Source organism: Lissotriton helveticus, chromosome 1_2, assembly GCF_964261635.1.
Source record: "Lissotriton helveticus chromosome 1_2, aLisHel1.1, whole genome shotgun sequence".
In the NCBI taxonomy this organism is placed as follows: domain Eukaryota; kingdom Metazoa; phylum Chordata; class Amphibia; order Caudata; family Salamandridae; genus Lissotriton; species Lissotriton helveticus.
In genome coordinates, this window is record NC_136058.1 from 439,350,954 (window position 1) to 439,639,311 (window position 288,358).

Consider the following 288,358-nt stretch of genomic DNA (forward strand, 5'->3'; position numbering starts at 1 on the left):
CAGGTGGTTCATCCAAAAGACCCTCAGTAACCCTCGCTCGGGGGCTGCGCAGTGGGAACGAAATAGAAGAACACCGCGCATGCGCAGTTGTTAATCAGTAGCAATCGCCAGCTGTGATCAGTCCTCCGCGCATGCGCAGTTGTTAATCATTATGCAATCCCTGTCTATCCTCAGCGCATGCGCAGTTGTTAAGCATATGCAATCTTCACCAGTGTCAGTCTTGAGCGCATGCGCAGTTAATGCAAAGCCTCTACCCCGCGCTGATAGGTTGTTTGGCACAGGCGCCATTGACAGCTCCCTGGGTGTCCAGGTGGGTCTGGGACAAGGTGTCTCAGTTTTTAGTTCCTCAGGGGGCCCCATGGCGGGTGTTTGAAGAGTGGATACAGTTAAACGGAATTTCAAAGCACCTGGCTTCTTGTTCGAGGTATAGTTGAGTGCATTCGGTCTTCTCATTTTTCTGCTCAATGTAACAAAATGTTTACAATAGGAACTGATTCTAGTCATTTCTTACAGCTGGATCTTTCCACAAAGCAAATGGTGCAAGCACATTAGTTGTGAAGTGTTCACAGCTCTGGGGCCTATTTCCTTTAGGTGCTTAACTCTACAAGATGCTTACACTGCATAGTTATCAACATTATTTCGATTCTAATGGGAGAACTGAGAAAAGTAGTACATTCTACCTGGTCTTTTCTCACTGGTGCATTGCCCCAACCCCCAGAAAGATGTGTGTTCACGCCCTTGGATTTGTAAGCGCTGGACATGTGTATTGACCTGCCATTTGCACATTTGAGTCTAAATGACCAACCTGTGGCCTGCTGAGTTATGTGCCACCCTCTTTGTTTTATCAAAAATATATGTATTGCTTTAGCACGAAAATGCAAAAGGTGCACATGGAAAAGAGTTTGTTTTAAAAAGGCCGATATTGCTCATGGTAAATTGAAACTAGCATTTGCAATGCAATAGGTCTCGTATTTACCAGAGTTTCGTAAATGCGACACCTATTGCATTGCAAATGCCTGTTTGTAAAAACGCCCATGCAGCGCATTAACTTTAATGTTGGCCGGGCCCCTTTTCTTAGACGAGCCGTGTCTAAAGAAAGGGGTGAGTCGCCATTAAAGTGAAAGAGCAGTATGGGGCGCTTTTACAAAACAACAATTTACAATGCACTAGGTCTCGCATTTACACGAGTTTGAGCTATTAACATTACAAATAACAATGCCTTTTATTTTTGATTCGTTTTTAAAACATAAATAAAAGGCATTGTCATTTACAATACCAATAGCTTAAACTCGTGTAATTGCAAGACCTATTGCATTACAAATGCTTGTACATAGATTGGTAAACAGAAACAGGCTGTCTTTTACTCAATGCAAACATGGAATGGGAGACAGATGTATTGATACAAAAACAGTCACATACATCAACACAGCACCCATTTAACGTCACAGCTACACCTGCCAATATTTGGAATAGCGGTATTTCATTTATTTCTTTTACCAATCAAGTGGCATAACGTATGCAAAATGAAGCCGCATCTACTGTAGTTAAATGAAGTAAGCCATCCCTTTCCTCAGGGCAGGAAAACAATGCAGCAAAATAGAAATGCGCACATGCTGCTGCTGTTAACCTGCTGCTCGCGGGTGTCTCCGCTCCAGATACAAGCTTCCTAGGACCGGTTTCTGTCATTTCAGCCGTCTTCAGCCAGGCTTGCTCGAATCCAGTGGCATAGTGAGCAAGGGACTCACGTCCGAGCATACCCTGCCAACTTATGGCGAACAAAGCAGTACAAAAGGGGGTGGTGATGGACCGCTTTGTTCAGCTGAAATGCCAGAAAACGGTCCTAGGAAGCTTGTTTCCGGTCCAGGGAAGGCATGGCTTGGCAGTTCGGGCTGGGCTGTTCCCATGAGGCACAGGGTCAGACAGATTTGCATATGGCCATGTCTGAACTGGGGTGGCAGAGTGGGCTAAAGAACAGTTATGGATTAAATCCAGATCTGTTGACTGGGTGTGAGTGTTTGATTGGTTCAGATGCGCCGTCCATCACCACCCCCTTTTGTACCCATTTGAAACCAGGCCTTTTTTCCCTTTATTACGCCACTCCCTTCATGGTGACATCACTCTTTCCGCATGTGCTTCCAGGGTGAGCAATATTCCTCGCCCCGGCCAGCACATGCGCAGGAGGTCTCTGACCTTCTGTGCCCTCGTCATCGTCCGTCCCTTGACGAAAAAAGACAAAACAGTCAGAGTCAGACTGACTGAATTTAATTTGTGACACACGGGGCAGTGAGCAGTTCATTGATTTGACGCTGCTGCATTGCGTGCGTGTGGTACGTGTCTCTCTTGTCTTCCTCCCCGTCCCGACTCCCGAGGCTAGTGGGGCAACGGCCCATTCGCCCCTATGAACCAACCGCCACTGCTTATACCACGTGCAATTCATCCTCTCCAAAGCCAAGCCTCAAGAATTCCTGGGTGTGAAGGGCGGCTGATTCTGATTGGGTGCTTGATAGTTTTCCAGAAACTCATGTTCTTGATTTTTCATGTTTGTCAGTAGTTAATTAAACATGCCCAGGGGTTTTATCTCTTCAGTTGACAGAAGCTACAATAAAAGTTTCTTTGTCATTGCAAAAAAATATGAATGGCGAACGAGCCTCTGTCTGTCAAAGATTGGAAGGGCTGGGGAACTGTCATTCATCTCACTGCTAAGCAGGGCCATGTCATGCTTCATCCTCCGTCAGGCCTCTGATTTTGACCAACATCGCTTAGAACACTGGGACGTTAGAGCCCATCCTTTTAATGAGAAAAACAAAACTACAAGTCCCATAAGCAATAGTGGTGGAAGGTGTCACGCATGACCTGGGACAACTTCCGATTCAGCACATCCAGTTAAATTTTTTAAGTATTTGACACAATATTGAATTTATAACCTTTGTTTTTTATGGTCATGAGTCACCAGGATACTAAAACGTGTCTTTTATTTTCAAGGTCAATTAAGTAATGGTCATCAGCTTGGAAGCTCAGTTAATTCTTCAGTATTTGTCATTGATCTCCATGTGTGGCTGGTTTGGGTCTGCCCCCTGCATCGTTCCCGATAACTCACACAGGTAAGGACCTTGTAGCAGCAACATGATACCCCCATACTCGTCTGTAAGAAGTGCGCTCTGAGGCAGGTATCCGATCATTTTTGTGAAACAAGCAAGCACCAATATCTACTATGTACATTTGTTAAAATAAAACAAAATCAAGTCAATTCAAAATATACTTTATTTGGCATAAACGAATACCATAAAAGTACAGTGTTAAAAAACAATATCTCATACATTATAAAAACCATACTAAAAACCTGTTTAACATCAATTCATAAAAGATAAATGATTTGGCACGGGGATCATCTTATAGAAATGACAAGGAGGTACCCGGTTAAAAATGTTTCATCCAAAGTATAGTGCAAATCAGAGCAAATATTGAACACACAGGACCATTATTCCTCCCCTCTACTGGTTCTGAGTTTCATCGCTAATCTTAGAAAATATACTACACAGGAAAGTGTTAAAGGCTCTACTGACAATTTACAGAAACAGTAGGACCACCTTAACTTGTTTGAACTTGGCCTTCCTTAAAATACCTTTTAAAAATAGTCACCTAGGGTAAGCGTAAAATGGGCATAGTAGGACCAAATGGAGCGTATCCTGTGGAGACCGTTGGTCGCAGCCACAGGAGCCCTTACTCTCCAAATGCTTTGTATACCCTGCTAGAACCGCCAAAGTATGGTGTAACAAATCTAGCCTGAAACGGGTCATGAGAAATCTGTTTTGAGGATTGTAAATAAGACACAAATAAGGTTCCACGCCCAGGCACGACTTTGTTAACTGATGAGTTCTTACTGATGGCTTAGTCAGCTCTCTTGCTTCCCTATTTGACGTGGCTCTGTTTAAAAATTCTGACTTAATACAGCCCTTATCCTTAGATAGCAATTTAGTCGGGTAGGTAAAATATTCAACACAACCCATGGCTAACCGGTTTTCCTTGATGTGTCTACTCCAAGGAATATTGTAACTCCGTGCCCGTGCAATGCAGTCTGATATTATTTGTTGACTTAACGCCGCCTCTGGGTTTGTCCATACCTTAATCCAGCATGCGAGGGGCTTCCATTGCAGCCTATCGCACAGATGGGTTATACTCAGTTCCTCATGAACCACGTAGGAGGAAATGCTTTGTGGGACTTTCAGTACCCGCCTCAAATATTTGTTTCCTTCTATTTGTAACTTAAGCAGGTCTATAAAGCCCCAGACCTCACTCCCATATAAAACTTTGGCACAGCTTACAGAACTGTAGAGGTTCAGGATTTGTTCCGGAGACCATCGGCCTAGCCTTTTTGCAAAATTCATAGTTGCCCCTGTTGAGTTAATTAGTTTATTGCATTTCTCCTCCACAAGGGCTTTAAAACTAAGGCGACTGTTGAACATGATCCCCAGATATGAAAATGACTTGACCTTTTCCAGTCCCTGTGTGCCTATTGTAAATTTAGTTTTGCTGGATGGTCCTTCCCTACCTCCATAACATATGATTTGGTGAGGTTCGGTGACAAATCTAAGCTATCCATAAAATGGACAAAGCCATCTATGAGGCGCTGCAGTCCACGTGCAGTGCGGGCCAAGAGTACCGCGTCATCTGCATACAGTAACACCGGTATCCCTCTCCAACCTATCTGCGGGCAGTCCACCCCTAGAGCTACCAGCGCCTGGGTCAAACCATTTATATATAAAGTAAAGAGGAAGGGGGCCAAAATACATCCCTGCCTCACTCCCCTTGAGCATGGGACGTGGTCTGTGACTTTTCCCTCCTTATCATATCTGACCTGGGCAGAAGTATTCTGATGCAGTGTCCGTAATATATTTACCAGACCAGGGTCGACTCCCAAGGCCCCCAATAGTCCCCACAATTTCTTCCGATTTACTCGATCAAATGCCGCGGTGAGGTCCATGAAAGCCATGTACACCGTGCCCTCACTGGCTACGGTGTGCTTGGCTGCCAGGAGATATAAATTAAGGCATTGATCTGTGGTACCTAAACCCATACTGGGTATCCGTAATGATCTCATGTTACTCCGCCCAATCAATCAATCGGTTAAGAATGGCCCTACCTAGCACTTTCACGGTAACATCAATTAATGAGATAGGCCTATAGCATTGAGGGCTATTTCTGTCCCCTTTTTAAAATATGGGGACTATTGTGGCCGTAGACCAGGATATTGGCATCATTGTTTGCACTGCGGTATTCATTACTCTGGTGAGTATGGGCACCCAGAGTTCTTTCTGGCTTAAGAGTAGATCTGGTGGAATCCCATCAGGTCCTGGCGCCTTATTACGGGTTAGTCCCTCAATCCCCGCCTTTATTTCTCCCAAGGAAAAGGTAATCTGGGGTGGGTTCACACTTTCCAGTTCTCAATGATACCATGGTTATACAGGCCCTTGTAATGCTCAAGCCAGGTTTCTGGGAGGATGTGGCAGGCCAGCTTGCGTTTATTTGAATCCTGAAAGCATGGTTCATTAACAACTCTCCAAAAAGCAGTCAAGCCCTTTGTCTCGGCCGCTTCTCTCAAGTTTTCCTATACCTGGTTCTGCAATACGGTTCTGCTGCATCTTAGTGTTTTATTGTACCTAGCCCTGCAGCTTGAAACCTTCCCTCTGTCCCTAGTTACGCATTTCAGAGGCGATTTCAGATCCCACAAGGTGAGGGTGCAGTCATGATCGAACCACCTTGGTGCACTGTGTTCCTTGTTGATCTTCCTGCCCCTAAGTAAGCCATCTATTTGTTTGGCCGCTCCCTCAAATGCCTTGATCAGGTCTGCCCCCTCAACCTCCAAGTCCAAACACTTCCAAACGTTGGACTCGGCCTGTGTAAGTAAGATTCTGTAAAATGCCTCACTGTCCTTGTTGACCCACCTTAGTCTCCTACCTTGGTCAGTGGCTTTAATCAAACCTCTGGCCCCCCTACGTTGTGATAGAAGTACCGCATTTGGATCTATGATGCACGGGAGAAGCGGGTTATGGAGTGGTAGAAGAGGAGTAGTAGAGCGGTAGAGTGGTAGGATAGCAGTGGTAGAGGGGTAGTAGAGGGGTTGAGGTATAGTAGAGGGGTATACGAGGGGTAGAGGGGTAGGAGAGGGGTAGAAAAAGGGTAGAGGGGTAGAAGAGAGGTAGAGGGGTAGAAGAGGGGTAGAGGGTTAGAAGAGAGATAGAGTAGAGGTAGAGGGGTAGAAGGGTAGGAGAGAGGTAGAGGGGTAGAAGAGAGGTAGACTAGAGGTTGAGGGGTAGAGGAGAGGTAGTGCAGAGGTAGAGGAGGGGTAGAGGAGGGATAGAAGAGTAGAAAAGGGGTAGAGGGTTATTAGAGGGTTAGAGGGGTAGAAAGGGGTAGAGGGGTAGAAGAGGGGTAGAGCTGTAGAAGAGGGGTAGAAGGGAGTAGAAGGGTAGTAGAGGGGTAGACAAAGGGTAGCGGTGTAGAGGGGTATAAGAGGGATAGAGGTGTAGTGGGGTAGAAGGGTAGAAGAGAGGTCGAGGGATAGAAGAGAGGTAGAGTAGAGGTAGAGGGGTAGAAGAGAGGTAGAGGGGTAGATGGGTAGAAGGATAAAAGAGGGGTAGAGGTATAGTAGAGGGGTAGAAGAGAGTTAGAGGGGTAAAATAGAGGTAGAGTAGAGGTAGAGGGGTAGAAGAGAGGTTGAGGGGTAGAAGAGAGGTAGAGTAAATGTACAGGGGTAGAAGAGAGGTAGAGGGGTAGAAGAAAGGTAGAGTAGAGGTAGAGGGGTAGAAGAGAGGTAGAGGGGAGGTAGAGGGGTAATAGAGGGGTAGTAGGTTAGAGGGGTATTATGGTAGAGGGTAGTAGAGGGGTACAAGAGGTGTAGAGGGTTAGAAGAGGGAAATTAGAGGAGTAGAGGGGTAGAAGAGGGTTAGAGGGGTAGAAGAGGGTTAGAGGGGTAGAAGAGAGGTAGAGGGGTAGAAGAGAGGTAGAGTAGAGATAGAACGGTAGAGGAGAGGTAGAGGAGTAGAGGAGAGGTAGAGGGCTAGAAGAGAGGTAGAGGGATAGAAGAGTAGAAGAAAGGTAGAGGGGTAGAGGAGAGGTTGAGGGATAGAAGAGATGTAGGGGGATAGAAGAGAGGTAGAAGAGAGGTAGAGTAGAGGTAGAGGGGTAGAAGAGAGGTAGAGGTGTAGAGGAGAGGTAGCGGGATAGAAGAAAGGTAGAGGGATGAAGAGAGGTAGAGCGGTAGAAGAGAAGTAGAGGGGTAGAAGAGAGGTAGAGGGGTAGAAGAGAGGTAGAGTAGAGGTAGAGGGGTAGAGTAGAGGTAGAGGGGTAGAAGAGAGGTAGGGATATATAGTCAAATGAAAAGGAAGCTATCAACTTCAGGAATGTGAAAGAAAGCTCTCGTATTTTGAAAGCTGATGACTCATGAGGAGAGAGGAAAGCCAGATAGCTCCTCTGCTCGTGAGAGCACGCCCGAGAGCGTAACCGCAAGCTCTAGGCCACAGTGGTAGAATTTTCTGAAGCCCACTTACTAAAAGTCTTGCCAGTGGCTCAGGTGAGACCTAAAAAGGTCGCCTTCTGACCCTGTGGTAAATAAATAAATAATACCCTATTTTTGACTAGACTTATAGCATAACAGATAGCTCAATAAAATAAGAGTCAAGATTCGAGGTAGTAGGAGTTTCTGCAGGTTTATTACAGCATAAGGACAGGATCAGGACAACCTGCATGGGAATAGGACAATAAGGCCCGGCAGCTGCCGGGGCTGGGTCTGGGATGAGCGCGCCAACATTCAATAACAAAACACAGGCATATATACATAGCGCAAACACATAGCATTACATTGCAGTAGGCGTAGCAGTGGGTGGAGCAGAAGGCGTGACGCGTAGCAGTCGCGAAAGATAACAGTAAAAAGAGGTGTAACTGGGAGTATACAGAGACATGTGATGCAAACGTAACAGAATATGTCATGAATGGGCGGAAACATAGGAGGGGGCTACCTAAGGAGCCGGGACCTCTAACCTAATGGTGCGCGAAAACTGGCAATGACGTGTTACTAGGAGAAGCTGGGGGCTACGAACTCTGTGCTAGGAGCAGAGACTAAAGTCTGGAGGGTCGGAGCGACATGTACCTAAACCCTATCTGGTATCTGATGTTTAGGGAACATGTTGATATAAACTAGAAGTCATGAGGGGAGAAGCTAACTTGATTCTAAGACTGGACCATGCATTATTCTACATGTAGTGCGTGATGAAGAATATTAAATGACCATTAATACAGTATTTCTCTAACGTGGAGACGAGAAGGCTAGACAATGACGGAAACTATTGATGCAGTTCAGTAGCTTAGGAATGCAGAAGAGGAGGACTGGACTGATAACTGGAACTATAACATACTTTTGGCAGACTCAGAGGCAGAGCCAAGCTGCACCGGGCACTGCGAGGCAGGAAGTAAGTGAAGGGTCGAGGGTACAGGTGGGGGCTGTATCGCTCCTCAGCGAGGCTTTCAGGAGACAGGAGCTGAATCTGATGTCCGGGCCCTTTTGAGGCCTGGAAACGGGGACTTTATAATGGAATAACGTGCACACTGGGAAACGTGGCAACATAACTTTGCATAGGCCTGATATTCGTAGTATTCACGAGGACTGGAAACTAACATACCAGAGGTGGACACAACTGGAATTGCGTCATTAATCGGACATGGGGAATAACATATGCATATTGGTCATGCACACATAACATATGATGGATGAGGCGTAGGGACACAGAACATGGCAAAATTTACTTTTCCACATTCCCTCCTTGTCACTACGTTTCCATCAGGAAACATCAATTTTCATGATACCATCTATCATTTCATACAGTACCATTTGCTCGTCTCGAATTGTCTTGGAACGGGATTTAGAACGGGGCTTGGGACTAGGAATACAAGAGGTAGCACACATGCTGCAAATCGCAGGGCCACATTGTATACAGAGGCAGCAGCTAAATATGATTGCTACTGCAATACCTAGAAAGGACAGGACTTTCCATCCCCATGCGGAAATTATATTCCAGAACCAACCGGACCATGTCCAGGTGCCTGGATCTTGGTGTAACAGATGGGCAATTTTATGAAGTCTGGTTATAGCTGAATAAACAGACGGCGCGTTATTTGGAATGAAAATGCAGCAACTAGATCCGATGACTCTACAGGCCCCGCCCCTATCGGCCAGTATGACGTCAAGGACGAGACGATTTTGCAAAACGACAAATCTCATAGCAGATTGTTCTTCGGTTAAGTTACCTAGAGCAGAGGCAGTCTCATTTACTACAGCTTCAAGGGTTCTTGTTAACCTACGGATCAGTTTACTATTCTGGACAGGTCCTATAAAGAAGAAGAAACCTTTATTGAAATCTGTATACTGTTCTAGAGTAGTTTCAGTATAATCGACAATTGGGGACTCCCTTCTATGTCTAATGTGTACTAGATGTGTGTTTCTATGGTAATCAGATGGGGCTAGGAAAACAGGTGGCAGTAGGAAAGCAATGTAACAAGTTCCCTCCCAATCGAGGGGCAGACGGACATATGCAGTTTGACCACAAATAAAATAAGAATGACGTGAAGCTTTGAAAATAGATTTCCCACTGTCACTATACTTGATAACAGTAGTACATTCACTATGACCTATATGTACAGAACCATAACTACGGACACATAATTCGCCTTTGACAGGTAGTACTGAAATAGCAGGTAAGTCTGGAGTAGTATCAGACTGAACATTCAGGACCATGAAATTCGACGAATAATTACCTAAATTATATACTTCATTTTCTAGATCTAAACCTGTTCTGTGGGGGAGACCCTGCTTGTCTGGAAAACATGTACTGTTAAGAAAAGACATATCTGTTGAAGATGACGTTAACGTGGACCATGCTCCACACGAACCATTGTGTGAGAATGGATAAGGAAACAGTGGCAGAACTCCCTTTGGTGTCTGGAAAGGGGGGAGTCGACCACACACCCAACAATTAGTGGCATTGCTGGTCTGGTGTGAGTAATGTAACATACGGATAAATGTGTTGTTGCGCATAGCGAGGCGGTAAGAATATTCGTGAGGAGGCAGATCACTAAACGTGTGCTCTACTGTAGCATTAGCAGACATATTTACATGAGGAACTGGAAAACACAGGAAAAGTGCGTAACTAGTGCAGGAAATCATTATGCTGAGAAATAATATGAAACTCAGAAAAACGATACATTTGATTGAACTTTGACTGACTCTCTCACTATGGGGGTCTATTTTATACATGTCAGAAACAGTCTAACCGTTTCACCTAGGGGAGGACTTATACAATCAAACTGACTGACTTATTTTACTAGACCTTAATTTGAGCTTATACTCCTGCTGCGGAGTTTTCTCTAACAAGGGAGGGGTTGTAATAATGTCTTGTGCGGGACAGTCCTTTAAAACAATGTTCTGGCAATCTTTCGAATCCTGGAAATCCTTGGAAATGTTCTTGGAGATTGATTTCAATCCATTGAAAAGTTTTACATGAGAAAGGTGGACCCACCCCTTCCTGCCTTCCAACTTGACGGCAGTACGGGTGGTCAAGAGGACCTGACGTGGCTCCTTCCAACGTGGTTCCAGCGGACTTGATCTGTCGAAATTTCTGATCATCACTAAGGAGCCTGGAACGATCTCGTGCGGTGCCACCTCGGTATTGTCTGGAAAGGCGGCAGCAACCTGTGAACGACATGAGTTGAGGGCAGACATCAAGGAAGCTAGGTAATCTGTCAGCATATTACATGAAACATCGGTAATACTTCGGGGTCTAGGAGTACCCCACATGTTAGGGGGGCGGCCGAATACGACCTCATACGGGGACAGACCTGATCTGGAATGTGCGACCATGCGCATATAAAACAAAGCGACTGGTAGAGCTACTAACCAGTCTACACCTTTGTCCTTACAGACTTTTGCAATGCGGATTTTTAGAGTCTGATTATGTCTCTCTACAAGACCGGCTGCTTCAGGATGGCGTACACAATGGAACTTCCACTGGTACCCTAACAAAAGGGAAACGTGTTTCATTAACTCTGAGGAGAATGGCTGACCGTTATCAGAATATACGACTCTAGGGAGTCCATATCTAGGGAAAAATTCACGAACCAACTGCTTAGCAGTGGTCGCGGCTGTGTAATCTGGGACTGGATATGCTTCTGTCCACCTGGACAAAGCGCATACTACTACAAGGACATACTTGAAACCTCGACATCGCTCCATCTGAATATAATCCATCTGGAGGACCTCAAAAGGGTGGTCAGGGGGCTGGAAACCACCTTGTTCCACCGGGACACTTTTACCTGGATTAAACTGACAACATATCATACAGGTACGGACTTTCTGCTTGGCTGCAGCTCGTAAATGCTTGTTGAACCAAATGTTCTGGATACTGTCTAACATAGCTTTTTCTCCTAAATGTGCTGGACTATGTGCGGTATTGATAATGACTTGGACCATAGAATCGGGGAGAAACCATGTGGCTCTACCCTTCGTTAACCATCCTTGATCTGTCTGGACCCCTCCTTGTTCAGACCATTTCTTGATTTCATCGGGGGTAGCATGTAACTGGATATCTATGACATCTTGTGTAGGGTCCTTAACTGTCATACATGTAATCGGATCTGGAGTACGTGTCTGATTAACTGGAATGTCTGGAGTCTGTGCTGTAAGCTTGGCTGTACGGTCTGCTAGATCATTACCTTGGGAAATAATGTCAGTGACTTTCGTATGTGCTTTGCATTTCATGATAGCAATGGATGTCGGTAAATGTATGGCATCTAACAGGGCTTGAATAAGGAGACCATGCTGAATCTTGGTTCCATGAGAAGTCATGAAACCTCTCTCCTGCCAGAGCACTCCGAAGTCGTGTACAACTCCGAATGCGTAACGTGAATCTGTGTAAACATTAACTTTCAGGTTCTTGGCATGTATACAGGCTTGTGTCAGAGCGACTAGCTCTGCTGCTTGAGCGGACAGGGTGTCAATACGGTGTGTTTCAATAACTTCAGTGTCAGTAGTTACTGCATACGCGGCGACTAGTTCTCCTGTACTAGTTCTCATACATGAACCATCTACATAAAGTGTCAGGTCGGGATCTGGTAACGGAATGTCTGTCAGGTCTTGTCTTGGCTTTGTCGTAATATTAACTACTTCCACACAATCATGTGGGTCAGAATTTGAATTAACTGATGGTAACAGTGTAGCAGGATTCAGAACGTTGCAGCGTCTAATGTCTATGTGTGGCTGGAACAGTGTTAATTCATAACCCGTTAAACGTGCAATTGTCAAGTGCTGAGTTTGTGTTCGGTTTAAAAGAACTTCTACTGAATGTGGGACTTGTACTGTCAGAGAATGTCCTAAAACTATGGAATCACTTTGTCTGATAGCTAGTGCTGTGGCTGCAACTGACTTGAGGCACGCAGGCAACGCCTGGGCGACTGGATCTAATGTGCTCGAAAAATAAGCACAGGGCTTGTATTGTCCTGCTTGATCTTGTGTGAGAACAGATAATGCTGTACCTTCGCGTTCAGTAACAAAAAGCGTAAAAGGCTTACTGTAGTTCGGTGTAGCTAGAACTGGAGCGTGACATAGGGCTTTCTTTAACTCGTTGAAACTAAGTGTATGTTCAGATGTCCAATGGAGGACAGTCGATACGGCTGCCTCCTGTGTCGTTAACTGTATCAGTGGCTTGGCTAGAAATGCATACTGGGGAATCCATTGTCTACAATAAGAAGTAAGGCCGATAAAGGCACGTACCTCCTTCTGGGTTCTGGGCTGGGGAAGACTCGCTATTAACTGGATACGGTCTGGTGTCAACTGCCTACCCCTCTTGGACAGCAAGTGTCCTAAGTATACCACTTGCTGGACACAGAATTGAAGCTTCGAAGGTGACACCTTGTGCCCCATCTCGGCTAGAAAATACAGAACTGTAAGGGATGCTCGCTCGCAAGCGCGTTCAGAACGGGCTGTGATCAGTAGATCATCGACATACTGGAGCAGGGCAGTGTCAGTTGGCATGTGAATGTTGTCTAGTTGCCTCTTGAGTGCTTGACTGTAAATACTAGGGCTTTCTGTGAAACCTTGAGGAGCGCGTGTAAACATATAGCTCCTTCCATTTAAACAGAATCCGAAAAGAAACTGGCTGTCTGGATGAATTGGAACACTAAAAAATGCATTCTTGAGGTCTATGACAGTGAAAAACATGGCTTCGGAATCAATGGCTGTTAACAGGGAAGAGATGTCTGGAACAACTGGGTACTGAGGAATAATACATTTATTAAGCTCTCGTAAATCAATCACTAATCGATACACTGGGGGTGCATTCGGATCAGTACGTTTCATGACTGGAATGATCGGAGAATTACATACATTGGAGTCAGTTTCTACAACTACTCCTTGAGCCATGAGCTCGTCAATAATTTTGGATAAGGCTGCTACAGCCTCAGGTGGCAATCTGTACTGTCTGATTCGGGGTAACACTACACCCGGTTTGAGAGTCACACGATGGGGTGTGATTTGCATGTAACCTACATCAGTTGGACCTTGCGCCCATAAGTGTTGCGGAACATTAGACAATCTTGAATCAAAATCTCGTAATACATAGTGACCCTTAAAGTCACGTAGGAACAGACGTATTCCCTCTGGGGAACAGCAAATAACTGCACCTAACTCTTTCAGTGTCTTAATACCTAATAGATTTTCTGGACATGACTTAGTAAGTAACAGATCAGTAGTACGGGACAATGGACCTACTTCTAGAGTAACTGGCTTAGATATCTCGTTAACGATGGGTTTTCCTGAAAATCCAAGGGAAACATTTCTAGAGCCTGAGAGCGGAGCCCCTGGAACCTCGTCATGACTAATAGTAGTCCTACTTGCCCCTGTATCGATCAAAAACTTTCTGTCTTTCCCTAATACTTGACTGTGAACATAGGGACCTTCTTGATCTACAGGTATCTCGATGAGAGGCAAGCCTACCTCCCTCTCTAGGCTGTTTCATGAATATGACTGATACTCTGGATACTCGGACTGTGCATACTGGTACATCTGTGATGTAACGTGCTGTGTTGCAGCAATAGGCTGCGGTGCGGAAACTGTCTGTTGTGTATTCTGTAGCTGAGGAGTCTGTGAAACTTGTTCTTGTCTAGGCGGACGTGGTCTTTCTTTAGTCTTACCAGTAGCTATGTTGTGTTTCAGAACTGCACACTCGTTTATAAAATGACCTGGCTGTTTACAATAATTGCAGTTCCCTTTAACGGGAGCTGCAGGATGACTGGCTTGATTCGGACCCCTCTTCTGACTGTCTTGAGGAACAGATTGTGCAACTAGCACTTTCATTTTCGTGTCTTTCATACGTTTTCTCTCGTGTTCTTGCTCTTCCCTGATTCTATTCTGGTGGTACTGGAGCTTCTGGAGCATCTGGGACGGAGTATTTGCTTGCCAGGTGCTTTCGACTTTCAAAACTCTATTTTTAATTTGTGGACTTGAATTCTCGACTAATTTAGTAACGAAAAGATGAGGGTATGATTCACTACTTGTCTTGAGACCACTATTAATACTAAAACATTTCTCAAATCTAGAATAAAAATCACTAATGTCTTCATCTTGTTTCTGTTTACAGGCTGAGATTGCATCCCAGTCTTCTTTCCTAGTTGTCAATAATCTGGGTAAAACTTGAATCAGTAATTCTGGTAATTCTTTACATTTATCTCCAAGACCGGTACCTGGTACTCGTGCCTTGTCTTCAGCTTCTAGAGCTGTCCAATCGATCTTTTTCTCTCCCACCTCCCATTCTTTTTCCTTTAACTTTTCATACACCCCTGCGGGTAACAGGACCTTTAACATTTTAATGATATCTGGGTAAGTGTATTCTCCCATACGGAGCATGTCTTTTAATTCTCTATGGAACCCTGCTGGATCTTTGTCATGACAGGGAATTAATTTCTTCATTTCAAGAAGTTCCATCTTTGATATTGGAGTGTATACAAACACTCGTTGCATTACGCCACCCGCCCCTTGGACTGGGTGGACTTCTCGTAACGGATTCTGTCTGTCTATGTAGAATGATTTATTTTCTGGGGGTGAGACATGAACAAAATGCGGGTTCAGAAACGTTCCATATTTGTGGCGCTGTTCTAGAATGACACTAATTAAATCGGTACCTAGACCTCTCCATCTATACTGGAGTAACTCGTTCAGGATATCGTGCAACGGGCCTGGATCAGAATGTTGACCCTCATACAGAGTAATGAGGTACTGAATCATATACATACCCACCAGTCGTTGCTCGGCTGGGGGCAGTTTCAGAAACATTTGTGCCACTATTTCGTCTGGAAAAGTGGTAGAATCAGTAATCCATCGGACTGCTGATCGGGCTAGTTCTTGTTCATGCATAGTACTTAATTCACTGTAACCGACTCGTGATTTCAGAATGTGGTCGGTAGCTTGAAATACTTGTTCTAGAGAACCTTGTTCTGGTGCTAGATGAAAAATAGACTTGGGTTCTAGACGTAAATGGCGATCTGGAAATCTGGATTTTCCTACATACGCTATTCTGGCGGGATTCTCGTTCTCTTCCTCTTCAGGATCAGAGATACTTTCTTTCTCGCTTACTTGTGCTGTTTTACGCTGGTCGTGTAACCTTATTATTTCTTTACGAATTTTCTTGTACATACTCTCCATGGCACTGACGGTCTTGTGCTTACCCTCGGCTATATTATCACTCCACCTTGTCAGGATTCTCATTTCGGCGGGATCTTTAGACGGATAATCTTGTTCTCTTATTAAACAATTGATCAGGAACTTTAATATCATGAGCTGAATCTCGGCTTTCCTTTGAGACATAATCTCGCCAATACTTTCTGGATCATCCCCTGTACGGATGAAACGATATATTCTGTCTAGATCTTCTTTCATATTCGGCAAGGTGACTAGATACTCGGTCACTCTCCTTACACGTAAGGAATATAAAACCATAGTATATTCGCCTGGAACTGGATCATAAACACATTCGTTAAGGGCTTGCCTGATTTCTGTAACAGACTTATTACTTTTAGGAGTACGCTGTGATGCTTGAGCATGTAATTCGAGTGCCGATAAACGCTTGTGTGGCGGCGGGGTTTGAGGAGTAGCTCCTCCTGCGGCCCCTAGACTAGAGTCGTCTACTGAGGCTCTACGTCCTGGCAGAGTGGGAAATGGAACTGTAGGCTGGACCGGGGGTACCGTAACAGGTACTCCGGTGTCTGGAGGAGCGGGAAGTGCCTGATTTACAGGGACTGGCGGAGCGCGAACAGGATTTGCATATTCGGGGACTGTGTCGTCCAAATAGGACGAAATAAAAATATCAGCTGCGGTCGGTTTGTGACGTAGCTTGGTCGGAATTAATGGCGGCGGGAAATTACTGGATGCCTCTGGGGTCGCTTTTGGCAAACCTTCGGCAAGAAGAGGATACATACCCCTAATGAGGGCATGCCTCTGTCTGTCTGACTGTTCTGCTTTGACTTGTTCACCTATCTCGATTAATTCTCTTTCTTGGGCTCGTTCTTGGGATTCTCTACTTAACTCTGACTTTCTGACTTCCTTTTCCGTTCTTCTATGAGCTTCCTTGCGCCATAACTCGATGGCATCTTTCTGTGACTGTCTGGCTTTCTTTTTCCATAATGCTTCTTCTACTCGCATGATACATTCGGCATCCCATGTACCCGATACGGGCCATCTATACTTTTCTTCTAACTGTTTGGTATACTCTACCCATAAATCTAGATACATTATGGCGCTTATGCCATGTTTCTGATACATAAAATGACCTGGACTGTCCCTAGGCGGGACAGGAACTGCTTCCTCTAACAGACCCTTTCTAGTTTTTAACTGACGTAACTTGGAAAAGAGCGGCATTCTAAACTTGAATCGGAACACAATACAATACACGAAAAACAATAACAATTGGGAAAACAATTCAGGCATACCACGACATTGGAAATACATTAAACAATATCATAACATAACAGTTCGAACAGAATACTACCTGAAAATACTGAAAACAGAAACAGAACAGAATTCTCGAGAACGGAACAGACTAGAGTTACTGGATGCACTGCTGTAACAGTACGGAACATACCGGTCCCAAAAAGGAACGCATCAAGACCCGTATCCACCTAGGTGAACACTTCGTTTGTGGGCTTGGGTACCACCAACCCACGGACCAGGAGTCAATTTAGATTGGTCCTGTCTAGATACTACCCCAGCAATGGTACTCACCGGGCAGCACGGAACGGAAGGCCTCGGACGGGACTGGACTACGACGGACTTCGGACTTCGGACTTCAGTTACGGGTGGGCCTCCGGATACCTCGGACCTTGGACTCTCGGCTTGGGCTCTGGTCGGGACTCGCCGCGTTCCTCCACCGTCTCGTTCGGATGCTGGACCGCCTCCTCCGTCTCCTCCGTGGGCCTGAGGGATACTTGGAGCAGAAATATCTGCCAGTGCACGGTATGGTTCCGTCACGACTGCAGAGGGTCAGGGGGTCGGCGTGGCTTCACCGACGCGTGGGGAAAGGGCAAGTCCCTATTCGGGCGCCATTATGTGGTAAATAAATAAATAATACCCTATTTTTGACTAGACTTATAGCATAACAGATAGCTCAATAAAATAAGAGTCAAGATTCGAGGTAGTAGGAGTTTCTGCAGGTTTATTACAGCATAAGGACAGGATCAGGACAACCTGCATGGGAATAGGACAATAAGGCCCGGCAGCTGCCGGGGCTGGGTCTGGGATGAGCGCGCCAACATTCAATAACAAAACACAGGCATATATACATAGCGCAAACACATAGCATTACATTGCAGTAGGCGTAGCAGTGGGTGGAGCAGAAGGCGTGACGCGTAGCAGTCGCGAAAGATAACAGTAAAAAGAGGTGTAACTGGGAGTATACAGAGACATGTGATGCAAACGTAACAGAATATGTCATGAATGGGCGGAAACATAGGAGGGGGCTACCTAAGGAGCCGGGACCTCTAACCTAATGGTGCGCGAAAACTGGCAATGACGTGTTACTAGGAGAAGCTGGGGGCTACGAACTCTGTGCTAGGAGCAGAGACTAAAGTCTGGAGGGTCGGAGCGACATGTACCTAAACCCTATCTGGTATCTGATGTTTAGGGAACATGTTGATATAAACTAGAAGTCATGAGGGGAGAAGCTAACTTGATTCTAAGACTGGACCATGCATTATTCTACATGTAGTGCGTGATGAAGAATATTAAATGACCATTAATACAGTATTTCTCTAACGTGGAGACGAGAAGGCTAGACAATGACGGAAACTATTGATGCAGTTCAGTAGCTTAGGAATGCAGAAGAGGAGGACTGGACTGATAACTGGAACTATAACATACTTTTGGCAGACTCAGAGGCAGAGCCAAGCTGCACCGGGCACTGCGAGGCAGGAAGTAAGTGAAGGGTCGAGGGTACAGGTGGGGGCTGTATCGCTCCTCAGCGAGGCTTTCAGGAGACAGGAGCTGAATCTGATGTCCGGGCCCTTTTGAGGCCTGGAAACGGGGACTTTATAATGGAATAACGTGCACACTGGGAAACGTGGCAACATAACTTTGCATAGGCCTGATATTCGTAGTATTCACGAGGACTGGAAACTAACATACCAGAGGTGGACACAACTGGAATTGCGTCATTAATCGGACATGGGGAATAACATATGCATATTGGTCATGCACACATAACATATGATGGATGAGGCGTAGGGACACAGAACATGGCAAAATTTACTTTTCCACAACCCAAGCACTACCTTTTTGCCAAATTTGGGGTAATTCCGTTCAGTAGTTTCGGCTGTAGCCTTGCACAAATTTTCCTATGGGAAATTGATTTTTTTACTCTTATTTTTTGATTTTCTCAAAAACTACTGTACGGATTTACACCATTTAAAAAAAGGTTGCATTCTGAACCAAGCTCTACCTTTTTGCCAAATTTCGGGTAATTCCGTTCAGCAGTTCGGGCTGTAGCTTGTCGCAAAATTTCCTATGGAAATTACCATGGAGAAAATGTGTTTTGGGACCCCGCTTATTTCTCAGCCCCTGCTTGACGAATCACCCCCAAACTTTTCGGATAGGAGCTGACCTGGATAGACTTATTTTTGCGAAAATTTCAGGAAGATTCGTCAAACGACGCCAAAGTTATTCGCAAATGAAAAAATGTTTTGCCTATGGAAACTAGGTTCTAATTATAACGTACCTACTGGCGACCGCCAGTTGGTAATGTATATATGTATATATATATATATATATATATATATATATATATACATACATATATATATATTACCTACTGGCAGTCGCCAGTAGGTAGTTATAGTTAGGTCCTATTTTCCATAGGAAATCCACAACATTCTATTTGGAATAACTTTGGTGCCGGTTGACGATTCTTTGCGAAATTTCCAAACTTGGTGGGGCGCTCTGGTACGCTCCTATCCTGAAAGTCTTGGGGTGATTCGTGAAGCGGGGTCTGAGAAAAATGGGGGGTCCCAAAACGTGTTTTCTCCATGCAATTTTCCATAGGTAACGTTCATCGCGGCTACAGCCCGAACGGTTGAACGGAATTACACCAAATTTGGCAAAGTTGTAGTCCTTGGTTCAGACTCATGCCTTTTGCTTATATGGTGTAAATCTATTCAGTAGTTTATGAGAAAATTTCAATCAAAAGTACATATATATCTATGGCCGCAGTGGATCCGTGCATCTGTAAATGGAGAATTTTGCGCTGGGTGCATGGATCCGCCGTAAAAAAAACATAAAAACGAAGCGCGGGGTCCTGTGCTTGTTTAAAAATTAGCTACGTGGGAAGGAGAAATCCCGGGGTCTAAAATATTGCATTTGAAGCGGGGGCCGAGAAAAAAGGAAGGTCCCATAACGTGTTTTCCTATGCCCATGACACCCAGCTCATCCTCTCTCTCACCAAGGACATTACACAATCAGACAACAGTACATCTACATTCACCAGTTGGGTTTTCAATAATTGGACAAAAATCTCACCTGTGTCCGGCACAAGTGCAATCTTATCTGGGAGCCTCCATCAACACTCTCAAAGCTCTAGCCACTCCCAATATAGCCAGGAGTCACAATATCCAGGCCACACTATTACAATTTCAACCCAACCAATCATTACCAGTCAGAGTCTTCATGCATCTGCTGGGAATGATGGCATCCTGCGTTGCAATCGTACCTCATGCAAGGCTTCACATGTGTCCTCTGCAACAATGTTTAGCGAGTCAGTGGAATCAATCACAGGGGGCCAGATGTACGACGTTATTTTGCATGCGCAAACGGGTTTGCAAGCCCATTTGCACATGCAAAATCGCTGTTGGCCATGTACAATTCCAAAATAGCGAGTCGCAGTTTATTTGCTATTTAGGAATTGAGAGTCTCAATTAGAAAGGGGCATTCCCTTCCTAATTGCGTTCGCAATGCTATGTGTGAATGTTTTGTGACCACAATTGCGGTCGCAAAACACTTGCAAATTACCACCCTCTTCAAGACGGTGGTAATGCAGTCACAATTTCGAAGGGGACCCCAGGGGACCCCTTCCACTTTGTGACTGTCTCTAAAAATATTTTTTACGGGCCGGCAGTGGTCCCAGGTACCACTGCCTTCCCTTAAAGAATGAAACTAAAACGTTTCATTGTTTTTTTTTTAATGCATCCCGTTTTCCTTTAAGAAAAACGGGCTGCATTTACAAAAAAAAGCTACTTTATTAAAAAGCAGTCCCAGACATGGTGGTCTGCTGAGCCCAGCAGGCCACCATCCCTGGTAGGGCTGGCATTACCAAAGGGCTCGTAAATTGCGAGTGGCTCATTAATATTAATGAGCCTCACAATTTGCGAGCCCATTGGGAATTGCAAATCAGTGTAATAACAACTACTGTACACTTCATTTAGCGCCTCACAATTTGTGACTCACAATGAGTCGCAAATTGCGAGGCGCAAAATGAAAGGGTCGTACATCTGGCCCAGGGTCTATTAACCGATCTAGTGTTCGTAGACCGCCGCAACCATCGCTCGCTGCAGTGGTGGAACCCTCAAAACTTAGCAAAAGGGCAGCCTTTCATAGACCCACAGATACATCGTTAACCGGTTGGGGTGCCCATCTTCAACATTACAAAGTCCAGGGGCTGCCGTCGGACAAGCACAAACGTTTCCACATCAACTACCTGGAACTTCTAGCAGTGTTCCTCAGCTTTTCTCACCCAACTTGTAGACAAGACAGTCTTAGTTCACACTGACAACATGACAGAAATGTACTACCTACAGAAACATGGAAGGACTCACTCTTTCCAGCTGTCGTGCCTTGCACAAAGCATTTGGGATTGGGCGATTCACCAGAAAATCTATCTCCTAGCAGAACACCTCCCAGGAGAAGACCATCAGATTGCAGACCTGCTCAGCAGACACATGCAGCAAGTCCACAAGTGGGAAATTCATCCCCAAGTTCTTCTTCCCTACATTCAAAAATGAGGTTTTCCACAGATAGATCTGTTTGCCACAGTGCACAACGCAAAATGCCCAAACTCTGCATCCAGGTTCCCACACCCAGCATCCAAGGGCAATGCCCTATGGACGATTTGGTCAGGGACATTTGCTTACGCTTTTCCGCCTCTCCTGCTAATTCCATTTATATTTCGGAAGCTCAGACAAATGTCCCTCATTGATCTTAATAGCCCCCACATGTTCTCGTCAACCTTGGTACTCTCATCCTTAGAACTCTCAGTGGTTCCACATCAAAAGCTACATCTCACATCTTGTCTCCTCACTCCGAGCCATGGAGAAATCAGACATCCAATTCCCAGAGAACTCAACCTAGCGATTTGGCTCCTGTAGTCATAGAGTTTGGTTATTTACAACTACCATCAGACTGTATGAATATTCCCAAGGAAGCTAGAAAGCCGACTACTAGAGCATGTTATGCTGCAAATGGAAACATTTTTTTGCCTATTGTAACAACAACAATATCAATCATCTTGATGCGTTTGTGCAGAACATCATTTGTTATCTGTTGCATTTACAGCAATGTGGATTCACTTACACGTCCATTTGTTTACACCTGGGAGCCGTAGCTGCACACTTGCAAAATAGACAACACATATCTCTCTTCAGAGTACCAGTGATTAAAGTCTTCATGGAAGGATTAAAAAGGGTTATACTGCCAAGTATTCCCCCTGCACCTGAGTGGAACTTAAACATAGTCCTTACAAGGCTAATGGGCCCGCCTTTTGAACCAATGCACAAATGTGAGTTACAATTCCTATCATGGAAAGTTACTTTCCCCATAACGATAACCTCACTAAGGAGAGTTGATGAACTTCAGGCATTAACTATACAAGAGCCTTTCTTTCAACTTCACAAAGATCGAGTGGTACTACAACTAATCCTAAATTTCTCCTTAAAGTAGTTTCTGCTTAGGGGTAATTCTTGTGCGATATCAAATTAAAATAATATAACATTAGCATTTTCATTATTTCAATTCAATTTAAATTCTTTATTCGGCACTTAAAAAGACACCATAAAAGTACATAAGCAATTGCATTTAAAAATATTTAAAAAACACATTAAAATAGTTAAAAAGCTAAAAAGGCGTTGCATTCATTTCAAAAGGGTTTCTGAAATAAGTCTCTGGTTATGGGTCATTACAATCAATTGCTTCTCTTGAGTTCCTCATTGCCACCTTGATAAAACTTATTATGGAGAACAGTGTATGAGCGTCTGGAGCTTCCTGCAAAAACATTAGGGCTGCTTTCGCCTGTCTAAATTTGGCTTCTTTCAGAATCCCTACTAAAAACTTACGTCTGGGGACTGAGTAAAAAGGGCATAGCAGTACAAAGTGAAGGGTATCCTGCGGAGACCTACCGTTGCAGCCGCAGGTACCCTTCAACTCCAATGATAGGGTAAAACCAGAGGGGACAGAGAGTAGATGATGTAGCATATTAAGTCTGAAACGAGTCATATAAAATCTATCCTGTGCCTTGTACATCACAGCGAGGTATGGTTCCATTCCATATGTCTTTTTCAATGAGCTATAGGACAGGACTGTAGGTTTACGCTTTTCAGCGACAGCCCTATTCGTAAGTGTCCATTCAGTGAAAAGTTTTTTGACCATTGTCAAATTCTGGGTATTTAAGGTTTCCGGTGCAGTGAAGAAGTTTTTACAGCCGATTGCCTCCAAGGACTCTTTTACATACTTCATCCAGGGGATGTGACCCCCTCTGTCACGGTTCAGGCAGTCTTGATAATTTGCCTGCTGAGGCCCGCCTCTGGGTTAGTCCAGATTTTAATCCAAGCCAAAAGCGGCCTAATCTTTATTCGGTCTTCGATGTAGGGCTCTCCCAGTTCTTCATGTGTAATATAAGATGGAGTACTCTGTGGCACTTTCAAAATCCTTTTAAAAAACCTTTTTTCCTCCACCTGAATCTGGTGCAAATGTTTGTTTGTAAAACCACACACTCCTGACCCGTAGGCTGCTTTAGCGCAACATATTGACCTATACAAGTTGACCACTTGCCCCGGCGACCATCTGCCCAGTCTTCTCCCATAGCCCATTATGGCCCCTGATGACGCCACCAATTTAGCTGCATGTTTTTCCATCAGGGATTTGAAGTCTAATTGCTCATCAAATAACACGCCTAAATAGGAAAAAGACTGGACCTGGCCTATTTTATGAGAGCCTATCTTATATACAAATTTCCTTTTTAGGTCTCGTAGCGATACAGCGCGTAAGCGCTGTCTTCGGCGAGATCTAGTGTTACTGACTCTGCTTCCCAGGAGACAGCACCTGGCCGCGCTCATCTCGCAAAAGGCGATCGGCGCAGGCCACGCGCGCGCGAATGCGCTCGCCGTGGATGTCTCCTGGGAAGCACATACATACACAGGCACACTTCCCCCTGCACGCATGCGCACACACAGACACACACACGAGCGCACATACACGCACGTACACATACAGAGACCCCCGTCGCGCGCACACACACACACGCTCCCCCGTCGCACACACACACATGCTCGCACACACAAGCGCACCGCCCCCCGTCCCACTTACCTCCAGTCCGGTGTTCTGTAGGCTCCGCCCGAGGGAGAGCCCCGCGTCACCGTGAATTATGTCCACCTTCCAGCGCGTGGACACCGAGAACGAGGCTGACGTCACAGCTCCCCGCCCCCTCCTCCGCCGACGGCGGCGGACGACGCAGACTGCCATTTGAGCCGTGAAACCCCTTGTTATTACAGCAAGGCTCATGTGACACTTCTGTCTTTATATTTATTAAGATAATGTTTTCATTTGGGATTACAAATCCAGGGTATATTAAAATATATTTGAGCGAGATTTCTGGAAAGCCTGCAAGGTACTACAAGGAACAAAGTCCTGCCCTAAAGCCTAAAGAATTGGCTTGGTAGTTTGGTTTGCCCTGTTCCCATGATACACTGGGCCAGGGACAGACTAATTTGCATATAGCCAGGTTCTGAGCTGGGATGGTGCAGTCAGCTAAAAAACGGTGTTGGATTAAGCCCTGATCTCTTGACTAGGTGAGAGTATTCTGCTTAATTCAGAAACTCTGTCCATCACCACCCCCTGTTGTTTAATTATTTTGTCCACCATAAGCGTGGAAGGGTATACTCAGACGTGAGTCCCTTGCTCATTGCACCATCAGGATTCAAGCAAGCCGGGCCGAAGACGGCTGAAATGCCAGAAACCGGTCCCCGGTAGCTTGTTTCCTTCCCAGTTAAAGAATTGGCTTGGTAGTTTGGTTTGCCCTGTTCCCATGATACACTGGGCCAGGGACAGACTAATTTGCATATAGCCAGGTTCTGAGCTGGGATGGTGCAGTGAGCTAAAAAACGGTGTTGGATTAAGCCCTGATCCCTTGACTGGGTGAGAGTATTCTGCTTAATTCAGAAACTCTGTCCATCACCACCCCCTGTTTTTTAATTATAATAATAATAATAAAGATCTTTATTCGGCTTATTCACAATGGAAAAACCATAAAAGAGACAAGTAATATCGTACATTACGAAATTGCATATTAAAAAAATACACACATTGCATAGCATTTCATATAAAATTCATTTCACAGATAAAAAGGAGTTAATCAAAATATGCAGGAAACCGCTCAAAGTGGGCTTGATGAGGATTTTTAGAGATTCTTTCTATGTTTCATGATACATTTAAAAAAATTACTAACAAAATAACAGACATTTTCCGTCTCCAGCATTTGGAGTCTTAAGAGGGCGGGTCTGCATTGTCTCAACCCCCAAGTTCTTAATATCGGTAGTAGCCAGGTCTTTCTGTGGGCTTGATGGAATTTACAAAGCAGAATCACATGCAGGTTAGACTGTGTTGATAAGCCATCACATGGGCAAGGCGGGAGTGTGGCATTCCAACAGTTTTGTAACGGAAAGGTAACCATTCTAAAAAAGGTGTTTAGCCTGAATCTTGTAATTAACATTCTTTCGTAAGTTGATGTTTGGAGTGCCAAGTACGGGTGAATGTCATAGGCTATTTGAATCATGTTCGCATGTATAACTGCCGTTTTTGATGAGTTGGATGCAAGTCTTAAGGATTCCAGATGTCTTAATGCTTTCTGTTTAAGATCTTTTTTAGAAATGTCTGTTATGGATACTGGATCCAGGTAATAGTTCTCAGAACCTAGGTCATTAAAAAAATTTCTAACATATAAGAGCCACTTTATTTTTAAGGAATTGTCCAGGTTCATTGAATCGGCAATGATGGATTGAGTCAGTGCGTTTTTATCTGATTTCCAGATACGGCGCCACAACATCAGTGGTTCTATTTTAATTAGGTCCTCTATGTAGGGTATGCCTAGTTCTAAGTGCATTGCATAAATTGAGGTACCTTTGGGAGTGGCTAATAGAAATCTCAAAAAGGCATTTTCTGCCTTCTGGATAGAGCTGGTATCAGTGTAGCCCCAAACTCCCGCGCCATATGTTGCGATTACCTGGCATTTAGCATTATAAATCTTTAGTAGCTCCACTGGTGGCCTTTTACTTAGTCTCTGGGAAAAGGTTGTTAGGGCGGCAATTGATCTCTTAAATAAATGTGCCCTTGTGTTCACTGCTGGCTTCCAAGTTAATTGGTCGTCTATCATAACCCCCAAATAGGGATATTGAGGGGTTGCTTCAAGCTTTTGGTTATTGAGCTGTATGGGTTTTATTCTTTTCTGACCCCTACCAGCCGTCATTACAAACGTTTTCTTCACGTTCACCATTAGATCTAAATTGCCCATGAAGGTCGTGTACCTACTCACTGATTTCTGGAGTTCACGAGGAGTTCGCGCAAGGATAACAGCGTCATCCGCGTAGAGCAGGGCTGGAATCAGGCGTCGGTTTATGCGTGGGAGGTCCTGAGCCCCCCTCAACATCTCCCCCTCCAGACCATTGGTATAGAGTGAGAAGAGGAAGGGGGCCAGGACGCATCCCTGCCTGACTCCACGCCCTACACTAAACAGAGACGTCAGCTCTCCGTTTAGGCCAAAACGCACTCTGGCCGATGCCCCGGTATAGAGCTCTCTTAGGAAGTCCAAAAGGGGAAGATCTACTCCCAATTGGGCTAGGACCTTCTACAGCTTTGCGTGCGAGACGCAGTCAAAAGCTGCGGATAGGTCGACAAAGACCATGTAGATCTTAGTTGGGATGGCCTGGGTGTATTTGCCCATTATTAGGGTAAGGTTAAGAACCTGCTCTAGTGTGCCAAAGCCCTCGCGAAAGCCGAATTGGATGTCAGAGATAATGCCTTGGTCCTCACTCCACTGCTGCAGACGCTCTAGAATGACTCTCCCCACTACTTTCCCAAGCGAATCCAGCGGTGAGATTGGCCGGTAACATTTTGCATCTTGGCGGTCCCCCTTTTTGAAAATGGGGACCATTATTGATTTAGTCCATGAGCTTAGGATTCCCTTATTTGCGGCCGCTGTACAGACTCTCGTTAGAATGGGGGCCCAGAGATCTAGATTGCTTTTGAAGAAGTCCACTGGGACCCCATCGGGACCTGGTGCCTTGCCTGGTTTACTGTTCTGCAAAGCCTCCAAGAGATCTGGGATGTCAAAAGGAACCAGAATGGGGTACTGGGCCTTTAGGGGTGATGGGTCTGTTGGTGAAGTATTTTTGAAGATCTCTGCGAAGTGAGTAACCCATGTGTTTTCATCAATGGCGACTTCTATTTTTGGGATACCAGTTTCTGAGAGATATGGAGTTCTAACTGTGCGCCAAAAAAGCTCACTATTTTTTGAGACTGCACCTTTATGGAGGTCGTCCCAAAGTTTTTGCTTAAGTTGGGCAGTTCTCAGTTTTCGTTCCCCTATATATTGGCGCCTTAAAAGTTGGATCTGGGCTGCGTTTCGCGGTTTGTTGTGGAGTGCTGATTTCAGTTTTGTTAATGCAGCTGTACAATTATGATTAAACCATTTCTGTTTTGTGGAACGGTTTGGTTTGGGTTTTGAAGTAAGTAGGTCCTTTGTAGAATCTAAGATTAGTTTAAAGTTTATTAGGACTTCCTTGTGACTTGATGCAAGGTCTAGGCATTTTACAATATTTGGATAGGTCCGAGTTATTAATTTTTTTGTTATATCAGTAGGATTAATTTTTGCCCATTTAATTGTGAATCCATTATGTTTACCGACCTCAATTTAATTCTGTGTGAGGGTGGTCGCTATATCTAATTTATGGGAGGAGCTAGATGGCATATATAACTTGATCGTTAAGACTGAGTGATCACTGAGAGGATTAGCAATGACCCCGAAATCCTTAACTTTGTTCATCAGGCTTGGGGAAAGGAATATAAAATCTACTGTAGTTTGATGGCCTCTGCCCACGTAAGTCGGACTGAATTTGTTAGGGTCTGCATCATGATGGTTAACAATATGCAGATCCAAATCCGAAAGGACAGCGTTAATGGAGTTTCCCAATTTGTTGTGTGCAAAGTGCGCCAATGGGGCGCCGAATTCATCCACTATCCCACAACACAGGGGGTTAGTCATTGTACAGGGATGGAGGTTGAAATCTCCTCCCCAAATTAAGTGGGTTGCCTCTTTGCCAGATCTCCAGTGGTAAAATTGTTTTAATTTATCATGTAGGCTTGTGAGGAGAGTTATGAAGTTTTCTTCCGAGAGATTATTATATACATTAGTCAAAATGATTGTTTCTTTATTCTCAAGGGTTAATGAGAGAATTTGATGGTTAGCGTCCTGGGAGAGTGTGACCACTTTGTTAAGTGATAGGGTGTTTGCAATATAGATTATTAACCCTCCTTTCGGTCTTCCCATTAGGCTGGTTAATGCTGGTACAAAGTGGGTTTTATAGCCTTGTAGATGTAGTTCTTCTAATAACCATGTCTCTTGGAGACATATTATTTGATATGGTTTTAGGAACTTTTGCGCAGATCCATCCTCGATTTTACTTCGAAGGCCTGCGGTGTTCCAATAGAGTATTGTAATTGGAAAGAGGTCGTCATTTAGTTGTTCTGTTGGGGTTATGGGTTCCGTATTTCTAAAACCTGAGGGGGTAATCGAGGTCTGTGAAGAAGAGGAAACGTGATGCTCATTGGGTAGGGTTTCTATTAGTGGTCAGTCGACCATTTCTAGGCCACTGTACCTGTTATATAACGGGATGTTATGCCATGGGTCCCACCGGGATTGATCTCTGGATAGCGGCCATTGCGTATGGGGTCTTCTATCTTCCCATCGTCCGCCCTGGTGGCGTTGTCTTACTGTGTGCCAGGAAAAGTCTGGCTCATAAATGTTAGGGGGGCCATGGTATCTAGAATTTGGTAAGTCGTCCTGCCTGGGGAATGGAACGGACCAGGGTGGCTCCTGCTCCTGGATAAATCCGTCCACTTGCCTAGAGGGATAGAAAAAGGAGAGTGACTTGATCTTAATACCTCCATTTGAGGCAATATCTTCCCATGCGCAGACGTAGTCCGCTATGCGTGGGTCCTCGAAAGTAATCGTTATACAGTCTCCGGGAATCGTCTTTCTGGTGCTACCCACCCATGGTACTCTGGCTACGGATCTAATCCTTCCACGCCAGGTGGATGGAATCGGGCGGTTGGTCTGGAGCCAGTGCTGGGCCTTATTTTTTAAGGACCAAACGGGTTCCGAAGTAAGATCGGTCAATTCGGGGACGCCAGCCATGACCACCACGTACGGTGAGGCCTCAGGAGGGAAATCTGCTGGGAGTCTTAGGTGACCAAAATTCTTTGCAGTATTTCTCTTGGACCTATCCGAGGGGGTTTTTGGGGCTGGGGCCTGAGGGACTGGTGTTTTAGTTGTTGATTTATTTGCGGTTTTGCCAAGGGTTTTATTAGCAGAACTATTAGGAGCGACTGGAGTGGGGGCAGATGTAAGTGCCGCACCTGGGGAGGTTAGTATGATTGTCTGTTGTGAGTTATTAGTGGTGCTCAGAGCAGTAGCAGTTTTTGATGTTTTCGCTGAATTTGGTGTGTTATTATTAGTGAGCACATTGGGTGTTGTTATCCGAAGAGTCTTTTGTTGAAGATTGAGCGAGGGTGGATTAGCGTTGATAGTTTTAGTAATAGTTGATTTTTTAGTATTGGTTCCTCCTGCTTTTTGTGGGCATGGTAGGAGGGTTGAGTGTTGGGTTTTTAGAAGTTTTGAAATTTGTGACTCCAAGAGTACCAATCGCTGTTCTAGGGGTTGTAATGCTTGTTTAAATATGCTGGCTATATTGGTCAGTGTTAGTTCCTGGGCCTCCATATCACTCAAGTCCACTTGGGCTTGTGTGAGAGAGGGAGGGTCCATGACTCTCGGGATCGATGTTTCCTTCTCTGATTGATGAACTGACGCTAGAATCTCTATTTGCACTAATTTATCTTCTCGATCTTGCAGGATGCTAGGTGGCTGTGTCGGGTTATTTAGTGTGGTAGAGTTAGTGGGCACCCTTTTCTTGCTAATGGCTCCCTCCCTCCTACCCCTTTCTATTCTTTTGTCTGTGGAGGAAATTTGTGGAGATGTTATCGGGCGTAGATCCGGTGTTTTTTCTAGATCGAAGCTAAGCTGTGAGTCCGCGAGCTGGGATACTGATAAATCTACTGTGTTTGGCAAGCTGCGTCTCTCTCGTATTGGGGCTACCTCAGCATTTGACGCTCCTATGGCTGGGGATCTGGCTTCCGCCAGGATACCTAATGAGGATCTTTTGGCGAATGCCAGATCCAAGGAGACCCTTTCTTCCATCATTGAAATGCTTTGATCTATGAATGTGTTAGCCTTCGTTAGGAAGTCGTCCATAGGGCCAAGCAGTTTACCAACTGAGCTAGGGGCTTTAGTTTTAGTTTTGGATCCTCTTGTGAGAACCATTATTATTCTTGTTAAGCTGTGAATCGGGTGAGGTTACTAGCAAAAGAAATGGGGAATATCCAGATGGAAATATCAGACAGGTGGCCCAGTCCAGTCTCTTGCGTCCTCGAACGGCCTAAAACGGCCCGCTCTTTGCCCGGTCTTCGCCCCGGGCTGCGACCCGCGCGCGACCCGCGTCGCGATGGAGGTTGGCTGCTTAAATGGGAGAGTTAAAGGGCGTGGCCGCCGGGGGAAGAGGCGCCAGCTGCAAGGTGCGGTGGTTTCTGGGCCTCGCAGTCCCCCGGTAGGCTTTTCCAGGACACAGCCTATCAGGTGCACTACAACCTGGGCGGGTCGCGCTGAGAGCGGGTTGACTTACCGCCGATTGCAGTAACGCTCCCACCAGCCGACCACTGCCACAGGGAGTGCGCTGCAGTTCGTGGGCAAAGGGCAAATCCTCAGGTGATCACAGGAACAGGTCAGTGAGCGGCACCCGCGCAGCGGGTGTCGCGAAAAGTTATATTGAAACGGGCCAATTAGATGGGCGTGGCCGCCGGGGGAAGAGGCGCCAGCTGCAAGGTGCGGTGGTTTCTGGGCCTCGCAGTCCCCCGGTAGGCTTTTCCAGGACACAGCCTATCAGGTGCACTACAACCTGGGCGGGTCGCGCTGAGAGCGGGTTGACTTACCGCCGATTGCAGTAACGCTCCCACCAGCCGACCACTGCCACAGGGAGTGCGCTGCAGTTCGTGGGCAAAGGGCAAATCCTCAGGTGATCACAGGAACAGGTCAGTGAGCGGCACCCGCGCAGCGGGTGTCGCGAAAAGTTATATTGAAACGGGCCAATTAGATGGGCGTGGCCGCCGGGGGAAGAGGCGCCAGCTGCAAGGTGCGGTGGTTTCTGGGCCTCGCAGTCCCCCGGTAGGCTTTTCCAGGACACAGCCTATCAGGTGCACTACAACCTGGGCGGGTCGCGCTGAGAGCGGGTTGACTTACCGCCGATTGCAGTAACGCTCCCACCAGCCGACCACTGCCACAGGGAGTGCGCTGCAGTTCGTGGGCAAAGGGCAAATCCTCAGGTGATCACAGGAACAGGTCAGTGAGCGGCACCCGCGCAGCGGGTGTCCCGAAAAGTTATATTGAAACGGGCCAATTAGATGGGCGTGGCCGCCGGGGGAAGAGGCGCCAGCTGCAAGGTGCGGTGGTTTCTGGGCCTCGCAGTCCCCCGGCAGGCTTTTCCAGGACACAGCCTATCAGGTGCACTACAACCTGGGCGGGTCGCGCTGAGAGCGGGTTGACTTACCGCCGATTGCAGTAACGCTCCCACCAGCCGACCACTGCCACAGGGAGTCCGCTGCAGTTCGTGGGCAAAGGGCAAATCCTCAGGTGAACACAGGAACAGGTCAGTGATTATTATTTTGTCCACCATAAGCGTGGAAGGGTATACTCAGACGTGAGTCCCTTGCTCATTGCACCATCAGGATTCAAGCAAGCCGGGCCGAAGACGGCAGAAATGCCAGAAACCGTCCCCGGTAGCTTGTATCCTTCCCAGTTAAAGAATTGGCTTGGTAGTTTGGTTTGCCCTGTTCCCATGATACACGGGGCCAGGGACAGACTAATTTGCATATAGCCAGGTTCTGAGCTGGGTTGGTGCAGTGAGCTAAAAAACGGTGTTGGATTAAGCCATGATCTCTTGACTGGGTGAGAGTATTCTGCTTAATTCAGAAGCTCTGTCCATCACCACCCCCTGTTGTTTAATTATTTTGTCCACCATAAGCGTGGAAGGGTATACTCAGACATGAGTCCCTTGCTCATTGCACCATCAGGATTCAAGCAAGCCGGGCCGAAGACGGCTGAAATGCCAGAAACCGGTCCCCGGTAGCTTGTTTCCTTCCCAGTTAAAGAATTGGCTTGGTAGTTTGGTTTGCCCTGTTCCCATGATACACTGGGCCAGGGACAGACTAATTTGCATATAGCCAGGTTCTGAGCTGGGATGGTGCAGTGAGCTAAAAAACGGTGTTGGATTAAGCCCTGATCCCTTGACTGGGTGAGAGTATTCTGCTTAATTCAGACACTCTGTCCATCACCACCCCCTGTTGTTTAATTATTTTGTCCACCATAAGCGTGGAAGGGTATACTCAGACGTGAGTCCCTTGCTCATTGCACCATCAGGATTCAAGCAAGCCGGGCCGAAGACGGCTGAAATGCCAGAAACCGGTCCCCGGTAGCTTGTTTCCTTCCCAGTTAAAGAATTGGCTTGGTAGTTTGGTTTGCCCTGTTCCCATGATACACTGGGCCAGGGACAGACTAATTTGCATATAGCCAGGTTCTGAGCTGGGATGGTGCAGTGAGCTAAAAAACGGTGTTGGATTAAGCCCTGATCTCTTGACTGGGTGAGAGTATTCTGCTTAATTCAGAAACTCTGTCCATCACCACCCCCTGTTGTTTAATTATTTTGTCCACCATAAGCGTGGAAGGGTATACTCAGACGTGAGTCCCTTGCTCATTGCACCATCAGGATTCAAGCAAGCCGGGCCGAAGACGGCTGAAATGCCAGAAACCGGTCCCCGGTAGCTTGTTTCTTTCCCAGTTAAAGAATTGGCTTGGTAGTTTAGTTTGCCCTGTTCCCAGGATACACTGGGCCAGGGACAGACTAATTTGCATATAGCCAGGGTCTGAGCTGGGATGGTGCAGTGTGCTAAAAAACGGTGTTGGATTAAGCCCTGATCTCTTGACTGGGTGAGAGTATTCTGCTTAATTCAGAAACTCTGTCCATCACCACCCCCTGTTGTTTAATTATTTTGTCCACCATAAGCGTGGAAGGGTATACTCAGACGTGAGTCCCTTGCTCATTGCACCATCAGGATTCAAGCAAGCCGGGCCGAAGACGGCTGAAATGCCAGAAACCGGTCCCCGGTAGCTTGTTTCCTTCCCAGTTAAAGAATTGGCTTGGTAGTTTGGTTTGCCCTGTTCCCATGATACACTGGGCCAGGGACAGATTAATTTGCATATAGCCAGGTTCTGAGCTGGGATGGTTCGGTGAGCTAAAAACGGTGTTGGATTAAGCCCTGATCTCTTGACTGGGTGAGAGTATTCTGCTTAATTCAGAAACTCTGTCCATCACCACCCCCTGTTGTTTAATTATTTTGTCCACCATAAGCGTGGAAGGGTATACTCAGACGTGAGTCCCTTGCTCATTGCACCATCAGGATTCAAGCAAGCCGGGCCGAAGACGGCTGAAATGCCAGAAACCGGTCCCCGGTAGCTTGTTTCCTTCCCAGTTAAAGAATTGGCTTGGTAGTTTGGTTTGCCCTGTTCCCATGATACACTGGGCCAGGGACAGACTAATTTGCATATAGCCAGGTTCTGAGCTGGGATGGTGCAGTGAGCTAAAAAACGGTGTTGGATTAAGCCCTGATCCCTTGACTGGGTGAGAGTATTCTGCTTAATTCAGAAACTCTGTCCATCACCACCCCCTGTTTTTTAATTATTTTGTCCACCATAAGCGTGGAAGGGTATACTCAGACGTGAGTCCCTTGCTCATTGCACCATCAGGATTCAAGCAAGCCGGGCCGAAGACGGCTGAAATGCCAGAAACCGGTCCCCGGTAGCTTGTATCCTTCCCAGTTAAAGAATTGGCTTGGTAGTTTGGTTTGCCCTGTTCCCATGATACACTGGGCCAGGGACAGACTAATTTGCATATAGCCAGGTTCTGAGCTGGGATGGTGCAGTGAGCTAAAAAACGGTGTTGGATTAAGCCCTGATCCCTTGACTGGGTGAGAGTATTCTGCTTAATTCAGACACTCTGTCCATCACCACCCCCTGTTGTTTAATTATTTTGTCCACCATAAGCGTGGAAGGGTATACTCAGACGTGAGTCCCTTGCTCATTGCACCATCAGGATTCAAGCAAGCCGGGCCGAAGACGGCTGAAATGCCAGAAACCGGTCCCCGGTAGCTTGTTTCCTTCCCAGTTAAAGAATTGGCTTGGTAGTTTGGTTTGCCCTGTTCCCATGATACACTGGGCCAGGGACAGACTAATTTGCATATAGCCAGGTTCTGAGCTGGGATGGTGCAGTGAGCTAAAAAAACGGTGTTGGATTAAGCCCTGATCTCTTGACTGGGTGAGAGTATTCTGCTTAATTCAGAAACTCTGTCCATCACCACCCCCTGTTGTTTAATTATTATTATTTAAAAAAAAAAAAAAATTGTGTGAATAATAACAGCTTTGAGCCCATGCGTGAGGTGCATTATCAGAGCTGTGTGAATAATAACAGCTGTGAGCCCGTGGCTGAGGTGCATCATCAGAGCTGTGTGAATAATAACAGCTGTGAGCCCATGCGTGAGGTGCATCATCAGAGCTGTGTGAATAATAACAGCTGTGAGCCCGTGGCTGAGGTGCATCATCAGAGCTGTGTGAATAATAACAGCTGTGAGCCCATGCGTGAGGTATATCATCAGAGCTGTGTGAATAATAACAGCTGTGAGCCCGTGGCTGAGGTGCATCATCAGAGCTGTGTGAATAATAACTGCGTCAGCCCCGTGCGTGAGGTGCAGCATCAGACCTGTGTGAATAATAACAGCTGTAAGCCTGTGCCTGAGGTGCATCAATAGAGCTTTGTGAATAATAACTGCGTCAGCCCTGTGGGGAGGTGCATCATTAGAGCTGTGTGAATAATAACAGCTGTGAGCCCATGCGTGAGGTATATCATCAGAGCTGTGTGAATAATAACAGCTGTGAGCCCGTGGCTGAGGTGCATCATCAGAGCTGTGTGAATAATAACTGCGTCAGCCCCGTGCGTGAGGTGCAGCATCAGACCTGTGTGAATAATAACAGCTGTAAGCCTGTGCCTGAGGTGCATCAATAGAGCTTTGTGAATAATAACTGCGTCAGCCCCATGCGTGAGTTGCATCATTAGAGCTGTGTGAATAATAACAGATGTGAACCCGTCCATAAGGTGCATCATCAGAGCTTTGTGAATAATAACTGCGTCAGCCCCGTGCGTGAGGTGCATCATTAGAGCTGTGTTAATAATAACAGCTGTGAGCCCGTGCCTAAGGTGCATCATCAGAGCTGTGTGAATAATGACAGCTGCGAGCCCGTGCCGGAGGTGCATCATCAGAGCTGTGTGAATAATAACAGCTGTGAGCCCGTGCCTGAGGTGCATCATGAGAGCTGTGTGAATAATAACTGCGTCAGCCCTGTGCGTGAGGTGCATCATCAGAGCTGTGTGAATAACAACTGTGAGCCTCTGCGTGAGGTGCATCATCAGAGCTGTGTGAATAACAACTGTGAGCCTGTGCGTGAGGTGCATCATCAGAGCTGTGTGAATAATAACTGTGAGCCTGTGCGTGAGGTGCATCATCAGAGCTGTGTGAATAATAACAGCTGTGAACCCGTGCCTGAGGTGCATCATCAGAGCTGTGTGAATAATAACTGCGTCAGCCCCGTGCGTGAGGTGCATCATCAGAGCTGTGTGAATAATAACAGCTGTGAGCCCATGCCTGAGGTGCATCATCAGAGCTGTGTGAATAATAACTGCGTCAGCCCTGTGGGGAGGTGCATCATTAGAGCTGTGTGAATAATAACAGCTGTGAACCCGTGCCTGAGGTGCATCATCAGAGCTGTGTGAATAATAACTGCGTCAGCCCCGTGCGTGAGGTGCATCATCAGACCTGTGTGAATAATAACAGCTGTGAGCCCGTGCCTGAGGTGCATCATCAGAGCTTTGTGAATAATAACTGCGTCAGCCCTGTGGTGAGGTGCATCATTAGAGCTGTGTGAATAATAACAGCTGTGAGCAACAGCATACTCTTGCACACACTCAAACTGCTCACCAATTCAAAGTTTGCTAAACATTTTATGCAACGCATTGTCATACACAATGCCAATAACTCAAACTTTAATGCTGCGAGACCTATTGCATTGCAAATGCTTGTTGCTCTTCCTCCTGCTGTCATGACGTAGGATTTTTCCATATTAGCTGACAGGTCAAGTGTGGCCATAAAGTTAACAAATCCATCGATTAGCTTCTGGAGCCCCAGCGGTGTTCGAGCTAACAACACCGCGTGGTCCGCGTAAAGCAATACGGGCACCGGACGGTGTCCTATTTGGGGGGAATCCACACTCAGTTTGGATAGTTCTTTGTCCAGGTTATTAATATATAGCGAAAATAAAAATGGCGCTAAAATGCAGCCCTGCCGCCCTCCACTCGTGCATAAGAATGGTTCTGTCTTGCTTCCCTCTTGGTTATATCGGACCGTTGCTGATGTGTTCCAGTGTAGGGCCTTCAGGGTGTCAACTAGCTCTTGTTCCACTCCCAGGCTTATCATCAGTGCCCATAGTTTTTCTCTGTTTACGCGGTCGAAGGCCGCAGAGAGGTCCATAAACCCCATGTAGATAGCCCCCTTACTGGCGATAGTGTACTTAGCCGTCAAAAGGTATAAATTCAAGCACTGGTCGGTAGTTGATCTGCCCTCCCTGAACCCATATTGTATATCTGTGAGAATTTGGCTATCCTCTGCCCATTCTTGTAGACGATTTAAAAATGGCATGGCCCAGCACCTTGGCCGTCACGTCAATTAAGGATATAGGGCGATAGCATTGTGGGTCATCCCGATTCCCTTTTTTGTAGATAGGAACAATGGTCGCCGAGGACCAAGAGCGGGGCAGTCCTGCCACAACTGCCTCGTTCAAGACCCTCGTGAGAATGGGAGCCCACAACTCTATATTACTCAAATAAAAGTCAGGGGGTATACCGTCGGGTCCTGGTGCTTTATTTTTAGTTAGCCCTGAGATAGCCAATTCCACTTCTGCAATAGAAAAATCTAGTCGTGCAGTCAGTTTTGGCCTCTGGTCTTCATCATGGGTTATTTGCCCTGTGTAGTTGTAAAGACTCTGGAAGTGAGTATACATTGTTCTGGTAGGATTGTATTCAGTATTTGGGATCCACTAGGTTCCTGGAAGCACGGTATATTTATAACTTTCCAGAACCCCGACATATCTCCTCTTTCTGCCGCCTCCCTTAAGTCTTCCCAGGCTTGTATTTGTAGACTTTCTTTACGAGATTTCAGGGCCTTTTTATATTTCGATCTACAGTGAGCTATGTTGGAGTTGTCCCTAGGGCGCTGTTTAAGGCTATATTTGAGATCTTTATGTGCCTTAATACAATCTTGGTCAAACCAGCGAGATGTGGGTACTATTTTGCTTCCTTTAGAGGTCTTTAATAGACCATCCACAAGACGTGCTATTTCCTCGAATGCGCTAACCACCATCACTCCCTCCACGCTTTGATCGAGGCATATATTTATAGCATTTCGCCCTGCTGTTACGAGACTTCTATAAAATTTTTCTCCGTCTGTCTTAGCCCATTTAAGCCACCTCCCCTGATCTACCGCCTTTTCTGTTACATCTATTTTGCTCGGTGGTTTCTTGTAGTTTAGACATTTTAGTTCCATAACCAGAGGGTTGTGATCACTAAAAATGCTGATTTCAATTGCCATACTACTAGTCCATTTTTTGAGTGTGGGCGAGACCATAATGAAGCCTATGTATGAATGGCAGCCTCTACCCTTAAACGTTGAGTTAGGTTCTCCACTACTGCCTAACTCTATTACGTCCATTGTATGGACCAAATTGTGCCTTTTTGTTACTTTTTCTATTTCCCACCCCTCTGTGGTGTGTGCAAAGTGTGGTCCTTTTGTCACTGTGCACCGCGACCAGTCCTTATTTAGTGGTCTCCGATTCTCGCAGAGGTGACAATTAAAATCCCCAGTAAGTATGATGTGAGAGGTACTTGTTGCCTTACTTAACGATAACTGAGCATCTAATCGGGAATCCAGTTCCTTTATTACATTTCCTCTGCTATTTGAGCCCACCGCATTATACCAATTTAACACTAACATATTAGTCCCTTTGGAGCGGTAGTCTATCGCCTGCATGTTTTTTGAGTCCCAGTTGTAATTAGACCATACCCCTTGTATAAGGAGGTCTACATATATTAGTAGTCCTCCAATCGCTCTCCCCGATGACGATCTTACAGCAGGGACTGAAAAACATTTATACCCCTCTATAGTGTACTGGTTAGGGTCAACCACCCAAGCCTCCTGCAGACATATAATTTGGAAGCTAATTATGTACTGTCTCCATTCCTGGCAATCATATTTGGCCGCCAAACCTGCTATGTTCCAGGATATAATTCTAAGACCATCCTGACTGACCAACATATTCGCTCCTTCCCCTTCCCTTAATGAACAAGTTTTCCTGTCCTCTCCCACTCTGTTTTCTGCATTTGTCCTTGCCAGTTTGTCTATCGCCTTTGGTTCTATGTGCTTTGTCCCCCCTTGTTGTTCTGGGACATTCGTCTTGCTGGCTCTCCTGCTGCTACTTTCTTCTAGAGTTGTGGGTGTGGTGTTTCCCATCCCTAAGGCCCCTTCCCCAAATAGTCTCGTATCCGGTTGTGATGTACTAATTTCATCATGTACGAGTCAGCCCACCTCGTCCAGTACAGAGAACCTGTTCCAATGAGCATACTGTGAGATAACAGGGTCATAGAGGGGTATACCCTGCCAGGGTGCTTGCCATTGTTGGATTCTGTTCTGGGGGTCATAGTGATAAACCCTACTCGCATGGGCCCTGTTTATGTGCACTGGTCTCTGGGGTATGATCGGGTAGAAATATGATAGGTGCAGCGGGTAAATTTTTGTGTTTGTGCCACTCGGCGGGGCATTACATATATAATTCACTGCAGAGGTGTCCCTGAAGTTGATTGTTATAATATCCCCTGCTATCGTTTTTACTCATTTCCCAATCCACTCCCCTCTTCTGACTGAAAGTATTTCGCCGGAGGTATTTGGGGGTAAAGGTAGGTTCGCCCTTAACGATTGCACACATTTGTTTTTTAGCTCAAAATGTGTTTCTCTTTTCCCTTCCTTTAAGGGAGGAACTCCTGTCAGTACTACAATGAAAGGCAAAGCTTCCGGGGGGAGATTAATTGTATGGAAGCGAGCTGATCCTGGTTTTTCAGATGCGTCTTTAGGCGGAGTATTTTTGGTTACTTTGTTACTCTCCTTCGAGTTAGGGCCTGTGGTGCCATTTGCAACTAGAGGATTTCCCTTTCCCTGATTAATGTGTACTTGAGGGGTGGTAGTAGTAGTGAGGCTAGAGGGTAAGGGAGCTTTGGTGTTTTTTGGGGTAGTGGTTTGAGTTCCTTTCTTGGGTTTATTTGTAGAAGGATTAACAACTGGTACTACCTTATCCTTATGTGTGTTGTTAGATGTTCCCCTTTCCTGCCGAGCCTGGGCTAGTGTTCTATCTGGGGCCACCGGCCTAGATGTTCCTGCCCCTCTATTGTTTATTATAGATGTTAATCTGTCAATCTTTGACATCAGGGGTTTGATGTGAGTAATGATAGTTTCTTCCAGTCCTGCCTTTAAGTTGGCTACCATATTTGCCACCCAACAGGGTATGCCTGGTGTGGTATTAGATATTGGTGCCACTAGGTTATGATTTGCCGTATGGTTTCTCCCTTTTTTTTTGTTATTTACTAGAGTTTCTTTGGCCCTTTTCTGGTCTGTATTGCTTAATCTTGCCTTTTCTGTAGCGGGCGCGAGATTTAAGTTTGTCAGAATGTTCTCAGTACCTCTAGGAGTCTCTATGGGTGCCTGTGCGCAGGGAAGCTCCGCATAGGAAGAAGTGAAGCAAAAGCTTGTTTCCGGGACATCTGTTGCGACTACTGAGAGGTCTTCTCCTAGGTCTTGTATGGTTATAGTCGGTGGTAATGAGAGCCTCCTTTCAGTGTTAACAATTGCTGTGACTACTGCCCCTATTGTTTGTTGCAGCATCTTATCTATCGCTGTTAGTGTGGGTAAGGGCTGTGGTATGTCAAATGCCAAATTCTGTCTCAACATCGCAAGGGAGCTTGGGAGATGTAGTTCCCAGCTCCCCTCGGTCCTCCCCCCCACAGCGGCCGCGCACTGACCGAAAGGCTGCGGCAGCGAGGAAGGACCGGTAGCGGTGTTAGTGCCCTCGGGCAGCGTTGGCGAGTGTAGACCTCCCGCCTCTGAAGTCACAGCAAGGTTGGTGGCAGCAGCAAAGTAATTTTTTCAAATCCCCCGTTCCACCGGGGGTGACGTACAATTTATAGCACCTCCTGGCGCGTATTCCCCCTCAGCAGGGCCGCAAGGGAGCTTGGAAGATGTAGTTCCCAGCTCCCCTCGGTCCTCCCCCCCACAGCGGCCGCGCACTGATCGAAAGGCTGCGGTGGCGAGGAAGGACCGGTAGCGGTGTCAGTGGCCTCGGGCAGCGTTGGCGAGTGTAGACCTCCCGCCTCTGGCGTCACAGCAAGGTTGGTGGCAGCAGCAAAGTAATTATTTCAAATCCCCCCATTTTCATTATTTATTGAACCATTGTAATTCTTGTATAGAATGTATGTGCTGCAATGATAATAGAAGCAGATAAAAGTAAATAGCAAAATAAGTACATTGAACAAAATCAATAGTTCCACCATCTTTCTAAAACAATGTACATAAGCAAGCATATAAAAACTGTATGTAGCGTTTTCCTACTTTGCTTTCCTGTGTGTGTGTCTGTTGGTCTCTGTGTGTCTGTCTCCCATTCCCTGTAGGGAAAGTATGTAGCTCCCCGTTCTAGAAGAGTCGGTCAAGAAGGAGCACACTGCATTAAATGATTTCTTGGTATACACTTTTTATTAGTATTACAGGAAATCACTATGATTGATTGTCTCTCTTATATTCTTCTTTCCCACAGGGTCTTCCACTTCAGTCCCTTAGGTGAGCCTCGGCTGCCGTTGTCTCTCGGACAGAAGGAAAAGACTCAGGTAAGTAAGACCGCGGGTGCATATGTTGCCCCTATGGAGGGGAACATCGGCAAGGGGCTCAGTGAAGAGGGTGCGCTTGGGTGTGTTGGAGGAATTCGGGAGGATGCCAGGAAGGATATTTTTGTAATGGTGGAAAAGGCTTGATTTTGTGGAAAATCCAATTTAAGGGAAGACTTTACACTCCCAGACATTGGCATTGAAGCTCAAACAAGGGGGTGGGGAGCCATCAACGTACACCCTGTGAAGAGCCCTGTGAAGAACGGGTATCCAATGAGTAGTCCGAAGGAGAAGAACACTTGCATTGTAAACTCCCCCCTCAGGCGTCTCTCTTTGCCCCTATTATATTGTAGTACAAGTCCCTTGAATGGTAATTCTGTGGAGTCCGTCTATGATGCTCATGATGTTCATGATGTATTTTTGCCTTGCTCACAACCAAAGCTGGGTAATGAGAGGGATGGTGTGTTTTCGGAATACTTTGTCTGCATTGAAAGACTTTTAAGTTCTATTTTGTCTTTATTGGAGAAATCTGTTTTTAGTTCAGATCATATGCTGGAAATTATCTCCGTAATTTTGTGTGAAGTACAAAAAGTAAATAAATTGGGCACCATTATTCCCCCCTCTATTATACCCGTGCGATTGGACGAACAAACTGATGTTAGTCCCCTTTTACTTGTTCCCTGTGTAGAGCAGAGAGATGTGTCTGTTCAAGCAGGTACACCTCTCTTCTCATTGTCCCCAATTGAATCTTCCTTTAATCTTGAGAATGAAGAGCTTTGTTTAACACCTTGGCTGCTAAGGCAATTCCCCTCCTGTGCTGGAGATCCTTGATCCCCATTCTTCATGACGAGCTCAGCTCGTCATAAGCACAGCTCCAGTGTGCCTCATGACGAGCTGAGCTTGTCATGAGCAGCGAAGGGGTTCAGCTCACTCTTTGAGGAAGCTGCAGTGGGCCTTCCTTTGGGACATGTCCCACTAAAACTTTATCCTTTGTTCATGAAGGGGAAAAGGGGGGCCGGTGGAGCCACTGAGAAAGCAGCGAAAATCGAGGGTTACGTTGGGCAAAAAGGTGGGGGAGGGAGAGAGGGGGACGCCCCAAACTCCATCTGCCCCACAGGCCCGACCTCCGAACTCTTTGGCGAACTTGGAAATGAAAGCAGGGAAGAGGGGAGGGCTTGCAACAAACTGCAAAGGGGAAAATAGGAAGAAGAAACAAACAAGCATTTACAATGCAATAGGTCTCGCAGCATTAAAGTTTGAGTTACTGGCATTGTAAATGACAATGCTTTACATTATTTTATTTTTTTTAATTTGCAATTGGTATATAAACATTGTTTGTGAATGCTTAGCGGTTGCTTATACTAAGCAAAGTTGGAAGTGATATAGAGTGCTAGTCTTGCTTGTTATAAGCATGCTGATTTAAAGCGCTCTGATACCTGTGGGTAAAGATTGCGCTATATAAAAGTGAAAACTAATAAACAACCTCTCAATTGACAAGGTCAGGGTATAGTGCCCACCAAGCACCTTTCGGGTTTAAACAAGCATTGGCATACAAATAGAAGACGCTGACCAGTACGGGGTTGTTTGCTCTCCCCCACGCCCCAGTGACACTCAGGAGTGACCCCTCAGTAATGACACACCCAGTGGTGATACATCCAGGAGTGATAATCTCAGGAGAGAAACACAGGACTGACAAACTTAAGAGTGACACGCCCAGGAGTGTCAAACTCTGGAGTGTAAGTACAGGGGCCCCTGTCCCTGCAGGCTGGACTTATTAAGATGTGGAGGACCTCGAAGCTGGGTAACCAGGATCGAGTCACTGCTGCTCAACCTCTTGTGATTCTGGGCAAATCACTTCATCTCCCAGCATCTAACAAAACATGGATGTGCCCGTCTGGAACAGCTGATACTAGTGTAAAGCGCCCTGATTCCTCCGGGTCAAGTTCGAGCTATATAAAAATGCAGAAAAAACAAGAAATAAGATGCAATGCATTCTGACCAGAAGGATGCAATTTGCGTTGGGAATTTGACAATTCTGGGTTTAACCAAGAACTTACCATCACGACAGGAAGGTGAGGCAGTTACAGTGGCAAGGCAGATTTGTGGCACCACACATTTGGCCTTAAAACACTTTCTGACGTGTATTGCATTCATATCAAACTGGTAAGTTAACGTTATTCCCCCTATGGCCTTTGAATGTGTCAGACAAATTGCATGTACGTGGGGCAGGTGTGGAAATGTTGCATCACTTTAAAAAAGACCTGTATGTGCGATAACACGCCTAAAGGCGCGTGAGAGCTTTTCTCGTCTTCTTCCCCGTGCAGAGCACGAAAGGTAATGCCTACCACGCAGCTGGTTTTGGTTCTTATGCAGTGCCTCGCTGGCTGCAAAGCAAATGGGTGAGCATGAGCAATGTCAAGGGGTTGGTGCACTGGCTGTGAGTGTCCTATATGCCAAGTACCAAGGAGCGCCATTTCCAGCTAACCAGCGAGTTATTGGAGATGGAATACCTCGAGGCAGGTCTCATGCAGTGTTTTAAGCGAGTTAGCATTACGGTAAACTCTGCATTAGTTTCCAAAGAAATAGCAAATTTTTAAGGCAGTAGCATGAAGAACCGCTAACGTCAAATTGCAGTGTTTTAGCAAAGGCCGCCTTGCCAAAGGACTCTCTCAATGCTCAGCTGACTTTGTTTACCATAGTGTTACCATTTCACGAACTTTATTTACCCCACCAATTTAACTGCAGATTTGTGACATGAAAAATCGTGAAGCCCTTCGGTGTGGATCTCGGTTTCCTGGATAGCAAAAGGAACGTGGTAATAATTAATTTTACACTTCTGGGGTTTTCAACGCCGGGGTTCGATGGTAAACACAGGTTTTCTAAATGTACGTTAATGGCTTCGCAGAGGAGGTCCGCGAGGTTTGGAAACAAGAACAAGAAGACACAATTTAAAACAAGCCTCACATCGTGACCCCCCAGGATCTTCATGGCGGCGGCCGTGGTGCATGGAGCTCCCTGGATCGCCGGTCGCGAAACTGAAAGTGCGGTGGGAGCGCAGGAGACGCCGTCGCCGTGAGCGTGCACATCGGCTGTCCCGGCGCAAGCTCCGAGTCTGAATTGGAGACTGACTCACGCGCGCGACCAAATCCCATTATCCCATTGACAATGCTGCGCGCGTGGCCATCTCTTGTCTCTCCCATTGACAATGCTGCTCGCGTGGCCATTTCTTGTCTCCACTCGTTGGCGGCTGAGCCGCCGACTATAGTTCTCGCAGCCTCAACCTAAAAAGGATAAGACAATTCCCTAAACGAAAAATGTCAAAGTTACATTTTCCACAGATCCCAGATAGCCAGAGTGTTGCTCAGACTGCTACGGAGGAGGATGGTTCTAAACTGCTAATTGGGGAAGGTGCACCCAGGAACCCCGTTACCGTACTTCTGTCTCCTAATGGGAGAGTAGGGGCCACTGGAGCAGTAGTGGCGACATCAAGTCTTCCGCTGCAATCCCCTTTAGTACCTCATCCTCTTTAGCTTAATGAGGGGGATGATCCCTTGGGGAGGAGAAAAATACTGGGAGGTGGCGACCCTATATTTCAAACATGGTCCTCAGCTCGGAGTGTAGAACCAGATGGTAATCTAGAGGTGGAGTCTCACACGCAGATTGAGTTCAATGCGAAGGTACAGGCGGTTAATAATGGTGATAGGGTGCCTCTATGGATCCCCAAAGAGATGCCGTAAAGAAAGCCAATGTGGTACAGACCGCTTCATCGCCCATAGTGGATTTCATCTGGTTATTTGAGACCGAGTCCGATCCGATAAATAGAGGTTTCATTCTCAAACTTTTTCCTGAAATAGAGGCATTGAAGTTGTTATTAAGCAGGGATATTCTAAATGTGAATATTATTGAGCACGAGAATGTTTCCTTTTCTAGAGTCACCTACAAGAGACTTGGGCGTGCAAAGATTTTGATTGTAACAGGTTTTTTACTTTCTCTAGCTACGCTAAGCACTCTGAAAGGGGACATGTAGTTGGGGGGGGGTCTCTATTTTGCTTAAGACCAGTATTAATTGGAATCAGAAAGTTTTTGATCATCCTTCAAATCTCTGCATTTGCCTGAAGTTGGCATGTTTGGGAGAGTTCGGTAGGTCCACCTTCTTCCTGGTGGCAAATCTCTATATCCCCCCAGGGAAAAATGACGACCATCTGTTGAGTTCACTCTTTTTATATATTAATGAGATAGCCACCATGGAAGAATGCCCTTTAGTGGTATTAGTGGGAGATTTAAATGCAAAACTTTCTAATTTGTCGCAGGCAATATATGCTAACCCAGACAAAGAGGAAATCTGGCATATTTCCGAATCCTTTTAACCAGATAAAAAAAAACGGACAAACGGGGATTCCTTCTGCTTGATAGCATTAGAAGCGTAGACTTGGTCATCCTAAATGGGAGGATGCCAGTCGATAAAACAGCTCAATATACCTTTAATTCTTCTCGTACACAAAGCCTATTGGACTATGTAGCCATTTCTTACCAACTGTTTGGGGCCTGTGAAAATTTAGAGGTTATCCCCTCACTATGCAGTGATCACAGTGTCATAAGCTTGACTTTGGCCTTTACCTATCTGCACTGAATCGAGGGCACTTGTGCCTGAGCTCGATGGTTTTTAATAAATCTAATGGTCGTTCATTTTGGACACAAATAAATACCGTTGAGGTAGGTGCTATAGTGAAAAAAACTTTCCCAGAACAGCATGGCAATGTTTCCGTTAATAGCATGCAATTTTATGAGGCACAAATGAGGGAGATAAAAAATTTAAGCTCAGTATCCTCTGGCCGACGTAGAGTGAATCAGGTTCCCTCTATCCTGAAGGTTATAAACCATGAAATTAACAATTTAGTTCAGAAGCAATATAAACAATTTTCTACAGGTGTGCAACAGGAAATTAATCGCCTAAAGCGAGTTAGAGGCCGTTATAAATTAAGAGTAAAGAGAGACAAGATGGATGCTAAATGGATAGGGTTGAGAGAAGCAGCGAGAACCAAAGATTCAAAAAAGTATTGGCACCTGATCGCAGAGTATTGTGATTCTAGACAGAGGGCACTCCCCATTCCGATTCCCGAAAGTGAGTGGGTGGACTATATTTCACTATTATATAAACTTAAAAGCTCAGTGCCTTTTCAGATGCCTGTAATAGAGGAGGCTGTCGGTGTTGATTATGGTCCCCCGTCAAGGGCTGAAGTGATGGGCTATATAAAGAACGCTAGAACCTCCGGTGCACAAGGACCGGATGGTATATCGATTATGCTAATTAAAAAGGATCCAGCTGCATGGGGAGCCTTCCTGGTGCCTTTGTTTAACTTCTGCGTTCAATCAATTAGTATTCCCTCCTCTTGGAAGGGGAGTATCATAGTTCCGCTGTATAAAAAGGGCTCAAAAAGGTCACCTACTAGCTTTAGACAGATCACGCTGTTGGACGCTGCGGGCAAATTCTTTGCAAAAAGTATACTTCAGCATTTGCAGCAGTGGGCCCAAGGCCAGAACATCTTACCGCCAGAACAGGCAGACTTCAGACCGAACCGCGGAACGCTGGATAATATTGCGGTCGTTCAGACCATCGTGGAGAAATATGTTTTCTCGAAAAGCATGTTAGTCTACACAGCTTTTATTGATTTCTCCACGGCGTTTGATAAAGTGGATCGTCAGATGCTGTGGAGAAAGCTCTCTCATCTTGGTATGCCATACCGGCCTCATACTAGAATTACACTTGGTGTCAAGTGATGATGGGTGGCTCGCAGGGGCTTTCCTGTAGGATTAATACACATAATGGTCTCAAGCAGGGTTGCCTGTTGGCCCCTCATCTGTTTTCTTTTTATATTTATGACCTTCCCGAGAAAATAAACTTAGTGAAGGGGGACGCTCCTAGAATTTGTACAATGTCCATTGGCTCTCTACTATATGCAGATGACGTTGCAATTTTTGATTTAACCCCTATTGGCTTGCAGCGCCGTCTGGATGCCTTGACTAAATATGCGGAGGACCATTGTCTGAAAATTAATATTGCTAAAAGCTAAATTTTAGTCTTTCGCAAGAAAGGTTTTAGAATAAAGAAAGGGTATAAGTGGCTGTAGGGGCAGGAGAACTGGAACTGGTCAATACGTATATGTTTTTGGGGAAGGTTTTCTCAAAAAACAGGCGCGACTCAGAGCACATCAAACGGTGTGTTGGTAAGGCCACCTCCCAGGCTGGAGCTTTAATTAGATTTTATAAGACCTGTGGTTGACGTCATTTTGATCACGTTCTGTCAGTATTTAAGGTTAAAATCCCCCGACATTAACTTATGCTGCAGAAGTTTTGGATAGGAATTACTGGCTCTCTTTTGATAAGGCGGAAGGCCGGTTTTTCCATCAAATTTGTAATTTAAATTCCTTGGCTGCCCCACACGTTCTTCATTTGGAATTCCATTTAGTTTCTTCTTATACTTCTTCTTTGGCAGCGGTCCTGAGGTGGGGGAACTCCCTCTTTTGGGGGATGAGGGCCACTCTAAGGGCCAGCTTGAAGTTGTAACTTTTTTCAAAATTAAAAGATACATCTGCTTTTTTTTTAGATCATTCGCCTATGCAAACCATTTATTTGGGCTTAATTTAAATTGTGATTTACCCATCCCAAAGCCTGTATTGAAGCCATTTCTAAAGAAGTCAGTAAGTACGATTAGTACAGTAAGAGATATAGCTTTAAGTCCTATTTAAGTGCGAGCATATATCTGGGCAAGACACGACCATTCTTGTGGCGTTAAGCCCGCAACGAGGTGATCTGTGTGAGTGCGACGGGAAGCAGATCCCAGCCCTATCTTTCATGGAATGTCCCACATGGAACCAGAAGGCTAATACTACTTTTAAGAACTAACCCACTTGCCCCTGAGAGAAGTAACGGGCATTTTGGAAAAAATTCCCAGAGAGGAGAGAATTTGAGAATTGTGCTGTTCCCAAATACTGGATCTCAATCATGTGCTATTTGTGTGTCCAGAACTTCTAATCGCAAGGCGAATGTTTTTGAGACCCTCTTTTATCAAATTTATTATTCGTTATGCTCAGGAGGCCCGATCTTTTGTGTTGTCCCCTCCAAATGAAATGATTTGCCATAAAATATTTCAATTTTTTAAAACATTCCTGGCTATTTATTAGAATTTTTTTTTTTGTTTAGTTGGTATGTGTAATGTTATGCTGACTGCTTAAGGTAGAATTTTGTATTTGTTCTAATGCATGTTTCTTTTATTGTATTGGTGTATTTTTGTGGACCTCCGTTGGAGTTCCGTAACAAATAAACGAATTGAATTGAAATTGAATTGAAATTGAATTGAATTGAATTGCCTGCCTGATTGAGACAACCGGGGTGAGATATGCCCCATGAAGGTAGTACAGTTGGACCAGGTGAAGGTTGGCTGAGGTAGTAATGGTTTTAGGAGCCATCAAGGCATCCCGACAGTCCTCGTCTACCATCGAACCCAACTAGGCCTCCCACTGGTGTCTGAGCAAGTCAAGTGTTGGACTGTTATTGGTTAGGGAGCAATATATCGTTGATACCCCCTTTTCCCTAGATTCCCCATCATAATCTGCGCTTCCATTGGGCTGAATTCGGGAAGTGATGTGCCTAGCACGAAAGGATATCTGATGTTTGAATCCTCGTGCAAAGACCGGTCCATGGTACCTACTTATCCTTATTTTGACCTGTGGTTTGTTACATTTTCTTATTCACCTTATCTGAAAAATCCACATCTAGTAGCCATTGAATTCAAAAGTGAATGAAGCCTCCTAATGCATCCGTTCTACTTCCGTCACAACCATCCCTTCCTGGTGTAATACTGAACCGTCTAGGGGCAGGCAGAAATAGACAGTCCCACATAAGCAGAGGGGGGTCATGATGATAGACTAGAGCGTTAAAACGCGTTGGGCTTCATAGAAAGACTACCAAGATGTTTCCTTTCAAGGTCAAGGTTGGAAATCAAATTCAGGACCCATAAAGCGCCTCTCACTTGTTGCCACAGCCTTACTCTGCGACAGTAGTTGCCCATGTTGTAAGAAATGTTGGATACTATTTCATCTCAGGTAGACTGAAAACTCTTATGAGTAGCAACCTTCAAAAAAGAGCAACAGCTTTGAAGGAGCTCCTGGCACATGTTGTCTTGAATTGTAAAACTCACTAGGTGGTACTTTAATTTTGTCAACATACAACCTGGCAGTCAGAGTATACAGAGACATATCATACCAATATGTTCTACGTAAGTAGGTTAATCAAGAAGCAGTAAATAATTACACATGCACTAATCTGCTTTCCCATTCTCCAGGTGATCAATAAGTGTCCCATTTCCCTAATTGGGAATGTACCGTATAATTATCATGTGGAGACACCTCCCTGCTCGTCCCCAGTGTTGTAGTGTTCTGCCTCGTCAGTTTCAGAGCCAGAGTCTGTGTCTGTTCTCACTCTGAAAGCAGGAGCTAGGAGTTATCTGTATGAGCACGGCAAGTCTTTAGTGTATCCTCAAATTTGTCATCCTTTCTGCTAAGGCGCATACGTGTTTCCTCAGCTAGGGCCCAGTCGAGCGCATCTCTATGCTAGAGCGGAATCGTTGGGGCAGGCTGGGACAGCCATGTGATTGCAATTCTACGCCATGCCAGTACCATAGGCGATTGACCAAATTTATAGGTTATCTTGCGCCCTTCTAGCATCTAAAGAGGGCTTAATAAACAGCATTTGGGTGTCAGCTCAATACTTAGTTGTGTGGCATGCACCATTTCTTCGACAGCTAGTTGCCAGATGGAGTGTACTGCATCGCAGGGCCATGGTTAATGTAAGAAATCAGCCCCCACATTGTTGCAGCGCGAGCATATATCTGGGCAAGACACGACCATTCGATAAAGGTCTTGTGGCGTTAAGTAGGTTCTTTGCAGAAAATTATAATGTATCATTTGAAAATGGTCATTACTAGAAATCATGCGTATTAGTTCACAGGCCCACTGCCAGTCTTTACCTTCCATTGGAATGTCAAAGTCTAAATTCCAGGCCTCTCGGGCCCGTGTGTAGTGTCTACTGTTTCTGAACGCATTGTTCTGTAAAGATGCATAATTAGGTGTCTACAAGCACCATAAGTTAGCAGTATCTCAAGGGTTTGAGTATGCGGCGGAGCTGTCGCATAGCATGGGCAGGGGTGCTTAGTTGTGTCTGCCAAGCCCGCATGTTGTAAAAATTGCCACTGGCTTAGACCAAACTCTTTGCGGGCATGTTTAAAGGAGATAAGTCTCATCTGGGTACAATTCACCCTATTGCTCTCACTTCCTAAAAAACTCAAAAGAAGATGGGATATCTTACTTCCATGGCTGCTTTTTGCCTATTGGGAAGGGCCACAGAAGGGAGTGGGGTCCTCCTTATTTTAGCTTATGTTTGGGTTTCCTGTCAGGACCACTGTGCCTTGTGAAGGAGGGATTGGAGAAACCTCTTGTTGAACCTTAGCAGATATAGTGGACTATGTGCTTGGCTTTTGCTCCAGGATGTATGAGTACATGGAAATAGCAAGCAAAAACGTTAAGGCCAGCCTAGCTCCAGAAGCTCTGGTAATGCCAAAAGGCTGCTATGGTTGAGTTCCAGCCAAGACAGGTGGTGTGGGTTTTGGGCCTGTGGCTCCTAGGGCTCTGCAAGGTAAGTGGAGTGGACCTTACCCTATCCTAGAAACAAAAGGGGCGGTCACCTACCTGGTAGACCCTGGCTCTGACAGGAATCATAAGAGGGTCGTCCATCTCAACCGCCTTACACCCTACTATGACATGGCAGATGTGACCATGCTCATGGTTACGGATGAGGATCGGGAAGCAAAGAGTGAACCTGTCCCTGACCTGTCCGACAATCCAAAAGATGGGTCAGTGGAAGGTGTGGTCTTGTCAGACACCCTACCTGCCCATCAGGAGTCTGATTGCAGGCAAGTCCTAAATCAGTTTGCTGAGCTCTTCTTTTTGACGTCTCGCCAGACTAGCTGGTGTATCCATGATGTAGACGCTGATGAAAGACTACCTGTCGAGAATAAAACATACAGGCAGACTGAACATGTGATAGAGAGCATCAAAGCTGAAGTAAGCATGATGCTGGAATTGGGAGTTCTAAAGCCTTCTGAGAGCCCCTGGACCTGCCCAGTTGTCTTAATCCCCAAGCCTCATAGCCAGGATGGTAAGAAAGAAATGAGGTTTTGTGTGGACTATTGGGGCGTGAATGCTGTGATCAAAAGCAATGCATACCAAACTCCATGGGCAGATGAACTTATTGGCCGGGTGGGAGCAGCCAAGTATCTGAGTATGTTTGATCTCACATCAGAGTACTGACAGATAGGACTGACGACTGCAGGAACAAAAGATATATCTGTATTTTCAACCTCAGATGGGTATTATCAGTTCACTGTAATGCCCTTTGGTTTGAAAAATGCACCTGACACTTTTCAAAGGTTGGTGAACTAAGCCTTGCTGGATTGGAATCCTTGAGTGCAGCATATCTACACAATATTGCTGTCTTTACCTCCACCTGGCAGGATCACCTGATCCACCTTAGGAAAGTACCAGAGGCTCTGAGAAGTGCAGGCCTCACTATCAAGGCATGCAAGTGCCAGATAGGGCAGGGAAAGGTTGCATACTTGGGTCACCTTGTTGGTGGAGGCCAGGTTCAACCCTAACAACCCAAGATCAAGCCCATTCTAGACTGGGTGGCTCCAACTACCCAGACTCAAGTGAGGGCCTTCCTTGGCTTCCCTGGTACTATAGGAGGTTTGTGAGGGATTATGGCACCATTGTGGCACCCCTCACAGAACTGACTTCCAAACGAATGTCACAAATAGTGAACTGGACTGTGAGCTGTCTAAAGGCTTTTGACACGCTGAAGGAAGCAATGTGCTCTGCAGCTGTTCTGAAAGCTGCAGATTATGTCAAGCAATTCATTGTGCAGACTGATGCCTCTGAACATGGTACAGGAGCAGTGCTATCCCAAAAACATGACCAAGCTCAAGATCAGCCACTGGCTTTCATCAGCAGAAGGCTAATCCCCAGGGATCAGCGTTGAAGTGCCATTTAGATGGACGCCTTTGCTGTGGTTTGGTCCCTTGAAGTTTAGGTCAAACCTGTTTGGCTCTCACTTCCTAGTTCAAACCGACCACAGGCCTCTCCGATGGTTAATACAAATGAAAGGTGAAAATCCCAAACAGCTAAAGTAGTCCATCTCCATACAGGGAATAGACTTTGAAGTGAAACAGAGACCTGGGACTGCCAATGCAGATGAACTTTCCAGGTTGTCCCATTTAGACGATGTTAAATATTATGTTATGTTAAAAATACTTATAAAGCGCGCGCACACCACAAGGTTTCATGGCGCTGCGGACAAGGGAGTCCTGCCGCTAAGTGATTTCATTCATAAGCCTGGCGAAAGAGGCATGTCTTTAAGAGTTTCCAAAATTGAGGATATAATGTCCTGAGGGAGAGAATTCAAAATTTGAGGGGCCAGGACCGCAAATCTTCAAATGGAAGACCAAAGATTCTGAATGTGGATATATCTCTGGACCCGAGTAGATACATACACCAGGCAGTTGCCATGGAGTGTTTTAAAGATGAGGCATCCCAACTTGAATGCATTGCGTTCGACTACCAGAAGCAAATGTAACTTTTTCATAAGAGGGTGACATACTGCATTCTTGGCTGGCGATAGATTAATCAGACCCTCCAGGATTTCGCGATTTCGCGATTTCGCGATTTGCCGCGAAATCGGCACTTTTGTAAAAATGCCGCGATTTTTACAAAAGTGCCCGCGAAATCGGCAATTTTATAGAAATCGCGGCATTTTTACAAAAGATCCTGGGGGGTCTGGTGCCATTATAAAAGGCAGGGATAATCTGGAAGGCCCCCCTCGCCTCCCACATCTACCTGGAGATATTACCCTAAGGCACAGTCTGCTGATTTATTGTCTTACAGCTAACATTTAATTCTCTGAAACATTTAACCCACACGTTGGCCGCGGTGTTACAGGCATTGGATGCTCGTGGACCTCCCATGCGCACAGGTGCAGTGGGTGCCCCATGGCTCACCCTGGCATGATGGTTCAAGGTTCAGTGTTTGTGCCTCCTGATCAGGGGGTGTAGAAGGGCTCTGCCAGGCCTACTCTGGGCATACACTGCCATAGTCCTCGTTCGATCTGGTGAGCATCTATAAAGGGGCTACCGTTACCTAGGTAGCGCCAGGCAGTCTCCACAGAAGGCTGGCATGAAATACGGTCAGGAGGCGGAGATGATACCCCAGGAAGGAGACGCCAGTGAAGGGTCCCCTGGATCTCGGACATGAGGGGCATCCTAGGGGCCTGGAGAGGAAGGAGTCATTTCTTAGGCACTTAGTCAGGTTTTAATGAGCACGTCAGCATCATTCCAAGGGCTGTCTCCCAGTACGGACTGGCCGGAGGAACTGAAAGGTCATGGTTGAGGCCTTTGGTCCAGGTCAGTGCCATATATCACTGTCGCCACAGAACGGAGTCTGATGCCTGCGGGAAGTGGCCATGTGCAGCGCTATGTCGCACATATTACACACACAGACAGGCGCGCAACACCCCATGGACTCACCGGGCTACAGCCCCGAAATCCCCCCCCTCCCGTGTGTGGCAGCCCGGGATGAGACAGATCCCGGGCACACACAGACCCGCTCCCGAACGATTCAAAGGTCTTTAAAAGACCATTTGAATGTTAATTAGGCCTTGCAGTTGTTTCACCCCTTCTAAGAGCCCCTGCAGCTCCACTCTGCCTACCGATTAAAGGTCCAGCCCCCCACCCCCCGAAATTTGTCTCTTGTTGCACCTCTGCACACAGACACACACACAGCTGTGGAAATAGTGAGGTTACCATGCTGGGGGGAGCCAGTGGTGGTGTGTTTTCACTGATTATTACTGTACACGTCTGCTGGGCTCTTTCTTTATGGAAACTCAGTACAGGAGTGAGTCAGGGGATGTTCCCATCCTGACATGTATTTTTTTTTTTACAACTAGTTGCGATTCTCTGTATAATAGAAACCGCAGCTAGCCTAGCCATGGGAGTCAATTATTCTTCAATTACTACTGCCTCCTCCTCGCCTTCCCACCCCCATCTCCATGAGCACCAGTATCTTGTCATCAAGTACTTGCCTTGAAAGGTTGCAAGCGAGTTCATTTGGAGGGCATCATAAATTCTAAATCACGTCAGAAACCTATGTTCAGCAAGGGTTCCCAAGTGCAGACAGAACAAGAAGTAGCTAAGTGGCAGCAGTGTTTTTAACATGGGGAAGACTCTCGAAAATAAACCAAGACAGTCTAAGGAAAGATGAAAGCACGTATGTGTGCGTGTTTCTGTGTGTACATTAACCATAAAAAGTTTTTTTCTTTACTAACGTGGCCTGCCAAACTATCAGTGGGATGCTTGGTTAGCTGTAGTTAAGGTGGGGAAACATTGTTTAGAACGCGGTGTTTACACCGCAGTGCCTTTAGAACACTGCCATTACAACGCAAGTCGTTACTACGACTTGCGCTGGATGGCGCTGTTGGACAAGGAATGTTGTAATTTTATATTCCAACACCTTCCCTACTGTTACGTGGACTGGTGTTGGAATATTAACACGTTTATGTCCTATATGTAGCCTTGAAGCCAAACAAAGTGTCTACATTGTAAATAAACCAAATATACATAGCTTCATGTTGTTAAATAACTAAAAATACTAAGATATCTGCGTTTGTTGTAGGAAAAACCGCCAAATAAAATGCCGCTAAATTGCCGCTAAATTTCCATATTTGTGCCGCTAAATTTCCATTTTTGTGCCGCTAAATTTGCTAATCCATGCCGCTATATCCTGGGGGGTCTGATTAATCTAGCAGCCTGGTTTGGAACTAGTTCCTGTCTCTTAGATTGATATGCCGGAATGCCAAAGTAAAGAGTTAGTGTAGTCAATGTGAGAGATGGCTAAGGCTAAAGCAACTTGGGTAAGAGCTTCAGTAGTGGGAAATCTGCTGTTCTCCAGTAATGGGGAATCTTTCATAGATTCACATGCTTGAATCATTTCCCGTCGGCGAAGTGGGATTCCCACGGTACGTAGAATAGCAATATAGCAATAGCATAGCGAAAGTATAGCTTAAAGAGCAATAGGAAGTATTGTAACATGGACGTTAATAGGAAAAAACTTGTCACTTTAATAACTTGTCCAAGTCATTAGATATGGTACAAACTCCAGCCAATCAGGCTACAGCACCCTCTGGAACCTTCTCCTCAGAGGCTCAGGCTCTCAGATTTTCTACTGCACGTCGTGTGAAGGGAGTCTCCCTGAGCTCTGCTCAGTACCTCTACCTTTTCCCTTCAGAAACTCTTCAGAATATCTTCACTGCTTTGTCTACTACAAAGAGGTCACTCATCAGACACTGTGAGTCTTGTGGGAAACTCCGGCTTCATTCCGAAGACCCCCACAAAAAGTGTATCTACTGCCTCCACCTTAAACATCAGGTGAGAGATTGTAAAATCTGCAGGACTTTTCCTCAAAAGACTTTAAGAGACAGAGAGGGACGTCTACTTCTATGGTTACAGAAACTCAAGACCAAGGATAATCCCTTATCAGATGTTGAGAAGATTCCTCTCTCAGGACTGTCATCTTTAAGAAGAGGGCTTGTGAGGTGGAGATGGTATCTGCTAAGGCTAAGGTGCTCAAGAAAGACCACACCTCTACTCATGAAGGCCTGACTTCTTCCTCAAAAAGGGCTCCTGCTCCGTGGGGGACTACCTATGCCCTCTTCGCCTCCGAGATCAGCCTCTAAGTCTCAGGTGTCTAAGTCTCTTTCTGAGACAAATTTGCCTAAAAAAATGGGTTCCTCCTCGACGAAGACTTCCGTCGCCACTGCTACAATGACGACTCTCACCTTCTCTTCTCCTCAACCTATAATGATTATGTCATCAGCGTCCTCTTCGTCGATGTTTGTCATGGTGTTGGTGAAGCCTCGCTTGTCTGCCACCTCCCGCACTTCGTCGTCGATGAAAAAGAGGACTGTCTTCTCGCCGACGAGACGGTCGATGGCACTCGAGTCTCTACCTGCTTCGTCGACAGATGCCTCGTCGAAGTTTGCGTCGTCATTGATGGGTGCCCCGAGTCGGCAGCTCTGGCTGCTGCACCACATCCTGTCCCCATAGCAAGTACATAGGCTGGACACTTTTCATTATGAGTTCCCCAGCTCCATGAGGGCTTCACTGAAATATGTGATGTTTGGCACCAAGCATCTCAATATATTAAACTTGGGCTGATTCCAGTGTCAATTTTATTAAAAATTGCACACAGAGGGCCCCTTAGACGGGTCCCCTGAAACCTACCAATCCTTAGACTGGTCATTGACTGGCCTAAGCCAGCCTGCTACCACCAGAGTGTGTTATGATCTCGAGGGAGAGTGCCTGCGCACTCTGAGGCTGAGAACAATGCCTTTCCTAGGTGGAGGTGTTCACGTCTCCCCTGGACAGGAAGAGCCATCCGTGGTGGGGAGCTTCAAAGTTCTTCCCTCCTTTGTAATGCAACCCCAGCCTCTCCTGTTCGAATGAGCTGGCTTCGATCCTGTCCTCAACCCCTTTTTGGCGGTAGGATAGGTGGGAAACCTTTGATAGAAGAGGAGATGTGCCCCCCTCTGCCAACTCCAGCCTTTGGGTGCTGGAGGCTAGGTCAAGTACACTTCTCCAGTATTAGAGGTGTCTTTAATAGAATCACATGCCTGAATAATTCCCCGTCGTCGCAGTGGGAGTCCCACAGAACATAAAATAGTAGTAAGAAATACATATACATAAAATATATACATATATATAAAAAATACATACATATATATATATTCACTGAAAAAACCATAGGTTATACACCATATATAGTTAGGAATTAGCATTTAAAAAACCTTATTTTACTCACACAAAACCAATGAAATTCCATATATAGTTAGTTGTACTAACTATATATCACGCACCCGCAATCCACTGCTGATGATGTCACATATTACATCATTCATGACATGGTCAGTGACATCACTGATGACATCACTGATGACATCTCAAATGACATCACTGATGACATCACTGATGACATCTCAAATGACATCACTGATGACATCACTGATGACAACATCCAGTGACTGTATTTTTCTGTAAAGTTAAAATATGTCTTACATATTTATGAATGAGTCGATGTATAAGTGTCTGGACGAAGGATTTAGTAGGTGCATGACTGAATGTATGAGTGAGTGATTAAATGTGTCTCACTGAGTGCATGGGTTAGTGACTAAACTGTCTTAATTTGTGCATCATTATGTCTGTTGTTCTGTAAACTGCTGCATGTGTTGATCAGTAGCTATATGAGTAACTATATAGGTTATTGATTGGTTGCACAAGCATTTGTATGGGAGACTGAGTGTGTGTGTGGGTGGCTGGGAAGTGTATGACTCTGTGCATAGATGTATGGATTCAAAAGTGCATGTTGGAAACAGCTGTATGGGCGGTTGACTGTGTGCATGACTGTATTGGTGAGTGAATAGATATCTCAGTGCTACATGTCAAATTAAGTACATATGTAAAATACAGTACATGTGAGATTTGACATATATAAATAACTGTGCATAAGAGCCAGTGAATGTGTGAGTGGCTGTATGGATCATTGTGAACTTGTATCCAGGATTGTATAAGTGAGTAAATATGTTTTAGTATATGTTTGAATAAGTAAGGTGTGTTTAACTGTATAGTTAAGGAAACGGAGGTGTGATTGATTGTTTGCATGACTGTCTAGGTGTGTGTGTAACTTAATGGATGAGTGACAATCTGTGAGTCTGTGTTTACACTGAGTGTATCTAAGGTTATATTACAGTCTGAAGAGGTTCATCGTATTATCACATGAATGATTTCATCAGTGATGTCATCAGTGATGTCATTTGAGATGTCATCAGTGATGTCATCAGTGATGTCATTTGAGATGTCATCAGTGATGTCATCAGTGATGTCACTGACCATGTCATGAATGATGTAATATGTGACATCATCAGCAGTGGATTGCGGGTGCGTGATATATAGTTAGTACAACTAACTATATATGGAATTTCATTGGTTTTGTGTGAGTAAAATAAGGTTTTTTAAATGCTAATTCCTAACTATATATGGTGTATAACCTATGGTTTTTTCAGTGAATTTCATTGGTTTTTTAATAGCTAATATCAAAACCTTTACAATGTATTATTCTTTAAAAAGAAAAATATTTTTTACATGTTTTTTATACAATTTTTTTTTTATTTTTTTTTGTTTCGCTCCCAGTACGCGTACCGGTTAGCTTCCCGTTAGCTCAATCCGGAGGCGCGACCCGGTACGCGAACTGGTAAACGTTCCTTTTGCGCACCTCTCGCGTTACAAAACAACATCGCGACGCTTCGCGTCAGCATGACGTTTCGCGTTCTCCCGTAATACGTCATATTACGTGCTACGTTCGCGTACCCGGAAGCGCATCGGTACGCGAACCGGAAGCGATCCGCGGCGCAGCGCCGACCGCGTAACGTAAACATAGCAGGTCATGTGACTCGGTAATAACACTTTTCATTGGTTCATTTCACTTTTGGTTTCCTAATGATGTAATACAAGGTCATGTGATCTAAAATGGACACTTTTCATTGGTTTAGAACTTTTGTTTTTCCCAAATGATGAAAACCCCTCCTTCTTTCATCACTCTGACTTTCATCTTGGTGAGAGAAAGACCCTTTATTGATACTTTGTGATGGCTTCATTAGTAGCTTCAGCTGGTGCTAGCCCACCACCTCCACCAAATCCAAGAAAGAGAGGACCACCTGCAGAAGTAATTTTGCAAGAAGAGGAAGAACAGGAAGAGGAGGAAGAGGAGGAACAGCATGAGTTTCTGCCAGAGGAGCCCAGGAGGTACAACAGAAAGGAGAATTATATCTGGCAATTCTACAGAATTCCTGAGGGGCAAAAGAAAGTTAATGCACGTTACGTGTTTTGCCGCATATGCGGTGATAGATTGTCAAGGGGCACTGATAAAAAATACAGTTATGGCAATCATACTATGCATCGGCATATGAGTAGGTGGCACCCAAATAATTATAGTGCTGCCCAGCTACGTGACGAACAACAAAATCCCCTCCCAATGGCAAGAAGATCGTTGGTTCCAGAGGTGTCGGGACCAGAGGCAAGGGAGACGATCGCAAACATCCAAATGTTGTTTGGGCACGTAAAGCAAGTGTGCGTGGAATGTGGCACTTTCATCTGCTACAGAGAAAGTAGCATCACTTTGATTTTGCGAGCAATTCAAAATCATATTAATGTTTGTACAAGACGCACCAAAAAATAAATTCTTTTTTTTTTTTTTTGCTCCTGTTGAGCCCTTTATAATGGATCGTTTTTGTTTCCCCCCCCCCAAAAAAACCAAAATAATTTTTAAAAACGTTCAGAAAATACAAAAAAAGTAAAAAAATGTTCAAAAAATACAAAAAAAAATATAAAACAACAAAAACATAAAAAAAAAAGTTCTTTTCAGAACTAACTCCCCATTATAAAAAAATTGGTAGAATATTTGGAACTCTGCCAACCTCTATTTCTCTTAGTTCGCTCCCGGAGCGCTACCCGGTACGCGTACCGGAAGCTAACCAAAAAAAATATTTTTTTAAAAAAAGAACAGTAAGTATAAGGTAAGCAAACAGACAGTTATGTTAAAAGAAAGACAGCTCTAGGGAGTAAACTAAGGATACTGTTACCTACAATCCACTGCTGATGATGTCACATATTACATCATTCATGACATGGTCAGTAACATCAACAGCAGTGGATTGTGGGTAACAGTATCCTTAGTTTACTCCCTATAGCTGTCTTTCTTTTAACATAACTGTCTATTTCCTTCCCTTATAGTTACTGTTCTTTTTTAAAAAACATTTTTTTGATCAGTCATAAACAGTGACATTAATAGAAACAGAGAGAGTGAACAAGAGTGAAGAACTATGGTCCTCCTCAGCCACCCTCAGAAAACCAAGGGGGTCAAGATACATCTACCGTGCCCCCTTCTACCCATTCTGAACATTATTTGCCCTCCATCTTGTATCTTGATTCGACCGAAACACAAAATGGTGGACTGCCATAACGCTGCTGGTTTGCGAACCGGGCAACTTCCCGGGAAGCGGTCCAAAAAAAAAAAAGTTGGGAAAGTAATTCACAGAAACTAAGAGTAATAGAGATGGAGTGAGTGAACAAGACTGAGGAACTATGAGAACAGAGGGACTGAGAAAAAGAGTGGAAGGAGTTGAGTAAATAGGTAATAGAGAAAGGAATGAGGAAAGTAGCAAAGGCAGGAAACTGAGGATTAAAGAAGTGAAGCAGTGGATCTAATAGTAGGTGAATGTGATAGAAATGTAACGAAAAGAGTACAACTATTTACCTTGTAATTGCCGTTAAATTAATCACATTTTATTTCTATACTTTCAATCTGTGAAAGAGAGAACCAACATTTGAAAAAAATTAAAATATGTATTTAAAAATTACAAAAGACAAGGGAAAATATTGAAGGACAAATAGTTTTTCAACAACTTTGACACTGACAGAAGCTTCTGCTTCTCCAGGTCCCCTACACAATCCTAAAGATATACATTTTAAACTAACAGTATCTTGATGCAGATGAAGTGAGGCCTATCTTAAAACATGGTGCATCTTTTGCATTGCTCTTGTTTCAGAAAAGTGTCGCTTCAGTATGCCAATAACATGTCTCCTATCCAGAGATTTGTTTGAGGTGAGGCCTACTCAGAGTTCAAGATGAGATTTACACTTGTTGAAGTGTACAGAGGAGATAATATCTGTGAAAGTCTACTAATGAAGTGAGTCATGTCCACTGCACTCTTCAACAAAGTAGAAACCTCCTATGTTTCCCTGGACAGACCTAAACTTGATCTGCACAATGTGATTCGTAATGATAGGAAACACAGGTGATGTAATTGAAATATGTGCAATTTATTTTGCTCATTTCACAATCACATCACTTGTGTTTCCTTTGCTTAGGTATGTCATTGTGCAGATGTAGTCCAGCATATGAAAGAATACGTAGAAGTGCAGCACTGCATACAATAAATTTAACACTTACAGAAAACTCACCTTCTCCATGCCTCCTACACAGTTCTACATATACATCATAAATGCAAACAGTACAGAATTAATTATACATGTTAAATGGTTTATTTTTGCTGTTCTCAGAATGTATCAAAATTCACTAAAAACAGTGACTTGAAGGTATTCATCATGTAACAGCGGGGAAAAAAAAACACAATCAAAATGATTGTGTTTAAAAAACCCATACAACATCAGAAATTAAAATTCAGAACTCCTTAAAGTTAACTTACTTTCCATGACGTCCAAGGATGTCCTATGAACAGCTTACACTCTTTTGTGCTGTTATTACTTTCAGCCCGCCACTTTCTGAAAGAAAACCTCCATCGTTTTTAAAAACACGTTACATGCAATAAATGACTTCTTGCTCTCTACCACTATTTTCCACAAGGCCAAATCTAGTCAGAGATATTTATAACTCTTGGATTTCTTGTAAGCCAATCCCATCATTTGGCATTTCCGCAACTTTCAGAATTAAAATGTTGAAGATCATTTTCACAATCCTGGAATAGTAATATCTTCCCCTTCTTGCTCAGTCATGTTCTACATTTCCTATGACACTGATACTGCTTAATATGAAGCAGACTTACACTACCTCTATGAGTACTACAATTATTTAATTCTCTACATCACTTTTAATCACAAAGCAATGTAAAACAGTAGACAGCATTGCAGACTTACATTCCCTCTACTCCATGTTTTGATTGGCTGCTTCAATTAGCTTATGAAAAGAAACAGTTTTTCTGAACTCATTTAAAGTGCACATACATCTCCATGATGTCCAATCCTATGATTAGAAGTTATGTCTCTGAACTACACTTATCCTCAAGGCCAAATTGTGTAGGAGCCATTAGAACTTCTTGAAATTCCACAGATCATATCCCGAGATTATTTTCCTAAAATTTTGGTTTTAAAAACACCAGGTAAGAGTTTTTAAGGTCATACGGCAATTTTTTTTTGAAAATTAAAACAGAATCATTGCAGAATGACCAGCCATTTCTAGACTTTAAATAAGCTGTGTAATGTCCTGATGATATTGAAGGGCCGTCATGATATATAATTGCTGTAGTTACAAAAGTCCTTCCTGATATTGACAACTGCGAAGCTACAAATTTTTTTATTAAAGTTGTCAATTTTGTTCCATCAGGCCTACATCGTTGGAACATTAAAATGACGTACTGGCCATATGTTCGTATAAATAATGTGGACATCATTTCAGATTTACATTGGCTACACTCCATGTTGTGATTAGCAGCTTTTACTAGCTTATTAAAGGAGACTGATTTACTGTCTGGCAAAGTTAAATATATAAATCTTTCTGAGTCTACACTAGTAGTACTTGATACCATACAGTTCTCGCAGTCATGCTGCCATTGATAAGAAAGCCCAAACAGCTGATCTACATCTACACCTTCAGCATGTAATACATCAAGCATATACATTAAAAACTCCTGACAATCTTGCTGAATATTTTGAGAGAATTGTGTTTGGCCTGAACATCTATCTAACAGATTTCTAATTTCAGACACACTTTCTATGTTTCTTCTATCAGTGGTACAGTTCTCTAACACAGAATTTAACAAACTGCAAAATCTTTGATCAGAATTGACCACAATCTCTTCTTTTACATTTTTTAGAGAAAACAAAACATTAATTACTACATTAGCATAGCAGTTGACACCAGAACTGTTTTCAAACTGAAAACCAACAACATCTTCAACAGAATCCTCTTTGTTTCTGCTTGTAATTTTAGGTTCATTCACTTTTTGTCTTTTTGCTACAACCTCCCCAGTATTGTTCTCATTTCTTCGTTTCCGGCCTACCAGACGTTTCTCAAACAAAGGAAACTGAGGCAAATGTGGCGCATACTCTCTTCTTAACCTATTGTATTCCTTAACACAATCTAGATCTGCACAAATGTTTCTGACATCACACTCAATCAAGTACAATCCCGATAAAGTTCTAACTCGTGACAATGCCACATATGCCATACCCTCCTTGAACACAGAACTGCCAATATTCACCAATGCAGTGTCTACACTTAAACCTTGCGATTTATGAATTGTCACCGCATATGCCAAGCAAACAGGGAACTGCTTACGGCGAACATATAAGTCTTTTACAAGCAAAAATCTAGCAGAACAACGAGCAATTAGTTGTACTTCCTCAATGCCATCAAATTTAATTTTTAAAAATTCAATTCCATCTCTATTTCTGTATTTCACAAAATCAACAACATTACCCATTGATCCATTTACCAGACCTCTTTCAACATGTAAATTCCTTCTTAAAATTATACGGCAGTTCAAGCACACATTCAGAGTCTTTTCAAAACCTGCAGTTTTAGATATACTCTTCTCTAATGAATCCAATTTTGTTTTCAGATTCTCAGACAAAATAATTGTTGATCCCATATGCTCTACTCTATCAATAGCTTCCACTTTCACAATCTCTTGCTTTTCTAAATGCAACATTTTGTTGTTAAATTTGGCACATTCTGCAAGAGTTGGCATCAAACATATTCCAGATTTCTTATCAGTAATTTTCTGAAAAATATTCTCAGGCACAACATCTTGTTCTGGATATAAATTTGACAGTAATCGTGCATGTAAAGCTTCTTTCCCATGCTCGGTCACTTTTCCAATTCTAACATCTTGTAGAATAGTCTTGTAAACTTCATCCTTTGCCTGACGCATATTTTCATGCAGTTCAGCATAATTGAAGTTTAACCATATATTGACGTTGCCAATGCTGCCTAGGCACTTCCTGGTATCTTCATGCGTGAGCATTTTGAACACAGGTTGCCCTTTCACTGGTGTCAGCTGCAGAAGATCTCCGAAAACAATGATGTGTTTGCCACCAAATAACACATCATACTCTGTTTTGAGAACTTCTTGCATCCTCAAATGCACAAAGGCAAGCATGACATTGGAAACCATGCTTACTTCGTCAATGATAAGAAGTTTCATTTTCCTCAAGATTCTTGAAACTTCAAAACAAGCATCTCCAGATAGCTTGTGATATTCTAATTTGTTGTCATGCTCCACTGGCAGCATCAGTAAACGATGTAAAGTAATCCCTTTAATATTATGTGCTGCCAGTCCAGTTGGAGCAGTGACAACACAAGACAGCGATGACTCTGTCCTTTCCTGCAAATAGCATGAAATTGCTTTAATGAGGAAACTTTTTCCAGTTCCCGCTTCTCCACTCACGTACAGTCGGACAGGCTTCAACGACGTACATGAGCACTCTTTCTTATCATGACTTAATCCATGATCAATTTGCATGGTAACTTCGTCATATATTTTCCTCTGCTCAACGTTGAGTTGCCTTTCCAACTCTTCTAAGTTAACCGCATCCTCTTGAGCATGTGCCATGGCTCTTTCCACCTCATTCATAGCAGTGGCAGCTTCATTTTCAATAAGAGGTCCTCCTAGTGGATCCTGACTCAATGAAGCAGAACTCTGACTGTCCTGAGAACTGTCTCTGGCAATCTCGGCTGCAATCGTTGCTTCCTGCTCAATTTCCGCATTCAACATTTCTACATATTTGGGAAAAGCAGGACATTCTATGGTCTCCTTGGCGGCATTGAAAGAGTCTTCATAACAGAGGAAATCTCCAAGCAGTTCCTCTTCTGCACGCCAAGGCTTGAAAAGTTGCAAAAGTGCTAAATAGAAAAACTCCTTTTTTTCAGGAGATTCGCCACTCAATTTTCGATGGTTTATCAAGTGGCATTTTCTTTGCTTGACCAGACATCCCTCACTTCCTATTACAGCATACACTCCTTTCTCAGTATCTTCTTTGATGTTCCTCTTGAACATGTAATTTTGCAGAACCTCATACAGACAAACATTCTCTAGGTGACTGCTTCGATTTGGATAATATGTATCCAACATGTTTGTCTTCAAAATGTCGGTACTGTTTGGCTCCTTTTCCGCCAAATACTCAATTTCCCGCACAGGTTTGAGAACTCGATTACGCGTTGCAGCAAGACCAAGACTCGCCCAAACGATACTCCTGGACTTGGCATAGAGACTTGCTGAAGACAACCGGTCAGAACATTCGTACGCTCCGATTTCTCGATGCGACAACATCTTCAGACTGAAACTGTACAACTTCTTGCTGAGGCTCTTTTCATGGGAAATGTCCTCCCACATATCCTTCAATTCTGTCTTCTCTTTTTTGGTGATGTAAGACGTCACATACCGAGCCACAGCCATACAGTTATCAGCCACAAACTGTATATCCATGTTAGCATTCCACATGGACAAAATCACCGGGTTGTAGTCGTTGATGTACTTGGACTCTTCGTTCCTCTTCAAATTGTAAGTGTTTTTAGGTGATTTCTTCATCACATTATGTCGCAGCGAAGACATCAAACTGTTTACTCTTCCTTTAGAAATCACCGGTCGTGGAAAGCCGAAACGACATTTGGTGTAGAACTTGTCTTTCTTTCGGAATTTACGACGGCAGTACTTTCCACATCGATGGCTTTGGAAACGCAGAACTTTTTCTCTTAGGCTTTTCTTCTCCTTTGCGTTTGGAACAGCACACGTAGAATACTGTTGGATGAAACTCATCACTGAGTCTTCTAGATCCGTTCCAAATTTAGGTGCATCCTTGATCCACAGCAACATATGTATATGAGGAGCACCTCTTGCTTGGTACTCCTTTCTCCAGAAGAAATCCAACACCTCTCCAAGAGGTGGATTCTTCTTATTCATGATGAAAGACATCATAGCTTCAAATCTATGATTGAAGTACCTACATACATTGACTGGATCCAAAGAGCACAGTTCTCCGGGTGTCTTGAATTCGATGTTTTCTACGTTAGCATTTGCCTCTCGTAGAAATTCAAGTAAGTCTTCCCAGCCATACTCGGCACAGCTCAGAGTGAGGAACCATGTGGGAGTACCTAAGTTCCTCAGCATACATTTTAAATCACCATGACGACGGTACCAGTACTCATTAGTACCACGCTGACACGCCATGAGATTAATCAGGTGAGAATCCAAAATACTATCTTGGACATTCACTTTATCCATAAAATCACTTGCCGAGATGTTTTGCATGTGTATACCACTTTTCAAGATGTGGTTCACTGCATATGACAGTCCAGACAGATCGCTTTCAAACAGGAGATGAAACAAATAAGGAATGCATTGTCGAAACCTAGCATCTCCTGCATACAATCGCAAAGTCCGGTATTCAGAAGCAGGAATTTGATGAGGTCGCTCATCATATCTTCCTCCCTGACCTGTTGGAAAAAGCTGTGGGAAACACCGAGCTTCCAAACTTTCCTCCCAAACACTAATGGGACTCCCTTTGGCTTGTTTCATTTGAAACAACTCAATAGCATTCCCCATGACTTCCTTTGAATGCAAAGGATGAACACTATAATGTTCATATATTTCCTCACTAGTAGAGGGTTCTACTTTCTCAATTTGACCAGCACACAAATCGCTATCCTCTTCCTCACTTACTTCCTCTTCTGCAACATATACATTCTTATAGTATTTATTATTTTTTTTCAAATACAATGTTGCCTTTTTAACTTTCCTAACATCTACTAAATCTTGCCATATTTTCTTATTCTTTGTCGGAACCCCATTAACTAAGATAACCAGAGGTTCCTCTTCCACTTTTTCTACTCCAATTGTGTTAATGTTTTTCTTGAAATCTAGAGGCAAATAAACAACTCTTCCCTTTAATCCTCTCTGTAAATCTGATGGAGGCAATTTCCCTGTCTTTGGCTCCATTCTTACAATAGCCTGAAAGGGATGGATACTTTGAATCAAAATAGATTCATAAGTATTTAAGTCCTTCAATTCAGAAGGAATCTCAACCAATTCCAGATTATTATGAACTGCTCTAGCAGGCATCTGGTTTTGTTTTAATTTGTTACAACAATAAGTACACACACGTTGATCCAATCCCAAATCAAAACAATTTTCTACCATCAAGTATGTTGCAAAATCCTTCCATTCACTATTATTTTCCCTTTCACTTTTTGCATATAAATCCACTAACTTAGTCTGATTCTTATAATAAGTGCGTCTACAACACACACAAGTGAAATTAGGCCTCTCACTTGATTTCATGTCAAACGTCGCAATTTCCCTCTGGAAATTATCTGTACTGGAAACCTGTACACTATCTTCCAAATGACCCTCTACTTCTTGCTCAATTTCAACATTCTCCTCTTTACTTCCAAAGTAACAAAACTCAATTTCTTCACATATATTCTTCACATCTATTTCAGAACCATGCAAAAGAGCAGCGCATAATTGTTTCAGCATAATTGCTGGACTCTTAGCATAATACAACAGTCTAACTAACTTCCTCACTTTGTTATGATGCACTGCTAGCATCCTGAAATGATGAAAAACACTCTGGCATACTCTCCTGGAAAGACAAGCCAGTGAATGACCATGCAAACCTGTCACTTCTCTCACTCTGCAAGGATCTAATTCTTGCAACAACCTTATTTTCTGCTTCAAACTTTTCTTGTTAAATGTCCGTACAAAATCACAAAGCAAATTGATGGAATCCTGTCGCACACTGCAAATACTACTACACTTCCAGGTGTACACAGGACCCTTAGCACGTCTTCCTAAAACCTCATTACCTAACAACTCTTCTGCCTCTGTTGTCACAAGTTTTTCTTTTTCAACTGGACAACCATCTTTCACTTCATAAGCACGACCACTGATGTCAACTGCATGCACCAAATCATTATCCTGGAAATAACTCTCTTCATTAAAAAATGCCTCACAGCTTGAACTATGTATCCATTCTCCAGAAAAAACTTCACAAAAATTACTACGATTAACTATTCTCTTCCATCTACTATTTCTTTTGAAATCAAAAATTGCCTTGTTTAGCTTCCTAATTCTATTGATTATCAAAATAAATAACTTACGTTTAATTTCAAAAGCCTGATCAATAACTTTCTCAACTTTTTTTTTTCTCCTATAAAAAACTAATTTCTGTTGACCTTTCTTAATATTTTTTAACAAATTGCCAATTATCCTGTTACGGAACATTCGTTTACGAATCTCCGTAAACTGTTGTTTCCTTCTACTATCATGCACAGATTTATCTCTTGCTCTAGCAGTAACATTTTCATTTGTCCTTTTCTTTCCATTTGATTTACTTGTCATGTTATGGATTGAAACATTTTCTGTACTAATATTTTTTTTATTAGAAATATTTCCTATGAAATATTTAGAGCTCTTACCCGGTGCTTTCTTCATGGCTTGAGAAATCTTTTTGTTAGAGGACTGCTGCATTTTTTTTTCTCCTGCTGTCTTTGACGTTTTGCAGCCTTCATCTCTCTTATTTTTGTAGGCATATTGTAATCTTGAAATGATCTGCAGTTGAATCTGAGGAAAAATATAATAAAAAATGTTATTAAACATTATTATCAAACAGTAAATCAGTAATAGTGATCAAAAACATAACACACTACTTGTCATTTTAATTTGAAGATTTTTTAGTCATTGCCATTTTTACAATACAGAAATACCAGAAAAGAAATGACATTTATATTTATGTTACCTATGCTATTTTATATGTGAATCTGATCTAATTTTATGAGCATATTTTAATATTTTATTGAAGACACTACACATAACCTGTTTTTAAAGGTGTCTTTATTTTTAAATTAAACAGTTTACCTTTTTACTTTTTATTGATTATAAATTTTAAAAATAAATGTTTATAATTCCAAAGGCTCAAGCAGGTCAGCTTCCCATCCTATATCATATAATTCGGACAAATCTGCATCCTCATCACGCTCTTCTTCATCCTCAGGATTTAAATCATCCAATGGATCAACATCCACTGATGTTTCAATTACAAGTTCAATGATGAGGTCAAAATCAACTGATTGCAGATTGTCGCTCATGTTGAGGTTGTCTTTATCTTTAAATAAAGATAACAACAATGAGATGTTGCAGAGTAAGAGACAAATCTCACAGATTATAATAGTAAAATTATTTAACAAGAGTAACATTTTGCAGCTATTATTTAGCCATGTCCACCGATGCTGAGCAGGTGAAGCCTATGTCTAATTTTTCACTGAACAGGACTCATCTGTTCTTAACCTTGGATAAGCCTCAACGACTCTGTGTCCCCTGCACATACTCAAATGTTAAAGTGCAGATTTATATTAAATGGCACATCCCCAGGCATGCACCAGTTAATGTGCACCACTGCTTTACCACCCATGGTGTGCCGCATTTACAATCAGATAGGAGAAAGCTGCTTCAAAACCCTGCGCCTGCTTGAAGCTGGCATAGGTCTTGACGCAACATTGTGGAGATGGGGCACCCCTGAGCCTTGCTGGAGCTGCATCGCACTTACGATACAACTCCAGCAATGCGCCACCTTTACGGCACAGATGCGTCACGCATCTGTGCCGTTTTTGCCCCATGCTGCGCCGCATTGTAAATGCAGCACAACATGGGTGGCGGAACAGTGGCGCAGGATGACTGTCACATCCCTGGTGATGCGCCACTCATCATAAATCTATCCCTAAGCTTCTTATCTTGTTACAGATGAACTGCCATATGTATCATCAAAATATTTTACATATTATAAATAACAAATTTTAAGGAATAAATAGCGATTCTTTACTATTCCTAATTTGCAATGAGCAAATTGCTAATTGCAAATTACCCATTCATTTCCATAGGCTAGGAGGCTCATAGGAATTAATGTTGCAAGTTGTGATTAGCAATTAGCTCATCACAAAATAGGATTTTTTTCAAGCGTGCAGGGGTATCTCAAGAACACCCTGCTGCACCCCTGAAAAAGAAATTTGGGAGCACATGGCACACCTACATGCCCTAATGGCATGTATGGGCGTCATATGGGACCTTTTTTTTTTTTTTTTTAAAAATGCTTTTTGAAAAGAATTCGCAAATTACCACAAACTAGAAGTTGGTGGTAGTTTCCAAATCCTTAATATCATTTTTTACATATTTTTTTTGATACATTGCATTTAAGGAATCACAAATTTTGAATTAATGACATTTTAAGTAATTTCCACATGTGCAGTGTTTTCAAAATATAATTTGAAAATCGTTTTTGGGGAAAAGTAATGGTTTGCAAATTTATGACAAGGACATAATGGTGTATGCTTCTCTATAAGGCATTTCAGTATCTCTAATGTCATTTTTCCCATATTACATTATAAGACCTTTCCCCATGAAGCACATTCCTTGTAAATATACTCCCACCTGTGCATTGCAAATTTAGATTTTGACTGTTTCAGACACATAGCCATGTTGAAAGTGACCCAAAAAAATTGCAAACGTTTTAAAAAAAAACATTCATGTGTCTTAATGACATTTTAAGTCATTTCCCCATGGACAATGTTTTCTAAGTGGCACAAAAGAGGTATACACCTATCATAAATCTGTCCCTAGCATTATAAATGATTAAATCAGGATGACAATAAGATGTGGCCTATCCAGAGGTTTGTTTAAGGTGAGGCCTACTCAGGATTGCAGATTAAAGTTACGCTTGATGAAGAATACAGAGGAGATAATTTATTGTAAAGGCCTACCAATGAAGTAAGTGATTTCTACTTCATTGCACCAGTCATCATAAATGTATCCATAAGCTTCTTATCTTGTTAGACATCAACCGCCATATGTATCATATAACTATTTTGCATTTCCAAAAAAGCGAATTTTAAGGAATAAATAGCGATTCTTTACCATTCCAAATTTGTTTGAGAAAATTGCTAATTGCAAATTACCCATTCATTTCCATGGGCTAGGAGGCTCATATAAATGAAGGTGCAATTTGCGATTAACAATTTGCTCATCACAAATTAGGAATTTATTCCAAAGGTGCAGGGGTGTCTCAAGAACACCCTGCTGCAACCCTGAAAAAGAAATTTTGGGGCATATGGCGAACATAAATTTTAACAACATTCCTTTACCTCAAAAACGATTTTCAAATCATAACTTCAAAACACTACACATGGGAAAATTACTTAAATTGTCCTTAAGACACATAAAAGCGTTTTTTGATTGGCTTTCCTGCATGGTAGGGTCACTTTTAACATGGCTATGTAACATAAACATTCAAAATCAAAATTTTCCATGTACAGGTGGGAGCATATTTACAAGCAATTTGCGCCACAAAGAAAGGTCTGACATTAAAATGGGAAAAATAACATCAGGAACAGTCAATTGCCTTATAAAGAACCATACACCATTATGTCCTTCTCATGAATTTAAAAACAATTCCTTTTTCCCCAAAAACGATTTTCAAATCATATTTTCAAAAAACTGCACATGAGAAAATGACTTAAAATGTCATTGAAACACATGAAAGCGTTTTTTGATTGGCTTTCCTGCATGGTTGGTTCTCTTTTATCATGGCTATGTAACACAAACATTTATAATTAAAATTTTCATGCACATGTAAGAGCATATTTACAAGCAATTTGCGCCACAGAGAAAGGTCTTACACTAAAATGAGAAAAATAACATCAGGAACAGTCAATTGCCTTATAAAGAACCATACACCATTATGTCCTTGTCATGATTTTATAAACAATTCCTTTTCCCCAAAAACGATTTTAAAATCATAATTTCTAAACACTGCACATGGGAAAATGACTTAAAATGTCATTAAAACACATGAAAGCATTTTTTGATTGGCTTTCCTGCATGGTTGGTTCACTTTTATCATGGCTATGTAACACAAACATTGATAATTAAATTTTTCATGCACATGTAAGAGCATATTTACAAGCAATTTGCGCCACAGAGAAAGGTCTTACACTAAAATGAGAAAAATAACATCAGGAACAGTCAATTGCCTTATAAAGAACCATACACCATTATATCCTTGTCATGAATTTAAAAACAATTCCTTTTCCACAAAAACGATTTTCAAATCATAATTTCTAAACACTGCACATCAGAAAATGACTTAAAATGTCATTAAAACACATGAAATCATTTTTTGATTGGCTTTCCAGCATGGTTGCGTCACTTTTAACATGGCTATATAACACTAACATTCAAAATCAAAATTTTCCATGCACATGTGAGAGCATATTTACAAGCAATTTGCGCCACATAAATCATAATTTTCTCCTTAAAGCACACTATTCTCTATCTAAAGTAAAGAAATATTTTCTCACCTTAGCAAATACTTTGAGTTTGAAAACAGTCTAAGAAACACACCAATTTGTCTTCAGCAGAGCAAAAGGTATGCACTCCAGAGTCTGCAGCTATCAAAAGCACAGAAATGGTGTAATTCTTCACACATATTTCTCATGTCACCCAATCAAAACTCTTCCCTCACTTTTTTTCAAATGAAAACCCTTCCCCCTCTGCCCTTTCTGCCTATTTTCCATAGCAACCAGCTCTTGGAGAAACTCTGGTGTTTGCAAATTCACACAACAATGTTGCAATTGAACTCTGAACTCTCAGTGCACCTGCATATCCAGTGCTTTCTTTCATTTAATGATTTTTTATTGACCACTCAAAATACATCTTTCAAACAACACATCTGTACACCCTAACTTTCTGTTTTCATCAATCAAAATCCACCAATCACTGTTACTACTTCATGAACACAGAAACTCCACAGTTTTTTTCATTTCAAACTCACATTTTTTCAACTACCATTTCATTGCCACACTTCATCTGACTGCAGGAGAACCTTCTCTCACCATGTTTTCTGTCTGGATTGTTGGTCATAGTTATATTCACTGGGCTCAAAGGTACGTTGAAAGCAGGAATTTACCTAACCTCAATTTACAAGATGTGGAAATTAAGTGGTTTGGCCACAGAGGATTAAAATGTCACCAATTGATACCATTGGTGAAAACCTTTATGCATTTGCCAAAACCTGACCTGTTAATTGTGCACTGTGGAGGTAATGACTTGGGCACTTTGACTGGTGTAGGTCTGGAAATGCTTTTAAAGGACACCTTTGAGCAATTAATGGCACTTTTTCCTCAGACTGCCTTGGTATATTCAAATATATGCCAAAGACAGAAATGGAGGTGGTCAAACCAATTTTGTCCACAAATTGAGAAGTCGAGGAAGCATGTAAACAAATCTGTTTCAGCTTACATGAGAGACCATGGAATGGGCTCCCTGTACAACAATAACTTGCGTTACTACATGCAAGATATCTACAGAGGAGATGGAGTTCACTTCTCAGATGAGGGCAACAGAATTTTCACTCTGAATTTAAGAATGTGCATTGGTACCTACTTATAAGTACCTAAATGTACCATAAACCCAAAAGCTCTTCTCAGAGCTACCCTACATCTAATCACTCACAATTATTATTTTACTCTAACTTTTTTCACTAATTTTCAACAAAGTACACTCCCTGGGGCGCTACCCGGTACGCGTACCGGGAGCTAACCTCGCGAAATTTTTTAAAAAAATGTTATTTTTTCGCACATATGGGCCTCATCAGCCACCCTCACAAAACCTAGGGGGTCAAGATAAGTCTACCGTGCCCCCTTCTACCTATTCTGAACATTATTTGCCCTCCATCTTGTATCATAATTCGACCGAAACACAAAATGGTGGACTCCCGTTACGCTTAAGGTTCGCGTACCAGGGCGCTCACCGGTTCGCGTACCGGGTCGCTTCCTGGGAAGCGCACCATCAAAAAAGGTGGGAAAGTAGTTCACACAAAAGCCACTTGAGACAATTTCACCAAATATAGATTAGCTCATACTACATACCAATCCCTACCATTTTCACAAATTTGATTGGAATTCCATTTAGCCATTTAGCCTGTAGACCTCTCTAAATACCGTGAGGTAAATTACTTCACAAAACACATCTGAAGTGTTGGAATTGACAACCAATTAAAATGTTACTTTCATTTTCTACTTTTTTTACCTCACATTTGATTGGTTATGTACCCGAATATATATAAAGGAAGAGAAGGAAACACAGCCATTTTGACTACTACTTCCTGGTGTACATTTCAATAGGATTTTCATTAATAACTTCAACTTCTTTTTAAAGGTAAGTTGTTATTTTTAAAACTGAAGTATATTGTGCACTTTAAGTTAATATGGCAAACTTTTTCTGTTAGTTATATACTATCCCTCTGTAGTACTTATAAATTTAGATACACTTTTTTATATTCCTACTTCCACTCTGATACTATACACTGCCCAAAGATAAATTCTCTGTTAAAAACTGCCTATCTAAAATTAATCCCAACAGTGCCCTACCTCTACTAATATATATTTTTTTTATGCAAATTTCAGGAAAAATGGAAAGTGAACAAAACATTTCATTTGAAATTGTCCTTCCAGAGTCCAACACAGAAATCATTGATCCAAATGAGATTGAATTTATGGATGAAACTTGGGACCAAGAACTACTGCAATGTGTACAAGCAGTAGATAACCTCCTTGCAAATGAGGACATTTTACAACCTCAGAGACTACAATCTATATTCCATGATTATGAAATTTCTGACAATGAAATGTTAGAAAGTTTAATAAATTATGAAACACAATAAAAAAAGCTTAAAAAAAAAAAAAATAATCAACAAAACCAACAATCAATTAACATACAGCATTTGAAAAGTCTATCATTCATTTTTCATTGTGATACGCTCCCCAGAACGCTTCCCGGTTCGCGTACCGGGCGCTAACCACGAAAAAAAACAAAAAAAAAATTTTTTTTTTTTTGCTTAGCGGGGCCCCTTTAAAGCCTCCACATCAAACCTAGGGGGTCAGGGAGGATCTACTATGCCCCCTTATGGTCATTTGCCCCTTCGCTTTTGCCTCCTCTTGTCTCTCGATCCTACCGAGAGACAAGATGGCGGCCGCTCCGGACTGTTTAGAATGTTGACAGACACCGGAGAGCCAATCAACTTCGCTACGCGAAGTTCCGTTACGCGTCAAGTACGCGTACCGGGGCGCTGCCTGGTCCGCGCTTACAGATATATATCTTTTTTTGAACGTTATTTTCTCAAAATCCACTGCAGCACATATATTGAGACCTACAAAAGGCACATCGGGCTACCAGTCCCTACAATTTTGCCAAGTTTCGTGCAAATCCATTCAGCCGTTCGGGCTAAAAGTGAGGCTAACCGCCCTATGGAAAACTCAATGTTAAAAACACGTTTTGGGACCCCCCTTTTTTCTCGGCCCCCCCTGGACAAACCCCCCCCAAATTTTCAGGGGCTCCTCAGAAACAAAATGTTCCATTTTCCAGAAAATTTCAGCCAATTCCGTCCACAAACGCCAAAGTTATTAGACATAGAATTTTCAAAAATCCCATAGGGAAAAAATCCTAACTATATATACCTACTGGCGACCGCCAGTAGGTAATATATATATATATATATATAGCTATAGATATCAAAATATATATATATATATATATATATATATATATATATATATATATATATTACCTACTGGCGTTAGCCAGTAGGTATATATAGTTAGGATTGGCTACCATAGGAAATTCCGAACATTCTATTGGGAATAACTTTGGCGCCGATTGAGGGATCTGCCTGTAATTTTCCTAAAAATGGTCTCGCTGCGCTCCGCTCCTTCCCTGAAAGTTTCGGGGGGATTCGTGAAGTGGGGGCTGAGAAAAAGGGGGGGTCCCAAAACGTGTTTTCCCCATGTTAATTTCCATAGGACTGTCTGACAAGTCTACAGCCCGAACCGCTGTACAGAATTACGCCAAACTTGGCAAAATTGTAGGGACTGGTACGCAGATGTGCCTTTGCTATGTTTGGTGAAAATTGCTCCAGTGGTTTTTATGAAAATTAGGTTCAAAAACACATATATATCTATATGAGCTTACGGGTCCGCGCACAGTACGCGTACCATACGCGTACGTGCGCGTACCCTTATATGCGCGAGCGCGATCCTGATTGGCTGGCAGTCGACTGTCAACATTCCAAACTGTCCAAAACAGGAAGAGTTGGCCACGATCTTGTTTCTCAGGAGAACTGAGGCACAAGAGAGCCCAAAACAAGAGTGGAAAACACGAAACGGGGGAAGGGTAGAGACCCCCAACCCTCTAGCCCTTCTCAGGGGGTCCCAGAAGGACCCCCAAGGGCAAAACAAAAACAAAAAACCGAAAAAAATCACAGGGTGCGCGCACGGTACGCGTACAGGTCCGCGTACCGTGCGCGCACCCCACGATTTTATTAAAAAAATAATATATATATATATATTTTTTTGCCCTTGGGGGTCCTTCTGGGACAACCTGAGAAGGGCTAGTGGGTCAGGGGGTCTCTACCCTGCCCCCTTTTTGTGTTTTCCACTCTTGTTTTGTGCTCTCTTGTGCCTCAGTTCTACTGAGAAATGAGATGGCTTCTCAGGTGGTACCAGAAGGATATTAACATGTAAAAATGTTATTCGCTAATAGAATTTGCATTTACAAAACCTTTGAAGTTTTTTGAAAAAAAATAGGTTTCACGCCAGATATAGTTAGGAATTAGCACTTAAAAACCTTGCAAATTTACTGAAAAAACCATAGGTTTCAGGCCATATATAGTTAGGAATTAGCATTTAAAAAACCTTGCAAATTCACTGAAAAAACCATAGGTTTCAGGCCATATATAGTTAGGAATTAGCATTTAAAAAACCTTTGAAATTCACTGAAAAAACCATAGGTTTCAGGCCTTATATAGTTAGGAATTAGCTTTAAAAAAACTTTGAAATTCACTCAAAAAAAGTTTTAGGGGTGTTATAGTTTGCTGGACATTTCACTCATACAAAACCATTGAAATTGCTCCTATATAGTTAGTTGGACTAACTATATTTCGTGCACCCGCAATGCACTGCTGATGATGTCACATATTAGATCATTCATGACATGGTCAGTGACATCACTGATGACATCTCAAATGACATCACTGATGACATCACTGATGACATCATGCACGTGACAATCACATACACCTTTTCATACACTAGTAAAATCTTTCATCACTCAATGTAAAATACAGAGTATCATATTTGAATCCATTGTCACAGCTATACAAGTATCTAAAAACCCACTCAGTGATTCATAGATGTATACACACATCTAATCACTTACCTGTAGATTCACTCATACATGCTGTCAATGAACAATAGAACACTATCAAAAATACTTATACACCTATATCAACATTACACAGCAGCACACATCTTATTCACATATGAAGTCATCCTACTCACTTAGGCAAACAATGGATCATACTTACATATTTACTTAGCTACACACTTATACAAACACCACTTCATCTATTCCTTTAGATAGTAAATCATACTTAGTGAATTATAAAATCATTATTACAAGTATATAGTTATCCATACAGTCACTCACACAATCATTTTGTCTTATGGATACTTATTTATATACAACTGACACATACACTGCCGTTTATTTTTATAGTTTGTTGGACATGTACCATTGAGAAATATATTTGCTCATCACCACACCCTTAAAGAGATTCACTCACCCAAACTGTTAGAACATGTAATTTTAACTTCATATATCTACTAAATCAACTATTCACACATCTTTGGACAGTCACACACCCCCCAACGAACCACACACACTTTCACTCTCCCATACAAATACTCAGTTATCTAATCAATACCTAATATAGACTTTCACATAGCTAGTAAGCAACTGGAGAACCTGTTTACACAACAACTAACAAAGTGATACAGATATTCGCACAGTTTAGTCCCTATCCACTATATTTAGTGAGACACTATAAATTGGTCAAGTAAACGGTCAATTACACTGCTACTAAATCCTCCACCCTAATTTTTATTTATATATATCCACTCATTCTTCAATGCAAATTGCTATACATATAATGCATATTTAAATAAAAAGCAAACCAAATTCACTGGATGATGTCATCAGTGATGTCATTAGAGATGTCACCAGTGATGTCACTGACCATGTCATGAATGATCTAATATGTGACATCATCAGCAGTGCATTGCGGGTGCGCGAAATATAGTTAGTCCAACTAACTATATAGGAGCAATTTCAATGGTTTTGTATGAGTGATATGTCCAGCAAACTATAACACCCCTAAAACTTTTTTTGAGTGAATTTCAAAGTTTTTTTTAAAACTAATTCCTAACTATATAAGGCCTGAAACCTATGGTTTTTTCAGTGAATATATATATATATATATTCACTGAAAAAACCATAGGTTATAGACCATATATAGTTAGGAATTAGCATTTAAAAAACCTTATTTTACTCACACAAAACCATTGAAATTCCATATATAGTTAGTTGCACTAACTATATATTGCGCACCCGCAATCCACTGCTGATCATGTCACATATTACATCATTCATGACATGGTCAGTGACATCACTGATGACATCACTGATGACATCTCAAATGACATCACTGATGACATCACTGATGACAACATCCAGTGACTATGTTTCTGTAAAGTTAAAATATGTCTTACATATTGAAGAATGAGTGGATGTATAAGTGTCTGGACGAAGGATTTAGTAGGTGCATGACTGAATGTATGAGTGAGTGATTAAATGTGTCTCACTGAGTGCATGGGTTAGTGACTAAACTGTCTTAATTTGTGCATCATTATGTCTGTTGTTCTGTAAACTGCTGCATGTGTTGATCAGTAGCTATATGAGTAACTATATGGGTTATTGATTGATTGCCCAAGTATTTGCATGGGAGACTGAGTGTGTGTGTGGCTGGATGGGAGGTGTGTGACTCTGTACAGATCAATGTGTACTTGTATCAATGATTGTATAAGAGAGTAAGTATGTGTTAGTATATGGTTGAAAACGTAAGGTGCTCTATGTTTAACTGTATAGAGTAGAAAATGGAAGTGTGATTGATTCTTTACAGGACTGACTAGGTGTGTGAGTAACTCCATGGATGAGTGGCAGAGTGTGAGTGTCTGTATAGGTGTATGAGTGCATATGATTGTGTTGTAAACATGAGTGATTGTATGTATGAATGATTGTATGGGTGAATGAGTGAATGTGTGTGTAGACGTAGGAATCAGTGAGTACGTATGTAGTAACTAGTATTGGTGTGTCAATGGTTTCAAAAATTATACTCTGTTTTTAACACTGGGTGAAACAGAGGTTATATTAAAATGTGAAGAGATGCATTGTATTGTCACATGAATAATATCATCAGTGATGTGGTCATTGATGTCAAATGAGATGTCATCAGTGATGTCATCAGTGATGTCATTTGAGATGTCATCAGTGATGTCATCAGTGATGTCACTGACCATGTCATGAATGATGTAATATGTGACATGATCAGCAGTGGATTGCGGGTGCGCAATATATAGTTAGTGCAACTAACTATATATGGAATTTCAATGGTTTTGTGTGAGTAAAATAAGGTTTTTTAAATGCTAATTCCTAACTATATATGGTCTATAACCTATGGTTTTTTCAGTGAATTTTCAAGGTTTTGTAAATGCTAATTCCTAACTATATATGGTCTATAACCTATGGTTTTTTCAGTGAATTTCAATGGTTTTTTAATAGCAAATATCATAAGCTGTCGAATGTCAAGTACGTGGTAAGTGAAAACATTTTCGTGTTTATGCACACTGATCTGCTTTGAATGGTACCCCCCCCCTCATTTCTATTAGGAGTACTCTCTCTTTGCAGATAGTGAAAGGTAGTTAACGCAGGCCTTTGCCCCCGTTGTAATCCGTCGTGCCTGCTTCTCTCTCCATTTGATTGATTGTTATCCAAGTATTTACTGTTTTAGAATTAGTTCTCTTTGGTTCATTCTCTATTTACAAACAAACACAGAGTCGCAATACTCTGTTTAGTCTTTGCAGATAACGAAAAATCGTGTAAAAAAAAGAAAAGGAATCGAGCAAAATCAGTAGGCCACTAATGGGATCTCTTTTTGACCTCGCTAAAATAGAAACATTAGGAACAACCCCTCATGACAAATACAAAACTAGTGAGATGAACTGAACTCCACACAATGATGGCTGCAAAACAGCTCGGCTCCGCCACCCACCCCGCCCAAAATAACGATAAAGAGCGGCTGCCATGATTGGTTGCGGAATGGCCACGACGGAGCTACGAAATGATGCTGCTCTCATGCTAACCCCAGCTTCAGTCTGAAACATCCAGAAACACTGTAGACTACCAATTCGATCAGTTCCGGTAGCGCCCCAATGTAACCCGGTAGAGAAGAACTAGCCCTCCCCTCTTTGACTGATGGTTCTTGTTGCCTGTCCCTTCTGTTCTCATTTAACAGAACTATTTAGCCTGCTGAAAGGGGTTGTGTTCCGACCGCTGGTTGGTGGAGACATTTTGACTATATTCTGGACCTGCGTTGTCGCGTAATGCGTCATATGACGCGCCGCGTTAGCGCATCCGGAAGTCATCCGGGGCGCGCAGCGCGTAACGTAAGCATAACAAGTCATGTGACTTGTTAATAAAACTTTTCATTGGTTCATTTTACTTTTCTTATTGTAATGATGAAAGGCTTGGTCATATGACCTAAAAATTACGCTTTTCATTACTTCCGAACATTATTTTTTCTTAAATATATGTTATAATGTTCCAGACTAATGTACTTTCCCGGAAATTTTACAACTGTCCTGCAAGTAAAATATATTCTTTTTTCGAGAAAAAGAGCGTTTCTTCGTCCCATGATGGAGCCGTTGAGCAAAAGAGGGTCGACCTGCTGTCTTAGTCGCCGATACGCCTGAATATGAGATTCTTATCGATCACTTTATGTTGCAGGAATAGAAAACACAACAGCCCTTGACCATTTATCTTTACTGCGTTCCTTCGTATTATACCTTTTACCCTTCATGTAATTGGTCTTCTTTATTTCACTTGCCTTTTAATGATTCTAAAACAGTGACTATTATTACAAACTTTACCAATGTATATACTACTACCATGTTTTCTTTTAAAAACCTTTATTGTGAAAATTTCATTATACAAATACGAGCCTATAACCACGTGGGCCGGCCACGGAGCAAACTGTAATCGTATGTGATGAGTAGACATTTACACTGTAGAGGAACGTAACGGGCGGGCCATTAGGTTGCAAGAACTAAGGTGTCTAACAGTTACGGAATCGGTGGACGTACATTTTATAATTAAAATACGACAGGGCCAGTTACAATAAAATTATCTAGATATACATTTGCGGGCAAGTACCATGGGTGACGTTAATTCGAACTTTCAACAGTACAGTAATCAATAACACATCAGAACTTAATATCAATAGGGATGTCGAAATATTCAATCAATTCTCGTCCCCGCCCGCCATGTGCTTCAAAACTGCATACGTATCTCGTGATTTCAAGGTTCTGCAACCAGTACACAACAAGGAGTTACGAGTCCCATTTATTCCGGCGCCATTTTGGGCGAGGACGGGCAGGTCCAGGATATAGTCAAAATGTCTCTACCAACCATCGACTATGATGATGTTCATATGCTGTATTTATTAGAGTAACACTCATCTGTCCACATGAAATTAATTTGCCACAATCTAAACATGTCATTTTAATCTTTCCAAAGTTCTTCTAAAAATTTGGGACCGTTTCCCTTGCCTCTGAAGCTCTCAGTGCCACTTCTTTGATGAATGTACTAGCAGGTCAGGGGTTCTCCTCCAAATCTCTCTTTTATGCAGCACTATAATTAATTGGTGCCACCTCTCCATATGACGATGCATGGTATAGTTACCACAACTATATATTTTTTCGGTTCCTCTGGAGAGTTCATCGTGGCAGATGAAGCGTGTAACGTACCGGGCATTTACCTTTTTTTGCATGTACAGGAAAGGAAAAAAAAATCGAGCGTCCGAGTTCTAAGGTGTCCCAGGGCCATTTTAGTGGAGGACATGATACAGCGATAATGCCCTGGATAAGGACACTTCCTTCGGGCACCCCACGCCGTCTTTCGGCGCAGCATTGTAGGATGGCCACACCAGTGCGGCAACTTGCTAGACACCACCTCGGTGCCATCCGGATCTCGGCGCCCCACTGCAGATGAACTGCCTCCACATGGAGAAGCGGGAGAGGCTCGTTTGCGCCGCCTCCCCCCCCCCCTTCGGGCACCCCACGCCGACTTTCGGCGCAGCATTGTAGGATGGCCACACCAGTGCGGCAACTTGCTGGACACCACCTCGGTGCCAACCGAATCTCAGCGCCTTGTGTTGTCTTCCATTCCGAAAATATTGTTGGCAGCATTTTGAAAGGAAAGACAAACAGCCGTTTGTGGCCCTCACTACACCGTTCTCCTAGTGAGTCTCACATTGTTACATTTAGGAAGAATGTTGAAGAGTAGTATGTTGAAAATCTGAAGCCATTGTTATACAAACTCTCAACCAGCCTTGGATGGAAAAATCCTGAAGAATGTACAAACTGAAAACCAGTTTTTCTCTGTATAGCATCAGCAGCAACGCTTGAGTCAGCTTTGTGTGAAGCCGCCATTTTGATTCAATCAATAGCGTCCCCCTGCACACATTCAGGGACCTGGTCGTGTCTTCAGGTCAAACGGATTGTGGGACAAGATGCACAAAGGAAAAGGAAAAAAGTTCCGCCGGACCCCGGGAGGTGGCCGCCTATGTCATGGGCGATCTTAGGCCACACCAGGGCAATAGTGAAGCTGCAGCAGGTGCAAATAAGCTTCAGACAGTGTTACAAGCGCTGCTCAGAACTCTCAACTATGACACCACCTCGGTGCCATCCGGATCTTGGCGCCTTGTGCTGGTTCCGGCCTATTCACACATCGGTCCGCTACTGACGCCACCTCACAGGCCAACGGGGCACCCCACGCCGACTTTCGGCGCAGCATTTTAGGATGGCCACACCAGTGCGGCAAATTGCTGGACACCACCTCGGTGCCATCCAGATCTCGGCGCGTTGTGCTGCCTTTGGCCCCATTCGCACATCAGTCCGCTACTGACGCCATCTCACAGGCTAATGGGGCGCCCCACGCCGACTTTCAGCATTGTAGGATGACCACACCAGTACAGCAACTTGCTAGACATCACCTCGGTGCCATCCGGATCTCGGCGCCCCACTGCAGATGAAGTGCCTCTCAACTATGAAACCACCACTGTGACATCCGGATCTTGGCGCGTTGTGCTGCCTTCGGCCTATTCGCACATCGGTCCGCTACTGACGCCATCTCACAGGCTAATGGGGCGACCCACGCCGAGTTTCAGCATTGTAGGATGACCACACCAGTGCAGCAACTTGCTAGACATCACCTCGGTGCCATCCGGATCTCGGCGCCCCACTGCAGATGAAGTGCCTCTCAACTATGAAACCACCAGAAAACGCTTGAGTCAGCTTTGTGTGAAGCCGCCATTTTGATTCAATCAATAGCGTCCCCCTGCACACATTCAGGGACCTGGTCGTGTCTTCAGGTCAAACGAATTTGGGACAAGATGCAGAAAGGAAAAGGAAAAAAGTTCCGCCGGACCCCGGGAGGTGGCCGCCTATGTCATGGGCGATCTTAGGCCACACCAGGGCAATAGTGAAGCTGCAGCAGGTGCAAATAAGCTTCAGACAGTGTTACAAGCGCTGCTCAGAACTCTCAACTATGACACCACCTCGGTGCCATCCGGATCTTGGCGCCTTGTGCTGGTTCCGGCCTATTCACACATCGGTCCGCTACTGACGCCACCTCACAGGCCAACGGGGCACCCCACGCCGACTTTCGGCGCAGCATTGTAGGATGGCCACACCAGTGCGGCAAATTGCTGGACACCACCTCGGTGCCATCCAGATCTCGGCGCGTTGTGCTGCCTTCGGCCTATTCGCCACAAGTGCGCACGCAACTCAGCTGCATAGCGAGTGAAACACCAAGGGGCGCCCCACTGCAGCCGAGGAACCTCCATCTTGGGGGCGACGCACAGCATCACATTGCTTTCCAATGCAGTCAGATCCTCAAACAGCCCCCACTGACTGACGCGAACTCACAGGCCAACGGGGCGCCCCACGCCGACTTTCGGCGCAGCATTGTAGGATGGCCACACCAGTGCGGCAAGTTGCTGGACACCACCTCGGTGCCATCCGGATCTTGGCGCGTTGTGCTGCCTTTGGCCCCATTCGCACATCAGTCCGCTACTGACGCCATCTCACAGGCTAATGGGGCGCCCCACGCCGACTTTCAGCATTGTAGGATGACCACACCAGTACAGCAACTTGCTAGACATCACCTCGGTGCCATCCGGATCTCGGCGCCCCACTGCAGATGAAGTGCCTCTCAACTATGAAACCACCACTGTGACATCCGGATCTTGGCGCGTTGTGCTGCCTTCGGCCTATTCGCACATCGGTCCGCTACTGACGCCATCTCACAGGCTAATGGGGCGACCCACGCCGAGTTTCAGCATTGTAGGATGACCACACCAGTGCAGCAACTTGCTAGACATCACCTCGGTGCCATCCGAATCTTGGCATCTCAACGCCTAGTGGTATCTTCCATACAGAAAATATTGTTACGCTACCTTTGGCCCCATTCGCACATCAGTCCGCAACTTAGACATCACCTCGGTGCCATCCGGATCTTGGCATCTCAGCGCCTTGTGGTGTCAGTCAGAAAATATTGTTGCGCTGCCTTTGGCCCCATTCGCACATCAGTCCGCTACTGACACCATCTCACAGGCCAACAGGGCGCCCCACGCCGACTTTCAGCATTGTAGGATGGCCACACCAGTGCGGCAACTTACTAGACACCACCTCGGTGCCATCCGGATCTTGGCGCGTTGTGCTGCCTTCGGCCTATTCGCACATCGGTCCGCTACTGACGCAAACTCACAGGCCAACGGGGCGCCCCACGCCGACTTTCAACATTGTAGGATGGCCACACCAGTGCTGCAACTTGCTGGACACCACCTCGGTGCCATCCGGATCTTGGCGCGCTGTGTTGCCTTCGGCCTATTCGCACATCGGTCCGCTACTGACGCCGCCTCACGTGCCAACGTATTTTCTCCGCATTTTATACCCTATGCCGCATAACAGGTCATGTGACTTGTTTATAAAACTTTTCATTGGTTCATTTTACTTTTGGTTTCCTAATGATGGAAGGCTTGATCATATGACCTAAAAACAACACTTTTCATTGGATGAAAACTTTTTTTTTCCAAACGATGAAAACCCCACCTTGTTTCTGGATGTTTCAGACTGAAGCTGGCGTCAGCATGAGAGCACCACCATCTCGTAGCTCCGTCGTAGTCATTCCGCGAGCAATCATGGCAGCCGCTCCCCACCAGAAGCCTGCAGGAGTCGGGGCCCCCAAAACTTTTGATGAATTCTCAAGGCGGAGGGGACGCTTTCGAGAATGGGGTCCAAGACCTAGCAGACAAGCATCCGATTTCCAAGGTGTCCCAGGGCCATTTCAGTGGACCAGGCCCAAAAAGGAAAGAGCCTGCCGCCATTTTGAGAGTCCTGTGACAGCCGCCTATCGCTGCACCGCAAGAGTGGGCGCAACTCAGCTGAATTGCGGCTTTTGACACAGTGGACCAAAAACGGACGGAATGGCAACTGAAACGGTAAAGGGGCGCCCCACTACAACAGATGACACTCCACCTGGAGAGGCCCGTTCACGCCGCCTCCCCCGGGGCGCCCCACGCCGTTATTCGGAGCAGCATTGTAGGATACCAAAACCAGTGCGGCAACTTACTGGACATCACCTTGGTGCCATCGTTCTGCTGCCTTGGAACTATTCGCACAACAGTTTGCTACTGAAGACCCACCCCCCGCGACGCCCCACGCCGTTATTTGCTGGGTGGCAACTTACTAGACATCACTTTCGTGTCATCTAGATTTCAGCGCGTTCTGCTGCCTTGGAACTATTCGCACAACAGTTTGCTACTGATGACCCGCCCCACGCCGGAAATCTGGACGTTGTGCTGCGTTGGGACTATTCGCACAGCCGACCGCTACTTCGTTGTTTTTCCCTAAAAATGTTTATATGTTATTACTATTTTTGTTTTCTTGTATATATTTATAAATTATTAAAGTTTTATAATCTTACTACTTTGTCGGAGTGCTATATATTTTTAATGTGACACATAATTGTAAAAACTTTGATGTACAAAGAGTCATCCCTGGAATCTTCCGCTTCACGCTCGGTCCCCTCCCCAATCACAATACAGGATGGTTTTCAGATAATAGCAACGCTTCTGCTGTGACGGATCTCATCGAGTGTGGGCCTTGATCTACTATAACTCCTTTGAAGAGGGGTGAATCTTTACAGCTGTGGCCATAAACTACATCTGCAGGGCTAGCTGATACCCTAGGACCAGCCTGGACAATCGGACACAGAGGAAAAGGAGTGTCAGAGGGTGCAGTAGTGAATAGAGCGAAAGGGAGGTGTCGGGCGGGCACAGGGTGTGATTCTCAGGAAAGAGCAGCGCAGATGGGGGGAGGTTTATTACCCATGCATAAGACAGAGAGCGGGGGTGACCACTGCCTGGGGGAGATGCTTGCGAGGGTGGGGAGCCATGCTAAGGATCGACAGCGTGCACAGAGTGGGTCTGGTCAAGGCATCTAAAATGGCTGCCGTGCACGACAAAAGTGTGGCATTTGAAAAAAGACAAGATGGCGCAGACAATGTTTTTCAACACTTCCTGATTTCCTTCGAATCGAACGTTAACAGACGTTGGGGCATATTACCAAAGTTAAGCGATATTTATCCCTAACGATCCATTGCAAAGATTTTTTTACCGTCAGAAATTATCGCAGATAAACCTTGCTATTATCAAAGTTTATCGCAAATACGATAAAAACCGACCGCAATGCATTAATATCGCTGAAAACTCAGCGATATTCATGCATTACCGAGCTAATCCTCTTAGCCATGTTATCCACCTCCCATAGGATAACATGGCTAAGAACTGCTCAGGGCAGCTGTTACTTTTTGGAGATATTCGCGCTTATCTCGAATATTTCCAAAAGTTGATAATAGGAGATAGCGATGTTAGCGACTGTTTCCAGTCGCTAACATCTTGGCATGCCCACTTTGCATGTCATTAGTGATAAATATCACTCACATGCAAAGTGGGGCCCAAGATGGTCGCTATCTCCTACTAGCCGTCGCTAACTGGTGTTAGCAACAGCTAGGTAATACAGATATAATTTTATCTCTGCGAAGCGGAGCGCTGTTACAGATATATATCTTGTTTTTGAACGTTAATTTCTCAAAATGCACTGAAGCACATATATTGAGACCTAGCAAAGGCACATCGGGCTACCAGTCCCTAATATTTTACCAAGTTTCGTGCAAATCCATTCAGCCGTTCGATTATTATTATTATTTATTTTTTTTGCCCCGCGGGGCCCTTTTAAAACCTCCACATCAAACCTAGGGGATCAGCGAGGATCTACTATGCCCCCTTATGGTCATTTGCCCCTTCGCTTTGGCCTCCTCTTGTCTCTCGATCCTACCGAGAGACAAGATGGCGGCCGCTACGGACTGTTTGGAATGTTTACAGACACCGGAGAGCCAATCAGCTTCGCTTCGCAAAGCTCCGTAACACGAAAAGTACGCGAAGCGGTGCGCTGTTACAGATATATATCTTTTTTTGAACGTTAATTTCTCAAAATCCACTGAAGCACATATATTGAGACCTAGCAAAGGCACATCGGGCTACCAGTCCCTACAATTTTGCCAAGTTTCGTGCAAATCCATTCAGCCGTAAGATTATTATTATAATTTTTTTTTTTTGCCCCGCGGGGCCCTTTTAAAACCTCCACATCAAACCTAGGGGGTCAGCGAGGATCTACTATTCCCCCTTATGGTCATTTGCCCCTTCGCTTTGGCCTCCTCTTGTCTCTCGATCCTACCGAGAGACAAGATGGCGGCCACTACGGACTGTTTGCGGCCACTACGGACTGTTTGGAATGTTGACAGACGCCGGAGAACCAATCAGCTTCGCTTCACAAAGCTCCGTTGCGCGAAAAGTACGCGTCCTAGGCCGCTGCCCGGTCCGCGCTTACAGATATATATCTTTTTTTAAACGTTAATTTCTCAAAATCCACTGGAGCACATATATTGAGACCTACAAAAGGCACATCGGGCTACCAGTCCCTACAATTTTGCCAAGTTTCGTGCAAATCCATTCAGCCGTTCGGGCTAAAAGTGAGGCCAACCGCCCTATGGAAATTAACATGGGAAAAACGCGTTTTGGGACCCCCCTTTTTTCTCGGCCCCCCCTTGACGAACCCCCCCCAAATTTTCAAAGGCTGCTCAGAAACAAAATGTGCCATTTTCCTGAAAATTTCAGCCAATTCCGTCCACAAACGGCAAAGTTATTAGACATAGAATTTTCAAAAATCCCATAGAGAAAAAATCCTAACTATATATACCTACTGGCGACCGCCAGTAGGTAATATATATACATATATATATATATATATATATATATATATATATATATATATATATATATATATATATATATATATATATATATATATATATATATATATATATATATATGTATTACCTACTGGCGGTCGCCAGTAGGTAGTTATAGTTAGGATCTACTTTCCATAGGAAATCCGCAACATTCTATTGGAAATAACTTTGGCGCCGGTGGGCGAATCTTCGCAAATTTCTCAAAGTAGGTGGCCCGCTCCGCTCCTTCCCTGAAAATGTGGGGGGGGATTCGTCAAGCGGGGGCCGAGATAAAAGGGGGGTCCCAAAACCTGTTTTCTCCATGTTAATTTCCATAGGGCGGTCGAACTCACTTTTAGCCCGAACGGCTGAATGGATTTCCACCAAAGTTGGCAAAATTGTAGGGACTGGTAGCCCGATGTGCCTTTGCTATGTCTCAAGATATATGCTCCAGTAGTTTTTACGAAAATTATCTTTGAAAAAATATATATTGGGCTAAATTGGGCTATATATATGTTAGAGCCCAAATGTAGCCCAATGTAGCCCAATGTAGCCCAAAGATGGCCACCAGAGACAAAAAAAACAAATGTAACCCAAATATCAGCCAGATGTAGCCCAACTATAGCCCAATGACAGAATGTCCCAGAGTGTTCTAAAGTACAACTAGAGCGCTAACAGTCTTACTTATAAAGTGAGACTTATAGTTAGGAATTAGCATTTAAAAAACCTTTGAAATTCACTGAAAAAACCATAGGTTGCACACCAGTTATAGTTAGGAATTAGCATTTAAAAAACCTATTAAATTCACTGAAAAAAACCATAGGTTTGACACCAGTTATAGTTACCTGGAAATTTTACTGACATAAAACCATTGAAATTCCCACGTTATAGTTAGTTGGACTCACTATAACTTGCGCGCCTGCAATGCACTGCTGATTACGTCACATATTACATCACTCATGACATGGTCAGTGACATCACCCATGACATCACTGATGACACCATCCTTGTGAGAAAGTGACAGATATCCTTTCAGTGTAATGTAACCCTTGGAACACATATTCAAAAATAGAAAATAACATTTTCAAAAAAATGGAGATACCCATACTAGTTACAACAACCAATTCAGTAATTCCACCATCTATATACACATCCACTCATTCACCAACAGTTCTATATAGTCACTCATACATATACTCACTCATCATATGTAGTGATACACCTATACATCCTGTTACACACCGACAGTCATCCAAAAGTTACTCACACATGCAAATAAACCTTTGAACATCCATTTATTTGCATATACAACTATACACACACTACCACCTTACTTCTAAGGAAACTTACACATACTTACTCACTTAAACAATCACTTATAGAAACACATACTTATTTAAACAGGAACTCTTACAATCTCTCACTCTCTCATATACTCACTTATATACATCAATACTCACATATACTAGATTAAAGCATATCTTGTTACTGATAAAGACACTAGTGAGACAGTCATTCACTCACTAACACACACATATACACACTCATCCACCCATACAGTCCTGCACATATGCTGTCTTCAAAACACATACAAACAGTGAGTCAGTCACCAACCCATGCAGCCACTTATACACAAAGTGAAACACTGATACATATATTACAATATTTAAAAGTTACTCGCTAATATATGTATTCACTAAGATACACTTAATAAGGCAGTTAACCAATCAATTCTTTTTAAAAAAAACATCCATTTACACACTTATTTAACCATTTATTCTTCCATCGTCCTTTACAAATACATATATAAAACATATTTATTTTTCAGAAAGACACACATTCACTGGATGGTGTCATCAGTGATGTCATGAGTGATGTCAGTGACCATGTCATGAGTGATGTAATATGTGACGTCATCAGCAGTGCATTGCAGGCGCGCAAGTTATAGTGAGTCCAACTAACTATAACGTGGGAATTTCAATGGTTTTATGTCAGTAAAATTTCCAGGTAACTATAACTGGTGTGAAACCTATGATTTTTTCAGTGAATATATATATATATATATATATATATATATATATATATATATATATATTCACTGAAAAAACCATAGGTTATAGACCATATATAGTTAGGAATTCGCATTTACAAAACCTTATTTTCTCACACAAAACCATTGAAATTCCATATATAGTTAGTTGCACTAACTATATATCGCGCACCCGCAATCCACTGCTGATGATGTCACATATTACATCATTCATGACATGGTCAGTGACATCACTGATGACATCACTGATGACATCTCAAATGACATCACTGATGACATCACTGATGACATCACTGATGACATCTCATTTGACATTACTGATCACATCACTGATGATATCATTCATGTGATAATACGATGAACCTCTTCAGACTCTAATATAACCTTAGATACAATCAGTGTAAACAGACACTCACAGACTGTCACTCATCCATGGAGTTACTCACACACCTAGTCAGTCATGCAAAGAATCAATCACACCTCCATTTCCTCAACTATACAGTTATACAAACTTTACTTATTCAAACATATACTAACACATATTTACTCTCTTATACAATCCCTGATACAAGTTCACAATGATCCATACAGCCACTCACACATTCACTGGCTCTTATGCACAGTTATTTATATATGTCAACTCTCACATGCACTGTGTTTTACATATGTACTTACTTTGACATGTAGCACTGAGATATCCATTCACTCACCAATACACTCATGCACACAGTCAACCGCCCATACAGCTGTTTCCACATGCACTTTTGAAACCATACATCTAGTGAATCAACTGCTCACACATCTATGCACAGAGTCATACACCTCCCAGCCACCCACACACACACTCAGTCTCCCATACAAATACTTGGGCAACCAATCAATAACCCATATAGTTACTCATATAGCTAATTATCAACACATGCAACAGTTTACAGAACAACAGACATAATGATGCACAAATTAAGACAGTTTAGTCACTAACCCATGCACTCAGTGAGACACATTTAATCACTCACTCATACAGTCAGTCATGCACCTACTAAATCCTTCATCCAGACACTTATACATCCACTCATTCTTCAATATGTAAGACATATTTTAACTTTACAGAAACATACAGTCACTGGATGTTGTCATCAGTGATGTCATCAGTGATGTCATTTGAGATGTCATCAGTGATGTCATCAGTGATGTCACTGACCATGTCATGAATGATGTAATATGTGACATCATCAGCAGTGGATTGCGGGTGCGCGATATATAGTTAGTGCAACTAACTATATATGGAATTTCAATGGTTTTGTGTGAGAAAATAAGGTTTTGTAAATGCGAATTCCTAACTATATATGGTCTATAACCTATGGTTTTTTCAGTGAATTTTCAAGGTTTTGTAAATGCTAATTCCTAACTATATATGGTCTATAACCTATGGTTTTTTCAGTGAATTTTCAAGGTTTTGTAAATGCTAATTCCTAACTATATATGGTCTATAACCTATGGTTTTTTCAGTGAATATATATATATACATACATATATAAACATATATCATCTGTATATCTATATAAATACAAACATAAATGCATGCATACATATACTTATATGCATACAGATGCATGTTATTTACATGAAAGTTGAAAAAACACTAATAAAAGCAAAGCTAAAAAGCCACCTCATTACAAACAGAATGGCTTTAACTTAAACGAGGGCGAAATCTATTGCATTTTCAATGCTTGTTTACTTTGGTTCCATCAAGAAGGCATTCAGATGTGTCACACATTTGCCATAAATTCTGAATGTTAGCACTCTAGTTGCACATTAGATCACTGTAGTAAAGCTACTGCTCACCAGGGACGTCTGCTGCTGGTATTCAAAGTGCATGTTTCAGTCTGCATGTCAGAATTTTTTTAATGAAATAGAAGAGGATTTGAGAAGTCACTCAAAATGATCCCTAATTTTTCTTTCTGAAGCACTAATCATACTTTCTATGGCAAAATTAACCCCCTCATGTTGTTCCTTTTTAAATTGAGTGTTTTCAGACTTACCACTTCATTCCAATCAAGATGGCTTCTGGTGTGCCATACTTTTGTCATAAGTAAGACTGTTAGCGCTCTAGTTGTTCTTTAGAACACTCTGGGACATTCTGTCATTGGACCAAAATCCGCCTCTTCGAACAATAGTGTCCGAAGTCCTATGTCAGGTCCGCCAAGGCCCGAGGCCGAGGCTCGCCCTGGCGATGGATGTACAGTCCCTCTGACACCCAGTCTATGCGCGGCAAGAAGCAGCCCTATATCTGCTTCTGAGGCGGACGTCCTTGCGCGGAAACCCGGTAGGGATTCAAAGCGAGTGATGAGAAGCTGGAAGCGTCCAGTAGTAGACGTGAAGCTGGAATTCCTCCTCCGACCAGCGGCCCCCATCGTTGTATCCCCACCCAGCTTCTGGGGCGAGAAATAGACAAGGTGCAGCGCAATCAGTTCCGCAAATGATCGAGAAGTAGTATATCGGTGAAATGTACAATCCATTGTACGCCCCACTCGCGCAGTGTCCACACCACTGAACACAGGAGCTTGGTAAAGCACAAAGGGGCCGAGGGGAGGCCGAAGGGGAGCGAAAAACGCAGATGAGGCGGGAGGAAGAGGATTGAGCGGTAGGCGTCTGTCAGGTCCAGACGTATCCTCCACTCCCCCCTCCGAGGAAGGTACCGCTCGGGGAAATGAATCCCCTCCCTTGAAGTGGCGGTAGACCGGCCATTTGACGAAGTGCAGCAGGGTCAGAACCGGGCGAATTCCTTTGTCCTTCCGGACCAAAATGTAGTTTCGTTGTGGAGCAGAAACCCCGCCCTCGGAGGGAAACTAGAGGGCGAGGGATTGCACCCCGTCGGGCTGAACCGTAGAACTCTGTCCGGAAACCCGGGCTGCTTGGAGGCCTCCCCCCCCCCCCTCCCAGGGTGTCCGGAGGAAAAACAGGGGGGGGAACCTCCTGGTGCGTCGGCTCCGCCACGGAAGGCCCTACCTTGTACGACCCTGCTGGTACTGTTAGCATTAGGGCCTCTTACGGTCCCAGCAGAAACCCATCCGAGGATATCGTTGTAGCTGATGTCCGTGCTCTGGCCAGAGCGGAGAAAGTGAGGACGGGTTTGTCCAATTCCATTAAAAAGGTTCGCCAGACACCTTGCCTCCTGCAAAAGGCCCTACAGTTGAGTAGGCCCGGTCCCCAAGCCTAGAATCTATTGTAATGAGGAGAGACCTCCTCTGCGCCTCCGCCAATGCACAGTTCGCCGTACCCAAGAAGCACAGGGCTCGCGCTGCCCAGCCTGCCACGACCTCCGTGGACATCGACGTCCCCGGTTCCCTGGCCCCCACGGCCAACTGGATGATCTGAGTCCCGGGGCCCGCCGCGTCCCGGAGCTCATACTGACAGTCAAGCCAAAAGCGAACTATGCCCCTCTCAGGAGCCGCAAGGAACTCCGCAAGAATGCGCAGAACATCCTGCCTTGCTGGTCACATCCGGGGTGGCAGCCAATCTGTCCCCCATTTTGGGCGAGGGCATGCGCCCCGCAGGCGTGTCTAAACCTCCCGGCCCAGAGGTTGGCGAACGTTACCCGCGACATACGTCGCCAGCTTAGGATCCAGGATCCATTCCTACACACGAGGGTGGTAAACTTATCCCCCTCTCTGGCCCCCAGAGGCCGTCGGAAAAAGCACCTCCACATTCTCCGGGGAGTCCTCCTCTATAACACCCTCTCCCTCCAAGGGGAAACCATCCTCATGGTCCGTTTCCGGGGCGACCTCGTCGCCATCTTCTCCGGGGAGGGACCCCTCCCGGTAGGGTAAATGTGCTAGCGTCCGCGCACACTTACTGGAGGAGTCCCGCAAGCGGTCAACTCCCCCCCCAGGTGCCCCGCGTGACGTTTAGCAGACTCCTGCCCCCACCCTGCGCGCCTCTAGGTCCGCGAACGACATGCCCTGCGGTACCAGACACCCCGGGAAACAATGGTCAATAGTGTCCACTCCATCCCGCCAGGGCGTCAGCACCGTGACAGGGTCCGTGAAACGCGCGACCCACCGCCGGCGGCAAGGGTTGGAAGAAGCATACATTGTTTGTCTCCTGAACGGGGTTTAGCCTGCACTGAGGCTGTAAATTGTGAGGGTGTGAGCACCAAACGCCCTTATCCTAAAATACACTAGGGCAGCCCCCTCGCCGATGCTCTTGCAGCCTATGTGCTCAAAATGCAGGTGCAGTACCTGCGTCCGCCACCAGATGGCGTCGCGCGCAACGCGCAGTCAAAGATCACCACAGAGGGTGTCAGGCAAGGGTTGGTGAGGCGAAAGGAAGACCGCCTCAGCACGCCGCAAGGATGGAAGAAGACCGCAAGCGCAGCTTCTCCGCACACTACGGCGCCCCACAGAGCCGGGGAAAGCGCGAGGGCGCGCCTCACACGGTCCGCGATGGAAGCGGCAGGAACGGCGCAAGCAGCGCCTGGCGCGCGTCACTCTGCCGGCTCGACAGCGCTAATAAGCGCACTTCAAACACAGTATAAAGCCTATGACGATCGCCTAACTAATCTCAACAATAGAACAAAGTAAAAAAGCCTAGGACAATCGCCTAGCTAAACTCATCAATAAAAAATACCACACAAGTCAGAACGATAGTGAAGCTCAACAGCGCTAGTAAGCACACATCAAGAAGCATAGCATAAAAGCTCAGGTCAGATCGCTTAAGAATCTCAAACAACAAAAAATACCACACAAGTCAGAAAGGTATGAAAGTGACTTATCTGACGAGCAGAGAAGAAAGAGGAAGCGGAAGGGACGTCACAGCCAGTTATACCAAGGACTCCATCACCATTGGCTGGCGGTTACTATGGACACTGTGCCCCATGTGCTCATGGGAGTTGTAGTTCCAGAATGTTTTATGTTTTTTCTTTGAATCTGCTATTATAATAAAGAGAAGAAAGGACTGCATAATCCTCGCCTCCGTCCTGACATAGAATTGAAGAGGGTTTGAGAAGTCACTCAAAATGTGCCCTAATTTTTCTTTCTGCAGCACTAATCATAATTCATATGGCAAAATATACCCCCTCATTTTGTTCCTTTTTAAATTAAATGTTTTAAGAGTTACCACTTTATTGCAATCAAGATGGCTTCAGGTATGCCATACCTTTGTAATAAGTAGGACTGTTAGCGCTCTAGTTGTTCTTTAGAACACTCTGGGACATTCTGTCATTGGGCTATACTTGGGCTACATCTGGGTGATATTTGGGCTACATTTGGGCTCTTTTGTCTCTGGTGGCCATTTTGGGAGACTGCATGTCAGAATTTTTTAATGAAATAGAAGAGGATTTGAAAAGTCACTCAAAATGTGCCCTAATTTTTCATTCTGCAGCACTAATCATACTTTCTATGGCAAAATATACCCCCTCATGTTTCTTTTTAAATTAAATGTTTTAAGAGTTACCACTTTATTCCAATCAAGATGGCTTCAGGTATGCCATACCTTTGTAATAAGTAGGACTGTTAGCGCTCTAGTTGTTCTTTAGAACACTCTGGGACATTCTGTCATTGGGCTATACTTGGGCTACATCTGGGTGATATTTGGGCTACATTTGGGCTCTTTTGTCTCTGGTGGCCATTATGGGAGACTGCATGTCAGAATGTTTTAATGAAATAGAAAAGGATTTGAGAAGTCACCCAAAATGTGCCCTAATTTTTCATTCTGCAGCACTAATCATACTTTCTATGGCAAAATATACCCCCTCATGTTGTTTCTTTTTAAATTAAATGTTTTAAGAGTTACCACTTTATTCCAATCAAGATGGCTTCAGGTGTGCCATACCTTTGTAATAAGTAGGACTGTTAGCGCTCTAGTTGTTCTTTAGAACACTCTGGGACATTCTGTCATTGGGCTACACTTGGGCTACATCTGGGTGATATTTGGGCTACATTTGGGCTATTTTGTCTCTGGTGGCCATTTTGGGAGACTGCATGTCAGAATTTTTTAATGAAATAGAAGAGGATTTGAAAAGTCACTCAAAATGTGCCCTAATTTTTCATTCTGCAGCACTAATCATACTTTCTATGGCAAAATGTACCCCCTCATGTTTCTTTTTAAATTAAATGTTTTAAGAGTTACCACTTTATTCCAATCAAGATGGCTTCAGGTGTGCCATACCTTTGTAATAAGTAGGACTGTTAGCGCTCTAGTTGTTCTTTAGAACACTCTGGGACATTCTGTCATTGGGCTATACTTGGGCTACATCTGGGTGATATTTGGGCTACATTTGGGCTCTTTTGTCTCTGGTGGCCATTTTGGGAGACTGCATGTCAGAATGTTTTAATGAAATAGAAAAGGATTTGAGAAGTCACTCAAAATGTGCCCTAATTTTTCATTCTGCAGCACTAATCATACTTTCTATGGCAAAATATACCCCCTCATGTTGTTTCTTTTTAAATTAAATGTTTTAAGAGTTACCACTTTATTCCAATCAAGATGGCTTCAGGTGTGCCATACCTTTGTAATAAGTAGGACTGTTAGCGCTCTAGTTGTTCTTCAGAACACTCTAGGAGGCTGCAGTAGAACACAAAGGAATCAACTGACAGTCTCTGTCCTTGTTGGATGTACATGTTTTACTGAGAATGTCAGACTTCATTTTCACATGACTGAGAAAGATAATGTGAATTTACAGAAAATATGCTTTCAGTTTAGCTTATAGATCCCCTTCCAAACCACTGTGGGAAAATCATGAGATATTAGTTTTCTTTCAAACAATATTCATGATATCACAGCAGAAGGTTTTTTCACATGGTAAAATCACCTTAGAACCCACCACAATTCCTAAAACGAGTATGGTACCATCAACAAATGATTTATAATGTAACTAAAGTCCTAAAACCCTCTATTAACTACAATGCTTTTTAATGAGGTGCTATCATGTATATTGGTCCCAAGATGGCTGCCAACACTTCTTGGATGAAGTGCTGACAGCCAATCAGATCAGATGTGTGGTTAGGCTCCGCCCAGATATATATCTTTTTTTGAACCTAAATTACTCAAAATCCACTGGAGCACATATATTGAGACCTAGCAAAGGCACATCGGGCTAACAGTCCCTACAATTCTGCCAAGTTTCGTGCAAATCCATTCAGCCGTTCGAGCTAAAAGTGAGGCCAACCGCCCTATGGAAATTAACATGGGAAAAACGCGTTTTGGGACCCCCCTTTTTTCTCGGCCCCCCCTTGATGAAACCCCCCCAAATTGTCAGGGGCTGCTCAGAAACAAAATGTTCCATTTTCCTGAAAATTTCAGCCAATTCCGTCCACAAACGCCAAAGTTATTAGACATAGAATTTTCAAAAATCCCATAGAGAAAAAATCCTAACTATATATACCTACTGGCGACCGCCAGTAGGTAATATATATATATATATATATATATATATATATATATATATATATATATATATATATATATACAGGAAAGTTGTAAAGAGCGGTTCCTTCAAAGGGGATACAAACCCGCGATCATTGACAAAGCTGTCAGGAAAACTGAATCTTTGAGTCGTGATAACATCTTAGCCCCCAAAATCCCTGCCATGGCCAATGATTATAACAATAAATTGCGAGTCATTATAACCTACAACAAACAGCAAGCGGCCATTAGAAAGATTTTCAGGAGGCATTGGGATCTGTTGTTAAAGGATCCTGTCATAGGCAATGATTTGCTTAGAGACAGTCCTACCCCTCTGATAACTTTTCGGAAAGCTAGATCCATGGGGAACTGTCTGGATAAATGCAATCCTGAAATTAGACCCCCCTCTAACTGGCTGTCCAAGCAAAAAGGTTTTTTCAAATGTTTCCAATGTAAAGCCTGCAAACATGCGAAAAATGTGAAGGAATACAGCACTCCATTTTTGCCTCATCCAGTTAAAATCAAGCGACGTATTACCTGCAAAACTGAATACGTCGTGTATGTGTTAGAATGTCCCTGCGCATTGCGCTACATTGGCAGTACTAAGCTACCCGTGCACATGAGGATCCTGCAACACCTCAGGGCCATCAACAATAAGGATCAAGCATATCCTGTAGCATGGCATTTCCAAGCCAAGCATGATAGCGATAACACTCTGCTTCAGTACTTTGCCATTGACTGCATACCTCCATCTCGCAAGGGTGGCAACAGGGACAGTGCCTTGAGAGTGCTGGAAACCAGGTACATTCTGGAATTTAATTCCAAAGTCCCAAATGGTCTTAACACCACGGAGGACTTATATACCTGCATATAAACTAATTTCTTAATTTCTCTGTCTCTGGAACTAATGTTGTTTTCAACATGTTTGACGGGCGTTGTATGATTTGATATACTTTAAACATTGGTTTGGAAAATTAACTTTACTACTCTGACATGTTTCTGAATCTCCAACTATGCCTCTCTTTATGTCTCTCGAGAACATACATCTGCGCTATAATATGAATTCGAGTATTCACTCATTTTAAATTCACGTAACACACTGTTGGTTATCTCTAGTAATAGAATAGAGTATTCTGGGTTTTTTATTCTATTTCTTTTGTTTCACTGTTCCACAATTATGTTATCACCATATTTTTCGCCTATACATTTCAGGCAGCTGATAACATCGATCTGTATATCCCAGGACCCTTTTGCCTAGTTTAAGGTGTTCGCCCACTTGGGCTATATTAATGTAACCAGCATATTTCAGACTGCATCTGGAGTTTGATACAATATATATAGTTGATGACCAGTGATTTGGTTATGTATCAATGATTATATGAGGAGGGCTCCTTACATCATTTGGGAGCCACCTTTTAAAAATGTCTTTAATTATTAAGATATGTGTATATATATATATATTTTTCTACTGAGACTTATATGTATATTTTTGTATCAATATATAAGTGTATATTTATGAAATCACTTGTAAATACGCATGATTTTAACTGTACATACTACCAAGATTTGTGTATATATATATTCCATTAGCAGTCTGGTCTATATGCATTGTGTTCGTTGCATAGTCTGTTTTTCAGTTTCATTGTGCAATGCAACAGCTGTTTACAATTATTTGTTACCTGTCACTTTAAATATGGCATGGGTCCATGAGTAACGCGTCATGTGATCAAGGTCCAGGTCGGACCGAAACGCGTCATGGCGGCATACTGATGCGTGGCGAATTTTCTTTAAATAAATATTGAAAAGCACGAAAGAATGGGTCCGCTCTTGTCTATCTGAGTCCTGTCTGCTGAGTGGATTCTTAAGATAGAGTACTGCAATATATATATATATATATATTCACTGAAAAAACCATAGGTTATAGACCATATATAGTTAGGAATTAGCATTTAAAAAACCTTATTTTACTCACACAAAACCATTGAAATTCCATATATAGTTAGTTGCACTAACTATATATCGCGCACCTGCAATCCACTGCTGATGATGTCACATATTACATCATTCATGACATGGTCAGTGACATCACTGATGACATCACTGATGACATCTCAAATGACATCACTGATGACATCACTGATGACATCTCATTTGACATCAATGACCACATCACTGATGATATCATTCATGTGACAATACAATGCATCTCCTCACATTTTAATATAACCTCTGTTTCACCCAGTGTTAAATACAGAATATAATTTTTGAAACCATTGACACACCAATACTAGTTACTACATACGCACTCACTGATTCCTACGTCTACACACACCTTCACTCATTCACCCATACTATCATTCATACATACAATCACTCATCTTTACAACACTATCATATGCACTCATACACCTATACAGACACTCACAGTCTGCCACTCATCCATGGAGTTACTCACACACCTAGTCAGTCCTGTAAAGAATCAATGACACTTCCATTTTCTTGTCTATACAGTTAAACATAGAGCACCTTACATTTTCAAACATATACTAACACATACTTACCTTGTTATACAATCATTGATACAAGTACACATTGATCTGCACAGAGTCACACACCTCCCAGCCAGCCACACACACACTCAGTCTCCCATACAAATACTTGGACAATCAATCAGTAACCCATATAGTTAATCATATAGCTACTGATCAAAACATGCAGCAGTTTACAGAACAACAGACATAATGATGCACAAATTAAGACACTTTAGTCACTAACCCATGCACTCAGTGAGACACATTTAATCACTCACTCATGCATTCAGTCATGCACCTACTAAATCCTTTGTCCAGACACTTATACTTCCACTCATTCTTCAATATGTAAGACACATTTTAACTTTACAGAAACATACAGTCACTGGATGTTGTCATCAGTGATGTCATCAGTGATGTCATTTGAGATGTCATCAGTGATGTCATCAGTGATGTCACTGACCATGTCATGAATGATGTAATATGTGACATCATCAGCAGTGGATTGCAGGTGCGCGATATATAGTTAGTGCAACTAACTATATATGGAATTTCAATGGTTTTGTGTGAGTAAAATAAGGTTTTTTAAATGCTAATTCCTAACTATATATGGTCTATAACCTATGGTTTTTTCAGTGAATTTTCAAGGTTTTGTAAATGCTAATTCCTAACTATATATGGTCTATAACCTATGGTTTTTTCAGTGAATTTCAATGGTTTTTTAATAGCAAATATCATAAGCTGTCGAATGTCAAGTACGTGGTAAGTGAAAACATTTTCGTGTTTATGCACACTGATCTGCTTTGAATGGTGCCCCCCCCCCTCATTTCTATTAGGAGTACTCTCTCTTTGCAGATAGTGAAAGGTAGTTAACGCAGGTCTTTGCCCCCATTGTAATCCGTCGTGCCTGCTTCTCTCTCCATTTGATTCATTGTTATCCAAGTATTTACTGTTTTAGAATTAGTTCTCTTTGGTTCATTCTCTATTTACAAACAAACACAGAGTCGCAATACTCTGTTTAGTCTTTGCAGATAACGAAAAATCGTGTAAAAAAAAAGAAAAGGAATCGAGCAAAATCAGTAGGCCACTAATGGGATCTCTTTTTGACCTCGCTAAAATAGAAACATTAGGAACAACCCCTCATGACAAATACAAAACTAGTGAGATGAACTGAACTCCACACAATGATGGCTGCAAAACAGCTCTGCTCCGCCACCCACCCCGCCCAAAATAACGATAAAGAACGGCTGCCATGATTGGTTGCGGAATGACCACGACGGAGCTACGAAATGGTGCTGCTCTCATGCTAACCCCAGCTTCAGTCTGAAACATCCAGAAACACTGTAGACTACCAATTCGATCAGTTCCGGTAGCGCCCCAATGTAACCCGGTAGAGAAGAACTAGCCCTCCCCTCTTTGACTGATGGTTCTTGTTGCCTGTCCCTTCTGTTGTCATTTAACAGAACTATTTAGCCTGCTGAAAGGGGTTGTGTTCCGACCGCTGGTTGGTGGAGACATTTTGACTATATTCTGTACCTGCGTTGTCGCGTAATGCGTCATATGACGCGCCGCGTTAGCGCATCCGGAAGTCATCCGGGGCGCGCAGCGCGTAACGTAAGCATAACAAGTCATGTGACTTGTTAATAAAACTTTTCATTGGTTCATTTTACTTTTCTTATTGTAATGATGAAAGGCTTGGTCATATGACCTAAAAATTACGCTTTTCATTACTTCCGAACATTATTTTTTCTTAAATATATGTTATAATGTTCCAGGCTAATGTACTTTCCCGGAAATTTTACAACTGTCCTGCAAGTAAAATATATTCTTTTTTCGAGAAAAAGAGCGTTTCTTCGTCCCATGACGGAGCCGTTGAGCAAAAGAGGGTCGACCTGCTGTCTTAGTCGCCGATACGCCTGAATATGAGATTCTTATCGATCACTTTATGTTGCAGGAATAGAAAACACAACAGCCCTTGACCATTTATCTTTACTGCGTTCCTTCGTATTATACCTTTTACCCTTCATGTAATTGGTCTGCTTTATTTCACTTGCCTTTTAATGATTCTAAAACAGTGACTATTATTAAAAACTTTACCAATGTATATACTACTACCATGTTTTCTTTTAAAAACCTTTATTGTGAAAATTTCATTATACAAATACGAGCCTATAACCACGTGGGCCGGCCACGGAGCAAACTGTAATCGTATATGATAAATAGACATTTACACTGTAGAGGAACGTAACGGGCGGGCCATTAGGTTGCAAGAACTAAGGTGTCTAACAGTTACGGAATCGGTGGACGTACATTTTATAATTAAAATACGACAGGGCCAGTTACAATAAAATTATCTAGATATACATTTGCGGGCAAGTACCATGGGTGACGTTAATTCGAACTTTCAACAGTACAGTAATCAATAACACATCAGAACTTAATATCAATAGGGATGTCGAAATATTCAATCAATTCTCGTCCCCGCCCGCCATGTGCTTCAAAACTGCATACGTATCTCCTGATTTCAAGGTTCTGCAACCAGTACACAACAAGGAGTTACGAGTCCCATTTATTCTGGCGCCATTTTGGGCGAGGACGGGCAGGTCCAGGATATAGTCAAAATGTCTCTACCAACCATCGACTATGATGATGTTCATATACTGTATTTATTAGAGTAACACTCAGATGTCCACATGAAATAAATTTGCCACAATCTAAACATGTCATTTTAATCTTTCCAAAGTTCTTCTAAATATTTGGGACCGTTTCCCTTGCCTCTGAAGCTCTCAGTGCCACTTCTTTGATGAATGTACTAGCAGGTCAGGGGTTCTCCTCCAAATCTCTTTTATGCAGCACTATAATTAATTGGTGCCACCTCTCCATATGACAATGCATGGTATAGTTACCACAACTATATTTTTTTTCGGTTCCTCTAGAGAGTTCATCGTGGCAGATGAAGCGTGTAACGTACCGGGCATTTACCTTTTTTTGCATGTACAGGAAAGGAAAAAAAAATCGAGCGTCCGAGTTCTAAGGTGTCCCAGGGCCATTTTAGTGGACCAGGCCCAAATCCAAAGAACAGGCCGCCATTTTGAGAGTCCTGTTGCAGCCGCCTGTCGCTGTAGCATCAAGAGCAGCCGAAACTCAGCTGAATGGCAACTGAAACGGTAAAGGGGCGCCCCACTACAGCAGACGAGCCAGGCCCAAATCCAAAGAACTGCTATCTCACAGGCTAATGGGGCGACCCACGCCGAGTTTCAGCATTGTAGGATGACCACACAAGTACAGCAACTTGCTAGACATCACCTCGGTGCCATCCGGATCTCGGCGCCCCACTGCAGATGAAGTGCCTCTCAACTATGAAACCACCACGGTGACATCCGGATCTTGGCGCGTTGTGCTGCCTTCGGCCTATTCGCACATCGGTCCGCTACTGACGCCATCTCACAGGCTAATGGGGCGACCCACGCCGAGTTTCAGCATTGTAGGATGACCACACCAGTACAGCAACTTGCTAGACATCACCTCGGTGCCATCCGGATCTCGGCGCCCCACTGCAGATGAAGTGCCTCTCAACTATGAAACCACCACGGTGACATCCGGATCTTGGCGCGTTGTGCTGCCTTCGGCCTATTCGCACATCGGTCCGCTACTGACGCCATCTCACAGGCTAATGGGGCGACCCACGCCGAGTTTCAGCATTGTAGGATGACCACACCAGTACAGCAACTTGCTAGACATCACCTCGGTGCCATCCGGATCTCGGCGCCCCACTGCAGATGAAGTGCCTCTCAACTATGAAACCACCACGGTGACATCCGGATCTTGGCGCGTTGTGCTGCCTTCGGCCTATTCGCACATCGGTCCGCTACTGACGCCATCTCACAGGCTAATGGGGTGACCCACGCCGAGTTTCAGCATTGTAGGATGACCACACCAACTTGCTAGACATCACCTCAGTGCCATCCGAATCTTGGCATCTCAACGCCTAGTGGTATCTTCCATACAAAAAATATTGTTACGCTGCCTTTGGCCCCATTCGCACATCAGTCCGCAACTTAGACATCACCTCGGTGCCATCCGGATCTTGGCATCTCAGCGCCTTGTGGTGTCAGTCAGAAAATATTGTTGTGCTGCCTTCGGCCTATTCGCACATCGGTCCGCTACTGACGCCATCTCACAGGCCAACGGGGCGCCCCACGCCGACTTTCAGCATTGTAGGATGGCCACACCAGTACCACAACTTGCAAGACACCACCTCGGTGCCATCCGGATCTTGGCATCTCAGCGCCTTGTGGTCTCTTCTACACCGGAAATATAGTAGAAAATATTGTTGCGCTGCCTTTGGCCCCATTCACACATCAGTCCGCTACTGACACCATCTCACAGGCCAACGGGGCGCCCCACGCCGACTTTCAACATTGTAGGATGGCCACAGAAGTGCGACAACTTACTAGACACCACCTCGGTGCCATCCGGATCTTGGCGCGTTGTGCTGCCTTCGGCCTATTCGCACATCGGTCCGCTACTGACGCAAACTCACAGGCCAACGGGGCGCCCCACGCCGACTTTCAGCATTGTAGGATGGCCACACCAGTGCGGCAACTTCCTACACACCACCTCGGTGCCATCCGGATCTTGGCGCGTAGTGAAGCTGCAGCAGCTGCAAATAAGCTTCAGACAGTGTTACAACCGCTGCTCAGAACTCTCAACTATGACACCACCTCGATGCCATCCGGATCTTGGCGCGTTGTATTGCCTTCGGCCTATTCGCACATCGGTCCGCTACTGACGCCGCCTCACGTGCCAACGTATTTTCTCCGCATTTTATACCCTATGCCGCATAACAGGTCATGTGACTTGTTTATAAAACTTTTCATTGGTTCATTTTACTTTTGGTTTCCTAATGATGGAAGGCTTGATCATATGACCTAAAAACAACACTTTTCATTGGATGAAAACTTTTTTTTTCCCCCAAACGATGAAAGCCCCACCTTGTTTCTGGATGTTTCAGACTGAAGCTGGCGTCAGCATGAAAGCACCACCATCTCGTGGCTCCGTCGTGGTCATTCCGCGAGCAATCATGGCAGCCGCTCCCCACCAGAAGCCTGCAGGAGTCGGAGCCCCCAAAACTTTTGATGAATTCTCAAGGCGGAGGGGACGCTTTCGAGAATGGGGTCCAAGACCTAGCAGACAAGCGTCCGATTTCCAAGGTGTCCCAGGGCCATTTCAGTGGACCAGGCCCAAAAAGGAAACAGCCTGCCGCCATTTTGAGAGTCCTGTGACAGCCGCCTATCGCTGCACCGCAAGAGTGGGCGCAACTCAGCTGAATGGCGGATTTTGACACAGTGGACCAAAAGCGGACGGAATGGCAACTGAAACGGTAAAGGGGCGCCCCACTACAACAGACGAGACTCCACCTGGAGAGGCCCGTTCACGCCGCCTCCCCCGGGGCGCCCCACGCCGTTATTCGGAGCAGCATTGTAGGATACCAAAACCAGTGCGGCAACTTACTGGACATCACCTTGGTGCCATCGTTCTGCTGCCTTGGAACTATTCGCACAACAGTTTGCTACTGATGACCCACCCCCCGCGACGCCCCACGCCGTTATTTGCTGGGTGGCAACTTACTAGACATCACTTTTGTGTCATCTAGATTTCGGCGCGTTCTGCTGCCTTGGAACTATTCGCACAACAGTTTGCTACTGATCACCCACCCCCCGCGACGCCCCACGCCGGAAATCTGGACGTTGTGCTGCGTTGGGACTATTCGCACAGCCGACCGCTACTTCGTTGTTTTTCTCTAAAAATGTTTATATGTTATTACTATTTTTGTTTTCTTGTATATATTTATAAATTATTAAAGTTTTATAATCTTACTACTTTGTCGGAGTGCTATATATTTTTAATGTGACACATAATTGTAAAAACTTTGATGTACAAAGAGTCATCCCTGGAATCTTCCGCTTCACGCTCGGTCCCCTCCCCAATCACAATACAGAATGGTTTTCAGATAATAGCAACGCTTCTGCTGTGACGGATCTCATCGAGTGTGGGCCTTGATCTACTATAACTCCTTTGAAGACGGGTGATTCTTTACAGCTGTGGCCATAAACTACATCTGCAGGGCTAGCTGATAGCCTAGGACCGGCCTGGACAATCGGACACAGAGGAAAAGGAGTGTCAGAGGGTGCGGTAGTGAATAGGGCGAAAGGGAGGTGTCGGGCGGGCACAGGGTGTGATTCTCAGGGAAGAACAGCGCAGATGGGGGGAGGTTTATTACCCATGCATAAAACAGAGAGCGGGGGTGACCACTGCCTGGGGGAGATGCTTGCGAGGGTGGGGAGCCATGCTAAGGATCGACAGCGTTCACAGAGTGGATCTGGTCAAGGCATCTAAAATGGCTGCCGTGCACGACAAAAGTGTGGCATTTGAAAAAAGACAAGATGGCGCACACAATGTTTTTCAACAATTCCTGATTTCCTTCGAATCGAACGTTAACAGACGTTGGGGCATATTACCAAGGTTAAGCGATATTTATCCCTAACGATGCTTAGCAACGATTTTTTTACCGTCAGAAATTATCGCAGATAAACCTTGCTATTATCAAGGTTTATCGCAAATACGATAAAAAACTAGCGCAATGCATTAATGTCGCTGAAAACTCCGCGATATTCATGCATTACCGAGCTAATGCTCTTAGCCATGTTATCCACCTCCCATTGGATAACATGGCTAAGAACTGCTCAGGGCAGCTGTTACTTTTTGGAGATATTCGCGCTTATCTCGAATATTTCCAAAAGTTGATAATAGGAGATAGCGATGTTAGCGACTGTTTCCAGTCGCTAACATCTTGGCATGCCCACTTTGCATGTCATTAGTGATAAATATCACTCACATGCAAAGTGGGACCCAAGATGGTCGCTATCTCCTACTAGCCGTCGCTAACTGGTGTTAGCAACAGCTAGGTAATACACATATAATTTTATCTCCGCGAAGCGGAGCGCTGTTACAGATATATATCTTGTTTTTGAACGTTAATTTCTCAAAATGCACTGAAGCACATATATTGAGACATAGCAAAGGCACATCGGGCTACCAGTCCCTAATATTTTACCAAGTTTCGTGCAAATCCATTCAGCCGTTCGATTATTATTATTATTATTTTTTTTTGCCCCGCGGGGCCCTTTTAAAACCTCCACATCAAACCTAGGGGGTCAGCGAGGATCTACTATGCCCCCTTATGGTCATCAGCCGTTCGATTATTATTATTATTATTTTTTTTGCCCCGCGGGGCCCTTTTAAAACCTCCACATCAAACCTAGGGGGTCAGCGAGGATCTACTATGCCCCCTTATGGTCATTTGCCCCTTCGCTTTGGCCTCCTCTTGTCTCTCGATCCTACCGAGAGACAAGATGGCGGCCGCTACGTACTGTTTGGAATGTTTACAGACACCGGAGAGCCAATCAGCTTCGCTTCGCAAAGCTCCGTAACGCGAAAAGTACGCGAAGCGGTGCGCTGTTACAGATATATATCTTTTTTTGAACGTTAATTTCTCAAAATCCACTGAAGCACATATATTGAGACCTAGCAAAGGCACATCGGGCTACCAGTCCCTACAATTTTGCCAAGTTTCGTGCAAATCCATTCAGCCGTTCGATTATTATTATTATTATTTTTTTTTGCCCCGCGGGGCCCTTTTAAAACCTCCACATCAAACCTAGGGGGTCAGCGAGGATCTACTATGCCCCCTTATAGTTATTTCCCCCTTTGTTTTGACCTCCTCTTGTCTCTCGATCCTACCGAGAGACAAGATGGCGGCCGCTACGGACTGTTTGGAATGTTGACAGACGCCGGAGAACCAATCAGCTTCGCTTCGCAAAGCTCCGTTGCGCGAAAAGTCCGCGAACCAGAGCGCTAACCGGTCCGCTGTTACAGATATATATCTTTTTTTAAACGTTAATTTCTCAAAATCCACTGGAGCACATATATTGAGACCTACAAAAGGCACATCGGGCTACCAGTCCCTACAATTTTGCCAAGTTTCGTGCAAATCCATTCAGCCGTTCGGGCTAAAAGTGAGGCCAACCGCCCTATGGAAAACTCAATGTTAAAAACACGTTTTGGGACCCCCCTTTTTTCTCGGCCCCCACTGGACGAACCCCCCCCAAATTTTCAAGGGCTGCTCAGAAACAAAATGTGCCATTTTCCTGAAAATTTCAGCCGATTCCGTCCACAAACGCCAAAGTTATTAGACATAGAATTTTCAAAAAACCCATAGAGAAAAAATCCTAACTATATATACCTACTGGCGACCGCCAGTAGGTAATATATATATATATATATATATATATATATATATATTCACTGAAAAAAACATAGGTTTCACACCAGTTATAGTTAGGTGGAAATTTTACTCGCATAAAACCATTGAAATTCCCACGTTATAGTTAGTTGGACTCACTATAACTTGTGCGTGCAATGCACTGCTGATGACGTCACATATTACATCACTCATGACATGGTCAGTGACATCACTCATGACATCACTGATGACATCTCAAATGACATCACTGATGACAACATCCTTGTGACAAAGTGGCAGACCTCCTATTAGCATAAAATAACCTTTGACACACACATTCAAAAATAGAAACTAACATTTTCTTAAAAAAGGAGAAACCAATACCAATTACAACAACTTATTAGGTAATTCCAACATCTACATACACATCCACTCATTCACCAACAGTTCTATATAGTCACTCATGCATGTACTTACTCATCATATGTACTCATACACCTATACATCCTGTTACACACTAATACTCATCCATATAGTTACTCACACACAAATTCACACATGCAAATAAACTATCAAAAAACCATTTACTTGATTATACTGCTATATACACACCACTACACATACTTCTACAGAAACGGAAACATATTTACTCTCTTAAACAATCAATTATAAAAACACATACTCACTAACCCACCCATACACAAAATCATCCACCCATACAGTCTTGCACACATGCTGTCTTCAAAATACATACAAATAGTGAGTCACTCATTCATGCATCTGTGCTCTAAGTAATATCCCCCCACCGAACCATACAGACACTGATACTGATACTCAAAAAAACAACTAATAACCCATATACACACTCATGTAGCTACTCACCAACCCATGCAGCCACTTATACACAAAGTGAGACACAGATACAGATATTTAAATATTTAAACATTACTCGCTAATATATGTATTCACTAAGATACATTTAATAAGTCAGTTAACCAATCAATTTTACACAAAAAACACCCATTTAGGCATTTATTTATCCCTTGCTCACTTTGCCACTGGATTCAAGCAAGCCGGGCTGAAGACGGCTGGAATGCCAGAAACCGGTCCTCGGAAGCTTGTTTCCGGTCCAGGGAAGACATGGCTTGGCAGTTCGGGCTGGACTGTTCCCATGAGGCACAGGGTCAGACTGATTTGCATATAGCCATGTCTGAACTGGGGTGGCAGAGTGGGCTAAAGAACAGTGATGGATTAAACCCCGATCTTTTGACTGGGTGTGAGTGTTTCATTGATTCAGATGCTCCGTCCATCACCACCCCCTTTTGTACCGATCCTATATCGGTGTCACAGAGCCTCCTCCACGAGTATCGACTGGGGGGGGCCCAGGAGATATCGATACTAGAAGTGGAATCAGCCATTGCTAAGTTACTGCCTAACAAAGCCCCGGGGCTTGACAAAATCCCCGGGGACTTGTATCGGTCAGAACCGAAAATATGGGCCCCCTATCTCTGTGTCCTGTTTAATACAATCTTAACAGGGATGGACCCACCAGAGACCTGGCGGGGGGAGAGATAGTCCCTATTTTTAAAAAAGGCCGCTGCGTCCAGGAGTGCTTTTCCGTCCAGGGAGGAACTTACTGCAGATTTTGGGCCAACTTTGAGAAGCACCGGGGTCGTGTGCTAGGACCCGCTGCGCCGTGATCTACCTGCTGGCTGCTAGTAAACAATCCCCAACGCCCAGCATAACCATCTGGACTTCATCCCCCAGAAGGCTCTGGGGCTGCCTGCACCTGTGACGGGGCTTGTCACCGCCCCCAGCACACGTCTATTAATTGCTACGCCCATTCCGCTATGCGGGAGCGTCCCGGGAGAAGCCCGTGACAAGGGCGGGACCGTTTTTGGCCGTTAATGGCCGTGTGAGGCCGGGCTGGGCCACCCCCTTTGACTCTGCTCATTTGCGTTCTAGGTATTTCTTGTTATATTTGATTGGGCTCCTGGATGTTTGCTTCTAGCTAGCTAGTGTTTTAAACTGTATTATTCGCTTGCTGGTATCGACTGTTGTCTATCAGAGCGTTCTTTGTTGTGGGGTATTTTGATAGGTAATGTTTGGCACTTGTTGATTGTACTCCATTTTTTCTTGCATCTTCCACTTTGGCTGTTATAGCAATAAAAAATGGTGAGGCGTAACCCCGCAATGCCTGCCCCTCCCCCTAAGCAAAAGGAGGCTGTGAAACCCCAACTCCCTAGCCTGACAGCTATAGATCACAAGCTTCAGAAGACCATCGGGTGGTGGCAAATGCCATAGAGAACACAGAGCGCCGTCTCTCGTTACCTCTTAGTTCTGTTCCCCCTTTACCCCTTGCTAATATGTCAACATTTTCTGTTAATTCCCAGGATTCGTTACTAGGACCTTCTTTTGTCGCTCTCCCTGGATGTAGTCATACCTCAACATCTCAGGATGTAGCCCCTACGGTGGGTAACTTATCCTCGGATATTTATCCTTTTGTTGCGAGGCTATCATTGACCCCTCCTATTTTCCAAGATGTGACCATTGATGATTTCCCGTCTGAGGCAGTGGTCTCTAATGATAAAGGGTGCTGTAATATGCCAGCTAGCACTAATTCAGTCCCTGGCTCACAGTCAAGTGCGAATAGTGATAGGCCTTGTGTTACAACTAGAGGGCAGCTAGCAAGGTGTAGGTCGAAATACGCCGCCAAGGCACACCCAACTGTGAGTAATAGCAAGGGATTACAGGAGGGAGTAAATCTAAGAAGGTACCTGCCAAACCCTGCACATCAAAGGGCAAGAATGCCAATGTCAAGGTACCTAATGTTGCACCCGACATTCCCAAGGATTCATGCCCATCTCTTGATGAGAGTTTCCAGGAATTATTAGACAACCTTTTGGAAGAATCTCTTACCATCCCAGTGAGCAGTGGCTCGGGTAGTGGTAATGACACCCAGCAAACAAATGCTAGTCCCACACAATTTGTATCTTCCAAGAGACCTGGAGCATGGAACCTAACCACAAGGTTGGCTACACCACGTATTTTATACCCGCAGTTTTGCCATCCACAGGGAGGGGTCGGCCTTCGGGCGGACTACTCATCTGGGTGAGCATCTCCCTGGGATGTAGTATCACAAAAAAGCAGTGCAGTTCGCCAGACATTCTTGGGATCTCAATAAGAGTCCCAGGCAGGGGGAGGTTTCTTGATATATTTAATATATATGCCAGGGGCACTAAAGGCTGTTCCTTTTCCACAACAGTAGCATTGCTAGAAAAATCTATTAGAGATTGTGGTAGTGGCATGCATGTATTGGTCGCGGGGGACCTTAACTGCACATTCGAGCCCCTTGCAGTAGAAGACATCCTTGATCTTACTGAGGACGACTCTAGGAAGGGCATACTAGTGTTAGCGATCAAACCAATAACAAAATGTACGCAGAGGGCGATCCAGCTCAATGCGCTGATGCTGGAATATGGTTTAACCTCTTCGCCGCTAATGACAAGGGTAACTCGTCATGGACTTTCCATTGATTTCAATGGAAATATCATGAGAAGGGCCTCAACCCCTTAGCAGCCAAGTGGTTAAGAGCAGCAAATGGCAGAACCGCCTCAGATCCCTTAGGTGCCCACACATACAATAGGCCCAATCATACGTCAAGGATTGACTATATTCTCCTTGTTTTACACTTTGGAAATATATTCAGGATATAGTAATATAACCAACTGTAGACAGCGATCACAACTCGCTGTCTTTGAGCCTAAAGCACCTGTGGCCATGCCAAAGTGGCTTATTGCCTCCAAGCAAAGTAAAGTCCACCTCAGAAGTTCTTCCATCTAACTGCGGAAGGCGCTTCAAGTGGTGCAAAGTTGCCTTAGATGAAGCAAAGGTCCAGCAGCCTCACTAAGCGAGATGGAAGTGTCCCTTCTGGAGCATCCAGACCCTTCCCGGGCTACGTTGGTATTCCAGGATACCACAAAGTCCATAGGAAATTTATTCTTGGTACAAACATGTGGGGGCAGGGCAAAAGGGCCCCAGAGGCCTAAGGCAAAGCAGGGCTGGTATACAACAGATTGTAGGCAGAAGAAGTTGGCATTAATTAAGGCTGTCAAGATGAAGTCACAACCTCTGATCCAGTACACCAGGAAAGAGTACTTTTTTTGCGGTAACTAACGCCAAAAGGGTGTGGGAGGACCTGTATTGGGAAACATTAAAAGAGGCTAGCGCAGGGCGGGATGCAGGCCGGTTCTGGAGCACTATAAGAGCGAGGAATAGGCCTGACAGCGACCTTATTACCTGTAACATCACTGACCAGGTGTGGTTTGACCACTTTTCTAAGTTGTATTCTTGCCAGCCAGAAGCTCCTAGTGATTCCGCTCCATGCATTTCTTAAGTAGTACCCGGAGAGAATAATCAATTTCCTTTTTCAGTCAAGGAGGTTGAATACGCAATTAGTTGCATTGTGCCCCAAAAAGCAGCTGGCCCTCATGGTATTCCCGGGGGCTTGCTTTGTTCTAACCTGCCGAAATGGGGGAAGCTTATTCATACTCTATTGACTGCTATTGACAAGGGTGCCGCCATTCCTGAGTCCTGGAAGGGGGCCGAGGTCGTCCCTATTTATAAAAAGGGCCAGAGGAACGACCCTTCCAACTACCGCCCAATAAGTTTATTAGACTCCACCCAGAAAGTTGTGGGGAAGGCGGTGCTTGAAAGAATTCTGCAATGGGCTGAGGACAATGAGATTCTCTCCAACTATCAAGCGGGCTTCAGAGCGGGCACAGGCACTATAGAGCAGGCTTTTAGATTACTACTTATTCATTGGAAAGTGGTTGTTATAGGCAAAGGCAGCCTTTACCTTGCTTTTATTGATCTAAGGACTGCCTTCGACCTTGTGCCTAGAGGACGTTTATGGGGGGTGCTGTCAGACATGGGGATTCCACCCAACATCTTGTCTATTCTAGTAAGGCTTCACGAAGGAAACTTCGCGCAAGTGAGGTGGGGTACACAGGGGCAGAAATCTAATAGGATTCCAGTGGGGAGAGGGGTCCGCCAGTGATGTGCCCTTACCCCGACCCTTTTTTCACTGTATGTGAATGGGGTGGTTGAGCACTTGCTACTTAAACCATCAGATGCTCCATCCCTGGCGGGGGAGCGTATCCCTACCCAATTATTCGCCGATGATATGCTCCTAATATCTAAGACCCCAGTGGGCCTTCAAGGCCTCCTAGATAACTTTCAGGCTTTTTGCATCCAACGTGGCCTAGTAATAAATACTGACAAGACTAAGTTTCTGGTGTAGAACCCCCCGAAAAAAATTGGGCGCCCCCCTGTACTAAACCATGTATCCCTAGAGAGGGTCACCGTATTCGACTGTGAGAAGTTGGCCTGGTAGGGGATGTTTCCAATTCTGGAACCACCTACTACCTGACCAAACAATCCCTTATGGTGTCTGGTTGTAAGTCAACCTTATTAGACAAGCTATCCTAGGGGTAGCATGGACTAAGCAGCCTAAAGGCTTAACTTAAGAGGTCGTGTTAAGCGAGCTGTTTTACCACATACAATCCTGTAATACCAAATGAAAGGACACCACACAAGTATATATTATAAAAATATATGTGTTTATTACTAAAAACAATCCCCAGTATTCTTTATGAATAAAGGGGCACAAGCGTTAAATCAAAAGCACTGTTTAAACATACAAGTTGCACAATTATGGATGAGGGCGGGGGGCCACTCAAACCATATACTAAACAAGTGGTATAAGAGAGGCCACTCGAACAGTGGTTAGGCCTAGGGCCTAGGGAATCGCTGGGAGCAGTCAGGACAAGCAATGTTGAAGTCGGGAATGGCCCTCGGGATTCGGGAGATGTGCGGAAAGCGCACGCATGCACCAATGTTAACCAATGGTGCGTAAAAGTCAAATAGTTAAAGTTTAAGGACACTTCCGCTGAACCTAGAGGAACAAAACTTAACACACAGACCCTAGAGGTGTGCACCAGTGTGGGAACACCGGCGGAACAAAGTTACCTCACCCACAGGAAGTGGGTGCACAGGGTCGAAGTGGCGTCGGGTTTTGACACGCAGGCTCTTGGTGCTTGGAGCTGAAAGGGCTGCAGGCAGGGTGAAGACGAAGTGTCCGATGGAGTCCAAGGGTGGACTCGAGTTGTAGAGTACCTGAAAGCAGAGGGGACAGAGTCTGGGTCACTCAGCAGTGACCAGGGTGGAACCAGGACGGAACCAGGCAATGTCGGGCGCAATCAGGTGGTCGTCGAGGAGCTTCTCTCCGCTGTCACGTGGGCTCTGGGGCATCTGCGACGTCCAGGAGCAGGTCACGATCTGTCCCACGCAGGCTCTCACCGTCGGTGCAGTCGGCTTCAGGTTTGGAGCAAACAAGCCTTGGTAAGAGCAATCCACGCGGGATCGGAAGATTGCTTCTCACTCGGACCAGGAAGGTCAGAGTCGGGGCTCCTTTTCAGGGGAGCTGGTGTGGATCTGGAGCAACCAGATTCACGAATCTTCTTCGGTAGTTCGTCGGCACAGGGACCACAAGCCAGCTGGCAAGTGACCGGGCCAACGCGTTGAGCCAAATCGTGCCAAAGGGCCCCACGCAGCACTCGTCGAGTGTGGAGGGCTGAACTTCGGCTCAGGAGTAGCTCAGGGTGGGGGCTTCTCAAACCCCGGTGTGCAGCTTCGAGGGTCACTCGTGGGCTGCACGGTCAGCGTCTCGTGGTCACTTCAAGATGGCGTGCCCCACGCTTCCGGTCGCCTCCACGGGTCTCAGCTTTGCATGGACTGTGGATCGGGCTGTTAGAAGCTGGGCAGGCTTGATCTCGTCGATCTCAGTCGCTCGAGTTCCGGCGGGAACTGCAACTAAGTAGACGTCGAGGGCTGGATGGTGCCTGCTGCTGCAGGGTGGTCACTCCTTGACCACAAGGGAGATTCTTCGGGCTTCCACGTTGAGATGGAGGGCGAAGGGTCCAGAATATCGTTTCAAATGTTTCTTCCAGGAAATCTGATGTGCATTGGCACTGCTCCCACTCTTATTCGAATCTGGTGGGCGTGATTACCTGCTAGGTCCCCTCCTATGGGTGGGACCCAGGAAGTGGGTGGATACACCCCCTTCCTTTGATCCAGGCCGCCCTGGCACGAGGGCTGGAGTGCCCCAGAACCGGTTTGGCCGGATTATGCAAGGGGCAGCCTTGTGCGCCCCAGGCAGTGTCTGGTTTCTTTCAAACCTCCCTGCTACAATACACTATCTCCTGTCTGGAGGGCGGTGACACCCTCCTGTGACAGGAAACCCTTTGTCCAGGACCCCCTTGACTGGGTTTCGGTCAGCTCCAGGGGTCCAGACATTTGTCTGTGGCAGAGGCATCCATTTTGTGGATCTTAAGGCCTTTGGAGAAATCAACCGCATTAAAGTGAAGTAACATGTCTTACCCCTCTAGAGGGGTGGAATGCCATCCCCGTCGCCAGAACTGGCGAGGGGATGGTATTCCAAAGCGTATGACACCTTACACGACATGTTTTGATAAAGCCAAACCAGAGTTGCTAAATAACCGCGAGGATTATAAGGCACTTAATAGTATATGGTATGGCATTATCCTGAAACAGCTTAGGGATTTGTTCCCGACGGCTGCAGACAGGCTCAGCTCATGCTAGAGCTCCATCTCACATAAAAACCATGCACCCAGCCTCCAGGATTGGGGAGGCCTGCCTATAGGAGTGGCTCACAGGTTTACATGTGTCCAGATATAGGTTTAGACATAGGTATACTATATCTAAGCAAGGGGTGTGTACACCACCTTACCCCAGCTGAGTGATCAGCCAGTTGTGTCAATTTAAGAACCAGCCAGGGGTGGCAAAAGATATGCTGCAGCCCCTGGTAGGCCTTAGTGGCTCCTATGCCCTGGGCACCTATAGTGCATTATACAGGGGCTGACAAGGAGTCCATTTCCAATTGTGGTATGTACCTAGGGTACATGGAATCCATTTTACAGAGAGAGCAGATGGCCTGGGGCCCTGATTAGCAGGGAACCAGGTCAACTAAGTAAAAAAACCAGCTAAACACAGGCAAAAAATCTGGGGTAACCATAGTCAGGTAGCCACCTTCCTACATAACCCCCCCCCAAACGAAAGGAGATAAGGCTATCCTTGGCCAGGTAAGCCTATATTGCCTGAGTGGCCATATAAGGAAGTACCTGCACTAGCATGGGTACCCCCTGTCTCATGGTCCACTAAGCAGTCCCTCACCCTTTGGGTATTAGAGGGTCTCCACCATAGGGAATCACTACCTTGGGTGTGTTTATGCAAAGTTAAAGGCTGGTTTGGATATGGAGTATTGAAGTGAGGCTCTACTAATTTAGGGCTTAGCTTCCTCCAATTATCTTCCACCATGTGTGCCTTTCTTTCTTTAACTGAGTTGCACTGTGCTCTCAGGGTCAACCTCTGGCTACCTAAAGCTGGAGGCTGGGTCCCTCTGTTTGGCTTGCTGGAGGGACAGTTCAGGTTTGGGCCCTTTGGGTCCCAGGTTTGGCTGTGCCCAACAGAATCCATCTGTGGGAGGTCCCTAACTGTTTTTAAGGGGGCTCCCTCAGGAGTTTTTAAAGTTTTCACCTTACTAGGGCTACTAGTTTTGGTGCACCTAATCTTTTGATGGGGGTGCTTTATTTGACAGGGGGCCCTCTGGGTCTCACTGTCCTTCTTGTCCTCTGCAGCCCTGGGCTGGCTAAGGCAAGGTAGAGAGGGGCAGGTTACCTGCTCCAGACTGGGTCCCACCTGAGAAGGTTCCACTGACATCAGAGGTTCTGTCAGGCTAGGCCCAACCACCTCTGGGGCAGTTCCTTCATCAGGGGTAAGATCAGTTCCCTGAGGAGGCTGATCCTGTCCTAAAGTCTGGTGAGGGGGAGATTTCTCTTCCTCCTCCATGCTCTCAGTTTGTGTGGAGTTATCCATCATTTCAGGTTTCACAACACACGTGTCAGTTTGAGTTTGGGCTGTGGCCATCACAGCCCCACCAACCTTTTCAGGAGGAGACTCAGTTTGGGTTTCTGCTGTTATCATAACAGCTTTGCTATTCTGTTCAGGAAGAGCTTTTGCTAAAGATGGGGCAGAGAGTTTCTCAGCCCTACCAACCTTTTCAGGAAGGACATCTTGAATTGGGGCTTTAGCCATTACAGCCCCACTAACCTTTCCATTGGAATTCACCATTCTAGAATGGGTTTCCTGTTCAACCTCAGCCCAGGCTGAGATCTCCAAATCATTACCAAGTAGGCAGTCTACAGGCAAGTTTGGTGACACTGCCACTCTCTTTGGGCCAATGACACCTCCCCAGCTGAGACTTACTACTGCCATGGGATGATTTGTTTGGATTCCATCAATGTTTGTAACCTGGTATGTGGCACCAGGTAGAAGTTGCTTAGAGGGGACTATGCCATCAGCCACCATGGTGATGCTAGCCCCTGTGTCTCTAAAAGCCTCAACTTTCAAACCATTGATGATGGGTTCTTGTCTATACTTGCTCAATGTATTTGGGCAAGCAGAGAAGTTGGCAAACCCCATGCCAGCCTCATAAACAAGATCATTGGGTGATGGGGACCTGGATAGGCCAGGGTCCACCTGATTTCCAAAAGTAAACCCACCCAGATTCCTGGGTGTGCTTCCACTTCCTGGGGGATTACTGCTGACAGTAACAGGAGGTGTTGAAGCTGGCTTTGGAGGTATATTTTCTTTATTGTTATTCTTGGGACAACAGCTGTCTGTTTTGTAATGCCCCACCTGTTTACAGGGATAACAATAGGGTTTTTTCTCAGTGGAAGAAGTGTCTTGGGACCCACCCCCATCCTTGGAGTTTTGGGGCCCTGGGGAAGTCTTTTCTTTACTTTTATCCCCACCCTTATCTTGAGGCTTGGTAGACTCCTTCTTCTGGTTATTGTCCTGATTCTTAGGCCTAATCCTGGTTCTGACCCATTTGTCTGCCTTCTTTCCCAATTCTTGGGGAGAGGTCAGATCAGAGTCTACCAGGTGCTGGTGTAAGAGCTGGTTCTGACAATTACTTAGGATCTGCTCCCTCATAATCAAATTATACAATCCTGTAAAGTCATGTACTTTGCTGCCATGTAGCCAACCCTCCAGAGCCTTAGTAGCACAATCTACAAAATCAGTCCAGTCCTGAGTCTGTGTCTTCTGGGTGTCTCTGAACTTGAACCTGTACTGTTCAGTGGTTAAGCCAAACCCATCTATCAGAACACTCTTCAGGACTTTGTAATTGTTTGCATCCTCATGTCTGACAGTGAGGAGCTTGTCCCTCCCTTTCTCTGAAAAGGAGTACCATAAGATTGCTGCCCACTGTTCCTCAGGAACCTGCTGTACCATGCAGGCTCTCTCAAGAGCAGTCATCCATTTGTGGATGTCATCCCCTTCTTTGAAGGGGGGCACAATCTTTGTCAGGTTTCTACTATCATAGGACCTGGGTTTCTCTTTAGGAATATTGCTGCCACCAGTGGCATCTAAGCCACACAATTTTTTTTCTCTTGCCAAGGCAAGTTTAGCTTGGGCCATGCTAAGTTTAGCTTGAGCCAAGGCTACCTCCTCCCTCTCTATTTGGAGTTGGACAGCCCTCATTCTGGCCCTATGCTCAGCCTTCTGAGAAGCAGTCATGCCTCTCTCTGATTCTCTGGAGGCACTAGAAATATGAGAGTCCCCTGAGGGAGATCTCACTCTTCTGTTGCCTGGGAGAATCACATGTTGGGTTCTGGGGAGGTGCTGGCCCTCTCCATTCCCCAGTAGGTCCAAGTTGGCCTGGCTAAGCCTACCAACTGGAACCTGGCTACCCTGATCCTGTACTTCTAAGTCCTCAACCTCTGAGTCCTCATCCAAGTCATCATCATCCTCCTCTTCAGGGGGATCAACTACAGGGGGGTTCCCTGTGTCTAGGGAAGCTGCTTTTGCCTTCTCTAAGTCATCCTGTTCTAGGATTTCTACCAGGATTAGGCAGGTGGGGCTTCTGCCCCTTTTTAACCCTCTTGCTTTGCACAAGGCAATCAAGTCTCTGCGGGTTAGTTTGTCATATCCAAAAGTTGCCTGGGTAGGGTCAACTGTCACAGGAGTAGACCCTGAGGCTTTTCCTGTGTCAGACATGGTTACTAGTGAGGTGTAAGTGGTGCACTTACCTACACTAAGTGTTTTCCTACTGGACCTTGCTAGTGAGTTGTAGTCAGGGGTGTGCTACTCCCTTCAACCTACAACTACTAAGTTCAGTAGAACTTAATATGCTAAGCTTTTGATTTTATATGTACCTAGAGGTACTTGATGTGATCTTTCAATTTGATATAAAGATTGCAATGGTAAAACAACAGCAAGCTCAAATCCGCACCGCTGCTCACCAATGTGAGAAGTTGGCCTGGTAGGGGATGTTTCCAATTCTGGAACCACCTACTACCTGACCAAACAATCCCTTATGGTGTCTGGTTGTAAGTCAACCTTATTAGACAAGCTATCCTAGGGGTAGCATGGACTAAGCAGCCTAAAGGCTTAACTTAAGAGGTCGTGTTAAGCGAGCTGTTTTACCACATACAATCCTGTAATACCAAATGAAAGGACACCACACAAGTATATATTATAAAAATATATGTGTTTATTACTAAAAACAATCCCCAGTATTCTTTATGAATAAAGGGGCACAAGCGTTAAATCAAAAGCACTGTTTAAACATACAAGTTGCACAATTATGGATGAGGGCGGGGGGCCACTCAAACCATATACTAAACAAGTGGTATAAGAGAGGCCACTCGAACAGTGGTTAGGCCTAGGGCCTAGGGAATCGCTGGGAGCAGTCAGGACAAGCAATGTTGAAGTCGGGAATGGCCCTCGGGATTCGGGAGATGTGCGGAAAGCGCACGCATGCACCAATGTTAACCAATGGTGCGTAAAAGTCAAATAGTTAAAGTTTAAGGACACTTCCGCTGAACCTAGAGGAACAAAACTTAACACACAGACCCTAGAGGTGTGCACCAGTGTGGGAACACCGGCGGAGCAAAGTTACCTCACCCACAGGAAGTGGGTGCACAGGGTCGAAGTGGCGTCGGGTTTTGACACGCAGGCTCTTGGTGCTTGGAGCTGAAAGGGCTGCAGGCAGGGTGAAGACGAAGTGTCCGATGGAGTCCAAGGGTGGACTCGAGTTGTAGAGTACCTGAAAGCAGAGGGGACAGAGTCTGGGTCACTCAGCAGTGACCAGGGTGGAACCAGGACGGAACCAGGCAATGTCGGGCGCAATCAGGTGGTCGTCGAGGAGCTTCTCTCCGCTGTCACGTGGGCTCTGGGGCATCTGCGACGTCCAGGAGCAGGTCACGATCTGTCCCACGCAGGCTCTCACCGTCGGTGCAGTCGGCTTCAGGTTTGGAGCAAACAAGCCTTGGTAAGAGCAATCCACGCGGGATCGGAAGATTGCTTCTCACTCGGACCAGGAAGGTCAGAGTCGGGGCTCCTTTTCAGGGGAGCTGGTGTGGATCTGGAGCAACCAGATTCACGAATCTTCTTCGGTAGTTCGTCGGCACAGGGACCACAAGCCAGCTGGCAAGTGACCGGGCCAACGCGTTGAGCCAAATCGTGCCAAAGGGCCCCACGCAGCACTCGTCGAGTGTGGAGGGCTGAACTTCGGCTCAGGAGTAGCTCAGGGTGGGGGCTTCTCAAACCCCGGTGTGCAGCTTCGAGGGTCACTCGTGGGCTGCACGGTCAGCGTCTCGTGGTCACTTCAAGATGGCGTGCCCCACGCTTCCGGTCGCCTCCACGGGTCTCAGCTTTGCATGGACTGTGGATCGGGCTGTTAGAAGCTGGGCAGGCTTGATCTCGTCGATCTCAGTCGCTCGAGTTCCGGCGGGAACTGCAACTAAGTAGACGTCGAGGGCTGGATGGTGCCTGCTGCTGCAGGGTGGTCACTCCTTGACCACAAGGGAGATTCTTCGGGCTTCCACGTTGAGATGGAGGGCGAAGGGTCCAGAATATCGTTTCAAATGTTTCTTCCAGGAAATCTGATGTGCATTGGCACTGCTCCCACTCTTATTCGAATCTGGTGGGCGTGATTACCTGCTAGGTCCCCTCCTATGGGTGGGACCCAGGAAGTGGGTGGATACACCCCCTTCCTTTGATCCAGGCCGCCCTGGCACGAGGGCTGGAGTGCCCCAGAACCGGTTTGGCCGGATTATGCAAGGGGCAGCCTTGTGCGCCCCAGGCAGTGTCTGGTTTCTTTCAAACCTCCCTGCTACAATACACTATCTCCTGTCTGGAGGGCGGTGACACCCTCCTGTGACAGGAAACCCTTTGTCCAGGACCCCCTTGACTGGGTTTCGGTCAGCTCCAGGGGTCCAGACATTTGTCTGTGGCAGAGGCATCCATTTTGTGGATCTTAAGGCCTTTGGAGAAATCAACCGCATTAAAGTGAAGTAACATGTCTTACCCCTCTAGAGGGGTGGAATGCCATCCCCGTCGCCAGAACTGGCGAGGGGATGGTATTCCAAAGCGTATGACACCTTACACGACATGTTTTGATAAAGCCAAACCAGAGTTGCTAAATAACCGCGAGGATTATAAGGCACTTAATAGTATATGGTATGGCATTATCCTGAAACAGCTTAGGGATTTGTTCCCGACGGCTGCAGACAGGCTCAGCTCATGCTAGAGCTCCATCTCACATAAAAACCATGCACCCAGCCTCCAGGATTGGGGAGGCCTGCCTATAGGAGTGGCTCACAGGTTTACATGTGTCCAGATATAGGTTTAGACATAGGTATACTATATCTAAGCAAGGGGTGTGTACACCACCTTACCCCAGCTGAGTGATCAGCCAGTTGTGTCAATTTAAGAACCAGCCAGGGGTGGCAAAAGATATGCTGCAGCCCCTGGTAGGCCTTAGTGGCTCCTATGCCCTGGGCACCTATAGTGCATTATACAGGGGCTGACAAGGAGTCCATTTCCAATTGTGGTATGTACCTAGGGTACATGGAATCCATTTTACAGAGAGAGCAGATGGCCTGGGGCCCTGATTAGCAGGGAACCAGGTCAACTAAGTCAAAAAACCAGCTAAACACAGGCAAAAAATCTGGGGTAACCATAGTCAGGTAGCCACCTTCCTACATCGACTATTTAGGTATTCGTATATCGGATACTATGCAGTGGACCCCGCACCTTTGTAAAATGCTATTAAACCACAGAGAGTCACGGGGCCCTCCTTAAAGAACAACGCTCCTCTTCGACAAGACCGATAGCCCCTGTTATTGACATTTATAAGGCAAAGGGCGTTAGTTCTGCCCTGTATGGGGCAGAGCTTTGGGGCACTTCTAATATAGATCTACTGGTAATGTCCCTTATTTTATTTTTATTTAGTAGTTTGTAGAGCGCACAGCTACCTCCAACGGAGGTGTCCCGGCGCTAGATAGCATACCCCAGAGGGTTCAGGGGATGCAAGTGGGAAGGATGAGTCAGATTAGGGAGAAGAGCCAGGTCTTGAGTTTTTTTCTAAATAAAGGTTCTGAAGTCAGGAATCTCAATTCCATGGGCAGGAGGTTCCATAGTCTAGAGGTGACTATTGTGAAAGCCCTTCCTCCCGTTCGTGCCAGGCGAAAACGGGGGCAATTCATAAGGCGTAGATGGTTGGATCTGAGGTTTCTTGGCGCCAATGAGAACTTCATTCTTCGTCTCAGGTAAGTAGGGCCCTGATCATTAAGCTCTCTGAAAGCTAGAATCAGAGACTTAAATTGGATGCGTAGTCTTACTGGGAGCCAATGAAGCTTGATTAGATGGGGTGAGATCGAATGACGATAAGGGATGTTATATATTAGCCTGGCCGCGGAGTTCTGAACTGTTTGAAGTTGTTTAATAAGATATGATGGGGCTCCGACATAAAGGCTATTTGCGTAGTCCAAGTGAGAGGTGATAAGGGCATGGACTACTGTCTTACGTGAATCAGGTGGGAGAAATGGGAGGATTTTTTTTATCATTCGGAGTTTAGTGAAGCAGGATGTGGTGACTTTATTAATTTGAGTCTTGCAGGATAGAGCAGTGTCAAATTGGAAGCCCAAGTTACGAGCAGCTTGGACTGGTACCGGAGGAGGGTTTAACTCAGTCGGCCACCATAGACTGGGAGAGATGGGAAGTTTCTGGTTAAAAAAAGGACTTCAGTCTTGTCAGTTTTAAATTGTTGGACGACATCCAGGCGGCGATGTCCACCATGCAGAGTCTAAAGTTGTTAAATGACTTTTCGGAATGGTCTTTAAAGGAGAATACTAACTGAGTGTCGTCCGCGTAAAAATTTACTCTGACGCCCCAGGATTCTACCACTTTTGCCAGAGGTTTTAGATATACATTGAATAAAAGTGGACTGAGGGCCGAACCTTGTGGAACTCCCCAAATCAAAGGTTTCTTGGTAGAGATGAAGGAACCCAGCATCACCTGTTGAGATCTATCCGTGAGGAAAGATTTGACCCAAGCGAGGGGAGTTCCGCTCACTCCTACTTCTTGTAGGCGAGTGAGTAATACGTCGTGGGAGATGGTATCGAATGCAGCGGATAGGTCGAGGTGAACCAGCATGGCCTCCTCTCCCCTATCCGTGCACTCTCTGATCGATTCAGATACCTCAAGTAGGGCTGACTCAGTGCTAAAGTTTGGTCTAAATCCTGACTGAGTATCGTGGAGCAGAGAGTTTGACTCAAGGTAGTGAGATAGCTGCTCTTGTACCGCCTTCTCAAGCACTTTAGCTGGCTTGGGTAGAAGTGAGATAGGTCGATAGTTGGTGAGGCAGGAGGGGTCGACGCCTGATTTTTTTTTAATGGGAATTAGCATTGCTTGTTTCCACACGGACGGGACAGTGCCTGAAGATAAGGAGTAGTTCCAAATATCAAGTAGGGGGTTGATAACTAACGGGGCGATTGCATTCATGATCAGGGCCGGTGCAGGGTCAAGTGGAGAGCCTGATTTACATTTCAGGAATAAGTTCAATGCGTACTCCGTGGTGAGTGGTTTAAAATTAGTAAATGTGGTCTTGCAGGGCGTGATAGGGGCTACAGTAGTATCAATACAGTTTTGACGAATGGTAGCTGTAATGTTTGCAATTTTGTTCGCAAAGAAATCAGATAGATCTTCGCTAAATGCTAGGGAGGGAGAGACTGATGTAGTTAAGGCAGTGGGGTTAGTGAATTCTTTTATTATGTTAAAAAGGGTTTTAGTGGAGTTTTTTGCATTGGTAATAGTTTTCGCAAAGTAGGCACTCATAGAGTTGCGTTTAAGTTTGTTAAAATCCTTGAGGGCCTGTCTATATACCAGCTTGGCAGAGGGGTCATAGGTCCGTCGCCAAAGTCGCTCTAACTTTTTGCAACGGCTTCTATGTTCCCTTAATTCCGAGGTAAACCAGGGGGCTGATGGTTTTTGTCTACGGGAAGTAAGGTTCTCTAGCGGGGCAACCTTCTCGATGGCAGTCATAAGATCATTGTTAAATGTAAGGACTGCTACATTGAGATCGAAGGGGGGGGGGGTTTAGAGTGTTGTTATATGATTGCTCTAGGGTGTTACATGAAATTTTGTGCCATTTTCTGCCTTGTGTTCTCATGGCTGATTCTTTTTTGACTGTTTGAGTTGTAAGTACCTCAAATGGGATCAGATAATGATCCGACCATGTCAGGGGTTTGGAAGGGAGTATTTTTAACTTCAGCCAGTTGGAGAAGATAAGGTCAAGGGTATGACCTGCTACGTGAGTAGGACCCTTAACTCCTTGAGTCAAATTTATATTCTGCATAGAGTTTAGGAAGGAAGTGGCGCGGTTACAGCTACTTGTATCAACATGGAGGTTGAAGTCTCCCAATACCGCAAAATGAGGATGTTTGAGGGACAGGTCTGCGGTTACTGCCAGGAGTTCCGAGACGGCTGATTGGGGGGTATTAGGGGGATTGTAGGCCAGGATTCCTGAAAAGATGGCTGTGGTGGAGTCCGAGATAGAAAAGTATAATGCCTCAATGGGCTTTATATTAGTAATTTTCCTGGAAGTGATTGTCAAGTGGGTCTTTGATATTATGGCAATTCCTCCACCCGTTTTTGAGCCTTCACGGGTTATTCCTGTGAGGTAGTAGTTGGTAGGTAATGCGAGGGATATGTCTGGGTTGGAGGAATCTTTGATCCATGTCTCCGTAAGGAACAGCAAGTCCCAAGACATGGTAGATAGTAGCAGCCAGATGTCACTGGCGTGGCATGGTAGAGATCTGCAATTCAGCAATCCCATGGAGTAAATTTTCAAGGGAGGAGGCAGGCAATTTGTGGTATTGTGAGAGCAGTCTGGGTAGACGGAGAAGGCAAAAGGACAGTTGTGACATTTGAATCTGGAGGGGCAGGACATAGAGAGGTTACATAGTGTAGGAGAGGTGCAAAGTGTCTTACCTAGGTCGATTAGTTGGGATCTGGACCAGGACAGTCTATGAGCGGGATGTGAACTGACATCATGGCTGGCCCTGGGCCCGGAGCTGGCGCGGACGGGCGCAGACGGGCTTGCCTTAGGCGCGCCTTCGGCGCGCAAACGGCGTGCCCGCTGCGCTCGTCCGCTGCGCGTCCTGAAGTTGCACATTTTTATATGTGCAGAGGGACGGTTAGGGAGGGCGTGGTCTCGCAAAGGGGCGTGGCCCGCGACCTCGCCAGTAATGGCGGCGGGGTGTTTGGCTTTCCTAAAAGTCCTGTGTCAGCGCTCAATCTGCTGCACGGTCAAAGAATGGAGCGTGGTGTGGCCCCTGAGTCTGGCAGCGAGGGAAAGATCAGGTCAGTTTAAATCAACACAATGTTTAAAAACAATAATTACAATTACAATAATTACAATTTAGCGCACTCCCGGCTTTCCGCCTCAGGAGCAGTGGTATCCAACAGCGCTCGCGATTCAGCGCCGTTAAATAATGTGGGCGGGGGGCGTGGTCTCGCAAAGGGGCGTGGCCCGCGACCTCGCCAGTAATGGCGGCGGGGTGTTTGGCTTTCCTAAAAGTCCCGTGTCAGCGCTCAATCTGCTGCACGGTCAAAGAATGGAGCGTGATGTGGCCCCTGAGTCTGGCAGTGAGGGAAAGATCAGGTCAGTTTAAATCAACACAATGTTTAAAAACAATAATTACAATTACAATAATTACAATTTAGCACACTCCCGGCTTTCCGCCTCAGGAGCAGTGGTATCCAACAGCGCTCGCGATTCAGCGCCGTTAAATAATGTGGGTGGGGGGCGTGGTCTCGCAAAGGGGCGTGGCCCGCGACCTCGCCAGTAATGGCGGCGGGGTGTTTGGCTTTCCTAAAAGTCCCGTGTCAGCGCTCAATCTGCTGCACGGTCAAAGAATGGAGCATGGTGTGGCCCCTGAGTCTGGCAGCGAGGGAAAGATCAGGTCAGTTTAAATCAACACAATGTTTAAAAACAATAATTACAATTACAATAATTACAATTTAGCGCACTCCCGGCTTTCTGCCTCAGGAGCAGTGGTATCCAACAGCGCTCGCGATTCAGCGCCGTTAAATAATGTGGGCGGGGGGCGTGGTCTCGCAAAGGGGCGTGGCCCGCGACCTCGCCAGTAATGGCGGCGGGGTGTTTGGCTTTCCTAAAAGTCCCCCTTCCACAGAGCACCCCGCTGACTCCCTTATTGCTTGACCTAGGATGTCATCCCATCAGTGATCTTGCTAAACTTCGGCCATTACTTCTATGGGCCCGGCTGTGGCGAGTACCGGAACTGGCCAATTATGCGAAGGGGGTAGAGGAAGTTATGACAATGGTGGGATGGCATAAGATAAAATGGCTCAAAGATGTTACATTTTTACTTGGCAAGCTAGGCCTTACTGAAGCCTGGGATACTCGGTCTTCTCCCCCGAAAGCGACCCTTAAGATCCTTTATTGGAAATGGGTCGCTACCAGAACTTGTATTGACCCAACTCTTGGTAGGTTGACGGAAGAGTTCCTAAGGCATAAAGATGTACCATTTCGGGAACTATATCTAGATATTGTATGGAAATCTTATGACAGGGCATTATATTTTAGATTCAGGGTAGGGGCACTCCCAGTGCGCGCCCTAACTGCTCACTGGAAACCCCGTCTCAGACAACATCTCTTTGCCCTATTTGTCAAACTAGTATAGAAACTGTACTACATATCCTGTTTGCTTGCCCGGCTTATGCCCACCCAAGACGAAGGTGGCTCAAACCTATATGCCAAGCTATGGGAACTAGGCACTCCAATGAGGCACTCCGGATTTTAATGTCGGACACACGGCCACTATGTTTGTGGTCTTTCTAAGTTTTTAGCATGGACATGGTCCATTAGGGCTAAAAGGCTAACACCAAATGTTTAATCTGGTTTTAAAACATGGTTAAATTTAAAATCTGTAAACACAATTTTATTGTCTACGTTTTTAAGAATTTAAACAATAATGAATTGCTAACAAATTGTTTTTATGTAAATGTGTTGTATATAATGTGTGCTTTTATGATATTTTTATCGAAATAAAGCCCTATGAACTGAGCTGAAAAAAGGTTGCCCTCTGCAACCCTCGAATTATAGGCCCATTAGCCTGATAGATATAGCACAGAAGGTATTCGGGAGAATAATTCTGGAAAGAATCCAGACATGGGAAGAGGACAACGAGATCCTGAGTACCTTACAGGCGGGCTTCAGAACAGGGACATCAACCAGTGACCAGATCTTCCGACTCCAGGTCCTCTATTGGAAATCAGTGAGTGTGGAGGGTGGCAGCCTCTACCTCATCTTTGTGGACCTGCGGGCCGCCTTTGATCTTGTCCCCAGGGAAAAATTGTGGAGATTTCTCCACGATCTTGGTATGCCACCCTATCTCCTGGGAGTTCTGATTAGGCTGCATTTAGGGAATTTTGCTCAGGTGAGATGTGGGAAAGCGGGAGAATTGTCAGCATGATTCCCAGTACAAAGGGGGGTGCGCCAGGGATGTGTCCTGGCCCCCACTCTCTTCTGTCTATATATTAATGGGCTTATAAAACATCTCACTGGCATTAAGGACACGGATGCCCCGAGATTAGCCACAGGTAGAGTGCCCGCACTAATGTTCACGGACGACACCCTACTGGTGTCCCGAACAGCCACAGGAATTCAACGCATCCTTGATGGCTTCGCAGAATTCTGTGTGTTAAGTGGTCTGTAGATCAATCTAGCTAAAACTAAATTCATGATTCTCAACCCTTCGAGGCAGATGCAACCAAACCCAGCCCTGAATGGGATACCCCTCGAGAGAGTAAAGACCTTTGAATATCTAGGCATTACCCTCGAGGAACACCTGGGATGAGATGTCCAGCTAGCCAAGTCTGCCTTGAAACTGACACAAACTGTGGGTGGACTAACCAAAATGTACAGAACATCTGCCGTTAAGCCTGCAGCCCCCATTGTAGAACTATACAGGGTACAAGGAAGAGCAGCCTCCTTATATGGGGCGGAACTTTGGGGCCACTACAGGCCGAAAAGCTTGGTACGGGTCGAACACTCATTTATGAGAAATGTGTTTGGCTTACCTGTTAGTACTCCCTTGGTCCCACTAAGGTTAGACCTAGGGCTACTCCCTGTGGAAGAGGAGGTGGCCCTGAGGCCACTCACTTATTGGAGAAGACTGTGGTCTGTCCCATAACTGGCCTCATATCGTGCAGAGTTGCAGGAGGTGTGGTTTGCATCCAAATCAAAGAAAATCCCATGGTTATCCCACATCAAGAACTTCTGCGCTAGGATTGGTGTTTCTGAGCTATGGGAATCTCCGGAGTTATCCTGCCCGGCTCTTACCATGGTCGACCTAGTAAATAGGTATAGGCAGCATAATCTGATGATTCTTTATGCTAGTACATTAGCCAGCAGACTGACAACTCAGTTCCTCATTATAAAAGCAGAGTACAGGAAGGAGGAATTCCTGGATATGATCTATCCAGCCCAAGCGAAAAAGTTGTATATGCAACTAAGAATGGGCAGTTTGCCACTCAGGTCATTCACTAGCAAATGGGATGTGAACAAAAGTAGTGAGTGCCCGGCTTGCGGACACCCACTTGAAAATGAAAGCCATGTATTCTTCTTTTGTCCGGCATATGGGCTTTCACGTAATCGCTGGGTGAAACCTATTTGTAGGAATTTGGGATTTCGCAACTGTGAAAATGCACTTAGAGTGCTGAAATATGACACCCACCCCCCTGTTGTATTCTCTGTTTCCCGTTTTTTAAATGGAATGTGGATAAAACGCAGAACCTTTTTAACGCCCTAATATGAGACTAAAAGGATTGCACATATGCTATGAACTCCTTTGATAACTAGTTGGATGGTTTAATTCTATTTTTAGCCATGAGTGTATTATTGTTGTAAATAGGTATATATATATATATATATATATGATCCACACAAAGTTCCCAAAGCAATGAGAGAGAACACTACAGTGCTCCACCATCCGGCAATTCGATGCAGCTTGCTTCCTGCTCCAACTTTTTAAGATATGCCAACGCGTTTCGCGGTCTTACACCGCTTCTCCCTGGGCTGCTGAAATCACACAAAAAGGCACGCATTACCTTCATTTCCATTCAATTTATTCATGCTAGGCCACATTAGGCGTGTGCTGTCAAGTCTTTTCTAGTAATGCATGATGGGACATTGAGTTCCCGAATGCGAGCAAAAACAAGTTCAATGTGCATTTCAATTTTTAAGCTTCATATTAACCTTTAGTAGGTGTCGGGGCATAGATGCAAGTTTCATTAGCATTTCGAGCACTGTGCTTCCATGATCTCGATAAGTTCGATTTCAAAGCCTCAGTCAGCTGGCTAAGGTGTATCTCCAACTGACGATGGTTCCTCTCTCCACGGCAGGGATGCCGTGTATTATGTTCCACACAAAGTTCCCAAAGCAATGAGAGAGAACACTACAGTGCTCCACCATCCAGCAATTCGATGCAGCTTGCTTCCTGCTCCAACTTTTTAAGATATGCCAACGCGTTTCGCGGTCTTACACCGCTTCTTCCTGGGCTGCTGAAATCACACAAAAAGGCACGCATTACCTTCATTTCCATTCAATTTACTCATGCTTGGCCACATTAGGCGTGTAATGTCAAGTCTCTTCTAGTAATGCATGATGGGACATTGAGTTCCCGAATGCGAGCAAAAACAAGTTCAATGTGCATTTCAATTTTTAAGCTTCATATTAACCTTTAGTAGGTGTCGGGGCATAGATGCAAGTTTCATTAGCATTTCGAGCACTGTGCTTCCATGATCTCGATAAGTTCGATTTCAAAGCCTCAGTCAGCTGGCTGAGGTGTATCTCCAACTGACGATGGTTCCTCTCTCCACGGCAGGGATGCCGTGTATTATGTTCCACACAAAGTTTCCAAAGCAATGAGAGAGAACACTACAGTGCTCCACCATCCGGCAATTCGATGCAGCTTGCTTCCTGCTCCAACTTTTTAAGATATGCCAACGCGTTTCGCGGTCTTACACCGCTTCTTCCTGGGCTGCTGACCATCGAGTTGCACCTCCACCAGCGAATGGTCTGAGATTCCCCCTGCTATGTGCGTAGCGGCTCTAAAATCAACTTTATGGACAGTCTGGGTGAAAGGATGGTGCAGGCATGCCAGACTACCATGTGCAATAGACAGGTGCGTCCGGTTCTGATACCCTCTTCCCCTCTAGGGGCATTTAGGAGTATCATGAATATAGTATAGGTGAAGTTCTGTCACTTCAGTCACCCCAATGCGTATATGCTCTGTCGTAAGCGTCTTACCTTTTCACAAGATGAGTCAGTCTTGTCTGGGTCTCTTTCCTGTTTCCCGGCATTTGAATGGCACGCCCCAAGACTCGAGAGAGCAGTGACCCACCAGCAGGCTTTTGTGGAGTGCTTTTGTCCTGGATGCAGGGCTGCATTCAGTAGGGCACCCACTCTGTCTTTTCTTTGCCTTTGCCCGAAGATCACCAGTCCCAAGGTAGCAGTCACACCTGGCCTGTCGGTAAGTGCATCCCCTTTGGAGGCCTGACTGTCAGCAATTGAGCCCACACTGTGGCCGGCTGGACCACAGGCGTAAGCTCAGACAGGTGTTCGACACTGGAGTAGTTGTAGTCCCTCATGGGCCTCTGACACAGAGTAGTCAGGAATTCCCCTGCTAAAAGCCCAACGCAGGCTTTCCAATAAGCCAGTAGATTCAGACCCTGTTGTGCTAGGAATTTAGCAAATGCAACCATGAACGGGCCGGTTGGCAGCACACAATTGTCCAACTGGGCCTCAACAATCACATTGTCGTAGAGTATTATTTTCTGCCTTGAACTGTTGGGAGAGTCTTAGGGGTGGGGGTGTCCCTCAGACTAGCGGGTTACTCTGTCTCACTCTCACATTGCATTCATCCTATGCACACCAACACCCTAAACACGCACTTGATGTTAGTGCAAAGTCTGTGCACAGGCATAGAAATGGAGCATTACATAGGTGTGTCAGCAGGACGCCACTTCACTGACCATGATGCAAAGATCTCATCAGGCTATTGATCCTTACAACAGGGTGCATTGCCACCACCGCTCTAGCTGTTAAACCCATGACAGCCTCTGCCTTAAATGAGGGCACACTTGGTGTGACCCTCCAGGTCACAGGACCGGTCCAAGACCTCTCATAGTCCCTTGTTAGAAGTTGCATAGTACTGAGATGGCAGAAAAATCTCATGTAATTGTTTTTTTAAAACTTTGTGATATATTTACCCCAGTAACGTGCAGTCACAAGTTTGACGCCATGGACAGGGGAGTTGCCACGAGGAACAGATTCTTCTGCTTGCTTGTCAATCCACCTGCCATTCACTATTTCATAGTGTGTTTCTGCTTTTATTTACCACTAGGTTTAAGCAGGTGGTAGATAAATGCATGTGGTTGGTTGGAGGGCGATGGGTGAAGCAGGGGAGGGAAGGGTAAAGAAATGTCTGACAAAGGGAAGAATTGTGCGTTTGCCCCAGTTTGTAAAAAAACAGCATAAGTCTTAGCTGCTTCTGCTGCACCCAGAGTCTTGTGCGTCTTTTCAGTCTAATTTTCCTGTCTGGAAAAAAATGGTGTCCTGTTTTTCTGCACCCGGTACATCCAGGTGCAGAAAAACCTAACAACTGATAATCAGGTGAAATAAAATGAGCACATGAAAGTACTCCTTAACTTAATTGCCCTTGATTCACACTCTGGACCATAGTCGAGGGATATGTCTAGGCATAGTCCTCGCAGCACACAATAGATTTGTGTGCGGCAGAGACCAGAACTCAAAAGTCAGGATACCAGATACAAGTAGGTGGTAACTCAGGGCAGGGGGAAACGCCTGATGTCCATGGAGGGGAAATTCCCGTCCCAGAAATCTACATTAAAAATTAATTAATAGTATCCTTTTTTAAATATCTGTTTGGTGCCAGTGAATATGACTTTAATTTCTGCCTTTGGGATTCTATGTTACAAGTCCATAGGGTACATATATCCTTTGTGAGCTTAATAAAATGTTGAAAATTCTACAAATCCTCACTCCTACATCCAAGTACTCTCAGGCTACAATTCTACACTCTGCTCTGTCTGAAAAACAGCTCAACATTTTCAAAATTCTGCAACTCTGCATTGATTTGGCTTGTAAATTATATTTTTGGAAATTTTCGTGTATTAACTATTTATTTTTAATACTATAGGTGATTGAAATTACTGACGAAGAAAGCAAGATTTAGCACCAGAAGTCAGTGCCATAAGAAGGATCATTTTGAAAAACTGAAGGACATCCAGCATTCTACGTTTAAACAATTTCCAAAATCTAGGTGTGGCGAGGAAGTGGGAGCTGAGGAAAGTACTATACTGTAAGTGAAGTCTCTAATTTAGTATTTCATTAACCCAGAGCAAAGCCATATCTGTGCACAGAATAACCTTCATCTAAAACATCATGTAATTCCAGAGAGGAAGCACACACTGCATAAAAGAAAGTTATAACAAAAGGTTTCTTCTGCAGACCATCAAAGAAAAGACGCTGAGAGAAGATTCCGAAGCTGACACGTTAACAACCAAAATATTGGAGAATCACCTTTGTTCAACAACCGTTTTTAACCAGTTACACAAGTTTGAGACTATCTGACTCTGGGTAGAAAACCACCACCCACTCTGCTCACTCCTGCGAAAACCTTAAAAATTCACCATTTTATTGTGTTCATAACCATCTCAGATTGTGCATTTTTTATTGTGTACTGTTCTGTAATTCTATGTAAATCGCCTCAACAGTATCTGCTGTGAATGAGTGATATGTAAAACTGTTCAATATAAAAATGGATTAAATGAGCACAGTTGCGCTATAGGTAATGTAAATAAATCATCGTCTTCAGAACTACAAACCTTAACCTTACACCAAACAAAGAAAGGGTAAAAGGAACTGATGTTCTGCGACTGGTGATCCACATTAGTACTGTGCACGTTCTAACGCCCTCAGTTACTGCCATTACACCAGTGCAAAAAGGTACTTATCAGTTTAATTAATAAATATCAGACTAACACCTTATCACTGCATTGCTAAGAACCTATACAAATAGATTTGAGAAAATCTTCAGTCACAAAATAAGTTGCTGCCGGATAGGCTATAACCTAAAGACTATTATCTGCTAGAAATATTTCTACAGGTGTTACAGGGCTGCTTTCAGAAATATTTTGCTTAATTGAAGTGTTAAGAAGATTACACACAATGTCTTTTAGCGATAAATGCGGAACATTATCTAAACAAGCCTGACTCTAAAATCGGGTTCACTCTTACTGTGGCATATAAGCAAGAGAAAACTAAACGTAGAGATATTAACTCTAGGAATACACCTTATAAAAACACGGACTGTGAGAACAAATTCAGTGTTCAAAACCGCCTCAATCAAAGCAAAATAACCTAAGTTGGGGAAAAAAGTTACATGTGCCAAAAAAGATACAGCCATAAATCTTATCTCACAGAATTTGCACAATGCACACTGGGGGAAACCACTCTCAGTGCAAATTATGCCAAAAAAGTTTCAGGCGTAAATCTTATCTCACTGAGCATATGAGAATCCACACTGGGGAAAAACCTTATCAGTGCTCTGAATGCCAGAAAAGGTTTAGTGTCAAAGCGAGTCTATATCGACATGCATTAACCCACTCTGTGGAAAAACCTTACCAGTGCGCTGAATGCCCAAAAAGTTTCGGCCGTAAATCTTATCTCACTGAGCATTTGAGAATCCACTCTGGAGAAAAACCTTATCAGTGCCCTGAATGCCAGAAATGTCTCAGTGACCAAAACAGTCTCACTCGGCATATAAGAACCCACACTGGGGATAAACCTTATCAGTGCACGGATTGCCAGAAATGTTTCATTGAGAAAAAAAGTCTCACTCAGCATAGAAGAATCCACACTGGGGAAAAACCTTTTCAGTGCTCTGAATGCCAGGAAAGGTTTTGTAACAAACAAAGTCTTTCTCAACATTCAATAACCCATTCTGTGGAACAACCTTATCAGTGCTCTGAATGCCAGAAATGTTTCAGTTTAAAACGTAGTCTCACACGGCATACAAAGATCCACGCTGGGGTAAAACGTTATCAGTGCTCTGAATGCCACAAATGTTTCAGTGACAAAAACTGTCTCACTCGGCATACAAGAACGCACACTGGGGAAAAACCTTTTCAGTGCTCTGAATGCCAGGAAAGGTTTTGTAACAAACAAAGTCTTTCTCAACATTCAATAACCCATTCTGTGGACCATCCTTATCAGTGTTCTGAATGCCAGAAATGTTTCAATATAAAAAGTAGTCTCGCACAGCACATAAGAATCCACACTGGGGAAAACCGTTATCAGTGCTCTCAATGCCAAAAATGTTTCAGTTTCAAACGTAGTCTCACACGGCATACAAAGATCCACGCTGGGGTAAAACGTTATCAGTGCTCTGAATGCCACAAATGTTTCAGTGACAAAAACGGTCTCACTCGGCATACAAGAACCCACACTGGGGAAAAACCTTTTCAGTGCTCTGAATGCCAGAAATGTTTCATTGACAAAAACAGTCTCACTCTTCATATAAGAACCCACACTGGGGAGAAACCTTTTCAGTGCTCTGAATGCCCAAAACATTTCAAATTTAAATCACTTCTAACTGCACATGTGAGATTCCACACTGGGGAAAAACCTTTTCAGTGCTCTGAATGCCCAAAACATTTCAAATTTAAATCACTTCTAACTGCACATGTGAGATTCCACACTGGTGAAAAACCTTTTCAGTGCTCTGAATGCCAGGAAAGGTTTTGTAACAAACAAAGTCTTTCTCAACATGCAATGACCCATTCTGTGGAACAACCTTATCAATGCTCTGAATGCCAGAAATGTTTCAGTCTAAAAAGTAGTCTCACACGGCATACAAAGATCCACACTGGGGAAAAACCTTATCAGTGCTCTGAATGCCAGAAATGTTTCATTGACAAAAGAAGTCTTTCTCAACATACAATAACCCACACTGGGGAAAAACCTTATCCATGCTCTGAATGTCAGAAATGTTTCAGAGACAAACTCAGTCTCACTCAGCATATAAGAACCCACACTGGGGAAAAACCTTATCAGTGCTCTGAATGTCAGAAATGTTTCATATACAAACTCAGTCTCACTCAGCATATAAGAACCCACACTGGGGAAAAACCTTATCAGTGTTCTGAATGCGACAAATGTTTCATTGAAAAAAGCCATCTCACTCAGCATATAAGAACCCACACTGGGGAAAAACCTTATCAGTGCTCTGAATGCCAAAAATGTTTCTGCCATAAAAACAGTCTCGATAATCACATAAGAACCCACACTGGGGAAAAACCTTATCGGTGCTCTGAATGCCACAAATGTTTCAGTGAAAAAATCCGTCTCACTCACCATATAAGAACCCACACTGGGGAAAAACCTTATAGGTGCTCTGAATGCCAGATATGTTTCAGTGTAAAAGGCAGACTCACTCAGCATATAAGAACCCACACTGGGCAAAAACCTTAACAGTGCTCCGAATACCAAATATTTTTCAGCCTTAAATGTAATCTCACTAAACATATGAGAATCCACACTGGGGAAGGAAATTATCAGTGCTCTAAATGTCAGAAAAGATTCAGAGGAAGAGATAATTTCAAGCGCCATAAGAAAACACACCAAAATATTTTAGTACTCTGAATGCCAGAAAAGCATCAATTTAAAACACAATCTCACTCTACATGAGCAGACGCACACAGGGAAAAAACATTACCAATGCTGTGAATACCAGAAATTCCTATTTGATAAGCACAGCCTCACTAACCATAAGCGATTCTCCATACTGATGAAAAACCTTATGAGTGTTCTGAATGCCAGAAAAGCTGCAGAGAAAAATGCTATCTCACCATGAGAAACTCCACAATGGAGATAATCCTTATGCCAAAAAAGCTTGTATCTGAAAGACAGAATCTGAAAGAAACTCGTTAGTGTTAGATTCCTTACCTTAGAATTACCCCCAGGCATCAGACTGGATCCGGAAAGTTTTTCGTCAGCAGTACCCCTGCACGTCAGTAGGCCTCGTCTGCGGCTCCGTGTCCGTAGTCGGCTAGCGCAGATCCGGGAAGAGCACGTATGTCATTTTTTTACTAACTTTTTGGACATTTTTGTCTATCTTTGTCGAGTCGACTACTGGTGCCAGTAGGCAGCCCTTCTGTCCCTAAAATTAATAATTATACAGTCTCCCTCGATAGACTTTTTCCGTGGCCCAATCCAATCCACGCGCCTTGCCAACAAAATTTCAGTAGATACCATAGGGGGAAGAGGCCTGTTGTAATTAAGGCAATGGATACATTTGTTCTTAAGCTCCATATACTCCTCCCTTCTACCCTGGCTCAATGGTGGGAGCCCCGCAAGAACCACCACATACGGTGTGGATTCCGGGGGAAGATCTATACGCGGTAACCCATTTGTTGATGGAACATAGAAATATTATTGTTCGCTTGGCGTTGTTGAATTATAGCCCTGCTCCCATCTTCTATCTCTGCCCTTCCACTCAACACAATGTGGTTAGTCACTGCAATATCATTAGATGAGATGAAGTAGGATTAGAACAGGGGCACTGATATCAGCTGCATTACTCGTAGGCAGAGGAGTAGAGGGAATTTCAGATTCATTAGTTTGCTTAGATAATCTCTTTTGTTTTTCTGTTATCCCTTTATCCCGGTTCCCACCCCGTGCCTGAGCCGAAGCAAACGATAATTAGAGACTTGCAAGCCTGTTTTCTATCAAGTTAAGTCTGTCATAAATGGGGAGACATGTCTTTTTAAAAATGTGTTCAAGTTTGGTCCAAAAGTCCAATCCCAACTCAGCGGGAAACACAACACCAGGACTCAATATCGATGTGGGCTCTTCCGTGATGGGCTGTCATGTAGCAGGACTATGCGGAGTTGGTGGTATTGCACTTCCCCCTACTTTATCAGATTTCTGAATTTTAGCTTTTCTTTTGACACTTAATGTTGGAGGTCCAGAATGCACAGTGTGAAGATTAGGGGCATTTCTAGTATTTAGCATGGCGGCTTCACACACTGGGTTGCAAGGCAAGCCTCCAGCAATTTGCAATTGTTGGTTGCCCTCTCGCACGTCATTGCCTTCTGGCCTTGTAAGATCAATATTTTGTAAGGGGTTTGGCGAGATGCCTGGGCCAAACTTCCCATTGATGCCCGTTAGTTGAAAGCAGGGTCAAGTGACAATCTTCTTTCTGTCAGCTCTATTTCGTGGGCCAGAACGGAAGATGCTCTCGCGAGAAACTGGTCCAGGGTACCCACTATTGACCCACCATCAGTTGATTTCCTGCCTCTCCCAGCCTTAGGAGTGGTCATTTCGGATGAGGTTTGAAACAACTACATCTTTGAGTGTGTAAATGATAGCTAGTAATTAGATAATCTACAACAAATGGCAGGGTATAAATCATGCACCGACCTTGTAGTGGAGATATTAGGGGGGAACCCTGTCCCGTCCTCGGTCGTTCTTGTACGGGCTCAAACGGCCCCGCCCTTGGCCCGGGCTTTGCCCGGCGCGCGCGCGCACGAGTCCCGCGAAGCGGGGGCCTCGAGCCATAAAATAGCGCGGTGGGCGGGATTGCGCTTCAGCCCAGGTGAGTGCAGTTGAGGGGATTCGGGTGTCTGTAGTTCCACAAGTTTCCTTGTAGCAGAGAACACCCAGCAGCAACAAAGTCCGGCTGCGAGCGGCTCCCGCGAAGCAGGGGCCGCAAGCCGTAAAGTAGTGCGGTAGGTGGGATTGCGCTTCAGCCCAGGCGAGTGCAGTTAAGGGGATTCTGGTGTCTGTAGTTCCCCAAGCTTCCTTGTAGCTTAGAACTCCCAGCAACAACAAAGTCCGGCAGCGAGCGGCTCCTGCGAAGCGGGGGACGCGAGCCGTAAAGTAGCGCGATGGGCGGGATTGTGCTTCAGCCCAGGTGAGTGCAGCAAAGTGGATTCTGGTGTCTGTAGTTCACCAAGCTTCCTTGTAGCAGAGAACACCCAGCAGAAACAAAGTCCGGCTGCGAGCGGCTCCCACGAAGCGGGGGCCGCGAGCCGTAAAGTAGCGCGGTGGGCGGGATTGCGCTTCAGCGCAGGTGAGTGCAGTTGAGGGGATTCGGGTGTCTGTAGTTCCCCAAGCTTCCTTGTAGCAGAGAACAAGCAGCAGCAACAAAGTCCGGCAGCGAGCAAGCATTTGTTGTACACACTCAGTCAGCAAAAGGTTTCACACACTCAAGGACTGAACTCCAGGCCAATTGCTTTATATCCACTGTTATAGTTGTTTTATTTTTAGAACCAACAGTTATAAAAATATACTTTTCTTGTTATGAGTACTCTCGTGTAATTACTTTGCAAAGGAGCAATTAAGGTTGTGCACACAATGGATACAGTATTGGAAGTAAGCAAAACAAACCTAAAACACACTATAGCATTGACTTCAATGTTTTTTCCACATATAAGTACAGTTGATTACTTTATAGATTACTTTGGTAGTTCCAGGACTAGATCCTAGATTCAGTCCTGGGGTCTAAGCTGAAACCAGATTAGCAAAAATGTTTAAGTTACTGTAGTGAATTTTCATGAATATAGAGATGTTTTAAAAGTTAACACTTAAAAACTTTTCAATGGAAATCTGACTATGTTATTCAATGGGAGAAAATTCAGGTTGCAGGTAAATTACGATTGCGTTACTTTTATAATCCAGCACTGGTCTCCTAGGGCCAGCACTGGGGTCTTGACTTAAAACAGGTAGGTAATTGCTTTTCAGTATTTCGTGTGATTTTTAAAGAATATTTCAAGTTTTCAAAAGTAGAAGTAGAAATTTCATAGAAAAGCAGACAATGGGTTCCTATGGAGAAAATACTGATTAATAGTAAACCCAGAAAAGATTACTTTTACGGTTCAGTACTGGGCTGAAAGGTACAGTACTGACTTCTCCCCTGGTCACAGTTGAGTACTTTGGAATTCGGACTTTGGCAGATTTTATGTGAATATTTTCAGTTTTCAAAACTTCACACTTGGTCAATGTTATCCAATGGCAGGTAAGTGAGCTACCGGTTCCCAGGTGAGTACGTGGTTGGTGAAGTTAAGGTTCTGGGCATAAACTCAGGGGTCCCCCAGGGTCAGGTAAGTACTGTTAGTTCAATCCCAGCAGTACAGGGGCGGCCGGGTGCAGAGGTAGGTAGGCCCAATGATATCCAATAAGGGAATGGGGGCCTTCGGTTAGTGGCTGCTGGCTAGCAGGCCACGCGGCTGTGGGAGCTGGGCTCCTGGTCACTTGCTCAGGGCAAGGGGGAAGTAGGCTAGGACAAAGGTGGCACAGCATGCGGCACTCGGGCAGCTGGGTACAGGGTGCTTTTAAGCCGTCGGCGCTCAATGTTATTCAATGGGAAAGGTCAAAGAGCAAAAAAGGCTGCAGGCTCGGGGACGGAGACTCTCCAGGGGCGACCAGCACTTCGAGAGGTAAGTTGGGGTCTTGGAGCCCAGGTAGGTACCCCAAAGGGGGGCACAGGGAGCCGGGTGCAGGGGTGTCTTTGGGTGTCGGAAAAGCTTACCCTCGGGGTGGCCCCTCATTCTGAGTCTGCAGGCGTCGTCTGGTTCGTCGAGGAGGGTCTTTGGGCACTGGACTTCGGGTCCCAGTCGCGGGGGGGATGTTCTCGTGGTCTTGGTTCGGTTGGGCACGGCCTGGGCTCGGCGGGTGCAGAGTGGGCTGGTCCGGAACTTCCTGGTTGGCACCAGGTTGGTTGATGCAGCAGAGCCTCTGCTGAAGGGAGTCCCAATCTTCAAGAGGGTCAAGGCAGGCAGGTCCTCTGGAAGTCCCAAGGTTGCTGTCCACAAGAGTCTCCAGGGTTAGGCAGGATCAGGTTCCAGGATCAACAGGCCGGTAGGACTGGGGCCAAGTCAGTTGTTGTTGTCCTGTTGTTAGCAGCTGCACGGCGGGTCTTCTTCTTCTTGATCTTCTTTCTTCTTTGGTTATCGGAATCTGAGGGAGGAATGTTCAGGGTGCCCCTAAATACTAAATTTAGGGGCGTTACAGGTAGGACAAGGACAGGGACCAATGCGTCCCTGTCCTGGGGTGAGTACACCCCGTGGCCTGCTCCTCTCCTGGGGGAGGGGGGCAGGAGCCTAGCTGGGATTGGGCAGGGCCCCCCATCTACAAGATGGCCGGAGCCCGGGGTTGGGCTTCACCTCGCCTCCTCCACCTGAGGGGTGGAGTTGGCAAGGCTGCCCCCCCCCCTACCTGACATAGTTTTTCCCGCCAGTCTTGTTATGTTATGTTATGTTAATCTTTATTTGTAGAGCGGACGTACACCAGGTTGGTTTCTTGACGCTGATCTAGAGGTGATAAACTGGGGTGTTAATAGTATGCCTGCTTGAATAACCACATTTCTGATAGATACATCTGCCAGTGGATTCCTCAACTTGTGAATATCCCCTTGCGTCAGCAACATCCGGAAATACTTTTTGGAGCTTCGCGCTGACGTGGACGACGTCACCGAGGCGCGCCATCGCGCGAGACTCTGCTGACGTCACCGACACCATAATAGGCCCACACCGGCGTGATGACATCAGTTCCCTTTTTTCCGCGTCGTCGACGATAACGGTTTCTGGGAATCTCTGTAGGTGTAGTAACTTTGTTACTGTTTTCTCTGTTTCCTTGCTTCTTTGTCTCGCTGAAAGATGTCGACTAAGAAGACCAGGTTCAAGCCATGTGGGGAGTGAGCAAAAAGATGTCGATCACGGACCCGCACGATGACTGTATCTGGTGTCTCAGTTCGGACCACGATGTCGAAAGCTGTTCTTCGTGCAAGAAGATGAACCCGAAGGCACTCCGAGAGAGAGAAGCTAAACTTCTGGTGGCGAAGTTGAAAGGTAGAAATGAAAAGAAGACTTTGAGATCGCACTCGAGAAAGTCGAGGTCGAAGTCAAGGGCGCTGTCGAAGTCCAGGTCGAGATCCCATACGGCGTTGCCTTCGAGGTCTTCTTCCGATCATGCTTCGAAGTCAAGAAAGAAGTATAAGCAGCGGAGGCATGGATCTCGCCATCATTCCGGTAAGGAGTCGGACTCGAGGCCGAAGTCGCCTAAGAGGAGACATGGAGAGGATGTAGTGTCTCTGTTGCCCGAGGTCTTGGATCCAGAAGGTGAGGCTCCGATTTCGAATCCATGTCAGGCGCCGTCTCCGGCTCGAGAGGATGAGGAGGTTCCATTGGCAGAAGGCTCGATGACTCCGACCCAGCCACCTGTGGAAGAAGAGGCGAATCCGGTACCTCCCGAGGTTCAGCCAGCGGGTTCTTACCCACCCTTCCCAGCTCCTGGACAAGACCCTACTGCATTTTTAAACGCTATGTATGGAGTCTATTCGAGAGCTTGGTACCCCTCTGGTGCGCCTTCGGGTCCCATGGGTCCTATGGCACATAATTTAGGAGTTCCCCATTCCTGCGCTCCAGCTCCTTTCATGCCATTTATGCCGCCGTCTAATCCGCCTTGGCTTTTTTCGGCGCTGCCGAGGTAGTCGACGCTGATGCAGTCGTCGCCGGCTCCGATTCGACCTCGAGAGCAGCGCATTGTTCCTCCGGATTTGATCTCAACACCGATACCGGCTCCGTCGGAGTCGTTCCCGGATCCGACGGCGCGGCGTGTGAAGGAGAGATCCAGAAGGGATGCTCCGCGCCTTGTTGAGGAGCAAATATATAGGGAAGCTGAGGCTGATATGGAAGAAGGTGAGCTTCGGGAGGACTATTTTGATGATTTAAGAAAAGCAAGTGGGCTAGAGCTTTCTCCTGAATGGGAACTGCCATCTGTGTCTGACGCCTCTTCAAAAGAAAAAGTGCCATACCATGTGGTTATTAAGAAGGCTGCAGAACTTTTAAATGTAACCTTGCCTACAGTGGAATATAAATCCAATCTCTTGACTGAGGTCCTTCATTCTCCGAGTTCTGTTGTTGAACCGTTGCTCCCTTTTAATTATGCGTTAACTCAGCCTATATTGGAGGTTTGGGGCAAGCCTCTTACAGCTCCTGCAGTGCCAAAGGTGTTGCAAGGAGGCATAGAGTTGCACCTGGGGATCCTGAATTTTTATCCTCGCATCCTTTGCCTGAAAGTCTGGTTATTCAGGCAGCCTGTTCAAAAAAGACTGTGGGTGAATTTCCTCAGGTGCCTGGGGATAAGGAATCCAGGATCAGACTGCTAAGAAGGTTTTCTCTTCAGCAAGCATGGCATTGAAATCGACCAATGCCACTTGTCTTTTGGGGAGGTATATACATGCCCTGATGGACTCAGTACGCCAGTTGGCTCCTAAAATTCCTGAGGACAGTAGGAAGGATTTTAATGAGGTATTGGCCGATACGCAAGCGGCTGCACGGCAAGTGATTCAGAGTGGGCTTGACACTGCTGATTCAGTTGCTCGTCTTATGGGTACTTCTGTTGCCTCTAGAAGGGCTGCCTGGCTGAAGTCTACTGACTTTTCTGCCGATGTTCAGGCTGCGTTGTTGGATTTGCCCTTTGATGGTGTTGGGCTATTTGGTAAAAAGGCTGATGCGGCTTTGGAAAGATTTAAGGACTGTAGGGCTACTGCCAGATCTTTAGGGCTGCAGACCAGAGGTTCAATGACTAAAAGGTATAGAGGTTTTGGACGTGGTTCCTTTCGTCCCTACCGTCAAGTTCAACAGCAGCAGCAACAGCAAAATACGCTGTATAAGTCATACAGGGGCAGTCAAAGAGCTCGTCCTCGAGGGCGTCAAGCCTCCTCCTCCCCCTCTTCCTCTTCTAACCCCCCTCCAACCACAGCAAAGCAGCCCTAGATCTGCCATTCCGGATCATGCGGGTCCTGTGGGGGGTTGGCTTACCAATTTTCTACAAGATTGGGAATCAGTTACATCAGATCTTTGGGTTCTCAATCTTGTAGAAAATTGGTATGCTCTTCCTTTTCAGGAGTTTCCACCGAATTACCCTCCTTGCCAAGGTTTTTGCACTGTTAAGAAAGGGTGCGATGGAGGTGGTTCGGAGCAGGAAAGGGGTCAGGGATGCTACTCCCAGTATTTCCTGATTCCCAAGAAGTATGGCAGACTTCGTCCAATCCTGGATCTCAGGATCTTGAACCTTTACGTGAAGCAGGAAAAGTTCAAGATGCTCACCCTTGTGCAGGTTCTACAACGCTAAGGATGCCTGGCCTCCACCTTGGGGGTGCCCAGGAGTGGACACCTCACAGGGAAAGCCAGGATGGGTTCCACAGCGGTATTCGTACAAGCGCCTTGAGACCCTTGCGGGTGAGTAGTGCGCTATACAAGTATCAATTTACAAGGAGACTGGATGGTGTCAATAGATTTGCAGGATGCATATTTTCACATCCCTATCCTGCAGTCTCACAGGAAGTATCTCCGTTTTACGGGAAGTATCTCTGTTTTACGGTGGGATCTCAGCATTACCAGTTTATGGTCCATCCGTTTGGTCTTACTACTGCGCCTCGAGTCTTCACCAAGGTGATGGCTGTGGTGGCAGCACATCTCAGAAGGTCGGGGATTCCGGCATTCCCTTATCTGGATGACTGGCTGATCAAAGCAGAGTCGCCAGAGATAGTGCTCCATCATCTGCAAGAGACAACTCAATTGTTGCACAGATTGGGTTTTTCGATAAATGTACCCAAATCTCACCTGGTGCCCTCCCAGCGCAACCTGTTCATAGGTGCGGTACCGGACACAACTGTTTGTCATGCATTCCCTCCACCTCAAAGGATTCAGGAAATGATTCCTTTATTTTACAATGGAGCGGTTGTTCCAGTCCTGAAGGTCCTTCGTCTGCTCGGTCTGATGGCTTCTTGCATTCTGTAGGTCAACCATGCACGCTGGCACATGAGGACGCTCCAGTGGTGCCTCCGCAGGCAGTGGTATCAACATCAAGGGGATCTCAGGGAGTCTGTGAGGATCTCCAGAGAAGCTGCAGCGGATCTGTCTTGGTGAGGCGTGGAAGGCAATCTGTCACAAGGAAAGCCTTTTCAACTGCCTCCATCGGTGGCCACAGTAATAGCAGATGCATCCACTCTAGGGTGGGGTGCTCATCTGGGGGATCTGGAGGTCAAAGGTCTTTGGTCTCCGGAGGAAAGGTTGCTTCACATTAACCTTCTAGAGTTACGGGCAATACATCTAGCACTCAAGGCCTTCCTCCCTTCCCTTTGCGGTCGGTTCAAGTCCTGACGGACAACACCACCGCGATGTGGTATATCAACAAACAGGGAGGTGTGGGGTCGCAGTGTCTCTGCAGAGATACACTGCGTCTCTGGTCCTGGGTTAAGAACCATTAGATTTGTCTGATGGCAAATCACCTGGCCGGAGTACTGAACGTGCGTGCAGACAGTCTCAGTCGGCAGTTCTCGGCCGACCACGAGTGGAGGCTTCACCCAGAGGTGGTTCGTTACATTTTTCGGATGTGGGGGACTCCTCAGGTGGACCTGTTCGCTACTCTCGAGAATGCTCACTGCCCATCATTCTGTAGTCTCCAGTTTCTGATACAGGGAGCCTTGGGGGACGCGTTTCAGTTGAGTTGGGACTCAAAACTACTTTACGCGTTTCCTCCCATACCCTTGATTCCTCGGGTTCTGAGGAAGATTCGCCAAGACCGGGCCCAAGTCATATTGGTCGCCCCGGATTGGCCAAGAAGGGTGTGGTACACAAATCTTCTCCGCCTCTCCTCTTGCTCGCCGCTCTGTCTCCCTCTCAGGGCAGATCTCCTCTCTCAGATGGAGGGGCAGGTTCTACACCCCCCCCTCCAGACCTTACACCTTCATGCCTGGAGATTGAATGGGGCAACCTAAATTCCTTTTCTCTCCCACCTAATGTAGTGGATGTCATCTTATCAGCCAGGCGTGACTCCACCAAGTCTATCTACTCTTATAGGTGGTCCAAATTTGTTTCCTGGTGTGAAGAGAGATCTATTGACCCCTTGAGGGCTCGTTTTGTCCAACATACTTCAGTTTGCTCTTTATTTGGCCCAGCAGGGCTTTGCTGTTTCAACTGTAAAAGTTTATTTATCGGCCTTGTCGGCATTCCTTTGTTTGCCGGACCAGCCGTCTTTATTTAAATCACCTATTGTGTTACGTTTTATAAAAGTTCTGACTAACAAATTCCCTCCTACTCCATTTATTGTGCCTCAATGGGAATTGAATCTTGTTTTGACCTATTTGATGGGTTCACCTTTTGAACCATTACACAGGTGTCCCATGAGGCTTCTGTCTTTTAAGACTGTTTTTTTTGTAGCAATCACCTCGGCAAGGAGGGTAAGTGAGTTTCAAGCTCTTAGTTCTAGGCCCCCATTCTTGACTATTCACGCTGAACGAATGGTACTCAGGACCAGGGCTGCTTTTCTGCCTAAGGTGGTAACTCCCTTCCATCTAGGACAGTCCATTACCCTTCCTACCTTCTATCCTCCCCCTCACCCTTCCAAGGAGGAGGAGAGACTACACCGTCTGGACCCTAAGAGGGCGGTGAGCTTTTATCTCGATAGGACTAAAGACTATCATGTGGATGACCAGCTCTTTGTTGGTTTTGCTGGCTGCAAGAAAGGAAGGGCATGCTATCAAGATGGATTATCCTGTGCATTAAGATATGCTACGCTCTTGCTGGTAAGGAACCTCCAGAAGGCATAAGAGCTCACTCTACTAGAGCAAAGTCATCAACATCTGCTTTGTCTAGAGGTGTACCTGTTGAGGACATTAGTTGGGCGGCAACTTGGACCTCCCTCCACACTTTTACGAAGCATTACTGCTTGGATGCTGAGGTGAGGAGGGACGGCCACTTTGCTCGCTCTGTCCTGCAGGATTTTCTGGTATAAGAGAGTGGACACCCTCCTCCGGGAGTGGGGACTGGTGTGGGACTCTATTCACAAGGTGAGGAATCCACTGGCAGATGTATCTATCAGAAGAACAAGTTACTTACCTTCGGTAACGCTTTTTCTGGTAGATACAGTTTCTGCCTGTGGATTCCTCACTGACCCACCCGCCTCCCCGTTGTCCACTCTTCTATACCTGAGTTACTGTAATGTAAATATTTTTTATTGTCCAAGGAAATGTTTTATTTCAATTGCTTTCCTGCATTGGCTTCACACTGTTTGTGTTATCTTGACATTTGTGTACTGTGTATTCTGTGTATATATCTACTGTCATCGCTCCGTCCGTGTGCCTCGAAAGCACGGAAAAAGGGCGGAACTGATGTCATCACGCCGGCGTGGGCCTATTATGGTGTCGGTGACGTCAGCGGAGTCACGCGCGATGCCGTGCCTGTGACGTCGTCCACGTCGGCGCGAAGCTACAAAAAGAATTTCCGGATGTTGCTGACGCAAGGGGATATTCACAAGGTGAGGTATCCACAGGCAGATACTGTATCTACCAGAAAAAGTGTTACCGAAGGTAAGTAACTTGTTCTTTTAGTAGTTTCCGGAATCTCATGAGGTCTGTGCACGCTCTAGCTTCCAGAGTTAAGGAGTTCCACAATTTTGGGCCTAGTGTGGCGAATCTTGACCCTCCAGCGCGTTTTAGCCTGAAGGGGGGTATGGCCAGAAGGTGCAGATGGGCAGATCGCAGGTTGCGAGTGGGAATGTATCTGTTGATCAAATTATCGATGAATTTAGGATTTTTATTATTCAAGGATTTGAAAATGATACATCCCACTTTGAAGGCGCATCTCTGGGTTATAGGGAGCCAGTGTAGCTTCTTTAGCAGTGGGGTGGTGTGTTGGCTCCTATTTGCTTGAAGGACCAGCCTGGCCGCCTGATTTTGAACCATTTGAAGGCGGTTGATGAGGTAGGTTGGGATGCCGAAATAAAGGGAGTTGGCGTAGTCGATGTGGGATATTACCATCGCAAGGACTGCCTGAATCTATTCTTCCTGGCTAAGGAATCTACTATTTTTTCTTATTTTTCTTAGCTGGAAACAGCAAGTAGAGACCACAGCTCCAATTTGTTTGTTCATGGTAAGATCGCTGTTGATTATTACCCCCAGGGTTTTAGCAGAGGTAGAGGGGGTGGGGGATTGTCCCTGATCTTTAGGCCAAAAAAGGGGGCTCTAGGGGTTCGTTAGGCCACCTGTGAGGATGACTTCCGTTTTGTCCGGATTCAAGCTTAAGGTGATTGCTGTTCATCCAGTCACGGATGAACAGCATTGTTGTCTGGAATTCGTGGACAGTAGTGGGGGAGTTATTGATTGGGAAGATTAACTGAAAATCATCCGCGTAGTTAAAGGTTTGAATTTTTCCTTCCTTAAGTGCATGAATGAGTGGGAGAAGGTATAGATTGAATAAGTGGGGTGATAGGGAGGAGCCCTGGGGGACATTGCATGTATTTTTAATCTTGGAGGTTGTGAAGTTTCCGAGACGGACCGCTTGGTAGCGGTTGTATAGGAAGGAGCTTATCCATTTGAGGGCTAGTCCTTGGATTGCAGCCCATGACCCGATCGACAAGGTGTTGTGGTCAAACGCGGCGGAGAGATCCAGAAGCACAAGTGCTTGGGGGGATACTCCATCCGCTTTTGCTCGTAATTGGTCCAAGACTGATAATATAACTGTTTCTGTAGAGTGTGCAGGGCGGAACCCTGCTTGGTGAGTGTCCAGGTAGTCTGACTGCTCCAAAAAGGCCGACAAGTTTTTGGCTACATGAGCTTCAAGTAGTTTGGCCATGTAAGGGATCAAAGAGATGGGACGGTAATTTTTGAGTGACCCGGGGTCTGCTCCTGGTTTTTTCAGGAGAGGGATGACTGATGCCTCTTCTAAAGTGTTGGGAACATAGTCTTGAGATAGTGAGAGGTTTAATAAGGCCATGGGTGGATCTGGGCAAGCCGTAAAGGCTTCCTTTAGGATCCTCGGGGCAGCAATCTTCAGGGGAGCCAGATTTGACCTTCATCATAAGGTCCCTGAAAGCTTCTTGGTCAAAATCAAAGATTTCCATCGGTAAAGAAAACAGAGGCTCCATCAGTGGAAACATGACGATTAGCCCAACTTTAGGCATACCACTCAACTCCAAAGTGGTGGATTTCCCTGCCAGCAAAGTACGTAATTTCTGAATATTCATTGCGAGCAAGCCCATGAACACCCCTATATGACAGGTGGCTTTATTTAAAATAATAACTGGTTCTTTAATATAGCACTTGATATCAAAGTTTTCCTTTTTTAAGATGGTGATGCTAATGTTAACCAACTTAAAAGTATTCAGTATATCAACCTCGTAAGGATGAAAATCTAAATTTACCTATTCAGCATTTAAACACATGACCTGCAGGTGACACAGATTCATTTTCATGGCTTTAAAGTCCACTTTCCCTCATGTGCTAATTAAACCTACTCCCAGACTGGCCTGTTAAACGTGAAGTGTAACACAAATAGAGGGGCGGACCTGTTCACACTTTACTCTTCTAATAAACAGGCAGAATCAAAGCTTGTGCCTCGCCTATGCTGCCTATATACGTTACTAGGCGTCTGCTCAGGAACTGAAGTGAGGAGTGAATGTTATGACAAATTGTCACTTTGCTCAGGGCATTAAAATCTTACTGTCACTCCCAGTTCTTGTCAAAACGTTTTTGCACAAAGTATCGGAGAGAAGCTGACTGGGAAAATAAATGTGCACAGTTCACCAGGATTCCGGTCCATTTTGCTGCCAAAAAGGCCTGGATGGCCAGTAAGGAACGTCCGGCGAGTTAGCGGTAAAGAAAGGTTGTCTGGGGTTTACAAATGTGATTCAGCACCACCATCTGCTGGTCGTTTGTTTTTCCTCCGGTTCCTACTTCAAAATGCATCAGAGAGCTTTTTAACAGTCTGTCTATTGAGAAATGTGTTGATTCTTACGGGCACAAAGGCTAGGCTACGGAGCTATTCTCATACTAATCCTGTCCAATTAAAAGGTCTCGTCAGATAAGTGTTACTCAAAATAACGCGAATAGAGTGAGGACTCCATGAGACTCCCACAGATAGCGTAACTGCTTGACATTAAACCATCCTCCTCTGACTAAAAAAGAATCGAGCATTGGTAAAAATAATAAATCGGTCCTTGGAAAGCTGGTGCGATATTTATTTATTTTATATTTTGAAAGCATATTCCACTGAATAAAAAAGAAGAAAAGAAAACGCAGTGCCTGCTAAAGTGTCAGCCTTATGTTTGCAATAATAAAAAAATTTAAAACAAGCTCTTGGCATTGCTGAGGGGGGAGGAGAAATGTGAGACGCGGCCTGGCGGCCGTGAAAGTGAGAATACCACTGGCCGGCCGTGGGCAGTGAATAATTAGGGGAGGAGAAATGCCTGAGGCCGAGCGCACGCTGGGGGAAGCTTCAGATGCCTTTGATATGGACGCGCTTTCTGTTTGACTGCTCCACAGGCACTGTACGAAATCCACCGATGGTTTAGCCCTGGTTTAGCCCCTATATCTCTCGCCAGCAATGCGCAAGCGCATTGGCAGGCGAGACCTAAAAAGGAGTTGTTATATACTAAACCTCCAGAAACGTTTTATTAACCAGTTATAAAGTCTTCTTTTTTTTAATAGAAATTATTTCACATTGTTACTGGATCTGCATTGCTAAACACTTATAAGGTCCCAAAGGTGAGACCTATTGGCTATGCCAATGCTTGTTATTGATTGAGTACAATGAGCAGCAGCACTTTTGATTAGGTCCTGAAGAAAGCCGCAAACACTTCTTTGAAGGGTTAATAGGCTGAAACATGTTGACCTCCTATTAACAGTGCATATATTTTTCTACCACAGTGCCCTGTTTTTAATCGTGGCCCAAGGGAGTACAAATAATGGAAACCATATACCCTTTACCAAGTTTTAACTTTCATTCTGCTGCCTCCACTACCCTGAGCTCATTATTGTGGTATTTAGTATACCTTTCTCTATAACAAAACATGCCTCTCAGTGAGGGGGTTGTACCCCGTACCGTGACTAGGTATAACTGAGCGAGGAGCTTCCGAATGAGGAAGCATGCCAACTATGGTGGGTGAGGGAAATCTTCCTTTTAAAGGGATATTTCATTTTAGCTAGGTCTTAATTTGCAACAGTAATCCTCATAGACCCAAAGGTTTCTTGATTGTGGTAGAAATACATTTTTACCCCTTCATTGTACGTTTAAGCACATACCATTGCTTGAAATGTTGTGATCAATGTAGGAAAAATACTCTGTGCACTGAGAAAATTTGTTAAAATAACGGAAAGTTGATAATCGCAGTTAATACCTTCTCATACCTGGATTTATCTAGAAGAGAAGTCTGTTAATTCTAGCAGATTTTTGATACCACAAGGTATAAGAAATTACGGGATCTTTATCTGATATCTTTATCAGTAAATTATCTGAAATTATTTAACAAATGTTTGCAAGTATTATTTCTAAAGATAAAGGAAGGCCTATATTTGTCTTTTTAAAATGAACCCCAGTGCGTATGACTACAATAACCACCGCTCTCAAATCAATATTGTGCTTGGTTTAGTGAGAAAGCTAAGTGATCCAGGAGAAACTAGGACTGCGCGTCAGTATTTTTCATAGGAAGCTTTAAGTTAGAGTGAAAACATTTTTTAGAATGCCCCAAAAATTGTGATAAAGATATTTCAATATGTTTGACAAAAAAATAGGTACATTTCATATTGAAATGGGAAATAAAATAACACAAACAAATATTTACACCACATGACAAAAATATTAGAGACTAAATTTCAGCAATATAGGAAATACTGAGGTTCACGTATTAATAATCCATTTGGTAAAAGTGGTTGTTTGTGGAGTCAGCACACTACTGTGTCTGTGATTGCTTTTGAATAAAGGCATTTTTAATGCACCCCATTTTACTTTCAGATTCACAAATGTCCCCTTGGGTTACTACCTCCTGTTACTCTTTTTCAGCCCACATACGGTTTCAAAGCTTAATACATACCTTAAGGATGTAAACCATATTCAGAAAGGACACTATTAACATTCCCCTTCCAAATTATGGATTGTTAAATGGGCTTAGTACATTTCAAAAAGGGGTTTAGCATTTGCAAACTTTGTGAATTACTGAACCAGTGGATTTTTTAACAATAAAACCCTTGGTACATGAGGCAATTCTTCTCAATTCCCTCCAAATTAAGTTTGCTAATAATGTTAGTTGAATGATAACCTGTGCACATACCTATTTAGTGATAGTGTTGCTTCAGATCAAATAATAATCATCACACAAAACTCTTACACAATACTTAAAGACAGAATTTCTGACATCCAGCTTTAATGTTTTGTTAAGTATATTTGCAAATGTTGTTACTTAAACAGGAAAGCATGTAAAGCGGTCTCTGGACATAAATTAGATGTAATCATAATCTTTAGATACATTTTCTGAGTTTTAGGACCAAAGTGTGTCTTCTGGGTTTACTCTAAACCACTATAATAAACATATTCAATGCTTTTAGATTTGATCTGTTTGTACTGGTTTCTATTGCCGACAATAATCTAGATTTAGACCAAGGATCAATTCTATCCATGGCTTTTAAAATCTATTTATCATTGATCTCTTTTAGTGTTATCGCAAATAAAACTGTAATAGAACTGATCTGAGAGATGGACTTTCAAGTATTATGCCAGGTCAATTTATTGAACAAACTATGGAGTTAAAATCTGAATAGATTAGATCCACAAGCATTGCCTGACCACTGTATTTTACATCAATAGATTACTAATCAGCACATTTTCTCTAAGTACAATTCACTCTTCTTCGGTATTTCGTGGAGCTCGTGCTGGGTCTATTTGAGTTCTTTTAAAATGACATTTTAATGTCCAAAAGTTAATGAACTCTAGTTTCAAGCCTGGTCAAACCTCAATGAATGATATACCTAAAGACGCCCTTCTGTTCCTACATTTTATTGTGCACCATGATTCAGAAATGGCATGTTTTTCCTTTCGGAGGTAACATTCTAAACATATTTATTGTTGTTGCCATCTGAAACATTATCACTAATTGGGAAGATAACAACAAGTGGTCCTGTGATGGTTGCTGGAATGGGAACTGTTTAATCAAAAGGTGGATTGAATTCAAGTTTAGGTGACAATTTTACAAAAGTGTATGGGTGTTGTATATATTTAAAATTGCTGATCTCCAAAAAGGCCTAAATCAATAAATTGAATGGAAATTCAAGTTTATCATTTGAATCCTATTGTTGGAAAAGATGTGATTTTGAACCCCATGAGGCGGTTCCTTTCCAGAAAGCAGGCAGGATGTAATCATGAGTCAAATAATGCTGAGGAGGTTAAAATATTCAAATTGAATTCAAATTACCCATGAAATGTTCATTGTTCAATATATTTCTTAGTATTTTAATGTGCGGACTTTATTGCTTAAGGAAAATAATTAGTATTTGTTTTTCTATATGTAGGAAGCATTACATTAATGGCATCAATGTATCCCAACTTCTTTCCTTTCCTTTCCTGTTCTTTATGAACGTTTCCATTGTTGAACTTTAAAGATTGCCCGAAATTAGGAATTGTGCTCTACATAACTTTGCTGTGTCACAGTATGTTGAATATTATGTACTACTTTTGTCTTTTATGTGTATGGTAACTGATGTTTTGTTTTGCTTTAATAATCAGCTTATGTTTATTAGGTTTTATTATTCAATAAAATGTTGCAAACACAACAAATGGTAGTTGATATGTATTTACAACTGCAGCATTTTTATTGTATAGGCAGTTTTAAAGTGGCCAAAAATATGGTCTGCGGGATGACGGAGGACCACATTGGCATCAGCTGGGAGAGGTTTGGGCAGGTTATTGGGGGTATATGTAAAGTTGGAAGTAGGGGGAACAACGCATGTACATTGTGTGGACTGTGACTCCTGGAGTTATTGTGAGGGATACCATGCTACCCTGTAAATGAATCCCTTAGTGATTATTATCAACAAACTTTATTCAGTTTTATAAAAGAAAACCATAAAAGTCATACATAAAATGATAAAACATCTTCCAAGTTACAGATTGACAAATATAATATGTCCAAGTTAATCAGAACACAAGGTAAAAATACATGAATTACAGTACAGAAGTTAATCACAGCTTGACCTGAATCTAACAGCGAACCGTAAAAAGTAAAGCGTATGCAAAACAGTGTCATTAGAGAGCAGTTGTAAAAAGATAAAAGCTGGTCTCACCCGCCTAAAACGCGCTTTTTTGAGAATGGGAATAATAAATAACTTTCTAGGGACAGCATAAAAAATACAAAACATTAAAAAAGGGTATCATGTCCTGAGGAGACTCACCGTTGCAGCTGCAGGGCATGAGACACAGGCCTCTGTGGAGGACGCGAGGGTGTGCCATGAGGTAATAGAAGATGTTGAGCCAAAACCGGGTCAATAGAAAACGATCATGGATGCTTTTAAGCCCTAGAAGTTAAGGTTCTGTGGTTGCTACAGTTTTTAACAAAATGTACTTACGCACACTAGGCTTACACAGCTCATTTCCCTCTCTATCACAGCAGCTCATTCTTTAAAAACACTCTTTGACCAGAGAAAGATCCCTCTTACATATGCTCTCAGAGTTAGCAAATAGTTCCTACCTACCCTGGAGAGGCCAACTCTTATGTAGTGGAGCCATCGGATGCTTGAGACATGGTCAAGTGAAAGGCCTTCCCGTAGGACGTCTTTGCTAAGTGTATTTTCTTAATTAGCCCAAATATTAAGCCACAATGCCAAGGGACGGAAAACCAGTACATCTCAGAGGAAAGACATCCGCAACTCTTTGTGCACGACATAAAATGGGGTGCTTTGTGGGACAGAAAGGGCCCATCGCAGGAAAGAGTTTTGTGCACTTTGCACTGCCCCTGCACTAATGTGGCCCCATATCTCACTTCCATAACTAACCTTTGAGATATATTTGTCTTCATATGTCTTCAAAAGAGCCCCTATTGGCTTCTCTCCCATTCTGCTGGCAAAGTTAAAAACAGCTGCAAAAGCTTTCACTAGATCCCATTTCTTCCAAGTATGCAAAGGGCACCAACTCAAGGAATCGTCAAACACAGCTCCCAAATAGGAGAAATCATTGGTCTTCGGTATTGACGAAAGTCCAAATTTAAAAGTGAACTGCTTAGCTTTTACGAAGTCCCACCTGCATAATGAACGACTTGGAATGATTAAACGAAAAGTCCAAGTCCTTCATAAAAAGGGCAAAAGAATTCAGAACAAGTTGTAGGCACCAAGCTGTCCTCACCCAAGGACTGCGTCGTCTGCGTATAGGAGGACTGGCAGGCTACGCTTGCCTACCTGGGGACAATCAGCATTTGTGGCCAGAAGGGTCTTCTCTAAGGAATTAATATATAGGTTAAAAAGAAAGGATGCTAAAATGCACCCCTCTCTTGATGTCAAGCTGACTGAAAGTTTATATTTCCAAGAGTAAAGGTTTGATTTTTAAGGGAAATATGTTTCGTAAACATTGCAGCTGTGATTGGTATCCTGGTAAAGAGAAGCTGGAAGTCATGAAGCCTTACCCTTACTTGGACAAAATATCTTCTGATACCCGGAATGAAAGTGAGCACATATTAATTAAACAACTCCTCGTTGCGTAGGTGGGTTAGAGGCTTATTACAATGTCCATAGGTACTTTCTACATTTATCACCTGTATATCGAGCAAAGTCTCTTATTCTCTGTTGTACGCTGTAGAATGCATAGATATTTCAAAATGCTACTTTTTAAATAAAATAGAATGACAATTTTAAGGACAATATGTAATTTGAATACACTTCTGGCAGTACCAGCACTTAGACTAGAATTCAGGATAATGAATGGTTTTGTGTAAGGCCTGGCAGCGGTAGTGCGATGGGGGCACCGGCTGCAGATGAACAAAGAAAACATAATTAGATATCTTTCACATACAGAAAGTTTTGATATGAAAAAAGAAAAGTGTGCATTCTATAGAAATTTTAAATATGCAACAGATATGTTTGAGTCAAATTAGGAAACTCTTATCTCATGGTCAGTTTATCAGCCAAAACTATTTTTAAAGGCATCCTTGGGTGCCCTTAGTTTAACTTTGGATTCTTAATTTTGTACAAATAAGGGAACATGTGATGTAATAATTTCATCCTTTTCTGTGACAAAGCCTCAAAAATATCTCTGGACTACAAAAGACAAAAAAGCACAAAGCAGCAGACAAAGGTCAAGCACATTAAATACCACCACTTTCATATATTTTACACAAGTGCAACTGCTCCCGGCATCCGCTGCTGGGGGGTGTCAGTTATAGAGAAAGTCCATAAGAAAGGAAGGCGCCCTCTGATTGAAGTCAGCCAGGAGACATACGTTATCCAAAATTCTTCTCTTTATTAACGTATATGTGCCTTTTCTGTACGGTTGGTTTGGAGTAATAACCCTGGGTGGCTCTGGGATAACTACTTCTATTATTGGTGTTTGGTCACTGGAGAGGTCAGTTATAGAAGCCCCTGAGATTTGTAAGATACTCGGGTCAGCCGGTGCAATTTCTAGATTTGGGGTCAGGGACAGTCGTCTCTCGGTCCGCTCTATTTTAGTTGCCACCGCTCCTAGAGACTTTTCTAGCATCCTGTCAATAGAGGTAGGTTTACTATTTGGTTTGGACAAGACCGGGCCTGTTTCTTCTCAAAGCATGCTCATCTCCCCATTCTGAAATATTTTTAAGATTAGACTCTCTTGTTAGTTATTAGGTTTAACTTTTAGGTGGACGCAAGAGGTTCCTCTTGAAAGCACCACTATGGTGCTCTATATGCACTATCTAAGACAAGCAGGGTAGGCACATACAACATTCTTCAGTGTTCTCAGTCGGGAGTCAATTGTGATACACACTGTGCCAATAAAAGAAAGGACAATTTCAAAAGTTTAGCAAGCTGGAGGACATAGCCACAGTACCTTAAATACGGGTCCCAGGGATTAGGGGTTGGAGAGCAGGCCCAGCCCAGCCTGCTCTGGCCTCGGACGGCCCCGCCCTTGGTCCAAGTTTCGCCCAGCGCGCTCCCGCGCGCGTCCCTTTGGTGCGAGAGCCCTACTCTGAATTTCAAGCGCCTCCTGACACTTGCTGATTGCATCACAGACCGGCGCCACAGGGGAAATGCTGGGGATTGTGGTCCCCCCGGACTTCGCTGAGTGTTGGCGTGCAGCAGGAAAGACAGCTGGGACAGGGGAACAAAGGTAAACGTTGCGGTCTGTCTAGACCGTTTAGTGGACGTGTTGCCGTGTCCTCGGAATAGCGTTGGCGGAGCCAATGCAGGGCTTTCAAGGCAGGGGAGATGTGGTCTAGCGGTGTGATATACAAGAGTAGTCTGGCAGCCGAGTTCTGAATCTGTTGTAGTCTTTTCATGGTCGTTAAAGGTGATCCGTGGTAGAGGCTATTGGCGTATTCGAGTTTGGACAAAACAAGGGAGATGGTAGCTTGGACCTTGTGTGGAAATCTCAAATGGGGAAGATTTGTAGCAGAGTTGTTATAGTAACAAAGCTTGATCATGCTAGTTTGTCCACTTGGGCATTCATCGATAGCTTGGAGTCCATGGTCAAACCAAGGTTTCTTACTTCCTTCGATACTTTAACTCCTTCTGTGCTCGTCATGAGGCACGGTTGAGCTGTGCTCATGACGAGCTGAGCTCGCCATGACCATTGGAACGTTCCCACACGGGGATAATTTCCCCGCTGTGCTGATCGTTCCAAACCGGGTGTGGTCATGACGAGCTCCACTCGTCATGAGCACAGCGACGCCGTGCAACGTGACGAGCTGAGCTCATCACAAGCACGGCAGCACCGCGTGCTGCCCTCCTCCCCCCGCACAGCAGGTGAAAACACCCCACAGCGAAGGGGTTAAGCAATTCAATTCAATTCAAATAGTGCTTTATTTGAGTGATTACTCATAAAAGCAGAATATACACCGAATTTTTAAAACAGAATTAAATTTACAGTCAAGAACAATGACACTGCACTAGTGAATTCATAAAAGACACATAATTTTAAAATTTCTCACAATGCTCATTGAATAGTTAAAAAGAGATAATTGCAGTTTTAAAAGATTTTAAAAAAGCAATGATGGCAAATAATCGTAAAGACAATTAATACAGACAGAGAATAGTTAAATAACTAGCAATCTCTATCTAAATGCAAAACATACAATAATAACAGTCATAAAAACAAGTTTTGCAGGCAGAGAATAGTTAACCAACTAGCAGTCTCCATTACAAACAGAGAATAGTTAAACAACTAGCAGTCTCCATTACAGACAGAGAATAGTTAAACAACTATCAGTCTCCATTACAGACAGAGAATAGTTAAACAACTAGCAGTCTCCATTACAGACAGAGAATAGTTAAACAACTAGCAGTCTCCATTACAGACAGAGAATAGTTAACCAACTAGCAGTCTCCATTACAGACAGAGAATAGTTAAACAACTAGCAGTCTCCATTACAGACAGAGAATAGTTAAACAACTAGCAGTCTCCATTACAGACAGAGAATAGTTAAAGAACTAGCAGTCTCCATTACAGACAGAGAATAGTTAAACAACTAGCAGTCTCCATTACAGACAGAGAATAGTTAAACAACTAGCAGTCTCCATTACAGACAGAGAATAGTTAACCAACTAGCAGTCTCCATTACAGACAGAGAATAGTTAACCAACTAGCAGTCTCCATTACAGACAGAGAATAGTTAACCAACTAGCAGTCTCCATTACAGACAGAGAATAGTTAAACAACTAGCAGTCTCTATCACAGACAGAGAATAGTTAAACAACTAGCAGTCTCCATTACAGACAGAGAATAGTTAAACAACTAGCAGTCTCCATTACAGACAGAGAATAGTTAAACAACTAGCAGTCTCCGTTACAGACAGAGAATAGTTAAACAACTAGCAGTCTCCGTTACAGACAGAGAATAGTTAAACAACTAGCAGTCTCCGTTACAGACAGAGAATAGTTAAACAACTAGCAGTCTCCATTACAGACAGAGAATAGTTAACCAACTAGCAGTCTCCATTACAGACAGAGAATAGTTAACCAACTAGCAGTCTCCATTACAGACAGAGAATAGTTAACCAACTAGCAGTCTCCATTACAGACAGAGAATAGTTAAACAACTAGTAGTCTCCATTACAGACAGAGAATAGTTAAACAACTAGCAGTCTCCGTTACAGACAGAGAATAGTTAAACAACTAGCAGTCTCCATTACAGACAGAGAATAGTTAAACAACTAGCAGTCTCCATTACAGACAGAGAATAGTTAAACAACTAGCAGTCTCTATCTACATACAAAACATTAATAATTTTGAGAAGCAATATAAACAGGATCTTTAAAAACACGTTTTGCTAGCAGAGAATAGTTAATTAACTAACAGTCTTTGCCTTATCGCCCATGCCCAACCTGTAAATTTAGCTATAGCTATTCCTATCCATGTAGATGAACTTGAACATATAATAGGAAGCGCAACAGAACTGCATGTAGTCCCAAGGTTCCTGCACATGGGTGCTAACCATACACGCCTTGGAGTACAATAGGCTTTACAAGAAAACAGGAAATGACCAAGTGTTTCCTTACCCATGCCACAGGCTGGGCACACGTCACTCCCGCCTGTACCCCATTTGGCAGTTAATGATTTTAATGGGAGGGCTCCAGCTCTCAGTTGGAATAAGAGCTTTCTGTCTCCTGGCTTCGTAATAATATCCCAATACAGCTCATACACGGGATACAATTTAGCCTCAAGAAAACTCAGGGACATAGACCCTATGTTAGATCGACTCAGGCTCCTGTTGGCAACGTACTCCCAATAGATGTTTTTTAGGACCAACTTGGGAGGGAATAGAGCACCAGCTGGATCTAACCAAATCGAGCTTAACCCTAGCTCGTATAATATAGCTTTCAATGATTTTAACCAACTAATTTTGTGAAAACTATCCGCTTTTATAACGTCGCTAAAGCCTTCTGCATAATGCAAGAGCTCGGGGGTAGTCCACAATCTACGCCAATACAAAATAGGCCGTAAACTGGCCGAGTCCTTAATTTGTTTCCTACCAAGATCGTATGTTAAGGGCAATAGCGGAGTGCTTTTCGGTGTACCAGTGACTAGCCGTAAAAATGTGTTCTCTGAAATCTGCAAAGAATTCAAATTTTCAAAGCCCCACATCTCCGCTCCATATAGTGCAGACCCGATTGCCTTTGCTTCATAGACCAGCAAAGCTGGCTTGACAGGTTTAGTCAAGGACTTCTTGTGTTCTGCATTGATGGCAACCCGCTAATTGTTTGTGTCTCAGCGTAGCAATGTTTATGTGCTGACTCCACCTATTATTATCTGCAATATGGATACCTAAATAAGTAAATGAATTTACAACCTCAAGGGGCCTGCCACTCATAACAATTTTTGACTTGAAACTGTGATGCGGCTTAAAGATCATGAGTTTAGTTTTAGATGCATTCACCTCTAGTCCATGTTCCCCACAAAAATTTTCAAAAATTAACAGAGCACGCTGCAAACCACTAGGTGTTTTAGATAAAATTAGCGTGTCATCCGCAAACATCAATATTGGGATTTTTAGACCTGAAAGGGTGGGAGCATCTACTGGAGCTGGAACCATACGGGAGACAACACCATTTATAAACAACGGAAACAAGGTTGGAGCCATTGAGCACTCTTGTCGAACACCTCTCTCTACAGGGAAGTCATCTGTGACCATACCATAGCCACCCCACTGAATTTTAGCATAAGTGGACTTGTGGAGGCGCATTATCAAGGTAAGTAGTTCCTCGGGTACAACCAAACTCTTTAGGACTTGCCACAATTTGGCCCGTGGCACCAGGTCAAAGGCGGCCCTCAGATCGACAAATGCCGCATAAAGACTGCCTCCACCCAGCACCACAGTTTTCCATTGCAGCAATTGAAAACGGAACACTTGGTCTACCGTGCCAGTTGCTCTTCGGAATCCTGCCTGATAGGGGGATAACATATTATTATCCTCTGCCCAGTCAAGGAGCCTATTTACTACTACTCGACCAACAATTTTTTGCACAGTGTCTATTAGGCTTATTGGCCTGTAGTTACCTGGCTGGGCTCTGTCCCCCTTTTTGAACACAGGAATAATCACAGCACCTCGCCATGACGCCGGAACCTGTGCTCCCTTAGCAATGAAATTAGTAAGTAAATGGATGTATTTACACCATCTACCTTTATCATTTACAAAAATATCAGCAGGGACGCCGTCTAACCCAGGGGCGCGCCCTCTGTTCACAACATTAATAGCAGACATAATTTCTTTGTAGGTAAAAAAATTCTCTTTGGAAAAGGACATAATAAACTCGTCCTCCCCTGTAATCTGATTATTAAGAGCATATTGTCTGGGGGTTAAGCGGTGATCCCAGTTCATCACGCCAAGCGGCAAGCGATCATAATGTTTCCAATCGCCACAGGTGAGTATTTCCGTTTTGGAAGTATTCAATTTGAGGTGGCTCCAAATCATCATTGATCCACGGCTCTGAAACAACTGAAAATTGGCGAGTTTCCAATGTCTTTGGGGCATTCCAGTTGAAGGAGTATTTGCGTGTCATCTGCATAATTATAGCATGTGAGGTGAAATTGATTGATCATGTAGATAGAGCCTTGAGGGACCCCTGCTTTTGTGGAGTATGGTTTGGACAAGAAAGGTGGGGGATGACATTAGTTCTGTTTCGCAGGTAGGACGAGATCCAGTCTAGAGCAGTTCCCTCTATGCCGGCTTTGTGGAGTCTTTGTGTTAGTGTTATGGTCAACCGTGTGAAAAGCAGCTGAGAGGTCCAAGAGGAGTAGGCAGCAACCATTTCGCAGCCAACTGTGTTCTTTTAGTACTGAGGTACCCAGGGCATAGGTACACCAGGGGTATCACTGGGGCTGCAGCATCTATTATGCCAACCATGAGAGACCAATCAAACTGTGTCTATTGGCCTGCCATTGCAGCCTGTGTAAGCTGGTGCTAGCACCACTTACTAAATATATAGGTTTCCTATATTTAGTGTCACTGCACTTAAGACCTATAAGTCACCCATATGGCAGGCCTTTGCAATCCTGATAGCAGAGTGCTTGGTTCTAAGCGAGAGGGTGCCCCTGCATAAGCAGGACACCCCTGCAGCCTACGGAGTCCATTCTCCCGGGTTCCAAGTGTGAGAGTGCCTCTGCATGAGCAGAACACCCCTAAAACCTTCGGAGTCCATTCTCCCGGATTGTAAGTGCATCAGCCATTACGATACATTGAGTGGCCATGTGTCATTATGCGATGACCATCTCTAAAGTGGCTGTAACGAACCCTGTCATGTTTGATGTCAAACATGTTGGAATCATACCTCCCACACAGTAAACAGTGTGGGAGGTAGGATTCCAGGCAATGTAAAGGTCCTTCCTTCAGGAGGCCCTCAGTGCTCCCGGTACCTTCAGGCCAGAACCGGACAGCAAGCTTTGACTGCTGCTGGCCTGAGAAACGATTCTAAAGTCCACATTTGTAAAGCGCACAATCACCCGTAAGGGTCTCTAGGCGCTGGGGGGCCGTCGGGAAGATTAAGCGAGCTATTGCCCAGAGTCACATGGTGCTGGGCTAACCTGCCACCAGAGCCGGGGATCGAACCGTGGTCACCAGATTCCAGCGTCAGTCACCCTGGCCGCGGCGCCACACCTCTCCCACTTCTGACCTCCTGCTGCTGAGCCGAGCTCGAGCACAGGAAGGCAGACAATAGGTATCCTGTCACAGGGTGGTGTGACCACCTCCCAGACAGGGTTTAGTGTATTGGGACCGGGTGGGAGCGCTTGCCAGTGTAGTACTTAAAATTCTGGATTCGTGTAATAAACTTCGTCGTAATGTGACGATTTTGGTATCAAAAGACCGAGAATGACAAGTACACTATGCACAAGCATTTTCGTCATATCCGAGTGACGATTTCACCCCGAAATCGTCATCTTCGTTCTGAACCCTTGGGTTCCATTTTGTGCACGGCAGCCATTTTGTGAGTTGCCCTCACATAGGCAGATGATTAAAGCCAAATTCGATTCCAAAGGACACGTACACCTTAACTGACTTCTCCGCGACCTGGGCAAGCTGAAACCATTGCCCCAGGCCGAACCTGCCCGGCCAGTTCCCTTCCCAGTGGCCGAGCGAGATAGCATCAAGGCACAGCCTACCATAAACCTTTTCATCGCACACACACCCTGCCTAATCTTACACACACCTGCCCTTGTTTCTTCTTCTACAACTTGCTTTACGATGAGGAGGTGCCCGTTTTTATTGGGGGTCCGTCGATATCTGATGAGAATACTGGGCCTTGCCGGATAATTTATTGTGGGCTGTACAAACTGAAACATGGGCTTGTCATCATGACTCTGCTTTTCCTTTGTAGTGAAAACATGTGAATGGTCTATTAAAATGTAAAGAATGTTTGCCTAAAGCACAATATTTCGTATAAGAAGAGAAGACTGGCTTTGTAATTTTGAGCAGTCTCCTGAGAATATACACCGTGTTGTACTTCTAGGACGCCTGTTACTTGGTTGCAGCCAATAAATTCGATCTTTGACTTCACCTAGAAGACTCTGAGTTTCTGTGTCTGAATCAGGAAGTACCCGAAGTCTTAGGGTGTACCCTGACACCGCTGGGTTCCGAAAAACCCAGTACTTCATCAGTGACACTTAGACAGCTTGAAGGGCACATTTGATGCCCTCTTTGCATACTCCAGCTCAAACCAGTTCAAGGAACCATTGGGTCCCTGCTCTGGCGCAAATCTGGTCAAAGGACATTGGAGTAACCTCCCCACTGCCCAGCCCCTCCTCTGGGACGGGTCCCTGAATCATCCCAACCCTTTGCTTAGGGTACTTAAGGGCTTACCTGAGGGTGGGTCCCAAGATTCGTCGTGGGATTCAATTCAAATCAAAATCTGCATCCTCTTCAACCGTCTGGACAGCCTGACCGAGCCATGCAGACCGCGTCGGACTGCAACCGTCTGGACAGCCTGACCGAGCCATGCAGACCGCGTCCGACTGACCTCAGCGGTCTTTTCCTTTAGGACTGAGACTGCAACTGGGAAGTCTCTGTCTGCTCCTATTCTCTTCGTTCTGAAAGCCCACTGCACCATTAGTGTCCGTGCTCCGTACAGGTCCCTTCCAGGTGCTGTGGACATCTAAAGACACCCGTAGGAATCTCCCTTGTAGTGTAGGGGTCACTCCCCTGCATACTCAGGCACCGCAACACAGCTGACCGATTGCTGATCTGGTCTTCCACTGGGTCGGTAACACAGGTGATGGTCCTATAGCTTCCTCGAGGCCTGCAGACCAGTATCCCTCACCGACACAACTGGAACCGACTCCCTGTGCACCACGTCGACTGGCCGTTGCTAAGTCTGGACGATTGTTGTCCCCAGAGATCTTTGGGCCTTCACAAAGGGTCTTATTCAACTCCAGTGGGCTCCCCTGCTTGCTCAGGGCCTACTCTGATTTACTTGCACATAGTGAGTCTCTTGGAATTTGCTGATCCCGACACTGCACCTGTTCCTCTTCTGCCATGTGTTGCCGTTCCCAAGGTCTGTTGATGCTCCCGCCAGACACCGACCCTCTGGATATCGACATCCGACGTGTGACAGCTAGTTCACCATTCCTGGTCGTCCTCAGTTTCACCTGGTCCACGTAGCTGCATAAACATAGGCACCATCAGCTTCTCTGCAGCCGCCGACATTGGTAAGCATATGACTCCCTTGCTCCTGGGTCACTCCTGGGTGACCTAGACTCTGTCCACTCTGCTTACAGGTTCTGCTCTTCTTGAATCCAGGCTTTTGTTTCACCGGACCCTTTTACCTTCTTTAGCAGTGGTATCTTCCTGAAATCCTCCACTAAATTCCACAGCGATTCTGACGCCACTTCACACCTATGTACCCGGCATCCCTCGTGTAGGTATCCTGGTTCCTGGGTTGGCAGTTCGGGCTGGACTGTTCCCATGAGGCACAGGGTCAAGACTGATTTTCATATGGCCATGTCTGAACTGGGGTGGCTTGGTGAGCAAAATAAAGATGGATTAAACCCAGATCTGTGACTAGGGGTGAATATTTTGCCATTGTGCAACATTCCGTCCATCATCTTGTGTGTTTTGCTGTTCCCCATATGTGGGAAGGGTATGCCCAGACGTGGGTCCCGTGCTCACTACGCCACTGTAGTCAAGCTATCCTGGCTGAAGACGGCTGATAGCCAGAAACCGGTCCTAGGATGCTTGATTCCGGTCCAGGGAAGACATGGCATGGCAGTCCCTCCCTCTGACTCCCAAAGGCACTCTCTTGAATTTCAGTTCATTTATCCACATAATACAATGTCACCGCATAATTATAGGTAACTCAGGAATGGTGCAATGTGGAAGCCGTTAATCTTCTGCCCTTTATATTCTTTTATACAACACTCTTCTGGTGTCATTTTATAATTCTTTTTACCAGGAATGTGTTTCCCGGCTTTTTATTGACGCTTCCGTTCCGTCCTTGTGTCTTTGAACAGCAGTGCCTATGAGTGCTTGCTTGTGCCTATGAGTGCTTGTTTGTGCCTATGAGTGCTTTTTTGTGCCTATGATTGTCTGTATGTGCCCATGAGTGCCTGTGCATGAATATGAGTGACTGTGTGTACCCGTGAGTGCCTGTGTATGTCTACCAGTGCCTTTTTTGTCTCTTTGTATGCCTGTATATTCATATGTGTGTGCCTATGACGGCTTGTGTGTGTGTATGAGTGTCCAAGGGTGTCTATATGGGACTGTGTGTTCCTATGAATGCCTGTGTATGCCCATTTGTGCTTTCGGGTGCTTATGAGTGCCTATGAGTGCCTGTTTGGTCCTCTGTGTGCCTATGAACATTTGTATGTATGTGTTACTGTGCGTGCCCGTGTCTTCTTGTGTGTGTCTATGACTGCTTGTGTGTGCCTATGTGTGACTTTGAGTGCCTGTGTGTGCCTATGTATGCCTATATGGACCGTGTGGTTCTATGAATGCCTGTGTGTGTGCTTTTGAGTGCCTGTGAGTGCTTGTGTGTGTCTACCAGTTCCTTTTTGTGTCTGTGTATGACTGTGCATTCTAGTGTGTGTGCTTGTGAGTGCCTGTGTTCATCTGTGTGCCTGTGTGTGCCTGTGCATGCATGTGAGTGCCTGTGTGTGTCTCTGTGTGCATGCCTATGAGTTCCTGTGTGTGCCTATGTGTGCCTCTATGTGCCCATGTGAGTTTGAATGCACTTTTGAGTGCCTGTGAGTTGTGTACCTGTGTGTGCCTGTGAGTGCCTGTGTGTGCCTGTGCATGCATGTGCATGCATGAGAGTGCCTGTTTTTGTTTCTGTGTGCATGTGCATGACTATGAGTTCCTGTGTGTGCCTATGTGTGCCTCTATGTGCCCATGAGTGTTTGTATGTGCCTCTGAGTGCCTGTGAGTGTTGTACCTGTGTGTGCCTGTGAGTGCCTGTGTGTGCCTATGTGTTCCTGTACGTGCCTATGTGTGCATGTTTGCACCTGTGAGTGCCTGTGTGTTTTGTACCTGTGTGTGTCTCGGTGTGCCTGTGTGTGCCTATGAGTGCCTGTATGTGCCCATGTGTGTTTGTATGTGCCTTTGAGTGCCTGTGAATTTTGTACCTGTGTGTGCCTATGAGTGCCTGTGTATCCCTGGAAACAAATGAACAGTGGCATTTGCAAGCTGTGTGAGAATTAATTCAATCACAGGCTTCTGTATTTTAAAGATATTCTGAGGCAGTGTTGACTGGATACAAACCATAACATTTGCTATTGAATGCACATTTGTCTGCTCTGCACTGCAATATAGTTTTCCCTGTCTGATGTCTGGTTGTCCCTGTCTGGTATGTGGCTGTCCCTGTCTGGTATGTGGCTGTTCCTGTCTGGTATGTGGTTGTCCCTGCCTGGTATGTGGTTGTCCCTGTCTGGCGTGTGGTTGTCACTTTCTGGCATGTGGTTGTCCCTTTCTGGCGTGTGGTTGTCCTTGTCTGGTGTGTGGTTGTCCCTGTCTGGCGTCTGGCTGTCCCTGTCTGGCATGTGGCTGTCCCTGTCTGGTATGTGGTTGTCCCTGTCCGGAGTGTGGTTGTCCCTGTCTGGAGTGTGGTTGTCCCTGTCTGGAGTGTGGTTGTCCCTGTCCGGAGTGTGGTTGTCCCTGTCTGGTATGTGGCTGTCCCTGTCTGGTATGTGGCTGTCCCTGTCTGGTGTGTGGCTGTCCCTGTCTGGGATGTGGCTGTCCCTGTCTGGAGTGTGGCTGTCCCTATCTGGTGTCTGGTTGTCCCTGTCTGGAGTGTGGTTGTCCCTGTCTGGTGTGTGGTTGTCTCTGTCTGGTGTGTGGCTGTCCCTGTCTGGTGTGTGGCTGGCTGTCCCTGTCTGGTGTGTGGTTGTCCCTGTCTGGTGTGTGGTTGTCCCTGTCTGGTGTGTGGTTGTCCTTGTCTGGTGTGTGGTTGTCCCTTGGCTGGCATGTGGTTGTCCCTGTCTGCAGTGTGGTTGTGGAGGTGGTAAGGGGTGATTGTATGGGAACAATAATCCGTAGTTGATGGAGCAACAAACCTAGCCGTAGGAAAGGGTTCACTTAATGAGTTGTGGAAAAGTAAATTTTGCCATGTTCTGTGTCCCTGCGTGTTCCCCATCTTATGTTGCATGTGCATGATTAATATGCATATGTATCCCCTATGTTTGATTAAAGACGCAATTACAGTTGTGTCCATCTCTAGTATGCCAGTTTTCAGTTCTCGTGAAAGCTACGAGTATTAGGCCTATGTAAAGTTACGTTGCCACGTTTCTCGGTGTGCACGTTATTTCATTGTAAAGTCCCCGTTTCTAGGCCTCAAAAGGGCCCGGACACCAGATTCAGCTCCAGTCTCCTGAGCCCTCGCTGAGGAGCGATACAGCCCCCACCTGTATTCATGACCCTTCACTTACTTCCTGCCTCACAGTGCCCGGCTTGGCCTGGCTCTGCCTGCTAGTCTGCCAAGAGTATGTTATGATTCTAGTTATCAGTCCAGCCCTCCTTTCTCTGCATTCCTGAGCTACTGAATCGCATCAATAGTTTCAGTCATCGTCTAGCCTTTACGTCTCCATGTAAGAGAAATACTGTATTAATGGTCATTTAATATTCTTCAACACACACTACATGTATTATAATGCATGCACCAGTCTTAGAATCTGTTAGCCTCTACCCCGATAACTTTTAGTTTATATCAACATGTTCTCTAAACATCAGATACTAGATAGTGTTTAGGTACATGTCGCCCTGACTCTCCAGACTTCAGTCTCTGCTCCTAGCGCAGAAGTCATAGCCCCCAGCTTCTCCTAGTAACACGTCATTGTCAGTTTACGCGCACCACTAGGTTAGAGGTCCCGGCTCCTTAGATAGCCCCCTCCATGTTTCCGCCCCATTTATGACATATTCTGTTACGTTTACATCACATGTCTATGTATACGCCTCCTGTTACACCTACTTTCACCCTTATCTTTCGCGACTGTTACTGACCCCACCCACTGCTCCGCCTATTGTATGTATTGTAATGCAATTGTTTTAGTATATATACTTGTGCACTGTTATTAAAAGTTACGCCTATATGCCAACGCCGACGCCAAAACCGATCCTGCCCCCGGCAGCGCTGCCATCCTATTCCTGTGCAGGTTGTCCTGTTCCTGTCCTTATGCTGTATTAAACCTGCAAACTCCTACTACCTCGAATCTTGACTCTTATTTATTGAGCTATCTGTTATTACTATGTCCAGTCAAAAATAGATCCGGTATTATTTATTTATATACCACATAATGGCGCCCGAATAGGGACTTGCCCTTTCCCCACGCGCCGGTGAAGCCACGTAAGCCCCCTGATCCTCTGCAGCCGTGACGGAACCATACCGTGCACGTGCAGATATTTCTGCTTCAAGTATCCCTCAGGCCCACGGAGGAGACAGAGGTTGCGGTCCAGCATCCAGACGAGGCGGTGGAGGAACGCGGCGAGTCCCGACCAGAGCCCAAGCCGAGAGTTCAAGGTCCGAGGTATCCGGAGGCCCACCCGTAACGGAAGTCCGAAGTCCGTGTCCGTCCGGCGTCGAAGCAGTCCAGTCCGAGGCCTTCCGTTCTTGCTGCCCGGTGAGTACCGTTGCTGGGGTAGTATCTAGACAGGGTCAATCTAATTGACTCTGGTCCGTGAGTTTGGTGGTACACAGACCCAACACGAAGTGTCCACTCCGGTGGATGCGGGTCCTGACGTGTCTCTTTATGAGACCGGTAAGTTTCGTACTGTTTCAGCAGTGCATCTAGTCTCTGTTCTAGTCAGTTCTGCCCTCGAGAAATTCTGTATTCTGTTTTCAGTATTCCAGGTAGTATTCTGTCCGAACTGTTATTTTAAAATGTCATTCATGTATTTTAATGTCGTGGTATGAAAGTGGTGTAATTATCGTGTTCATTGTGTATTGTATTGTGTCTAGATTACAGTCCAGTCATGCCGTTGTTTTCCAAACTACGTCAGTTAAAAACTAGAAAAGGTCTGTTAGAAGAAGCAGTTCCTGTCCCGCCTAGGGACAGTCCAGGTCACTTTATGTATCAGAAGCATGGCATAAGTGCCATATTGTATCTAGATTTATGGGTAGAGTACACCAAAGAGTTAGAAGAAAAGTATAGATGGCCCGTATCAGGTACGTGGGATGCCGAGTGCATCATGCGAGTAGAAGAAGCATTATGGAAAAAGAAAGCCAGACAGTCACCGAAAGATGCCATCGAGTTATGGCGCAAAGAATCTCATAAAAGAACCGAAAAAGAAATCAGAAAGTCAGAATTAAGTAGAGAATCCTTAGAACGAGCCCAAGAAAGGGAATTAATCGAGATAGGTGAACGAGTTAAAACCGAACAGTCAGACAGACAGAGAAATGCCCTTATTAAGGGTATGTATCCTCTTCTTGCCGAGGGATTGCCAAAAGCAACCCCGGAAGCACCATGTAATTTTCCGCCGCCATGAGTTCCGACCAAGCTACGTCACAAACCGACCGCAGCTGATATTTTTCTCTCGTCCTATTTGGACGACACAGTCCCAGAATATGCAAATCCTGTTCCGCCAGTTCCTGTAAATAATGCAATTCCTGCTCCTCCAGTCACCGGGGCACCTCTTGCAGTTCCTGCTACGGTACCCCCGGTCCAGCCCATAGTACAACTTCCCGCCACATCAGCCACTCTACTAGCACGAAGAGTATCAGTCGACGATTCTAGTTTAGGGGCCGCAGGAGGAGGTCCTCCTGGTACCCCGCCACCACACCAACGTGTAACGTTAGTCGAGTTACATGAACGTGCGTTACAGCGTACGCCCAAATATAAGTCCGTTGCAGACATCCGACGAGCTCTTACTGAATGCCGCTATGATCCAGTCACAGGCGATGATAGTACGGTTATATATTCCATACGTGTAAGACGGGTGACCGGGTATTTGGACACCCTACCGGATATGAAAGAAGATCTAGGCAGAATATATCGTTTCATCCGTACAGGGGATGATCCAGAAAGTATTGGCGAAGCCATGTCTCAAAGGAAAGCTGAGATCCAGCTCATGATATTAAAGTTTCTGATTAATTGTTTAATAAGGGAACAAGATTATCCGACCAAAGATCCGGCCGAAATGAGAACACTAACAAGGTGGAGTGATAATATAGCCGAGGGTAAGCACAGAACTATCAGTAGTATAGAGAGTATGTACAAGAAAATTCGTAAGGAAATAATAAGGTTACACGAACAACGTAAAACAGCACAAGTAAGCGAGAAAGAAAATGACTCTTTTACAGAAGAGGTAGAGGACGAGAATACCGCCAGAATAGCGTATGTAGGAAAATCTAGATTTCCAGATCGCCATTTACGCCTAGAACACAAGAAAGTCTTTCATCATCCAGCACCAGAACAAGGTTCTCTAGAACAAGTATTTCAAGCTACCGATCACATTTTGAAATCACGAATCGGTTATAGTGAATTAAGTACTATGCATGAACAAGAACTAGTCCGATCAGCAGTCCGATGGATTACTGATTCTACCACTTTTCCAGACGAAATAGTGGCACAAATGTTTCTGAAATTGCCCCCAGCCGAGCAACGACTGGTGGGTATGTATATGATCCAGCACCTCATCACTCTGTATGAGGGTCAACATTCTGATCCAGGTCCGTTACATGATGTCCTGAACGAGTTACTCCAGTATAGATGGAAAGGTTTAGGTACCGATTTAATTAGTGTCATTCTAGAACAGCGCCATAAATATAGTATGTTTTTGAACCCGCATTTTGTTCATGTCTCACCTCCAGAAAGTAAACCGTTTTACATAGACAGACAGCATCCGTTACGAGAAGTACACCCAGTCAGGACAGCAGATGGTGAAATGCAACGAGTATTTGTTTACACCCCGATTACAAAGATGGAACTCTTAGAGATGAAGAAATTAATTCCTTGTCATGACAAAGATCCAGCAGGGTTCCACCGAGAATTAAAGGACATGCTCCGTATGGGAGAATATACGTATCCAGATATTATTAAAATGTTAAAGGTCCTGTTGCCCGCAGGGGTATATGAAAAACTCAAGGAAAAAGAATGGGAGGTGGGAGAGAAAAAGATTGATTGGGCAGTTCTAGAAGCTGAAGATAAGATACGAGTACCAGGTACTGGTCTTGGAGAGAAATGTAAAGAATTACCAGAACTGTTAATACAAGTTTTGCCCAGATTGTTAGCCACTAAAAAGGAAGACTGGGATGCAATCTCAGCCTGTAAACAGAAACAAGATGAAGACACTAGTGATTTTTATTCTAGGTTTGAGAAATGTTTCATTATAAACATTGGCTTGAAGACAAGTAGCGAGTCATACCCTCATCTTTTTGTTACTAAATTAGTCGAGAATTCAAGTCCACAAGTTAAGAATCGAGTTTTGAAAGTCGAAAGTACATGGCAAGCTAGTACCCCGTCGCAGATGTTACAGATGCTCCAGTATCACCAGAATAGAATCAGAGAAGAGCAAGAACACGAGAGAAGACGTATGAAAGACACGAAAATGAAAGTACTAGTTGCACAATCTATTCCACAAGACAGTCAGAAGAGGGGTCCGAATCAAGCCAGTCATCCTGCAGCTCCCGTTAAAGGGACATGCAATTATTGTAAACAGCCAGGTCATTTTATAAACGAGTGTGCAGTTCTGAAACACAATATAGCCACTGGTAAGACTAAAGAAAGACCACGTCCGCCTAGACAAGAACAAGTTTCACAGACTTCTCAGCCACAGAATGCACAACAGACAGTTCCAGCACCGCAGCCTATTGCTGCAACACAGCATGTTACACAGCAGATGTACCAGTATGCTCAGACAGAGTATCCAGAGTATCAACAGTACTCATGAAACAGCCTAGAGAGGGAGGTAGGCTTGCCTCTCATCGAGATTCCTGTAGATCAAGAGGGTCCCTATGTTCATAGTCAAGTACTAGGGAAAGACAGAAAGTTTCTGATTGATACAGGGGCAAGTAGGACGACCATAAGTCACGCCGAAGTTCCAGGGGCTCCGCTCTCAGGCTCTAGAAATGTTTCCCTTGGATTTTCAGGAAAGCCTATTGTAAACGAGATTTCAAAGCCAGTTACTCTAGAAGTAGGTCCATTGTCCCGAACTACTGATCTATTACTTACGAAATCATGTCCAGAAAATTTGTTAGGCATTAAGACACTGAAAGAATTAGGTGCAGTTATTTGCTGTTCCCCCGAGGGAATACGCTTGTTTTTACGTGACTTCAAGGGTCACTATGTATTACGAGATTTTGATCCAAGATTGTCTAATGTTCCGCAGCATCTATGGGCGCAAGGTCCAACTGATGTTGGTTTCATGCAGATCACACCTCATCGTGTGACACTCAAGCAAGGTATAGTCCTGCCACGAATCAGACAGTACAGATTGCCACCTGAGGCTGTAGCAGCCTTATCCAAAATTATTGACGAGCTCATGGCTCAAGGAGTAGTTGTAGAAACTGACTCCAATGTATGTAATTCTCCGATCATTCCAGTCATGAAACGTACTGATCCAAATGCACCCCCAGTATATCGATTAGTGATTGACCTCCGAGAACTCAATAAATGTATTATTCCCCAGTATCCAGTTGTTCCAGATATTTCTTCCCTATTGACAGCCATTGATTCCGAAGCCTCATTTTTTACAGTCATAGACCTCAAGAACGCGTTTTTCAGTGTCCCCATTCATCCAGACAGCCAGTTTCTTTTCGGTTTTTGTTTAAATGGAAGGAGCTATAAATTCACACGAGCTCCTCAAGGTTTCACAGAAAGTCCTAGTATTTATAGTCAAGCACTTAAGAGACAACTAGACAACGTTCACATGCCAACTGACACTGCCCTGCTCCAGTATGTCGATGATCTACTGATCACAGCCCGTTCTGAACGTGCTTGCGAGCGAGCATCACTTACAGTCTTGTATTTCCTTGCCGAGATGGGGCACAAGGTGTCCCCTTCGAAGCTTCAATTCTGTGTCCAGCAAGTGATCTACTTAGGCCACTTACTGTCCAAGTGGGGTAGGCAGTTGACACCAGACCGTATCCAGTTAATAGCGAGTCTTCCTCAGCCCAAGACCCAGAAGGAGGTACGTGCTTTTATCGGCCTTACTTCTTATTGCAGACAATGGATTCCTCAGTATGCATTTCTAGCCAAACCACTGATACAGTTAACGACACAGGAGGCAGCCGTATCGACTGTCCTCCCTTGGACATCTGAACATACACTTAGTTTCAATGAGTTAAAGAAAGCTTTATGTCAAGCTCCTGTTCTAGCTACACCGAACTACAGTAAGCCTTTTACACTTTTCGTCACAGAACGTGAAGGTACAGCATTATCTGTTCTCACACAAGATCAAGCAGGACAATACAAGCCCTGTGCTTATTTTTCGAGCACATTAGATCCAGTAGCCCAGGCTCTGCCTGCGTGCCTCAAGTCAGTTGCAGCCACGGCACTAGCTATCAGACAAAGTGATTCCATAGTATTAGGACATTCCTTGACAGTACAAGTTCCACACTCCGTGGAAGTTCTTTTAAACCGAACACAGACTCAGCACTTGACAATTGCACGTTTAACAGGTTATGAACTGACACTGTTCCAGCCACACATAGAAATCAGACGCTGCAACGTTCTAAATCCTGCTACACTGTTACCGTCAGTTACTTCGAATCCTGCCACACACGACTGTGTGGAAGTAGTTAATACTATGACTAAGCCAAGACAAGATCTGACAGACATTCCATTACCAGATCCTGACCTGACACTTTATGTGGATGGTTCATGTATGAGAACAAGTACAGGAGAACTAGTAGCCGCGTATGCAGTGACTACTGACACTGAAGTTATAGAAACACACCGTATTGACACCCTGTCTGCTCAAGCAGCAGAGCTAGTTGCTCTGACCCAAGCCTGCATACACGCCAAGAACCTGAAAGTTAATATTTACACAGATTCACGCTACGCATTCGGAGTTGTACACGACTTTGGAGTGCTCTGGCAAGAGAGAGGTTTCATGACTTCTCATGGAACCAAGATTCAGCATGGTCTCCTTATTCAAGCTCTGTTAGATGCAATACATTTACCGACATCTATTGCTATCATGAAATGCAAAGCACATACTAAAGTTACCGACATTATTTCCCAAGGTAATGATCTAGCAGATCGCACCGCCAAGCTTACAGCACAGACTCCAGACAGGTCAGTTAATCCGACACAGATACATACTCTAGAACAGACTACTAGTATGACAGTTAAGGACCCTACTCAAGATGTCATAGATATCCAGTCACATGCTACTCCGGAAGAAATTAAGAAATGGTCCGAACAAGGAGGGGTTCAGACAGATCAGGGATGGGTGACGAAGGGTAGAGCCTCATGGTTTCTCCCCGACTCTATGGTTCAAGTCATTATCAATACTGCACATAGTCCAGCACACTTAGGAGAAAAAGCCATGATAGACAGTATCCAGAACATTTGGTTTAACAAGCATTTACGAGCTGCAGCCAAGCAGAAAGTCCGTACCTGTATGATATGTTGTCAATTCAATCCAGGTAAAAGTGTCCCGGTGGAACAAGGTGCATTCCAGCCCCCTGACCACCCTTTTGAGGTCCTCCAGATGGATTATATTCAGATGGAGCGATGTCGAGGTTTCAAGTATGTTCTTGTAGTTGTATGCGCTTTGTCCAGGTGGACAGAAGCATATCCAGTTCCAGATTACACAGCCGCGACCACTGCCAAGCAGTTGGTTCGTGAATTCTTCCCCCGTTATGGACTCCCTAGGGTCGTATATTCTGATAACGGCCAGCCATTCTCATCTGAATTGATGAAGCACGTTTCCCTTCTGTTAGGGTACCAGTGGAAGTTTCATTGTGTACGCCATCCTGAAGCAGCCGGTCTAGTAGAGAGACATAATCAGACCCTGAAAATCCGTATTGCTAAAGTCTGTCAAGAAAAAGGTGTAGACTGGTTAGTTGCTCTGCCAGTCGCTCTGTTTTATATGCGCATGGTCGCACATTCCAGATCAGGTCTGTCCCCGTACGAGGTCGTTTTTGGCCGCCCCCCTAATATGTGGGGTACACCTAGACCCCGAAGTATTACAGATGTTTCAAGTAATATGCTGACAGATTACCTAGCTTCCTTGATGTCTGCCCTACACTCTTGTCGTTCACAGGTTGCCGCCGCATTTCCAGACAATACCGAGGTGGCACCGCATGAAATCGTTCCCGGAAATCTGGTTCTCGTAAGGAACTTTGATCGTTCAAGTCCGCTGGAGCCCCGCTGGAAGGAGCCTAAGCAAGTCCTCCTGGCCACCCGTACTGCCGTCAAGCTGGAAGGCAGGAAGGGCTGGGTACATTTGTCGCATGTAAAGAAGTTTTATGGACTAAAGACTGTTTCCAAGAACATTTCCGAGGATTTTAAAGACTGCCAAAGTACTATTCTCAAGGACTGTCCCGCAAATGACATTGATACGAAACCCTCCCTGTTAGAGAAAACTCCGCAGCAGGAGTATAAGTTAAAATTAAGGTCTAGTAAAATAAGTCAGCCAGTTTGATTGTCTAAGTCCTCCCCTAGGTGAAACGGTTAGACCGGTTTCTGACATGTATAAAATAGACCCCCATAGAGAGAGAGTTAGTGAGAACTCTAAAAGTTGCATTATTATTTTATGTTTTCTGCTATATCTCAGCCTTATGATTACCTGCACGAGTTATGCATTGTATTTATATTTTCCAGTTTCTCATGTAAATAAGTCTCCTAATACTACAGTAGAGCATACGTTTAGTGATCTGCCTCCTCATGAACTATCTTATCGTCTTGCTATGCGAAATAATTCCTTTATCCGCATGTTACATTATTCACACCAGACCAGCAATGCCACTAATTGTTGGGTGTGTGGTCGACTCCCCCCTTTCCAGACACCGAAGGGAGTTCTGCCACTCTTTCCTTATCCGTTTTCACATAACGGTTCATGTGGAGCATGGTCCACGTTAACGTCATCCTCAAATGATATGTTCTTTCTGAACAGTACATGTTTTCCAGACAAGCAAGGTCTTCCCCACAGAACAGGGTTAGATCTAGAAAATGAAGTTTATAATTTGGGTAATTATTCTTCGAATTTCATGGTCCTGAATGTTCAGTCTGATACTACTCCAGACTTACCTGCTATGTCAGTACTACCAGTCAAAGGCGAATTATGTGTCAGAAAGAATGGTTCCGTACATGTAGGACATAGTGATTGTACTACTATTGTCAAGTATAGTGACAGTGGGAAATCTATTTTCAAAGCTTCACGTCATTCTTATTTTGTTTGTGGTCAGACCGCATATGTTCGTCTGCCCCTCGATTGGGAGGGAACCTGTTACATTGCCTTCCTACTGCCACCAGTTTTTCTAGCCCCACCTGACTATCATAGGAACTCCCACCTAGTACATACTAGACACAAGAGAGACCTCCCGATTGTCGATTATACTGAAACTGCTCTAGAACAATACATAAACATCAATAAAGGTGTCTTTCCCTACTTAGGTACTGTCGTGAATAGTAAACTGATACGTAGATTAACCAGAACACTTGAAGCAGTAGTGATTGAGACTACCTCTGCTCTAGGTAACTTAACCGAAGAGCAATCCTTTATGAGAATTGTCGTGCTCCAGAATCGTCTCGTCCTTGACGTCATACTGGCCGATAGGGGCGGGGCATGTAGAGTCATCGGATCTAGTTGCTGCATTTTCATTCCTAATAACGCGCCGTCTGTTTATTCAGCTATAACCAGACTCCATAAAATTGCCCATCTGTTACACCAAAATCCAGGCACCTGGACATGGTCCGGTTGGTTCTGGAATATAATTTCCGCCTGGGGATGGAAAGTGTTGTCATTTCTAGGTATTGCAGTAGCGATCATATTCAGTTGCTGCCTCTGTATACAATGTGGCCCTGCGATTTGCGGCATTTGTGCTACCTCTTGTATTCCTAGTCCCGAGTCCCGTTCTAAATCCAGTTCCAAGAAAATTCGAGACGAGCAAATGATATTGTATGAAATAATAGATGGTATCATGAATATTGATGTTTCCTGATGGAAACGTAGTGACAAGGAGGGAATGTGGAAAAGTAAATTTTGCCATGTTCTGTGTCCCTACATGTTCCCCATCTTATGTTGCATGTGCATGATTAATATGCATATGTATCCCCTATGTTTGATTAAAGACGCAATTACAGTTGTGTCCATCTCTAGTATGCCAGTTTTCAGTTCTCGTGAAAGCTACGAGTATTAGGCCTATGTAAAGTTACGTTGCCACGTTTCTCGGTGTGCACGTTATTTCATTGTAAAGTCCCCGTTTCTAGGCCTCAAAAGGGCCCGGACACCAGATTCAGCTCCAGTCTCCTGAGCCCTCGCTGAGGAGCGATACAGCCCCCACCTGTATTCCTGACCCTTCACTTACTTCCTGCATCACAGTGCCCGGCTTGGCCTGGCTCTGCCTGCTAGTCTGCCAAGAGTATGTTATGATTCTAGTTATCAGTCCAGCCCTCCTTTCTCTGCATTCCTGAGCTACTGAATCGCATCAATAGTTTCAGTCATCGTCTAGCCTTTACGTCTCCATGTAAGAGAAATACTGTATTAATGGTCATTTAATATTCTTCAACACACACTACATGTAGAATAATGCATGCACCAGTCTTAGAATCTGTTAGCCTCTACCCCGATAACTTTTAGTTTATATCAACATGTTCTCTAAACATCAGATACTAGATAGTGTTTAGGTACATGTCGCCCTGACTCTCCAGACTTCAGTCTCTGCTCCTAGCGCAGAAGTCATAGCCCCCAGCTTCTCCTAGTAACACGTCATTGTCAGTTTACGCGCACCACTAGGTTAGAGGTCCCGGCTCCTTAGATAGCCCCCTCCATGTTTCCGCCCCATTTATGACATATTCTGTTACGTTTACATCACATGTCTATGTATACGCCTCCTGTTACACCTACTTTCACCCTTATCTTTCGCGACTGTTACTGACCCCACCCACTGCTCCGCCTATTGTATGTATTGTATTGCAATTGTTTTAGTATATATACTTGTGCACTGTTATTAAAAGTTACGCCTATATGCCAACGCCGACGCCAAAACCGATCCTGCCCCCGGCAGCGCTGCCATCCTATTCCTGTGCAGGTTGTCCTGTTCCTGTCCTTATGCTGTATTAAACCTGCAAACTCCTACTACCTCGAATCTTGACTCTTATTTATTGAGCTATCTGTTATTACTATGTCCAGTCAAAAATAGATTCGGTATTATTTATTTATATACCACAGAGTGGAAAACATTCCTGTCTTGAGAAAAGAAAATGTGTTTCTTGAGTCCCCTCACTCACCAAGGGTTACCCCTAACTGACATGCTTCATCATTGGGGCCATCCCAAACAGCTACTGTCTGGGGCGTGCTGCGACTTGCGAATTTACGTAGGAGCAGTTTTATTTTGACATGTGTGTAGTGCCGTGTATGGGGAGTGGTGCAGGTGACGTTAAAAGTTACCTAGCTAGTGAGACTATACTTTATTCTTGCTCCTAGTTGGTAAGGATTCAGAGGAGGGGTGCAGAGGAGGTGAGGCCACGTCATCCTTATCAGAAATTTACCCTAAAATAGCTTCATGTCAATGGCTCGCTAAAACTCGGAGCCGCCCACTTCACCACAGCAGGTCTTAAGGTCGCTCGGTGTGTTTACTTTATGTCACCACCAGGAAGATCTGCTGCTTTATTAACTTCCACTTTCCACATTGAGCTGCTTCTGTTCGGTTACTCTGCCTATTCCATATCACCCTGACTAGTGGCCACTGAAGCGAGATTTTCGGATCTGATCTGTTTTGTCTTATTTTGTGGGGTTTATTTTGTTATCATTTTTTTAATTTGTCTTCTCATTTATTCAGCGTGCAGTCTGCGGCAGTTCACATCATTCTGGTGTTGGGTGCTGAGGGTCACCGCCTGGGTGTTCAACCCTTCACCCCGCCATGCCCACCTGCCACACGGACTGCCTGGAGCGGCCCCTCTCCAGGGTCTTCGGCCGCCTGGGTGCACTGATCACCAGGCATCCCTGGTGGTTCCTGCTGGTGCCCGTGGTGCTGGCTGCAGGGCTGGGAGCCGGGTTCTACTTCTTGCCCAAGAGGCTGTCCAATGATATTGAGGAGCAATTCACTCCAGTCGGGGGGCCCGCCAAGAGCGAGACGGCTGTTATAATAGACCACTTCCCTACCAACGACTCCGGACTCTTCTCGGCACAGAGGCTGTACACCGAGGTCACTTACGCCTCCCTCACTGCGGTGACCAGAGACAACAATAATATCCTGACACCTGCCGCCTTCGAGGAGCTGCTGAGGCTGGACCGGATGGTAAGAGCTCTGCGTGCGACCAGCATGAACATAACCTTCGAGCAACTCTGCGCCCACAGCGGGGACTCCTGCATACCCCCAACCCGCTGCTGCATGAGGTGCAGGGCAACCCTGCTGCCATCCTGAGCCTCAACATCACTAAAGTAAAATAACAAACTGAAAAGCATACACGATTTAAAAGACTGTTTTCATCACGTTGGGTAATTTTCAAATCACCTGTCGTTCACCCACGCTCACTCGAGTAAGGAAGGGACGAGATATTTGTAGTTAAACAGCGACAGTCTAGTAAGAGCGCTCACTTTACAGTACACATCGCTGCATATAACAACTGCCAGTACTCCTTTTCGGCTAACGAATTTTGCAACAAAGTGTGTCACAACACAAGCACACGCAGCTACGATATTTTCATATTCTCATACTGTTACAGTACAGTATTAAATCAGATTGCTTAAATCCTAGCTTAGTTGTCAAGTAGACGTTTGATCACATCACTGTCGCTCAGAAGGACACAGAGAAAGGCTATTTTCATGCAGCGTTTCAAACCACACATCTGCAGTTTCAAGGCGTTGTGAATCACAGCACCTTAACTAATCTAACGGTACTGCGCCCAAATGGTAGATTTGTCTTGATTTCTCTAAGGAAAGCATGGCATTTCTGAACGCGACTGAAAACGATGATCTTCAAATGAGTCACTATACATTTACTATTATAAAAGCTTCAATTCTCTCGAGTGCCTTATTTTCCTTTTCATAGAGCTTAAGACCGCTGTTTATCTTTTCTGAGCGCTGCAAATAAAACAAGTGGGGGGGTGGGGGGAGTGCGAGAGAACACACAGCTGATTCCCTTGCGGGAGCGAGCAAAGATATGTTGCCAAAGCTCGCTCCCGCAAGGGAATCTCCAAACGTGCCTACATTGCCATTGAAAGCAATGCAATGCGTGCACGTTTGTGGCTGAAAAGCCGAAATGATTTCAATAGGTCTTTTTCTACCAGCGCATGTGCGCTGCGTAGGCGAGACCTAAAAAAGGGGGTTAATGATAGGGAAAAAGTAACTGTTATGTGTTTAAGCGCCTAATATTTAGTGGACATGTTTCGAGGTGTCCCCTAAACCTCTTCTTCAGGACCACATGGGGACTAGTCCCATGTGTACCACTCCGTGACAAACTTATAATAAAGAATATTGTAATACAATCAATACAGAAGCACACTTAATACATGGGCATCAAATAAAATACTTACTGCTTAATTAGACTTGTAGTATTTTTTTTTAGGCAATAATGAGCCTCATGGTCAGCCAGGGTGGAGGGGCCTGTAGTAACCTTGACTCAGCAACCCTCTGTTGCTATGAACTGAACATTCCCAGGGTTCCCTGCCAGCCCTGCCCTGCCCAGCTCTGCCCTTTCAGTCCTGCCCTGCCAGCCCTCTCCTGCCCTGCCAGCCCTGCCCTGCCCAGCTCTGCCCTGTCAGCCCTGCCCAGCCCTGCCCTGCCCTGCCCAGCTCTGCCCTGACAGTCATGCCCTTCCAGCCCTTGCCAGCTCTGCCATCAGTCCTGCACTGCCAGCCCTTTTCTGCCCTGCCAGGTCCTTCCAGCCCTGCCCTGCCCAGCTCTGCCCTGTCAGTCCTGCCCTGCCAGCCCTTTCCTGCCCTGCAAGCCCTGCCCAGCCCTGCCTTGCCAGCCCAGTCTGGTATTTCCAGCCCAGCCCTGCCCTGTCGGTCCTGCCTTGCAAGCCCTTTCCTACCCTGCCAGCCCTGCCCGGTCTTGCCATCCTTGCCCTGCCCTTCCCATTCCTGCCCTGCCGCAGACGCTAGCGTTTGGAGCCAGGGCCGGGAGAGGGCAGACTTTTTAATATTATGGTCTGTTTTGGAACAATTGTTCCAGAGCTTGTTATGTTTAATTAACCGCATGCGCGCTAGCAGGTTTTCCCGCTGTGCGCTGGGTTTTTAAAAAACCCATGTTACATGACGAGCTCAGCTCGTCATCAGCGTACGAGCGCCGTAGCTCGTCATGAGCGCCGAAGGGGTTAAGCTAAACCAGGCTATTGAGAGAGAAAACTTGTGTGAAGCAGAGTTGGTAAATTGTGACAAGTTGTTTGCGATAATTCTATAGCCTGCTTGTTGTCCTGATTATTAATACCTGGGCATATTGTCTTTACGTTTGTGACATTTAGGAAGGGGCCTTGAAAAGCCACATGATGACGTGTAGTTGCATATCGTGACTTGGCACCAGTTGGAGATTCACCTTGTCAAGTGACGTATTCCATACATTAAAGGGGCAGAAAGATGGAAATGGATCATGATTTCCCTCATTCTGAGGGATGAACACGTGCCTCGTGTGTAGCGCCTCGAGGCTGGTGTGTGGTATTAAAACGCCTCGGTCTGAGCCACAGTCCTGCCCCGGGGGGCGCCTCTGGGCAGGTCCAGGGGAGCAGTGTCTCTCTTCGGGGCCTGTGCATAGCGCCCCGAGGCTCAGGGCGGAGTCAGATGCGCTGTATGGGGTGGAATGAACTCTGGGCTCCTCTGTCCTTAATGAGAATCCTTCACCGAGAGGCCTGTCCAGAGGAGGGGCAGAGGAGGAGAGGTCTGTCCAGAGGAGGGACAGAGGAGGAGAGGCCTGTCCAGAGGAGGGGCAGAGGAGGAGAGGCCTGTCCAGGTGGCTGGCGGCTGATGCAAAGAGAGCAAGGATTCTCTCTTTGACTATCACGGGGTAGGAAGCCCTCTTTCAATTACCCCTGCAAAACCATCTTAACCATCAGTGGGGGCCCGCACCTTCACTCGAGGGCATCCCCGTCCAAGGTGCAGAGAAATCATTTGCCCATTTGACTCGCACCTGTTTTTCCCGGTTCCACACTCTGGATTCTTTGGTTAATTAGGCCTTTTACAGCTGCCCAGCAAGTAGTGCCAGCTGCACCATTTAGGCCTTTTACAGCTGCCCAGCAAGTAGTGCCAGCTGCACCATTTAGGCCTTTTACAGCTGCCCAGCAAGTAGTACCAGCTGCACAGTTTAGGCCTTTTACAGCTGTGCTGCAAGCAGTGCCAGCTGCACTGTTTAGGACACTTTATCCGTGGGGACATTTCTGATTGAGTTAGGACTCTCGCTGCATTGGCACGAACCTTGACATTATGGTTTCAGGGTATTTGAGTCCCCCTCTGAGATGGCCAGTTGGCAGGGAAACTGTGAGGTTTGTACAGAGCTAGGCCCGTTTTAAGTATTTGTGGTGCTAGGAAATGCTTTTCATGTTGTATGATTTACGCACCCTGTTTTGAGCACCTCTAAAGGTGGCCTTATAATGACGAGGCTGTCGTGCATATGTTGATTTTGTTAGTCAGATTTTGTTCCACCCTATGCACTGTGCCCCTAATGTTAGTGATTCTCAGGAGATTAGGGTCCAATAGTAGTCTTTTGAGACTATGGGCGTACAATGCGGTTGGTGCCGAATATGCTTCTGTTACAGGCTGATGCTAAGTACAGTAATCACCAGTGGACACTGGGTGTTTGTTTGTGATTTGTTTCACTATGACTAATTGTGCTTTGTGGTGATTTTGACAGTGGGACAGTTGGTCCTATCATAAGTGAACTTTCTCTTGTAAACCTTTTCTTGTGCCAGTTGGCTGCATGTATACCTTGATGAAGGGCCCAACAAACACCCACCTCTCTTCCCGGATGGCACATTAGTTCAGATCTCTTCACCCGACGTCTGGAATATGTGCCCCCTTTTAGTCCTTTTACTTCTCCTCACCACCGATTTCCCAGTAACACCCCTCTCATATCCCCCCGCACTCCTTCTCCCCATTTTCCAAACATGGCTACCACTCGAGCTAAGGTTGGAATTAATTGCTACAAAATCATTTATCCTCCCGGCCAGACTAAAGCTTCAGTAAAACGATTGAAGCATAACACTATTGAACGTTTCCCAGATTCCCTTTTTGTTGATCAAGTTTATAATGGTCAATTTGGGAGGCGCAAAAATGATTTCATTTTCTTCACTCATGACACCCCCTCTTGGTCCACCAGTTTTTATAATTTCCTTAACGTCACATCCTCCTCATCTGTCCCTCATGGGAAACAACTAAAGATTTCCCCCTCATATTTCAACGGCTCCCTCACCATCTCACTCTATAACAACGGCACTGTCATGTTTCAAGGTAAAGACACCTGTCTCTCGCTCTTTGACCACCTCTTCCCCTCCCTACTCCCCTCCTCTGCGACCGGGTTTTCCCCAGACTCTCCTAGCTCCACCCACTACTCCCTTTCTCCTCCCCTGACCCCCATACATTCTAATAGGCTGCACCCTCGGGAGGCACAGGTCGGACCTCTTCCCTCCCCCTCCCTTGTGTCCTCCTCTCCCTTTCCTCCCACTTCACTGTATGCCCCCCCTTTATCACGTCAGCTTTACCACTAGCTAATACGCTCCTCGTCCAATCTGCACCGTCCCGGTACTCCATTCTCATCTCCTCCCCCCTACTCCTACCTGCTACTCACTTTTTTAGTCCACCCCTCCGCCAACCTCCTCCCCCAGCTTGTTTTCCTTATGCTCCCATCATTCCTCCCTCTCCCCCTCTTCTCTACCCCCTCCTCCCCTCGCTTCTTACCCCGATTTCTTCACAATCCCATTGCATCTCTCTCCTCCCCCCTCTCCACCAGCAATGCTGTTTTGCCCCCTTTCCCCCCCCGGTAACCCTTTCCATCTTCCTCCATCGGGCCGAGCTGAACCATCTCCTTTCTTCAACTTCACCTTCTCCCAACCCCCCTCACTCTGCCAGATGCCGGTTCTCTCACAGCCACCCCTCCTAGCCAACAGGAGGACCTCTCCAACCACCTCCTCCCTTTTCCTTCCAAACCTCCTACACTCCTATGACACCTCACAGTCCTCCCCTCTCCTTCTACCCCACCGTCTTGATCCGCACCTATCTCCTCCTAAATATGTCCTCAATTCCTTTCCTTTGTGCAATGCCAACAAAGACAACTCTCCCTTCACATCCGATAAACCAACCCCCGCTCTCAACCTCCACCTTTCCCCACCTATGAACCCTATACCCCAACTCTCCTCCTGCCCCCCCACCTCTCCCTGCCCTCCACCACCTATTTCACCCCATCCTTTTGCCATCGAGACACCCAACCTTCCGTGCTCTGCCCTACTCTCTCTTGAAAATAAGCTAGGCTCTCTTATCACCTCCTTCTCCCAGCTTGTAGCTTCCATTTCACTTCTAAGCTCTAAGATTTCCACTTTCCCATTCACCTCAACTCCTTTGGAAAACTCTCACCTTCCCACGAGATGCACCTCGCTCCCTCACCCCATCATAGCCAAGCATAACCTGTCGTCCGCAAACATCGCTCACTCACACAAGCCCATGAACGCCACCCTTCTTCAACCTACATCTCAGAGTAACCCAACTATCTACACTATTCCGACCATCTCCTCTGTCAGAACCAAGCATCCTCCTAAACCCTCCCGTGCACCCCCGCATAGGCACAATATCCCTATCACCCTTCTTAGCCCAAGTGCCCCCATCACCAAAACTGTCTTGACAGAGCTGCGCTGTCTGCTCCACAACTGCAGATCTGCAATAAAGCACAAACTCGAAATCTCTGATACCATCACCCTTCACAATATTGACCTGTTCTTCCTAACAGAGACCTGGTTCAACGATACCTCTCATTCCATGTTTGATCTCCTCCTACCCACTGGCTACTCTATTCTCAGGAATGACAGACCTATCGAAGTTGGGGGAGGTGTTGCAGTTATCTTTAGAAACTCCCTTCAACTCAAGGCTTCTCCCATCAGCGCATTCCGCACTTTTGAATGTCTATCTCTTGAGCTTCAACTACACCACCGCTCACCCCTTAGATTCCATGTCATATACCGCCCACCTGGCAGCGGCCCTTCGTTTATGGAGGAACTCACTGACTTCATCAGCAACCAATACGCACAAAGTGACAATCAGACCTTCGTGGGTGACTTCAATCTCCACTGGGGCTCCCTGCAAGACTCTTCCGCGAACGGGCTGGCCTCCTTCCTCTCTACAAACGATCTTACCCAACACTGCACAGAATCAACACACTCTAAGGGTTCTATCCTGAACCTTGTTATTTCTAAAGCAGGCATGCTTTCTATCGCTACCCCTATTCACGTAGACTGGTCTGACCACCTCCTCATTCCATTCTCTTTTCTCCTAGCTCACTCTTTCACTCTTGGCAAACCCAAGAGGGCTACCTCCTGGTTCCGTGACACTAAAAACATTGACACTGCTTCCCTCTGTGAATCAGCTTTGCTGTCACTTCCAAGGCTAGACCCAAACCTAGATGTTGATGATCTCACTTCACAATGCCTCTCAGTCCTTGCAGTCGAAATCAATAGCGTTGCTCCTCTCCAAAGCAAAAAGAAAAGGCCCATTCCCTCAGCACCCTGGTTCAGCAAATCCCTATATGAAGAAAGGAAACACCTAAGACGCCTGGAGAAACATTGGAGGCAAGCACCCTCCACCGATAACTTGGCCACTCTTCGTTCAGCAAGATCCGAGTACCACAAGCACATCTTCCTTGGGAAAGCATCACACTTCAGAACCCTCCTTGACTCAGCCAAAAATAGACCCAAAAAACTATTTGATCTCATCAAGACCTCTAACTACTCTCCCCCAACCTCCAAATTGGAGGATTCTACAAAGAAAGCTGCTGATTTCGCTGTATTCTTTGACGAAAAAGTGAAATCACTTGTGGTTCAGGTCGCTCATCCTACCCCTCCAGAGGAGCGCAAATCACTAGCCATCTGGCAGAACTTCGACCCCATCTCTGAAGATGTCCTCCTCAAGTGCATCCTCGAAACAAAGCCCTCCAACCACTCGCTTGACCCCATCCCCAGTGCCATTGCCATTGACTTCTATACCCTTTCTCTTCCCTATTGGACCACTCTGGTCAACCTCTCCCTCTGTCAAGGTTCCCTCCCTGTTCCCTTTAAATCTGGGCAGGTCACCCCTCTGCTTAAAAACCCACTGCGGATGCGAATGACCTCAACAACTTCCGCCCCATCACTAACCTACCCTTTCTTGCGAAGATCACAGAAAGATGTGTTGCGAAACAACTCTCACGTCATATCAAGGAAAATTATCTTCTTGACAATTTTCAGTCCGGCTTCATCCAAAACTGCAGCACTGAAACTGCCCTGCTGCAAGTGATCGATGACGCGCTGAGAATACTAGACTCGGGGGGGTCTTGTCTTCTAATTCTCCTTGACCTTTTGGCAGCCTTTGACACTGTCAACCACAACACCCTCCTCAACACCCTTCAACAGAGAATGGGCATGGAAGGCACCGTGCTTAAATGGTTTGCTTCTTTCCTTTCTGATAGATCCCAAATGATCAAAATAGAGGACAGTCTCTCACCTCCTTTGGCGGTGGGTCAAGGTGTTCCCCAAGGCTCTATTCTTGCTCCCACATTGTTCAATCTCTATTTGGAACCTCTGGGAAATCTCCTAAGTAAATCTGGGGTCAAATATCACCTCTACGCTGACGACACTCAAATCTACCTCAAGGTTGCCTCCACGCACGATCTCTCTGTCCTAAGCTCTACCCTCGACTCCATTCATAACTGGATGTCAACACATCAACTGATCCTGAACCCCTCCAAAACTGAGTTCCTCCTCCTCTCCTCATCACTTTCTCCTCCCCCGGTGCAATCATGGATGGACCAGATGAATCTGCTGAACACTAATCCCATCATTGTCGACAGCGCAAAATCCCTTGGTGTCATACTCGACACAAAACTCAACCTACTCTCCCACATTAATTCAATTGCAAAGTCTGCCCGATACCAACTGCGCCTTCTTTGAGAAATTTGTCGCTTCTTCCCGGTGCATGACCTCAAAACCCTGGTCCAATCGCTGGTCCTCTCCAGACTTGACTACTGCAATTCTCTTCTGACTGGCCTCCACAAATCCCACCTATCCCCCCTTAAGTCTGTTCTACATTCAGCAGCTCGTTTCATTTATGGGGCCAAAAGAAGAGACCACATCACTCCCATATTATCCTCCCTCCGCTGGCTCCCCATCGAGGCTAGAGCTATCTACAAGACTGCCTGCATCACCCACAAAGCCTTGCACTCCTCCTCTCCTCGCTACCTGCCGAATAAATTGAAACTCTCTGGAGGCTCTAGACCATCACAAAACGCGGAAAATCTACTACTTGAACCTCCCACTTTCAAGAAGGAGAGATCGATGGCCCAATCCTTTTCAGGCAGCGCAGTGAGAATCTGGAACTCACTTCCGCCTCAGCTCCGGACCACCTCCTCCTCCCAAGCCTTCAAATCTGACCTCAAAGCTCTCCTTCTTCAAAGACATTTCCAAATGTAATTCATGCCCTCTCTGCTATCTGAAGGAAGCCCTTCAACTACTGAAAAATCTATTTTACTTGACTATGGAAGTGTCTTCCCAGTGTGTTCTTGTGGTTTGAGAGTCTGCCTCTTATGGCAGTATTGTCCTTCTTCCTGTGGCGGGGACTCGTGGGTGACTTGCATCCGTCACCTTCTCCTGTAACACACTGTTTACACTCCTACATTTGTTTGTGTCGACACCTGCACAAGTGCCACCAGTGCCTTTGTAACGTTTGTTCTTGTGCTGGAGTGTCCTCCATATATTGCAGTATTATACCTCTATATTTATTTTGTACTCAGTTCATTAAGTCTTTATTTCGAATAAAATTCATAAAAGACCACAGAATAAAAACATTTGCAAAGTATCAACATTTTTACATTTTACAGTGGAACCCCAGATATAAAAAGAATTTGCCCTCAAGCAACATACAAACATTAAAAACAAGTTAATCAAAACAGGGTTACAAGTTCTTTGCGCGAATCAGCCACGTCCACCCCAAAAATTTAGCAACACAGATCACAGATTTTTCAGTGCGCATGTCACGTAATTTCAGCAGGGCTGTACTATTCCCCTCACAATTTAAGGTTTTACAAATTGGTTTCAACCATTTTAGTCGGGGCAATCGATATGCTGGGCAAGCAAAAAACAGATGGCCAATGCTTTCGACCTGGTCCGGGCAATATGGGCATTTGGTGGTTGAGGTCTTAGCCCATTTTGCGGTAAAGGAATTGATCGGCAAAGTGCCCACCCGAAACTGATGATACAGCTTACGGTCGAGAGTTTTGCATATCAAATCCCAATAGGGCTCAAGGGATGGTATTATCTTGTGTGTTAAAAACAATCCCGTTAAGCTATTTTCTGATGAAAGGGAGACCAGTGCAGATTTCTTTGCAGCCCAAAATAACTCTTTAAATTCCACTTTGGAAGGGAACCTGGAACATTCGGGATGTAGCCATAATTCGGGGAGGCCCATAGAGTACAAAATTTGTTTGACCTCCCGCAACCAAGGGGTTTTCTGGGCACCCCACAATGATCTAATCTCACCCAATTCATGAGAAAAAAGACTAAGCTCTTGGGTCGTCCAAATGCATCGCCAAAGAGCAACAAGACGATACTGTGCCATCTCATCCAGGGGTCTGCAGCCTAAGTCCAAAAGCAATGGTTTAATGGGTGTCGATTGAGGAAGCCCAACTAAGTTCCGAAAGAACCTGTTCTGTGCTATGGTTAGTGCTGACAAGCCTTTGTAGCCCCATATGTCCGCACCATATAGGGTAGCTGCATTAACCTTGGCCTCATAGATTTTTAACGCTGGTGTAATACGTTTGGTCAAGGTTTTTTTTTGTTCCTTTAGCAAGCATCCTGTGAGGCGAACAAATTTCAGAATTAAAACCTCCAACTGGGGGGTCCAAGTAAGTTGATGGTCAAGAGTCACGCCCAAGTAGGTCATGACTTTGACCTGTTCGATTGGGACACCTCCTAATAAAAATGAACTTTTGATTTGTTTATTTTTATTAAAAACCATAAATTTAGTTTTTTCAGTATTGATCTGAAGGTCATTTTCTGTACAAAAATCTGCAAATCTATTTAAAGCTGCTTGTAGGCCACTCCGGGTCTTAGAAAGGAGCAGGGTATCATCGGCGAATATTAACATGGGGTACTTTGATCCCCCAAGGGTGGGAGCGTCTGTTTGTGTTTCACTAAAGAATGCAACCACTCGATTAATAAACAGGAGAAACAGGGTGGGGGCCAGCACGCAACCCTGCCGGACCCCACGTTCGACAGGGAAGTTAGCGGTCACCTGACCCTGTTTCCCCCATCTTACACGGGCAAAATTATCCTCGTGTAAGCGCCTAACCAGCTCTAATAGTTCAGGTGGAAGGCCCATGAGTCTAAGGGCATCCCAAAGCTTAGCCCTGGGAACCAAGTCGAATGCCGATCTTAGATCGACAAAGGCGGCGTAGATGACACCTCCGCCCAATAGGACCACCTTCCAATACAGCATGGTTAGGCGAAACACCTGATCTAGGGTGCTGGTGCCTGATCTGAACCCTGCTTGCATGGGGGAGAGTATATTGTTCTGCTCAATCCACCCCTGTATTCTAGCTAGGGCCATTCTTGATACCACTTTCTGAATGGTATCAATCAAGCTAATGGGGCGATAGTTTTTCGGTGAAGATCGATCCCCTTTCTTATAGACAGGAAGTATTTCAGCCCCTTTCCAGGATTGTGGTACCCTTGCCCCTGCTGCAATAGAATTTGCTAAAGTTGTTATATAAGGGACCCAAAGTTCTAAATTCAATTTAAAAAGGTCTGCTGGTACAGCATCTATACCTGGGGCTTTCCCAGACTGGATTAAGCCTAAGGCATGTTCAGTGTCCGAGGTACAAAAGTTAAGCCTATCCCCATAAATTACTGGAAAGGTCCCCGCTACGGGCTCATCTGCCAGTTGAACAATATTAGGGTCTTTAAATTGAGAGGAAAAAAATTCCACCCATTCCACGGAGGAAACATAATTTTCCGGTGTAAGTGAGTCAGAGCCCCTACCCCACCTGACTAACTCCCAAAACTTAATTTGGTTGGACGACTCACAGGCTTTGAGGAGTTCAAGCCAATATGAGTCATCCCATTCCCTTTTGGCTTCCCAAATGATTTGTTTGTAGGCCTGTCTCGCTATCCTAATGTCTGGAGTGTTTCTAGATTTAACAGCAGCAATTAAAATGCTGTGGGCTTCTCTACAATTTTTGTTATACCAACCTTTGGGTGGCTTAACTTTCTGTTTTCTACATGGCCTAGTGAGCAATTCTCTAATGGCCATAAAACATGCCTCATGAAGATCAACAGTAATGGGCTTTGCCCTGTCATTAGGTGATAATACACTCATCTTATCTCTGGTTTCGAGGACCAGTTCTTCTATTTGGCAGACAAGCTCCTGATCGGCTATGACCCTCAACCATTTAACCCGTCTTCTGTTGTCGCTCAAAACTAGGTCTGATGTGATGCAGGCTGTTTCTGCCAGGGGGAGCCCTAGACCCGGGACCTTAAATACAAGTGAAAGTGGGTTGTGGTCGCTCTCTGGCCTTATTTCAATTGACATGTCCACTACAGTATCCCAGGAGTGAATATTGACCAATATGTAGTCAATGCGACTCGCACTAGACCCATTATTAAAAGTTGGTTTACCCACCTTGTCAGATTGGCTACGCCCGTTCACCGCCCGGAACCCCCATTCCAGGCAGAGTCCAAGCCAGTGGAGAGCGGCCTCCGTACCCCTGACTCCCTTAGTTATTGCTAGCGGGGGAATATTCCAGCCAATATCATCTTCCATCCCTACATCCTCAACAAGATTCAAGATGGGTTCGAATGAGCAGTTCAGGTCACCGGCCACTAAAACGAGCTGGTCACTTTTGTGCTCATTTAGGAGGTCTTCCAAGTCCTTGAGGATGGGTTGCTTTTTACCACCCTGGCAACCTCGGGCGTAGATATTAATTAGGACAATATCCTTACAATTCTCCTTGCTTAAGGATAAACAAAGGAGATCGGGGTTCTTCACCAGGATTTCCCTCACGCTGAAACCAAGTGTGTTTTTTATCCATATGGTTAAACCACCCGAAGCCCTACCCCTGGGGCCCTGCAATGCAGGTTTATAAAAAATTTAGGAAACCTACTCTATACAGGGGATCAACTGACCAGGTTTCCTGGAAAGCGATGATATAGTGAGTAGTGATGTAATCAACCCAATCATCGTTATCCAGGCGACCCCTTAAACCTGCTATATTCCAAGAGGCCATTTTAATTTCATTAGCTGGATTACTAAGGCTAGGAGTCTCAGGTTGTCCCAGAACTCCTAACTCAGCCGAGGTTGAATCACAAACAATGTCCTGTGTTGATCGTGGGCCTGAAAGCGACATGGAACATGCCGTACTAGGTAGTGCCTGGGAGGGCGGAGTGAGATCTACTGGATGTTTTAAAGCATCCACCCCCCCATGTCAATCGACCTCATCCAAGCAGCCAAACATATTTTATGTGGAAACACCTTGCCACCTGGTACTCTGGATGGGCCCACCATTTCCAAATCCTCTATGCCTGGGCTTTTGGATTGTCGTCCAAGACCCTCCCATACCAAACTGCCGTTGAGGAGGATAGAAAAAAGGGAGAGGTCTAACAACGACTGAATGGTCGTCTTCACAAGGGGCCCATGAACAAAGATGCTGTGCTGTATGGGGGTCAGCAAATGACACCACTATACAGTCACCAGTAATGGATTTGTGAGTGGGTCCAACCCATGGTACTCTTCGCACCATTAAGACCTGACTTCTTAGGTGGCTAGGTAGCTGTCTATTCTTGTTTAGCCAATGAATGACTTTATTTTTAAGAGACCAAAGGTTCTCTTTTGTTTGTGGGTCAAGAGTGGGTACACCAGCTAATACGATGACATATGAACTGGCCTATGGTGGTAGATCGATATAACCACCACGAAAATTCGGTCGGCTAGATTCTAAGGATGGCAGGTTCTTATTAATCAATTGGTTAGGCTGTTGTACAACAGATTGTGGCCTGGGTTTAAAACGTGCTACGTTCCGTTGAGAACTAGTTTGAGCCCTAGCATTGGAAGGTGTTATATTTTTGGCTGGGCAAGCTTGTTGTCTGGGTTTGGGTGGTATTGAATTCTGGGGCAGGAGACGAACACTAAGATTGGAAGTAATAATAGCGCTATCCCCAACTATTGTGCGAGGTTTTGGTACAGGTTTAGATCTTGGGGGTGGGGGGGCCGGGGGATCTGACTCTAATGGTTGGGAAATTGAACCCTCATCCTGTGAAAGCCTAGCTTCCATTTGCTTAAGACTAAAGCTAGCCAGTGTAACTATAGTCCTATCCATTTCTAGCAAATGGTTTTCCATACGGGAAAGTCTAAGTTCCAGGGGGGCGAGTAACTTTTTAAGTGTGTCCCAAACAGTTTGTAAGAATTCCTCGTCCCCCCTCCTATCCCCCTCTACCACACTCAATCTACCCACATTTGACCCTTCTTTATTCTTATCATGGAAAATTACCACTGAGGGATCAAACTCGACACCACTTGGAACAAGGCTGATGTCACTGCCAGGTAAAGCTGTGGTGGTTTTATCTTTTGTTTCCCCGAACCCAGATATACCCAATGGTCGTCGACTATTAAAAAACTGGGATCGAGCTATCTTTGCCTTTTTACAGGCAAAGATAGACCTTGCCAGATTTTTTTTCCGCTGTAGGGCAACCTTTCTAGCATTAACAGCGATATTGGGCATGACAATTTTTACTGGTGATCTTTTCCCAGCCACATAAGTAGGTGGTGCGGGCTCCTCCATAGGGGTTGTGATCGAGTTCTTAGCTTGCTTGAGAGGAGATATAGGTGGCGGGTGGTGCATATCAGCCACTATAAGCAAGGGGCGAGGACCAGATGTACGCTCGGGGTTAGCGCTAAGGCCAGCTTTCCTAAGGATGATTTCTTGGAAGAAGCGATGTCTATAGACAATTTACGCGCAGCATCTAGTTCTAGGGAAACCCTGTGCTGCATTTTATTTATTTCCGCATCAATGGCCAAATTGGTCTTAGTTAGGAAATCATCCAGAGTCCCACTAGGTTTTTTAAGACCCATGGCAGTTTTACTACGAGTGCCCCGTGAACACCGTTTGCTACCTCTTGTATTTTGTTGATTCACCATTGTCACTTTTGTAATGCACCGTTTGCTACCTCTTATATTTTGTTGGCGCACAATTGTCATTCTGCTTCATTTGCTTTTGTATTTTGTTCACTTGTAATGTTCTCATGTGTCAGTTCTGTTCCTATTGTGAAGCGCTCTGACACCTTCGGGTAAAGTCCGCGCTATATAAAAATGCATAAATAAATAAATAAATAAAACTTGTCACTTTCCTTTTGTGCACTTTTGACTACCTCATGTATTTTTGGTTGCTCACAATTTTCACTATTACCTTATGTAAGTAACGTATGTTTTTGCAATCTGTTCTTTTGTGATGTTTCTCATTATGTTTCATTTCTGTTCCTAATGTGAAGCGCTCTGACGCCTTCGGGTAAAGTCCGCGCTATATAAAAATGCATAAAGTTCAAGTATTAGTATCCATGCCTTTCCCCGCTCCCCCTCGTGTGTGCGCATGCGTGAGTGACTAGCGTAGGGTGTACACAGCCAGACGGGGGAGCGCCACTACAGAGGCACAACCTGCATGAATCAGCACCCCTCTGACGTAGGGGGTGTACAAAACGACGGGGGTGGAAATCTAGTTAGAACACCCCAATGGCGAGACTCTTCCTGGCAGTCAGTGTCTGCGGCTCCGCGCATGCGCACGTCACCCCGCGGAGTTCCTCTTCCGCCGAACGCTCCAATGAGGGCTCTTCCTGGTGGTCAGTGTCTGCGCTCCGCGCATGCGCACTGCGCCCCTCTCGGACCTCCAGGACTCTTTCCTGTGTCCGGTGTCCGGTGTCAGCTGCCGCCGGAGCCCCGGGGTCGGGTCTGAGCCCCGAGAGCTTGGCTGGAGGCCGAGCCCGCCGGACGAGAAGCGCCGCAGACGCGGGTGAGGAGGAGGGGGTTCCATGCAGGGGCCTAGAGGGGGCCGGGGAGAGCAGAACCCGGTGCCTGGCTCGGCTCTGGCTCCAGCCCAGTGCCTGGCTCGGCTCCTCGAGCCAAAATAAACCTCTCTCTGGCTCTCTCCCGCCTTAAACTGCATCTGATCAATACAAGTTAATGAGGGACAATACATTATCCTAATCCATATTATTATTATTTTTTTTTTTTTTATAGAATCTCCCTCCTGCCTTTTAAAACGCTGCCATGTGTACATTAGTAAACTAAGAGGCAAGACATTTCCCACGTCAGCCCTGTGTATGGACCCGGCTGTTATCAGGCAATATTCAGGTCCATGAAATCAAAGGCAGGTTGTTATCCAGCTGGGTTCTTGAACTCCGTCTCTGTAGACACTTTCATCCATAATTACGAAGTAAAGGGAGTTTTGGTGACATTAAATATGTGCCTAAGATCACACAGTTTTAGCTGGGAAGCTGCGATTCATCCAGTATTTCTGGGTTCACTGTGTAAAGATCAGCCACTAAGTACGTATTTATTTGTTTTTCCTTTTTAGTGTTACTGATTTGTTTTGACCCTTTTCTGCAGTTCTTATATGTTACATGTTCAACCCAAAGTTATTTACATGACCACTAGTTACATTACACAAGGTCACATTATTTTTTTAGGCAGATTAAGATTAAGATCATGGCAAAATTCACCTGAACATAGACTAAGGAAATTCTGATAACATTCCTACCTTCACCAGTATTCCTTATTATGACCAGGGACCAACTAGACAACCTAGTCATTATATTTGCCATTGTCATGAATCAACAGGTATTTCCTGTTTTCTACCCTATTGCTTTACGTTGCACAAGATGTTACGTATACGTGATTTACCTGCATTTATCTTTTGTTAATTAACCTCACTAATTGTAAAGCGCTCTGACATCCGCAAGGATCTTGTTCGCGCTCTATAAAACTTTCAAAATAAATAAATAAGGTATTTGTCCGGAGTCACAGGATGTTGAGCTGCTGCCGAGAGTCGCACCTGGTTCCCAAGTTTCAGAGTCACATTTAGGGTAGAGCAAAGATAGCAGCAGAACCCCGGCTCGCTGTGGGCCCGAGGTTCCAACAGAACCACGAGCCGAGCCAGAGCCGGGCTCGGGTTTACAGTGGCAGCCCACCTCTACCTTTACCTTGAAACAGTGACAGGTGCTGAAGAGTACAGCAGATGTATAGCAGGTGACTGACTGACTGACTGAATTATTTTTAGAGCGCTCTTATGCCGAGGCGTCTTGGCGCTGATACTTGTGAGTCTAAACCTCTGCTTATTCGTTAATTTATGTGTGGGTCAAGTGGCGTTTGCATGTTCAAGGTGACTACAACTTATTTGTGTGAACTGTCAAGTTAACACAAATAATAAGCCCTCCGCCCCTTTCCTTCTCAGCAGGTTACAAATCTTTCATAGCGCGGGGATGCCCTTGGGTCACCAGGCGCTTTACAAGTCGCTAATAAAATAAAATAAATAAAATAAGTTTCTGACAAAACCTCTAGAATTTGTTTAAAAATGACAACTATTGTGACAGGTAGAGCAGTATCCATTACAGTTTTTCTCCTGGAACATTAATTTCTATGTACTTTCAGTACATCTCCGTCACAATCATAAAGTGCTTATTCTGTTGATTTTGCCAAAATAATCCAGCGCGAGGAGAACAGCAAGCAAAGATGTGGACAAGTGGCCAGGTTGCTGATGACAGTAAAGGGAGACATCCTTTGAATCCAGGATTTTCCATTTGATTCAGTTGTGTGATTCGAGGCAAAATCCACACTCTGATTCTCAGCGGGTGCCTCGAAGTGACAGAGTTCATTTGAACAGAGAGAATGTGCAAGAAGGAATCTCCATTAGGACACTTTAGAAAACTGTTAGTATTTGTCTTACACGTTAATTTACCCAACTGAATTATTTCCTATTTTTTATAAGAGATAAAGGCACTGCTTTTTGCAATCTAGTCCTATATAACCCTTTTTTTGGCATTGTTTCGGCGTGTCAAATGCCAGTACAATGTTTTAAGTGGTTCATATCTGGGGTGGGAAATAATTTGACAAGTGTTACTTCGATATTGAAATTAAAGTTATCAATTTATCATAGCTCCTTTAACGTTATTATAGATCTATCATCCCGTCAACAATGCTCCTCGTACTTTTCTAAATTTGCAAAGCAACAATTATTCCCCATGAGTCTCATGGGTTACTGACAGATACTAGATTAGGGGAATAACTGCCCAGTAGTAATACACTTCAGTGATCTTTATCATCCAGATGCTACTAATTTCAGGCCGCATGCTGCCAGCGCAGTGCAGATTAGCCACATAGAGATCTGGGGTTCAAATGGCAGATGATGAATTCTCCCAAAATCTTCCACATGAATCCACAATTCAACCATTATGTGACTGAGGTCCGTTGGGGACACAGCAGTGCAGTGGCGGCTGGTGGAATTTGAAAGTGGTGAGGCATAAAACCAGTGAATGTATTGTAGTGCAAGTGAAGCAGATGTTTATGAGGGTATGTTTTGGGGGGCCGGAGGCTCTGCACACCAACAGTCCACAGTGCTGCCTTTCAAAGAGGCCCAGCTGTAGCTCTTTCTCTGCATTAATGCGGTAAACAGAATACATGAGGCTCAGATGCATGTGCAGTGTATTCTGTTTAGCGCACAAACCATCTTGCAAATGCGGTATCCCCTCCCTTTCCAAGTCGGCACAGTGTGAAGACTTGGACAGCGAGGAGTGGTAAAAGGTTGCTGATATTGGACAAGCAGCTTCGGGAGTACAGGGTTGATGCTGTAGACACCCAGAGCTGCATTGGAATGTGACTCTTTTGTAACTTGTGGATAGGCCCAGAGCAGGGGTTTAGAAAGTAATAGAATACTTGTCCATGGGACAAGTTGCCTTATAAATCCACTTGTCATGTAACAAAATCCACTTTATATAATCTATTCCCCCTCGCTATAGGAATTCCACATCCCTGTCAGAGGACCCCAATTATTGCAGAATCGGGCTGCCAGCAGCTCAGCCCATACTGCTCAACTTTCAGTTCCATCAATGCTGCCAGCAGGCTCTTGCGCATGTGTCTACTTAAGATGGACTTCGCGTCCATTTTGGAGAACGGAGCAGGCTTGCCTTGACAGTCTGTGCTTTTGACATAATTTAAGTAGGATGGTAATTGCTTTCAGCAATTGCATTCCATATCACATTTAATTGGAAGGTTGTACCCGTCCACCCACTCCCACACCCCGCCGCTGCAGCAGTGAAACCCGTGATCCGGATCATTAATATGTGCACATCTCTACTTCCTACCAAGCGAATTAGGTGACTTGGATTTTTCTTGGTGTGCATGCCACCTTGCATATGACTCGTTCATAATTTAAGGTACTCCGGTTCACTTAATTATAATCCCACATCGCTTCACTCCTTCTACCCCTCGTTGTCTTTTCCTTGTTCCATACAGGATGTCTTGTTATTGTCAGTCCTGATCAGACCCCTACATCCTATTGTACATCCTCTATGGATCCCACAATGTAAGAGCATAAGCAGCCATTGTCAGTCCTGATGAGACCCCTACTTCCTATTGTACATCCTCTGTGGATCCCACAATGTAAGAGCATAAGCAGCCATTGTCAGTCCTGATGAGACCCCTACTTCCTATTGTACATCCTCTGTGTCCCACAATGTAAGAGCATAAGCAGCCATTGTCAGTCCTGATGAGACCCCTACATCCTATTGTACATCCTCTGTGGATACCACAATGTAAGAGCATAAGCAGCCATTTTCAGTCCTGATGAGACCCCTACATCCTATTGTACATCCTCTGTGGATCCCACAATGTAAGAGCATAAGCAGCCATTTTCAGTCCTGATGAGACCCCTACTTCCTATTGTACATCCTCTATGGATCCCACAATGTAAGAGCATAAGCAGCCATTTTCAATTTGCCAATGTTAGCCTGCTTTTCCTGAAATTGTTCTCTGTGAATGCTAATTCTGTTTGACCGTTCAGTGGAAAATTTCCATTTAAAGAACACCTGAAAGGGGTCTATTCACAGACTGCATTTTGAAGTATGTGAAGTAGAACTATTTACTAACCTAGGATGGAGACTTCTACCTCATTGTCCCTTTTCTTTACTATTCAGAAATCTTAATCAGGAAGGCAGAGATCTCTGCACTTGTAAGCCTACGTTTGACTAGTAAATGTGTGAGGGCATGGGGGTGCCTGGAAAATAGGGGAAACTTACTATATAATGGGAGGGGTTTTAGCAAATTTTGAGAGGCTTTTAGGGATGCAGCCTATGTTAGGTAGCTGCAGGAATGAGATGCAAGTAGCACCGCCAAGAGCTTCCGCAGTACCCATAGGAGTTTAAATAAAACTCCAAACAAGTTACAGGTAGAATGATAACCGATAACTTCGTCAAATACCGACTGAATAATGAAAATAGGTAAGTGAGTTTCACTTACCTATTGTTAGAGCGATCCAAATATATTTTCGCTCTCAGTACGGTCCTGAAGAAAGTCCACCGATCTTTAGAGACACCCAAGGACTGAAACATGTCGACACAATAATCATTTAGGTGCAGTTGACCATTAATACATCCACCCAAGCACCTCACGCAGTTTTTAACCGTACCCCTTCATGGCCAATAAAATACGGTACACAGGAAAGGAGGTATTTTTAATTTCACTATTTTCGCCAATACACACGAAATCACTACCATGAACATGGCCACGATAAAAATTTGAAGGAGTTGGTTGGGAATTTTCAAACAAAAAGGTTTGACCACTTAAGGGTGATGTAGCCTATCTGAGGCAAGAAGTTGGCAGAGAAGGTATTAAACCAAAGGAGAAGTTGATGGAGTCAATTAACAATGCCCCTCCGGCCAAAAGTAAAGAAGATACAGGGGCGCTTTTATACCTCGTTGAATTTTACACAAAGTTTGTGAATAACTTTCTCGAAAATACTTACACTGTCAGGCAATTGCTAAAGAATACGTCTAAATTTGAATTGCCAGTAGTTTTGGGAAGTGTTTAGTGAACTGAATAAAGACTTTTGTAGTGCACCGCCTGAATGTGGTTTCAGGCTTGAAAGGTGTAGTAACTATTCCTGCAATTGGTAATGGGTTAGATACAGTACTGACCCAAGTGGTAAGAAAGGATGTGAAATAGTTATAACCTTTGTGTTTGACCTGCAGAAACAAAATATTCCTTGCCAGAGAGAGGGCTTTAAACCTTTTCACCAGTTTCAATAAATCAACGGGTTGGTGAAACGTAACTACTCAACTGAAAGGGTCTTAAGGCGCTGGGGGGGCTCCTGGAAGTTCACAGTGATTCGTCTAAGAGTAAGGTCTTGTGGTCCTTCATGAACTTGGAGAGTGTTTGTGTCTGCCAGAGGTGGAGAGGGAGGGTGTTCCATTCCTTGGCTGCGAGGAAGGGAAAAGATCGACCTGCTGTTCTGGTCTTCCTAATGCTCTGCACCGTCGCAAGGGAGAGCTGAGCTGAGCGGAAGGATCTTTGGGGTGCGTGGAACGAGAGGCGGTAGCTCGGGTAGGTGGGTCCGGTGTTGTGTAGGGCTTTGTGGGCATGGGTGAGAACCTTTAAGGTGATTCTCTTCTCGATGGGGACCCAATGTAGTGTCCTCAGGTGTTGGGTGATGTGGCAATGGCATGGTAGGTTGAGGACTTGCCTGGCGGAGGCGTTATAGAGTTTGCAGGTGAGGTTCTTGTTGATCCCGACGTAGAGTGCGTTACCGTAGTCCAGTCTGCTGCTGACGAGGGCGTGGATGACTGTCTTTCTGTGTTCGAGAGGAATCCAATTGAAGGTCTTTCGTAGGAGGCAGAAGGTATGGAAACGGGAGGAGTCAGCGTTGATTTGACGGTCCATTTTGAGTTTGGAGTCTAGGATGATTCTAAGGTTGCGTGCTTGGGCAGTGTGGGAGGGTGGGTTCCCAAGGGCAGGGTCCACCAGGTGTCGTTCTAGGCATCGGGTGTGAGCCCTTCATGAGTTTTTTGGTTTTGTCCGTGTTTAGTTGTAGCCAGCTGTTCTTCATCCACCTAGCGACAGTTTCCATCCCTTCTTGAAAGTTTTGTATGAAGATGTTTGGTTCGTTGGATAGGGAGAGGATGAGTTGGGTGTCGTCTGTGTAGGATACAATGTCCATGGGATCTGACGATAGGTGCGAGCAGAGCCATGTAAACGTTGAACAGTGTGGGGCTGATCGAGGATCCTTGGGGAACTCCGCAGGTGGTCAGTGTGGGATCTGAGAGGAAAGGCAGGAGCCTGACCCGCTGCGTCCTGCCAGAGAGGAATGAGCGGATCCAGCTGAGGGCATGCCCCAGATCCCTGCGTCATGTAGTCTGTGGGCTATGGTGCTTTGAGAGACTGTTGAAGGCTCCGGATAGGTCCAGGAGGATGAGTGCCACAGTCTCTCTTCTGTCAGGGAGGGAGCAGATGTCTGTCGCGGCGAGAAGCGCGGTTTCGGTGCTGTGGTTTTTCCTGAAGCCAGATTGGGAGGAGTCAGGGATGTTTTCTTCTATGAAGGATGCGAGCTGGCTGTTGATGCCTTTTTCGATGACCTTCGCTGGGTACGGGAGTAAGGAGATTCGTCTGTAGTTTTTGAGGTCAGTTGGGTCCGCCCTGGGTTTTTTCAGGAGAAGGTTGACCTCTGCATGTTTCCAGTCATTGGGGAAGGAGGCAGTCTCAAAGGAGCTGTTGATGATTTGATGAAGCTCGGGCGATGATGTCAGCTGGTCTGTGGTAGATCTGGTGGGGGCAGGGGTCTGTGGGAGCCCCGGAGTGGGTTGACTTCATAGTTTTCAGGGTGCCTTCAATGGTGACAGCAGTCCAGCTGTCTAGCGTAAGCTGCGTGGTGTATGGATGTGGTAAGTGTAGGTTCCTTGTGTAGGTTGTTGTCGTCATAGATGGTCTTGATTTTGTGGTGGAAGAAGGTGCTGAGTCTGTCGCAGCGGTGTGGGGAGATGTTGGTTGTCTCACTGTTGCGTTGGGCGAACTCTTTACTGATGCCGAAGAGTTCCTTGCTGTTGTGTGCGTGGGTGGAGATTCTGTCCTGGAGTGCTTTCTTCTAGAGTATCTAATGAGGTTGTGGTGGGCGGCGGTGGCTGCATTGGCTCACATGGCCATTAAGTTGTTCGTCTAAATTACACTGTACAATATGTGCCAAGTGTGGAAAAAAAGATTCTGACTTGAGTCTGATGCCATTACCTATCAAAAAAGTACCAAAGAATGAATGGGGATTTTTTTTTTTGCATGATTATAAAAGGAAAAAGATCCATGGCCTCAGCCATGAGAAATTGGAGCAAAAACTTATGGAAGACAAAAAATTGATAGGCTTGAATGGATATATTAGAGGTTATTAACTTATGAATGATGGACTGAATGAGACTTAAGGAAGAATTGGCTGAAGAGGATGGATTATTGTTGCCGGCGGACTTGTGATTTCTCTGGAAAGTTTGAGAAAGAGAACTCTTGACACTTATAACAGGGGGCATTTAGATATTTGAAAAACAAAGGGCTAACTAAAGAATATTGTCTTGGGGGCCTAGTATAGACAAGGAAGATGAAGGATTTCATGGAAGCATACATTCTGATAAATCACAGCTCACATTCAGTCCAACTTTATTCCCTGTATGTCTTGGTAAAGAGTTAGTGTTGAGGTGATGGGACCCATATGGGAGAATGGTCGGTAAATGAAATGCATATTGGGGATCTATGGTCATTTCTGAAAATGGCCTGAACTGGAAGTTGTGATGTTTGTGGCTTGTGCACACCACATCACACCATGTGAGGTCATGGGCTACAGCCCTTTTGTCTTGATGAAAGGGTGGCTGCCAGTTACCATGGACAACCGTGGGTGGAGGCAAAAGGTTAGACAGGTGGAATAGTCACCAGAAGAGGAGTAATCTCCATATAAATTATGGTATGATGCAAACCACGGAGGTAAAGCCGGTGAAATTCAGTGCTGGACTTTGGATCAGGGATGGAACTGGATGAGGCAGTGAGAGTAAGTGGTCTGTAACACAGTGGTCTATGGTAGAGCTGTCTTCATCCGGGGCTGAAGGTATCCACTGGGGAAGATTTGGTAGTCTGACCAACAAGCCTAAGAAATTCTAACATTGTGTGTGTTAACTTATGGCTTCATGTGATACCTGTATATAGGGTGTACTTTTTTAGGGCGAGCCCTCGTAATGCACTGCATAGCAGTGCTCGCGTAGGCGAGCCGTTTTGAAGGGGTTTTCAAAATGGACCTTGAAATTCCACACAGCTTGTGCTTGTGCATTTCCAAGGTCCATTTTGATTGGGCTTTGCGTGTGTGCTGTTTTTTTAACAGAACACGCAATAGGCCATAGGCGGTTGTGTAGCTCCGCATATGGCCTATTGGTGTCTGTTACTCGCACCAAAGCTCATATGTTTTCAATTATTGCGCCCACACGGGCGTGATAATTGATAACATATGCTTCGCAGTGGCGCGCGTGCACCACTCGCGGGCTTTTTTTTTTTTACGCTTTCAGTGCTGCTTGTTTCTATTGCGTCTCCCGCTCTTTGCCTCTGACTCATTGCTAAATCCTTGCATAACTGTAGCTGGATTTATTGTGTCGGGGGCCAAGCGGGCCAAGTGTTTAATGAAGCAGTGAGCTATGCTATCCGACGAGCGCCCTCACTTTTAATCAGGTCTCGCGGGAGCGGAGTTCTCGCCTCTGCCTGAGTGTGCGTGGTTCATCGCACTCCACAAAGACCACAGAGCCGTAAAGTGTCACGAGGTGAGCGCTTCGGTTGAATTTGATGTCTGAGACATGTCTTGCATGAAGTAACTAAGCAGCAAAATCGTACTTAAGTGACAAAACGCACAGGCTGTGCACCCCCGCATCCGCGCATCTCACACGACTGATTCAAGTGCCACGCGGAACCAGCCAATGTCACATTCCATGCAAGCAAGACAGAGCCACATTATGTAGCAAACTGGCCACCCAAGCCTGCAGCTTATTTTAGACATTATTGTTAGCAGCACATTCTGTTAGTCCATCTGCTCTCGCGCGTGCCCTCTTCCCCCGGAGTGAACACTGCTACCCGATACCCTGGGCAGGGCACACAAAACCTGCTGTCCAGGAACAATCGTGCCAGGCGCATTTCTTACGGGCCGTCAGCCGAGCACACCACAGCCCGCAACAAAGCAAATCAGAAAATGGCGATCGATGAACTGTGCACTAATAAGTCAAATTTGTTCGTCAAATTCAATTTGTGTCCAATGAGCACTCATCGGGCCATGGTGGGGGCTCGTGGGCCAGAGCCAGCACGAGAGCTGGGGCAGGGACAAGGCTGTGTACACGGGCATGTAGGTCACTGCAAACAATGTCCGAGGCACCCACAGCATGGGCTGTGTGGTGGATAAGGAGCATCGAGTATCATTTAGAGGGCTTGGCTAACACGACCTAAAAATATTTTCACTATACAAGTGCCAGAACACCTAGCACTACGATTGGTTGTTTGGTTTGTTCTGTGTTCTCGTGTGTGCTGCCTGGATTTACAAACACGAAGTATGGTATAAAATTAACACATAAATACGCTCTAACCAAATTAACTTGGAGGAGAAGTGTAAAATATTGAATAGATAAATGTGACACTAACTATAATGGTTGGCCAAGGGGCACACAATAATGTTTAAGTTTTGGCTTGATCATTTAATATTATAGCACTGTTTTTGTGAAGGCAGAAGCTTTGTCAGCCTTATGTGCAACTTGAAATATAAGTGCAGTTAAGTACAGCATAATATTTTTTTTCAAAATTTTTAAGTTTCATCTTGCATGGAAACTTTGCCCCGTCTGTTTTATCCTCCGACATTATCACTTTTCCACCTCTTTTACCCCCATCTGCCAACGAGTGCTTGTAATTTTATTACACTATCTTGTCGTTTATGTAGAGTTGGTATTACCTTACACAGTCCGTTAATAGACTGGATAAACGCCAATTCTATTTAAACTAGGCTCCCGCTCTCTCAAACACAGCTGCAGCCAGACTACTATTTCTGTGCAGGCAGCTTGACCCAGGCCTCAGCGCTGACCCAGCCCGTCCAGGGAGAAACCGGAGCAGGCAGCAGAGGGGGAAGCCAGGTCGGGCCACTGAACCAGGATTTATACCCAGCTCACCCCTTTTCTTTCATATTGCTATTAGGCTGCACAAATAGCCTGCAGGCTTAGTCATTTGGTATCTGATTTACAAGTAGTCACAAGGAGACTGGTGCGCTAGTGGTGGCCTGTGGCGCAGTGCATCTGGATAGGCTAGACTTGACGATGAAACCAAATTTAAACAATGTTGGTGGTGGCAGAGAAGGTTGGATCTGCAGTGTGCCATTTGCGTCCCCACCGTGCCAGCCTTACTACTGCAGTTGTCATTTACGATACCAACCTTGCCAGTTACCAACCAGCCTGCACCTCGCACTATGCAGGCCTAGTACAACCTCCCCATGCCTCACGTCCGCAGCGATCGAAGCTGGAATTAACATTCTTCTAATACCCAATTTAATGGTGCTCAATTTATCGACCTCGGAAGACTGAAAGACTGGCCCGACATCTTACGGGACCCAACTAGAAACCTGTTGACAATTTATCACGGATGGAGTTTAACTCACTGAGCAGCATACCACAAGAGCACGTGGGGTGGACTAAAAGGGATGTGAGGAACAAACGATGACAATTCCGTTTGAAATAAATTCACCATAGTTTCCACCTTAATAGCACACATGACTTTGCTATTCAGATCGCCCCACAAGAAAAGGTCGTAGCAAGTGTGCACAGCCCTCCTTTCTTTTACAGGGAGGTTGAAAACGTGTGCTGATATTTTCCATGCTTTCATTTTTATAATGTTCCTGGTGAAAACATTATTCTTCAATACCAAATTAAAGCTCACATTAATACATTTAAAAATTACCATTTCACCTAGTAGATGCCCAGCTGACACGTGGAGGCGTGTAATCTGTTTGGAGGCAATCACTCAATCATGGCCTGGTGGATATCTGTAGGAACAGCGCCTTTTTCGTTCAGTTGTGTACAGTAGCGGCCACCATGAATGTATCGGCCCGTGCAACCAGAAAGTAGGGAAGTTCATTCATAGAACTGGACCCTCACAACAGAGTGCAGCTGGGTCCGCTCTGCGCAAATCTTTGCGAATACCCCGAGTAGTGTGGTCAACCCCAGAGGACATTCCCAGCGCCTGGATCAAACTTTAAAGAAGCAGAAATACAGAGCACTTGGAGAGCAAACACGCCTCCTCTTCCAACTGGTATCATCTAGAGAACAAGCATTGGCATAGCCAATGGGTCTGTTTGTAACATGGATTAAGGCCCAGAGTGGCTGCTGGAGGGCGCATAATGTGCATACTCCTTATCAAGTTTGAGTGCTGTGGATACCACTTTCCTCATATTGCCATTAGTGCAAGGAAAAATCATCAGCCGCGTTGACTATGGCAACGCCTTGTTGGCATCCATTAATGAAACTCTCCTAACCGAGTTCCAGGTTCTACAGAATACCGCAGCAAGACTGGTCCTTAATCTCCCCCCCGGTCACCCTCCGCCCGAACCTAAAGTCCCTACACTGGCTGCCCATTAAAAAACGGATCACTTTCAAAATATGCTGCCTCGTACACAACACCCTAAACAGTAAGGGACCCCGCTACCTAGCGCAGAAACTAATAGCATATCATCCCCCAAGAACCCTCCGCTCATCCAGCAAACATCTCCTAACCATACCCAAGACGCGCACCGTCAAACATGGCGGTAGGTCATTCTCCAAAATTGCCCCTACTATCTGGAACACACTGCCATTACCTCTTAGAACAGAAGGCACCACAAGAAATTCTGCAGTTCCCTTTAAAACCTTCTTATTCTAATCACCTGTCCCTCAGCTCGTCGTCCCTGTGACCTATGGTAATTGCTGTTGTAGCGCTATGAGACCGTTCGGTGATATACGCGCTTAATAAATGTCACAAACTAAACTAAACTATCGGCTCACTGGGACGCAGAGGACTGACAGTGGTAAACCTTTTAGAGTGGCAAATCAGGCTTTAATACCTACCCCATCTGCAGAACTCCTACGGGACATTCCAGGGATCTTTTGTAATAAATAAGACGTTTGGTTGGAGAGAAGAAAGAGGGGTCCTTTTGAAAATTAGGGAGTTTTCCATATCCTTTTCTGGCCCATTATCCCTCCCCCCAAACACAGTAGTAGGATTTAGCTTGAGCCCAAGCAGGACGAGGCCTCAATATTTTGCACTCTGTACTTTGCAATTTATTCTCTTTCTTCCACAACCCCAGAAGGTTCTCCTCTTGCTGTAAAGGGAAAAAATCATTTAAATAACTTTGACCTTGTTTTAACTGCTTCTCTTAACTTGGCTTAGAACTCTCCCCTTGAAATACCATTGTCTGTATTTCTTTAAAATCTCTACCAATACTATGCCGGCTGTATTATTTCTTGTTTTATTTTATGCGTAATTACAATGTGTAATTCTTGGCATGTCATGATTTTAATTTTTCGAATATGAATTACTTCAAACAGGTTAGCAGGAGGTTTAGAAGGACAGTTTCTCTTTCTTTCATACCCTTTTTGGAATTCTACTGACAAGAGCTGTGCTTAAAATCGACTGTTGCAATACACAACTACTCTCTGCAGTTTTAGTACAAGGATGGGGAAGAAACTTGTTAATATTGAGTGTGCTTTATTGCCTTGTAAACTCAAGCGGAGTACTTTTTAATGATTTAAGGGTTCGTAGCCTTTGTGATTTTTTTTGATTACAGATTCCTGAGCAACAGATAAAACAGTGTGTGATGGATCATTCTTGTCCCGGCCTACAAAGGGATGAAGTGTGGTTAGGAGATAGCTCGCGGCATCGCACACAATACACACATACACACACACGCACACACCCACACCCACACCCACACCCACACCCACACCCACACCCACACACACACCCACACACACACCCACACACACACACACACACCCACGCACACACATACACACACACACACACACACACACATACAAATGCACACATGCGCGCACACACACACACACACACACACACACACGCAAGCATGAACACACACACACTCACGCACACACATGTGCACATGTGCATGCACATACTCATACACACACCTACATAGACATACTCGCATGCACACACACACACACAAATGCACACACACAAATACACAGACACGCGCAAGTGCATGCACACACACAAATGCGGACGCAGACTGCAGAGGAGACTCGTTATAAGGCGTGAAATCTCTCCTCATTGAGCGACTCTTGGGACCCCAGAGCAGGGGACCTGCATTACTGAGGTTGGTAGAACTGCAGATACAACAGTGCAGGAAACGGATGGCTATTTGTGGTGTCTCATTTACAACTGATTTTACAATGTGTTTACACACATCTTTTTAGCTTATTCAGATAATAGTTTTTATTAAAACTAACAAATCCTCTTTCACACGCAATACAATTCACTTTTGCATATCCCTTTCATGTTAACCTACAACTTTTACGCGTCCTTTGCAAACAGCCACACATTTCACACTATCTCTAGACATTCCAGGCCCCACATACTGTGACCTTTTATTACTCCTACAAGATAACTATCTTTTATTGCCTTGTACTGTATTTAAACACAGAGGGGCAACATATCCGCACCTGTGGGAGCAAGGCCAGTAAGGGGTTAAAAACAACTGTAATCGTAAGGTTAAGCACAAGCCCCTGTAGCGGACGCCTTAGCCCATTTAGCTACCAAACTATCTGTCTGTATGTCTGTATCTGTGTGTCTGTGTATCTCTGTGTGTCTCAGTCTCTATGTGTGCGTCTCTCTTTATGTATACGCCATTGTCTCTGTGTGTGCATTTCTGTGTCTGTGTGCATATCTCTGTCTGCGTGTTTTTTTTTTGTTGCTGTGTGCGCGTTTTTGTATCTGTGTCTGTGTGTGCATCTCTATGTGCGTGTCCGCTCCAAACAGTATGAAAGAAGGAACCCTCCCCATCTAATCATCTCAAACAACAAGAATCTTGTTCCTTAGCCATGGTGTGACGCCGCCGCCTACCATAGTATACCCTATGAAGAATTTTGAACTGTATTAAGCCGAGCTTTAACTTTATGGCCACCTGGCTTCGGTGCATTAATGCTGCCTTCTAATCAATTTCTTCCAACTGTCCCTCACGCGTGAAATATTTTTGTTAACTATCCAAACCGGTCTCTATCTATCATTCTGTTAATACTTAGACAGTATACCCAGGCCACCTTAGAGGCGTGAATTTCATGAGTTAAAAACATTGGTCTCAAAGTGCGACATGCTTTTAAAAATGCTTAAAGCACTGATTCTCGCCAATAGCTACAAAATCTGCAATGTTGCCAGTTCAGTTGTTTTGCCCAGTTTGTCCGATTTTCTTTGATGGGAAGAGTCCTTAGCCGTAGGCATAACATTTGAGCGTCTAGTAATTCTATTTAATGACTCTTTAGGATATGGCTGGATCTTTAAGTTTTCATAGGATTTAATGATTAGATGTTCGTAGGGAGAATCTCCTATTTTTTTTTGTTATCAGCTTTACGAGAGGTGGCTGTACCTTATTTATTCAGAGTAAACCTGATCGGTGAGAATGTAACTGTTGATGCAGAGACTGACTCGAAACTGATCTTTAAATCATTGGCCCAGACTGCTAAGTTTGATCCCCAAGGGGTCTTTATATCTCAAGTAGAGCTTAATCTTCCTGGGTCAGCAATAACTAGAGAGTGTTAGTATTTGATATATAATGGCTTGCACTCCAGCTCTTGCCTAGTAAAGCTTAACTTCAGCCATAGCTACGACTGCCTTGTGGGTTTTAGTAGACAAAAAATTTGCTTGTAGGAATTAAACTGTATCTAGTGTGATTTACAGTTTCCCAGGGTATGTTTGTTGGCCGTAGGAAACGGTAGGCAGTAGTTTGGCACGCACAACTCAAATTATTGCCTTGGCCGATGGACTGTGCAGGTGTTTGTTTAATTTGCAGAGATCAAATATGACTGCAGACGCTCTTCTCTTAAGATACTGTAGTTGTGTGCTTGCTCTGCTCGCATACATTATTTGTATTGTTTATTTGTAGAGCGCAACTATCGCTCCGAAAGGACCATCCTGGCGCTAATGAGACAATGTGCATACAATTACAAGTACAATATTAGATAGTGGCCATTACATAGTCGTCTGGAAGATTAAAGATCCAGGTTTTAAGGTGCTTCCTAAACTGGTTTTCCTGAGTCAGCAATCTGAGGTTCTTAGGCATTGAATTCCAGGCTTTTGATGACAGGAAAGTTAAGGTCTTACCCCCCTTGGTTTTATAGTTAAATTTGGCCAATTTTATTAGGTTGTCTCCTGCAGATCGTAGCGTCCTGGAAGGGTTGTAGTGGGGATAACGCTTGATGAGATACTTCGGGCCTGTACCATTGAAAGCTCGAAAGGCGACGATCAGAATTTTAAATAATATCCTCTTATGCAAAGGCAGCCAGTGAAGGGTCTTTAAGGCTGCCGACACTGAGGATTTCCTCGGCAGTTTAAGAACAAGTCTGGCAGCTGCGTGTTGCACGCTTTGAAGTTTTTTCAGCGTGATTTTTTTAACACCTGCCATCAAGCCATTACAATAATCCAGGTGTGCGAGGATTAAGGCCACAAGGACGGCCTTTCTCGAGTCAGTGGGCAGGAAGTCAAAAAACTTCTTTAAAGATTTTATAATACTGAAGCAACTTCCTGCCACATTCCTCGCATGCTGATCAAATGATAGCTCGGTGTCAAATAAGACACCTAGATTTCTTGCTGACACCACAGTTTGTGGGGGAGCAGGAGAATCCTCCCAGATACCATACTCCCAGATAGTTATAATTTGATGAATTGTTAATCTTCAATTCTAACCTCCAGTGCTTATTGGACATATGTTTTTAGTTGCCGAATATCACGACCGTAGTGTTTTCAGCTTTAGCAGTACGCATATTATAAACGTTAAATTAATTCAGCTTGTCCAGTGCTCCGTGTGTTTATTTCTAGTGTGGTGGAGGAAGATTAGGTTTTCAGCATATTAAAGTACAGGGAGTCTGTAAGACCCGATCCTTGGTGGTATTGTTTTATCTTTTGACATGACTTGGCACAGGTCTGCTGTATATAAATTAAACATAATCTGTGCTAACACACACTCCTGTTTTAGGCCTCGATTTCTCTGTATTTTAAATGTTACTCTGTTTTACGTTGTCGAGCTTAATGTGGACCCGTGTTAGAATAGAGAGAAATAATTGCCTTCTGTAGGGAAGAATGCCTAAAATCGATTTGGTATTACAGAATTATATTTTCCTCTACAGACCCTCAAATTCTTGCAGTAAAATTTGTGCCTACGATTTTGCTTCTAGGTCTCACGTTGCAATTAATCGATAGTTCGATGGATGAATGGTGGATCCCTTTTTAGGTCTTGCCTATGCAGCGCGCATGCGCTGCATAGGAGGACCTTTAGCCATCGCTCTGCTGTTTTTGGAAGCACATACTTGTGCTTGTGGCGGCATCCCCCTTGCGGGAGCGAGCAGCGGCACGCATGCTAATTGGCTGTTGCTCGCTCCTGCAAGGCGGATGGTGCCACAAGCATGAGTGTGCTTGAAAACAGCTGCTGCTTCTTAGCGCGATCGCTTTCACTTTCGCGGCCGCGCCGCTTTCACAGCAGCGCGGTCAATGCTTGTTTATATTTGTATTTATATGTGTTAAACCAACTGATGGATGTAGGAGGTAGTAACTCGCCTCCCTTAAACATCCCCAAGCCTTATTTTAACCGCTGACGGGGGCCCAGTTATTAAAATTTAATTTACCCTCGGGTACTGGGACCCTCGCCAAGCCGTTTTAACTCACACTTCATTTTACACCTCACACTGCACTCTCAGTAAAATACCAGCTCCGCTGTAATCAGGCGTCGCAGCACACCCGGGACACATTAGGTGTCGCTGGGTGGGCCCGATGATGAAGCATGCCACCAACCAGGTTGGTGGGTGAGGGCTTCATGAACTCACCAACAAGGTGCCCATGACAAATCTAATCAGAGTCCTAACAATATTGGTCATATTTAAGCTAGTCTCTTTTGATAACACATATAAACTACGGGGACTCGGACTAGCTTTCTAGTCCTCTCTCTCTCTCTTGATACGCGTATATTTGTATTTAGTCATTTGGAAAGTGTCCACGCGATATGCATTCTTAGTTTCTTGAAGAGTATCAACATTCAAGTAGGCAAAAGATCACAGGATACAAGATTCAAAGCGAAAACATAAGTGATTTTTGGGCCAGGAGCTGTGACTGTGTTATCTTGCTGACGAGACTGTCAAACATGCAGTCTCCTGCGTCACTACTTAGCCTCCATATGTCCAGGTCTTCTCGGGGCATCTCGTCCTTCAGCCACACCAACTCCGTAACATGCTAAACATTAGGTTCGACAGTCCCACTTGTGAACTAGTGCTTCGAAAACAGTCAAAGGCGCTGCGCATCCCCACCAGTGCAAAACCTGGTAGCCGGTGCAGATCCACCCCAGTGCACACACTAAAGCCAGTCAGGGCTCCGAGAGGCCGTACCCTCTACAAATTAACATGAAAGCCAAGCCGTTGCAAACTCATGCATACAGAAGCAGTATTTTCTTTCTGCTGCTCACCAGTCAGACTTCAGGAGTACAGACCAGCCCCTCCAACAAAAGCCCATCCGAGAGGTACACAACTACTGCCTTGGGTGGCATGGAGATGCGAAGGTGCTCCTGAGCAAACCTAGCACTGTCAACGGACACCAAATATTGGTTGAGGTCAGTTCAATAGAACAACGCATTCTGAGATTTTGAGGCCCATACGCTGGAAGGTGGAAAGGCGCTGTCAATCAATCAGGCGAATTTATAAAGCGAGCTACTCACCCGCTAAGGTCTCAAGGCGCTGGGAAGGGGGGGTCCGCTACTGCTCGAAAAGCCAGGTCTTGAGTTGTTTCCTGAAGGAGAGATGGTCCTGGGTCAGCCGTAGGTGGATGGGGAGGGAGTTCCATGTTTTGGCCGCCAGGTAGGAGAAGGATCTTCCTCCGGCGGTGGCTCTGCGAGTGCGTGGGACGGTGGCGAGGGCCGGAGGCTGGTCGAGCGGAGCTGGCGGGTGGGTGTGTAGAATGTGATGCGGTTGTTGAGGTACTAGGGTCCCAAGTCGTGGAGAGCCTTGTGTGCGTGGGTGAGGAGTCTGAACGTGATCCTCTTGCTGACGGGGAGCCAGTGCAGGTCTCTCAGATGAACAGAGATGTGGTCGTGGTGGGTGATGTCCAGGATGAGTCGTGCAGAAGCGTTCTGTATGCGCTGGAGCCTTTTCTGGAGTTTGGCTGTGGTTCCCGCGTAGAGGGTGCTCCCCTAGTCCAGTCGGCTGGTGACGAGGGCCGAGGTGACCGTCTTCCTGGTTTCGGTGGGGATCCACCGGAAGATCTTTCGGAGCATGCGCAGGGTGTTGAAACAGGATGACGAGACGGCGTTGACTTGTTTGATCATCGTGAGGGAGGAGTCCAGGATGAAGCCCAGGTTGCGTGCGTGGTCCGTTGGCTTGGGTGCGGTGCCCAGGGCAGGGGGCCACCAGGAGTCATCCCAGGCGGAAGGGGATGATCCCAGGATGAGGACTTCCGTCTTGTCTGAGTTCAGTTTCAGGCGGCTGGTCTTCATCCACTCTGCAACGTCTTTCATTCCTTCCTGGAGGCTGGCTCTGGCGGTGGCAGGGTCGTTGGTGAGGGAGAGGATCAGCAGGGTGTCGTCGGTGTAGGAGATGATGTTTAGGTTGTGTTGGCGTGCGATGGCTGCGAAGGGACTCATGTAGATGTTGAAGAGGGTGGGGCTGAGTGAGGATCCTTAAGGTACGCCGCATATGACTTCGGTGGCTGCGGATCGGAACGGGGGGAGGCGGACTCTTTTTGGGTTCTTCCGGCGAGGAACGAGATGATCCTCTCCAGTGCCTTCCCTTGGATTCCGGTGTTGCTGAGGCGCTGTCTAGGTGTGCGGTGGCAAACTGTGTCGAATGCTGCTGAAAGATCCAGGAGGATGAGAGCAGCTGTTTCTCCGTTGTCCAGCAGGGATCTGAGGAAATAAAATTAGCAGTTGTGCCCCATCGTTCCCCTTCTCTGTCTGTCTGCCATTTTGATTCAGACAGCACCCATTTTTGCGTGTGTCATCCATTTTGTCTCCAGACCTACGAGCAAGACATCCTGCACCTGGCCCCTCTGTTCATTGACCACACATTCATGTGTTTCGGCCAATTCCGTGAACCAACTAGATAGTTCCTGTTTTAAGAGACAGTTCCTGTTCTTGACTCTAAGCCAGAGATAAACCCCCCGGTTGAGAAAGGGCCTTCAACTGAAAAGAGCATTTCAACACTGAGGAAGGACCTTCAACTGAAAGGAGCACATTTCGACACACCGCATGCACTCTCACGAGACACAAGAGATGCCCATACCTTGACACATCTGGTTGGAAATTACTGCTTGTCACTTCCTTATTTTTTCTTTCTTCTTCTTTTTGCCTACTGCCTGAACTGTATAAATATTCTGCTGTGTGAATAAAACATCCAACCACTCCTGAACCCGCTTGGTGAAGGAGCTCTCCCTTAACTCGAGTTATTGAATGAATCCTCCTTTACTCGAATACCACGGACTCCTCTCTTTACTTAAATTAAAGTATTTGGTAATATAGAAATTCTAAGATAAGGTAATATTAATTATTTACCACAGATCTGATGTCGTCGGTGGCTGCGATGAGGGCGGTCTCGGTGCTGTGGTTATCTCAGAAACCGGACTGTGAGGGGTCGAGGGATCCGTTTGTCTCGAGGAAGGTGGTGAGTTGTTTGTTGACGGTCTTCTCGATGACTTTGGCAGGGAAAGGGCGGAGCGAGATGTGGCGGATGTTCTGGAGATCCGTGGGGTCCGCGGTGGGTTTCTTCAGGAGAGCGCTGAGCCGGTGTGTTTCCAGCTTTCCGGGAAGGTGGCGGTGGCGAAGGAGATGTTGATGATGTCCCGGAGTTGGTGTGCGATGATGGAGTCGGCCTTGTTGAAGACGTGGCGAGGGCAGGGGTCGGTTGGGGATCCGGAGTGGATGGTGTTCATCGTGTGAGTGGTGTCTTCGGTGCTGACTGAGGTCGAGCTGCAGAGGGTGGTGGTGGGGGGCGCCGGTTCGGTGGTTGGGTGCGTGGTCTGTGCGCCGAAGCTGTTGTGTATATCGGCGATCTTCCGGTGGAAGAACGAGGAGAGTGAGTCGCAGAGGTCTTGCGAGGGTGTGATGTCATTGGCGCTGGGGTTGGAGAGCTCTTTAACGATGCTGAAGAGTTCCTTGCTGTTGTGGGTGTTGTTGTCCAGACGTTCTTTGAAAGTAGTCCTTTTGGTGGTGCGGATCAGCTGGTGGTGTTTGCGGGTGGCGTTCTTAAGGGCTGTCATGTTTTCTGTTGTTTGGTCATGGTGCCAGGCTTTCTCGAGGTTGCGGCAGTTTTTCTTGGAGGTTTTGAGTTCGTTGGTGAACCACAAGGCTTTCTTGCTGCCGGGTCTGCTGGGAGGGTCCTTCAGTGGAGCGAGGTCGTCGGCGCAGTTGGTGAGCCACTGTTTGATGTTGCGGACTGCTTCGTTGGGGTCTGTTGTGTTGGCGGGGGGGTTCTGGCTGAGGGAGGTGGTGAGCTGGTCGGCGGTCATCTTGCTCCAGCTTCTGCGGGGAACCTGTTGCGGGTGGTGGTGGGTCGTGGTTCTGAAGTTGAAGTGGACGCAGCTGTGATCAGTCCAGTGTGGTCCTGTGGAGTGGCTGAAGGAGATGTGCTTGCTGGAGGAGAAGACGGGGTCAAGCGTGTGGCCGGCGTAGTGGGTGGGGGTGTTCACCAGTTGCTTGAGACCAAGGTTGGCGAGGTTGTCCAGCAGGGCGGCGGTGTTGCTGTCATTGATGTTCTCTAGGTGGAAGTTGAGGTCCCCTAGGAGGATGTAGTCTGAGGAGGTGAGGGCGTGCGGGCTGATGAAGTCTGCGATGGCTCCGCTGAATTGAGTGCGTGGTCCCGGGGGTCTGTAGATGAGAGTACCTCTGAGGGTGGTCTTGGGGTTGGTGTGTATCTGGAAGTGAAGGTGCTCGGCGGTGGTGAGGGTGTCGTCGGAGTTGGTCGTGATTTGGATGGTGTTTTTGTGGACGATGGCGATGCCTCCTCTGGTTTGGTTGACGCGGTCCCTCTGGGTTATCTTGTAGCCATCCGAGATGACTATGGCGATGTCGGGGGCTGAAGAGGTGTTCATCCAGGTTTCTGTGAGGAAGGCGACGTCTGTTGATGTTGTGTCGAGGAGGTTCCAGAGTTCGACGGCGTGTCTGTGGACGGAGCGGGTCTTGAGCAGGATGCACTTGAGGGGTGAGTGTTGCTGGTGCCTGGCCTGGTGGGTGCGGTGCAGGTCCGGAGGCAGGTGAATTTGCAGGCTTGGCAGGTAAAGGGTCCGTGGGTGCGTTTCGCGGTTGCTCGGTGGCAGGCGGGGTGCGTTGAGGGTGGCGGCATCGTAAGTTCGTCGTGTGGGCTGGCGTCGTCGGGGGCCAGGGGTCCTGGTGCTGGACGCGGTCCAGGCGCAGACGGGCTTGCCTTTGGCGCGCCTTCGGCGCACAATCGGCGCGCCCGCTGCGCGTACGCGCGGTCCCAGCCATAAATGGCGAAGTGGGAGGGAGGAGCAGCTGGGCGGCGGGAGCAAATAGGAAGGGTGCTGGGCACAGGAAAGAAAAGGGGGCGGGCCGCAGGGGAGCAGCGGCGGGGGAGCGGGGAGGTGCACAGAGAGGGAAGACGGTCGCGCAGGGCGGCGAAGAAAATGCTCAAAAACAGTCACAGGACACAAAGGGCAACACAATAAATACAGTCACAGGGCACAAAGGGCAATACAATAAATACAGTCAATGGGCACAAAGGACAATACGATAAAAACAGTCACAGGGCACAAAGGACAATACGATAAAAACAAATTCAGGCACAATACTCAGCAGCAGGGCGGGCTCAGGGCAGTAGCAGGAACAACTCGGGCACAATCACGGGGGGGCGTGCGGTGCGTGGAGCGACCGGCCCTGTGAACAGGGTCAGAGGTCACAGCTCACCACCGCGCGGTCCGAGCCATAAATGGCCAAGTGGGAGGCGGGAGCGGGGCGGCGAATAGGAAGGGTGCTGGGCACAGGAAAGAAAAGGTAGCGGGCCGAAGGGGAGCAGCGGCCGGGGATCGGGGGGTGCACAGAGCGGGAAGACGGTCGCGCAGGGCGGTGAAGAAAATGCTCGAAAACAGTCACAGGGCACAAAGGGCAATACAGTAACAGCAGTCACAGGGCACAAAGGGCAATACAATAAAAACAGTAACAGGGCACAAAGGACAATACGATAAAAACAAATTCAGGCACAATACTCAGCAGCAGGGCGGTCTCAGGGCAGTAGCGGGAATAGCTCGGGCACAATCACGGGTGTGCGCTCTACAGTCGGCTGAAATCCCCAACTGGCTCAAGGGCAAATGAAAATATTCGCTGATCAAACATCATCTTGTTCGGAAGTTTAACTTTGTTATGAATTCCGGGATTCTCCCTGTGAACACCTTAGAGTCCAGTTTTCCTGCTGCAGACCACTGCAATCTAGCAATTTAGTCCAATTGAGGTTAACAAAACTACAACCCACAGAATACATTTGGTTGTGTAAGCAAAAAAATCTGGGACTGGATATGACTTTCCTGAAAACAATAACCCCATCTATTAATTTTGATTTAAACGCTTTTCTCCCATCATACAAAACCAAAGTAACACTCATGTCTTAAACAACTAGATGCTTAAAATGCACAAGTATATTATACGCAAATAAACTTCTGGGTTCCTCTCAAGGAGAAATGGTACATACTGTTCTATCGATCAGTCAGTCGTCCCTCTTTTACAGAGCTACGCTGTAGCACGTGCAGAAAATACGCGCTCACTTTCTGCACCGGCCTTATATACGCACACTAAGGCAGAGCTCGGCGGGTGCCCAGATAACCCATTTTCCACAGCGGCAGAAGATAGATATCTGTACTTTGAAACACTGGTTGCATAATATGTAAACAGCTACAAGTGCCGGACCCGCCCACCGCCTCGTGAGACTAGAGAAGTGAAGAGACACACCGTGCATGACAAAAGGCACATACCCCCTGCACACCGGTGACGGATTGTAGGCCAGAATCGCACAGAGTCGTAGTTGTGAACGTAAATGTAAATGTAAATGTAGTATACTTGTAAAGCGCACAGCTGCCCCAGCAACCCGGCGCCCCGGCGCTGTATAACTCTGGGGAACCCGTCCTGGCTTTCCCTGTGGGATGGTCCCTGCTGGGAGTCCCCAAGGTGGAGCCAGGCATCCCCGGAATTGGTGGGGCCGTTGTGGAGATTAGGCAAGCTAATGCCCAGAGTTGCCGAGTGGAACCCCTGATTAGAGTAAGCACCGAAGCGAGAATTATCGAGTCCGCTGACCAAGGTCCACGACCCTGCCGCGTCGGGAATTGAACCCTGGTCCCGGGCTGACTTCTGCTCTCAGGCCTGCCGCCTCTAACCAGTGAGCCACACTACTCCATGTTCTCACTGAAGAGGCTGACTTTTGACCTAAGAGTACAACAATCACAAATACTCAGAATATTTTGCTCTCATGGCGGTGTCTGCATTTCATGTCTCAACCAAAAATGAACCTCTCTTTAGTGTTTATTTAACCTGTGCTGGTGGCTGCAGGTGGCAGAAACTGGCACACTTTATTAGGTCATAGCCTACCAGACAGCACAGCTGTCTTGTTTGTTAATGACATCTAGGGAACATTCGGAAAGCTTCCCTGGGAATGTATTCCCTCCATTGCTTACTACTGGCTTTGTGGTTTATAACGCGCATGTGCCTGCTTTTTAGGTTTTGCCTGGCGAAAAGATGCGCTCTGCGCATCTTTTTCGCGCAGGCGAAAACCTGATGAGAACTGTAGTGTGGCTTGGGTCGGCCCTCGTCATTCATTGGCTGGCTCCATAAATGGAGCCTAGCCATTGGACGAGGGGCCTGTCCGTCAATGCCGGACCAGATTCGGGGGCGTTCCCGAGATTCTTTGGCTTTTGGCGACGTCAGCCGAAAGCCGGGAACGCCCCCGAATCTGGTCCGGCATTGCCGGCACTTCTGCGTCTCTCCACCCCCCTTTCCCGCCCCCTCCCGCTTGTTGCCTGATGCTGGCCTCGCGGCCGCGGAGAAGCCGAGGGAACAACCGCTGACGTCACCCGGGAGCCGCGCTGCCATTGCTTCAGGCTGCGGGAGGCTCGCCGGGCGACCTGCGCGGTGATTGGCTGCCTTTTTTTTTCCCTCGGTTTGCGGTTTGTTGTTGTGTAGAATGAGCGTTATTAGGTGTTAGTAGATTTGTCCGTTATCGGTGCTTAAAGAGATTTTATCTAAGTTTATTTGTATTTGAAATGCCACAGGTTAGTATTTAATGCTAACAGACTATGTTCTGCCCCCGCACCCCCATCCCTACACTCAGCCCGCCCGGGACAGCGGCGGGGATTGTCACAAACAACGGCCGCCATGTTGGGAAGAGCCCTCGTCAGAACTTGTCTGGGTTGGATTCTGAGGGAATCTCCACTCCTAACCCTTGTCAGCCCTGACCCCAGTCACCCGCCCCCCGCTCACGCCTATGCTCTCTCTTTCTCAGAATGACTGTAAAGCTGGGCCAGGACGAGGCCGCCAAGAAGCTGCTGGGCAAAAGGTGTGCGGCCGCAGCGCTGGGAGAGGAGCCCACGGAGGAGGAGGAGGCAGCTTCCCGGGACCCCCAGGAGGAGGGCGAGCAGGATTTTCAGCCATCCGTGCAGCCCTCCCCGGACCAGAGACACTTTCTGCGTTCTAGCGTCCGACCGCACAGCAAGAAGGCGAGGAAGGAACCCACCGCCGGAGTAAACAGCGCCAGAGGCAGAGGTAAGGGAGTTATTAAACCCGCACACACGCACCCTAAAAACCCTGTGCACCTATGAAATACAGCAGTCCAGAAGTTCAGCATCACCTGCGTTCGCAACTCGCTATGCCTCATCGCGTTCCCTCCCACACTCAAACTTCTTGTCTGCATACTCCCAGGCCTGTGTAAACTATACACATACCTGTACCCGTTTGCATCCCAACTCCACAGAGAGTTCCTTGCACCCTAACAGGTCTGTGGCCAAATAGTCACATCCAGACTGACCACACACCCCATACTTACATCCCAGTAAAATTGTTCTAACAGCACTGTTGGGGTTATTAATGCATTGGAACCAGAGTGGCAATTGTACACCTGATATGATTAAATACCGGGTTGGCCTTTGTCAATGGAATCTATTTTTTTTATTGCCATTATTTTGTGTTCCAAAATACCCATTAAGAGAATTGTTACACATGTATATTTATGTAGCAAGTGTAGTAATATGTATTATTCAAATCGAACTAGGTTTGCTGTTTAAGGTTAATGTAAGAAACATCGCATGATTTTCATGTCACCTTGTTCTGTTTCAGTTTTTTGCATTGAAATATCTTAGGACAACGGTAAAGACGAACCGTAATTCAGATAGGTTGACCCCTTTGAGCTACACACTTTATTCCCATAATATACAAAATAAGAAACTGAAGTGGAGGTCTTAGCTTTCAGTGCATCGTTATGTTTTGTGTTAAATCTTAAATTGTTCTGCTTCATTTTTAGCAGGTGCACATCCTTGCATACATAATTTGTCCGTTTTCAGTTGGGATTTCTTTAACAGTTTCAAAATAGCCTTTTGTTCTCTGGGCAGTTTTCATGATTTCCTGCCCTATATTATTTAATTAGTGGTTTATTAAGTGGCGCTGGTTCAAGATTCATTCATGCCTCCTAACAATTTCAATGCCACCTATCATAAGTTAATCAGTCTGATTTCATCACCGACCCTGGCGTTTTTGTGTTTACAACACTCCCTGAGGAAAGCGTATTTTATCAAGTGTAGCTCATTTATAGGGCAATTGTAAACGTCACATTAGTCAGTTTACCTGTAATTTTCTCTAGAACATTAGATATTTCATGGACGTGTAATAGTAGTACAGTACAACAGACATTCATTTACGAAAATATCTCCCATAGCTTTTTGTCACTGTATTTCTGTAATCTTGATCTAAGGAACCAGTGTTTCCTCCAGTTATTCAAATTCTCTGGATATATTTAAAATACTCCAGAAACGGACAAATATATGAACTGCTATTTCCATAATTATTTCACGTACGTTTTATGTCTTGGCTCTAGACTGTGCAAGCTATCGTCGATGGCTGCCATCTCAAGGTCAGGCGGTAAAACTGCCGGGTTGTCAGTTTAATTGGTCACGCCCTTATACTAACGGAGAAAATGACAAACTAGAAAGCATTTGCCTGACTCTAACATGGTTATAGCGGTGGCGCGTATCCACGTCCATATGTGCAATCTGGTTTGTGTAGTTCCTGTCACAGTTCTCAGAAGCTCTGCGCGTTCTGCTGTAACCCCGCCCCCCTGCCTCCCTCATCTTCCTCCGCTGCTTCCCGGCCCCGTTCCACAGCCCTAGCCCCGCTGCCGTCTCCCACCAGCACCATGCCGGCCGTGTCCAAGGGGGACAGAATCCCTCAAATTTATAGTGTGAGACCTACATGTATCCTGAGGTACAGTGCTAGACTGGCCATGCTATTTTGTATCTGCTGCTACCGAATTAAACTATTTAGCTATGGTTTCCTGAAATTTGGTTGCAGGTAAATTTCAGTGTTCTCTTAAATTGTACTGTCTCATTGCTGGCTTGTAATAAGGTTTTCAACTTGGACATGGGAGAGAACCTGCTTTATTTGATGCTGTGGATTAAATCTGCAGTACGTAGAAATTGGTTGCCTTGGACGCTGGGTTGTATTTAATCTCTTTGATGCAGTTGGTCGCGGGTGGCTCTATTAAAGTTTGTAGCTAGAGTTCAGTATATCTTTATGAAGTGGTTTGCTTGTGCCTCCGTGTGCCCCTGTTGCCCGCTTGTGCTGTGTGGGTGTGTGTGGAGGGCTCTGTGTGGCTGTGTGTGTAGGAAGCTTTGTGTGGCTGTGTGTGTGGGGGGCTTTGTGTGGCTGTGTGTGTGGGGGGCTCTGTGTGTGTGTGTGTGGGGGCTCTGTGTGTGTTTGTGTGTGTCATTTGCGAGAGATAAAGCTAGTGGCATTGTAAATGACAATGCCATTTATTTATGTTAAAAAAACATAAATAAAAATAATGTCAAGAGCAATGCCAATAGCTCTAACTTTAACAAAGGCAAAACCATTGCATTGTAAATGCTTGTTATTTGTTGACTCTGTGTTTTTGTCTGTTCAGCACAAATTTGTCCCTTCCCTTGCCCAAGCCTTACTTACTGAATTAGTCACCCACGCCACTTCACTAACTCTGCACCACCACTCCACACGATGCCACTCACACCATACTGCATTGTACTTTGTACCACTTCACGCCAGGGCACCCTGCCTAGCCACTCTGCGCCACTCTACGCCACTGTACTCTGCCGTGCACCACTCCACTCTAAAACACTCCACTCTGCGCCACTCCACTCTGCACCACTGCACACCGTGCCACTATACTCTACTCAGCAACACTTTACGCCACTGCACTATATGCCATTGTACTCCAAGCCACTCTATTCTACTCTGCGTCGCTGTGCTCTATGCCACTCTAGTCTGTACCACTCTACGCCACTCTACTATACACCACTGTACTCTACAACAGTCTACTCTGTAACACAGCACTCTGCCACTCTACACCACTGCACTCTGTGGACCACTCTAGGTCCCTACACTCTATGCTACTGCACTCTACCCTGCATCACTCCACACTATGTCACTTCAGTCTACGCCACTCTCCTCTGCAACACTGCACTCCACTTTGCACCACTCTACAGCGATGCACCATACGCCAAAAAACACTTAAGTACTCTAGAGAACTGCTCTCTACAACACTGCCCTCTACTCTGAAACAATCTATTCTACGCCACTGCACTCTATGCCATTTTATTCCACTCCGCGTCATTCCGCTCAACGCCTCTGAATCAACCTTGTGCCACTCCATTATAATCTACGTCGCCGCATTCTATGCGACTGCACTCCCTGCCAATTCTGTCTACACCACTTTACTCAAAGCCAATACACTCTATGCCAGTCATTCTTAACCTTTTGACTTCTGTGGATCCTCATTTAATCATTACTGGAATCTGGGGACCCCCACCAAGTCATTATTGAAAGCAGGTGACTGACTGAAGGATTTTCGATAAGTTGAACTACAAAACAATACACAAATACAGAAACAAGCACATAAGTTATGAAATATTTTATTTATTTTAGCTACAAATCTTAACATTTTAATGGGAAGGCTGCAGCCTTTCTAATTTCAATTGCGGCCACAACCATACACACTCCATTCTGTTTGATGCACTTGCACTGCTCTAACAAATTAATCTGGAGGACACTAACTTAATTTTTTCCCTTAAATTTTAAATTCCTTCACATTTATAGAACGTCTTCAAATGTAACATGTTGCCTCTTCATTTGTATGCTCTTTATTAATCTATTTATATTATTTCTCTATCTGTGCAGTCACAGACCGCCTAAGTAGGCTTGGCGGACTCCCAGGATCCTTCTTAGCCAATAGGTCTCGCCTTTGGGACCTTGTAAGTGTTTAGCCATGCAACAGTTGATGTTGCTGCCCCAACGATATTGTACAGCATAACTAAATACTTATAAGGTTCCAAAGGCGAGACCTATTGGCTATGCCAATGCTTTTTGTTGATTGGGTGTAATATAGATCCTCTCCAAGAGTGTGGAATGTGAGCTGACTCGGAGCAGTAATAATATTGGTGACTGAGGTAGTTGGTCTCCTTCTCAGTATCGGTTTTAAACACGGAACCAGACAGTCCAATCGGGCCGGGTGCCCCATACCTTCAGAATATTTTTGAGACTTTACTAACAGCGTTCTTATTAAACATGATCGCTTCTCTATCTTTACCAATGTTTTCTGTGATCTTCATCTCTTATACCACATTTAAAGACTTAAAAGGAAATTTGATTGGTTTGCAGTACGGCTGGTGGACAGAATTTGATGGAGTGTGGGGATGCTGGTTTTTGTTCATTATATAAGACTTCAGCTGTTTTAACCCATGATTCCATGGCAACCCCATTTCCCCATACGCAGGGTTTACTATCTAATTTGTAAATGTATAAATGTACTATGGTCGCTGGTAGCAGCTGCCTATCTGGTCTATCATTCATAGTCCAGTTCTGGGTCATGGCATTGATCTGTGTCGTTTGTGGTCGCCTCTGTATATCTGTTCTCATCTGTGACTTTGCTCTGGGGTTATGTTGCGGGTTCTTTGAATGATTCTGTCAGTTCATTTCAGAGGCGCGCTGTTGAGTGCTTATGGAGCCCCCAGCGTTCTTCGGTTGGGAGGGCCGTGCCCTCCGCTCTTTCCCTTCTATGAACTTCCTCCAGTGGCAGGGGGAATGCCCCTCTAGTGATCTCCAGCACATCACTATTGCTTGGCGGGCCGTGATCTAACCTAAGTCCATAAATCTAGACTGCACTTTCTGGGGCTGCGAGTGAGTATACAGGCCCAGTAGACATGTCTCCATGGTTAACACATGTGCCTTCTCCCGGTTGCCCACTCCCCAAGTCTGCTGTAATCTCTAGCCAATGAAGGGCAAGCCCATATCACATGTTTAAAGTCTGCATCTTTTCTGTGGAACCTGGTGCATTTTTTGACTGTTGTCAACAAAATAATGTTCAGTCTTTGGGTGTAAGTACATGGTGTGCAGATAGTTAAATCGCGTCTAGTGGAATCTAGTGTGTCTGGAGACCTCACATGGATGTGCCCCTATATGACCCCACTCGTTGTCTCTCAGTTTTTGTCCCATTGCTTCCTCCCAGTATGGCCTTAGTTTCGTCAGTGGGGTTGCGGTCAATACTTACAGCTTTGTATAGCCGACAAATGAGCTTGCACCCACTGCCAAAGGTAAGTACAACCTGTAAGACGTCATGTGTTTTGGATTCAATGTGGCTGCCCTTCCACAGTGTCTGTAGGGAACTTGTTAGTGTCCCATGGGTCAAAAATTGTGATTCTGGGAGTGTGTCCTCATCAATCGGGGAGGATAACTCTCGTAGTTGCCCCTCTGCGTAGCAGTCTCCACCGTGGCAACCATCAGAAAGATCTGAGCTGGACCCAGTGCCAAGTCACCAGTGTTCTGGGCCCGGCTCACCCTGACTGGGCCACATTAAAAGGTTGCCAACACTAACATTGACATGACACATGCTGTACTGAGATCAAAGCACAACTCTGCCCAGTGCCACGCTTGCAGGGTTAAGCGCTTTGAGCAAGCATGAGGAGCTACATATGCATAACATTTGTGATTTAGTGGGGTGATGAGGGACATGACCTTATCTGCTACTGAAGATGGCTCTTCTCACTGGGAGTGGAAGTTGCCGGATCCAAGTCTGCGCTTCACAGTTTTACGCCAATCGTATTGAATGCATCTAGCTCATTCCCACTCAGCACGGAGGCAGCTTACGTTAAAAGAACATCTTGGGAGTAAATATGTGCTGGTGTCTCAGCTGACTATTGTGGAACCTGGGGATCTGGGTGCTGGTTCCAGCTTCAGCGCTTTCCTGAAAATCTTAAGATCTCTTAATCTTCCTTTGCCTAAATATTAATTCAAGAAATGTAATACAGCTGTGGAGTTCAAATGTGTAAATCCTCATTTGATGGGCACTTGCATGGTTGTATTGTGCTTTGTTTCTCTTTAGCTAGGGTAGCAACATAAAAATACCAGTACCCACACCTATACACAGCAAGGTGGACATCTCAACATGCAAAGTGAGGCACACTCCTCCGAAACCTTTTTCTGTTTCTTGACTGCTGTCATTTCTTACAAAGTTGTAACATTCCCCCCCCAATTGACCGCTTCTGGACCATGTCTAGTTAAAGGTCACTCATCTATGTTCAGCTCGCCTGATGGTTACAGGCCTACTCATCTGTCCATGTTTGCTGACACTGCTCTGAAGCTAGGCACTTTACTAATTTTTACAATTCATCATAATAATGTGGGATCTGCAGCATACACCCCCTGGCTGCAAGCCTTTATTCTTATGGCAAATAGTAATACTATCTTTAGCACAAGAAATGTCTTCAGATCTTGTGCAGGATGCCTTTGGAAGGAGCGGAAGGAGTACTGTACTTACATTAAATGGCAGTGAGCCTGTCACAACTTCCTCGTTAGTAGAATGTTTTCTGGGTGTAGGAGACATTCCTAGCACTGTAAGCTTCCCTAGGTCTCCAGCGTTTGCCGTTGTATGTCAGGGGAACGCGCACATGGATGTAAACTTAATTGGTCTTACGCACGCATGACCCAAATGCAAATTATAAGCTTTGCTTCAGAAAGTGGAGACTCACAAAACTTAGTCGTTTAATATTATAAACTTCAAGATCCAGTTTGCATCTTCTGTAGACTTGCATAGCTCAAGCCCTTTCTACTGTAATCTAGGGGAAAACAGAGACCTTGTTGGGGGTGATCAGTCCCAGTCTGTTCTAGCCTTCTGTTTGGACGGCAGTCCTCTTGACGGGTGCCCAAGTCGGTTCAGTGCTGCAGTAGTTACATTTAAATTTGGTTTCTGTGTGATGAGCAATCTAGGTGCATCAAATCTAATCACTTTGCTGTTCGGTAACTGGAATGTTCGTTTTTTAATATACATTTAAAGTACTAGAATGGTGCTCAAATGCACTGTAAAGAGTTACAATGGAACCTAGACTGTTGCGCAAGTAGGGCATCAATATATGAGAAAACTGCGAGTAGTTCAAATGGCTAGTGGTAACATGGTAAACAAGCATTGCAAAGCTGAAGATTTTACTACCACTTATCCGTCATTATTTGTAAGATATTGGATTTTTTTGGGGATGGAAGGTTGACTTCCCACTTCAGGGAATAATCACAACCCTTTCCAGGGTTAACCCTCAGCGTCACTGAGCTCGTCCCCATGGTCCCTTTGACACAGAGCAGACAGGCTCACCTAAGGGCACTACACAAGGTATTTATGCAGCACTGACCCTCAGCGTCCCTGAGCTCGTCCCCATGGTCCCTCTGGCACAGAGCAGACAGGCTCACCTAAGGGCAATACACAAGGTATTTATGCAGCACTGACCCTCAGCGTCCCTGAGCTCGTCCCCATGGTCCCTCTGGCACAGAGCAGACAGGCTCACCTAAGGGCAATACACAAGGTATTTATGCAGCACTGACCCTCAGCGTCACTGAGCTCGTCCCCATGGTCCCTTTGACACAGAGCCGACAGGCCCACCTAAGGGCAATACACAAGGTATTTATGCAGCACTGACCCTCAGCGTCCCTGAGCTCGTCCCCATGGTCCCTTTGGCACGGAGCAGACAGGATCACCTAAGGGGAAGACGTAAGGTATTTATGCAGCACTGATCCTCAGCGTCCCTGAGCTCGTCCCCATGGTCCCTTTGGCACGGAGCAGACAGGCTCACCTAAGGGGAAGACGCAAGGTATTTATGCAGCACTGATCCTCAGCGTCCCTGAGCTCGTCCCCATGGTCCCTTTGGCACGGAGCAGACAGGCTCACCTAAGGGGAAGACGCAAGGTATTTATGCAGCACTGATCCTCAGCGTCCCTGAGCTCGTCCCCATGGTCCCTTTGGCACGGAGCAGACAGGCTCACCTAAGGGGAAGACGTAAGTTATTTATGCAGCACTGATCCTCAGCGTCCCTGAGCTCGTCCCCATGGTCCCTTTGGCACGGAGCAGACAGGCTCACCTAAGGGGAAGACGTAAGATATTTATGCAGCACTGAAACACTAATAACACTGAAATTCAAAACCATAAATATATCAAGCCAAATTAGAAAACGAGTGTACAATTCTAAAGCAAAATGAAAAAAATCCATTAAGGGCACCGGTGAAATAGGAATTTTTTAAGTTTTATGTGAGAAACAAAGTGCCAACGGGCGTGGAGGGCAGCACCTAGGTATAATTAGAGGCTGACTGTAATGGAGCACAGATCAAATACACCAACCAGGTTCGACCTGGTCAAAGATTTTACCTACTGATTTATCCCTTTAATTCCCAACCCACCATAGAAGTAAAAAGCTAAAGCCCCTCAGGGGTGGCACCTAGACACTCTCAGGGTGTGGGGCAGAGGGTCCAGTTGGCACTGGTCACCTGAGCAGTTGGAGGAAAGGCTTCATGTAGCTTATTGTGTACCTGTAGCTTGAACATGTGGTCATCCAACTGATCCTTGGAATCCACTTCTTTTTCCTGGATTTAAAAGAGAGCCGGTCCAGTGCCTCTGGGTTCCTCCTAGGTTGCTAAACAGCAGGTTGTCATTTTCTGATCTTCATCAGGTCAGGAGTGTTCTGTAGTATGTGCCTGGAGGTGTCACATTGTCTTTCGCATGCTAGCGGTTGTGAATGATAGCTGGGCAGCCCCTAACCAGTGAGGTTAACATTTCTGGGGCCAACCGTCCCCAGTTTGGCACTTCCTCATTCACCATATATATATATATATATATATATATATATATATATATATATATATATATATATATATATATATATATATATATATATATATATATATATATATATATATATATATATATATATATATATATATATATATATATATATATATATATATATATATATATATATATATATATATATATATATATATATATATATATATATATATATATATATATATATATATATATATATATATATATATATATATATATATATATATATATATATATATATATATATATATATATATATATATATATATATATATATATATATATATATATATATATATATATATATATATATATATATATATATATATATATATATATATATATATATATATATATATATATATATATATATATATATATATATATATATATATATATATATATATATATATATATATATATATATATATATTATTTTTAATCTCATCTTTGGAACTTTGATGGATCGGGTGCTGGCATCTTCAATCTTCTCTCTGTGCAACAGGCCTTCGATTTGACCCGCCATGAGTTCTGTACAGATTTTGTCCTGGAATATAATAGAGTAAAAAATATACTTTCTTCGTTCTTTAAGAACATGGTGTTACATTAACAAAGGAGAAATGTAAATTCAGTAGGAATGAAAGAGTAGGTGGGGTGCATTATTTCGGCAGAGGTGTTTGTCCAGAGTTATGCCTAAAGATCTGGTGCAATCCACATGTAGTGACAGGGTTTTTTGGCTCTATTTCTGAGTGATGGTGACTTTAAGCTTGCTACCATCCTGGATCCTTATTCTTAGCTTGTTTTGGTCCTTTTAGATCTCTTTTCAGGCCTAGAAGCATAAACTAGAGGATATCTGCTTTATATGACGATAGATCCCTTATTCCTGACTCTAATCCATCTATTGCCTATTGGCTTTGGCATAATTATATGTCCTTGCATCATCCTACCCATAGTAGAGGGTGGATCCTGTAGTCCTGACCTTATATTACATATTGGTATGATTTGTGTATGTATTCTGATAGAGTTAAGTCCTTTTCGGGCCTACAAGGCCCAGAACCAGAGAGACTCCATCTTTCTTTCCTGCCTCGGCTGTCCGGGGCGCCTGTAGGTGAGAGGTATTATTTTGCTTTAAGCTGTTTGTCTGCTTGGAGAGAACCGGCTCAGGCTGGCCCTTATCGAAAGAATGTATTTTTCGCTATGTTGAAGACGCAACACCAGGCTGGCCAGCTGGGGGCGCGTCCTTGGCACGGAGTGGTACAGGAATTTGGTGGGCGGCAGGTTACTGGCTGGAACTTTCCACTAGAGGAGAGCATTCTATATTAGCGAAGTGCAGAAGAGGAGGAGTGTCAGAATGTCACAGTCAGTCAGAAAGTCAGTCAGAGTGTCAGAGCGTCAGTGTGTCAGTGCAGTTGGTGTTTGGCAGAGAGAAAGAAGACAGTTGGATCTTGGAAGAGAAGAGGACACACAGTCAGAGAGCTCTTGCAGATGGACAGCACTTGAAGTTGCAGAGCATTGATGCAGTTGGTGTTTGGAACAGAGAGGAGGCAGTTGGTGTTTTGGCAGAGAGAGAGGTTCCAGTGACCTGGAGATAAGCAGAGAGAAGACAGAGCATAGCGGTGCAGACGTGTATCCGTGACTGCAGGGGTGATCCCAAAGAGATGGTCCAGGGCACAGACAAGCAGGAACCTGAGAGATGACTGAGTCCAGACCCCGTACTCCTAAGGTGAAGTCTGCCCTTTCTTAGTAGTGTGCATATCTATTCTAATTCTTTTATTGCTTTTTTAGGTTATATGTTTATTAGTGTTATTGTTGATATTGTGTAATAAAAGGGACCCCAGGTTCGTAGTGAACCAGTGTGTGTGATTTGCATTATTTGCCAAAGCTAACCTTTTCTTCTAGCTGGATGCTGCTTTGTGGACGGACGCCCATCCCGTCCGGGTAAGTGGTATGTGGATAAATAGGGAGAGGGGAGAGCTTGGGCTGTTCAGCAGTTCATACATATTATAATTTGGCCATTCTTGTGTACCATATAAAATATAATGAGACATCCCCAGTAGATATTAGATGTATGAGAGAAACTTCCCAATAGAGAGAGAGAGCTGGAGGTTTGCATAGGAAGAAGTCACCGCGGTGTAATTTGGCCAACGCCGGATTGTGTTGGTCGTGTAAATACCGGGGGGATACGGTACGTGGCAGTGTGGAATAAAGTGCCGGGAGGATACGGTACATGGCAGTGAGTGAGACGCTGGAAGGATACAGCGTTGTATACCCGACGAAAGACTGCGGCTTGCGTGAGCACCAACCAGGGTTGGTGTGTAAGAGTAATCTCATAGGAACTGCTCCTCCAAGGGTGGAGGTAGGTAGTATGGCTTGGGTGTGAGGTACCGCGAGGCCACTAAGTATAAATAAGTGTAGTTTAGGATAGCAGTTTGGTAAGTATTATCATTAGCAACCCCTATAGGTTTAGAGATATTGTATATATTTATGTATATATATGTGTATTATAGGCATGTATATTGCTAATTCCCCATCCTCAGGTAGGCACCCAGGTGCCTGGATGAATGGCTCCTGAGGAGGGAGGTGGTTATGTTTTGGCTGGGTGAGTGATATCTTAGTGAGCTGATCCTATCTAGCCCAAAAATCCAGTCATTACACCACAACATGTGGAATGCATTTGAGGGCCGTTGGTTGTTTGAGCCAGTCTTGAATGGGGGTAGTATGATTGTGGGGGGCAATTAGTAGGAATTCTGTCTTGAGGGTATTCAGCATAAGGTGATTGTGAGGTAGCCAATGTTGAGTTTTCACAAGGACACAAGGAGTTAAGAGTTTTGATATTGTCAGGTGAAGAGACTTTTAGGTATATTTGAGTGCCATCTGCGTACATGTGATAAGATATGTTCGAGCGGTTCAGAATTTCTGGAAGTGGTTCCATGTACAAGTTGAAGAGCGTGGGTGATAATGCAGATTCTTGAGGGACCCCAGTTGAGATCGGGGTGTTAGAAAGGGAATGGTTGACTATGATTCTCTGTGATCTATTGTGTAAGGAATGAGGCAAACCAATTTAAAACTGTGCCTGATAAGCCCATCCTTTTTTCGAGAAGATCAATCAAGTTATCATAATTGACAGTGTTGAACACTGAGGAGAGATGCAGGGATAAAGCAAGGCCACATCAGCTGGGTCGAGTGCACGGTTAAATGAAAAAATTGAGTTTAAAACGTAGAGGCGGTCAGTCATAAGCAAAGTAAGTTTGGCCCCTTATTGTTTTAAGCGCTAGATATGAACTCCGGACTAAGCAGGCTGACTGAGGCATTGTTTATGACCTCTTTTTCAGACGCTGTCGGGGAGAGATTTATACCATCCATGTACCGGCAGCACATTAGCAAAATTCACTAACTTGGTAAGGAACAGATCAGCTAGGACTGTGATTGCTTGCAAGTATTAAACATGGGTTGTTCCTTGGAATAACAATAAATTATAACATACACTCTTTGCATAGATAAAAACCAAGATTAGGAAAAGAGAGGAAACCAGAGTTAACATGAAGAAGACTCCCGGCCTCAGATGACATTTAACCCGGTAATTATGATGCTAACGATATCACTTAAACTGGACATATATATAAAAAAAGATATAGAAATAATGTAAATAGTTGGTGGTAACAACTAGAGTGCAGAGTATTAGGAAGGTAAAAACGGGCTACCCTTATGGGTAGATGATTTCCTCATGTCCTTGGTTAACAATTATTGGGCACAATGGTCAGTCTGCTCACAGGAATAATGTACAGAAAAAGTGTGTACACACAAAATGTTGATATGTAGATATGTAGATAGGTACCTGTGCGATTAATTTTTGGGAACCATAAATGATGTCTGTCCCCCTTTTTAATTCTTTCTTACTTGTAGAGATGGATTACGAATTAGCCCTAGTCCTGAAGAGGCCAGAATTGATTGGCTGAAACGCGTCGACTTGAAAGAGACACCAGATATAAAAAAAACTTGATTAGTTTAAATAATTTGTTTGGGAATTCAAAAAGATACTGGTTTTGAATAATACATACCTGTTGTTCCCTCACAGAAGTCTGTTTGATCTCTATAGGAATGTCGGGTTTATTATTTTTTCAGTGAGACATCCTAATTTAGAAACGAAGGGCTTTTCTTGTATATGTATAAAGAATATATGTATATACAAATGTGCTTGAAAATGAAAATATAATATAAAAAAATCCTTTCATTTGATAAAATAAAAAAAAAATCATTCAGTAAAATTCTAAGGCGTGTTGTGGTTCATGATGAGACATGAGATTGTATGAAAAATATATAAATTGTGGTCACAGTAATATGAATACTAAATAGGGGATACTTTGTCCTTATTTCCTATTTCTACAACTAAGAATATAAACTATAGAACCAGGGTACCAGTTTCTTATCACTTGAGTCTTCTTTACCCAGGTACCTTTTGGGTTAATGGGTTCCCCCTGTTCTTCATAAAGGAGAAAAATGTAGGCAGCTTTCATTTCAGTCAAGAAATCTGTGTGTCATCCGTAATGTGTGTCAGGGCAGATTCGGTACTGTGACCCGCTTGGAAACCTGATTGGAATTGATCAAGGAGTTGAAACTGATCGATGTGATTACGCAGTTGTGTGTGAACGTATTTCTCAAGTAGTTTGGCTAGGGTCATGATATTGGAAATGGGCCTAAAGTTGTTAGGATCACTTAAGTCTGCATTTGGCTTTTTAGGTATGGAGGTGACTTGGCCAGTCTTGAGGCAATCTGGAATCCTGCTTTGTAGGAGAGATTCATGGACAATCTTGGACCAGAGTGGGATTATGGAAGGTATAAGATCTTTGAAGAGCTTGGCGGGCATTTGCCCAAGGGTTTTTAAGAAGACGCGCAAGGGTTTTGCCGACCTAGTCACCCTCCCCGTATTGGCGAGCACGCTCCTCCCGATCTAGGAAATGCGTTTCTCTGTGTTCAGCATCCTCAAATTCCGCTATCTTAGCCTTGATCTGCCCAAGGGACGTGAGCTGATTGGACTTGAGGAATTCAAGCGAGTGAATCTTTCTCTAGCCACTGCAGATCATTCCTCAGTGAACGTAGAACACCAATTTGTTTAGCAATACACTTGCCCCTAATGACTGCCGTAAACGCCTCCCATAGAGTGGACAGGGTGTCCGCAGAGCTGACTTTGGTGTCAAAGTATGGCTGATCCAATCTCCTCTCGCAACACCTGGTCCCAGAGGGCACCAGCTGAAGGCTCTATTCGGCGCGTCTGTTAAAATAAATTCTAATAGTACTGAAGCGTTATCCAATAGGGTTCAGGCAAGATGGGCACAGTGTCTAACCCAAGTGTCCACTTCGCAGGATATGAGTTGGTAGTCAATTTTAGACCACGAGGGGCCCGCAGAGGAAATGCAATGCAATTCCCCTCTCGGCTGGATTGGTGTTGGCAGTGCCAGACATCTATCAGATCCTGGTCTTCCATAAGGGCCTGCAGTTGCGCCGCAGCTCAGGCGTGAGGCCGGCGAGAACCATTTGACCTGTCCTAATTAGAGTTGAGAACTACGTTAAAATCACCTCCCCATAGCACTGCCCTGGGGCCTAGGGAGTCCGCCAACCGCCGCATCTGGCTAAAAAACTGGGGCTCCTCGGTGTTGGGGCCGTATGTTGATATGAGTGTCACTGGGCGACCTTCACTATCACATACCGACCCTGGGGATCGCATATTGCAGTGCGCGTATGCCAAGGGAAGCACTTTCTGAGAACGACGGCTGTGCCCCTGGCGTAGTTGAAGTATCCCGCTACGAACTTTTCACCCATCCTTCCCGCTCGCAGGCGCGAACACGAGGCTCCTATCAGATTCAGCTGTTGTAAAAAGCAGAGTCTGCTCCATATCAATTAAGAAATGCTACCACTAACCAAATCTTTCTACCGCAGTTCAGGCCCTTCACATTCCAGGTTACAGCTTTTAGCGTGCGTGTCTTGTCAGCAGTTGCAGTCATCTCTGCATTATCATGCATCCACGCGCGCCAAGAGGGAGAGCAGAACCCAGCAGCTTCGGACTCGTGATAGAGAGAGGAAGGCAAAAGAAGAAGGGAGAGAAAACTCAAATAGCGACAAGCAACCAGTGAGAGTTGAGCCAGAGATGCAAGCTACACCTCCCCCAACTTTTGTGAGGTCTGTCCAATGTGATTAGGTTATATTTAGGGGGAACTAGAATGTCCAAAATTGGTGAGGAGGAAACATTAAGCCAAGTTTGTGGTAGGATCAGGAGGTCCAGATCTTGCAAGAATAAGAGGTCGGCTATATTCGCAGCATGCCTAACCGCTGACCTGCAATTCAAAAGCATTGACTTGAGGTGGGATTTGGTAACCACAGCTCCTTGGGGAGATGTGGAGACTGGTGGTAAATTATCAAGGCTTAAAGATTGAATGAATTGTATTCCGCATTTATAGAGCGCACTGTGACCCTACGGTATCCTGGCGCTTGAACACGTGAGATCAATTAACCTTCAGTGTAATAGCGAGTACAAGGTCAAAAAGGATAAGAAAGTCACAGCCACATACCTACGCCCTAGGAAAGAGCCAGGTCTTTAACTACTTTCTGAACAGCAGCAGATTAACTACCTTAAGGCGATCCACACTCAATATATTACTATCAATGAATATGGAATCCATTTATTCTTCTAGCATCTGTTTCAGTTGGGTAATAGCCATCAGTATCTGGGGAGTGGACATTTCATCCACCCGTGGAAATAGGCCTTGTCTGCTCTGCGAGTTCCATGCAGGGCCTCCTCCCACCTCTGTATATCTGAACATTGTTGGTTATTGGCCTGTTCTAGAAGATCTATCTCCTCCCATAACTACACAGAATAGTTATTGCCACAGGGGCCTATCCCCCTCCTTCAAATTCTATGTCTTGGCAGGTTCTCTGCTATCCCCTGGGTACCCTCTCAAAACAGCGGCTCAGCCCACTGCAGGTCAGACTGTCTTCTTCAGGTCTGTCTGCCACTTATTACCTCCAGAACAAGAACATGTTGGAGAACCAGGCAATGTCCCCCGAGGCATGAGCAAGGACCTAGCCCTCAAACCTCCCTCTCATCCATTACCGCCCACGTCTCAAAGGTTAGTAGCTGGAAGATCCCTTCTCAGCAACCTCTTATCAGTTGGAAGCTCAGGGTTACTGGGTCACAGTCCCAACTATATGATCACGTCAATGAGGAGGGAGGAGGGGTTGCACAGGTGGCACCTGTATGTCAACTTGTATGCACTTCACAGGCCCGGCCCTCTATGCCTTCTCAGGCAGGCCTCCTGCAACTGTATACGCTCTCTGCATCAGCAGTCCGCAACTCAGGAAGGGCAGGGGCAGTTACCGCATGGGGACTGTGCTGACCTCATCTCCATTATCTAGCCGCTGTCATTGTGGCAACCATCCTCAGGCTTATAGGCTCCAACCAGTATTGTGTGCCCCAGCGATCAGTTTATTTCTAGGAAGCCATTCAGCCCCAGTGTGCCCGGCTGGGCCAGTACATCTCAGCCAAGCCTCTGCAGGCGTCTATGCGCTTCCCATCATGGTGTTGTGGGGCTCGGGAAGTGGAGTCTGCAGCCCACTTGGTCCACCAAGCTCAATTTACAATTGTTGGGCTGCCACTGTATGGCACTCACCTTGGCATCTGTGCGCTCGATCATGGTAGGAAGTCAGTCCGAGCCCCCTCTACCACCTGGAAGGCTGTATGCGTGGAACCTCCTCTAGGGGTTTGACCTCTAACTCCTTGGGAGAGTACTGGATTTTGTAGGATTAGGCTGGGTACCCGGCAGCGCAATCGTTCAAGGCTTTCATTCATCCATCTTCCTGTGTCTGCCTTTCACAAGATTATGTATGTTTCAAATTTAGTTTATTCATTTTGATATCATTCGACATGGCGAAACAATTTGTTTTTAATTCTTTTACGGTCTATACAAAATGTAAATAGATTTATCATTTTATGTTACTGATATGAGTGAGTGCACAATTATTGTTAATATATCAATCTGCTTTATTTTATGTTGGTCTCATTTATCCTTGCCTCAAAACCTTACCAACTCTATCCCATCGGAAAAGTACATGCATTACTTCCAGAATGCTGCCATTCACTGTTAAATATTTTCATTAAAATTTGTTTACACCGTGAAAGATTTTTTACTTTTTTTTTTTTGTTTTGTTATACTGCAGGTGGCTTCAAGTGTGGACAGGAACAAAACGTAAGGATTCTGTCATTTGCAGCAAATAGACAACAAAGAGAGAGATGTTCCAGAGATTTTAGAAGAAACCAATTTCTAAAAGCTGGATTTGGCCAGGAAGTAACGACAATACAGAGCAGAGTCGCTGACTGATTGGAAATGCAGTTTCTGGATTCTCTCTAATTTCTTATGGCAATGAACCCTTAAGTTGGGGGCAGCAAGGACACACATGATCGAGGAGATGGAGGGTTTTGTGACTGTAAAGCAAGAGCCAGAACAGCAGCACAATTTGAATAAAAAAACAGTGTACATTATTTATAAGACTGTGCAGATTGCAGAAGTAGTGTACCCATGCACTTCACAAGAGACAAACCTAGCTTGTAATTTGAACAGGACAGTACAGAAAAAGAGGTGCACAGGAGAGATACCTTATCAATGTTCCGAATGTGAGAAAACCTTTACTCAACAATCCTACTTGACTCGACATATGAAATCTCACTCTGAACAAAAGCCTTATCAGTGCTCTGATTGTGAGAAAAGATTTAGTCAGAAACACTACCTGACACGACATGAAAGAACACATTTGGGGCAAAAAATTTATCAGTGCACTGAATGCCCAAAAAAATTCAGCAAAAAAGCGAGTTTAATTCAGCATGAAGGTGCACATGCAGGAGAAAAACGGTATTTGTGTTCTGAATGTGGTAAAACCTACCGTCATAAAATCAGTCTCACATTACATGAAAGATCACACTTGGGACTTAAACCATATCAGTGCACTGAATGCCAGAAAAGCTTCCACGATAAAAGTACTCTTGCTAAGCATGAAAAATTCACACCGGAGAAAAGCCATATCAGTGCAATGAATGTGAAAAATGTTTTACTAAGAGATGTAGTCTAACTCAGCATGAAAAGACACACACCGGAGAAAAACCCTATAAGTGCACAGAACGTGAAAAAAGCTTCAGTCAGAAAATCCATCTTGTACATCATGAGAGAACCCACACAGGAGAAAAGCCCTATCAGTGTGAAGAATGTCAAAAAAGCTTCAGTCAGAAAATTCATCTGACCCAGCATGAGAGAACTCACACAGGGGAAAAGCCCTACTGGTGCAGTGAATGTCAGAAAGGATTCAACCACAAAATTAGCCTGACTCACCATGAGAGAATGCACGCTAGGCACGCCTCCGCTCAGGAATGATGTTCATTCACATAGTTCCATGTAAACTAAAAGAAAGTACAACATATGGACTTTAACCTGAACTGAACCCCTACAAGTGCAGTAAATATTACGCAAGCTCTAATTCTGAAATCAGTCTTACAGATGAGATAGCATGGAATTGCCAAAAAAAAGTTAGCAGTGCGCTGCAAAACCATGCGGCTAGTGTTTGAATGTATGAATAACTCAGTCTGCCTAGGCGTATGAGGGAGAAAATATCCGGTTTGCATGAGAAATAATATCTTTGAAAAGCTAAAGTTAGAATGGTAATCTGACTTAATGGGTGAGCGCAAATCTAGCTTAGTTGCAAACCTGTTTAAGGTGGAACTTGTAAGGGCTTTTTTTAAATGACAAAATACCCCAATGCCCCCGCATTCCCCCCAAGGCCCCCGCCTCCACCCAAGGCCCCCGCCTCCCCCCAATGCCCCCGCCTCCCCCAACGCACTCCAGTCCCAATGCACTCTCACCACACACCCCATTCACCCTTAATCACACACCCCCCACCCACACACATCCCACCCCCAACACACTCACTGTTTTATAAGCATTTCCATGCCAAACGTTCAGCAGATTGACATAAAATAAGTTGCAGTAGTAAGAGAGCTGCTCCCTCCTGTGACTTTGCTCTTGGAAAAGATCAAGGCGATTACATATATAAAAAAGAAAATTGTGATGAGCAAAAAAGTGGAAGCAGTTAACTGAAATGCTCTTCTCTAAATTCCTACAACAAGCTAATGAATGAAAGCCAACTGGGTAATTTAAATGTGCTGCTATTCAAAAAGCCAAAGAGACTCTAGCCTTGGCACGTTGTCATACTAGTAAAACAAATTGAAACTAGTGAAATGATTTAAGCTGATACTTATTGAAACCTCCTGACTCTGGTGAACAGTATATTAATGTGGCAAGTTGTGCATGGACTCTAGTGTGGGAATTGTATAATATGTACCAGAGAACAATGCATGGAGATTTTTTGAAGAGTGTCAAATGTTGGAATATGCCTTTAGGGACAGAAAATGAAAAATCGCAAACCATTGTGGCCAAGTGTAATCGATTGCGACCAATTGTTGCCCAGTATGGCCTATTTAAACCACTTCAAGATATTGCCTGTGAAAGTGAAAACACAATCAATTCTACGAAAGTATCTATTTTTGCACAGATGATATTGATAGTATTTGTCAATAGTGTAAAGATTAGTAATGTAGAACATTTCACTAACGTATCCTTCCTCGTGGAATCTTTTGTTATGACTCCTGCTGTGTGTAAAATGAAAGCCTATTCAGAGACCTGAATCAGAAGAAAACATAAATAGTCGATCTATAAAGATGAAATCACGCAAACATCTGAAATATGGTAATATTGCCCCTGTGCACAAATTAAGAAGTGCAGGTGTTTGAAAAAGCTACTGCAAAACTGATCCTAATGTTTCATAGTGCAGAATAAAAATAGTCTGTAATTTTTCACGATAGATGCAACTTTGCCTCGGGGTCGGGGGGGGGGGTCATCCAGCACCAACAACCCGAACTGATATCTGTTACCAAAACCCAGAACTGACATTAGACACCAACATCCCGGACTCACAATAAGTTAACATCTTCCAACAACCAGAGCTGACATGAGTCAACAACATCCAGCACTGATATTAATCACCAACATCCAGGACTGACATCAATTATCAGCATTCATCAACTGATCCATGAGTGAGACTGAGGCCAGGCTGCCTGGCAGTTGTTGAAGCTTAACTCACTGGAAGCTAAGGGCCGTATGTTGTTATTGTTATTGTTATTGTTATTTGTGATTTGTAACGCGCCCAATCACCTGCAGGTCTCTAAGCGCTCGGGAATCGATGGTACAAACAACAACTTTAACAACACAGAGAAAAGCGTCCACTAGCCTAGTTGGCACTCAAGGACTTCCTGAACAACAGCGTTTTTAACCCCTTTCTAAAGCGTAGGAGGTTCTCTTCCCTGCGCAGCGACTCAGGTAGTGAGTTCCATAACTGAGGAACTAACACCGAGAAGGCTCTTCCTCCCTTGGTAACAAGTTTGTACCGCGGGCAGACCAGTAGTTGAGAGTCGGAGGATCTGAGAGTTCTCATTGGGCTGTACACCGCCACACGATCTTTGATGTATGCGGGCGCCATGCCATAAATGGCTTTGTGAGCAATGCACAAACTTTTAAAATCCACTCGCTCCTTAATAGGGAGCCAATGAAGGCTCTGTAACAGGGGAGATGCTTTGGCTCGTCTTGGCAGTCTAAAAATAAGACGAGCCGCATCATTCATCACAACCTGTAGTCTATTTGTCAAGGTTTTTGGCAGGCCAAGGTAGAGGGCATTGCCGTAGTCTATCCTTGAGATCACGGTGGCTGCGACAATCGAGCGCAGCATGGATTGGGAGATGACGGGTACTAGCTTTCGTAGCTGTCGGATGATGTTAGTGCAGCTACCCACCACTGAAAGGATCTGGTTGGCCATTGATAGGTCGCAGTCTAATTTAATCCCCAAGCTCTTCACGTTCAGACTGGGTTTTGGGGCCGGGCCTAACTCTGCGGGCCAGTAGAGGTCACACCATGGTGAGGTGGCGGATGGAATCACCAGTACCTCAGTCTTGTCTGGGTTGATTTTTAAAAGATTTCCTGTCATCCATTGGACCGTGTATCTCAAGATGTTCTGAGTTTGAAGTTGTGCAGCACTTGTGTTGTCGACACTCAGCAACAGCTGCGTGTCGTCCGCGTAGTTGAATACTGTGCAGCCCATGTGCGCCAGAGAGGCAATCAGAGGTTGCAAGTATAGATTAAATAGAAGTGGGGACAGGGCCGAGCCCTGGGGCACCCCACATTCTAATTTCCCCACTGCGGGTATGTAGAAACCATTTTTGCGGTCTGGCCGTTTCTGGCCCCAAAACATACTTTTACATATGTACAAAACATACTTTTACACATGTACAAAACATACTTTTACACATGTACAAAACATACTTTTACATATGTACAAAACATACTTTTACGTATGTACAAAACATACTTTTACACATGTACAAAACATACTTTTACACATGTACAAAACATACTTTTACACATGTACAAAAAATACTTTTACACATGTACAAAACACAAGTTATGATTCGGTAGCACATTTGAAAACGGCGTGTTTAGGACGTCCCGCACAAATATTGAATCTGAATGGGATGTATGAATGTTTTGCGACCAAATTACAGTTGCATAATTTTCAAGTTTTACAGACTTCTTTAACCCCTTCAACGCTAATGACCAAGCCAGCTCGTCATGGGCGTTACCTGCCGTGCAAGGATGACGAGCTGGCTTTGTCATAAACCGGCCATTTTTCAAATTGCTGCGCAGCGCGGTAAAACGCTTAGTGCTGAAGGTGTTAAGGAGGTGTTAACCCATTCGCAATGGGATCCCTTCCCCTTTGAGAATAAAAAAAAGAATATATTTTAACAGGGAGTGGTCCTATGGGGACCACTACCTAATCTAAAAAAAATTAAAAAAATTAAACTTCAAGGTTTTTTTTTTTTGAAAATGCATCCTGTGTTCCTTTAAAGAAAATGGGCTGCATTTAATATAAAAAAAGTTGCTTCATTCATAAGCAATCACAGACATGGTGATCTATGATGGCTGCTATTCCCAGTGGGTCTCAAACTGCGACTTACCTCATGAATATTCATAAGGTAGGGAGATTTGCAACAACCTAGGAACCGCTGAATAAAACTGAAAGAATTTCATACATTTGGGATAGCGATTTCCTAATTGTGATTCACGGAGAATCGCAATTAGGAAATCGCTATCCCTTGCAGAGGTGGCGGAGTCCTACGGCGCCCAGATCGTGTCCTATGCTGACGACACCCAGCTCTTGTTTACATGTAACAAGAATGAGGTGTTCGACGGGGCTCGCATCAGAGGATGTCTAGAGGCAGTTTTCGGCTGGTTTCGGGGACGCGGCTTGAAATGCAACTCCGATAAATCGGAGTTGCTTTTCTTTGGCTGTGCCACAGAACCAAATTGGAAAAGCTGGTGGCCATCGGACCTGTTTCCACCTGCAAATGCAAGTGCTAAAGCCAAAAATCTTGGAATCATTGTAGACAATGACCTAACCTTTGGCCCTCAAATATCTTGTCTTACTAGGAAATGTTTCGGCATCCTTCGGATGCTTAGAAAATTTCTTCCCTTGATTTCAACTAACCATCGTAGGGTCATTGTCCAAGCACTTGTAGGGTCCAGATTGGATTATGCAAATGCCCTTTACTTGGGTCTCCCTAAATATCTGGAAAGGAGACTTCAAGTAGTCCAGAATTCAGCTGCTCGGGCTATCTATGGGCTTCCCAGACGTGCCAGTGCTTCCAACCTGTTGAAAGAACTGCACTGGCTCCCAATAGCCAAGAGAGTCCTCTTTAAAAGCCTGACGTTGACTTACAAAGCCCTCCACGACACTGGCCCTTCCTATATCAGGAAACGTCTTGTCCCTTACATACCCAACAGAGCCCTACGGTCCGCTTCTTTGCTTAAAATGGTAGTCCCGACCATTAAAAGTGCTAGACAGGGCGGCCATTCCTTTCATCACCTGGCTCCCCGTGCCTGGAACGAGCTCCCCCTCTTCCTGAGACAGATGCCCAGCCTTATGTCCTTCAGAAAGGCGCTAAAAACTTGGCTTTTCACTAGATAGGCCTCTGCCTCTCCTTTTGGTCTCTTAGTTATGTTGCCTTCTTTGAAGGACTTCTTCGCCAAAGCGCCGGGACACTCCTTTTGGAGTAGCTGCTGCGCTATAGAAGAATCGGTTAACATAACATAACATAACAAAATCTGTACATATGGCCCTACGCTGCTTCTTATATCACCTGAACCTGCCGAAAACACCTGAAATACATCAATTTATTTTGTTCTTGAATCCTCAGGTGATTAAGTCCACACATCCATAAATGTTCGCTTTCATTGGTTCAGGCAAAGTGATCTACCTAATCAAGGCGGACAACTTATTGGTTGTCTGCGTTTGCCTGCCCCCAGTCCCTTCTCAAAGCAGTGTTAGCGCTGCAGCCTGCTGAGTATAAGGGGTTAATTACCAGGGCCTGTTCACCCTCCGTTTCAGAACTCTGTAATGTGCTGAAATAAAATTAAAATGTGTCTCTGAGGCAAAGTCTTGTCACTCATGTTCAGTTAAAAATAAAATAAAAAACTCAGGAAGCACACGAGCTGAGACATTCACCGGAAGGCTGTAACATTTGGTAACCAGACAGTATTCCGAACATCTTGCTTCTCTGGTGTGGCTTGGAGTGACCGTCCTATAAATCTGACACATCCCACATACTCTGAAAAACTTTACTGATTTTGTATATCACAGACCCTAAACATGGGGATTGTTTTCACTGTAAATAAAAAAATCCTACTCATCACCCTTTACCCTGGTTTTTCTGCATAATGCCAGAAGCTAAGCAGGATACATTATCCAGTCTAACACGATGAAGGTCGTTTAACTAGGGTTTCTGCCCCCCATTCTGTGTTATGTAATATGCTCTTCCCTGTGTTCCTCCTTTGTTTTGTAAGCCTTTCTGTTGTAAAGCACAATGTTTTCATTTCATTCCTTTGAAACAAATAAAGCCTAGAAATTGTACTTTGTCATGTCGTGTATAAAACCCAACCACCCCTTGAAGGCATCAACATGGAGGGAAACCATATCCATTGCCCTATATGGATGGGAGAATTATTTCTATTGTGACACTCTGCACACAAGAAGATCCCTCATCTGTGGCACCTCAAGATATTGTATGATCACATGTATTGGTGGCCTGCTTCCTTCAATGCGGGCGATGTTCTGCTACTGCTCCCTTAAGAAATACATTTACTCGACATCTTTCCGCTGTTTCTTTTGAGGAAAACTCTTTGTCTCCTTCCGTGATCTGACGCCAACCAAGAAGGAAAACTGTATACTTATGTATTCAGTGCATTTGCAAGTCTGCGGGCATGCCATGATGTGGCCGGGGCACTAATTTGCCCTAGGATCAGTTAAGTCACCATTGTTTGTCCCTTTCAGCTAGCTTGTAGATGCATAGCCCAGTCATCCTTTTGCTCTATATACCAGGCCCCTTCTAAAAACAGATGCTAACATTTTGATGCCACTAAACAAGAGTTGCATCTCTGAAAAGCTTGGACGTGCTTTAACTCTTTACAGGAGAACTCTAAGGAGAACTCTAGTTCTCCTTAGACAAACTCCTGCTTGGCCCGCTGGCATTTTATGACTAGTTTGGACCCAGATGAGGGAAGAGTCTCTGCTAGAGTCAAAAGGAGGTTGTTGCATCGAGAGGAACATTGAAAAGGGTCTCTCCCCCTGTGCCTTGAATCTTTACCTCCAGAGCTTGATTCTGATTCACAGGATTATTTGACCAGATTCTGTTACACACACTGTTGGTTGGACGAACTTGCTTCAAGAAGCTGTGAGATGAGATGTTGCAAGAGTTTTGTAACCAGAGGAGTACAGATGCTCCCAGAATGCCCCCGAAAGGGCTGTAGGTTTGGCAACTCCTGAAACTCTACTGAAGAGGAAAATTATGTTAAAATGGCTTACCCACTTTAGACCAGTGACAACATGCAAGTTGAGCCATGATCCACCTCCTACTGTGCCAGCTTTGAGCCAAGCCAACAGCTTTGCTTCTTTGCCAGTGAGCTGCCCGGCACCAGCAACAGTTTTGAATGATGGACTCTATCTGTGATGCAGAGGGCCATACTGAATGGTGCTCGTTCCCACCCACGTCTTCAACATCAATCAAAGGGGTGTTCAGTCCACAGGGCCGATAGCCGCTTCCACTCCTTTCACAGAGATGCGGCTACTTTTTTAAACATGTTGTTTGGCACCTTTGAGCTGAACTGCAAGCACCTGTACGCCACCTTGCTCCTTGCTACTCTCTGCCACCCACACCTAGGTTGAATATCTCTTCAGGATTACAGTTCGAACTAAACAACACTCCCCAGCAGAAGTGGAAAATGCGCTTTACTCCCATAAGATGTCTGTAGGTGTTAACCCCAAGTCAGGGGTTATTTTTATAGACTTATGTACATTTTGAATCCCAAAAATGAGCTCCAGGAGCATTATTTGTATTCATTCATTTTTCTCTTGCAACATTTTAATCTGGCCTGGAATATTACATTCTTAATTTCATAACTGTATTGTTTGTGTTGCAGACAATACATCCCACTACAAACACCCACCACTCCCGGATGACAGAAGAATCAAAAGGTTCCTTTTGACTGTCATAAATCTCACCATGTGGCCAGTTCTGTTCATTCTGATTTGACACTAGATAGTCACCAGATCAATCCTATTGAGACATTCCTCTCGTTGAGCTGCCAGCAACCCAAGAATCCTCAGGAACGCACAACGTGGAATATTTCCCACAAGTTGCTAGTTCCGTCCTCACAGCCCTAACAACTCCACTCAAAAGGAATACTATTCTCAGAAACCACCTCTCGAGTACTTGCAAATTATAAGTGTGATTATTAGTCAGATGGTAAGTGGATATTACTGGTCAGGTCGTCTAACTCTAGGTCAAATCATTGCAAAGCTCCACATTTCACATCTATCTGTGTGAACCTCACTGTAATCTGCAAGAGCTCGTCTTGTACAAGCCTAAAGTCAACAACCAGATCGAGGACTACCAGAGACGGGCCAGGTACCACAGCTTTCATCCTAATTTGAATGATATTGGGCCCGATGTATCAAGATTGCATATTGCGATTCTATAATTGCGAATTTTACCGATTCGCTATTATCGAATTGCAAAATGCAATGTATGTAGGTTTTGGCAAAATTTTTGCGAATTCTACGTATTCCTTAATTGTGACTCGCAATTTGCCTAGAGGCCCATAGGAATGAATTGGAATTGCATGCACAATTTGTGAGTACCCAATAGGTACTCGCAAATTGCGCATGCAATTTCAAGGGTGCCAAAAGGACACCCTTTTGCACCACTGAAATATGCGTGTATGCACATCTGGTGCACATACATGCCCTAAGAAAAATGTAAAATTGTGCATTTTTCTAAGGATTTGCAATTTATCACCAACGGGCTAATTCTGTGAATCGGTCCATTTGCGAATGGTAAAATGCTTGATACATCTGGCCCATTGTCTCTCCAGCACCTTATGCAAGCCCATGTGATATCGGCGCCATTAAACAAATAATGTATAACTTAGTCATGTGGATTAATTGAAGATAATTAGCCCTGTTGGTTCATTGATTATTACAAAATGTATATTGTTACAACTGCTACACCTATTGTTATGTACACTGTTTTATGCTTCACATGCAATTTATAATTACAGTAAGTGTGTGAATAATATCCTTCCTGATCCCCAACTAACATACCAAATACTACATCTATTCTTGTTACTGTCGCTATTCATAAAATTGGTAAACTTTCAGTTGTGGGCTAAGGCAGATTCTGTTGCAGCTATTAAATATCAGATGCAACAACTCACACTGACAGTTTGAACATCAATAATCTTATTGTGGCTCTTTTAAATCAGTGAAGTAAAAAGCGAACTAGTTACTCCCGCACTGATGGCAAACACAATTCAGACGTCTCACCCATACTTTCACGGCTCTACATAAGACTGGACCAGAATACCTCAACAATCCCATCAGCTTTCACAAACCTTCCAGACACCTCTACTCATCCAGACTCCTATTTGCACAAAGCTCAGGCAAAGTGAAAACCAGATTCAGCGGTCGAAATGTCTCGTACACAGATCCTAAAACTTGGAATAAACTGCTGCTACACAGAAAGACCTCCTCCTCAGTTCTTGAATTCTGCAAGAAGCTGAAGAACCGGCTCTTCGAGTAGTCCCACTAGGCCCAAGGGGTGCCTAGACTCACAACTACGGTACAAAAGGGGGTGGTGATGGACAGAGCATCTGAACCAATCAAACACTCACACCCAGTCAAAAGATCTGGGTTTAATCCATCACCGTTCTTTAGCCCACTCTGCCACCCCAGTTCAGACATGGCCATTACCACCCTCTTTTGTACCGTAGACTCACAACTACTCCGCGTCGGGCTACCCTGCTGGGTGATAGTGCGCTCTACAAATCTGCATACCATGACAACCTTGCTCTCCTTACAAAATGAAGTAATTGAACGCATCAGGACAATCAACAAGAACATTTTATGATAGGTTTTATCTATTATTCTAAATGTCATGAATATTTGTTCTAGGAAAATATATTCACCATAGCTTTATTTGATCACTGAAAATATAATAAAATCATGAAAGCAATAAAAACACGCATGATATTAAATACATAAAATGCATAAAAACATCCAAAGAGAAATGTGGCCATTCGGTCATATTAGCATAAGCAAAATAATGATTACAACTCTGACTTATTGATCTATCATTGCCTGCGATGACATTCAAGGACATATGTTGTTCTTAAAACCTTAGGTTGTTCCCAGAACATTCATGATTCCCATTTACACCTTCTGTCCGGTCCACCTTCTTAATACCATTGCCTGCATGTTATTTTTAATGTATATTTTAATATTAATATCATTAGTCGTATGTTATATTCTAGTAGCAATTCAATACGTTTTCATTCGACAATTCACGTCATAAAAGCATTTTACAGTTACATTCGGCATATGAAGTATTACATTTTTTTAAAGCATTACATAAATTACATACTATTTTTTCTCATATGAGAGCCAGAGCATCGCGGCATACAAGTAGGTTAGATTCCAAATCTGGGCACCATCCTTTTTCCAATGTCCTCAAATAATGCTCCATAGTGTTAATGTAAGGCATCTATATGATACATTAGATTAGAGTAGGGCTAAAATATGTTTAGTTATAATAAAGAATTGTATTCATCCGAGCCCCATGTGTTGGTCAAAGATTTCAAAGGCGAAGCGCCAAGCCTGAAGTGGAAATAGAGATTTCTTTCAAGAGGCATAGTGATAATGTCCCAGTAGGATTTCAGAACGGAGTGACTTTTGAAATCTAGGAACCTTCCTGTCCATGGCTCTCCACCTCTCGCTTCGCATTGCCAGATCCATAGCCAGTAATGCGATTTCTGATGAGGGGATAGGTTTGCAGGATGGGTTTCCGCAAAGTACCCTCATACCCATATCTAGTAGAAAGCTTTTAATTTGCTGTAGCCACTTGATTTTGTGAAGCCTTTCGGCATCTATAACATCCCGCTGAGCCATAGCTTAGTGAGCAAGTTCAGGTGTGGACCAAGCCCTTCTCCAGTATACTAACGGGTGTAGTTTGACTTTATTAACTAACCCTTTTTTGCCCAGATCAAGTATCAAAGGTGGGGGAAGGTGAGTTGCACTTCTCAGAAACTTGTTCTCTGAGAGGGTTAGAGAGGAAATGTTGGGGAACTCCCCGAGTTCTGAAGCATATGGAACTGATCCCAACACTTTAGCATCATAGATTTTTAAAGTTGGACCGATTGATTTAGAAAAAGAGCGCCTGTGTTCCTTCACTATAACTCAGATAATCTGTCTGTGCTTAGGAACCGTGGCATCCACTTGTGCTTCCAGGATATGGTCGAACACAAGGAGACACCAAGATAATTAAATACATCTGCCCTCTCAAGTGGCTTGTCCCCCTAACATTAATCTTCCCTTGTAAGATCTATGTTGTGTGAAAGACATATATTGAAGGCATTTGTCTCCAGACCTCGCACTCTGCAGAACTCCTCGAAATGGTGCAGGTCACGTTGCCGACATCCTGGTGTTTCCGAGATCAGCAAAGTATCCCCTGCAAACAACAATATGGGGTTTTTCATACTGGCCAGAGTAAGTGTGTCGGTAGGAAAGCAAAAGAGAAAATGAACAGTGCCATTTAGGAACAAGGAGAACAGAGTAGGGGTCAAAACACAGATTTGGCAAACACTTTTGTCTATAGGTAGCTGATAGGTAGGTTTACCCAGCCCACCCCAACAAACCTGGGCAAAATTACCTTGATGCATATAAGTTACCAAAGAAAGCAGGTCTAACGTCATGCCCAATTCAAGGAGTAATGACCATAACTACTTATGGAGAACCAAATCAAATGCCGATTTGAGGTCGACGATGGTAGCATACATGCTGCCACTGCCGATTTTCACTACCCTCCAGTATAGAAGTCAGAAACTGAAAATGGGATTGATAGTGCTGATCTTGCGGTAACCTCTTTGCAAGCATGAAAGGATATAATTATCAATTATGCAATCCTGGATTTTAAACAAAACAAGTTGGGCGAAGATTTTTGGGCTGAATCAATTAACTAATAGGCCACTAGTTCCCAGACAGGCACTGGTCTTTTTTATAAATACAAATTAGTGCAGCTCCCTTGGAGGAAGCAGGAATGGGGACCCCACTTGAGATGGCAATAGCCAGAATGAGTAGATACTTAGACCACTTTGCCCCATCTTGCAAAAATCCATCAGCAGGAATGCTGTCTAGGCCTGGCGCTCCGCCTCTGGTAATTGCATATAGGGCTTTAGCGACATCTGCAGCATCATATAGACCTCAGACTGAGGCTACAGGGAAAGATGCCAATGGATCATTTAGCTCACTCCCGGCAGCATTAGAGGAAGTGACCTCAGACTATAGATGGAAAAAATGAGCAACGGACGGGGGCAATAGGTTTATGGGGTGGGTTGGCTTGCCCGTCTCTACCCAACTTAACTAGGTTCCAAAACTAGCAGTCTTGGCAGAAGAAGCAGCTTGGAGGTCTTTCCATCTCCCCTCATCCCTCTCTCTTTTCACCTGGGCCTGAGTTTTATAGAGTTTCCTTGCGAAGTGGACCCGCTGCATATCTTTAGCTTTTATTGCCCTGAGGTTGGGATGGCCCTGCAAAACTAGCAGGTGGTGGCAACCCTGGGGACTCTGGAGGATCAAAGAGACTAAGAGTAACTCTATCGGGGATTCCATGTAAGTTCCATCAGTTATGTTAGGTTATGATATGTTAAAAATATTTATACAGTGCATGGACACCAAACGGTTTCAAGGCGCTAAGAACAACGGGGAGAGAGTAGGCGCATAATCAGTGTCGGAAACCATGCCTGTGACTTCCAGATCAGTGTCACTAACACTATGAACATTTCTGCTGCCTGACCTGAGCCGTTACTCTGGGAATCATCATGAAAGGTGAGAAGGCAGAGGGCGCTCGACCCGTCCTGGAGGAAAGCGTCCGCCGCTTCGGGACCCGAACAGAAGCTCATATACCGGGGTAACTAAAAACTCAGTCTAGACACAAACAGATCCAAATCCCATGGACCCCATCTGTACATGAAGACCATGAAGTTACTTTGATACAGTTGCTGCTGACTGAAGTATCTGGAGTTCTAGTCCACCTCCGTATTCTGGATCCCTTGAAGGTGCTCCGCCATCACCAAGGTCTGTCTTTGGAGGCAGTAATACCAGAAGTTCTTCGATAGCTCCGACAGGGCCCTTGAGCGAGTGCCTCACAAGCGGTGATATACTGGTCTGCTGACACGTTGTCCATCCCCAGCAGGATGCAGCAGGAGATCTTGACTCTGGTGAGGGATTTTATCGTGAAGGATCGACCCAGGAGTTCCAGGCGGTTGATGTGCAACTTCAGTTCCTCCTTCATCCATCTGCCCCCCCTCCCCGCTGCCCCATGGAGATGTCACTGCGTCTGACTCCCCAGCCCTGACTGCTGGTATCTGATTCTATGGCCATGTCCAGAGTGGCTCCAAATATCACTCTGCCATTCCAAGCCTCCATATGATCTATCCACCGCTGGAGTCCTGTCCTGCGTCTGACTCCCCAGCCCTGACTGCTGGCATCTGATTCTATGGCCATGTCCAGTGCGGCTCCAAATATCACTCTGCCATTCCAAGCCTCCATATGATCTATCCACCACTGGAGTTCTGTCCTGGATTGGGTGACGGCAAAATCTGTTCTGAGTTTGTGAGGCCTTTCCTGAGGCATGCTGCTTTCAGCCTCTGTGGTGACCTGAAATGTAACGGGCCCGGGAAGACGGCCCGGATCGGCGATGCTAGCAGACCCATAATCCTGTCCAACTGGTTGAGAGATTCTGTCTAATCTCTTCCAGTAGGCTTTGGGAAGCGGAGGTAATGTTTATGAGAAACCCCAGTAAAGTCATCTTCTGGGATGGGTTCAACTCTGATTTCTGGCCGTTGTTTACAAAGCCCAAATCCTGTAGGAGTGCAATAGTCATTTTCAAATTTTACATATGTTGGGAATGTAATTGATCCACCAGAAGTTTGTCATCCAAGTATAAGATCAGCCGGATTCCTCTGGTCCAAAGACCTCCTGTAGGAAAGTGCCTCTTTTCGATATGGTCACCCCCACTTTTTGCCCACTGGTACTGATGCTCTTGGTCAGAAGTGCACGGGGTTCCTGCTAACCAGGTCCCGTATTAATACCGGCAAGGATATGGCTTCCGGTTATTTTCGTTAACACAACCTGCATCAAGTGGGTGCAATGCACCATAGATTTTGTGTATTCATGACTGAATAAACTTGCACTATTACTAAAGCCTTGTTTAAGGTACATGGGGCCACGTTACCATATTCTCAAAGTATATAGATTATGACCCAGCTATTTTTCCTTTGGATGTCTTCTTACATGTAATTAGGCCGTTTTCCTTTATTTACCCATCCTCTGGGACTTCTCATTTGGAAGACATCCAGGATACATATACTGTGGATAGGAGGGATTATTTCTGGACACAAGATGTGTGCAGTCTTAACTGTGTATCTAACATTGGACCCTATTGAATCCCATTTGGCACAGAAATACAACTGGATTTAAGGTGGTTTCCCGGTCAGATTTGGTCACCTAAGCACAATAAACTTGCTTTTACAGAGCTTGTATACTTAGCATAATTTTTCTTTCTTTTTTACGCATCTCTTTTCCCCTAGGATCTTCACGTATTGAATATAGGTATTTTGTTTTTTATTACATACCTTCGAGTACTAGGCAACATTAAGGGGGTGTCGTTATGTTAAATTCACCTTAGCAAAGTCACTGTGGAGTGGTGTGGCTCACTGGTTAGAGGAGGCAGACCCAGGAGCAGAGGACGGCCCGGGACCAGGGTTCAATTCCCGATGCGGCAGGGTCTTGGACCAGGGTCAACGGACTCGATAATTCTCACCTCGGTGCCTACTCTAACTAGGGATCACACTCGGCAACTCTGGGCATTAGCTTGCCTCATCTCCACAACGGCCCCCCACATACGCCGGGGATGCCTGGTTTCACCTTGGAGATACCCAGTAGGGGCCATCTCACAGGGAAAGCCAGGACGGGTTCCGCAGCCGTCTAAAGCGCAGAGATACTCCTTCGGGAGTCGATTCTAGCGCTTTACAAACCCACAATCAATCAATCAATCAATCACTGTTGACTGTTTAGGTTCATATGTCACACCTGGACTCACAAGGAACAAGCATAGTCAGGACAATTTTATTTTATCTAAGAGTGTTGTTATAATTTTTCCTCAAAATACACTAGTTTGTCACTAATCAACCAAGTTGACACATTTGAGACAGCATGGGTTTCATCAGGCTCGACACAAGCCAACAAGGCAACACAAGCCGATCCTTCAAAATTAGTCTGTCACAATGGGAAACTGACATTGGATGCTATTGTTGCACACCTTTTATTCCCAAATCTGTACTTTTGTTTGTTTCTTAGCCCTGGAGAAATCGCTGCACACAACTGATCCTGGCTACTCACTACGGACGGGTAGGTCTGGGACCTGGATGGGGCGATCTACTATATTCTGCCTGACAACCCGAGTGAGTGCTGGCGTGGCCCACCTTTCTGAATGTAGGGGTTGGGTTTAGGAACCTGTACTACACGTTCCTTTCAGCGCAAGGACTTATCTACACCTAACTATAGGTACCACAGGTATACAGGACTCTTTCTTCCCTGAATCCTATTTACTTTCCCTTATTTACACACTTCTTGGTCCTGACGAAGCGCCTTTGGATCCCTTATGGACCTACAAGAAGCGCGAAACATGTTGACCATTCTATCTTTTTAATACACATTCACACGGATTCTAAGAGCAGCGGGAAGACACTTATGCCCTCTCCACCTATGTTCCCAAAAGTAGCTCTAGCATCCCACCACATTTTAACCTTATCATTCGGACCCGTGAATAAAATTAGATTCCAGGTACTGACTGGTGATTTTAACTCACTCACTCACTCACTGTCCTAGGCCCACATACCCACATGCACAACTGCGGCGTCTCCTTAAAAGATCTCTGATAAGGAGCCCTCTCGTGGGGCACATGGAGGACAGCAGCACCACCCCCACGAGGAGCATCGCCCCATTATGAAGCATGACATCGCAAGGGTGTGTGAGGGCACTATATCCAAAAGGAGGGATTCCCCCATCACCCAAAATAACCCAACTTTATTGAGATTGACCACTCTCATATTTCATTTCCAACCAGAAAAGGTTGTGACTTTCTTTGACCTTAGGAACAGCTACCCCCTAGTGTTCAATATGCTCTTGTTGCATACCTTTTATTCCCAATTATTTAGCATTGTTTGTTTATTAGCCCCGAAGAAGTCGCTGCACACAACTGTAAACGCAACGGAACACGTGTTGGCTAAGGCTGTTGTCAATAAACTGAAGTGCATGTTCCAGCAAAGACTCAAGCTTTTGTCACACTGTTATTGATATAATTATAACACTGTTAGTGTGTGCAGGGGACTGATGTTCTGTTTTGCCAGTGGATATCCACACGTTGGGGAAGAGGGTGGCTCTCCCTACCCTTTTGCACCGTGATCCTCACTCCGTACTAGAGTATACTTACCTGGGTATGGCACAGGAGCGGCAATACCCTATAGAACCACCTACCAAGCAGTTTCAATTTAATTGTAATCCAATAGGCAAGGACTGTAGCACCCTTGTAAGTACCTGTAACTGATAACCCTGGTACCCAGGGCATAGGTACTAAAGAGGGTCCCTAAGGGCTGCAGCATGTATTATGCTACCCAAAGATTTCGCCCACCTCGCTGGACATGTCCTAAAATACACCAATACTGGTCCCAAGTCCCTATCACATTAGGTGAAATACTCTATGCAACTCTTACCCACCCCTGAAATCGCACTGTTGGGCTATGTGGCTAACTTCCCTCGGAAGGTCAGGAAGCTGGCAGCACAGGGTTTCCTGTTAGCTAAGGGGAGATTGCTTTGCTATGGGGCAGCAGAAGAGCTCAGTCTCTACAGGCATGGCTCCTAAGTTTAGCTTTTTGCAATGTCAATTGCGAGGAATACTCTACACTGGTCCCTAGCTCATCACGTCTGGTGGACATCGGGGGCACATGCCAGGTAGACTGCCATTGCAGAATGTGTTAAATGGTACAAACCGCACCATCAGGATTCAAGCAAGCCGGGCCGAAGACGGCTGCAATGCCAGAAACTGGTCCCCGGAAGCTTGTTTCCTTTCCTGTGAAGAATTGGCTTGGTAGTTTGGTCTGCCCTGTTCCCATGATGCACTGGGCCAGGGCCAGACTAATTTGCATGTAGCCAGGTTCTGAACTGGGATGGTGCAGTGAGCTAAAAAACGGTGATGGATCAAGCCCTGATCTTTTGACTGGGTAGGAGTGTTCTGCTTAATTCAGATACTCTGTCCATCACCACCCCCTTTTATGAATCGTTAAATGGTACAAGACACCAAAAATACAACATTGCCCAGTCCCTGTGTACAATGTCCACATACACTGCCTGTGCTATATGTAAGTCACCCCTACAGCAGGCCTTGAGAGTCCAAAGGCAGGTTGAATTACATTACGTGCCAGGGGACACCTGCATGAGCAGATATGCCCCTGTGATGCCTACTTTTATTGTTAGTCGTCACAAGTGTTCAGGAAGCCATTTTGAGGACATATACTGGGTCCTGCTCATTACGACTTACCCAGATACATGACGGCTTCACTGAAAATACTGGTGTTTGGTATCAAAGACCTTGTGTTAATAAATCTGTACTGATGCTGGCATCAGATTTAATAGAACATGCACACAGAGGGCACCTTAGAGGTGCCCCCCTGTATCCCTACCAGTTTCTTAGTCAGTTGGCTGACTGTTATCTTCCAACTTGTCACCACAGACAGATTTCTGGCCCCCTACCAGGTAGAGCCTGCGCTGTCAGAGAAGAATACCTGCTCGGCAGTAGGCATTATCACCAACTCTAGCAGGATGGCAAGCAATTTAGAATGTTAAGACTATTGGTTTGAAAGTCTCTGCCATCTTTGAATTGCAACCCCAGCTTCCCCCAGACCAGGGGAACGCCACCCATTGTCCTAGGGCCTGTTTGGCATCCCTGTAGTGGGAAATGAGTTAGTCAGGAGGCCTGTTGCACCCAGAGGCTAGTCACACCCCTTAGGCAGGCTCCATGAACTGAACAGCCAGAGAAGGGTTTCACCATCTTGTTTTGGTGAAATAGGGACTTATGGGTCAGGATTCAGGAATATGCCCACTCCTCACTGGAAGCAGTTATGTAGTGGGTGTAGTTACCATAGGAGTAGATAGCCCCTTGGCTTCTACTTTGTACTCTCCTAAATACCCCTAAATTTAATATTTAGGGGTCTTCTCAACACTGGATCCTACTTCCTGGGAACTGAAGAAGGACAAAGAAGAGACAACACCGCGAGAACAAAGGACCTGCACAGAAACTGGCGAAACTCTGCCTTGCTGCTTGCTCCTTAACAATTGCAAAGACCTGACTCGCATCCTCCCCAAAACTTGGAGGGCTGCCCAGCACTTCGACAACCAGCTATCATCTCATGGCATCTGCAGGCACCAACCGTATCTATACGGTTCACCATGTTGCTGGCCATCGTGCCCACCGAGAGAGCATCACTTCAGGAGGCGGTCTTTGTGTCTACAGGACGTCAAAAAGGGGGTGGTGATGGACGGAGCATCTGAACCAATCAAACACTCACACCCAGTCAACAGATCTGGGTTCAATCCATCACCGTTCTTTAGCCCATTCTGCCACCCCAGTTCAGACATGGCCATATGCAAATCAGTCTGACCCTGGGCCTCATGGGAACAGTCCAGCCCGAACTGCCAAGCCATGCCTTCCCTGGACCGGATACAAGCTTCCTAGGACCTGAACTGGGGTGGCAGAGTGGGCTAAAGAACGGTGATGGATTAAACCCAGATCTTTTGACTGGGTGTGAGTGTTTGATTGGTTCAGATGCTCCGTCCATCACCACCCCCTTTTGAATCGTTTTGGCCACCACAAGTGTGGAAGGGTATGCTCAGACGTTAGTCCCTTGCTCACTTTGCCACTGGATTCAAGCAAGCCGGGCTGAAGATGGCTGTAATGCCAGAAACCGGTCCTCGGAAGCTTGTTTCCAGTCCAGGGAAGGCATGGCTTGGCAGTTCGGGCTGGACTGTTCCCATGAGACACAGGGTCAGACTGATTTGCATATGGCCATGTCTGAACTGGGGTGGCAGAGTGGGCTAAAGAACGGTGATGGATCAAACCCAGATATGTTGACTGGGTGTGAGTGTTTGATTTGTTCAGATGCTCCGTCCATCACCACCCCCTTTTGTACCGTCCAGGAGGTCAGGCTCGTCTCTCAACTGAGTTTTGAGATGCTCGACCCTCCAGGAGCTCTCCCTGCACCAATACCCTACGCACCAGGGCACTTGCACCATCCAAGGCGTCTTTTGTGTCCTGCCCAAACACCACTGACTTGGAAGCCTTCCTGCACATCGAGGCACATCAGGACAGACGAGACCCATGACCAAAGTGGCCCTGTTGTTTTGTTTTCCTTCCCTCTGCAGATCCATCAACAACCATGAGAGCCTTGAATACCAATGACCAGCCTGCCAAGACCCTCTGCACCCGAGCTCTGTGACTTCTGACTGTGTCCCCTTGGTCTAGGCACCACACGACCTGAGCCCTCCTTCACGTTCACCTGGACTTGCCCCCAAGTCCCTCCTTGCAGCCCTTGCTTCAAGTCCCATTGACTTCAATGATGTAGTGCTTGAGGCCGCCATCCTGACCAGAACCTCTGCACCCAGACACTCTGGGGCAGGTAAAAACGAAACTGCTGGTGGTACTTTGGCCCCCAGCCCGAGCACCTTAAGTCCCAAAGGGCACCTCAGAACTCTGCCTCCAAATACCAGTCTGCTATCTCTTTCTTTCTCCCATTGGAAAACATTGTTATGCTCGAGGCTCATGCTTCAAAACCGTTATTTGAGTATTTTTCTTTTGTCTTCTAAATTGATATCGTCGCTTGTACCTAAGTTATTCTAAAGATCTTGGTGTCTAAATTCTTGGTCTTGAATTTCATATTGAATGTGTGAAACATTTATTGACTATGTGTGAGTGCAACAAATGCATAACACGCCTCTCTGTAAAGCCGTAGCTGCTCGACCACACTAACACTACTTGAGCACTTGGGATTATTAAAGTAAGTCCTGTAAACCAATAAGGGTCACCTGGACTTTTTGTATGGTGTACCCTTACATTGGCATCACTACACAGAAGGCATATTCGTGCACCTCCATCACCAGGCAACGGAGCTTGGTAAAGTACTACAGAGCGGATGAGAGGCTGAAGGGAAGACCTCGGAACTCTTAAATCGGTCCACTCCAACCAAATTGCAGGACTTGGTGGTGAGGAGGGTATATAGGGACAGGAAGGTAAGCATTCTTTAAGGCCAATCTCACAATCCAGTCCCCTGCCAGGAGGACATCTCGTAAAAGATGGATACCTTCCATCTTGACGAGTCGATAGACCAGTTACTCGTTGAATTCCCTCAGGTTTATGACCAGTCTGAACCCTTTGTCCTTTTTTCTTTACTAAGAATATGTTGCTAACAAACACTTTTGTATGTAAAACAGACCTGCAAATTGCGGCTTTTCCTAAAAGGTCCATCAACTCGGAGTCTATCAGACTCATCTCCTCAGGTGAGAAGATCAGAGGTCTCAGATGTACCCCCTGGGTTGGGGATCCATAGAACTCTAGGTGGTAGACAGAACCCATGGGTCTGAGGTGATTTTCCTCCAATTCTGAGCAAACCATAGGACTCTCCCCCTAGGTTTCGAGGGAGAGAAAGAAAGAATATTGTTTACCGATAAAGCCTCCTGGTGCACTGGTGTGTAGAGGCAGGCACTCACTGTGAGATGAGAGCTTATATATGTGCTTCAGAGAGCCCAAGTTTTTGAGATTCTTAAGAGCCAAAATAAACTATCCTATTGATGACCTTACAGGAAGTGCCTTTGATAATGTCAGAGGAAGAGACATTGGCAAAATTATAGGAATGATGGGTACACAGGTAACATCCAAATCATTATTACAGGCATCCAAATTAACATTACATGGAATGTATAATCTGTGCAGCCGTCAAGGTGAAATATTGAAAATGTAGTGATATCAAAATGTAGGACAGTGGATTTGCTGAACTCTATGAAGTGAATAGTGTCTCCCTAGGGCTGAGCTGGGCTCTTCTATCCGGGGGCCCTGGGGGTGTTTGTGGGCATCACGTGTGTTAAAGAGGGGATCTGTGCACTGCATCTTACTGCACTATTAGAGGTCTGTGGTGCATCTTGCTGCACTGTGAGGAATCTGTGCACTGTGGTGCATCTTGCTGCACTGTGAGGAATCTGTGCACTGTGGTGCATCATGCTGCACTGTGAGGAATCTGTGCACTGTGGTGCATCTTACTACACTGTGAGGGATCTGTGCACTGTGGTGCATCTTGCTGCACTGTGAAGGATCTGTGCACTGTGGTGCGTTGCGCTGCACTGTGAGGGATCTGTGCACTGTGGTGCATCTTGCTGCACTGTGAGGGATCTGTGCACTGTGGTGCATCTTGCTGCACTGTGATGATCTGTGCACTGTGGTGCATCTTGCTGCTCTGTTAGGGATCTGTGCACTGTTGTGCATCTCGCTGCACTGTGAGGGATCTGTGCACTGTGGTGCATCATGTTGCACTGTGAGGGATATGTGCACTGTGAGGGATATGTGCACTGCAGTGCATCTTGCTGCACTGTAAGGAATATGTGCACTGTGGTGCATCTTACTGCACTGTGAGGGATCTGTGCACTGTGGTGCATCTTGCTGCACTGTGAGGGATCTGTGCACTGTGGTGCATTGCGCTGCACTGTGAGGGATCTGTGCACTGTGGTGCATCTTGCTGCACTGTGAGGGATCTGTGCACTGTGGTGCATCTTGCTGCACTGTGATGATCTGTGCACTGTGGAGCATCTTGCTGCACTGTGAGGAATCTGTGAACTGTGGCGCATCTTGCTGCACTGTGAGGGATCTGTGCACTGTGGTGCATCTTGCTGCACTGTGAGGGATCTGTGCACTGTGGTGCATCTTGCTGCACTGTGAGGGATCTGTGAACTGCGGTGCATCTTACTGCACTGTGAGGGATCTGTGCACTGTGGTGCATCTTGCTGCACTGTGAGGGATATGTGCACTGCAGTGCATCTTGCTGCACTGTGAGGAATCTGTGCACTGTGTTGCATCTTACTGCACTGTGAGGGATCTGTGCACTGTGGAGCATCTTGCTGCACTGTGAGGAATCTGTGCACTGTGGTGCATCTTGCTGCACTGTGAGGGATCTGTGCACTGTTGTGCATCGTGCTGCACTGTGAGGGATCTGTGCACTGTGGTGCATCTTGCTGCACTGTGAGGGATCTGTGCACTGTGGTGCATCATGCTGCACTGTGAGGAATCTGTGCACTGTGGTGCATCATGCTGCACTTTGAGGAAGCTGTGCACTGTGGTGCATCTTACTGCACTGTGAGGGATCTGTGCACTGTGGTGCATCTTGCTGCACTGTGAGGGATCTGTGCACTGTGGTGCATAGCGCTGCACTGTGAGGGATCTGTGCACTGTGGTGCATCTTGCTGCACTGTGAGGGATCTGTGCACTGTGGTGCATCGTGCTGCCCTGTGAAGGATCTGTGCACTGTGGTGCACTTTGCTACACTGTGAGGGATCTGTGCACTGTGGTGCATCTTGCTGCACTGTGAGGGATCTGTGCACTGTGGTGCATCTTGCTGCACTGTGAGGGATCTGTGCACTGTGGTGCATCATGCTGCACTGTGGGGAATCTGTGCACTGTGGTGCATCATGCTGCACTGTGAGGAATCTGTGCACGGTGGTGTATCTTACTGCACTGTGAGGGATCTGTGCACTGTGGTGCATCTTGCTGCACTGTGAGGAATCTGTGCACTGTGGTGCATCTTACTGCACTGTAAGGGATCTGTGCACTGTGGTGCATTGTGCTGCACTGTGAGGGATATGTGCACTGTGGTGCATCTTGCTGCACTGTGAGGGATCTGTGCACTATGGTGCATCTTTCTGCACTGTGAGGCATCTGTGCACTGTGGTGCATCTTGCTGCACTGTGATGTATCTGTGCACTGTGGTGCATCTTACTGCACTGTGAGGGATCTGTGCACTGTGGTGCATCTTGCTGCACTGTGAGGAATCTATGCACTGTGGTGCATCTTACTGCACTGTGAGGGATCTGTGCACTATGGTGCATTGTGCTGCACTGTGAGGGATATGTGCACTGTGGCGCATCGTGCTGCACTATGAGGGATCTGTGCACTGTGGTACATCTTGCTGCACTGTGGTGCATCTTGCTGCACTGTGTGGCATCTGTGCACTGTGGTGCTTCTTGTTGCACTGTGAGACATCTGTGCACTGTGGTGCATCTTACTGCACTGTGAGGGATCTGTGCACTGTGGTGCATCTTGCTGCACTGTGAGGGATCTGTGCACTGTGGTGCATCTTGCTGCACTGTGAGGGATCTATGCACTGTGCTGCATCTTGCTGCACTGTGACGGATCTGTGCACTGTGGTGCATTTTGATGCACTGTGAGGGATCTGTGCACTGTGGTGCATCTTGCTGCACTGTGAGGAATCTGTGCACTGTTCACTCATTGTCATGACACCATCCACTGAGGGAGAAATCTGTGAGAGTCAAACCTGATTGTTCTGTCTTATGAAGTTATTGAGACTGTAATCTACTTGTTTGTTTATTTTATAAGTGAACCTTTGAAGGGAGTGAGCGGGTAAACAAAGCAGACAAATGTAAAACTTAATTTGGTGCAGAGTCGGAAAGTTGTTTGAATACACACAGTCCTACCAAATATAAAAAAAAACCCACAGAAACAGGGAAAATAGAAAACATTGACCAGTTTAATTCTAGCAGTTTTCTTACATTTTCATATAATTAATGAAATTCAGGCTATTTCCTATTTACTCTTAAAGACTGGAGGCGGCAGTTCCGTCACCGGTCACCAGGGGGCGCTCGTCGCCTGCTGATGAAAGTCACTGAGTTGCACATTGGCTGAAAGGGAGAAGGGTTTCCTCTTCCGGGTCAGCGGCAGCAGAAACAGCATCAGCAGCTGCAGTGACATCACTTCTGGCCTCTCCTGGTGTTTGCAGCCTGCAGCAGAGGAGGAAGGAGCCCTGTCTGTCTGTGCAGTTACCTTCATCTACAGAACCCCCTCAGACCCCAGCTCTGCCCCCCCCACGGCCCCCCAGGGGGAGGAGAGAGCCTGGACATGTCTGCACAGGTCTCGGCTCAGGTAGGAGATTGTCAGCACCTTCTGCCGTGTTTGTAAAAATAGACTGAATAATCCTGGTGGGAATCTCTGCAGGAGCCGGGCTGAGCTGGGCTCCTCTATCCGGGGCCCCTGGGGCTGAGCTGGGCTCTTCTATCAGGGGCCCCTGGGGCTGAGCTGGGCCCTTCTATATTGGGGCCCCTGGGGCTGAGCTGGGCTCTTCTATACGGGGGCCCTTGTGGTTGAGCTGGGCTCTTCTATCCGGGGTCCCTGGGGCTGAGCTGGGCTCTTCTATCCGGGGGCCCCTGGGGCTGAGCTGGGCTCTTCTATCTGGGGGCCATTGGTGCTGAGCTGGGCCCTTCTATCCTGGGGCCCCTGAGGCTGAGCTGGGCTCTTCTATTCGGGGGCCCCTGGGGCTGAGCTGGGCTCTTCTATCCGGGGCACCTGGGGCTCAGCTGGGCTCTTCTATCTGGGCCCCTGGGGCTGAGCTGGGCTCTTCTATCCAGGGGCCCCTGGGGCTGTGCTGGGCTCTTCTATCTGGGGCCCCTGGTGCTGAGCCGGGCTCTTCTATCTGGGGCCCCTGGGGCTGAGCTGGGCTCTTCTATCCGGGGGCCCCTGGGGCTGAGCTGGGCTCTTCTATCCAGGGACCACAGGGCTGAGCTGGACTCTTCTATCCGGGGCCCCTGAGGCTGAGCTGGGCTCTTCTATCCGGGGGCCCTGTGGCTGAGCTGGGCTCTTCTATCCGGAGCCCCTGTGGCAGAGCTGGGCTCTTCTATCGAGGGGCCCTGGGGCTGAGCTGGGATCTTCTATCTGGGGGTCCTGGGGCTGAGCAAGGCTCTTCTATCCAGGGTCCCTGGGGCTGAGCTGGGCTCTTCTATCCGGGGGCCCTTGGGCTGAGCTTGGCTCTTCTATCCGGGGTTCCTGGGGGCTGCGCTGGGCCCTTCTATCCGGAGGCCCTTGGGGCTGAGCTGGGCGCTTCTATCCGGGGCCCCTTGGGCAGAGCTGGGCTCTTCTATCCTGGGCCCCTGGGACTGAGCTGGGCTCTTCCATCCGGGGGCCCCTTGGGAGCTGAGCTGGGCTCTTCTATCCTAGGGCTGAGCTGGGCTCTTCTATCCTGGGGCCCCTGGGGCTGAGCTGGGCTCTTCTATCCGCGGGCTCCGGGGGGGGCTGAGCTGGGCTCTTCTATCTGGGGCAGAGCTGGTCTATTCTCTCCGGGGGCTCCTGGGGAGGGCTGGACTCTTCTATCCGGTGCTGAGCTGGGCTCCTCTACGCAGGACCCCTGGGCTCTTCTATCCGGGGGCCCCTGGGGCTGAGCTATACTCTTCTATCCGGGGGCCCTTGGGGCTGAGCTGGGCTCTTCTATCCAGGGGCCCCTGGGGCTGAGCTATACTCTTCTATCCGGGGGCCCTTGGGGCTGAGCTGGACTCTTCTATCCGGGGGCCCCTGGGGTGAGCTGGGCTCTTCTATCTGGGGGCCCCTGGGGCTGAGCTGGGCTCTTCTATCGGGGCCCAATGGGGCTGAGTTGGGCTCTACTATCCGGGGGCCCTGGGGCTGAGCTGGGCTCTTCTATCCGGGGTCCCTGGGGCTAAGCTATACTCTTCTATCCGGGGGCCTTTGGGGCTGAGCTGGGCTCTTCTATCCGGGGGCCCCGGGGGCAGAGCTGGGGTCTTCTATCTGGGGGCCCTGGGGCTTAGCTGGGCTCTTCTATCCAGGGCCCCTGGGCTCTTCTATCCGGGGCCCCTTCGACTGAGCTATACTCTTCTATCTGGGGGCACTTGGGGCCGAGCTGGGCTCTTCTATCCGGGGGCCCCTGGAGCTGAGCTGGGCTCTTCTATCTGGGGGCCCTGGAGCTGAGCCGGGCCCTTCTATCTGGGAGCCTCAGGGGCTGAGCAGGGCTTTTCTATCTGGGGCCCCTGGGGCTGAGCGGGGCTCTTTTATCCAGGGGCCCTTGGGGCTGAGCTGGGCTCTTCTATCTGGGGGCCCCTGGGGCTGAGCTGGGCTCTTCTATCTGGGGGCCCCTGGGGCTAAGCTGGGCTCTTCTATCCGGGGGCCGTGGGGGCTGAGCTGGACTCTTCTATCTGGAGCCTCTGGGGCTGAGCTGGGCTCTTCTATCGGGGGCCCCAGAGACCGAACTGGGCTCTTCTATCCAGGGCCCCTGGGGCTGAGCTGGGCTCTTCTATCCGGGGGCCTCTGGGGCTGAGCTGGGCTCTTCTATCGGGGCCCCTAGGGCTGAGCTGGGCTATTATATCCGGGGGCCCCTGGGGATGAGCGGGGCTCTTCTATCCAGGGGCCCTGGGGGGCTTTCCTTCCTGCCCTGGGGGTGTTTGTGGACATCATTTGTGTTGAAGAGGGGATCTGTGCACTGCACTGCATCCTACTGCACTATGAATAATCTGTGCACGCTGCACTGCATCTGACTGCACTAATAGAGGTCTGTGCGCTGAATCTTACTTCACTGTGAGGGATCTGTGCATGCTGCTCTGCATACTACTGCACTATGAGAGGTCTGTGCACTGCATCCTACTGCACTGTGAGGAATTTGTACGCACTGCACTGCAACTGACTGCGCTATGAGTAATCTCTGCACAACATCCCTCTGCACAATGGAAATCACTGCATGCTGCACTGCATTTAACTGCATGAGGAATATGTGCTGCTGCACTGCATGTTTACAACACTGTGAAGAATCTTTGCACTCTACACTGCATCTTACTGTAATGTGAGAAATCTGTCCACGACGACCTGCATCATACAACACTGTGAGAAATCTCTGCACGCTGCACTGTATATACTGCACTATGAGCAGTCTGTACATGCTGCACTGCATCTTACTGCACTATGAATAATCTATGCACACTGCATTGTTTCTTACTGTACTGTGAGGATTATATGCACACTGCAGTTCATCTTACTACACTGTGAGAAATATGTGCACACTGCATCTTACTACTATAAGAAGTCTGTGCACACGTCACTGCATCTTACAGCACTATGAGGAAATTGTGCACACTGTACTGCATCTTACAGCACTATGAGAAGTCTGTGCCACTGCACTGAGAGAAATCTGTGCACCCTGCACTGCATTGTACTGCAATGAGTAATCTAGGAACACTGCACTGCAGTTTAGTGTTCTATGAGGAATCTGTGCACACCACAGTGCACCTTACAGCACTATGAGGAATTCGGAGTACTGCAATGCTATTTACAGCACTGTGAGAAATCTGTGCACACTGCACTGCATCTGACTGCATTATGAGGAGTCTGTGCAGTACACTGTATCTTAATGCACTATGACAAGTCTATGTCAGTGCACTGCACGGTATCTAACTGCACTGTGTGAAATCTGTGCACACTGTACTGCACCTTGCTGCACTATAAGCAATCGGTGTCACTGCACTTCGTCTTACCCCACTATGAGAAATCACTGAAGGGGTCGACTGAGCTGGCTTCTTCTACCTGGGGACCTCTGGGAGGGTGAAGGGGCTTTCCTTCCAACCCTGGGAATGTTTGTGGTCATTACATGTGTTTAAGGGTGAATTTATGCACACTGCACTGCATCTTACTGCACTATGAGAAACCTGTCACACTGCACTGCATCTTACTGCACTATGAGAAACCTGTCACACTGCACTGCATCATACTCCACTATGAGAAATCTGTGCACACTGCCCTGCATCGTACTGCACTATAAGAAACCTGTCACACTGCACTGCATCTTACTGCACTATGAGAAACCTGTCACACTGCACTGCATCATACTCCACAATGAGAAATCTGTGCACACTGCCCTGTATCTTACTGCACTATAAGAAACCTGTCACACTACACTGCATCTTACTGCACTATGAGAAACCTATCACACTGCACTGCATCATACTCCACTATGAGAAATCTGTGCACGCTGCCCTGCATCTTACTGCACTATAAGAAACCTGTCACATGCACTGCATCTTACTGCACTATGAGAAACCTGTCACACTGCACTGCATCATACTCCACTATGAGAAATCTGTGCACGCTTCCCTGCATATTACTGCACTATAAGAAACCTGTCACACTGCACTGCATCTTACTGCACTATGAGAAACCTGTCACACTGCACTGCATCATACTCCACTATGACAAATCTGTGCACACTGTACTGCATCTTACAGCACTATGAGAAGTCTGTGCCACTGCACTGTGAGAAATATGTGCACACTGCATTGTACTGCAATGAGTACTCTATGCACACTGCACTGCAGTTTAGTGTTCTATGAGAAATCTGTGCACACTGTGCTGCGTCTTATTCCACTATGAGAAATCTGTTCACACTGCACTGTAACGTAGTACACTCTGAGAAACCTGTGAATGCTTCACCGCCTCTTACTGCACTATGAGGAATCTGTGCACACCACAGTGCACTTTACAGCACTATGAGGAATTCGGAGTACTGCAATGCTATTTACAGCACTGTGAGAAATCTGTGCACACTGCACTGCATCTGACTGCATTATGAGGAGTCTGTGCAGTACACTGTATCTTAATGCACTATGACAAGTCTATGTCAGTGCACTGCACGGTATCTAACTGCACTGTGTGAAATCTGTGCACACTGTACTGCACCTTGCTGCACTATAAGCAATCGGTGTCACTGCACTTCGTCTTACCCCACTATGAGAAATCACTGAAGGGTTCGACTGAGCTGGCTTCTTCTACCTGGGGACCTCTGGGAGGGTGAAGGGGCTTTCCTTCCAGCCCTGGGAACTTTTGTGGTCATTACATGTGTTTAAGGGTGAATTTATGCACACTGCACTGCATCTTACTGCACTATGAGAAACCTGTCACACTGCACTGCATCTTACTGCACTATGAGAAACCTGTCACACTGCACTGCATCATACTCCACTATGAGAAATCTGTGCACACTGCCCTGCATCGTACTGCACTATAAGAAACCTGTCACACTGCACTGCATCTTACTGCACTATGAGAAACCTGTCACACTGCACTGCATCATACTCCACAATGAGAAATCTGTGCACACTGCCCTGTATCTTACTGCACTATAAGAAACCTGTCACACTACACTGCATCTTACTGCACTATGAGAAACCTATCACACTGCACTGCATCATACTCCACTATGAGAAATCTGTGCACGCTGCCCTGCATCTTACTGCACTATAAGAAACCTGTCACATGCACTGCATCTTACTGCACGATGAGAAACCTGTCACACTGCACTGCATCATACTCCACTATGAGAAATCTGTGCACGCTTCCCTGCATGTTGCTGCACTATAAGAAACCTGTCACACTGCACTGCATCTTACTGCACTATGAGAAACCTGTCACACTGCACTGCATCATACTCCACTATGACAAATCTGTGCACACTGTACTGCATCTTACAGCACTATGAGAAGTCTGTGCCACTGCACTGTGAGAAATCTGTGCACACTGCATTGTACTGCAATGAGTACTCTATGCACACTGCACTGCAGTTTAGTGTTCTATGAGAAATCTGTGCACACTGTGCTGCGTCTTATTCCACTATGAGAAATCTGTTCACACTGCACTGTAACGTAGTACACTCTGAGAAACCTGTGTACTGCAATGCTATTTACCGCACTGTGAGAAATCTGTGCACACTGCACTACATCTGACTGCATTATGAGGAGTCTGTGCAGTGCACTGCATCTTATTGCACTATGACAAGTCTATGTCAGTGCACTGCACTGTATCTAACTGCACTGTGTGAAATCTGTGCACACTGCACTGCACCTTGCTGCACTATAAGGCATCGGTGTCACTGCACTTCGTCTTACCCCACTATGAGAAATCACTGAAGGGGGTGGACTGAGCTGGCTTCTTCTACCTGGGGACCTCTGGGAGGGTGAAGGTGCTTTCCTTCCGGTCCTGGGGACTTTTGTGGTCATTATGTGTGTTTAAGGGTGAATTCATGTACACTGCACTGCATCTTACTGCACTATAAGAAACCTGTCACACTGCACTGCATCTTACTGCACTAGGAGAAACCTGTCACACTGCACTGCATCATACTCCACTATGAGAAATCTGTGCACACTGCCCTGCATCTTACTGCACTAGACGAAACCTGTCACACTGCACTGCACCTTACTGCACTATGAGAAACCTGTCACACTGCACTGCATCTTACTGCACTAGGAGAAACCTGTCACACTGCACTGCATCATACTCCACTATGAGAAATCTGTGCACACTGCCCTGCATCTTACTGCACTAGACGAAACCTGTCACACTGCACTGCACCTTACTGCACTATGAGAAACCTGTCACACTGCACTGCACCTTACTGCACTATGAGAAACCTGTCACACTGCACTGCATCATACTCCACTATGAGAAATCTGTGCACACGGCCCTGCATCGTACTGCACTATAAGAAACCTGTCACACTGCACTGCATCTTACTGCACTACTGCACTGCATCATACTCAACTATGAGAAAACTGTGCACACTGCCCTGCATCTTACTGCACTATACGAAACCTGTCACACTGCACTACATCTTACTGCACTATGAAAAACCTGTCACACTGCACTGCATCATACTCCACTATAGGAAACCTGTCACTCTGCACTGCATCTTACTGCACTATGAGAAACCTGTCACACTGCCCTGCATCTTACTGCTCTATGAGAAACCTATCACACTGCACTGCATCTTACTACACTATGAGAAACCTGTCACACTGCCCTGCATCTTACTGCTCTATGAGAAACCTGTCACACTGCACTGCATCTTACTACACTATGATAAATCTGTGCACACTGCCCTGCATCTTACTGCACTATAAGAAACCTGTCACACTGCAATGCATCATACTCCACTATGAGAAATCTGTGCACACTGCACTGCATCTTACTCCACTATGAGAAATCTGTGCACACTGCCCTGCATCGTACTGCACTGTGTGGAATCAGCTATTTGCACTATGAGCGATCTGTGCTTGCGCCCATGCATTGTACTGCACTATGAGTAGTCTGTGCCCCCTGCACTGTGAGAAATCGGTGCACATTGCTCTGCTTTTTACTGCACTTTGAAGATGTCTGTGAAAACGTCACTGCTTTTTGCTACTTTGTGTGAAATTTGTGCTCAGCTTACTAATAATCTCTGAGAACCGAGACAATCTGTACATTGCATTGCTTTTCCTTGCTCTATGAGGACTGTTGACAGGAAAGCTAATGTGCACACACTGCACTGCTTTTTATTACACTGTGAGGGGGTTTAAAATAAAAGAGGAAATCTGTGCGGACTCCTCTGCCTTTGACTATTCTGTGCAGGTGCTTAGAGCACATCTGTGGTCTGCAAATGGAATCACTTTTTACTACAGAGAAAATCTAAGTTTTACCAATAACATTGACGTTAGCCACCATATATTAGGTATAGTACAGTTTCTATGACAGTTGTTCAGCTATGTTTGGCTTATTTCTGAATTATATTTTTATTTTGATAAACAATTTCTTGTTAGAGTCTAGTGCACTAATTCAAAACTGACAAACAAATGCTGCTGTGCTTAAGGGTATAGTACCCAAATGAAACTAAATCGTACTTCCACCTCAGTGAAGAAAAAAATGTGTTGCCACACGGGGGTCGCCTTCTATAGTCTCCTTAACGCTACCAGCAGATGTGCATGGAAGCTTCCAAATATCTATAAGGGAGAAAAAGAACAATTTAGTATACCAGTGTAACGTAAGTGCAACCTAAGTACAGTCTTCTTTGTGTTGCATCTTGGAAAACTATTATAAGAGGAGAAAATAAAATAATAATATAGATGATGAATGTGATATGTCTACAGAAAGAAATATATACATTTGTGACAATTAGAAATATCATCAAAAGAAAAGAAAAATGAGTTTCACATAGGAGCTTCTAATTTACAAGTGTGTGTAAAGCTCTTCGCCCTGGCTCATACCATGTGGAGCAAGACTTCCTGCTTCTAATATGTACCTAGATTCCATTCTGCATACTGCAGTAGTTCTGTTGCCACCCCTAGGTTGTTTCAAAACTGTATCAATGCCAAACAATCTGGCTTTGGTCCAGTCTCCATCACGGTGTTCCCTGAAGTGTTGTGCTGTGCTGTAGCTCATGTCTGCATTTGTGATGGCATACCAATGTTCGAGTATACGCTTTTGTATGGGAAAGGTAGTCGACCCTATATACCATCTGTCACATGGGCAGATGATTACATATACTATATAGTCTGTTTCAAATGTGATTGGTTTAGTGATAGAGTGTTTCTTTCTAATCCTGTCTAGGGTAATCTCATAGACGTTAGTGCTGAATTTGCACGCCTTGCAGTGACTACATTTTCTGAAACCTCGACTCTGTTGCATCCAAGTTTGTCTGTTACTTGTGAGATGGCTGTGTACTAACATGTCTTTTATGGAAAGATTTCTCTTAAAAGTGATGTTGGGTGTATTTGCCTATCTTCATTCTCAAGGTGGTATCATGTGTTAGTATTGTCCATCTACTCTTTAAGATCTTGCGTAAGTTGTTTGTCTGACTTGTAAACTTGGTGATAAATCGTATCGGTTCTTTGTCAGGTTCCCTTGATATGTGTGGTTTTCCTTGTAAACGTTCATCTCTCAATTTTTCATCAGCCCTTATGCTAGCTTTTATAAGGCTTTTCATAGGATACTTTCTGGCACTAAGGCGATCTGTCCTGTCTGGTTCTCCTATAGTCTTCTTTGGTGCTACTGTTTCTTTTGGCTCTGAGAAACTTGCTATAGGGGATACTCCAGCAGTAGCTCGGTGGATGATAGATCCGCAAGGAGGATCGAGGTGCCAGCAGTGTACGTCCTATAGAGATCAGTCTGGAGTGTGCCATTTTTGAGTGAAACTTTGATATCAAGGAAATCCACTGTTTCCTGGCTGTAATTCATGGTGAATCTCAGATTGATGTTGTTATTGATGACAGATAAAAAGGTTTTAAGGTCTTCCTCGCTCCCCTCACAAACGAGGAAGACGTCATCAATATACCGGAGCCACACACTGATTTGATCAATGAATCTATTCTGATCTTGATTCCATAGGACGTGCTACTCCCACCAGCCCACCAAAAGGTTGGAATAGCTGGGGGCGAAGCATGTCCCCATGGCTGTTCCTTGTATTTGCTTATAGAATGTATTTTCAAAGAGGAAAATGTTCTCCTTTAGACAAGTTTCGATCATTTACATGATCATCTGTGTGTGTTGTAGTACCTTAGCATCTCTCAGTCTGAGAAAGTATTTACAGGCATTCATTCCATCTTGATGCCTAATACTAGTGTACAGACTTTCCACGTCTAAGCACTCTAGCCTACATTCCTTGTCCCAACACAGATTATTGGATTTTTGGATGAAGTCTTCCATATCTCTAATCCAAATTCTGTGCATATGGCGCCAGAAAATGATCTATATATATTGAAGTATTCTCAAAAATACTATTTTTTGCAGGAAACAATAGGATGAACTGGTGTGTTTAGTGCATCCTTATGCACCTTTGGTAACAGGTAGAGTGTGGGGTTGGTAGGTGTTTCATTTTATAGGAACTGTAGTTCATCCCAACTGAGTAGTTGGTGTTCATGCCACTCCAGTAGTCTTTCTTTATAGTGTGTAATTACATTTTGTAAATATTCCCTGTCAGTTCTACCGTGACAGGTGCTATTCCTCACCTGTCTGAGTCCCTCTTTTACATAGTTCTCTCTACACATTATCACTATGTTGCCCCCCTTGTCGGAGAGTTTGATGGCTATTGTCTGATCTTTATGTAACTCTTTTAATGTGTTCCATTGTCTCTTGTTCAAGTTACTCTGTTTCAAGTGTTCTCTACTTAGTTTCAAAATGTCCTCTGCAACTGTGTCTGAGAATATGTCAATATTGTTTTTGGGTAGTTGGGGTATGGATCTAGATGGCATTCTAAAATTCGTCGCCTCAGTACCCCCTGTGTCGATACCAAGGATGTTGTTAATATAGTCAATATTAGTGGGATCTAGAGAGTCATTGGAATTACTAGATATGATTGTGGTCTCTTCCATTCCTTCTAAACTGTGTAGTGTTTGTAATACCTCAAGGTCTCTTATTGTTAAGGGCAGTCTGAGGAGAATTGGTAGTTGTTGTCACATCAATTGTTTCCCTGTTTGGACGTAATGCATGTATTTTGTACAATTTCACCTTCCTAACAAACTTAAATAAATAAATCCTTAATTGTGCATAATTTACTTGTGATGTAGGACAAAAGGATAGTCCAAGTTTAAGAGTCTCAATGTCCTCATGTGAGGTTTGTGTTTTAGAGAGGTTTATTACCGTTACTTCCTTTGATTGTACTGCCATTACTTGTTCTTTCCTTGCTGGCCCCGTATTCCCATTCCGCTGTTTGTTTGTTTTCCTTCGTTGCCTTCTTCTCTGGCTTTCACTTTTGTGCCCCTTCCTCTGCCTCTTTGTTTTGCCTGAAATGAGTGTTCGCTTTCTTTTTGTAGCATCCGAAGTTCCTCGGAAAAAGAAATCTGTGGTGCCATCTTGTTTCTCAGTACGATCCGAGTTCAGAGCTCTCTTCCATGCCTTATTCTGATACTCTCTGCTCCATTGCTCACAGTGTTCTATCTTTAGCAATTTGTTGGCGGGATTTATCAATTTTTTTGGTAAAAGTCAGAATCCTTCCTGCTGTGTAATCCAGTTCATCCCGAAGGAACTTGCATTGTTTGTGCTCTATTACATCCTTTTCATGGGTCTTGAGGCGTCTTCAATTGGCTTAAGTATTTTCTTAACAGCTTACAGATCTATTTCTTTCTCAAATTCATCCATTATGCCTTTGATTTTATTTGTTAGTACGGTATGCTCTATCCATGCACTCTTGATCAGGATTCTGAGCATGGTATTCGAGCATGCATTAGTATTTTCTGTCCAATCCTTCAGTAGCTCAGGTCTAGGATTTGCCAATGTGAGGATTATATAGTTTCTTTGGCCTCTCGTTATCCTGTTTACATCCAGGTAATTTTGAAGCGATGTGGCTTCCCACCCTCGACTGATTTCCTTTTTCCTCATTTTTTTCCAGTGTTATTCCTCGTTGTTTAAAAGTGCCAGTTGTACCATCGGCAACGCTTACATCGGCAGCGCCCTCTCCTCTCACAGCTAACTTTGATTTAAAGATTCTAAGAGCCAATGCCTCGCGCTCCTTTAAACTTTCATTCGCCATGTGTATTCCGTATACTGCGTGGAGTAGGTGTAAATACCTAATGCACCTTAGTCACTGCAGGTTAGAGCCCTTCTACGTGTCGCCGGTTCCCCCGTGTGTGAAAAAATTAGCGCAATGTATGTATATATATATATATGTAATACTAGCTGTCACCAGTAGGCAGTTATAGTTAGGACCTAGCTTGAGTAGGAAAAGTTGTTTTTGTTTTGCTAAAAACTTTGATCCATTTGATGAGTCTAAAAAGTTTTTACGCTAGTTTACCATTCAATTCCGCTGCTGTCTGGAAAGCTTAGGGGTCATTCGTCAGTAGAGGGTTAGAAAAAGGGTGGTCCAAAATGCCTTTTCCCCATGCAATTTCACATAGGGGTTTAAGACATGACTACAGGCTGGACCACTGAATGGAATTACACTAAATTTGGCAGCAAGCTAGAGCTTGGTCCAGAAAGATCTCTTTTTGTAATTTGGTGCAAATCCATTGATTAGTTTTTAAGTAATTAAAAAGAAAAATATTTAGCAGCAGTGGGGGGGCGTTTGGGCGCCACCCCCTGCTTTTTCGCCGTGCGAGAAGGCAGAAACAAATGGTAGTTAATTATTGCCGTAATAATATAACTACCATTTGTTTCTGCCTTTTCGCACGGCGAGAAAGCAGAACTTCCTGGTTTTGATTTACAGTGGGTGGTGTTACTCGAGGGCAGGGGGGAGTGGCTTGGGGGAGTGGCTTGCCCACTGTTGTTAATACTAACTGTTTGGGCAGCCTGAGGCTGCCCAAACAGACAGTATTAACAACAGTGGGAAAGCCACTCCCCAAATCCACTCCCCCCTGCCCTTGAGTAACACCACCCACTCAGTCTCCCTGTTCTCTACCATACATGCTTTATATAGACTGCTGTGCTGCATGAGTATGAAGTTACGCCTTGCATGCTTCCTGTGTGGTGCAGTTCTGCACACTGTTAACTCCTACTTGGTTTTCTGTACAGTGCAATTGTGCACACTACTACACAGTACAATTGTGCACACTGGTGCGCCATCCTGCTTTCAACCTGTGTGCCAGTCACACACACACACACAAACACACACCACACCGCCACACACATCTTGTATGGATCCAATACAGCTCAGTTGTGCAAAAGACTGTTGAGCTATGCGTGCTGTGTTTGTATCCACTATAGTGCAGGTGTGTGCACACAGATGAGCCGTGCACGACCTTTGCACAGCATAAGTTTGTGCATGCACGCACAGAAATCACCTCTCATTCTTCCTTCATAGAGTATATTTGTGATGCTAGAATCCTGCTGCCTGCATGCATCGCAACACTGTAATAGTGGACACTGCAGAGCCATGTACTCTTCAGATTTATTTGTGCTCTGATTGCTGATTCATGCATGCCTCTTTAGGGTTTTTGCAGACAGACTGCTGAGCCATGCATCCTGCAGGTATATTTGTGCTCTGACTGCTGAGTCATGCATGCCTCTTTAGGATTTTTGCAGACAGACTGCTGAGCCATGCATTCTTCAGATGTATTTGTGCTATGATTGCTGAGTAATGCATGCCTCAATAGGGTTTTTGCAGACAGACTGCTGAGCCATGCATTCTTCAGATTTATTTGTGCTCTGATTGCTGAGTCATGCATGCCTCTTTAGGGTTTTTGCAGACAGACTGCTGAGCCATGCATTCTTCAGATTTATTTGTGCTCTGATTGCTGAGTCATCAATGCCTCTTTAGGGTTTTAGCAGACAGACTGCTGAGCCATGCACTCTTCAGATTTATTTGTGCTCTGATTGATGAGTCATGCATGCCGTTTTATGTTTTTTGCAGACAGACTGCTGAGCCATGCATCCTTCAGATATATTTGTGCTCTGATTGCTGAGTCCTGCATGCCTCTTTAGGGTTTTTGCAGACAGACCGCTGAGCCATGCATTCTTCAGATTTATTTGTGCTCTGATTGGTGAGTCATGCATGCCTCTTTCTGGTTTTTGCAGACAAACGACTGAGCCATGCATCCTTCAGATATATTTGTGCCCTGATTGCTGAGTAATGCATGCCTCTCTTGGGTATTTGTAGACAGACTGCTGAGCCATGCATTCTTCAAATATATTTGTGCTCTGATTGCTGAGTCATGCATGCCTCTTTAGAGTTTTTGCAGACACACTGCTGAGCCATGCATTCTTCAGTGCCTACAAGATACTGTACCGCGCTAGCATTTATTCAGTGCTTGCATTGCTTTTGTTACAGTTTATCCAAGAGTGTTGCTCATACTGGGGAATGAGACAGAGCATTGTTTGTTGTGTGCTCCTGGAAGCCTTCAGTGGTTTCCAGGCGTAGATAACCACTTAGTGCTTTGATTGTTCTTGCGAGACCTAGTGTATGCAATAATAGTTATACATTAACAATAATAATAACAACAAGTGTAATGATTTTAATAACTGCAATAACAACACAAAGAGAGCTCAGTTTACATATCCTCCCATTTTGAACACACAATGCTTTTTAAGTTCTTTATTTCAGCTAATAAGACTGGCATTTTTGTCACTGCCCCCATTTCTGGTCCTATTATCTTTTCTTCTTGCCCTTCTATTGAAGGGGGGAAGAAAAGGTAATGGGACCAGAAAACAAGCTATTGTTTATGCCTGGAGTTCTCCTGGTGTACCTCGTTCACCCTCTTCCCTTTTCCATTTTCTGTTTGTCTTGATGTCTCTCTAACGTTGTATGAAATGAAAAGGATTTATAGAGCGCAAACAAATGCCCAAGGGCGTCATAGCGCTGTCAGCAGTTAATCCTAAAGAATGAAAAGAAGACGGAAATAGAAATTCCATGGTCTCAAGCCCCAAAAGCATCCATGACAGAATAAAAAGTCAGGTTTTTAACACCTTTGGCGCGCCGTAGAATCCGCCCACGGTGCAGATGTTTCCGTGCGCGGGCGGGGCTGTGTTGGCCAACGGACGTGCGCAGCACTACGGAGGTAGTGCTCATGACGGCTGCTGGCCGACTCACGCAACAAACCGGTTAAGGCCTTACGAAATGGGGTGTGAGCCTGAAGACTGGAGATGGAACGGAGAAGGGAGTTCCATAGCTTGAATACGGCCACGGAAAAGGCTCTGGACTCCCCAACTTGCCTTTTGGTATTTAGGAACAATTACAAGATTTTGACTTGAGGATTGAAGCCGTCTGGAGGGAATTTATCATTGAAACATGTCTTTGATATCTCCATGCCCCTTGTTATGCAGTGCCTTGTGAACGATGCGTAAAGTTTGATGGTAATAGGTTTGTCACAGGTAGCCAATTGAGCTTCAGAATCTCTGCCGAAACTGGTTGAGATTTAGGAATATTAAAAATCAATCTTGCCGCCACATTGTGGACTAGCTACAGTTTGGCTATTACAGTCTTGTTGATAGCCAGGTGGAGCGCATTGCAGTAGTCTAACCGGGGTGAGATCAGTGCCCCGGCCTCTTGCTTACGTACCGGGAGGGAAATGTAAGGATCTCTCCTTCTCCAGGTACCCTTTCTCTTCCTTCCCTCGCACTTCTTCTTCCTTGGCTTTCCCTCTCTCTCGTATCTTTACTGCTGTTCCTCATTTCCATCTTGTCACACCCACTGCGCTTCCCGTCCATTGAATACGTATCACGAGGGCTTCAGGAGGAACCGTGGCTGGTGACGGCGACCTCTGTGCTCTGTCCTTGTGTATAGATTTATTTATTTAAGTGATCAGTCTATAATAGTACTACTGCATACTTATATAAACACGTAAAATCATTAGTAGCATTTTTACATGGTTGGGCTACACCATACTTCCATACATCAATTATTTAAAATTTCGTTTAAAATGGTGATTTGGGAGTTCTTGTCGTTGTGACAGATTATTGCGATCTCCACGGAGTTTCAGCCAATTTCCTTAAAATACACATTTAAAAGTTTCACCCTCCCTGCACTGTTCAGTGATCTCTGAGGGGCTGTTGTGAACAGATGTGATCATGTCTGTGATCCTTGAATACTAATTTAGTGGGAAGTAGCCCCCTTTGGAACATGGTCTTCTTGTCTGCTCAGTGGGCTAAAAATAGCTGGTATCAGAGCTTCCTGCCTGTTACCGACCCACTGGGTGTCTTAAGTCGTCGCGTCACCATCCCTAATCCCTGGCCAAGCAAGATCAGGCTGCAGATTTAGTGGGAACAGCCCCCCGAGAGCATCAGGTCAAGTTAGGCACCCATCCTCTGTGCTGCTGTAGAGACCCTTGTACTTGAAATTCTACTTCATTCCCTTTTCGGTGTTATTCTCTGCCATGCCAGCAGTAAATGTAAAATGTATTTTCAGCTAAATAGTTGGCACAGGTGCTTTTAGTCGGGTATGGTGAGATGTCTGTTGCATTTCAACAGGAATTTTTATCGACACACACTTTTCCCTTTCTGTTTTGAAAGTCTTTAACAATGTTGGTTGTATGACAAAATAAAGTGTTTTCTCTCACTCCGCATGTGTCTCCTTTCCATTGCCCCGTTAGGCCCTCTCATGCACATTATAACTCAGCTCCATTCATGGAAACTCTGCAGCTCACCCCCTTCAATCTTACTGACCAAGCCACGCTCCTGCCTGCCAGTGTCTCATTATTACCTATTTACTTCAGTGTCAATGAGGTGTGTGCTGGTTTACATGTGAGTGTCTTTTAGCATGTGTGTTTGTTTATGTGTGCATGTTTGTGTGCATCTATTTGAATATCTGTTTGTGGGTGTTAGTTTGTTTATATTTGTATTTATGTGTTTGTGTGCACCATTGTGGGTAGTTAGGTGTCTGTATGTTCATGTTTGGTGTGTGTTTGTGGGTCTATGCATCTCTTTGTATGTGTATTTCTTTGTGGGAGCACTCTTTTCTGTCTTTATCAATGTGCTTAACCTCTTCCTTAGAAGATAGAAATCCTCTTTTAATGAGGTATTCCCTATGCCTGCCCTATACATTAAAACAAACATTAAATTACATTAGCACACTTAATTTTCTATGTATTCACAATCAATTATTAGGATAAGATTTTCAGTGTAAAAACAGTACTTATAAATGATTATTTTTATCTCAATACAAATTGGCTATCTTCCACTCCTACTTTCAAACACAACGCGTAAACTAGAGGCATAGCTTCCATTAGTGCAGCAGGTGCAGTGTCACCAGGGCCCACTTAACTCTAATGATTGCTCTATTTCACAGTTTAAACAGGGACCAAAAAGGGCATTTCTTTCTTGGACTAGAGCCCCTGACACACTGGCTCCTACTGTCACCTAGGCTTGCTGGAGGAGAAATGTTTATTTGCGAGAGGGATGCTGTATGGAAGAGTAAAGACTCGTTGGATATTGTTCTACTTGTGAAATACACCTGCTTTAGAGTTGGAAATGATTATCGCCCCGTCAGTGGTGGGAAGTTCCATCGGGGAGCATGGCAGTGCCTAACAGGACTGAATGTGAACACAGCTATGTACAGGAGGCTGCTCGGTGCATTACAGGTGCCTGTATTCAAGGCCTTTTCATAACTTTTGGTAAATTTAGGTAGATATGGTGATCTCCTGTATGTGCTGCAAGTACACCATATTAAGGTGTTAAGAGCCCTGTTCCTTGGGTAAGGTTACTTGCGAACCATAGAGACTCGAAGGGGGAGCAGCCATAAAGACAAGCCGCAGGACAGTCTGGAGGTTATCCCCCGTGTACCCTCATGCCCTCAGTACAAGAAGCCTCTTTGGTTTTTATGGGAAATATGAAATCCAGAAACACAGAGAATCTATTCACTTTAACGCTGAAAACTGCCAACATTTCTGTGTGAAAATGTGAGAGAAATGAGGAATTAGAGTAAGATATCACAAAATGTGTAAAAGGCGAATATATATATATATATATATAGAGAGAGAGAGAGAGAGAAAGAAAGAGAGAGAGAGAAAAAAAGAAAGATGTTACGTGGTCAAGGCATATACATGGTAAAGACTTGCGTGGTAAAGGCATTTGTTGGAATGTATGACATTATAATTAGTCTATTCCTGCACAATCTCAGAGGGGAGTCGGGAGCTGAAGGACATGAAGTGAGTTAAACCTGGATAAAAGAAATATAGGATGGGAGAAATGAGACTTCACCTGTGGACAGCAGAAACCTCCTCCCGCTCTACCAAAGCCCTGTTGAGTCACAAACTAGCATTGTGGCCTTCAGACTGACCACAATAAGCCAAATATCTTGTAAATGTTGAAAAACAAAAACAATTATTAATATGCTCACATCTGTTGGATGTAGGGATATTTCAGTTAAATTATTGGTTGTGATGGATCCTCTATAAGGAATAAATGAATGATATCGTTTGTAGGAAGGGGGAGTCTCTAGTTGGCGCAGTGCAGCACTGGCGACAAGCAGGGACTCTCTCTTCCCCGTCAGGGCTGAGGGTTACCTTCAAGACAACCTCTGCTTACCCTCTAGGTAGTGTGGTTTAAGCAGTCTTAGGCTAATCTCTGGGGCATATAGGGTTAAACATTTGCAACATTACACCATCACCACCAACCCACCACACAATGACACCAAACTGTATTTGTAAAAATATATACCTTTTATATAAGTTTCAAGCGGCTTGTAAATACAGTCTTGGTTACTTTCTTGTAGGCAGGTTCCAGTTATCTTTATCAGTAGTCACAGTTCTTAAATAAACGCACTCTTTTGGGCCTTCTGCCCAGCTTTAAGAAGGTTCAAGTGTCTTAGAGCGCTTCCCGCGGTCTCCGCTCTAGGAAGGAGTCACCCTTCGGGGGCTCGACTCGGGGAGAGGATGCCGCGGGCCACAGGAAGCGTCAGGCGGGGCCTCGGGGGCCAAGAGCAGAGCGAGCCTCTGATTCAAGGGCGGCTCGCGCTGCCAGCAGACAGCAGCTGCGAGGCTCCCGGGGTGCCGGAGATCAGTCAGCGCGGTGCGAGCTCGGGTTGCAGGACGCTCGCACCGTGAAGGGCAAAAGACAGTACCTTGAACTTCTTGTGGGGATCTTCGAAGAGGACGGCTGCAGGGGGAAGCTGTCCCACGTCGCGTTGCTTCCTTGACGGGCGAGGCGAGCTGCGGCTCGAGGCAGCAGGTCACGGGTCACCCGGGGGCGGCGGTGCTCGATGGGGTCACAGGTCCTTTACTCAGTCTTCTCTTCAGTCCTGACGGCGGCGGCTGGGTGTGGCGCAGTGGCAGTACGGTCCCCAAGTGCGGGACGTACCCAGCCAAAGTGCCGGTCGCGGTGATGCCCTTTCAGCGGGGCAGTCGGGCAGGACGCTGATAGCGGGGGAGGACAGAAGGGCAGCAGTCCGTCTTTGCGGGGGAGTCTACGGCGCTTGAGCCCAGTAGACCTCGATGCTTGGACCGGACGGGTCCTCCGTTACTTTGTTCTCGTGGGGCGAAAGGCAGACGCCGTCGCGGTGCTCGGGCCAGTGGCGGCTGGGCCTCACGATGCTAGGGCGGCTGGCTGAACCCACGGTCACGGTGTGCAGGGGGGTAGATGCCCTTGTCCTCCTCAATCCGCGCTGCAGCGATAAGCAGCACACACAGCAGATGCCTTAGTCAGGGGGTAGCGCTCACTGTTCCTGGAGCGCTGGTCAGGGGGCAAGTTCACAGGCAAGCCCTTGGAGATCTTTTCAGCAGAGTTTGGCACAAAGTAAAAATAAAAAGCAAAAGTCTCTTGTAGTCTTTTCTCTTCCTCTCCTTTGGCAGCAAGGCACCAGACACAGGCCAGAGTCAGCACTCCTCCTTGTAGTCTTTCCAGGTCCTTCTCTTCGGGCAGAGTTTCTCTTGTAGCACAAACAGGATCTAATTTACAAGGAGCAGGGCTCCTTCTTTTATACCCAGTTTCTTTTGTTCTAGCAAGCCAGGGGGGCCTCTGCATAACTGCTCCAGTCTCTGAGCACTTGTTGTGGGTACTTCTGGCTTCTGCATACAGTGTGAGGGCAGGCACATCAGCCGCTCCCCAGGGGGGCGGAGCCGGCATTGTGAGGACAGGAGTGGCCTGAGCACTTTGTTGACAAGCTTCGGTCCTTCCTGGGCCAGGTGCAGGCTGAGTCATCAGTCGCTCCCCAGGAGGGCGGAGCCAGCATTGTGGAGGCAGGGGCACAGCCTGATGCATCATTCAGGGGAAACTCTCACCACCCACTAAGGGGTCCTCCTGCTAATCACTACCTGTCAACTCCCAGCCCTGTCACTCACACACACCAGACAGTCAGATCCACATCCAAGCAGAGGCGGGCTGAAATGGTTAGGCAAGCAAATGCTAACTTTCTAAAAGTAGCATTTGCAAACACAGGATATTAAAATAAACTTTACTAAAAGAAGTATTCTATTATTCTGAGTTCAGGCATACTAAACATTAATTTCTACCATGTCCCCTGAGCCTGCTGGGATTATAGAGTGTAATAATTCCAGCAGCCCATCTGGTCTAGAAGGGAACTGGTAGCCTTACAATAGTGAAAAACGAATTTGGCAGTAATTCACTATTAGAACATGCCACACACATCTGGGCATGTTCTACCTTACACTACAATGCACCCTGCCCTCAGGCCTACCATAGGGGTGACTAATATGAAGTTAAGGGAAGGTTCAGGGGCTGGCAAGTGTGTGCACTTGCCCAGCTAGCATGACAGTACCAGACTGCACGCAGGTTCTGCAATGGCAGACCCTAGACACATTTTAAGGCTGCTTCTGTGGGTGGCGCAACCAGCGCTGCAGGCCCACTAGCAGTATTGGCATTCACAAGCCCTGGCACTCCTGGTGCACTTTACTAGGGACTAACAGTAAATCCAATGAACCAATCATGGACATCAATCACATGTACACTTTACAGTAGGGAGCACTTGCACTGCGGCACGGGTTGGCCGTGACGCAGTGCCCTGAGTAGCGGACACCAGCAAAACATTTGAGGCACAACAGCAAAAAGTGGAAGGGAAACTCACGCCAAGGTGCCAGGTCTAACACGTGTCCCCTCCAGCTGAAATGTGGGGGGAACTACCCTTCCCCAGGGAGTTCCTCATCACTAAGGCGGAAAAATCTGGACAGACCATCAGCGTTGGCGTGATCTGTGCCAGGGCGGTGTTCCACCGTGAAGTCCATACCCTGTAGGAAGATGGACCACCTCAACAGTTTTGGGTTCTCACCCCTCATTTGCATCAACCATCTGAGGGGCCTGTGGTCTGTCTGAACCCGGAAGTGAGACCCAAACAAGTAGGGTCTTAGCTTCTTCAGTGCCCAGACCACAGCAAATGCTTCTCGCTCTATTGCACTCCACCTACTTTCCCGTGGAAGTAACCTCCTACTGATGAAGGCTACGGGTTGGTCCCAGCCCTCCTCAGTCATCTGTGAGAGAACAGCCCCTACACCATGCTCTGAAGCGTCTGTTTGCACTATGAATTCCTTGGAGAAAACAGGAGCCAGGAGCACGGGCGCCGTGCACATGGCAGTCTTCAGGGTGTCAAAAGCCTTCTGACAGGTGTCAGTCCAAATCACATTCCTGGGCTGCTTCTTAGAAGTCAGCTCTGTCAAGGGGGTCACAATAGTGCCATAGCCCTTGACAAACCTCCTGTAATACCCAGTGAGCCCCAGGAAGGCTCTCACTGCAGTCTGGGTCTTGGGGGGTTCCCAAGCCAGGATGGTCTCAATTTTGGGTTGCAAGGGTGCCACCTTGCCACTCCCCACTTGGTGTCCCAAGTACACCACTGAACCCTGCCCAATCTGGCACTTGCTTGCCTTTATTGTGAGGCCTGCCTTGCGCAGTGCCATCAACACTTCCCAGAGGTGTCGCAGGTGTTCTGGCCAGGTGCCACTGAACACTGCGATGTCATCCAGGTAGGCGGCACTGAACGCATCCAGCCCAACCAACACCTGGTTGACCAACCTCTGAAAGGTGGCAGGGGCATTCTTCATCCCAAATGGCATAACCCGAAACTGGAAATGCCCATCTGGTGTGGAGAATGCGGACCTCTCCTTCGCCCCATCGGTCAAGGCGATCTGCCAGTACCCAGACGTTAAATCAAACGTGCTGAGGAACCGGGCAGCCCCTAGCCGATCAATGAGCTCATCAGCTCTGGGGATAGGGTGCGCGTCAGTCTTGGTGACTGAATTGAGTCCTCTGTAGTCCACACAGAACCGGAGTTCAGGTGTGGCTCCCGGCGCAGCAGCCTTTGGGACCAAGACCACGGGGCTGGACCAAGGACTGCTGGAAGACTCAACCACCCTAAGAGCAAGCATCTTGGAGACCTCCTCCTTGATGCAGGCCCTGACCCTGTCAGTTACCCTGTAAGCCTTATGCTTCACAGGTAAGCTGTCTCCTGTGTCCACATCATGGACGCACCAATCTGTGACACTAGGAACCAGGGAGAACAGATCTGGAAACTGCCCCAGCAATTGGCGGCAGTCTTCCTGTTGCTCAGGGGTCAGGGTGGGTGAGAGGTTAACTCCATCCACTGACCCATCTTTCTCACAGGCCACTAAGAGGTCAGGAAGAGGCTCAGACTCTTCTTCCATTCCATCATCAGTGGCCAACAACATGCCCACTTCGGACCTTTTCAAGTGGGGCTTGAGGCGGTTGACATGTAAGACCCTTAAAGGATTCCTGGGCGTCTTCATGTCCACCAAGTATGTCACTGAGCTCTTGCGCTCCACAACCTCAAATGGGCCTGTCCACTTATCCTGAAGTGCACAGGGTTCCACTGGGGCCAAGACATACACCTCTTGTCCAGGCTGAAGCTCTACCAGAGTGGCATTCTGGTCGTACCACCGCTTCATCTCCTCCTGGCTAGCTTCCAGATTTGCCTCAGCAAGTTGTCTGAAGCGCCTGGTTTGGTTTCTGAAGGCCAGCATGTAGCTATATACATTCTGGGGAGGTTTCCTGGGAGATTGCTCCCAGCCTTCCTTTACCAAACTCAGTGGTCCTCTCACGGGGTGACCATACAGCAGCTCAAAGGGGCTGAACCCTAGAGACTTCTGTGGCACCTCGCGGTATGCAAAGAGCAGGCATGGTAAGAGGACGTCCCACTTACGCCTCATTGGACCTTCCAGGCCCATGATCATGCCCTTCAGGGTTCAGTTGAATCTTTCAACCAACCCATTTCCTTGGGGATGGTAAGGTGTGGTGAACTTGTAGGTTACACCACACTCTTGCCAAAGGGACTTCATATACTTGGAGATGAAGTTGGTCCCCCTGTCGCTCACCACCTCTAGAGGGAACCCCACTCTGGAGAAAATTCCCATCAGTGCACGCCCCACCACGGGGGCCGTCACTGTCCTCAGAGGGATGGCCTCAGGGTACCGGGTGGCATGATCCACCAAGACCAGGATGAACCTGTCGCCCATGGCTGTCTTGGGGTCCAGAGGCCCAACAATGTCAATACCCACTCGTTGGAATGGAGTACTGACCACAGGGAAGGGTTGGAGGGGAGCCTTGTTCTTCCCTCCGCTCTTCCCACTTGCCTGGCAAGTTGGACAGGTCCTACAATGAGCATCTGAGCTCTTGTGCATTTGGGGCCAGTAGAAGTGGGTGACAAGCCTGTCATAGGTCTTGTCCATCCCCAAATGTCCTGCTAAAGGCACATCGTGAGCCAGTCCCAGTAGGAAGGCTCTGAACTTCTGGGGTACCACCAGCACACGGGCTGACCCAGGTTCAGCAGCCTTAAGCTCTGAATACAGGAGGTCATTCTCCCAGTACACATAATGTGTTTTGGCCTGAACACCATTGGCCTGGTCTGCAGCCTGCTGCCGCATACCCACGAGAGAAGGGCATTCTTTCTGCTCCCTGCAGAATTCCTCCCTGGAGGGGCCTCCTTCTTGCTGCCAATGGGTCAGCTCAGGCAGGTCCCCCAGTTCGGCAATCTGTTCCCCAGTAGGCTCCAGGGCATCCCCCTCAAGGTCTGCTTCCTCCTGGACCGTGGGAACTTCAGGGGCCGGTTTCCCGCGCACCATGCGCCTTCTCCCTAAGGCCGGTTCCTGGGCCTCTCCTTCAGGCCCCAGGACCTCTTGATCACCCCTACTGGCTGCCATTGACCGGGTGGTCACGCACGCCCAGTCAGGTAGACCCACCATCTTCAGGTGAGTCGTTTTCTCCACCTTTTCCCAAGGGGAGTCCTCCAAGTCGTTCCCTAGCAAACAGTCAACAGGCATGGCTTTCCTCACACAGACCTGCAGAGTACCAGAGACCCCCCCCCCACTCGAAGGGAACTTGAGCCATTGGACATTGGCTCTCAGAGTTGTCAGCATTGACAACCCTACAATAGGCATGGGGTACAACCTGCTCTTGAGACACCAGGTGATGCCTCACTGCAGTCACACTGGCTCCTGTGTCTCTAAGAGCCTCAGCTTTCTTACCATTGATGGTAACCACCTGCCCATATTTTTTAGTGTTAGAGGGCAGGTAGTTTGTAGGGACCATCTCACTGTCTCCTAGTGAGACTAGGGTCATCTGAACAGGATCTCCACCCCCCGGGACCATCACTTCTTCTCCTAAGTGAACACTGGTCACTTGTCGGGGCGGAGCACCAGTGGGTGCTGGTTTTCCAAATAGGCGACACTTGGGGTCACTGGCTAAGTGCCCCGGGTCACCACATTTGTAACAATTGAAGGGCCCCTTTGGAACAGGTCTACCTGTCGGGGCCCCATTCTGCTTTGGGGGTGGGGGAGGCTGAGAACCTTTCTGCTGGTCCCCTTGGGGATTACTTTGGGGGCCTTTTTGGAACCCTTTCTGTTTTCCCTTGTCCCCCCCACTCTTCTGCTGGGGACCCTGCCCACCCTTGGCGGAGTCTCCCACTGGACCCTTGTGGACCCTGGTGCTGAGCCAGCGGTCCGCCTCCTCAGCAAGCTTCCTCGGGTTGGACAACTTGCTATCAATCAGGTGCTGGCGTAACTCAGGAAAACATTGATCAGACAAGTGCTCCCATGCAATTAAATCAAAGAGACCTTGAAAATCATTCACTTTGTTACCCTTCACCCAACCATCCAGTGCTCTGCAAAAAAAGTCACAAACTCCACATACGTATTCCCAGGCCGCTTATTACACCCCCTAAACTTCTGCCTATACATTTCAGGGGTAAGCCCATACCTGGTCATTAAAGCTTCTTTCATATGGGGATAGGATCTCTGGTCTTCAGTGGGCAAATCTAGCAGGGTGTCCCGCCCTTCGCTAAGGAACCTTCCCCATAACCCCGCTCCCCAATCCTTCTCAGGGACCCGGTGGGAAAACATGGCTACCTCATATGCCCTAAACCACTGTCCTATGTCATCCCCCTTAAAGAACTCTTTAACTACATCTTTGGGGATGTGCACTCTTGACTCTACCTGCACCGGCGTTGCGCTGCCACCAGAGGGAGGATGATCCAAGGTTTTCTCTTTTAGACTCATCTCCCTCATTTTCACATCATACTCCAATTGGAGTTTTCGCTCTTCCAGAGCCATTCTTTTGCTTTCAAGCTCCATTTGGCCCTTTAAATTCAATTCTGCCAGCTTTATCTCATGATCCCTGGTTGCCTGTCTGTCTGCCAGCTCCTCTGGCGACAGGCCTCTGCCAAAGCTAATGACGCTGTCTGGTTTTTCCAGACTCACAGGATCCACAGGTGCACCCTGATAATCAGGTGCCTTCCTAGATTCCATCCAGGCCTTCAGGGCTTTGTAGAACTCAGGTTTGTTTTTGCACCCTGCGTGTGGAACCTTGAGTTTCCTGCAAAAAAAACTCAGTTGCTTCTTTGTGTAGTCATCCAGCTTTGATGCATCCCATTCTAGCTCCTGCGCACCAGAGGCTATGGACTCTCCTCCATCAATGCTGTTTGTGCCAGGCATGCTTGCAACACTAGGGATCTTCTTCTTTAGCAAAATTAAAAATCAAAAAGTCTGTGGCTAAGTTACTGGACTGTAATCACTTATGCAATGGTCAGTAGCTAAGGTAAAACACTGCAAATGTAAATTCGCGAATCCTCACCGCTGCGTCCAATGTAGGAAGGGGGAGTCTCTAGTTGGCGCAGTGCAGCACTGGCGACAAGCAGGGACTCTCTCTTCCCCGTCAGGGCTGAGGGTTACCTTCAAGACAACCTCTGCTTACCCTCTAGGTAGTGTGGCTTAAGCAGTCTTAGGCTAATCTCTGGGGCATATAGGGTTAAACATTTGCAACATTACACCATCACCACCAACCCACCACACAATGACACCAAACTGTATTTGTAAAAATATATATCTTTTATATAAGTTTCAAGCAGGCTTGTAAATACAGTCTTGGTTACTTTCTTGTAGGCAGGTTCCAGTTATCTTTATCAGTAGTCACAGTTCTTAAATAAACGCACTCTTTTGGGCCTTCTGCCCAGCTTTAAGAAGGTTCAAGTGTCTTAGAGCGCTTCCCGCGGTCTCCGCTCTAGGAAGGAGTCACCCTTCGGGGGCTCGACTCGGGGAGAGGATGCCGCGGGCCACAGGAAGCGTCAGGCGGGGCCTCGGGGGCCAAGAGCAGAGCGAGCCTCTGATTCAAGGGCGGCTCGCGCTGCCAGCAGACAGCAGCTGCGAGGCTCCCGGGGTGCCGGAGATCAGTCAGCGCGGTGCGAGCTCGGGTTGCAGGACGCTCGCACCGTGAAGGGCAAAAGACAGTACCTTGAACTTCTTGTGGGGATTTTCGAAGAGGACGGCTGCAGGGGGAAGCTGTCCCACGTCGCGTTGCTTCCTTGACGGGCGAGGCGAGCTGCGGCTCGAGGCAGCAGGTCACGGGTCACCCGGGGGCGGCGGTGCTCGATGGGGTCGCAGGTCCTTCACTCAGTCTTCTCTTCAGTCCTGACGGCGGCGGCTGGGTGTGGCGCAGTGGCAGTACGGTCCCCAAGTGCGGGACGTACCCAGCCAAAGTGCCGGTCGCGGTGATGCCCTTTCAGCGGGGCAGTCGGGCAGGACGCTGATAGTGGGGGAGGACAGAAGGGCGGCAGTCCGTATTTGCGGGGGAGTCTACGGCGCTTGAGCCCAGTAGACCTCGATGCTTGGACCGGACGGGTCCTCCGTTACTTTGTTCTCGTGGGGCGAAAGGCAGACGCCGTCGCGGTGCTCGGGCCAGCGGCGGCTGGGCCTCACGATGCTAGGGCGGCTGGCTGAACCCACGGTCACGGTGTGCAGGGGGGTAGATGCCCTTGTCCTCCTCAATCCGCGCTGCA

At 45.5% G+C, this 288,358-nt stretch overlaps 1 long non-coding RNA gene and 1 pseudogene across 3 annotated transcripts; both read left to right on the plus strand.

Annotated features, from left to right (window-relative positions):
• The first annotated feature begins 276 nt into the window (after positions 1 to 276).
• Positions 277 to 134,432, plus strand: LOC144808011 (uncharacterized). 2 transcript variants are annotated; one of them, XR_013606565.1, is made up of 5 exons: positions 277 to 424; positions 2,983 to 3,101; positions 41,181 to 41,250; positions 133,786 to 133,947; positions 134,043 to 134,432. It is a non-coding gene; the product is annotated as an uncharacterized LOC144808011 (long non-coding RNA). The 2 variants fall into 2 exon arrangements; XR_013606566.1 differs by having other exon boundaries at positions 134,097 to 134,432.
• A 60,838-nt stretch (positions 134,433 to 195,270) lies between these two features.
• Positions 195,271 to 242,237, plus strand: LOC144807671 (uncharacterized; annotated as a pseudogene). Its single transcript, XR_013606376.1, has 2 exons — positions 195,271 to 195,400; positions 237,267 to 242,237. The product of XR_013606376.1 is annotated as an uncharacterized LOC144807671 (transcript).
• Positions 242,238 to 288,358: the final 46,121 nt, after the last annotated feature.